A 288,358-nucleotide genomic window follows, 5' to 3' on the forward strand; every position below is an offset into this window, starting at 1 on the left:
GAAGCTTAAACGTATTTGCATCACTGCAGATCTCAGCTGTACTTTCCGATATGTTGACCCAATATTGGGCAGGCTTTTGTCTAAGGGAAAAAAATCCCACACATACAGGCAAAACATTGGCTGAATCCTCCTGTGAGCTGGGGTTTTGATTTTGCTGTTTATTGCTGTCTCCTCAGAATTACGGAATATAGTAGCTGCTCGACTATATTTATGGAATAAATTTAAAAAGTGGTTCTTCTTGGCTATCATGCCCAAGCTTAGAGCCTAGGGTTGAAGTCAGCTCTAACTAATTCATGTGGTTAAATATGGGTGCTATGGACCAATGTTTATGTGCCCCCAAATACCTATATGGAAATCTATTTTTCCCCCAATGTGATGGTATTTAAAAGATGGGCCTTTGAGAAGTAATTAGTTCCATGCATTAGTCTTTTGCATGTGATTAATGCCCTGAGAACTCCGAGAGCTCCCTTCCCTCTTCCAGCATGTGAGGCTATAGTAAAAAGATCCAGGAAGTGGGCTCTCGCCAAAGGATGAATCTGCTGGTGTGTTGATTTGAGACTTTGCAACCTCCAGAACTGTGAGAAATAAATTTCTGTTGTTTGTAAACCACTCAGTCTATGGCATTTTGTCACAGCAGCCTGAACTAAGACAATGGGAGCATATATTTCCTGAGGAGGAATCAGGAACCATTGCCACAACAAGGTAGAATGGATGCTGAACTGGCAAAGTCTAGTAGGTGTCCACTTCTCTATGGCCAGTAGTAATCTCCATGTGGAATTAGGGAGACTGCTATGACATCTGCTGTCATGTGATCCTAGGACTTTACTTCTCTTTTCATATAAACTGAGGTGTGGATGGTGTCTTACCTGAAAATCAAGGAACTGTATTATCTTCCTTAGACTGAGATTTGAGCAGAAAGTAAAATGTCATGTGAATGTGTTCAGTCACTGACAATTAGGGGGTTATTTGAATCATCTGCCAGCATTAGTTCTTCCTGAGTAATCTATGACCTAAAGGCAGAGTCAGTGAGACAAATTTGAGAGGCTTTTGCAATAATGTAGACTGTCAGGGAATGTGGCTGGAACAAGAAAGTAGTGTCAGATATGATGAAAATGTTTGGATTCAGAATATATTATAAAGAGAGGGTCAATAGTATTTGATGGATGATTCAATAAGAGAAAATAAGGGAAGAGAAGCTTCCTTGATGACTTGAAGATTTTTGACCTCAACAATTGGAAGGATAGACTTAACATTTACTTAAATGGAGAAAATTGTGAGGAAAGCAAGTTAAGGGAAGGGAGAAAGAAATCTGGAGTTCTGTTTCAGACATATATATTTAACTAGGCCTTTAAGTCAAAGGGATAGACAGATAATATTTAGGTGTCATCAATGTCTGGAAGTATTTTCACCCTTGAGAACACATGAGATTAATAAGGAAATGATAGAGAACAAAATGAAGCATTATAGCTGAACTCTGTGACATTCCAATGTCCATAGGTGGGGAAAGTGAGGAGGAGTGAGCCTGAGAGGCTCAGAAGTCGAGCTGAAACTGGTAGAAGGAGACTGGAAAGAGAAGAAAGTCTAAGAAGCAAGACACCTGTGTCAAATGTGGCTGATAGGTCTGGTGAGAATGGGGGTGAGAACTGACCCCTGATCCAACAATGTGAAGACAACAAATATCCCTGACAAGAGCTGTTTCAGTGACACAGTGGGGACAATAGTCTTATTGTGACTGCAGTCAAGGGAGAATTAAAGGGGGATGAGAATTCAGACACAACTTTTTCAAGGAATCCACTAGCCAATAAAATACCCTCTGATTTCATTTGGTGGGAAAAGGACATTATTCTCTTCTCTTGCTCTAGTCATCCTATTGTCCACCTCTCTTGTATCTCTCTGGTTCAGCATCTGTCCTCAACATCCCATCACATCCCTATGGCTCCTCCTCTATCCCTTAACACCAGACAGAGCTTCAACTCCAGCCCCCAACCCTGCTGCCCTGCCCACTCCACCATGTTCATTATTTATTCATTCTGTCAGTCCTACACCAGCTGTCTGTGGAGGGTCTCTAACATGCCAGGCATTGTGCTGGATTTGGCCCACAGTGGCAAATAAAACAGCTTACAAACCAGAACAGGGGTCTTTAAACCTTTCTCTTTATGAATCCCGTAAGACAGTTTTGAAAAAACTTATGCCCCTTTCATCTAGCCTGCAATTTTAAAGTAAGATTTTATGTTTTAAAAGTCTTTGTAGGAAGGAAGGAGAGATGAGCTCACCAAAGTCAGCTTGGGTGATCAATATATCCCAGTTCTCTAATTCATCAAAATTACAGACTTTCTTTTACACACAAGGGTGTTAGGGTGTTTTTGTGGCCAATAGGGGAGTTGGGACCTTGTGAAACTGAAGTGAGGGACAAGAGACCTAATGATGTCGGCAGAGGGGGTCCAGACAGTTCTTGTAGTCATAAGTAAGCAAACTTCAAAAGGACTAGTCGAAATGAATGCTGATAATGTGGATTTGAAAGTATTTTCAATAAGATCCCTTTAGTATCTGTTATTATGCAGAGACTTTAACTTTTTTGTTAAGCTAACTTTTTTTAGTTATTCACTCTCTACTAATTGATTGCATATAGGTTGATTTCTTTATCATCTTTTGTACATTTTTAAGTTAATATCTAAATATTTTCATCATGACTATAAATAGCTGCAGAAACATAATTTCCAGTGAGCTATAAATACTTTAAAACATTTAAATAAATATTTAAGAAATAAAACTACTATCTTCTTTTAAAAGGGTCCAATAGAATATGCATAGCATAGCACTGTGATACATAACATCACCCACTTAAAAATGCATAAACAAGTTCTTCTTCAGCAGTAAGAACATTTACTATTTCCTTATTTTGATTCTATCCTCTATACCACGTGCAGAGTTTTATCTTAATATAATGGTTTTAAGCTTCAAAGGCTTTAATTAATTATCTTATTATTTTTCTCTGCAGCAAAATTTGTACAATAAATGCCTTGGAGCCAAAGGCCAACCAGAAAGCACCCGTGGTTGAGCTGAATGAGTTGGGCTTATTGCTCATTGAAATGAGGGAGAATGCACACCTTGGAGAAACATGGGCACCCCAGCGGGAGGGTGTTAGAAAGGATTAATGATATGACTTGGGCTTTGATTAGGTAATTTTGGTGGCAGTTTATGGAAGCTCTGCTTTACTTTGGATCAGTTGTCAGGAAGTGGGGACAATTCTATGATTCTTTATCTTAATTGATCTTATGAGGAAAGAATAAAGACAAGAGCAAGGTGAAGGCCTAATGGTAGAGAATCAACTGTCACTCACATTAGCTGGAAGGGGTAGGGGGGGTTATATTTTTGTGATTTGCACAGTGACTTTTTTTAATGCTTAGACAAAATTATAAGGTGACCTTGATTATTGCATTACCTGTCACAGGTAATAGGAAACTTCATAGGAAACTTCATGTGATGTTGGTGCTTTGTAAGACTTGACATCAGGAGCTGAACACCATGGCCTAACTTTAAACATAGCCAGCACCTGCCTATCAACTCCAGGGCCCAGCTTAAGTGGTAGACCTGTCCCTGCACATTAGGAGAGGCTTCCCTTTTTCTTGGTCTCTATGGTTTAAAGACCATAGGCTATTAATTCATGACATCTAGATTGAAAGATTTTGTCCATTGTGATCAAGAGGGTGTCCTCTGTACCTCATCTGTAGTTATACTAAGGTCAATCCTCCTTCTGCTGTAGAATGAATTGTTGGATCATCTAATGTGACAATGGCTGCAGAGGAGCATTTACGACTCTGGACCGGACACAGCAGCCAACTGTAACACAGGCAATTACCAGAAACCACATGATTAGTAGGTCTTGTAACTGGTCTCAAAGCAAGAGGCTAGATTATAAAACATAGGCAATGAAAACGTATCCCAGAATTCAGTAGGGCCTGTTTCAGAGACCCAGGTGGCTTTTTCTTTTCCCTAGGCTTAGATTTTTTTGTTTGCTCTGTAGTATTTACATAGGTGTTATAAGCTTAGAAGAAGCCAAGTGTTATGTGATTGTCCCAGGCAACTCCGGCTAATGACTTTAGACCCGTTTATTGGGCTTCTGGAGCAGATGTTGTATTATTTATGACATCTGTGAGGGTCCCCTACAAGGTTGAGGTCACTGTGGGAATTGCAACTTAGAGAATTCGCATGAAAAGGGCTTCATTTCTCCCTGCTGGAGTCTCCCCTGCTGGTTTCATTCCTGAGGGTCCTGAGGGAAGTGGTAGTTTTAAATATCAGGTAATTTCTAAGGATTACCCCCAACTTCCCTGGGTACCTTAGCATGAAGCAAGCTGGTATAAACCTGATATTCATTTAAGCGAGGGAATCCTAGTGGGGTCCAGGCTTGACCAGGAATATGAGTATCATTTATCACAATAGCAGTGAGCCAATTTTGTGTCCATTTTGTAGGGATTCCTGTAGAGGCAAGGAAACCTTTTCTGTTTTTAAGTCATTTAGAAGTCATAGATTAAATCTAAGCCATTTACTTCTTATAGTAGATATATTTGTGATTTAGGTGGTATTTGGGCAAGGGCAATTAATTTAGGTGTCTAAACTGAATGAGTTTTTGGGAAATGCTTACACTTCAAGGGTAAATAGAAATCTGTATAATAGTCTCTTGGAAATTTTTCTTTATAAGCATGAACCATCAATAAACAGTATTAAATTAGGAATATCCAAAGAAATCTCTAGAAGTTCTGGAAAAGGTATGAATAGTTCTTTAACAGAGGTTTTTGTTTCTTTAGACAAAAGAGAAAACTAGATTATAAAAAACCAAGAACTGTTTAGCATTTTTATGAACACTCATATCATATAATTTTAATGATTTTGAGAGAAAAAATAAATGAAGAAATGTAAATATAGATCATCTAAAAACAATTGAACAATATGTTAATGTATTGAAATTTTAAGAAGATAAATTGTGTTTAATGACCCGTGTTTTATATATGCTTCTTATTTAAAAACTGTTAAGGCATCCAAAGATCATTTATTAATTAATTTAATATTTTTAAGGTCCTTAATTATGGCTCTGAAAATTATAATTTTTCTAACATATTAAGTCCTTATGATTTGTAGCATTCTAAGAATTTCATAAAATTAGACATTTTAAAAACACACCCATGATTATCATATCATTTAGGGGAATATAATTTTATACATAGAAATTTTTAATTTTAAACAAGCCATGGAGACAGTGGTAACCTAAGTAATTCATAAAACCAATATAGGCCATCTAAAAAATTTAAATGAGACTTTTAATCCTGTACTAATACAAATAAAATTGCGTTCTGTTAGCACTTTTATAGAGTAAACTAAATTTTAAAGACTGAATCATGTTCAAACCCTACTTCATAGCTATGGAGCAAAGGCTGTTATATAAATAATACTTTTCAGGATTCAGAAAAAAAACACTGTTTAATAATTTTCTCTCCCTTTGCTTATTTTAGGTATTGTGGAGTGTTTATCTGGACTGCATGTTTGTTGAGTGCTGACATAACCACCGAACATTTTTGAAAAATCTTTACCCTCTCTTCCCCCAAGAAAGGGATGGCAGGGTAGAGGAAAGAGAAAGAAAGAGAGAGAGGGAGAAAAGAGGCAACAGTCTTTAGGCAAATATTAAATTATCACTCTAAAAAGCTAATTATGTTTTCTTTGCAGAAAGAGGACAGTTTAGATGTGGAAAAACAGATTTTGACATATACGCTCTCTAAAGAAAGTGGCATGCAGCTTGTTTTGATATGATTTGCACACACTTGACAGTTTTATCAGCCCAAACAATTAAAAAGTCAGCAATTATTCATTCCCAAATACTAAAATTAAGGAAAGGACAACTTCTGGGTTAAACAAAGTGCTCTCTTTTGTGGGCTGATCTCCCTTGAGGATATCTTCACTTTTTATTTGAAGGTACCTTTCAAACAAATACTCTCATTCCTGTCAAAATGCTCCCCAAAGTGGTCATTGAATTTTGGAACTGGCCCTGGTGAAATTGTGCCAACTCGTGAAATAAGCACACAAGCCAGCACCAGAGTGAGAACAGAGCCGAGAGCAGGACTTAGCCCAGGAAAGGTCAGGCGCTGACCGAGGGAGCTGGGAGAGGGCTGCGGTCTTTCAGAAGGTGCCTGTTGGGATGTCCTGGCTCTGCATCCTGGCCAGAGACTGCTCATCCCCCAGCCATCCATTGTCAGAGAGCAGACAAACCCGGATCCCAGGCAGGCAAAAATAAACAAAGTTCTCAGGGACACCAAGACAAGACTGAGGATACAACCTTAAAAGGTTCTAAAATGTTGACTCAAGTCAAAGTTTGGCCAAAAGGAGGACAGTTTCAGGAGTCACAGTGAACTCTTCATCCCTGGGGCCTGGCTTGAGGACACATTTACCAGACTCAGTCCCATCTTCTGCCTGTGATGGTTGATGTTCTGTGACAGCTTGATTAGTCTGTAATCTAGTCCCCCAGTTATTCATTCAAATGCTAAACTGGATATTGCTGTGAAGATGTTTTATAGAAATGATCGAAGTCTGTAATTTGTAGATATGGTTAATATCCGTAATCACTTGTTGTATGTAAAAGAATTATCCTAGATAATCTGGATGGCTCTGATTCAAATAGTTAAAAGGTCCCAGAAGCATAGCTTAGACTTCCCTGAGGAAGAAGTCCTGCCAGTGGACAAAGTTTTAGCATGTGTCCGAGAGTTCCAGCCTTTCTGATGACCAGCAGTTTGGGACTTGCCTAGCCAGCTGCCACAGTTGCATAAGCCAATGCCTTGCAATAAATCTCTTAAAATAAATAGCTTCCACTGATTCTGTTTTTTTCTGATTGAACCCTCACTGACACATCTCTCTGTAGATGTTTCCTGTTATATACAAATAATATTCAAGATAGCAGACAAGCAGACAGACCACAGAAGCAAGGGTTAGGAGACTACAAAAAAAAATTGTCACCAGAGAACACCATAGGACTGGTCAGATAAATAAAACTGTCAGACAGGAATGTATTCCCAGGAAAACAAAATAAACCCAATGCTGATATATACTGGAACTCAATTTAGCACAAGTGTCTCTCTATCACATACAGAGGGCACATCAAACAGGTCGAGATGCAGAGGGTCTTAGGTATAAACACTAGTCCTGGGTCCGGGGTTTACATCCACAGCAGTGAGGTCTTCAGATGGATGAAATTTGGTGACACATTCCTTTCTTTCAAAGCCCTCCAGCCAAACACCGCGAAGCACACTTGCAGGTGAACAAGATGGACTTATCACTCACTGCAGTGTGGGAGAACCCCGTGCGCCACAGGGACATGTCGGGCATCTCCATCAGAGGGTATGGGAAGGGGCTTACTGTAGGATTTGGACTGTGGTTCGGTAATTGCGGGGGACTAAACCAAGTGGGATTTAATGTGGATTGAATGCTGTGGGGAAGTGGGGGCAAGGTAATGACTGCTTGTCTCAATAAATCTTATCTAGAAGGAGAGGAGTTGAGAGCATGGTTAAAGCTGTAATCGGTAATGAAGCCATGGTCACTCATATTAGCTGGGAGAGAGTGATGTTTGCTACTTCCGTGGTTTCCCAATAACTTTGTGCTATAGATACACTGTGTCCCCGCCCCCCAAATTCTTAAACCTCAATGTGATGGTATTAGGAGGCTGAGCCTTTAGGGAATGATTAGGTCTTGCGGTGGAGCCTTCATGAATGGATTCGCTTCCTTAGAAATGAACCCCAGAGGACTCTGGTGCCTCTCTGCCCTGCAAGGATGCAACAAAAAGACAATCGCCTAGAAACCAAGAAGTGGGTCCTCACTAGACATCAAATCTGCCAGTGCTGTGATCTTGGACTTCCCAGAATTCAGAACTGTGAGAAATAAATGTTTGCTGTTTAAGCCTCCCCGTCTATGATCTTTTTTGTTACAGCATCCTGAACTAAGACGCTTGTTTTGCCTGTGCTTTGTTTTGCCCATTTGCTGCTGCTGTTGTTTTGCCTCACTGCATCACAGTCACAGAGCACAGAGCAACAGGCCCCCAGTCCGATGTCCGTGTCAGTGAGGCTGTTGATACCCAACAGGATGACACCTGAGTCTGGCTGTCAGCTCCAGGCTGGCTCCTGATTAACTCCAAGCCATTTATCATTCCTGGACATCAGAAGCTGCTCTTCTTCTCCTCAACATTAAAGTTTCAATTGTTTTTAATTCTTTGTGGCCCTGGTTTTATTTTTTTTAAATGTTGACTAGTTACAAAAAGGATAGTTACTATATCCAATTTATCCAAACGATGTAAATATATAACATATTGTGACCATTGCTAAACATCAAAATTTTAATAGAAATCACATCTTGATGAAGAAAGTTTTCATTTAAATCATGCATCTAAGAATAAATATTGCTTATTCCTTAGATGGAAATAGTTGATATAAATTTTATTCTCACTTTCCATTTTTATCTAAGTGCTGAGAAAATTCATGCCCTTAAATGAGTAGATGGGAGAAGAATTTAGGGAAAAAAACAAAAAACAATGATACTCATTTTTTTCAGGTTATCTGCAAAACACTCATTTTGGTATAACATCAAAAACTTATTTTAACGATTTGCCTGTTTACAATGTAATTGAGTCCTCGGATTGAAGACAAAGAATAATAATGATAAAAAAGGACTGGCTTTTCAGTTTTTAGACCTCACCTTTCCCCAACCCCAAATGAGCATATAAAATTTTCCTTTGTTCAAAACCCCAGCAGATTTATTTTATATCATATGGGTGGGGATGGGTGAGAAGTTTGTCCTTCTTTTGTAAAATGTGAGAAAGTTGAGTTTTTAAAGGAAGTTGGGGGCTGAGGATCCATGTCCCCTCAACAGCAGATGAGTTCTCATGTAAGACACTTTTAGCAAAGAATAGGAATGCAAGACAAGAGTCTGGGAACTGATTTTCTAAAGCTATATGTGCGGAATACCCCTTGCAAAGTCTATAGGTGTCCTCTGGGTTGCCCTCACTGTGAAGACTCACCAAGCAGATCATTAAAATGCAGACTGTTTTCCTGGGACTGCTACAGCAATGTAATAGGATCATTGTGGACTGTGATCATTTGGTTTATGGTTTAGCAATGTTATCCTTAAGTCTCCTACAGTGCCAAAAACATTGTCTTTACACGTAGGGGGTTCTCCACAAATATTGGCTGTAGAGGAAGAATCGATTGCGTTGCTTTAGGGGGGGAAACCAATTAAAAATGGCAGCCATCATGTATCATGGAGTACCAATGCCCGACACAGTTCCTGCCAATTAAGAAGTGGCCGATAATTACTTATTTAATTAAGTAATATTAACTATCATTTATGGAACACCTACAGGAGCCTGGAACTTAACGTATGTATGTGTATGGATACACATACAAACACACATGAGACAATACAATGCCCTCTATGTTACTGTTATCTCGATTCTATACATGAACAGTTTAGAAAGGTTACATAACTTGCTCAAGCCATAGAGCTAATACATGGTTGTGTCAAGATTCTAATCCAATTCTCAAACACCTGTTATTTTTTCATCCTGACACATTGCCTCTTAGTCATACCTGAACTTTCATTCCAGTTCTCCTGGAGAAGAGCAACAGTTTCTTTAAATTAAAAAAAAATAGACACATAAGTAAATAGAGCACACCTTTGTTATTTTACACTTAAAATGAGGAAGAGCATGCTTGTCATGTACTTGGGAAGTAAAATACCAACATAATATATGGAACACTTTAGATATTTAATAGATGCTGCTTCCATCTTTCATTTGAAAGAAATAAATCTTTAGAACTCAGAACTGAGATATTTTGTTTTTTATTTGATTTGGTGAAATTTTTGGTGAAACAAAACATTTCCCAATGGATGAAGTCTCAAACCAAACAGACCAGCAACTTGGCTATTTTGAAAGCCCTTTGTAATGCAAACCCACTTTAAAACAATTCAGAAAGGATGGATTCAATCCATACTGCAAAGATTGGGAAATGCTGCAATTTTCCATTGATTCTAGATGTAGAACCTAACCTGAAAATGGAATATAATTGCAGCACAGAAGCGTCTGTGGGCTGCCTATTTTATTCTCATTTCCTTGTGAAGTATTCATATTTGATCATTTGGTGTACAAATGGGAATTAGAGCTACCCACGCTCTGCCTTTGAAATCGGTAAAGGGTATCAGCCTGGATGACATGCACACAGTTGAACCACATCAAATCGATGATCTGATCTTTAACAGGGAACAGCCTTGGGTCTTTTTAAAGGCAAGAGGAATTCTATAACATGAAGACAAAAATGAAGGCAAGTTGATTGCATTCTGTGAAGAATTCCTTGCCTATAGATTTGGTTGAGAGAGCCTTGTGAATCTGTCCACTTTTATTTACGGAAGTTAAAAATTTTGTGATGAGGTAGGCTTGAAAAGTCAATGTATTCTAATATATCCAAACAGATCTTTAACCCAAAGAAAACATAGAACTCAGAGGCAGCAGGCATCTGATGAGGCAAGGTGGCATTCCACAGAAGTCTGGACCCCAGAAAGGTGTTGTAAAGGACCTTTTCCTCCCAACCAAAGTGTTGAATGGCTATTTGGTGACTGGGTGAAAAGACAGAGAACCTCCAAAGCCTTCCCCTGTTAGCTTAGTCATGTGCAGTTTTATTCTTTGTCCTGTAATGGTTAAAAGAAGAAGCCACAGTGATGGGGAAAAATAGAATAGGTATTTCCCCTTCCAGTCTTGGCTGGTGTTCAACTAAATGTTCCTCTCTTGGTGCAGCATATGGGCTCTGTGTCTATAGGAGGGCAAGTAATTCGGGATGAAATATCATGAGCAGCGCAAGGCTTCTTGTTTACAAAACATTTAGCTATTCTCCTGGATATGGCCTGCTCCACTTTGAGATTTCCTGGTCTCTTACCATTGGACAACATTATGAACAGAGCTGCCTTTCTTATGCTAACATCACAGCAGATGTCTCTCAGTCACACAGAATCACAATCTTAAATTGCTTGATGACTCACAGATAATAATAGCAAAAAATTGTGGTCATTAGCAATCATAGGGCTTATATGCTGTATTAGTCTCCTACTGCTGCTATAACAAATGATCACAAATTTAGTGTCTTAAAGCAACACAAATTTATTCTCTTATAGTTCTGGAAGTCAGAAAGTTAAAATGGGTCAGCAGGGCTGGCTCTGTTTGAAAGCTTTAAGGAAGAATCTTTTTCTTTGCCTTTCTCAGCCTCTGGGAGCCCCCCACATCCCTTGACTGCTGGCCCTGCATTACTCTCCATCATCACACCTTTGACTCTGACCCTCCTGCCTCCCTCTTACAAAGAAACTTGTAATTATATTGGGCTCACCAAGATAATCCAGAATAACCCCCATCTCAAGATCCTTAACTTAATCACACTTGTAAAGTCACTTTTATCATATAAGGTAACATAGTTACAGGACTCAAGGATTATTATTTATGGAGCTATTAACATACATGTGGACATGGATACACAAACAGATACACACAAACTACAATGGTCTTTCTCAATGACTGTGGGCATCTCTGAGGGATCATTATTCAGCCTACCCCATGTGACAAGTTATTGTCTCAGAGTACAGAATCTAGAATCAATCTAAAATCAAGCTTCTCCATGGACCAAGTAAGGTTAAGTATAGATGGTTTATCTAGTTTCTATTAGTTGGTATTATAAACTGTTTACTTGCAGCACAGCTGCTAAAGTCATCTCCTTAGATAGACTGAGAACACCTTTAGTGCAGGGAATGGCATTAGATAACACTTACCTTGTTGGGCCAGGGCCTACCACACACTGGATGTCTAGTAACAACTTCTTCATGGGACTCTAGGGTCCTTTATACATGGGAAAAAATGGTGATGCTGAGGAAACCTGATGGAAATCTAGAAAGTAAATTAAACCCACACTTTTATCTTTCACAACATAAGTTGCTTTTCAGTTTCTGACAATGTGTTTTTAATGTTTTAGTGCTCCTCGATAAAATGTAGAACCTGTGAGGAAGTGGTTGTAGGGCTAGGGTAGGCAAGGTGCAAGATGACCCCAACCAACCAAATAACCAAATAAAACCCCCCAAAGATGGGCATGTTTAAAGTGCACAGGAGCCAATGCTGAAGGAGCTCCTAGGAGTCAAAGCTGTTATTGAAGTAAAACAGAAAGTATGTATGTATGTATGCATATGAATATATATACATATATATGCATTTTATTTTTCTATTATAATTGATATTTAATATTATTTTATCTTAGTTTCAGGTGTATAGCATAGTGGTTAGACAATTATATAATTTACAAAGTGATCCTCCAGATATTTCCAGTACGCACCTGGCACCATACATAGTTATTACAATATTATTGATAATATTTCCTATGCTGTATTTTATATCCTTATAACCATTTTGTAACTACTAATTTGTACTTCTTAATCCCTTTGCCTTTTCACCCAGCTCCCCAACCTCCCTCTCCTCTAGCAACTATCAGTCTGTTCTCTGTATCTATGAATCTATTTCTGTTTTGTTTGCTTGTTTATTTTGTCCTTTAAAGTTCACAAATAAGTGAAATCATTAAGAAAAAAACAAAGTTTACAATAAATATCTTTGAGTTTATGCTGATGTAAATGCATAGTAGAAGGGCAAAAAAAAAAAGGAATGAGGGAGGAAAGAAGTAAGTAAATAAGAAAGTAAGTACTGGAACCAATTTCCCCAGGCATCCTGACGGATAACTGAGTTTGGCGGGTGTCAACACTCCTGCAAGGATTTTTGACTATGTGGTGTTATTCAAGGGTCAACGGTATTACATATGTCAGACAATTATGTTGTACACCTGACACTAGTACAATGTTGTACATCAATTATCTCTCCGTTACAAAGAAAATGGCATTTACCAACAAATGTTAGAATCAGTGGGTAAAAGTTTAAGAAGAAACATGATATTTGCATAATCTCAAAGTATCTGTACCCAAAATAATATTTATGAAATAAATAGAAAAGAAATACAACTTTGCAGTGGAGAAATCCCCCAGATATTGCCTTGAACAAGTGATCAAGTTTAGCTACTACCCTTCCTGATACAATAAGAAGAAAATAAGACAAATCCAAATTGAGGGACAGTCTACAAAGTAACTGAGTCTCAAAGTCAGGAAAGGCATGTGGCAGTTTGGAGGGGACTAAGGAGACATGACAACCAAATGCTATGTGAAATTCTGAGCCAGATCCTGGAACAGAAAAAGAACATTGGTGCAAAAACTGGGGAACTCTGAATGAAGTCTGTAGTTCAGTTAGTATTGTACTACTAATGGCAAATTCCTAGCTTTGATAATTTTACTATGATTATATGAAATGTTAGCATTGGGGGATGCTGCATGAAGGTTATACTAAGACTGTTCCCTAAGTCTAAAATTATCTTAAGATAAAAAATCAAAGCTAAACTAGAGTGAGAAGAGAGTGCTAGCACTTTTTTTTGTGTGATTCGAAGTGCTTAAGTTGCCATTGTTGTATAGAGGACGGCATGATCTCCTTTTAAAAAAGGGAATAAGGAGTCCCTACCTTCACATGGTACTTAGAGTTCTCCAAGTGTTTTCACAGTAATTTTTCCTTTTGAGCCTCTCAACAATGTGAGTGATAGATATGAAATGATGCTATTTTTTTAGATTAAGAAACAGATGTTTGTGGAGAATAAGTGACTCAGATAAATAACCAGTGTGTGGAGAGTCCAGGTTTGCTAGGGTCAAGACCAGAGCTCTTCTTATGCCAGGAGGCTTGCCAGTGCTCCTATTGTCTATTCTTTGTAGCCAGTGAGGAACTACCATCTTGGATTTGAAATCCGGCTGTTCCTCTTTAGTCTTTAAATAGATACTCAAGCATCTGGCTTTCACCTTGGTTGGATATGCCAAAGTCCAACCAGACCCATGTATCTTTATATTCCCCATAATAACTGTGCAGTCTTCAGAAACGGTGAGAAAACAAGCCTTTACTTCTCTGGATATTACATTATAAAGAACTCCCAGAGGTCTGCAAGTCTTACAACCTTATTTGCATGCACCTAAAAAGCCTGAGATCATGCTTTAACTCTACAAGATCATCCCACATAGCCACAGCATGACAGGGTCGATTCAAGTTTTGAATTCATCGATGATTCAGGGTTTCTAAGTTTAAAAAGCACTTTTGATGAAGGCAGTATTGTGGGCACAGGATGTGGGTGTTGGAAGAGATAAGAGGTTCTGAGGGCTGGAGCTCAATCACCCGTATTCATTCCCATGTTTTGATGTGGTAACTTTACTCGCTGCTGTTATCTACATTTAATTTTGGCTGTAAGCGAGTCTACTGGTAGTCTGAGTGGGGAAAAAAAGTACATTCTATTATGCTGTGCAGCTCTCCTTCCCCTTTCTCAAAACACACCTACATGAACGAGGAGAACAGTACCTGCATTAGTTGGTTAGGGCTGCCATGACCATGTACCATGGACTGGGGTTGGGGGCTTAACAAATGTTTGTCCTCTCACAGTTCTCCTAGGGGCCAGAAGTTCAAAATCAGGGTTGGTTTTTTTGTTTTGTCTGAAGCTTTGCTCCTTGACTAGTAGACGACTATCTTCCTCTGTCTTCATGTCATCTTCCTTCTGTATGTGTACATATCCAAATTTCCTCTACCTATAAGGACAGCAGTCATAATGGATTAGAGTACATCCTAATGACCTCATTTTAATTTAATTAATTATTTAAAGACTATCTCCAAACTCGGAAGCACTAGAGGATAGAACTTTAACCTATGAATTTTAGGGGAACAAAATTCAGCAAGTAAAGCACCTTTGTTGGAAACTGGAATGTAATCAACCACCTTGTGGTCCAAGGTGGCTATTAGAATTCTTCAGCTTTGGTTCAGTTCTTCATTCCACCTCATGGGGCATAAGCTTGCAGTTGCTACAACTCCCTGGCTCCACTATAATATTGCCCATACAGAGTGATCTCACTGCCATTCAACATTCCTCTCATCTCACTACTATGCCCCATCATGATGTTCTTTTATCATATTGCTGTGGAGGGAGATTGCTGTCCCCCAACCATATGAGCTGCCCACATGCACCCAGAAGGTGTTTTCTTATGTTGTTTATCTAAAGTGTATCTAATACTCCATCTCATTGTTCAGCTCATGCTGTCAGTTTCTGACAGTTCACTCTTTTCAGAAAGATTTTTCTGGAGCTTAGATCATGAGAAAACATGAGTGGCTGTTTTAAAATGTAGGTTTCATTTTTATTCAGTTATGGTGAGGTCAATAGATCAAGAGAGATGATTTCCAGTGAAAAGATTGTTTGCAAGAGGAAGGGCATGCCACACCAGGCAGGAATAAATGGGAAGCACCAGGGTCAGTCTGGAGGCATGGAGCTGTCAGGAAAAGGCCTCAGCTGACACGTCCCCCAGGCAGGCTTCCTCTGGGTGCCAAACCACTGGGAGGATGGAGAGAACTGGGAACACAAGTGACCTGTGCAGAAGAGAGTCTGAGCATTACAGAAAGTGTCTGGCAAAGTGAATGCTACATGGTAGTCACACAGTTGTTCATAACTATCAATGAATGCTTACTATATCCCAGTTACTATACCCTTAGCCTATAGCAATGAGCCAAACATACATGATCCCTGCCTTTCACTACAGAACCCTGGTCTTAAACTCTCCGGTAGAGAGCCTCCTAGCCTCAAATACCACCAGCCTGTGGGTGACCACTTTTCATGTTCTGACCTCTCATTGGGTCTGGGAGCATCACTTTCACACAGCTGGACCAGAACTGAGGCCAGAGCAATGTTCTACTTATCAGGACTCACAAGATACTGACTCTGAGCCAGTTACTGGGCATACTTCATGTCCTCTAATGCCTCCCAACAACCCTGTGAAGTAACATTATAATAATCCCATTTTGTGAATAGAGGATTGACTCCAGAATGGCTAATGAGTAGCCAAAGGTCATTCAGAAGAAAAATATTTGAAAACCAGCTCCTTCTGACTCGAAAGCTAGTGCTCTCAGTCAATAGACACCTGGCAACATATCCTCAATACAAATGAAACATTAATCTGAATGGTTAACTTGATTAAATCATCGCATTTGCTAATAGGTGTTACATCTCATTTCTGGGGTGTAGATACATGCTTCTCAGTAGCATTTTAACTCACAGTTAATTAAATGATATGGATGCACCCAAAAGATGAGTGTATAATTTCCAGTTTTTTAAATTTTAATGAATAATTAACAACTCTATTCTTTATTTATCTAGTTTAAAATGTTAATGAATAGCTCCCCTTCTAATTGCAAAGCTGAGTGTTTAAGGGAACCTGACACTTCATAAATATCGAACTGTGAGGTTTCATGTGTTGGTTTTATATAAACATAGGAATTGAGTAATTACCATCTCTGCTATTCATTAAAATTCAAAATTAGATAAACAATAAGTAGGAATATTTTTGTTCATTATTATTCATATCAAGTACTTTGCTTATAATATCGTCTGCTTCTTTTCATGATTTCTTTTGTGCTCTGTCCTTTCTCTTTAAGCATAAAGATGGTCCATTGAGTAGAAAACTGTCCGATTTTCTTTTGCCTTCCTTCCTTCCTTCCTTCCTTCCTTCCTTCCTTCCTTCCTTCCTTCCTTCCTTCCTTCCTTCCTTCCTTCCTTCATTCCTTCCTTCTTTCCTCCCTCCCTTTCTTCCTTCCTTTCTTTTTTCAAACTGAGCCATCATTTTATTTAGAAGGAAAGGCAGCCTCAGAGAAAGAGATCTGGGTTCAGAGTTGTAAGCCCCGTAGTCCTGGTCTCAGTTCAGTCACTAACTTGCAGCAGGTTCCTACCTCACTGGGCTTGGGTGTCTTCATCTTCAAGACAAGGAATTTGTACTAGATGATCATTCACTCATTCATTCATTTTTTTCTTTAACAAATATTTTTGTGTATGCCCAGTACTATGCTATATACTGAGGTTCTAGAGAAGAATAAGAAATGACTGAAGTTTTTGCCCTGATGGAGTTTTGTCAAATAACCAAACAAACAATTAAAAGACCACAATTACGATCATTGCTGCAAAGGAGATTACACAGTATGGGAACCATTGTAATAGAAGTTTGGACACAGAAAGGTAAAGGGAAACTGCCCTGGAAGAAGGGTTGCTCAAATTGATATCTCAAAGATGAATAACAGTTAATTGTGTGAAAAAGGAAAAGGGGAAATATTCAGGAGCTGGGGAGAGCTTGAGCAAAGGCCCTGGGGCAGGTGAGGCTAAAAGATCCATCTGTCTAAAGCAGACAGAAGAGAATCAGACTATGAGATGAGTTTGGAGAGGTAATCTGGGGTCTATTCAGATGCGTCATCCTTTGAGTCTTACTTCACTCTAAGAGCAATAGCGATGTGCATCAGCATATATTTAAGTTATGTTCCCTTTGGAAGTGGTCTTGTTTGATGGAGGTTAGATCTTGTTTACTCTGGGTTTCTTGCCTTCTTTAGCTAGATCTTCAGAGGCATTTGAGTGGTTTTGCTTGCAAAGCTCTGCTGGGAGGTAGGATCTAAGAACACTTTGTAAGTCCATCAGTAAGTCCAGGTCACAGGAGGGTGACAATGGCAGACCATATGGCTGAAAAGGCACAGTGCCTTTTCCTTGCTTGCTGTTACATGCCTCCTGCTGCTTTGCATGCAGGGAAACTTGGGGAAACACAGCTCTGCACAATCAAAGAACTGTCATGGTGTACTCTTCATAAAACTTCTTGAACCTGAACTTCAACAGCAATGCCCCAGGTCTATAATTTTACATACACCAATTTGATTCTCCCAGAAATTGATGAATGCTCCAAGAACACACAATTTCTTTCTTTATGTATAACAATATATGATTCATATTTCAAGGTACTCTGCTTGATATAATGTGCTTATAATTTTTATTTTATTTCTAAAAAGGAAAGGAATGTATAGCAGAGACTTTATCTCTGGCAGTCTCCCTGGGGGAAATACCACCTGTGCCATGAATCTCAATCACCAGCCTTTGACCAGAAAGGCTACCTCTCATACAATGGCAGTGGGGTAATGGCTCAAAGGGAGACTCTCAGTACTTGTTTTGAAGTTGGTCATAGAAAACTCTCCAAACTCAAATGTTACTGCAGTTGATGAGAAAACTGAGAATATCCCTGAGGCAATGTGTGTCTGTGTGAAGTGCTGCTGAGCCAGAAGGAAACATGGCATTAAAGTGGTCCCCAAACTATCAGAATCTCTTGGAAGCTCTTTTAAAATGAAAATGTATAAATCTCATTTCCGTGGATCTGTTTTGGTGGATCTGAAAGTAAAGTCTGGAATCAATATTTTTGGCAAGCTCCTCCAGGGGATTTAATTTGGGAACTTTTCTACCACCCCTGATAAAAACTATTTCACCTTTCAGGATTGAAACCCTTGTATTCTTCCCCGCAAGAGGAAAGTGATGTCAGGAGGCACAAGGACAAGTGGACTAATTCTGAGTGCTTGTCACAATTGAAAAGTCAGGAACACTTCTCATGAGTGTCTTCTTGGCTGTCCTGTGGTCTACCTCCCTCCTCCCAGAGCTCAGTCCCTGTTTGTTAAGCCAAATCTTTCCAGGCCAACATTTTCCTGAAAGAGTTTATTGAGCCATATGTTATCCAGAAAAAGGAGTAGGTCCTGGGGCATGTGGTCTAAATCACCAGAGGCAGGGCTAGATGAAGACAAACATGTCCATTGTCCTATGACTGATGGAACACTTTGATATAAGTTTGGGGAAGAAAGACTTAAGTTGTTTTGAAAAACATATATTGGCCTATAGAGAAGGGGGTCAGGGGAGGGTGAAGTGGAAACAGTTCTGGGACAGGTGCATAGTCCGTAAGGGAGAGTGTTTGCTGATTTGGGGCTGGTTGTGGGCAACAGTCCAGAAAGTTCAGACATAGCAGGACAGTGGTATCTGGTGGTTGGTTATTCTCTCTAATCATGAAAATAGCCACCTGAAGTTAATTCAAAGTTTAAATCATACATTCAGGAATGTGAATTAATTTTGTTAATTTTGAATCTTTTGTTAATTTTGGCCCACAGCTCTGTTAACTGATTAACTTCCACTGTCTCCCCTTCCCACACTCTGTCTGGCCTATCAAGATTTAATTAAGGATATCACAGAATTTTCCTCTTGTTAGCTTCTAATTCTTCACACTGAAAGCTTCCAATTCAGATTGACCTCTGTTGCAATCGCATGTTGGCTTCATCCCCCCAAATTATTTTTTAAATCAACTTTACTGAGGTACAATTTTGTTTAAAGATTTCATTTATTTATTTTTAGAGAGGGGGACAGGAGGAAGAAAGAGAGGGAGAAAAACTTCGATGTGGGAGAGAAACATTGATCAGTTGCCTCACGAAAGCCCTGAGCTGGGGGACCTGGCCCAGGCATGTGCCCCAGGCATGACCCAGGCATGTGCCCCAACTAGAAATTGAGCCAGGGACCTTTCACTTTGCAGAATGACATTCAACCAACGGAGCCATGATGGTCAGAACTATCGAGGTACAATTTATAAACAATAAAGTAAGCCCTTATTAAGGCTAGAGCTTGGTGAGTTTTGTCAAATTTATAACTTGCATAACCATCAATGCGGTCATGATGAAGAACGTTTTCACGTCACCCCAAAAAGTACCCCCTGGTCTTTGGCTGTTACAACACTCAACACCCAACCCCAGGCCAACACTAATCCACCTTTTGCCACTGTAGATGAGATTGCTTGTTCCAGAACTAATATAAATGCAATCACTCAGAATATATTCTTTTACTTTTGGCTTTATTTTTATTTTTTGCCCAACATACGATTTTTAAATTCACCCACATTTGCATGCATCAGTAATGCTCTTTTTTATCACCAAGTGGCATTCTAGTGAATGGATGCAGCACAACTGGCCTATTCATTCACTCATGGATGGAGAGGTTGGTGGGTTTCTGGCTGTAAAACTGCAAGGAACATTCAAGTACAAATCTCTGTGTTGGCAAATGTTTTTATTTCTTTTGGATAAGTGCTCAGAGTGGAATTCTGGGCCATAGGAGGAGTATTTGTTTTCCGGAGTGGCTGTACCATTTTGCCTTCCCACCAGCAATGGATGAAAGTTCCCTTTGTTTTGCTCCCTCACCAATATGTCCATCTTTTTTATCTCAGTCATTCTAATGTGTGTGGAGCATATGAGAAAGTTACTCTGAACTTCTCTGAACTTTCATTTCCTCACTCCTCCTAAAGGAAATCCCTCACTAAGAGCTGGCTTACAGGTGAAACAAGAACGTTTGTAGTATACAGAGCCTGGCATGTAATAGGCACTCAACAAACACTGGCCCCACTTATCATGGCGGTAGTTCTCAATGCTACTTCACATTTTCTCATCCAGGGAGCTTAAAAGTAGACTTTCCAAGGGCTAGATCAATTAAATTAGAATCTCCAGGGATACTTGAAAGGTACTGCTTTGGGGGATGAAACCTTGTCAGCCTGCATAGGGCCCAGCCTGCGTCTGGTCAGTATTAGTCAGCAGTAGGTAACTGCCTTGACCTTGAGTACTTCAGGTTTGCATGTGTGTGAATGAGTGAAATGACACTGGGGGCCCAGTGGCTGCTGCAGTGACCTTTCCAGGCGGGCTGGCCAAAGACTGACATTTGTGCAATTTCCAAGGAATCTGTGGGGTGGAAAGGGAATTTGCAATAATAAGGTCTCCAACACAACAGGCTGTGTCAGCAGGCGCCGGCCTCGGGCTGAGTGGAGGAGATCACAGGCAATCAGGCGCAGCCGGCTCCAGAGGCAGCTGCAACCCACTTTGTCGTGTCTTAGGCCGGCTTTGTGTGGTTTAACGAGGCTTTTCCAGGCTTTCCTCTACAGCCAGCTGGCAAAGCAGTGGGATAAGCCAGAGGGTGTTGCCGAGGTTCCCTTTTGAGGATGGCATTTCTGCTCACAGCCATTCCGATCTTCTCTGAGCATGATGCACAGGGAGGGGACAGCCTCACTCCTCCCCTCTAAAGTAAGGGACTGTGAAAATGGCAGAATGGTAAAGTGGAAGGTACCATGGCCCTTCTGTGGCTGCAGTTCTGGAAAGGCTTTATATAATTTTAAATAGCTTAGTTATTTTTCAGAGAGATAGTATAAATGGTACAGAGAAGGATTTCCCCAGACTTGAGGTTACAGCATCTCCCTCATTTGTATATTTCCCTCCCACACCTAACCTCCTGTTTTATGGATGTTGGGTACTTGTTGGGTAAATAGAACTGAATATTTGAATATTTTATACCTAAAAGCTGAATGGAGCCAGATGTATTTGGCTGATGATATTGACCTTGGCTGTATGACTAGCTCCTTCCCTATCACTGTGTTAACCCAGCTTTCTCCCTCTGCTCTCACAGCTCGTGCCCAGGCCTTCTGCTACAACATCAGCTGCCAGGGCCATCCACCACAGTTCTACAGGCAGTCTTCATCCCTGGGTGCTACTCCGTGCTGCAAGCCTCCTTTCTGCTTAGCTCCTCACCAAAGTGTGTGTGCCCAGAGTTACAGGGTCCCAGGGCTTCTCATCTCCTGCCAAAGGACAAAAAAAAAATATATGAGCAATTAGATCCCTGGGCTTTTCTCCTCTTGAATCCTTGGAGGAGGCAGCACTTTTTCAGATACCCAGAAGATATGTGGAGGGCCTCTTTAAAGAAGGTTGGGGGAGGTATTTTATCATCTCCCTTCATTTCATTAACTACTGCTGTGCATCTAACCACCCCAAGTTTGATAGCCTAAAATCACAATCTTCTATTATGTTTATAGGTTCTGAGAGGTGTAAATCTGGACAGATACAGTGAGGATGACTTGTCTCTGTTCCATGATATCTAGGACCTCAGCAGAGAAGTTTGTGATGGCTGAGAGTGAGTCCAGTGGTTGGGGATTGGAATCATCTGGAAGCTTCTGTATTCACAAGTCTGGTGCCTGTGGTAGGATGACTCAGAGGCTGGGCTCAGCTGAGTCTATCAACCAGAGCACTTATATATGGTCTCTCCATGTGGCTTAAGCTTACTAATAACATGTTGTCCCCATGTGGTTGGACTTACTACATGGAGTCTCAGAGTTGTCAGAGCAAGCTGAGGGCATCAGAAGACACATAAGGTCACTTTGCCATCCACCATGAGCAGTCACAAGCCCTAGATTCAAAATGTGAGGGCATGACCTAACCTCTCAATAGGAGTGACATGCTGTCCACGCATCAGAATAATTTGTGCTTTAGAACCTCTGCTCCTTAAATCATTCTGCACAAGTCATGTGTTGAGAAGCTTCTGGTGGAAGAGAGCAGTGAGTACAGGAGCATTAGCCCAAAGTCCCCCATGGCTCACTCTGTTCTCTTTTCAGGGTCTCCCTGGGATCCTTCAAGGGCAGCTCTCACTACCTGTACTGCTGGAATTGAAGGAAAGACAGAGAGGTTGGGCCTCCAAACCCAACACCAAATATTTCAGTTTGTTTCTCTTCTTGGCAATGAGAAAGGCCTCCTGCAGTGACAGCTTCGACGAGATCATTGTTCTGGGAGGATGAAGGGTGGCAGTGAGCTGGGTGGATAGAGAGGGGCCATGGGCAGGGAGACTGATGAGATGACCATAGTGAGGCTCAGAACTGGGGTGGGAGCTGTGTGCACAGAGAGCATAGAAGGGCCATGTCTCAGAGACCAAAGAACGAGATATGGGAGGGGACAGCCGTTTTCAAAAAAAGAAGATCATTTGGTAGACAATCACGTGGCCCAACTCCTGGGCCGGGTTAATGAGCATGTGTCGAGATCCTTACTCCTCCCCACCAACAGGCTTTGAATAACTCACTGCAGCATCTCAGTCCCTAAGAAATTACATCAACAACGAGTCAGCTGTTCCAAGCTCCTATTCCTAATGAGCTCCACCTTCATTGTACAGGAAACATGAATTTTTAAACATATAGAAAGCACATTGTCTGTGATACATTAGACCTTCAAAAGGAAGCATGAACATAAATTTTGAGATGAACAGCTGAGTGCTGGAAGCCTGCCTCTCTGCTTGACTTCAATAACTTATCTCAATGAATCCTCAGCAGAAAGCATCTTATATACTTCAGTTCTTGAGAAGATGAGATGTGAATGCTGGGGAATTAGAGACAGAGGGGCTTTATTGCAACAGTGAACAAGCTAAAAATTACAAGGTAATGGAATCCCAGTAGGAGGTCCTCATACCCTGCCATTAGCTAACTCAGACAATGATTGCTATAGAGCCGGCTCGGGTTATACAAGCAACACACAGGTTTCTGCATTTTGCTTCTTCATCTGGCTAAGTTCAGACAGAATTGTACTAGTAGGTAGAGGGTACACCGGGCTGCCAGGAGCTTTGCCCTCACAGGAAAAGTCTACAGTACTACCTGTCTTAGGAATTTTTATTTTATTGGAGATGATTTTACTTTGAGCCTTTGTAGACCTGAGACTAACTAGCATTCAGAAAAGGTGGAGCAGCCAGGTACACCTGGCAGGTGTTACTAATCTTGCAGGATATACCTCTATGGGCTCTGCCTCCTGCCTTTTTGTGAGATCATTAAACCAAATGAGAGCCTAGGGCAGAGACCCCAGACAGGAGTCTCTTCCATATTTCCTGCAGGGCAGCCATGAAGATTCAGGCTGTGTAGGAAATACAGAGGCAAATACAAGGATCCTCCCTGCAACTTGGGGACTTTTATGTCTTCCCTGTGGCCCATTTTCACTTTGTTCTAAGAAACAGCAGGATTAGCTGATGTCTCATGCCCTGATTATGGTATACGCAACCATAGGGACATGATAATAATACAATGATACCAGATAATATGTGATTAACAGGTACTGGACTAGTGTTTCGCATACCTTTTCTTTGACCCTTCCAACATCCTCACCAAGGAGGTGATCTTAGCCCCATGGAAGAGAATGAGAGAGAAAGTTCAGGATTTAGTGCATAAGACATTCGGACTACATCATCCCATGGAATACTGTTTCCTAAAATTTGGTTCTTTAGGAATCATCTTTATTATTTTTGCCCTGCCTGTGTATACTTTTTGTCATTTATTTATTTATCATTGAGTCAATTTGCCCATCTTGCCTGACTTCCCTTCATTAACCACAGTAGAGAAGTAGGGTGCAGCCCAGCAGGAGCTGGGCACTGGACTAGGTCCTGTATCATTTGGCTGAGGCTGGTCCAGGTAGGAAGCAGAGGCCATCAGGAAAAGCTCTGAATCACCATGCTGGCATCAGACAATATTACAGCGTCTGAAGCATGGAGAAGGCGGAGACCTCACTAAGGGAAAAATGAAAAATGGACAAAGCCTGAGTGGCAGGGGATACTCTGGGCAGCCTGCAGAGAGGAGAGGGAAATAATTTTCATTGATTAATATCCTCAGTCATGACATTTAATTTTGCATTCAGTCTCTGGGAGGGGCTAACCAGCGTGGAGCAGGGGCCCAGTGACTGAGTGCTGGGACACTCACTGGGTCAGGACAGAGGCCCATCATGAGGTATGGACTCTGTTTCTAGAACTGAAACCAAGTCAGGCAATGAGCCTGGGACTCCTTACAGAAGCCCATTGGTCAGGGGCTTGAGGGCAGGCCCTGACTCCACAGCAAGAGTGCTAACCATCTCCCTGTTCCTTGGTCCTCCTTAATCCAGAGAAGTAACTGCAGGTGCAGGTCTGGGGCCCCCTCTGCAGGGAGAGGAAACTGGGAGGGAGGAAGGGAGTGAGGGAGGGAAGTAAGCCTGGCTACCCTGGCTTCATAGGCAGCAGCCTGTGTTTCATCAGCCTGAGCTTTATGTTGAGAAAACAAAGGTTTGTGTTCACTCCCCAATGGGGAAAAAATGCAGGTCAAGTGGCTGCAGGAGATGAGCCAACAGTGGTGCTGAACCTGCCTCAGCTGAGCTCACCTTCCTGGAAGATTCTGAGCACGTGTTAATGAGAGACATTTCCAGTTTGTGTTTATAAGCTCATGCAAACAAGAGCCAGTCTGTCATCCCATGTCAAGGGGTAGAAATGCAGCTAATTATGTAAAATGGGACAAAATGCTGAGTCCAGAACCATTTAAGAGGGAAGAAAGGAAGAGAAGGGGGCTTGTGGGTAGGGGGAGCATCAAAAGGACTCAGGGTTCTTTCTGGAGCTTGGGGCCTTTGGTGTCTGCCCTGTGGCCCCTTTTCACTTTGCTTTGAGAAGCAGCAGGTTAGCTGATGTCCAAGGTATGAATTTCAATCTAGTTTATCGACCATTTTTCTTGGAGCTTATTATGCATCAAAAGGAAGGAAGGAAGGAAGGAAGGAAGGAAGGACGAGCAAATAACCAGACCCTAAAACAGAAACTATGCTGACTAGTTTGGATCCAATGCCCTGTACATACTTTCTGATGTATGGTTTGTTCTCCTGAGAGGAGCTGATCACCAGGATGGAGTGACCGGTGCTCACATATGTGCTCTGCAGCATCTAGAGAGTATCCCGTCTCCCCACTTTAGAAAATAAAGACATTTATTGAATACCTGCTATGAGCCAGGGACTGTGATAGATATTTAATACGTATTATCTCACTTGACTCTTGAATCAGACAGGTTAATTAAGCTAGATTGTGCTACCGTAACAACTTCTAAACCTCAGTGGCTTGAACACTGAAAGCTTATTTCTTGCTCACTTGACATGTCTGTTCCAAAGTTTAGAAGTTCTGGCAGTTCATGTCTGTTCAGCAGGTGGGCTCTGCTTCTTGTGGGACCCAGGCTGGTGTGACATCTTGCATGTCACTGGGGGCCATTCAAAATAGACAGCTTTAGAGATTGCACACCAGCAATAAAGTGCTCTCGCCGGAAATTGACGATGCTCAGCTCTATTTACAACTCCTTAAGTAGCAGTCATATGGCCCCACCCTGTCCCAAGGGGTCCCAGACACACAGTCCCATCTTATGCCTGGAAGGCAGATGGGAAATATTTTGTAAAAAGGGCCAGTGGCTTCCATAGTTTCTTAAACAATGCCTAGCTGTGTTATCCTCATTTTATAGTCCAATTTTCTGAAGCTAGAAGAACTTGACTAACTTGATCAGAATCAGGAGTTTTTGTGCCTTAATATAATTTCTTTTGATTATAGTATTTGTGAATTGTTTCTCAGAAAAAGCTAACCCATGGGTAAACAGATGAAATCAAATGTCTCAGTTTGAAAGCTGGTTGCCAGACTTTCTCAAATGTCAGCTACTTTGCAAGGTCTGGCCCAGGTGGCTGGCCCATTCACTGGTCTCATTCCTTGTGAACATCTTTTTACCGCACAATTTAATGCAGGGTGAGTTTCCCTACACAGGGTCCCATAAAATATTGATTCCATTAGATACTAAAAAGTGTTCTATTAAGTATACTTAAGAAAAGTATAATTTGGACTATGCTGGTATACCTAATGTTAAATGAATTGTATCACTGCAGAAATTTTTTCAAGGATTGAATTTGCTAATATGCTCTGTGATTCTCTAAAACGGAAAGTCTAGCTGGTAATGTACTTGAAATGTACATGCCTTAGTGTTCTGGAAGATCTATTAACAAGGACACACTGGACCAAGGTGTTAATAAGTGATAATGATGCTTATTGCATTTTAAGAAGTAGGCAGCATAAACTCCTTTCATGCAGTGGCTCTACTATAGAGAAATTCAGGGACGAGAGCACCAATTACTACACAAACTGAGTCAGCCCTGTATTCCAGGTAGTGCAGATAAAGGTTCAGATGGATCTGGGCTCTGCCTTCATGGAGCACATGATTTAAACAAATATTAATTATCACTTATTGGCAACTATTAATTGATAGGCATGGTAAAATGCAATTTTTAAAAAAATCTTTCCTTTAGCTCAGCCAGGTAGCTCTCTGTATCTCCGTTTTATAGATAACTAAGACTCAGATTAACTTGCCTGGCCAAAATCCCAATGCCCATAGGAAATGCTGCCTGAGGTCTTTCACTTGCTACTTGGTGAGTCTCTGCCACTTCAGCAGCAAAGGCTGGACCAGGGCTGAGAGGAGCATCAAGGCACGAGCTCAAAAAGCTCAGGGAGCTTTCTCACTCTTAAAATGGAGTTTTACAACCTTCTCTCAGCACACTCAGCGGTCCTCGACTCTGGCTGCACAGTAGCCTTACTAGAGGAGCTTCACAAAAGGCCTGTGTTGAGATGGAGCCCCACCCAAGTGCAATCAGGATGCTCCAGGGATGGGAGCTCAGCATCAGGATTCTCTGAAGCTCCCCAGTGAAGCCATTGTGCAGCCAAGACAGTGCCAGTGGTGGGGCTCCTGCCTGGCCCGTGGGAAGAGTCACCCTCACTCAGCTCCTCAGCTGGAAAGTGAGACCACACCTGAGATATAGAAATCAGGCTGTTTCAAGAGAACTCTCTTTTTTTCTTTTTGGAGTTAGAATAAATCCCTTATATTTAAGGGATTCCTAATCCCTCAGAAGGAGCAAGAACTTGCAATGGCACCATCCAGGTTTCTGACTTGACTGGCTGTCCACGCTTGGGAATGACTTTACCTCTCTGGGCCTAAGTCATTGTTTATTATTATTATTACATGTGTAATGACACTCTCCTCCACACAGGCTGGCGTGAGGAGGAAGGGAGGAGGCAAAGTACATAAACTGTTCATGCAGCACTTGGCACAGAGCAAGCACTCAGACATGACAGTCCCTTTCTTTTCCTTCACTCTTCCCTCTGCTCCCTAGGTTTTAATTTGAAATTAGTCAATACACCCAGAATCTTAAGAATTTTATGGCTTGTCCTAAAATGAAGGCTGGTGGCATCACCATGAAGTCCTCCCATCTGGGCTTGGAAGGACATGGAAAAAGTAATAGTTTTGACCATGTTTTATTGGCTCAGGCTACATTGTTATTAATACCATTATGATGACCTCTGTTCAACTTGAGGGATCTGACTCAAATCTTCATTGAAGTCAGTGAAGCTCAATGGAGACAAATATGTATATATGGTCTGCATTTTTAGCTGTACTAATTCTTGCCTGACTCACTAAATTCTAATTAAAACCATTCCACCAGGTGATTTTATTTCTTTCAACTTGTAATTAAAGCCTTTACTGGCCAACTCTCTGAAAGACATGAATAAATTCTGCCTGGGTGTTTGAACAAGAGAATGGGATGAAGGCCCCTGAGGTGGTGGCTTGGCTGTTTGTGGGGTAACAAGTTCAACTTCTTGTTTAGGGGAAGGGTTGACTCTGCTTTGGGATATTTAATTCAGTTAGACTATAACTTATTTCAAGATTTCAATGCTTCATGCACTTATTGAATACCAGGACCTTTATGTGAATCTAGGGCTCACCAGTCCAGGAATTTGAAATGGCAAACCAAGCCACAGCTGACAGCCTGGGTTCTCAGAGCTTTCTCAGAATGCTCGACTTTGGTCTCCTGTTCTTTGCTTCCATCCTCCTGATTTGGGGTGGGCTCTGAGTCCCTCTTAGGGTTACTGACTCCACTTACTGACTAATCAAACCAGGCCCCCGGAGCTCCCTCAGGCTGCCCTCCCTCCTCCCTTGCGGGCACCACTCACTGTCCTGCTGGACACAGGAGGCTTTCTCTGGGCAGGTGTAGGGACTGGGCAGACACCACATGCTCATCTAGGTCAAGTGTCGGTTGTACAGAGGTTACTATCCTTGATGTAGAGACAACCTTCGCAAACTTCTAAGAAAAACTCTGAGGCCCCAGTAGATAAGCAAAGACTTAAATCATTAACAAATTAAAAATATAAATGGCCAAATAGGTTTAAAGTGCAGGTTAAAGAAAGCACGAGAGACAGTATCCACCTCTTATCTATGGTGACACTTTCTGTGGTTTCAGTCACCTGAGGTCAACAGCAGTCCAAAAATATGAAATGTAAAATTCCAGACATAAACAACTAAAAAATTTTAAACTGTGTGCAGTTCCCACTCTGTCCCACCTAGGACATGGATCATCCCTTTGTCCAGCGTCTCAATGCTATAGACCTTCCCCACACAGTATACACTTAGTAGCCACCTCAGTTATCATAGCGACTGTCTCAGTGTCACAGTGCCATGTTAAAGTAACACTTATTTTACTCAATAATGACCCCAAAGTGCAAGAGTAGTGATACTGGCATTTTGGAAATGTCAAAGAGAAACCATTTCTTTCTTTAAGTGAAAGGCTCTGTATGTATAGAAAAAAAACACAGCATATATGGGGTTCAGTACCATCCATGGTTTCAGGCATCCACTGGGGGTCTTGGAACACACCCTGTGGATAAGGGGGATTACAATACTATTTTTTGCCAACCTGATTAGCAAAGGACAACCATAATTCATAATGCTGGTGAGCAGACACCTGTAAATGGGCTGATAAGAGTAGAAACAGGTACCTAGTTCTTTCCTAACAAGGTCATGGAACAGGACAAGAGTATAACTGGAAGCCTACATATCATTGTGTCTAGATATTTAAAAGTTCCAAACAAAGCTAACAAACTACTAAGTTAAATATTTTCCATCTTCATTCCTTGACAAATACACCTTCTTCATGACTTGGATGAATTTGTAATTTTTGGAATCTCAGGAGTCCTTTGATAGAACTTGGTGATACAGGGAGAGTGAGCCCCAGGCTCCCAGACCTTGGTCTTCCCTGCTACTCTCCCCACCCCTATGTACTTGCCTGACCCCTAGCTCCATCAGCACTGTGAGGGGCTTTGTGCACATGTGTGTGGACACCCTGACTGTACATCCAAGATCTTTTCAGTGTCTACCCATCTCACAAACAGGAATAAGGCTATGCACAAGGCAACTGAGGTTTGCTCTGGGGAAAATGGCCCCAGGAAGGAGACGCTGAAACCTTGGAAGTAGGTGTGGCAGGCACTTCCAAGACCCCAGGCACTTGCTGCATGACATAGAAAGTCAGGGGTCATGGGTTTCCAGTGGGTTCCCCTTGGCTCACAGACTTCTTTTCCTACAGGAAGTGCCATGGCTCAAGAAAGGCCAGAGGCACCCAAGGAAGCGTGGAACAACGACAGGGGCCCTTCTCACCAAGGTCAGCAGTAATAGGTACAATTTTTCTAGGAAAGAGTTGAACAGTGTGCCTCAACAAGTTTAAACATTAATATCCTTTGACCCAGACATCTAGTCTTGAATTAGAACTCTATAAAGAAAACTGAACAAAAAGTAAAGTAATAGTTACTTATAAAATGTAGTTTCATAATGTCATTTATCATACCACCCCCCAAAAGACACAGCCTAAATGTGTAACAAGTTAGTTACTAAATCATCTGTGGTACCACCTAAATGTGGTTTATAACAGCAGTCCCCAACCTTCTCCCACTGACTGAGGGATGGGAGATGGTTTGGGGATGAATCAAGCACATTATATTCAAGCTCACCTCTTGCTATGCAGCTTTGTTCCTAACAGGCCCAGAGGTTGGGGACCCATGGCTTATAATGTTCAATGTCAAAATAATAAATAATTTAATATATAATGATAAGTAAAATATTTAAGTGAAGTTTAATACAAAATGGCAAGTACTTAAAAAATAAGATGTGATACTTTGCATACATTATAATTTAAACCATAGAAAAATATTAAATGTAAATATTCCAGAACAGAATTCTAACAGCTATTAACAAAGTGGGTGGGAGTGAGGGAATGGGTCACAGGTAATTTTTTTTCTCTGTATGTTGGCCTTTGTTTGGAAAACTTTCTTAATAACAGATTATTGGTTTTACTGTAAAAAAAGTGCACTTCTTCCTGACTGGTGTGGCTCAATTGGTTGGGCATTGTCCCACAAAGAACCCTTTCGGTCACGAGTTTGATTCCTGGTCAGAGCACATGCCTGGGATGAGGGTTCAGTCCCCCATTGGGGCACATGTGGGAGGCAACCAATCGATGCTTCTCTCTTGCGTCGATGTTCCTCTCCCTCTCTCCTTCCATTCCCCTCTCTAAAAAATAAATAAATAACAACGTTTTTAAAAAGTATAAATTCTTTTAGATGTTTTGAAACATGAAAAAATATACACTGTAAGCTACTATTATGGGTCTAGTTTTGTTTTGGGAGTGGGATCATAAGTGCTTATTACAATGTTAAAAATTAAAAGCAAACAACAAGCAAAACAAGCAAGAAACCAAGCAGGCACTATCGTAGGCAGGGAGAAGTGATCAAGGTGTGTCATGAGCCAGAGTTATGATTAATTCTGCACATTGGAGGTCCAAATATAAAAACAAACAGTAGAGCCATGCTAAATTTACTAAAATAAAGATATAAACAGGAATGCAGGGGCAAAAGGACCAGGAAAAATGAAGCTTTGCTAAGCCGAGGTAGTCTGTTGCACAGTCTGAGCTCTGGAGCTATCCTGTTCCTGAAAGAAATGACGTCGGTGTTCCAGAGCTGGGTTCCTGCCACAGGTCCTCCTTGCTGGCTGTACGCCTCTGGACAGGTTGTTTAACCTCTCCCAGCTGCTGTTTCCTTGCCAGGAAAGTGGGTCAAGAATGGTGTTGACTTTGCAGGGCTTTTGTGAGGCAAATTAAGAAAATGCAAGTGAAGCACTCAGCAATCAATGCTCATTTGTGTTATTATTGCTATTACTTTCATCATCATCATTGCCATGATCATCATCATCATTTGCCACCCCCAATGTTATCATCCTCATCTCCATCATTGCCATGGTCATCATTATCATTGTTGTCATTATCATTGTCACTGTAGCCGACATTGTCATTGTCATCAGCATTGTCACCATCAGGTTTAGGTTGCCAGGATGGAACCTAGGTTCACGGGAGACAGAAGCTGTGGGAACTCAGAAAGAAATCACCAGAGTGGAGTTCAGGATTAGTGCTGACAGCTGCCTGCATGGGTTAAGCACAGAACCAGTTTCCTCAACCTCTGCCAGTCCCAGTGAGGTTTGTGACTCAGAGTCTGTGCTCTTTCTGCCCATCCAGGATTGCTAGCCCAGAGTAAATATCTTCCTGGGATAGTTAACTTAAAAGCAGCATCTTCCTAAGTTGTGGTTGCTGTGGAAACAGGTGCCCTTTGGGGACCAGGAAAATGCTGTCAGAGGCTTGGCTTCTCAACTCCTGAAAAATAATTGTCAATTTTTTCCTGTGCTTATTATTCCCAAGAAATGTTTGTTAAAAGAGCACGTGCTGTGGGACCCATGCTGCCTCTCACCCCTGCTTTCTGGCTGCTGGAAGGAGCATGCCTCCTGGTGGTGCAGGTGGTGCTGGTGGGTGGGGTCAGAAATGACATTCTTTGAGATTGATTTTCTTTACCTAGACTTGCATGTTCTTGCATCTCCTTGAAAACTCCCTCTTAATTTTGGAGACTCCTTATATAAGCACTGTCACTCTTGGTTTTCAAAAATGCCAGCCTATTGGAGGCTTTAGCACTCTCAAGGAAGTAAACAGTAGCTCACTGAAAAGCTCTGTCTCTCCAGGTCTGTCCACCTTTCCTGTGCAGGCATTCTGTTCAGATGCTCACAGCTGCTACCACACTTCCTCTGTGAAGGAGTCGCATAACCTTGGGTCTATTGGTGTATGAGTATGTTTTTGTGTGGACACAAATAATTTTCTCTTGATTTCCTTGGAACAACTGAGAGAAGTTGAAATGTTAAAGATGAACAAAGAAACTAACCAAACAGAGCGAGAAAGAGCAAGAAAGGAACAAACAAAATAAGAGGCATAAAAACAGTGAGTCCAGAACTCCTACACAGAAGGCGATGCTTTCTAGTTCCAGAGCTCTGGTCCCACTGTTGCAGGCTCCCTCTCAGGCCCTTGACCTTCAGGGCCAGGCATCCTTCCTCTCTGAACCTGCTGTTACCTGACCGCCTCTTGAAGCAAAGGCTAAGAAGAAAAGTTCTAAGTCCGTTATCCCCTCTACCTCACAGAGAAAGAACACATTCTAAAATAAAGTAGGACATGGAGAAAATATTCTCTCTAAGCCATCCTGGACCCAGATTTCCTTTTCTCCCTCTTAACTGTTTCTATAGAAGTGGACTTACCTCTCTGTGGTGAGTCAAGATGAAAGAAGGAAAGTTTGTATGAAGATCATCTTCCTCTTACCTAGAATGTTTTCTGCTTTAAATTAGTCAAGCTTCCTCCCTCCTTCCTTCTCTCCCTCTTTCCTTTCTTCCTCCCTTGTCCCCATTTATCCATGCAATAAATATTGAGTTTCAACTACGTGCAAAGTACACTAGCATGAGGCATTGATTTAAAAATGTCTTTTTAATTTCAATCCCAAACACATTTTTTTGTTTCTAAAACTCTTAGGCTGAATGACTCTATACCTTGCAAATAATAAAACTTCTCTGTCATTTCATTCTCTCTGCCTGGAATACTCAACCTTCCACCACTCTGTACGTGTATGTGTTCATGGTGTGTATGTGTGTGTGTGTTAGTGTTCGGCCAGACACATGTGCTAGAGTATGTGTGCATGAGTGTGCCTGTGTTTAAAATCCAACTCCATGTTCATGATTTATGACCGCTGACCTAAATACTTTTTGGAAGCTCACTTTCCAAGCCTTGAGCTAGCCTTTAGCAGCTCAAAACCCCAGCTAACTGCACCCGCAACACACCCTGTGTCATCTCCTCAGTGCAGATTACACAATTCCTGGGCACCTAGGAAAAAGAGCTGACTGCCTGCCTAAGGATGGTGTAGCTCAGCTGCTTCTCATGTTCACGTTCCAGAACAGGCTGTGCACCATGGGGAGCCCTGCCTCAGCCAGGTAATGGGAGGGGGGCAGCAGATGGCTTCTCTGCTTCTCCACTGAAATTTCCCCAAACTAAGCCCCACTTAGGCCCAACTCTTGTCTCCTCTCACTGTTCTGGGAACTCTGTTCATATTTAACAAAGCTTTCTACCAGCTTTTCTTTTGAGAAGGAGGGGCTCTCAATTAAGCAACCACCTGAAAACTGCCCCTCTGCTCTCTCTTCCCCAGCAGCCCAAAGAGCTTCCTGACCTCCAACATCTTCGATGCAAGCTGTTGGATTGCTTGGAGCAAAGACTGCGAAGGGTAATGAGAAGTGTTTGCTTTCATAGAGAGCCTTTCTTTTGAGGATCTCCAAGTACCTGTCAGAAAATTCAATGTGATTGTTGTAAATGGGGAGACTGAGGACTAAACAAATTTATCTTTTTCCCCAGAGACACATGGCTAATGACCTGAAGAATCCAGCCCACCTCCTTTTCTCATTTTCAACCCTTCTAAAGAAAGCAAATTACGATCTGAGAAGTGAGGCTAACACAAAATTATGGAGCTCATTTTTTTCTTAGCACCTCTCTTTCCTTGACTTCTCTTTTGACCCCACTAGTTCATGCTCCCCTTCCCAAGGGTCTGCATACACAAGACTATAAGGGTCCTGCTTTCATGCAATTCCAGTGGAGAGCTGTGCTCCAGAAACTTGGGGCAGAAGGGTCATTAGAGTATGTGGAGGCCAGGCTCGCTGCCCTTGCTCCCAGAATTTGCTCCCACCCCAGCTGAAGTCATTCATCTTTAGGGTGTGTGTTTGTTTATATGGACACATAAAACATCTCCCCTGGGTCTGATCCTGCAGGTGCAATAGAAGAAAATATAGATGTGGCCTTTGCCCCAGTGAACTGCCAGCAGCTCCAGTGCGGATACTGCTGTCACCTCTCTCTGCACACTGACAGAGCCATAGAGAAGAAAGTCTCAACTTCCTGTAAACCAAAGGACTGTATTACTACTTCTACCCAAAGAAAAGGTGTGAGCCAAAGGGCCAGCAAGTTCCTAAAATTATAAAGGGCATTTCTGTTTAGGAAGAATATCTCATTTGGAACATGGAGGACCCATTACAATATTTATAGATTTTTCCCCATAATGAAGTCAACCTAATAATAATAGCATTAAATATTGAAAAAACAATAGGTAATATTTATAGAGAGAGAGTAAGTAGTGTCAAGCTTCATTCTAAGCGTGGCATACACATTATCTCACTTACTCCTTGTATTAATTTTCTGAGCCAAGAACTCTTATTTTCCCCTTACATAGATGAGAAAACTGAGGCACAGAAATGTAAAATTTTCCCAATGTTTATTAAGCACCAAGTATTGAATTTGGGACTTTAAATGAACTACCATGGTTCCTTTCTGCAAATCTGACAAGAACTCCACTTTCCATGAAGAAAGAGAGGTTTGGGAGATTAAGACTACACAGCCTGTGAGGCAAAACAGGAGTGGAGTCCAGGCTGGCCCTCCCCACAGCTACCTCTCTGTATATCCCTGTCCCTAGGAGAATGCAGCTCGTGGGGAGCCTGTCCTTATTCTCCAGCCTATGCAGTGCCTAGCATAGTGTTGACCCACAGTAGACATTCCATAAACACAAGCTTATTCTTTTTATTGAGCTGATGGATTCTAAATTAAATACTGATGTTAAAGTCTGTTATCCACTCTCCTGGGAGTTATTGCATAGGTAACTCATAGGAGTGAATAATTACTCAACATGGATGCTTTGCTTTAAAAATGCATTTATTTATTTGTGTCTGAATATGGGTTTGCTATTTATGGGATGCATGTCACTTCTCACAAAATAATGAGGATATGGTGTGATGGTCCTATTCAGAAGAACTTGAAAGTAAACACATCTTTTCCTGCTCAGGGTCTGCTGTTTCCAGCTCCCTGAGTGGGTGAACAGTATCATCTCATACACTGAGGTCACAGACTGGCCATCCTGGCTGTCCTTGTCTTGTAAACGAATTTTGTTTTACTTACCACAGTGTAGAACTGCAAAGCGATTTTCTTCCTCCCTCCCTCTTCCTTCCTTCCTTCCTTCCTTCCTTCCTTCCTTCCTTCCTTCCTTCCTTCCTTCCTTCCTTCCTTCCTTCCTTCCTTCCTTCCCTCCTTCCTTCCTTCCTCCCTCCCTCCCTTTCTCTCTCTCTCTCCCCCCCTCTATTTCTTTCAAATTTGTTACCCTTGTCAACATTAAAAAAAGAGCAGAGTTTTGTCTAGATTTCTGGCTTCTTCTGAAAAATTATATCTGGCAACATAGGCCCATTTGCACTTGGCAGTTAGCTTCAGCTAATTAATGAAAGGGTCCTTTTCCAGACAAGGCCTGGGCCCTCCACAGGATCTGAGTCTTCCCCGCCCTCTGTCATCTCCCTGACACCAAGGCTGAGTGTCAGTTGCCACCAGTTCTCACAGTTATGCAATTGTTTTTCTAACTCCCAGCCAGTCCCACCCATTCCTGTTATAGAACTAGCAGCTGAAGGCATCTGAGTTCATGAGCCTGCCTTACGCTGTGCAAACCCTCCAGGGTGAGTAGAAGAGTGTGCAAAATGTCACTCCAGCTCATCCTGTGGTCCACCTTTCTCGTGTCTGCTCTGACAGCGCACCATGAGAGTAGCATGAGATGGAATGGCTCAGCCCCTAGTGTCAAGCAAATGGAAATTCCCAGCTTCTCTCAAGTAACCAGAAAGAGATGGGCAAATATTAATCTTGTAAATTAACTGCCAAGGAACCCAACCCTTTCATTTCAAACTTTTCAACTAAAAAGACACCCTTTCTATTAAACCACTTAGTAGTGAGTGGTTAGTTCCATCCCAAATAATGTATTTTAGCCTGAGCAGCACTGCTTTTCCCATTCTAGTATGCTTACTACCTGACTTACCCCTTTCTGTGATGAAAGTAACAACTGATATTTTGCTTGAGATGAGAAAATCCCATGCTGATGGTATCTAAATAGAATGGTTGGTGCCATTGTCAAAGGAGCTAAAGGGTGAGGCTGCAAAGAACTTAAGAGAGCTCTGTTTTGCCAAAATGGCCATAAGATTTGGTTATAAATTCTGTCAAGACATTGACACACACTTCTGTCACAATTTTTGTAGAAATTAGTTCTTTTCATAGGTGTTGTGGGAGGTTGAGTCAGTGTTCCCAGCCCTTCATTCTCAAAGGAAAACACCCTGTTTCCTATGACTTCACAGTTCTTCCACTAGAGTGTATACAGTGTGTACCTCTACCCATCTTTGAACTTGACCATGCAATTTGCTTTGATAATTGGAATACAGGTAATGAGTGACAATGTGCCGGTTCTTAGCTGAGGGTTGATGAAGTTAGCAAATTTCCACCAGACACTATTGAGTGTCTGCCCTCTATAACAAGAGAAATATGCCCCACATAGCTGTTGCTTCTTAAGCTTGGGTCTTGAGATGAAAACGCAGGAAACGGACCTGGTTACAACTTAGCCCAGTTGAGCCCAGGTAAGATTGACCAATCTATAGCCAAAGTTCAACCCAAGGTAGACATAAGTATATCCATATCCATATGAGTATGTAACCATGATTTTATTTGTTTAGTCTGCAAATGCACTTTTGAACATTTTGGGGGGCCATTTTCAGGATGTTTGTGTGATGCATGGAAGCTTCATTATACCATTCCACTGGACTGACGTTGACACATGACTTCTGTGATAAGTGAAAATATCTGCCTGAAATGGATAATTTAATGGGAACTAAAAGTTTACCAGATATAGTAAAGAAAGAAGTGTGGCTCAAAAAAAAGAGAGAGTACATGGAATAGACATTTTGTAGTCTAACAAGAGCTAAGATAAGCACCTTATTTTTCTAACTAGAAAACCCTAGGTGTTTCAATCTACTTAACTCCACCAGCTTCGACTTTGCAGGCTACCTAACTAATCAGCTTCTGTTATCTTGATTCTGTGGGCAGCTTTGAGAACTAGTCCCATTGGCCCTCTTATTTGTTCATTTACAGTCATCTTGTTGGGGTCACAGATAAGTACCCAACTCATTAGACGCTGACCCCTACTGGAGTAATCATCATAAACCACCATGAGCTCTTCCCAGTTCAATTGACGTGTAAACTATTTAAGGACAAGATCAAATGAACAGGAAAGATTTTCTGGTTTAGTTTAATTGCTTCTCAGGTGGCCTCTCATTTACCAAGCTCTGCTACAAGTAAGAACCAGAACTACCCTAGTGAAACTAATATAAAAGACCCAAGCACTTCGGGGAATACAGCCTGATTCAACAGATCCTAGGGAACTTCATTGCCAGGTTGAAAGAAAGACTGTCTAGTTGGTGTACTGGTAAGTGGTCCTTCTCTGCATATCCATAGTTTAAAATTGCATTCTCTTTACATTTAATGAGCCCATTATGTTGTCCACAAATTCCTTGTTCTTTAACCTACAAAAAAATGATGGCTACTTTAAACATGGATCAAGTTGTTTCTGTTGGGATGTTTTCATTGGGATGCAGTTTGAGGATATCAAGTAAAAGGTGGTTAAAAATTGTCATAAAAATATGGTGGGGTAAATGAAACAAGACTGGCAAAAATTTGATGGTTGCTGAGCAACACTGTGCCTTGTTACACTATTTTCTCTACTTTTGTATGTGTCTGGAACTTTTCATAATAAAAATGAAAGATTTTTAAGTCTGCAGTCATATCAGCTCATATCTGAACCCAAACATCTTATTTTGGGGCTTGCTTTGTGCCTCTGCTGGATTATTTTTCTTGAAGGAAAGAACGGTTCTCAGGAGACCGTTTCACAAAGCACATTGGGTCCTGCTGTTCTTAAGCTTGCACTGCTTTGTCAGGAGATGGAAACAACTGGCTCTGGAGTTTCAAGGTGTGGCTATTGATTATGCTTAGGTGAAATACACTCCTCTTTTAGGCTTCCTTGTCGTCATCTTTCAATAATCTCCCCTTCTTGCCTTGAGTGTAGATGGAATCCAGTAGGAATGCTGCTCCGGGCTTGTACAGAATGAAGGAGCTGGTGAGCAGCAACATCCATCTGCCCTTACCTGCCCACTCTGCCTCTGGTGAAGTTCCTGGGGCTCAGAACCTGAACATACAGCCTGCCCCAGATCTTGACCAGCACAGACAGGAACAGGTTGCAGCTTAGGAGGCTGGGCCTCAACAATGGAAGTGGTCTTGCAGCCTTGTTAACACATCTAGTGTAATGCGGTTGGGGACAATGGAGCCCTGTGGAACTCTGTGTCCACCCAGCTGTCGCTATCCTGTAGCTCTCACTGTGTTTGCCCAGATTATGTAAAATGGCTTCAGTATTGGATCTAAGAATGGATTGTGATTTCATTCCCAGCCAGCTTTGAGGGGGTCCTGTATCCTACTTGCTACCTCCTTCTTCAGGGACAAGGATTTAGAACTCAGATGCTCAATAGGGAACAGGGTTCTTCAGTCTCCCTTTTGTCCTAACTTCTGAATTGGAACTCCTTGGCCGTAGGTATAAATTATTGCATCTCTCTGAACAACATACTTTGGATTTTGCCTACACCCTAAAGAGTCAGACTAACAGTTAATTCTGGTCACCCTGGCCTCACTTTGTGCCATGGCCTGGTTCCTAGATGATGCCAATCCCTTCCCTTTGTTCTCTGAGTGCAGCTAAAACAGGTGGCAATTTTCTCTGCAGTTTTAAAGAAGAAACTACAGAAGAAAATACATTTAAAATTCAAAAATAGAAGAGTGACAACTTCAAAGTCCAAATTTTTTACTTTAAAAAGGCTAATTTTCTTACTTGGTTATTTTAGTTATCTGCTTATTTGGTTTAGATGCCTGAGTTGGGAGGCATGTCTGGACTGAAGACATCTCTCAGACTTGATGACAGGCCTTTCCGCTAGGCTTGTAAGTAATGAGACAGTCTGCCACATGGGGAAAGCAAGGGCTTCAAAATTGGGCAGGCAAGGTTCCAGATGTTTAGTCTGACATTTCCTGGCTGGGTGGGTTTAGGGCTGGTGCCCTTTTTGGGCCTCAATTTTTTTCATCTGAAAAATAAAAATAATAATACCTATTTGGCATGGTTGCCATGAGAATCACTTATACGTAAAATGTGTAACCTAGTCATCTGGCAGATTATATAAACTCATTGAGTGGTGGTTTCTATTCCTCTTTTTACCTTCTCAGGTTTATAAAGGTCCTAGGCATCCAGATTAGAGAGGTGAAGCAATGGGTGATACAAAATCTCAATGTCCTCACAGTGTCGAGAGACCCATCAACATGAAGAAAAAGTCCAACGCCAATGAGTCTTACTCCTCTCCATCATGGAGAATGTCAAGGGCTATTTCTTTATGAGAAAGGAGTCAAAGCTTTTGTGTACCGTGTATAGGTTTCAGGAGGTTGTGCCAAAAAATTACACTGCTACATGCAGTGTAATCCATGTGCCTACATGCATTTTTCTGGAAAGATAATGCATAGCTCTTACCAGATATTCAAATGAGTCTATTTTCACTCATTCAATAAATACCTCTTGAGTATTTATTATAATCTATGTGTAGAAAGTACAGTAGTGAATAAAACAAATAAACACCTGACCTTTATGGAGTTTAATTTCTAGTGAATCTGAAAATTCTTAAGAATCTCTGATCAAGGCAATCCAAAAGCCATAGAATGGAGTTTACATTTTTCAGCAGGTCTCTTTTGATTGCATCGAGCAGTAGACTCCAAACATCTATCCAACTGGGTCAAACATGTTTTTGCAGTCATATATATTTGACACTGTGGACACGAAGGAAGAGGGTAAATGAAATTTTACTGATTAGATTCAAAGTCAGCAAATTCCCTCTGATTACCCCTCTGTGAAACTACAGAAATAAAAGGAAATTATTAAACAATATGGCAGAGTAAACAAAAAACAATAAAACAAACAATAAACACTGGCATTATTTTGGAATCAGAGGGGCCTGTGTTCAATTCTTCAGCTACCTAACTGTGAAAAATTGGACAAGATACACAAATTCTTTGAGAAATAGCGTTATCTTAAATCAAAGATACTTATCTTGCAGATTTGTCATAAGTGCTAAATGTTATTACTGGAACTCAGCAAATGTTCATTCTCTATATCTAAGACAATAATTCCTATAAATTTGAGATCATGGGTTTATAAACATAGAACACAATACACATACATCCACACATCACAACTCACATGTGCATTTTTTGATACTGACAAAGACTTGCTAAATCTTAAATTTTTCCAAGAGATTTACACAACAAATAAGCTGAAATAAAAGCACACACATGCACACATACACACACAATTGATCACATTCTTTAGTAAAGAGTATTTTTAAAAACAAAGCAGTAGACTTCCGACCAAGATGGAGGCACACTCTGCCTCCTCACACAACCAAAAGAAGGACAACAACAAATTCAAAAACAAAAAATAACCATAACTGCCTGAAAATTGAACTCTATAGAAGTTTGCCAACCAAGGAGTTAAAGAAGAAATATTCATCCAGACCAGTAGGAGGACCAGAGATGGGCAGCCAGGGTGGAGAGGACTCAAAATAAGGTGGCAGCTGGAGGACCGGGGAAAGTGAGGCTGCAGCTGGCAGAGCAGGTAGTCCCACATTTGCATGCAGATAAACCAGGAGGAAAACTTGGGAGTGAGACAAACCGCGCAACCCAGGGTTCTAGTACAGGGAAGTGAAACCTCAAAACCTCTGACTGAAAAAACTGTGGGGGTTGCAGTGGTGAGAGAAATTCCCAGCCTCACAGGAAAGTTTGTAAAAGAGACCCACAGGGTCCTAGAATGTACACAAAACCACCCACCTGGGAATCAGCACCGGAAGGGCCCAATTTGCTTGTGGTTAGTGGAGTAACTGACTGAAAGCCAGCTGAGAGCCAAGCAATTGACATTGTTCCCTCTCAAGCCTCTCCCCCACATACAGGGCCATAACGCAATGATGTGGGTTGCCCTGCCCAGATGAATATCTAAGGCTCCACCCTCTACTATGTAACAAGCATGCTGAGACAAAAAAAATATGGCCCAAATGAAAGAACAGATCAAAGCTCCAGAAAAATACAACTAAGTGATGAAGATATAACCAACCTATCAAAGGCAGAGTTCATAACACTGGTAATCAAGATGCTCACAGAAATGGCTGAGTATGGTTGAAAAATAGAGGAAAAAGTGAAGGCTATGAAAAGCGAAATAAAGGAAAATGTACAGGAAACCAACAGTGAAGGGAAGGAAATAAGGACTCAAATCAATGGTTTGGAGCAGAACAAAGGAATAAACATTTAACCAGAATAGAATGAAGAAATAAGAATTCAAAAAAATGAGGAGATGCTTAGGAACCTCCGGGACAACTTTAAACTTTCCAACATCCAAATCATAGGGGTGCCAGAAAGAGAAGAGCAAGAGCAAGAACTGGAAAACTTATTTGAAAACATAAGAACTTCCCTAATCTGACAAAGGAAATAGATTTCCAGGAAGTCCACGAAGCTCAGAGCATCCCAAAAAAGTTGGACCCAAGGAAGTACACACCAAGGCACATCATAATTAAGTCACTCAAGATTATAGATAAGGAGAGGATCTTAAAGGCAGCAAGAGAAAAGGGGAGAGTTACCTATGAAGGAGTTTCATTAAGACTATCAGCTGATTTCTCAAAAGAAACTTCACAGGTAATAAGGGGCTGGAAAGAAGTATTACAAGGCATGAAAGGCAAAGGCTTACATCCAAGATTACTCTACCCAGCAAAGTTATCATTTAGAATGGAAGGGCAGATAAAATGCTTCCCAGATAAGGTCAAGTTAAAGGAGTTTACCATCACCAAGCCCTTATTACATGAAATGTTAAAGGGACTTAACTAAGAAAAAGGAGATCAAAACTATGAACAGTAAAATGACAACAAGCTCACAACTTTCAACACCCAAACCTAAAAAAATACAAAAACAAAAATTAACTAAGCAAACAACTACAACAGGAACAGAATAACAGAAATAGAGATCACATGGAGGGTTATCAGTGGGTAGGGGCAGGGGAAAAATGGGAGAAAATGTACATGGAATAAGAAGTATAAATTGTAGGTACAGAATAGACAGGGGTTGGTTAAGTATAGTATACAAAATGGAGAAGTCAAAGAACTTATATGTATGACCCATGGACATGAACTAAGGTGGGGGAATGATGGTGGGAGGGGAGGTACAGGGTGGAGGGGAATAAAGGGAGAAAAAAATGGACAACTGTAATAGCACAATCAATGGAATATATTTTAAAAAACAAATCAATAAAAGAAGTTTAATGTCAGCATAAAAGACATTATGCCTTTTATGATACCAATTGTGCTTAACACTAATACATTAAACACTCAACATGTAGCCCTGGCTGGTGTGGCTGAGTTGGTTGGAGCACCATCCCATAACTGAAAGTTGTGAGTTTGATTCCCAGTCAGGGCATATACCTAGGTTGTGGGTGCAGTCCCCAGTCTGGGCACATACAGGTAGCAACCAATCTATGTCTCTCTCTCACATCAAGGTGTCTCTCCTTTCCCCTCTCCCTTCCTCTCTTTCTCTCTTTAAAAGCAATGAAAAAAACCCTAAATATATAAAAACTCAACATAAATATATAAATATATAACATGTTACTATATATAGAACAATATAAACATAAAATTTTAAATTCAGTAATTTTCTTTATTTCCTCATTTTGCTTACAAGGGTGTTATAGTCCATTTGCCTCATCTTTTGATTTTCACAACTCTGTGAGATGGGCAGGACAAGGACTTTTCATTGCATTTTTTGAGAGGGGAGAAGTGGCTGGGTCCAGGTCCCCTCTCTCTGCAACTCTGCCTGTGGGTCCTATAAAACAGGGACTTGCAATCATTGGTTCAGGCACTAGTCTTGTCACTCTTTTGTGTCAATGGGCAGGAGGCTTCAGCTTGATATAGGGCAGAACCTTGTCAACAGACAAAAATGAGCTGCCCCACATCCACAGGAGCCTTGAAGCAAAAGCTGGATGGCTGGCCACCTGAGAATGTCTGCTCCCCCTTCCCAATCTCACCTTCAAAGATTTGAGGCTCATACCCTGCCAGTTCTTCCTTTTTCCCTGGGAAAACGTTATCAAGCCCTTCAGCTGAATTTACATTCAATTGTGAGTAGAGAAAGCTTGGATTTTAGAATCAGACAGGATGTTACTAGAATCCCAGCTCAACTTACATTTATATGAATGTAGTATTTAATCTCTCCCAGCTATATGTATTTGTAAAACTGGGACAATACTTAAAATCTCCTAGTGTGGTGAGCATTAAAGAAGGTAATATGTGTCTGTAAAGTTCCTGACATCATTCTCCCAAGGCTACTGTGTACAGTTGTGCAGGGTATACCTTGCTCAAGGGTGCCAGTCCAAGGGGAAAATTGGAATAGAAATCCAGCCAATACTCGGATCCTGAGTCTTGTGTCCTCACAGGGGCTGCAGCCTGAGATGAAGCAGTGCCTCCTAGTAATTTATGCACTTAGACTGGACACCATTTCCTAAGTCTTAGAAAGGTTCTGAATGCCTTAGGTAGTACCTGCCTTCCTTTCCACCTCCTCCTCTTGGTCATTTTCCCTTCAGTGAACATGGGTCGTAAAATTGATTACACTGACTCACAATGCTCCCTGGTTGCTTGGCCCGCATGGACTGGACTGTAACTGCTTCTAGGCAAATGAGAAGAGGAAGATTTCTAGTTACCTCCAGGGCCGTGACAAGGATTAGTTCTGTCTCTAAATGAAATACCCTTTAAATTGGCCTGAAATTGCATCGCTTGTCTCAGTTAAGTGGAATCCTATGGACTATAAATCTGACTTGAAAGAGCTCAGTTTAATTTGACTAAGATGTTACAAAGGGTTTACCAAAATTTAAAGCATTTGTCTATGGAAAATCAATTATGGCCCAATCCATCTCACTGATGACGAGAGTGTTTTCCTTTTTGGTTGACGTCTGTGCATGGGCACATGGGTGTACACACACATGCACACAGGAACACACGTGTTTGGGGTACAGTGGCTGGAGTCTCATGTTGCAGGAAATCATTGAACCCAATGTGGGTTAAGTATGGCTTATTGACTAATGGTAAGCATGTTATCAGTTACAGTAATTTTAGGATGTTTGGCTCATCATTTCTAGAATGCGGGATCCTGACACTCCAGCCATGACCTGGATTCAGCTTGTTATTCACAGTTAGTAATAGAACAGAAAAATGCTTCCCATTCCAAGTCCCTCAGTTTCCATTACCCTCCAGAGACATCAGTAGAAGGACACCCAATGGTGAAATAAATGTCTGGTCCTGGGCAAAGTTAGCCGCTCACCAAAAGCTCAATGTGCTTTTAAAAAAGCAAGCAGCAAGTCTTTTCACAAGTGAGTTGCCAAGGAGGCTACGTCCACCTGGCACCTACAAGACTGTGCCACTCTAGCAAGGTAAATACTGAACTACTGCATCTAAAGTGACTGGCAATGGGCAGGTCTGGGAGAGGGAGACCAGTGATAACTTGGATCCCTACCAGGGGCAGGTGGGGCTGTCTACAGAGAACAAAGTGGTAGGGGGCACTCTACATAAGATCCCACACTAGTATGAAAAATTAGTTGCAAGGAGGGGGAGTTGGTCATGGTAGAAGCAGTAATAATGATAATGATAATAAATAACAATAATAATAACTGACATCTATCAACACCTATTATGTATTAGGAGTGTCCTAAGTACTTTACATATATTATCTTATTTAGTTTTCTCAAAAAAATCCTTTGAGGTAGGCACAATTATTTTCCTAGAGGTAAAGACACACAGCTATGTAATTAATGAAGTTGGAATCCTAACTGAAGCTTGTTTTCATCATTATTATACTTGGTGGCCTTCAAAGACATAAATGAAAAATGAAAGCAATATGCAGAGATTGGAAGGATTAGAAGGATTTATAACCTGGTGGTGGGAAGCACCAGGTCCTCCCCTCCTCCCACCTGCAAAGATATTGCAGAACTGAGGAGTCAAAGGAGAGACAAGTGCACTCTTCTTCCTCAAGTTGGAACAACTTCAGGAGTTTTGAATGCTCCACTTAAGTCTTCAGATGAAAGAGGCTCTTGTAGACCCCTTCTAGTGGCTGGTAGTGTCTAGAAGACTTCTTTTTCCCCTAGAGACTTTATGTGCCAGACAGAATGGATCTGGAAGGAAACAGGGAGTGAGCTGGCTGCTCAGAGGTCTTCTGGGCCTTGGGTTTTAACTCATACAGAAGTAAAGAGACCTTCCAGGCTTCCTCTGAAGTCATCCACATTCTTCATGTGGACACAAGAAGAATGCATTTGGGAGAGTCTACAGTGTGCAGAAGTCAGCAGAGAGGCTGGCCCAAGGAAGTGATGTCATAGCATGATAATGCGGTTTCTGAGTCTCGGACTATATGGGAGGTGGAGATGAAGTATGGGGAGCATCTTCATTGATTTATCTAAGTCAGACTCAAATGTTGGGGCTCTTTACACTATTTGCATGAAAAATCTTGTAGACACAAGAGCTGCTCTTGTAGTCTAAGTGTATAAGACCATGAAGCTTCTGTAGATTTCTCAAGAGGTTCTGGAATGAGAGACACTTATTTATTAAATCCTAAGTGTCCTCAGAACCTGTGTCTTTTTTCTCCCTGAAAATTGCTCCTTTTCTTTTTTATTTCAAAAGGTGGTGATTAAGAGTCAGGAAGTATAGTGACATGGAGGAAGGACAAAAATAGAATATGTGAAAGACAGGTATTTTTGCTAGATTTCGTACTCAACATTTCAAATCTTTCCAACTTTTAAAAAAACTTTTGTACCAAAAATGAATCATATTTCTCATTCCACTCTTGTCAACTTGACCAAAGCCTTCTGAGCTATAGTCATTTTCTATTTTTCTTTTCATTTTTCAAATCTTTAGTGTTAAACTTAGTATAATCTTCTCTTGCTTCTACGGGCTCATTTGATAACTTTATTTTCTTTGATGGAGGGTTTGGCAATGAAGCTAAAGACTCTGGAAGCTTTAAATACTAAGATGAGTCATCACTCAGTTCTATGTAATCACATATCAGACCATGGGTACAATGAGTATAATCCTCTGCTTTGTCATTGGAAACCTCACCACTGGAGGAAAATGCAGTTGACTCTACCTGGAAATTGGCATTATGTTATTGGTTTTTAACACTGCTATAGTCTGATTAAACTTTTTTCCCAGACACCTTAATGTCTTCTCTTTTCTGTACTTGTAATATTTCTTTTTGTCTATTTCTTTTCCTTCTGTCACATCTTAAAGTAATTTCTCAAGTTCAGCAAGTTTCAGCATCAAGATGCAATTCAAAAACATGTCATCCACTAGCACTTGACCTAGAGGCTGAAACTTTCCCTCTTTATCAGCCTTTATAAGGTTGTAGAGAAAGAGAAATAGAGGGCCTATGGGTATGATAAGGTAGAGAAGACCTGATTGAACTGACCGATTTATAAACCAAGATGGTATTTTCCCTTGAAAACTTTTATTTCAAATAGCTGACACAGACACATATAGAACAAGTAAAGAGCTCTTTTCCCTGAATGGGTTAACCAATTTTACAAACATAAGCCCACTGTTTATCTTTTTTTTTCAGAGCATCTTTTACATATTCTGGAAGCAAGAACACATGCTGGTAGAAGCCAGCACCTTCCCAGCAATCCATCCAACCCACCATGCCACCCACCTTCTCCCTGCAGCATAGCAGCCTCCGGCCTCAGACTTCGGAGCAGGGGCCCTGGCTAGAAGCCTGGTGGAAAGTGGTGGGAGAAGAGGGACCTGATTGCATGGCCTAAACAGGAGCGTCTACGAATGGCAAGAGCAGAGCAGAAGCTGAGTTAATTGTCAGCATTAGAAGCCAAAGTAGGAGGCCAATACCCCACCACCCAACCTAGGGTGGACTTCACAGCCTCCACGGGTGGTTTTCCCTAACTTGTTCTTAGAACAGGTGTTACCGCAGATTCTGATTTCCTACTGGGCCAATCCAATTGGTAGGTCCTGAAGGGGAATCAGAGAAGGGAAGAGAGAGAAACATCTCAGGTCCAGACCAGGATGAGTCAGCAGTTCCCAGTGACTGGATGGAGTAGGGAGGTTTGCTTTAGAAAGTAAGAAAGGGAGATTCAGAATCAGTTCTTTCAAGCCCCATGCTTCAAAACCTGAGATTGAGAAGTACTGTTGACAATTGCAAGGAGAACATGTATAGCCAGAAATATGAGAAAAAGCCAAAGTCAGATGTAGGGTATGCACAGAAGGAAGCAAATCCAAGACAATAACATGAATGGCTGGACTGGAAGGTCCAATGGTTTAAGGATTATCAACAGACACTTCACATGCATCTCTTCCTCTGGGATCACAGCCTTACCCCTTCTTTCAATGGGTCAATAGAGCATCCTTAAGACTATAGAGAAGCAGAAGGAACAGTCTCAAAGTAAATTCTATAGTTACCATTCCCTTCAAAGAAACAGCTGGGAAGCCAGAAAGGCTTAAGAGTGCTGGGAGTGTGCCCCTTGCCTGGTTCCCCAGCTCTGTCCTCCCAGTGCCATCAGGCAGCTGTGCTTGGGCTGCAAAACAGGGTCAAGGAACTAGAAAGAATATGTTGGAGAGGAGACACATTCAGGCTCTTTCCTTTTAGTTCAGAATCCTTCATTCAAATAATTCTTCAAGCCCTCATTGCCCCTCCTAAAAGGGGCCTCCCACCCTCACAGCACTCTGAAAGGATCAAGGGATGCAACTGAGGAGAAGGCAGGCCTCACAGAGGCTGCCCAGAGCATTTGACTGGCATAGCATTTATAACATTAGAAGAGAGGGTTTTTAATGGCATGAAAATGTCTTTAATCACAGGAGCTAAGCTGCGTGCTGTACAGGTTCAAGGTGATCAAGATGCTCTTGTTCTACATCTGCATTTTCATCTCACTTAGATTAATTCATATTTTAATTGCCTCTCTCTCTGATTGAAGTACCAGAAAGGAGCATTTTCATTCCTTTGATCTCGTGTTCTCTCAAGTATGGCCAAGGTCAGGCACAGGCACATGAGCCTTGTGGGAGGATTTCCAGGAAGAGCACCAGGAGGCAGGCGCCCCCTTGTGAGCAGAGGCGCTCACCAGAGGGAGGGAAGGCTCACGGGGATCCACAAGGCAAAGCTGGCCCCTCCAAGCCAGAGGTGGAGCATTGTAGCTTTTTAAACCAGTGAGGGGCAGCAGAGAAGGGGTGTGTCATTCATTCAACTCATTGTCACGCATCCTGTGGTCTGGATCCCTGTTTCATTCATCTTCAGTCCATGACATTAACAAGGATGCAGCCCATACTGTCCATCACCTGGTGAAGTCCCCAAGTCTTTGGGCCTTGACTTGTCACCTTGCCCTTTAGTAGGAAAAATAATGTCCCTCTCACAAAATCTATGGGATTCTTGAAGGGGTTGAAAGTCCACATTTCATGGCCCCTTCTCATTCCTATCTCCTGTCCTCACCCAGTGGGGGTGAACAGAGAAGTTCACTTCTCTCTACCTAGAGAAAGCAAATAGGCAATGCGGCACTCAGTTTCCCCAAGAGGTAAATCTAAGGGTATTTGTGCAGAACAGAAGACTCACTGAAGGTTAGTTTCACACAGACCCTCTAGAAGTGAATGTTAGACAACACATTTCATAAAAGCCCCTGGGTCATTATCACCAACAGGGACTCCTCACAGGCCAACTGTTCTCCTGGTTTGACAAAGACATGCCTCTTTTGGCAGACTGTATCTTGTCTTCCTGTCTCAGATCCCAGCACCAGTCTCCGAGGGCTGCCATACAAAGTATCACAAACTGGGTGTCTTAACCAACAGAAATTTACTGTGTCTAGAAATCCCAGATCAAGCTTTTGGTAGGGCCATGTACTCTCTAAAACCAATAAGTGAGAATCCTTCTGCCAGCTTCTGGTGGTGGCCATCAAATCTTGGTTTCCTTTGATTTATAGCTGTGTCACTTTAATCTCTGCCTCTGTCATCACATGGTGTTCTCCTGTGTGTCTCCTCAGGCTTTAGTCAGCCATCTTTCCCCTGTGTGTCTGTGTGCCCAACTTCTTCTGTCCTATAAAGACACCAGTCATTGACTTAGGGCCCAGCCTGATCCAATACGACTTCTTAACTTGGTTAGATCTGCAAAAGCCCTGCTTTCAAATAAGACTATGTTTACAGGTATTGGGGATTAGTACTTGAATTTACCTTTTGGGGACACACCATTTTCTCATTTTTTGAAACTTAAAATTGCTCCTTCCTTATTGGGCTGGGAAGTTCAGTTCTGTACATTTCATTTCCAAATCATTGGAGTCATGTAAATTATGATATAGGGGAGCAGGGAACAGAAAAGAGGAAGTATCATCCCCATTGACATCAAAGAAAGTATCAAAATGTTTTCCTAAACAAAGGCACTTCTCTCCCAAAGAGGGATTCTACTCCACCACTCATCTTTTAAAATAAGTTTATTTTCCCAAACATTAGCAGTCATTACTTTTTAATGAGCACCCACTACATGTGTGGCACTTTTCATTTTATTGACTGTTGTACTACTTGTCAAATCGCTAAAAGTTGGCTGTTATTACTTTTTTTTTTCAAAGATTTGGGATCAAGGCTAAGGAATGCCTAGCATCACATGGCTGGTAAGCAGCAAACCAGAGATTGAACTGTATCTCTTTAATCCCAAAGCCAATCTTTCTAACATGCAGTTGATTCCAGCTCCCTCACCTTTGGCTGTCAATGCCCTTCCCCAGCACTGCCTGCCTCCCACTGGCTCTCCTGGTCAGCCCCTCCTGGTTTTATATCTCAGGTGCTACAATGACTTCTTGTAACAAATCACCACAAAATGGGTGGCTTAAAACAGCACACATTTATTTGCTTACAGTTTTTAAAACCAAATACTAAAATCAGTTTCACTGCACCAAAATCAGGTGTTGCCAGGGCTATGCTCCCATGTGTGGCTCGAGAAAAGGACCCATTCCCTGCCTCTTCCAGCTTCTAGCTGCCAGCATTCCTTGGCTTGTGACCACATCACTCTGTCTCTGTGGTCACTTTGCCTTCTCCTTTTGTGTGTGTTGTGTGTGTAATCTCTCTTTGCTTCCCTCTTACAAGAATACATGTGATTGCATTTGGGGACCACCTATATAATTGAAGATAATGTCCCCATTTCAAGATCCTTGGCATACTCTCATCTGTAAAGATTCTTTTGCTACATAAGGACACACCTGTGGTCTCTGGGGTTAGGACTTGGATATATCTTTGGGGGCTATGATTTAGCCTACCACTTCACCCTTTATGGCTGTCTCCTGACTGCCCTCCTTGTGGCTTGTGGCTTGCAGGCACTGAGTTTCTTGCCTTTTTGACTCTTTTCAGGAGTGTCGGGTGGGTGGGGAGGGGGAAAGGAGAAGTTCCTGTGTGTGGCCTGCTGAGAAGACCGCCACACTAGACCACTCCAAAGAGGCACCAGGGAGCTTTCTCTGTCTGGATTTTATAAAATGGTTGTAATAATGCTTGTTTGAAAAGGGGCTGGAGATCCTCTGCTAAAGATGAAAGTATAGGCTGTTTAGGATGGTAGATAGCTGCTTTGAGCCTCCAAGATCTCATAAAATGGAGGTCTTGCAGAGCTGAGATGAGGAAATTATTGTCCTATTGGGGAAAAGAATTCTTCAGAGTGAGAAGGAGGAGGGTGGATGCCTGTTCATTGACCAATGACAAGACTGAATTTTATGGCTGCTACCACAGGAGAGGGAATCAGCACCTCCCCACTTGAAACCTCACAAATGACAGTCATCATTGCAGATTGGTCACAAGTGCCTGGGTTAAGAAATCCCCAAACGTTCATCAAGATTTCCTACAGCAATACCTGATGTTGAAGTTTTCCTGTCACTTTCTGTTTTAAGCATTTTTATCCTGCACTGATTTCACCCACATCAGTGTCAAAGCACAAAGCTTTTCTGCTTTCAATGTTTTAGGGCATGTGGTACCTGGAGACCAACAGGCAAAGGTCAATATCAGCTCTCTCAATAGTAAGCTCTGGGTACAGGAATGCAGTGGAATTCTTGATTTGGGATAATGGCTGCTAGTACTCTACACAGCTGCCTAACTGTTTTTATGTGTGTATCATAGTCAAATGAGGTAGGCTGGATATGATTGGCTCCAGCTAAGAAAAAATGAAATAAAAGATTGTGACAAGCTGCTGCATAGCAGAGGCAGGAGTGTGCCTATTGCACACTTTGAGTGTGCCCTGAGTCCTTGGGAAACATTCACTATGAATGGATGAGCACATAATTTTTGATCCATACTCTGACACCTCTGAAAGTGAAGGGAGCATTACTAATAATTAAGCTGAAATTCTAGGCATGAATCTGGACCATCTTGATTTTACTCTCTACCTCTGAGGACCTTGTACTTTGTCATGGCTGGCCTTGTACAAAACTGTGAAGTAGGTTTGCCTACATTATTCTTTTCCCTCCTGCGTATTCCTCTCTGATTTGTACTCTGAAAGACATTCTGAAGCTTCATGGGAACTCTTTCTCACATCTTATTTTAGAATTGAGGAAACTAAAAACTCAGTATGTAGTGAGTTTGGGTTACACATGGACACGTAGTTAGAACTTGTCTTCTCTTTCCAGAAGAGAATGCAGGCTTCCTCCATAGCCATGACTGGCCAGGGTCCAGGAGTGCCTGTCCACTGGACCTGGATCAGTTCAATGACACCTCCTCTCTTATCTGCTCATGAGATGACTGATGGAAAGCTCATGAATCAGCAAACATCAGGTAATATCATATATGATAACATCACCTTTTTGGGGATGAATCCCATTTTCATAAAAGGGTCTTTTAGATAGTGTCTCCACACAAAAGGATGGATCTCAAATGTTGCAGTTTTACCTGCTGGTAGCTGATAGATCAAAGAACATTTTGGATATAGGAGAATTTCTTGGGCCCCACACATGGATAATTTTTACTTTTCTTGTGCAGAAAGGAAGAGCAAAAGAGAGAACCTAAAAGTGTATCTATGGTGGAGAAAAGGGAGAAACAGAAGGTACAGGAATAAAGAAAAGTGAAGAGAAAGGAAATGAGAAAAGAGGGGAAAGGAAGGGGAAGGCAGGATTTTTGCATCCCCAGTAGCCCTGTAGAATATAGTTCATGATGTGCTTTATATGCTCTGGAGAAAGAGAATGTATTTGGAATGGAGTGCCCACTAAGATATCAGTGACAATGCTACTTATTATTCTGGTTCTGTGCACATGTTTGTTGTCAGCTCTGGAAGCTACCTGGAAGACTCTGAAGTCAATTTCCTTGTTAAGAGGGACCTGAGATACATAGTTAATGACTTGCCATGTCCCCAAGCAAGGTCTCCTGACTCCCAGCCAGGTGCTCTTTCCACCTTACCTCACTATCTCTCTAGTCAGAACAAGAATGTAGGAAAGAAACAAATCCAACGTTTCCTGCACCAGCACAAATTATCATGCACATCGAGTTCCAACATCAGAAAAAAAAACCAAAGACATCAAAAAAAAAGCAGAACCTGTTGCAACCCAAGAGAACCAAAAATAATGAGGTTTTCTTTGAGCACTTAGTGCATGTTCCAGACTCACAAAAATACAAGCTTGTCTCTGACTTTTACAATTCTGATGTCTAAGGACACATTGTGATGTTGGTGGACAGGGTAATTGTGTCAGAAAACTATTTTCCATCACAAATGGGCTAACTGCAAAATGGATGATTTTGTGGAATTTTACTTTAAATAGCTGTTATGTTTCTTATTTGATAAACCAGAAGTTCTTTGCAAATTAATTTCTTAATGCTTGTCTATGATTCTTCCTTTCAAAGGAAGAATCCATAAAATTTCACTGCATGCCCAAAATAGAAGATATATTTCTGGTGATTTTTCTCTAATCCTGTCTCAAAGATTAAAGATCCAGAAGTTCAAAAGCCCCAGAGTTATCCTAGGCACTTCCCTCATTTTTGCCTTTACAACTAATTTGTTATTCATCCCTGTTGTTCTTTTTCATCATTTCTCAGATTTAACTTCCCTGTTTTCCTTGCCCTCTCTTTGTTCCATGTCTTGTCATAATCTCAGTGAGTAATAACCTTCATCCTAGTCTCCCTTACAATGACTACGAACAGTCTTTCCTGCAATCTGCTGCCAAAATTACATTCCTACAACATTATTCTCATGCTGTCATCACTTCCACTTGCAAAAATTATTGCATCTAGGAAGCAGTCCAAACTTATCACCATGGTATGGCATGCCTTCATGATCCAATCTTATGAAAGGGTGATTACCTTCCCACAAAGACCAGCTTCACAAATTGTGAAGCCCCTGGTAATTATCCATAGCCTCTCCCTCTGCTTCCCTTGTCTTTGACTGTATGTGTTCCTGATTGCTCTATTTTCTCCCATTATTCCTCCTCCACCAGTGCTACTCAAAGTGCAGTCCAGGGTTTAGCAGTATCTGTGTCACCTAGGAACCAGTTGGAAATGAAATGCCTGGCTTCTGTTCCTGATATTCTAGATTATAAATGCCAGGCCTGGGAAGTTGAACTTTAACAAGTTACCAAGCAATTTTTAGGCACACTAATATTTGAAATACACTATTGTACACCAGAATATCTCCTAACACTCTTTGGCAGTTTTGGAACTGTTGAAGTTAAAATAATACCTAATTATTAATCATTTTGTGGCAGAGCTTGGTCTAGAACTCAGTGTTCCTAACTACCTTTACTTTGCTTAATCACCTTGACTATTTAATTGCCTTGTAAATGCTGAATTAGGAGAAGTGAAGCACGTGGTCTCTTTTTCCCCTGAACCCTCAGAAATGGTCATTATCCTACCAGCTGCATGGTCCAGTGTGACCCTGCCCAGTAGGCACTGATCTGGTTTGGCTCCACTACCTTCTACCCCACCAGGTTATTCACCATCCATGGGACTGTGACACCTTACTGCTGTCAAAAGATACACTGTGTGCCTTTGAGATCCAAGGGCAGAGACACCTGAGCAGAGAGCCATCAGGAATACTGTCAAATTTAGAAGACTCTTTCCAGGCCTTTGTGCATTGACAAGCCTACATGTTGACATGTCTATACTACATGCTCCTTTTATACATTCTGATTTCTATTCACTTCTAGCTTCATATTTTCCTTGTGGGAAACATTCTTAGTGGAGATCCATCAAAGTGGACCTGTTAGGGTTCTCTACATTAGCCAGTAACTTCACAGGACTCCATTTGTCCTGGTCCCATTTCTTATCTTCAACTAGCCTTGGTACATGCATAAAACAATGACAAGTGTCAGTGTTACCACAAAGATGCAAAAATATTTCCACCTGCAGAAGACAACTGCCACCATGGCCATGACACCATGTTTCCCACACATTTTCTCTCACACCCCTATTTTGACAACATCAGGTCCTCTAATCCATTGATTTTGCCACTTCTGTTCTGCGTCTTGTGTTTACTTTCCTCCTGGCCCAGCTTAGATTTCATGCTTCATCTTTATTATCCCTCCCTAGCGCACATCCTTAACTATGCCAACTCCTCCTTCCCACTACCCTAACTACCTCCAACTCAGATGTCAACCTTTCCTCTGCACATAGCCGATAAACATGGCCAGCGAAAACCATACAACAGGATAGATTGCTCTCCCCTTAAATTTGTGACTAAATTCTCCAATTGAACCTCAGCATTGCCCAGGTGTCCCATTATGATTATTTCCTCCTCCTCAGACTGAGTGAATGTCATAGTATTTCACTGAGAAAATAGAAGTAGTGGGAGAAACATGTAGCCTTGCTACCAGGTAATCTACTTGCCTGGCAGCATTCCACACACATTCCCTGCCTCCCCTCTGTACACAACAGATGAAACCACTTAAAAACACTCCTCTCCTGCAATTATCATGTTCTCTTCATTATTGGTTTTTTCCCTCTTTCCAGAGCCATTACTATCAGCTTATGAAGGTCCTGTAACACCTCATATCTTTTAAAAAATGCCCTTGCTAGCTCCTACATATTCCTTCAGCCACCACCTCATGTCTCTGCTGCCCTTTGTAGCCCAACTCCTCAACAATGTTGTCTCTATTTTCCATCTCGATTATTTGTCTCACAGACTCTGCATCTCACAGCCATCAGGTTTTGTCTTCACCACACATGTCAACTGCTTTTCCAAAGTCAGCAACAATCTTCATTGTGCCAGATCCAATCACCACTTTTCTTTGCCCATTTGATTCAAAGTTAAGTGGTATGTGGTACAGTTGCTCACACCTTCTGTCTGGAATGACTCTCTTCACTGGATTCCTGGGTCACTGTGCTCTCCTGATTGCCCTCCAACATCAGCATGGCTTCTTGATCCTTTAAGGTTCAGCTTTGCTAACATACTGCCCCCAGAGTCTTTGGTTTCTGGAAGCTGCCCCAAGGGTCATGGGAATAACACGGGTGTGTCACCAGTTGGCTTTGTTTATTTTATTTATACTTTTATTGATATATAATTGACCTATAACATTATATTAGTTTAAGTTGTATAACATAATGATTCAATATGTGTAGGTATTGTGGGACTATACCCTAAGAATCCTGAATCACCAAGTCAAAAGAACTTATGTACCCCAATGTTCATAGCAGCATTACCTACAATAGCCAAGTGCTGGAAACAGCCTAAGTGCCCATAAGTAAATGAGTAGATCAAGAAACTGTGGTACATTTACACGATGGAATTCTATGCAGCAGAAAGAAAGAAGGAACTCCTACCCTTTTCAGCAGCATGGATGGAACTGGAGCGCATTATGCTAAGTGAACTAAGCCAGGAGGTGAAAGACAAATACCATATGATCTCACCTATAAATGGAACCTAAACAACAAAACAAATGAGCAAAATAGAGCCAGAGACTTGGAAATAAAGAAAAAAACTGACAGTGACCGGAAGGGTGGGGGAGAGTGGGAGAAAGAAGGGGAAGAGGCAGGCAAGAGAGCACAGATGGAGGACTCATGGGCATGGACAATGGAGGTGGGATTGACTATGGGAGTGGGGGGAAATGGGGGAGGGGAGAATAATGGGGGAAAAGGTGAGACAACTATAATTAAACAACAATAAATAAAAATATATTTGTATGTATTATGAATTGACCACCAGACTAAGTCTAGTTAATATCTATCACCATACATGGTACATTTTTTGTCTGTGTGTGATGAGAACTTTTAAGATCTTTTAAGATTTACTCTCTTAGCAACTTTCAAATATAAAATACGGTATTATTAACTATAGTCACATTATTATTAACTGACATACCATGCTGTGCATTATATCCCCATGACTTATTTATTTTAAAATTGATGCTTGTACCTTCTGACCCCCTTTACACATTACACCCCCCTTCCAGCCCCGCCTCTGGCAACCACCAATCTTTTGCTGCTCAATTTGTATCTATTTGTGTGGGTCTTATTTCATTTAACATAATTCCCTCAAGATCCATCCATGTGGTTGAAAATGGCAAGGGCAGAATGGGCAGGATGGTATGGTGGGTAACAATGCAGACTCCAAAGTCAGACTGCCTTTGCTCTGCCTCTTAAATAAGTTTTTAGGGTCTTTCTGCATATCTTTTCATGGCCCTCAGACCTTGTAGCTCACTCCCTCACTTTACTGTGGTATCTACTCAAAGGCCATCTTTTCAGAAATCTCACCTGATCACCTTAATGAGATTAGCACCCTCACGACTCCCCACTTCTCTCAATCTATTTTATCACTCTGATTTATTGTCTTCATAGCACCTTTACTAGCTTCTACTGTTATTGCTGGTCCACTCCTGTCCAAGAATGTAAACTCCCTGCAAGAACTGGTTTGTTCACAGTTATATTTCTGGTATCCACAGTGGTCCCTGGCTCATAGTACTTGCTCACAGAAAGAATGAATGAATATGTGTGGTAGTGATGGCTGTGGCAGCATTGGGGGAGAGGGGTGGCATGTGTGTGATCCCACATGTCTTCACACTGAGGGACACAGAATTCAGAATGTCTTCCATGAGTCTTTCTTCTCCTTCTGTAGTGCCAAGGCCTGGCACAAGACAACGGGATGGGAGCTCAATCAATAGTAACTGTATGAGCAAATAAATGCATGGATTTCAGAGTCCATTGGCAGTGATTCTCTATTGTTTTTAGGTATGATGACAAGATTTGACAAGTTCTACATCAACTCATGTTCTGATCAATAAAAATGTTTCATAGGAAAAATAAGGCAAGATGCATGACATTAGAAGGCCTCTTACAATGAGGGTAAGGGACTGTAATTTTTAAAGATGTTCTTTTCTGTCCTGACCTTCCCCCACACCAGCTTGTCTGGCTTTAGATTTTCAGATCCTGCCTCAATTTGATTAGCAACAGATGCTATTATCTGAGGAAATCTAAATTGGCTCTTCCTGTGCTAATGAACTACTGTACCATGTGCATGGGGACTTGAGAACAAGATAGATTTATTAATGAGCACCTAATTAAAGGGGCAGTTACAGAGTTCTGGCGGGGGGTGGGGGGTTGGTGGCAGTAAGGGGAATGTTTCTATTCCTTATAAAGATTGACACTTTTTATGACAAAATGAAAACGTTTCACATCTACTTTAAATTTTTTAATGCCGCAATTTAGAAACCAAATGTAGAGTTAAGTTTAATTAAATGCAATGACATCCTCTTCCTGGTTGAGAGTGGGGTCTGTGGGCCTTTCTGCCACAGCTCTCCCTCAGCCTCCCTGACAACCAGCCCCACTGATATGTTGTTGTTTACACCCAACACTGCCCTAAAACATTAAACTCTGAAACATATGACTTTCTTTCATACTAAAGGGGAAGCCTGCATCTGGAGCTCCAGAAAGCATTTGGCCCATAGTGGACCAAATGACCCCATGTGTTAATGACCCCCTTGCCCCAACCCTCTGTACACAGTACCTACTATCCACTGGGGAGTGCAGTAAAAAGGGATTCCGCGATTAATCCTTAGTCCCTCCATTTTATTCCTTAGTGTCAGAATGCAATAGAGGCTGGAAATAGCTGCATCTAGACTTTGAAAGACATATGTATAAAGGCTTTTTGGTCACGTTCAGAAATGGAACTCACTGGCTTGGTTTGCCAGCCTATGCCAATCTAATCATCATTAAATATCTTGTAGGAATGATTGATTTCACTGGATACAAAGGTCCCCACTAAGCAGCAGGCAGGAAGATGGGAGCCCCCATGCAAGAGAAGGGAGGAGGGTGGGGGACAGGTGCTCTGGAAATGGATAAGCATCCAGCAGCTCACTTGACACCATATCTTGATTTTCTAGCAGCCCTGGATATTGCTAAACCTGCTACTGATCACCAGCATCCCTGAGGAGCCCACAATGATGACCATCATAGAGGTTCATGATGACAAAGGGAATAAGAGCCATTTTTAAGACATCTGAGAGGTAAACTAAAGCCTGGCTTGACTCCACCAAGGTCACTAAAGGTTACTAACTACAATGACACAAATTGGGTATATAGCAGAAATGTCTGTTAGTGTAGGGCAATGGACTATAGTACAGAAACAAATAAACTGAGACTTAGAAAGGATTTCTTCAATAAATACAATCTGTTTATTTTTAAAAGGTATTCCTTACATTATCTTTAGTATCCTAGTTAGCACTGATTGAGAGCAAAAGGGAATTTGCCTTCTCTTTGCACCTCCATCCATGCAAAGGACTAGGAAGCTGGGTGAGGGAAAACATTATCCCTTTATTTTTAGCCAAAAATACTGTTTTAAAATAATTGGTTCATTTGAAGAGGCCCTGAAGTTAAATGTCCCTAGAAACATTTCCTTATTCTTTGAAGACTCACATAAGGATTTCTCAGAAAATGTTGTGATTTGGATTATATATATTTTTGTAATAGACCCAGAGAACAGAAGAGACATATTTCCAGTCACATGAATGAAAATAATTGTATTCATTTATGTAATGAATAGTGGTTTATTTCATGAGATTTCCCCAGTCAGCCCACATGTCTCCTTTTATAAAACAAATACAGGTAGACAGTGGTATCATCAGCTCCTTCATGCAGAACACAATGGAGGTTTAAAATTGGTCTCCCCTTAGCAAGAAATCATGGAGAAGTTACACAGCCTAGAGGTGTCATATTTCTTCTGGGCATGCCAATAGCAAATACAATGTCAGCACACTAGGTTTGAAGAGGAAGGAGAAAGACAAGACCGCACTTCGCCAGAGGGTCCACCAGAGACAGGGACTCACAGTCCACATAAGTGTTTGAAGATCTAGGGTGAGCTCAGTCTTGCAGCAAACAATGTCTATACTGACATTGGTTCTGCCATAGCTGATGAACGCTTGGGACAGAGTCCTCCTAGCCTTGCAGGTACTTGGGGTGATGTCAAGCAAGAGGCAGTGTCTGGGTTGGGCCAATAGACATGATGGGTTACAGGGGGATAAGCTCACACTCCTGGGGAGGAGGCCTGGTAAGAATAGAGGTGACTGGGTCCAAGCAGAGGATTGAGGTTCATATCTGGGCTCATCTCAGTGGTGAACTGCTACAAAACTCTACAGGAAAGAAGGAGTCAGACTGGGGACCAGCTTCTCAATGAGCTGTGGTCTGGGATTCAAACCTGGGCAGCTGAAAGTACCTGGACTGTAGGTTTCAGAGTGGGGCCGGGGAGAGTTAAAAGATAGTGTTTTAAGGTGAACCTGAAGTTTAGATACAATCAGACTAAATCAACCACAGTGGTGATTAAGGAGAAAAAACATTACATGGAAGGCACTGACAAAGCCATCAGAGGATACCGAGAGAGGGCATGAAAGCCCTGTTTGATGGATAGGGAGTAGGATGTGAAAATAGTCCTGGATGTGCCTACACTTAGAAGCAATTGTTATTACACCTCTTGTGTCAAGTACATACTATATGCACCTTTTAAGATCTATTTCTGATGCTTATACAAACTGCCAGAAAGTCATCAGCCCAATGCCTCATACTAAGAAACTGACACCAAGAAATATCTAGGTAGCTTACCCAGGACCTTAAAGTTCAAAATATTGTATCTAGAATTTGAAGAAAATCCATTTGATTCCAAAACCTGATCTTTGTCATACTTTGTCTCCTTCATATAGAAGTCTGCAGCCTTACCCACAGTTAAGAGTGATATCCTGGTTTTTGAGAAAGTGGGGAAATCACCCACAGAGGAAATTGAAGTGTAAGAATGAAGTGAGCACATACAGGACCCCTGCAGCTCACGGGTCTGCCATCTGCTCCTAGTCTCCCCCTACCTGTTCTCAGCCAGGCTCCTATAATCTCAATGCCAGGGAGTGCCAACCTAGTGGTTTTCAAAGTTTTAGTATGAGTTTGGGTGGGGCTCGAACAACCAGAGAAGGATGGTTTCCACTCCTGTAACTCAAAAGACAGACACTCCATGGGTCTTAAATCACATTATGGATTTAAGGGGTCTGTTTCCCACTGCAGAGTGACATGCTGAATGATGACAAATTTGGCTCATCTGGAGGACAATCTCCTGCCACAGTGGACAATGGAGTCTGTGTTGTCCTTTTAGTCAGGCCCCTTGCTTGAGGATGATGAGGTGTGAAGGTGACAGTATGGATAAGATTTCTTCCCACAGATTTGTAAACTTCACTGTGGCCAATGTGGAGCCCAGTTATCAGAGGAGAGGGAATCTGTCGGGCATGCCTTTGAAAGCAACCGGTGCAGGCTGCTATTTATGCAGAAGAGGTCAGGGTGCAACAAAAGGTGCTTGGGGGATTTGAAATGGTATTGGATGGCTTCTCCAGAAACTGTAGATTTCCGGCAATTCTAACCACCTACATCCCACAGATCCTTATTACATGGCAGGTGGGGACCTATGACATCTCTCTGCTGCAAAAGCCACAGTGTTTTCGCTGATCTGCTGATTATAGTTAAGAAATGTAAATCTCACACCATTTACTGGAAATCCTGGTAAGAAATCAGACCTTCCAATCAAAGTCTGCCAGAACCACAACCTTTTAACTCTTACTTTCGCAGATGGGAGGCCAAGACAAAGAAAATGACTTTCCTAGGAGGACACAGCAATGTGTTGAGGACCAGAGTTGGAAGCCACTCTCTGAACTCTCTGAATATCAGTGATTTTTGTTTTTCTGTAGAAGTCACAGGGTCTGCCATATACACCGCAGCCCATCAAGAACTCTACAAAATCACTAAGTGAGGAAAGTGAAGCAGGGGTGTGGGGTCCCCGTGTTTGTATCCCACCATCAGTCACTTCCCTCCAGGTTCCCAGATTTTACTTTCTTTGCCTCGGATGGAATGGTTACCTCTCAGTTTAGGTGTACCCAAAAGAACATTTTCTCATCTTTTTAATGTATTCTAAGTGCAGGCACTTCTTAAGTGTCAAGCCAGACTTGGGGTTCCAGCGCCTGAAAAGGGGGCTCTTGGATAGACCCTGCCTGCTCCTGACCAGCATTCACTTTCTGCACATATGCCATGTTTGTCATTGGAGGGTGTGTCACCAGGAGAATAAGAAACAGAAAGTAAAATCACTCCTTTACAGCTGCCCTCTGGGGCCAGAGTCTCTTCCTGAGTCAGAGAAGTACATGAACGTAAAAGAACAATTTGTGACAGAAATTCAAAGGAGAGGGGAACTAATAACTCCCACAACCAGCCCCCTCCCCGGCACACATGGTACCAATTAAATCACAGCATGAAAGACAAACTTCTAAAAAGAGGAAATGGGCATAAATACCTTCATGTGTGTCTTCTTCCCCATTCCGACAGGTAGAAGAGGTGACCCTTCATAACTGTTTTGAAACTTCTTTTGTCACAAAGAAAGAGAGAGAACTGCAGCCAGGATTCCCAAGCCTCACCTCACTGGACAGCTATCCCCACTGATTCTTTTTAAGGTTGCTCCTGTTCCATGGAGAAGATCTGCTCCACGATCGTTCAGGAAGAGTGTCTTTCACACACACATGTGTGGGCCACTTTGGAGTCAGGTCACTGTGGCCCTGACAGAGCGTGTTGTCTGTGGACCAGGCTCCGTGCAGCCCTGTTGGAAAGAGACAAGAGTGCAGATGAGCAGAAGATGAAACAGAACACGTGGGCTTGTGAAGCTGTTCCTGTCGGATCCAAAGTTCTGGTTTCTTCTTTTAGAAAGCCACATGGGCTGGAATTTTTGTGGTTTTGGTGGAGAGAAATTGTAGTGGTGGTGGAGAGAGGCTGATGTCTTGAATTGGGTCATGAAAAAGAAATCTTGTTGTCGCAGATCTTCAGCCTAATCATTTTAACAGAATTATTGGTCATTTAGGCAGTGAATATTTATTGAACCATTGAGAGTACTATAGATATGTCTGGTCCCTACACTCCTGGAGTTTTACAGCCTCACCCAGAAACAGACAGGAGACCAATATGACATTTAAAAATCGACATTACTGTGAGTGCTACAACAGAAAAGTGCCATGATTCTGTAAGAGCACACATCCATCGGACAGACCTGAGCAGGGCTTTCTGTCTCATGTTTTTTACACTGTTCCCCTAAATTCAATGTAAGCTTTGAGTCCTAAAGGTATTTTGGTTTTCCAGAGCGTGCGTCCTGAGATGGAATCATTTTTAGCCCATATAAACTGAAGGGTTGGGAAATCATCCAGCCAAAGGCAAAGCCTTAGAGATACAGGGCCCAAATTCTTCCAGAGCAGAAGACTATAGTCAGGTTTACTGACATTAAGCACCTGTATTATTGGAGTTCTCCAGAAAAGTAAAACCAGTGTGATGTGTGTGAATATACAATGATATATAATACTATTATAATAAAACATTAATAAATATCAATATATTGATTAGGCGCATTTTAAATGTATATATGTGTCTGTATATAAACACATGTACACAACAGAGAGAGAGATTGATTTTAAGGAATTGGCTCATGCTATTATGGAGTCTGGTAAGTTCAAAATCTGCAGGTGAACTAGCAAGTTGGAGATCCAGGGAGGAGCAGATTTTGTTGTTCAAGTTCAAAGGCAGTCTGCTTCAGAATTCCCTCTTGTTTAAAGGAAGTCAGTTTTTGTTCTATTAAAGCTGATTGGATGAGATTCACACAGTAGGGAAGGCAACCTGCTTTTCAGAGTCCACTGATTTAAATGTTAATCTCATCAAATAACTCCTCATTGAAATATCCAGAATGGTATTTGACCACATATTGGGCATCCATGGCCCAGTCAAGTTGACACATAAAATTAACAGTCACAACATAAAGAATGTTCTTTAAGCTTATTTAAAGAAAATAAGCTTAAATTTTGTGTGAGGAGGGAAAAATCGAGTGGTTCTGTAGTATTTGCAGAGGGCTTCTTGGAGGAAATAGGAGTGGATCTGAGTGTGATTAGAGGAGAAAGAACCAGAAGGGAAATAATGACTATAGAAGGTTGGGAAGGAGATGGCTCTACAAACTTGTTCTCCAATGTTTCCTAAATCAAGAATGTTTAGCATCATGACAACAGATGCCCATCATTGCTCAGGCTCACTGTGAGCCATAATCCCAAGGCAGGAGTGCGTACATGAGAATGTGCAGGTCCCTGGAATATTCCTTACTAGATCACTCCAGTCTTAGGAACCTTTAAAAGCTCTTTGTAAGTAGAGTAATAAATAGTGAGAAACACTATTCATAGCTCAGTACTCTCCTATCTACCAGTACTTTGTGGAAAATCACAGCACTTATCAGAGTATATTCTAATTTTCTGTTTGCCTGTATCATAACACACATTACTGGGTTAATTCATCAAGGGCTAAAACCTAAGCTTATTTATTCCTGTGTCTTTGAAGACCCACATAGTGATCTATGTTTGTTATGTGATGGAACTGGCATGTTCTATAAAGAAAAAAAGACCCAAAGACAGATAATAACCACCCAGGCCCCCACACTTAGTTCTGTGAAAATTAGATCATTCCCCATTTATCCAAGTACAGCTCAGAAAGCCCTCCTCATTTTCCTCCCCCTCCTCAGCCCAACTCCCACCAGCTACAATACTACTGTGTAAATTAGTATTGAATTTACTACTATTGTGTGGATCACTTTCTTTTTCTGGCCTCGTGGCAGCAGGGGAATTTTCCTTTATTTGATGCTATAAAACACAGTAACCCTATGTTTCAGCTTGCCAACTATAGGGACTCTTGCAAATGGGTATATTTCCACAGACCTACACAATAGGCCTAATTGCATGGGTTTGCAATGTAAGCAGAGGTCGTTTGATTACTAGTTGTTTTGTACCATGAAAGTGCACATTAATTATTTAAGAGATGGACTTATAATTATTGCAAGCCTTAAGTAATTACCTATAATTTTGGCAAGGGTTAGAAAAACTGATAGTGTAGCAAATTCAGGTTTTAGTCATTAGTAAGATCATAATTACATTTAAATTGCAAAATGAAAATTATGCAATTTATCTCCCCAATAATGCATAAACATTACAGTGATTGTAGGTTTTAATGGCCTATAAAAACTAGAGCAGCAATGGGCAGTCAGGGGCAATTTCAGCCCATTGCTATTATTTTATATTTTAAGTGCTTCTTCCATACCATTGTTCTGTCCACTAATCTTTAAGTAAGCAGTGGGGCTGTAGGTTTTCTTTCAACAGGAAAGCAATGAGCTCTTTGAAGGACAGGAATAAAGTGAGACTAAAGGACTAGATTATGATAAACTTTCAATAACTGTATTGAGTATTTGTAAGAGTATTTGCACTGAAGCAAAGGAAAGAAATAATCTATGTGGGGACTATGATAGTCTCATAATACTTTCCTACTTGAATTTTTATTTGAATGAGATTATTATACTTATTTCACAGATGAGAAAACTAAGGCTCAGAGAGGGCATGGCACTTTGTTACAGCTGTAATGCTGGGACTAGAACCTTACGTCCCATGCTTTGTAGGTGGCTGTCTACTTCATTATGCTGTATGCCGGCTTGAGATTCACTAAGGCATTACATGGGTTGGTTTTGCCAGGCAAACAGGTATGCTGCATTTAGGTATAAAATGATGACATTTTCACAGGAGACCATCAGCTTAAAGTCTTTCCTCCTCTGGTTGGCTAATGTACTTGCAAAAGGTAGCTCAAATACCCCTTCCTCTATGAAGCACTTCCTGGGGCAGAATTCCTCACCCCTTCTATGTTCCCATATTGGCCTGATAAATGTCTCCATTGGGATTCAGAATCATAAACAACAAACTGCAATAAATTGCAATGTCTTCTTGGCTGGACTAAGGACCCTTGAAGAAAAGTGTTCTGGTTCTTATATTTTTGGCAGTCTGTGAAGGCTGAGGAAATATTTATTAACTGAATCAATCAATTAATCAGTCATCGATTACTTGTCCACTCTGCTTATTATCCTATGTTAGATGCAGTGAAGATTAAAAACAAAAGGTAATAATACCTACCTGCTCAAGATACTGTAATCCAGAACGGCAAAACAAACAGCAGATGAAAGACAAAATGGTAATACAAACATATTTATCATCGCTAAACAAACTCCACTGGTGTTATAAGTGTTTGCTAAGATAAGTCATGAATTTTTCTTCCATTGGAATGCCGCAGGAGTTGCTCAGACAGCTATCTGACTTGCTTAATCAGGTTCGGTTTTACCTAGATGCAAGAAGATAAATATTTCCTGTTGTCTTGATCTAATTACTGGTGATGCCAACAATAAATATTGACAGAGCTCGTAATTTGTGCCAGGCCTCATGCTGGGAAATAGGACACTGAAAAGAACAAGCTCCATTCTGTGTGTTACTGGCAAGATACACATGGGCAATACAAACAGAAAGCAAAGCAGGATGTATGCTCTTAATCAATAAGAACTATAAGACGGGGGCAAAGGGAGTACTGATGAAGGACAGAAGAGGGTGAAAGTATCCCCATCAGTGAGCACAGAAGGAATGCTTGAGGGAGACTCAAGTTTTGAGGGATATTCTGAAAGATAAAAAACTTTTCAACACTCAGGGGAGAGGTGTTGGAATGGGCCATTCAAAGGGTTGCCAATGACATGAATAAAAGCATGAGATACGGCCCTGGCCACTGTGGCTCAGTTGGTTAGAGTGTCATCCTGTAAACTGAAAGGTCATGGGTTTGATTCCCAGTCAGGGCACATGCCTAGGTTACCAGTTCACTTCCCAGTCTGGACATATACAATAGGCAACCAATCAATGTTTCTCTCTTACTCTCTCTCTCTCTACCCTGTCCCCTCTCTCTAAATATCAGTAAGCATGTCTTTGGGTGAGAATAAAAAAAGCATGAGATATGTTTAATTTGCACTGCTGATTTTTCAGGCTGTGGAAACTTGATCTCTTAGGGTAGCAACTTCTGCAGATTGCTGATTTTTGTTAGTTTCCATTTCTTAGGTTGAACCTATCTTGCAATCCTGGCCCAAAATTCAGTGAGGGGTACTATTTGGATGGCCCACCAGCAACATCATTCTATGACCTCTTGGTGGCTTACAGTGAAGGGAGGTCCCATGGAAATGCTCTTGTATAGAAACAATGTGTTTGCATACCTGCCTTGAGCAGGAACTGAAGAGATGGGTTGTACGTTGAGCAGCTTTGCTATGGGTAAGGTGCTTTATAGCTGCCTGATGCTCAGGCTTAGGACAGTGTTGTTAGAAGAAATTTGCATGGCTAGGAAATTTAGCTACTTCCAGACCTCTGCTGCCATGGCATGGAGGAATCAGATAGACATACAAACCAAAAAAAAAAATCCCACAAAACCCTAAATGAGCATTTCTTCTCACATGACAGTCCAGTGCTAGATATTCTGAGGAACAACAGCAAAGCAATGATCACACAATCTCTACCCTTGGGAAGCTTTACAATTAATGCAGGATTAGAGGTAAGATCATGCAAGTACATATATAGCTTAATTATAAGGGGAGATTTAACTGGCACAGAGAGGTAGTGAGTGCAATAGAGTGGAAGAGAGAGTGATCACTTCGGCTGGGAATGGTGGCTACCATTTTTAATGAAGACTTTGGCATTCAGACTTGGTTTTGAAAGAAAGGTAGGACTCTCTGAGTTAGAGATGAAGGAACCGAGTCTCAGAGAGGAAACAACACCTACAGAGGCAGGCAAATGCGTGGGAAAACATGTATCATATGTTAATTGGGATTATTTTGGTTACAAGTGATTGAAAAATCAACATGCCACAGCTGAGGTAGAAAAAATGGAAATGAACAAATAGTAAGGCTCCCAAAACTGTGTGGCAGGCAAAGGGATAGCCAGTCATAATGACAAATTGGACAAATGGCTTGGAAATCATCTAAACTCACTGTTACCACCCCACCTCTGATTCTCTCAGCTTGTCACTTTAATTCTCCTAGGCTGTCTGTCTCCTCCTGGTGGGAAACAGGATGGCAGCTCTCCTGTTAGCATAACTCTTAGGTTCTGGTTCAAGGTCTAAACCCCTGTGCAAATGCCCAGCTCAGGCTGAGAGCCCACCCCATACCAATTATCAACTACTGTGAGCAGAAAGGGGGGGACTTGTAAGAACATAAAACTTGTTAGAATACGAATGTCACTTCTGAAGCCACATTTTGAACTTGGGAAGGAGTATTTGTGATAAAAATGAGGGGAATAAAATATGAAGCATATTTCTCAGAAAAAAAATAAGAGGAGTGTGGACCAATAAAATAATAGACACCTCAAAATACAAGTTATGGAAGGCATGTTTGGAAATGTTTGGTCAGAGCCAGATTATGAGGTAAGTTGAATGCTGGCCTATGAAGCACTATCTTTGTGCGTGGGACAATATTTAGCACTCATGAGTTCTGAGTGGATGCTTTTCATCATATTATTTTACCTCAGCTTTTCACTAGCTTTCCACTAAATCAAAGCACTATGTATTAGATTAAAGGAGAATTATTAGATAAAAATAAAGGTTGAGATTTTACCACAAGCAAAGACCAGGCAGAGAAACTGGGTAGGATAGAGATAATAATATAAAGCACTCACTTTAAAAGCATTTTACTTACCAGATAATGTCTAGTTCTCGTGGGAGTGCATGTGTGCAGAACGCATGGTGGAGCTGCGGAGGTTGTGTTCGATGGCTCTGCTCCCTGGAAATAACCCCGGCTCTCCTGGCCCCACAGGGCTGGCTCCTCAGACCCACCTCGGTCAATAGCAGGTTCCAAGCCTGTATGTTCACTCAGCTGACAGTCGAGTTTTAAGTTCTCTTTTAATAAAATACACCTGATGTGAAGAGTGTGAAAAATGTAGACTCCCCAGGGACTTTAATTGCCATTTTCCTTCGGAGAATGAAAACAATCTCTTCTTCACAAGGACATCAAACTTTCTCTAGCATCAGAGCTGGAAGACTTTGTGGAATTTCCTTACCTGTTGCTATCTACGCTGTCACAGATAAAAAGAAAGCATTATTTGAACCATCCTCCAGTGACTAAGGGTTTTCAAGCTTTGTCCTGTCTTTCTTCCATTCATTTTTTTTACTAGATATACTTACTAGGGTAACAAAGGACCCTGGTTCTTGAACTGAGGACTAGCTTTATTCCTTGTGTAGGACAGAGTTTCCTACCTAGCAGTGAATGGTAAGAAGCTCAGCACTGAAAAGCTGACTTGTCAAAATGATGACAGGTGGGCTGTCAGGAGTTTGGAAGTGGCAGATGAGCTAGGAAGAGTGTCAGTGATCCCTGTCAAAGGCCTCAAACCACTGCTGGCTGGTGATGTTCTGGCTGCAGAGTAAATAGTTCCAGCCCCAGTCATGGTAAAGGCTGTGTGTTATTCTTGGGCAGGGGTTAGGTCTGGAATTGCTGAGAAACAAGCCCTACACAGGATCTTCGAGTGGTTGCTGCCTATGTGTACCTCTGTGGGACATGAGATACATTGAATGCCAGTGTCTGGGGTAGAAACAAAACAATGACTGATCAGGCTTTTGTCTGCCCAGATCTGAGAAGGTTCATGTGTGTGAGGCACACTGGGAATGATGGCCACTCAGGGTCAGTAGGGAACAGGAGCACCCAAGATTGATCACTAGGCCACAAGCAGAAGTCACAGAGACTGGGCCAGTGTCCAAATTTTGCCCCAGAGGTTGAGATGTGGGTTTAAAGGGGATCAGAGGCCCAGGTGTGGTGGAGCAGATGCCTGTACTAGCAATATATGAACCACCTTCAATGAGAGGGGGCATGAAGAGCTTGAGTGATTAGGTGAAACTGATCTAAATTAGGCAACTTCTCTCCATTCTTAGGGAGGTCCAGTAACCTTCCAGAATAGACCAGCACTGAGCACTGCACAGACTCCCACAGCTGAGTGGGAATGGAGATCTCATTTTGGTGGCCAGTGCTAGGGAAGGGCTTGGAGCCCAGAGAAAGATGGGACCACTGAGGCAAAGTAATGGGGGCAACAGAGTGAGATTCAAGCAGAGGTGAGTACTATGTATGGCCTGTGATCCTGGGCAGGCCATGTGTGCTATGACTTTCAGGCTATACAGGTGACAGGATTCACTCATCTTAGCTCTAGGTTCAGGTGCTTTTGTCCCAAGTGCCACTGGACACTGAGGCCCAGGTGACTGAGTGGCATTCCAGCTTGATCAGACCTGGACCTACCTTGGCTCCCCTGTGGTGTCCCTCAGTATACCAGACAGTGGGGGTTAGGGAAGACCAATGCAGGGAAACACCCGTGGGCCTAATCGTGTTTGGGGACATTTTTTAAATTAGATCCAGAAGGCTGGTAATGGCAAATTAGAATTCTACTCTCTCCGGTCACTAGAATTTCACTTGAAAGGATTCTTATCTGTCGTGTATGCTACAAAAGCACTTGTGATGACCTCAAATGTCACCTCCAAGTCCAAGATTTTATTATTACTATTATTATTATTGTTGTTGTTGTGTTATATTCTAAATAGCTAAGGCTTATGAATAATCAAAATATTTTATTTTTATTGTAAATGTAATACATGCTTATTATAGAACATACAGAAAAATGTTAATAAAATAGCAGTATTTTATTAGGATAAGTATTATCTCTGAAGGATAAATAACTAAAGTTGGTGAATGAAATAAGGCTTTAAAAATCTCAGAGTAATTTTTCCCTGGGATTTCGGTGCTCTGTTTGGCCAAATGCTTGCGGATATGAAGAGGTAATCTTTCCATTAACAAATGCAAGGCAGGCAAGCAAGGGCATAGAGGATACAAAACAGGAGACAACCAGAAAACCTCTTCCTTTTTATTTTTACATGCATTTTCATACTTCCATTTGAGCATAGACTTGTCTGCAGTATTTGAAAATTCACTTCAAAGAAAATAATAAAATCTTGGTGCAAGAGAAATTGAGATGCTTTCCAATTTCCCAACTTCAATAAAATGCTCCCCGGTGTGTCTCTGAAAGTCACTCTGGACAGGAAATTGACAACAATGGTTCATTTCCAAGGTGGTGAGGGAGGGGACCGGGAGGGTGGCACTGAGCTAGGGCCAGTATAGAACAGGGACAGGGGAAATGGTATGGAACGATTCCAAATCTCTATGTGCAAAACAAATGGCTAATTGTGGTCTAGGTGTCCATTTTGAAAGGTCTGAGCAGGGGGTGTGTTGTTTTTAAAGCTCATTGCTGCATAATACTTACTATAAGAGGGCTGTCAAAATCATAGACCCAGGAGAGCCACTCAAGTGGAGACAATGAGTGTTTATTGTGTCTGCAGGCACTTAAATGGATCCAGGTTATCCATGTGACTCAGTATACAGAAGAATGATGAGGTCAGCCAGTAGGAACATCCCAGCTTCTACCTCTGGCATCCTCATAGCCCTCCCATGAGCACATTGTTTTGAATTCATTCTCCCCAGAACTCTGAGGCTTTCCATCATTCTCTGGTTCTTTCTACCCACCTCACACTATGCTTTCATGATAGTCTGGATTTTACAATGTTAGGATATTTGTCTGCCCAGCCTAACTCTTTCCTGGGAGATGCTTTTGCCTGCAGAACCCCATTCACCATGGACCTTTGAGACCTTTCCAAGAAGGTGAATTCCAATGAAGAACAGCAGCCAGGGTTTAATTCTAGATTTTTTGGATGAAAAAGCTCTATTGGAACTAGGACAAAAGGACAGTCGACTAGGCAGAGTTCAGAGCTGAGATCTCTGCCCACTGGGTAAATCAGATCCAGAGGGAAAAGCAAACCAAACAAATGTTGCACATACAAAACCATGGTCAGCGAATTGCAGATTGAGTCTCAGTCAAGTGCCACAATCCTCCTTTGCAAGATGCAGGTTAAAAGCCTAGTCCAAAGTCCCCCAGGATGGAAGTTGTAGACCTGGGATGAGGCCCCAGGCACTTACTGTCACTAACCTCATTACACAGAGTTCTGAGGTCCATAACCTGCAAAACATTGTTCCCCATGGGAGCATAGAGGAAGGTGGAACGTGGGTCTTGAAGCCAGAATCTAGCAAGTGTCCACTGCAGTATAACATCTACAGTCACACTTCTGCCCCTACATGATACATTTCTCAAAATACTGTTACTCAACATAATTCAATATTCCAGGTACAACTGAAAATACTCCCACCTCTTTACCAGAAAAGAGAAAATTAAATTCCTGCCAATCATGTCTCCAGCTCCACATCCTGAATCTCTGCTTGATATTTACTTCTATGTGAGCCTGTCTGGATATTTGGCAGTCTATGAAGTAGCTAGTCAATTAAACTACTGTTCATCCATCCTACATACCATGTGAGACAAAAACAAGAGGAAAGAAGAGGGAAATTAATTTATATGCAAAAATGCATAATTTTAGACATCAGTCACATGCCTAATTTACATATACCTGCCCCTCTCTATCTCCACTTGTATGTCTATATGTCTGCCTTTACTGTCCAAATAGATTTGACTTTTGACCCAGTGATCCCACTTCTGGGAATGTATCTGAAGAAACCCAAAACACTAATTCTAAAGAACATAAGCACCCCTATGTTCATTGCAGCATTATTTACAATCACCAAGATATGGAGGTAGCCCAAGTGCCCATCAGTAGATGAGTGGATAAAACAGCTATGGTACCATTTACACAATGGAATACTGTTCATCCATAAAAAAAGAAGAAAATTTTACCGTTTTCATAATATGGATGGACCTGGAGAACATTATGCTAAGTGAAATAAGCTAGTCAGAGAAAGACATGTACCATATGATTTCACTCATATGTGGACTCAACTGAACAAACTGAACAAGCAAAAAGAGACTGACACAGATGGCACAGAGAGCACGATGATAGTTAGTGGGGAAGAGAGGGGTTGAAGGGATTGAGCAAAAAGGAAAAAGGACTCATGGACATGGACAACAATGTGGTGATTGATGAGGGAGGGACTACAAGGGAACTAAATGCTATTGGGACAAAATACAATAAAGATTAAATCAATCAGCCCTGGCTAGTGTACCTCAGTGGACTGAGTGCTAGCTGCAAACCAAAGGGTTGCCAGTTCGGTTCCCAGTCAGGGCACATGCCTGGGTTGTGGGCCAGGTCCCCAGTATGAGGCACTCAAGAGGCAACCACACACTGGTATTTCTTTCCCCCTCTTTTTCCTTCTCTTCCTTTCTGTCTAAAAATGAATAACTAAAATCTTTAAAAAAAAAGATCAAATCAAATCAATCAATCAATTGCTATTTTAAAAATAACCAAGTGTTACCCAAGTTAGGGGAACAACCTTGATGTTCCCCTAAAATCTATGCAATCTTCTCTTCTTTGTAGCTTAGGACCAAAATCTTGGGAATATCCTTGACCCTTCTTATACTGTCAGCAAGTCTCATTGATTTTACTTCTAAGGAATGTCCAGTTGCAACCACTCCATGCCCCTATCCTGTTATAACCCTAATGCACACACCTCTGGCTCTTGCTAGGATTGCTGCCATGGACTCTTAACTCATCTACCTGCTCCTTCTCTTGCACTATTATAGTCTATTCTCAATACAGCAGCCAGAATGAATCTGTTAAAAGGCTACCTGATCAATATAGCCCATTAGGCCACCCAATGGCTTCCAGCACTCTGCAGTTAAAAACCAAACTCATCATGCCATCATGGTTCCCATGACTCCTTGTTGGTGAGCCTATCCTCGTCACTCACTCTACTCCAGCCACATTGGCCTCTTCATTATTTCTCCTATGTGGCTGGTTTGTCCCCACCACAGCACATGTGCACTGGTTATCTCTTCTACTTGGGAATACCCACATGGCCTGCTCTCTCGCAATCGCTTCATGTCCTCATTCAAACATCACCCTCTCAGGTAATCTGCCATGACCACATTGTTTAAATCCTCCTACAACACCCAGTTCTTTTTCTCTGCCTTCATTTGTCCTCTGTATTCCGTATCACCTTCTACAATAATATATATTTTATTTATTTATGTAGTTTATTATCTGCATAAAATCAGGAAGAAAGGTAATCTTGTCTGCTTTATTCACAGCTTTGTCCCATGTGTGCAGATTGTTTGGCACAGAGGAGGTGCTCAGCAAATAAATATTTGTTGAATCAATAAATTAGTGCTTGAACTCTCAAGGGACCATAGCTGGTGTTCAACCAATTTGGAATGCTTCCCTCTTCCTACACTCATTCCACATTTCCTCAACTTTTCCCAGCACTTCAGTCAATGAACTGTTCTCAGGCAATTTAAGATGAACCAAATCTGTTTCCTCTAGGTTCTGAGTCCTTGGTGCACCTGCCAGTGCAGGGGTGCTCTCATCTCCCATGTACCTTTACTGCAGGTCAGAGAGGTATGACTATCCCAGGGATCCCTTGAGCTCCTTACTGTGAAATAGCAGCCCAGTTTTCCCTTGATACTTCAGTCAGTCATCCCAGCCAACAGGGGATAGCAGGAAATATCTGGGTGGCCATCTCAGCTTCCAACTCCACTCTCCCCAATGAGTCCAAGAAGTAAAATATTTGTAAATGGACATTAAGTGTGTTCATGAGAAATGCCCTTCTCACATTCTCCTTTTTGGTACTGGACTTCTGTGCTCTGGCTATGGGGGAATGAGCACCACATTCTGGACCCTGGTGCACAGCCTTCAGACACACAGCATCCAACCTTGAAGGTATTGTCTCTGGGCAGACACTGTAACTGAGCCATAAGTAAGCCATTCCACCAACCTGTGAAGTCATATGCTTCTGGGTGATAGGATTCATAATAAGAGTAGATCGCATGGGCATCAGCTCATTGCCTTTCTCCTCTGCCTGGGGAATACATTCTTTGGTCAGAAGCAATGTTGTGTGAGACAGTGAATAACATATTCAGTAACTTGACAGATGACAATGCTGGCAAAGGCCTGACAGACCAGAAGCAAAACAAAATCAAATCCAGAGTAATGGTCTGCTCCAACAGGACAAATTGCAGAGCCCCCCATCACAGGAGGGGCCCATTATAATTAACCTGCCACCAGGTAGCTGGATGACCTCCAAGGGATATGTTATCATATCCATGCTCCTTCATGTCCAAGGTTGGTTGGTTACTGATGTGAGTATGCTGGTTAGTTAAGAGTGACAGCAGCTTTCAGGAGGGAATTGGTCAGAGGAAGTCCATATTGCTAAACCTATTCTTAGCTTTGGTCCTTAGTACCATAGTTGCCATTTTGTTCACTGGATCCTTTCATGGGTACTTAGGTATTTGAAGAAGAAGGTGAGTGATATTGAATAAAGGGTCAATCTGTCCACCTGGTTATTATGAGCATACCCAGTAGTGGGGCATTTTGGAGAGCATTTACTTTGGATACAAATATTCTTACACTCTGGCACAATATAAAATTTCTATCCTATATATTTCTTCCCAAAACTGCTTTGTCATCAATAATGTGACCTTGATCATTCCAAGTCCCCAATTATTGAAGCTACCCTAGCCTGCTGTCTTGGAATTCTTCATTTGCTTTATGTTGTCTATACTAGCAAGCAGTCTGGCTAATCTACAATGATTGCGTGATTCTGCGTGATCATGAACAATAACATAATTAGTAATGATTTGGAGGAGGAAGAGCTCCAAGAAATGACAGGAATGCTTTTAAAAAGGCTCAAAATGAAGAAGGAACAAAGAAACTGAAGAATGTAGGTAGCATCAGTTTTGACAGTCCCACCAGAGAGCAGCTGCTAAAATCAATAAGCATGGACTATCCTCATACTCGGTGTCACGGCTCAGGAGACACATTCTGTTGTGGATGATCTGACTGACCCTGTTTGGGTGCCATACCTTTGCTTCTTGGCTGTTCCAAACTATACCGTGTGGGAGAGAAGCAATTTCCTGAAAGAAAATCAATATGCCAATATCAAAGGTGAAATGGACAGTAAACATTCATAAACTCTACACATGCCCAGTACACTGGACCTTTTGGTCTATGGACCTTTGAGGTGTTCAGAGGTCTTTTGGTGGGGATGGTTGTGAATAGTGGGGTGCAGTGGAATGACTGTAACTTGTAAAGTTACTTATAGAGTTGGTGCATAAATATTTGATTCCCATTACCACCCACCTCTCTCTTCATCCCATTCATCTCCCTGTCCACAGTCTGAGCTGCTGATCCTACTGTTTGAGAGGTCATAACCATTCACATGTAGTTCAGATATGACCTTTGGCCCACTGACCTGTGCTCTGGCTTTATAAAGACCATCCTGACCTCAGGCACACACATCAGACCACACAGCCCATTAGAGGCTTGGAAGGTAGTACTGCAGTAGTCCCAGCCTGCTGGCTCTAGCCTCTGCCTCTATTTAGGTTCAATATCAGCTTTCCAGACATGGAATCGTATAAAAGCCTTCCACAAAGGAAAGAGGGGGAAAAAAGTTCATAGATACCTGTGCTCAGCTTCATGGCAGATTTTCATTAAGTACGAATGAAGCTTGGGCCTGCAGTCCTGAGGCCCCTTTTAATTTCCATTTCATCCAGCTCAGCCATCAACTTACCCAGGAGGACCCACTGGAAAGCCGAGCAATTCCTGGGCACAGGTGTCATCCAGAGCTAAGGCTAGGGCTGGAGAGTAAAAGGAACTGAAAAAAGACTTTCACTTGTTCCCAAGAGCAGCAGCACTCTGTCTCCAAGACCTTTTTCTTGCATGGTTATCTGATAACTCCAGCCTCTTGAGAGGGCCCACGAGGGAATGCAGGCTGTCATACCAGGGAGCCTGGGCTCCAGCTCTGGCAGCTTGCATATTTCCTTTCTGAGCCTCAGTTCCCTCTTCTGTGGAGTATTGTAAAGAACAGTATCCAAATAAGCATGGGTATGTATGTGCATGCATATTTATCATCCATGCAAATACTTTGCATTCCGTGAAGCATTTTATCTACATTATTTTATTTAATAGCAACATTTAGCTTTGGGGCTTAAATATTGTTAAATCAATTTTATGAATGAGAAAACTGAGGATCATAGAAGGGACCAGATAACAAATGGGTAGCTGTCCTCAGAATCCCGCCTGTCTGACATGGAAGCTTGACAACCATACTGCTTCTGTACCTACATTATGAATACCGTGTCTGGGGCCGAGTGGCCACTCCATAATCATTGCTAGTCTATTTGAACATATGCTTCATTTCCATGCATATGAGTCTAGCTTACTCTGTGCATGTGGGCCTGGCTGCCATGAGCGATATTTTGGCAGTGCTTGTCACTGAGAGCATTTTCATATGCTAATAAGGATTAATAATTCATGTTCAGTAATCTGCCTGGTATTTTTCCCATTCTCGTTTCTCACTGGGGGACAAAGTGGACAAGCGATGATGCTTCCCTGGAGGGAAGGCCAGACCATCTGCACAGCTAGCTCCACGAGGGGCTTGGTGGGCCTGTGTCTCTCCTGCTGAAGGTGGGGAGGGGACTGAGGGGGATTAGGAAACAATGCCAGCCTCTCCCTTAGGAAGTCCTTCATGCCCTGTGCTGGCAGCTGGGGAGCTGCAGAGAGCTGATCTCTCTGCACAGGGAATGTGCTCTGCTGCTGAGCATTTCTGTCTCATCTGACTTTTCACTGCAATTGTTTTAAATTAGGTGCCCTGTGATTTCCTGGACTCTGTCAAGCCTGAATAAGCCCTCCCTGGGAAGCAGGCCTAGCAGGACACGAGGGCATTTCCTATTTAGGCTAATGTCTGTGTTACCCTCGAGCTCAGAGGAATTTTCCAAGCCACTAATTTGTACTTTGCCAGTAGACAAGAGTGATGAGTGGTATTATTTTAGGCTTTCTAAATCAGAGCACCACTTTTGGGTACTAGATGTTCTCAATTTCTAATTTCCTTCAACTCAAAAATCCAGCAATTTTACTAGTGTTACTTAAAAGGGCAGTTGGGTTTTTAGAGCAGTACTTCTGGCCTTTCTCTTCAACCTGCCAAATGATAACTTCTGGTTCTGCAATTTAGCTGAACAAATATTTATCATGTGCCCATTAGATGTCAGGCTCTGAGCTAAGTGCTGCAGAAGGTGTAAAGATGGATGGTTCCTTTATTCATTCATGCATCCATCCATTTGTTCATTCAACAAGCATTTCTGAGCACCTGTTACTGACCTGTTATTGTCCTGTTACTGACAGATGCTAGAAGTGACCTCAGTTAGAACCGTATTCTGTTTCAAATAACAGAAAACCTAACTATAGTGCCTTCAATAAATAAGGGTTTTCTTTTTTCTTATATAATCAGGAAGCCTGGAGTCAGATAATTACTGGTATTAGTTAACAGGCTTTTTGAGTTTTGGGATGATACTTCTGTTAATCACTGAACCTCTTCCTCACAGCTCATGATGGCTGCTGCAGCTCCAGCCATAACTTTCACTTCAAGGTAGAAGAAGGAAAGGCTGAGTCAGCTAAGTCAGAATGCTTCTACCAAGAAAACATGAACTTCCACCACATCACCCACCCTCAGCCAATTTCCCCTTGTATCTCATTGGTCAAGGCCCATCGCTGGCCACTCCCTAGGTACAAAGGAAGCTGTAATAATTAACTTTGATTGGTCATGTGCTCCTTGGGCTTCTGTTAGTAAGGATGAAGGAAATGATATTGTATAAACAAATAGTAGTTGCAAAAATACCAAATGAAAGAGTCAGTGTCTTTGCCTTCAAAGAACTTACCACCTAACAGCATAGGAAGAGGGTGGGAGTGGTAGGACAGAGAATGGGTGGAGGGAAAGACCACAGTTACAGTGCACATCACAGACACGAGTTCATTTGCTTCTCAACATAAACCTGTGAACATAGGTTGAACGGACATCATTAGTCTCATTTTATAGATGTCCTCATCTATAAAAATGAGGCATGAGAGGTTAAATGATGGTATTCTGGGGGTCATGTGGGTGATACATAGTAATCTAGGGGACAAAATCTAGGTCAGCTTTAAATCTGTCCATAATTTTTTTTTCTCCTACTCTTTTTGCCTTTCAGGAAATAACAGTAGGCCTCCTCATAGGGCCCCTGAGGCCACCATTTCCAGCCAGAGAAGACCAGGCCCAGAGGCTCACACAGGCACAGAAAGCCAACAAGTGATCTCCAGTGAACCCTGGTGGGTGGCTGGAACAAAAATTCTGCCCCTAGCCAACCTTTGTGCACAAACCTGGTCCTTGCAGACAGTATTCAGAAGCAAGCGGTATGTAGTAATTTGTGCTTAGCTGGGCACTTAGAATTTATCTATTCAGACCCTGCCAACTTGGAATTTATTTATACTTTCTCTCATCTTTCCCATTCCTTTCCTTAGATAACTTACTTTCAAGATTAAAACTTCTGAATTAGAGATAATATATATAGTTTTTCCTTATCATTATCCTTTAAGTTTGCAGGGAGACAGATCTGAGCCTGGTCCCCTTGTCTCCAGCCTCCTCTTCTGGATGGCCCGACAAATAAATCTTTCTCTCTCCCTCCCCCTCTCCCTGTCCCTGTTTCTTCCCTCCCCCTATGCCTCTCTCCTCTCCCTCTCCCCGTCCTTCTCTCTCTGTGAAAACCTATGACCTCAGACTCTGACTTCTCTGTGTATCACGGGCTTTGAACTGCCTACTTTGTTCAGTAACATGCTGACTTCTCTCTGGTGTTCTCACCCTATTCTGGGCATCTAGAGTTGGACTCATGAGGCTTCTGTCACCTTCTTATTTTGTAAATCAGCAAGTAACTAAGCCACTTGTGCCCTGGCCTTAGACAACTGTCGGAACCTTATCTGCTAACCTAACTAACCACCAGCCCACCAGCCCACCAGCCCACCACCCACCACCTCCCTACTCCTCATCCACACACACATTCTGAAAATATCACTGATGTGATAACTGTTAAAGCAAACGGTGAGTAAGTGAGTGGTTAGTCAATCCTAAAAGTTGGATTTTTTTAAAGGGATATCAACTATTTTAATCTTTATTATTCTTTTCACATGCACTTGGAGGTCCTGCAGAATTCCCAAGTTGCTGGCTCTGCTGCCAGTGGGCATTTCCACCCACATGGCAACATTGCCAAGCTCCTGACCGCCTGTGCTATTTACCTTTCCGATATGAAAGGTCTCAAGTTGACTTGCCAAAGAAAGCCAGCCAGATGAGAAATCCTCCTCCTCAATGCCTGAATGCATCAGGTCCACGTTTCACTGTGCCAGTCTCTCAGGCAAGTCCCGTATTTTCAGCTCCCAGACTTTGTGTTCCCTTCCTGACCTGCTCTTCCTGTCTCACAATGCACTCGAACTACTAACAATAAAGGCTACAAGTGTTGAAGTCTGAGATTAGCACTTTCCACATCATACCTCATTTAATTTTTACAATTTATCCTGTGAATGTTATTATCTCCATATAACAGATGGGGGCCTTGAAGCTCAGAGAAGGTAAAAAAATACTTGCCCAGGGTCATACAGCTGCGAGTATGTTGTCTCACTCACAGGTGTGTGACCCTAGGGTTGTAATTTGAACCCAGGCTTGTCAGACCCCCAGCCTGTGCTCTCAGGCACCAGGCAAAGACCCTCACAAGAGTTTCAGCACCATTCAGTGGACAGTTCTGTGAAGGTGGAAATATTATGTACCTGTGCTGTCCAGGGGTGGCCACCAGCTGCTTGAAATGTGACTGGTGAAACTGAGGAACTGGGTTTGTCATTTTATTGGGTTTTAATCAATTTAATTTAAGTAGCCACATGGGGATGTTGGACAACATAGCTCAAGAATATTAGCAACTGTTGGGAAAACCAAGGCCAAATAAAATGACTGATTCCCCTAAGGTAGCAGACCCTGAGGGCTCCTGGCTCTCAAACGAAGGAACAAGTCCTCAGGAATGAAAAGTCAATGGCAACTTTTGACCCTCAATTTTCTGCTTTTAAATAAACTTGTAAGTTTAGTTTTCTGCTTGCTAGTTGTGGTCAGGAAATCAGAAACTAGATATTTTAGGCAGGGTGGGATTCAGAAATTAATTAGAAACATGCCCACCCCACCTGCACCCATAGAAATGCCAGATAAATTTGATGTTGACATTATGACTCCAACTTTTGTGACTATGATGAGAATGGTAAGAAAGCAAAGCTTAGGGAGTTGGATAAAAAGGTCATCTGTCTGGCAACATTCTCCTCCATGTCACATTATAAAGAAGCAGTAAACATTTACTCAACTAATGACTATTGAGCATCAGTTGGCCATAAGAAAAACTGAGCTTAAGAAAAGAGACTTGAAGGAGAAGGTGGCAGACAGCATTTAGAAGACACATTTTTTGTTTGAGCCTTTTAACCAAAAAAGGGGGCCTTGAGGCTGTTTCAGTGAGTCAGTAGGTAAGGAGAATGAATGTCCAGATGTCGCCAGGCAGAGGTGAAGGTACAGGAATGCCAGGTCCTGGCAGGGAGGCTGCAAACACTTCTCTGCCTCCCAGCTTAGCCAACTGTATTCACCAGCTGAGGGAGTTAATATAGGTTACCTTTTCCTCTCTTGGGCATTGAAGTTACTTTCTCCTGTACAAGTTCCTTAAGGACTCTAAGTTGACTTTCTTAATGAAGTCCTCCTTCCTCCACTCCCAGGAAACCCAAGGCTGGCATTGCTATGGCAGAAGAGTGGAAAGTGTCCTCCGTGTCCCCTCCATGCCAGAGAACAGGACACTAATCCAACTAAGTCAGGGCCCCACGTAACCTCGATTACTCATTTTATCTGAATCACCTTCTTAGTGGCCCCATCTCCAAATACAGTCACAGGGACGGGTCAGGACTTCAGCTCATAAATTTTGGAGGCTCACATACAGTCAGTCCATAACAATAACCTTCTCCTTCACTCTGACAGGGTACGCGCTCAAAGCATCATTCACGAACTCTCCCATAAACGAGTCTAAGAGTCCCATAAAGAGGCAAATCAGATGGCATAAAAGAAATATTTATGTCTGTCCATGTAAAAGTTCTTTCCCCACTACAAGAGCACATCTAGTTACAAGCTTCAAGCTTGTCCCCTAGTAAGTGCTCACAAATGTTTATTAAATGAATATGTAGCATCCAACCCATCACATTGCTTGGACTGTTAAGGCTCATATGAAGTGGTAAATAAAACAAGAGCTGTGTGGTATGACTTCAGAGCCTGCAGAGACTTGACAGTCAGCAGAGAAGTATTTCAAATAGTGCACCTCGTAAAGGTTTATCTAGGGGAGATGGTCTCCATACCTGCTTGCATTTTGCCTGTCTGCAAAGGGGGCAATTATTTTCTGACTACTCTAGGTGGGACAAACAAACCATATTGTTGTATCTAGTACGTGCTGATTTCATAATTGCATCAGTGATTGAGAAAATGGGTCCTCTGTCATTAATTATTTGTTACAAATAAAATGTAAAATACATAAATGATTCTTTTCTAGGATCAAAACCCAGCTTTCTCCCCTCTGATTTGTTAGGGGCTAATGAAAGATTGAGGTAGTGGACTCAAAGATTGAGAACGAGGGACTATGGAATCATCTGGAAAATTCAGTGGCAGGAAGCAGGAGCAGAGTCACTGTAGGATTCAGTGTGCATTGGATTGCTGTTTCACCATTTACCATTTTCATGACCCTGGTCAAGGGATTAAACTTCTGTGAGACTCATTTTGTAAAAGCTAATACTGTCTTTCCCACCAGGCTATGGTAAGAATCAAGTCAGATAATTTTTCTGCAGTACTTAGCATCACGCCTGGAACTTAATAAGCAACCTATACATGTTAGTTCTATCTGAATATGTAATAACACAAATCATTTGACACACTTTTCAGCACATAACCATTAAGATAATGTAAATTGGAATGCTGAGAGGGCAATGTGCTCATTAGGTGATCAGTTGGAACATTTGTCTGCAAATGTATTATTTTGAGACAAATTAGTAAGTTTTAATCTATGTAAGTGATCTGGTTACATACAGGTTGTGATTTTAGGCAGAGACCAGAAACCACTCCAGACACTGTTGTCAGGAAGGGACTTAACACAGGCAATCAGGTGCTAAACAGGAAAAACCTGTCTTTTCTCCTGTGTCCCCCGCTTAACCCTCTCACTGCTACCACACTCACAACACAGGGTGGGGCAAAAGGAGGTTTATGGTTGTGAGTACATCAAACACAGAGTTTATTCTTGTATTATTATTATTTATTATACTATTTTCTATACGAACAACTGTAAACCTCCTTTTGCCCCACCTTGTACTTTTGACACTAGATATGTGGGAGTTTTGCCCACACCAAGCAATTCTTTATGACCCCAGCTGGGTAGCCTACAATTTAACTCAATTCTGACACTATCTACCTATGAAATAGCATCAGATCCCACAGGTTGAGTAAGGGTTCAGTCCCTCAAGACTGCCCCCACTTCAATGTCAATTCCATGTCCAGGTTGTCACCTGTGCTTCTGACCAATGGGCTACAAATAAATCACAGGTTACCACTACCTACTCCTTGGCTTTGATTAATTTGCTGGAGCAGCTCAGAGGACAGTTACTTACATTGACCAGTTTATTGGGGGATGTGATAAGGGATGCCGATGAACAGCCAGATGAAGAGGTACATAGGGCAAGGTCTGGGGGGGTCTTGAGTGCAGAAGCTTCTGTCCCTATGGAGTTGGGGTGTGGCACCCTCGTGGTATGTCGATATGCTCACCAACCTGGAAGCTCTCTGAACCCCTTGCTATTGGAATTTTATGGAGTCTTCATTACATGGGTATCATCAATTACTGTTTCCATTTCCAGCCCCTCTCCCCTCTCTGAAAAATGAGGGGTGAGGCTGAAAATTTCAAGCTTCTAATCATGACTTTGTCTTTGTGGTGAGCAGCCCCCATTCAGGAGCCCACCCAGAGTCATATCATTGGAACAAAAGATACTCTGAGTGCCTTTATCACAGGAATTTATAAGGGTTGCAGGAACTCTGTCCCAGGAACAGGGATGAAGACCAAATGTATGTTTTTATTATAAATCGCAACATCACAAATGCTCCACAGAACTTTTGGCAAACATCAGAAGAAGTCATCAACGATTCCAGGAAATTGGGCAGTTTTAGGAATTACAGGAAACTGCTACCCAAAGCAGGTAATTCATGGGAGAATGCTTGGAAAGCATCATAAAACATTGCACAGTCTTCTGCTGAGACCCACGCACCTGTGTCCAAGCATTATCATCGACCCTGCTTCCCCCTGACCTTCCACACTGGATGTGAGTGCCTGTCATTGGCAGAATCTAAAGAGTCCAAAAAGAAGGGGCTTGCTAAACGCAGTCTTCAGGTTCTCGGCAGTGGCAGGTCAGAGGGGAGCTTAGAAGGGGTGGAGCTTGCTGCTTAGTACCAAGACACACAGTGGGTCTTATTATGTGCAGATTTATTTGCCAGTTCACCCACTCACTTACTAAAATTTATTTGTGACCCCCAAATCAATATCCGTGGTACTTTTGTGGTCATTCGCAATCATATGCAAAGTAGTAAAAGTCTGAATGCTTAACATACACATTTTCAGCTGAAGTCAAGAAGACACTCTGCCTTGTTTCAGCTCTGATACCTTGAACAAGTGTGCTTTTCATGTTCAGTTTAGTGCCATGTTTTTTGTTTGTTGGTGCTTTTTGTTGTTGTGGCAGTGGTGGTTGGTAGTGGTGATTTTGCAAAAATAAAATAACCCCAAACACAGGGGCTGAGATGCTGTCAAGTGTTCCTAAATACAAGGAGGCTGTGATGTGTTAGGTAGGCTTGGTTCAGGCATGAGCTACCATGCTGTTCTATGGTCATGAATCACAATATTTAGTAACTAAGGGGTCTTTAAGCATAAACACATATAATACAAATTTATGTATTGATCTGTTGATGAACATGTGACAAGAGACTTGCAGGAACCTAATTCTGTAGGTACCCCAGGAGTGCTAATTCAGTACTTGTTAATTCACTGCTTGCTTTGACTTGAAACCTATAATTATCACAAATAATAAGAATCAACTGTAATATTTAGTGTCCCATAGAGATGCTACAAATGCATCTTTGATATGTTTCTGAGCTTGTGGTCCTCTTCTCTGTGGTGGTGAGAACAAGAGGCCAATCCTTTGATGTTTTAGGACCTCCTTGTGAGAAGGCCAAGTTAAGAAGAGAAGTGGTTCTGTTACAGAACCCCACCCATGCTATTCTGGAATAGCTGTGGGATTCAATTTTCCACAGCCAAGAAGTGTGACTCCCACTGCAACAGTTTGGTGAAAAAGGAAAGTTGTTTATTTAAAGGTTGTACAGATTTAAAATAATGGCAGATTTCTGCTATTAAGTCCCGCTCCCTGTAAAAACACCCAAAGACACAGAGTTCTGCCCCCTTTAGCCAAGCCAGGCCAGTTTCAGAATACGCCAGTCAGAGGTACAGTCTTTCAGAAAAGCAGAAGTCTGCAGCTCAGCATTTCTGGTCATGGTTCAGCTCCAAGAGTCCCTCACCAATCTGGGTGGCTAAGTAGATCCCACATGTCTCCATCAGCTCTGCCACCATCTTCTCCAATCAGATTTGAATCGGGGGGCTGGGCAGGGATCTTCCCACCACCCCTTACCTCCAGTTCCAGTGACTCACTGGACTTCTGACTTTCAGACCACTTTTCTCTTACTCCAGACCATGTGGTGACCTCATATCCTGCCCTTCCTGTGGTATGGTAGTGTCCACCTTTTTTGCCAGTTCCCAAGTATCTTCTACCTTCTTTTGGCTTCCATCTTTAGTCAGGGCAAAAGTTCCCAGCAATGCATGGACATCCAGGGTGGGCATCTGCCGTCTGCCTCTTGTTCAGACACTATATCCCAGCTATGTGATGAGTCCCTGAAAGTTCTCAGTCACATACACAATTTTCCCAGGGCAGCAGCCCTCTTCTCTTCAGGAAGATATGGCTATTAACTTTCCCATTGTTATGCAATGTATCTTCAATGCCTTACCATCTACTCCCCCCTCCCCCCAACCAAGGATTGTGGAAGTTGTTCTACTTTTAGGGAACTTACCCTCTGCACCCCGTTACAGTTCAGCATGGTTTTGTTAATGGCAAAACAGCACCAGATGTTGGACCTGGGTTCAGCAACCTTGGTTCTTGAGTTTGGCTGAGAAAGAATTCAGAGCCAAGGAACTCAAATACCAAGGGAAAATTTATTTAGAAACCATGGAGGTAGAAGTGAGCAGTAGAAAATGTGGGATCTGGAAACAAGTTACAGAGGCAAAAGAAGGGCCCTTGGAACATAGGAGAAACAAAGCAAGGATATAAGCATGTGGGGAAAGGAGAGAGGGAAAGGCTGAGGATTGGAGAGGGAGAGTGGGATAGGGGAGTAGAGGGGGTAGGGAGTGAGAGAACAGCTGAGTCCTTTGTCTTAAGGAGTTTTATCTGTTTCCCAAAGGCAGGAATTTGGGGGGAGGTTTCAGAGGAGGATGTCAATAGAATATTCATCAGGTTCCCAGGTGTGTCCTCTCAGGGTCATGGGCTCTAATGATTGGTCGGCACCAGGGTAGGAGGTCATTAGTCACTGCAGTTGGTCCTGATGTCAGCCATGGCTTCTCCACGCCTGGCCTTGCTGTATTTCTGGGCCTGGAGGTGAAACACAACTGAGGTGTAGATATTATCTCTAGAGCTCAATGCTTAAGGGAATGGTCGTGCAAGGGCTTGTATGGGAGTTCTATGAGACTATTCTCCAACCCCTCTTGTTCCTGCTCTAAGGGGGTCTTCCACATGGCTGGTGACATGCCAGAGAAGGAAAGGTCAGGGGAGGGTCTGAATCATATCACCAACAATATGAAAGGTCAAGGGGTCTAAACTCTGTGACCAACAATATACTAGGGGAGAAAAGGTCATCCCTGGGGGCAAGGCCCACCCTAGTTTTGCTCCTTGCTAGATATCTGGGGCTTTCTGACCTGGTGACTTTCAGTGCCTGGCCTATCTTTCCTATTCTGCTCGTGCTTGTCTAACTGCCTACTATACTTTGATATAGTCAAGGCCAGCCCAAGTTCACGTACAGGAGCTGACTTTGAAATTGAGATTTGAATTTTCAACAGTATCTCAAAATCTGTGCATCTTCTCCTGTAGATTCTTTTAAAAACAAACAAACAATGCATACAATTAAGCAACCTTCCTCCTGAACTTCCAATGTTCTTCAAACTTTAAAAGGAGGATGATATAAGAATTCATGCTGTCACATGGTGGGGTAGAGAGATACCAGTTTAACTACTCCACAGTCCTCAGGCAAGTTTGCCCTTGTTTTAAATGTAACCTGAAACTCACCAAGGTTAAGAGGTTTGCCTGAGGCCACCTTAGGTCAAAAACCTGCCTCCTATTTTAGTGTCTTTTCTTTTTGCTTGGTTGCTTTAAAAGAAAATTCAATTGTTTATAAAATAAGGAAGTTGAACTAGCAGATCTCTGAGATCTCTTACCAATCTAAAATTCCATGACTTTGTGACATTGGCATTCATTGAAGGCTAAAACTGTTCAAATATAAAAAGGAAGTTTATTTGGAAAGTCAGGGAAGTACAAGAAGTGAGCCATAGAAGAAGCATTATGCTGGGGGCTGGGGCTGAGTTGGTAAGGGAAGATTCAACAAGAGAACACACTGAATATGTCATGGAGAGTTTATGTGTGCAAACAGGTCACTGAGACATAAAAATTTAAGTGATAGTGCATTGCATTTTTTGTGCTTTTGATCAAATGACAACTCCTCTAGGAAGCCAGCCTTGATTTCTGCCCTCTTCCCAGCTACAAATGATTCTATGATCTTCACTGTTATAGCATTAGCCTGATATCTTATTAGTACTAATGACTAATATTCATTGATTGTGTATTATAATTATTGTACTTTAAATAGAGTTAAAATTAATCCTCACAATAGCCCTATGAGAGAGATGTTCTTACTGGCTTCATTTCACACATGAAAACATTATTTTTCCTTTTCTGACTCTGACCTCTTGTCAGTGTTGCAGGTTCTGAGCACTTTCTTTCCTGAGACCCTATCTTCCCCTTGCCTTTCATCACCCAGCATCTCCTGGTCTTTCTCTGCACTCCCTGATCATTATGGTTCCACTTTCAAAGTTAAAAAAATATTTTGATCATCTTTACTGAGGTATAACTGCCACACAGTAAACTGCTGATGTTTAAAGCACACAATTTTATAAGTTTTGACATACAAATATACCTGTGAAACCATCATCACAATCAAGAGGTTTTTGTTTTTTTGTTTAAATCTGTGTGTCCTACTGTATTCTCCACCCTCCCACCCTCAGAGCAGGCCACCACGGATCTGCTTTCAGCCATTGAGTCAAGGCAGTACTTTGCATTTTCTAGAATTCTATATAAAGGGAAATTCATACAGCATTCATTCTTTTTTTGTATGACTTCAGTTCACAGAACATTTTGAGATTCATTCTTTTTGCATCTACCTGTAGTTAATTCCTTTGTATTGTTCAATAGTATTCTATTGTATGAATATGTCACAATTTGCTTATGCATTCCTCTGTTGACGAGTATTTGGGTTGTTATTAGTTTGGGGCTATAACAAACAAAGCTGCTATGCACATTCAGAAAGTAGAAGTCTTTGTATACACACTTTCTTAATGTCTTGAGTGGATACATAGGAGTGACAGGGCCAGAACCTATGGTGCACATTTAATTTTTAATGAAGCAATCCAGTTGTCCTCACAAATACCTTTTTACCTTCCTACCAGCAAGGTATATGAGTGTTAGTTCTACTATACCCCTGTCAACACTTGGTATAACTAGTCTTTTTATACAATTTTAGCCCTTTTAAGAGGTGTATAGTTGTATCACGTCGTGGTTTTAATTTTCACTTCCCTGATGGCTAGTAATGTTGAACATATTTTCATGTGCTTATTTGCCAGCCTTACATATTCTTTAATGAAGTATCTGTTCAGATACTTTGCCAATATGGTTTTTAGTTTGTTTTCCTTTAATTAAATGCTGAGAGATCTTTCCATAATCTGGATGAAGTACTTTATTAGACATATGCTTGGCAAATATTTTTTCCCAGTGGGTGACTTTTATTAATAGTACTTTTGAAGAGCAGAATTTTCTAATTTTGATTAAAGCCAATTTATTAACTTGTTCTTTTATAAGTAGTACTTTTGATATTATATCTCAGAAGTCTCTGGATAACCAAAGTTCACAGTGAATTTCTTCTGTTTTCTTTTAAATGTTTTACAGTTTTAGGTTTGACATTCAGTTGTCTGATCCATTTTTAGTTAGCTTTTTATATGCTATGAAGTATGGGTATAGTCTTATTTCTGTGTGTGTGTAGGGGAGTCATCCACTTGTTCTAACATCATTTGTTGAAAAGAGTAGCATTTCTCCACTACACTGCCTTTGCACCTTTGTTGAAAACAAGTTGTGTGTGTGTGTGTGTGTGTGTGTGTGTGTGTGTGTGTGTGTAGTCTGTCCAGAAAAAGTCCAGCCATTATTAATATAACAAGAATGGTTTGTGCAACATTGATGTAACCTGGCAGCCAAGGAGAGTGGACTGGAATGCACATATGTGAACAATGATGACTTCACTGTACTAGTCAGTGAGGGTGATAGATGGTAGATGCCATTGAGTGAGCATGTGTCCTGTGTAGCTATCACATTCAAAATGACTGAGTGAGCAGAGCAATGAATCTGCATAAATTTTGCATTAGGCTTGAACATTTCTCCATGGAATCTATTCAGATGATTCAGAAAGCTACATATGGGCAACTGGTGATTGGATGCTTCATCTTGACAATATGCTGCTCACACATCACACCTTGTGCAAAGTTTTTGGTAAACATCAAATCACCCAGGTGACTCAGCCCCCCTACTGCCCAGATTTGGTGCTCTGCAACTTCTGGCTTTTCCCAAAACTGAAACCACCTTTGAAAGGGAAGAGATTTCAGACCATCAATTTAGGAATATATGATGGAGATCTAATGGCAATTCCAACAGAGGATTTTGCAGTGTTTTGAACAGTGCAATAGATACTAGGAGAACTGTGTGAGGTCTCAACTTGTCCCCTTTGAAGCAGACTGAGGTGTCATTGTCCTATGTACAATGTTTCTTGTATTTTCTTCAATAAATGTCTCTATTTTTCATTTTACATGGCTGGACAATTTATGGATAGGCCTTGTATATGTTACCGGACTCTCTTGTGTTTCTTTGATCTAGTTGCTTATTTTGAGATGAATATCATACTGTCTTGATTACTGTAGCTTTAGAGTAAGTCTTGAAATCAAGTAACTTTAGTACTCCAGTTTCCTATTTATTTTTCATAGTTGTTTGGCTACTCTAGGTATATTGTATTTCCATATGAATTTTAGAATCACTTTTGTAATTTTTACAAAAAAGGCTCACAGAGATTTAAATTGGGATAGCATTGAATGTATAGATTGATTTGGGGAGAACTGACATCTTAACAATATTGAATCTTCTGATCCATTAGCACAGTATATTTCTCTATATATTTAAGTCTTCTTTAATATATCTCAGAGTTTTGTAGTCTGTTGAATACAGGTCTTTTCTTTTGTCATATTTTTCTAAATATTTAATATTTATTTCTGGTTAGTAAAAGTATTTTTAATTTAATTTTAAATTTCCATTTTTATTTATAGTATATAAAATTATAATGATTTTCATATATTGGTTTGTATCCAATATCACGATCCCAAATCATGATAATCTCACTAATTAGGTTTTTAGAAATGTCATTCTATTTTCTATATCAATTGTAGAAGAAGTAAAACTTTTCCTTTACCTTCTTAGTTTCTGTGACTGGGGCCTGTGGATTAAAATGACAAAGGAAAGATTAATAGGAGGGAATAAACACAGACTTAATTAATATTTTTAATTTTACGTGCATAGAAATGAAATCTCGAAGAAGCAATTAGATTCAGAAACATCTATACCATTTTAACAAAGTGTGATAAAGAGAAGTAACTAGACAAATGAAAGGGTAGTTTGGGTTTCCTGGGCAGTAGTTTGTGGGAAGGTAAATATATGGGGAAACCAATGGAAATAAGGGTTATTTTAATAAAGTTTATTTTTTACAGACTCTTCTCAATGCTGACTCTCTGTCTTTTTGATGGTCATAAAATTCCCCTGGACAGGGAATTTATAACAGCCTCATTTCTAAGAAGTTTCTGCTTTTAGTTAGATAAGGGAACCTCCAGGAGGATTTCTTTCTTCCTCTGCTGATTCTCAATTGCCTTCAACTCAAAATAACCCAATGCCAACGTGGCATATTCTGACCCCCTTCACAATCATTTAATCTACTTCATTCTTTTTAAGCTGAATGTCTTTTATTTCTCATGCTTTATCTTCTTCTTCACCTAATATTGCTTTCTGTATTTCTCACATGGGACCCAGTTCAAATACTATTACCTCTCTAAGGTCATCCCTGGTTACCTAGACAGATTTAAAGTCTCCCTCCTATGGTTGTCTATGGTGTTTTGCTTATGCCCTTATTATATGTATCATAATGCACTCTTATCATTCATTTCCTGTTTTTGTCTCACTTACTAGAAAATGAGAAAGACATAGATAATAAAACTATTTTTTATCAAAGAACACAACACAAGGCTTGGTACAAAAGCTAGATCTCAATAAGGTTTGATGAAAACAAAGAGAGAATTGTACACCTTTCCTGTGGGCAATGGGATTTCTAGAATTAATTAATCTTTGAAGTCAGAGAGAATGCCACATAGAAATGTAGATTATCCAACAGCATTAAACATGTTAGAAGTAGAGGACAACTATGTTTAGAGAATACTCCTATGTTCAATTGTTAATGCAAACATCTGTTTCTTTTAATCTACATCTAACCACACTGGATAAACTCCAAGCTCTACAACCATACAAATACACAGTGTTTGTTGACATTGGGCCACAAGATATCACAATGAATTTAGATGATTGGAAGGACAGGTTTGTTAACTCAGCATCTCAAGACACTGCCAAGTACATTCACATCAATTTGCAAAGCCACCATCCCAGTTAGAAGTGTCATCTTGAGAGGCTGCACTTGGAGCTCCAAAATTTCTTAAAACAAAACAAACACAAGGGTTTAAATGTCAAAGGTTGAAAAGTCAAGTAGACCTTTGCTTACAAAGAAGAATCTTTCTATTCCCAATGCCCAGTAAATATGATCAGGGTCAGACTTTGAGCATAAAAATTGGCCTCAGAATTCTTATGAGAGAAGTCCTCTGAGAATTTCTATGGATGGACAGGTCTGATTAAAGGAATTAAAACCCAGTCCTTTGTTTTGCAGCCCTGGAATGGTGAGTTCTCTAGGCTCTGAGGACTGGCCAGCAAATCAGGGCTGAACCGTGCCACTTGGGGTACCCATACTCCAGCTGCTACATGGGGTGTGGGGTGGTGGCATTTGAATAAGCAAGAGAGAGAACACTGACTTGAGCAGGCAGCAGTTTCTTGTGGCTACCTGGAACTTCTGCTGACATAACATTTGCTCAAATTTTGCTGTGAGTATGCTAGGATATTAGATGATGACCAAAGAGAAGGAAATTGAGGTTGAAGGGAGTCAGCCCTTAGGAATTACTCAGTCTTAATAACTGATCACCAAACAGGCATGAAATGCTGGGACTAGGTATTGATTTCCATCTTCTCCATTATGAATGAACTTTGGGGTGAGGATGGATATTAAGTTAGGCCAGTAGGTACACCTTAGTGCTTGGGCTAAAGGATTAGTCCATCTGCTGTAGTGTAGAATTCTAGTTTTTCACACAAGAACACCTCTAGGAAAGCAACAATAATTATAATACAATAGCCATTTTGTAAAATGTGTAACCATGACCAGAAAGGATAATTGTTCTTGCCAAACATCATTCATTCGTTCACTCATCCAATGAATACTAAATAAGAGCCTAGGTGTCAATTATGCTTAGAGGACACAGGTGTTTGCTTTAAGAATTAGACATAAGAATGTTTTCTAAACATAATTGACAAGTGTCAATCCCTTTGCAGTCTTTGGAGATATATTGGAGAACAGGACAGAATGGATCCCTGCATTTCATTAAGTGCACACACTTAATTATCAAAGAGCCCATGTAATTATAACCATGATAAAACATTCAGAATGAAAAGAATGATAGGCTGGGAGGGTATAAAACAGGGTGGGTACAATGACTGGTCTTGGAGAGGCTGGCAGAGCTAATGAGCTCATCTTGGAGGGAATGGCTCCCTGGAGAAGAACCACTGTAGCTGAGATCAGATGTGTAAGCATTTTCAAGAAGACAGATGGGGCAGGTTTTAGAGAGCATTCCAGACAGAACGATGTGTGCCAAGACCCAGGGGATGGCCAGAACTCAGTGCATCATGAGAATGAAGAGAAAAGGATCAACCATACTCTGCAAGGAGAGGAGATTGCATTAAGAAATTTTGCCATTGATCCTCCAAGAAATGGGAAGTCATTAAAGAAGAAAATAATATGGTCTTATTGTGTTTGTAAAATCTCACACTGGAGAATGATGTTGGGGGTTAGAGGAGATGTTTACAAACCAGTAGGAAGGCCATTGCAATGGTCCAGTTGAGAGAAATTGTGGCTTGGATTTGAGTGGAGGCAGAAGAGGTGAACACAAACAGACATCTTCCAAATACTTTACAGAGCAGATACATATGGAAGGACTTACAGAGAAAATAAAGAGGCCAAGGATGAAGGGGAATGGACACAAAAAAGATAGGAACAAGTTTCTTAACTTCTGCTTGCAAATTCAGTGCTCAAGAGTAAATGGTTGGGAGCAAGATTCAAGGTGCCGGAGAGATGGGCAGATCCTGACATATTAGTCACGTGACTGTCACCTCCCTTGCCCTATTCTGTCACTCCCATAGCTGCTGTCATGGATACTAGTAGACAGGGGACTGTGTTCTGGGGAATAGCAGTGGGAGAGGAGCACACAGAGAGACATCCAGGAGCAGAGCAGACCTGGCTGGAGAATGCAGCTGCCAGAAAATAACCCTTCCTGAACAGTAAATCATCACTACAAGTCACCTTGCCATGGATTAACAAAATGTCCACTTCCCAGGCCACTGCAAACAAGGTGATGCTATCCCAGGGAGAGTAGGAGAGAAGCAGGGAGAATGCACAGCCCCTGCCACATCCAAGAGCAGTGCCCACTCACTTTTCTCATGCATGAATGCCTCAGTTTATACAATTTAATGGTAGAGAGTATTTCCTTTGCTCTTTCCAAAATAACTATAGAAATCATTGTCATCGTTTTGAGTCAAGAGTATCCATCACAATCTCATTCTTGGAAAGTTAACAAAACACATGCATGACTTTATTTAGCACACACATTTCTGGGATCCTATCTATTCAATCTTCTCAAGAATTGGAGGAATGGCATTTTGCAGATAAGGATCCTGAGGCTCAAGGAGGTTTACATCACCTGCTTCAAAGTCATTTAAAAGAATAAATTGGCAGAGCCAAGGTTTACACAAGGTTTCCTAAATCAAGCAAGTTGAATTGTTGACTCTGCTTTGAACCTAAAACCCTTGAGTCTCAGAACTTTACCCTTGTGATCCCATGATTACACGGCTCGATGGGTGGGTCCCAAGCTGAGCAGAGTGCTGGGACTTACTTATACTGCAAGGGACTAGGGATGAAAGCATCCTCCTTCTTTTCTTTGAACTGCAGTGAAAACCCTCGGTCCTCCTTCTGCCCTCCACAGACTAACACACACACTGAGAGGAAAATACAAGATATTTTCCCAGTGTGTCATCTCACAGGAAAGGGTTCTCTGAGGTGCTCATGTTTTCTGTCCAACTGGAGCTCTAATGAGCCCTGCAGGGGAGAGTGCGTGTGGTCCCGGCTCAGCAGTTCCCTCTCACAGGGTCATTGATGTTTCAGCTGTTCAGGAGTCTCTGGGGTCCCAAAGCAGCCCTGGCTGCTTTCCAGAGATGGAGAAAAACTTCTGGGCTGACCACCCATTTTTCCATGCAGATAAAGAGGAATTGCAAGGTTTCATGGTCACTTCTCCATGACTCTGATGGAGGTGAATAAATATCTTCAAGGACAATTGTTTTGTGCGGTGGCTCATTGAAAAATAATGTTCCAGTCATTGCTCTTTGCAGGTCTAGCCCTTGGTCCGATAGAGCTGAGCAGGCTCCAGAGCTGCTGTGTCACTCTGGGTGTCTGGGGCCCCAGAGCCTGCCTCACTTCCCTCAGTCTGCCCTGTGCTGCTCTGGACTCCAGACTGTATTTACCAAAGGAGGAGTCAGTAGAAAACTGAAGGCAGTAAATTAGAAGGCACCAGAGTACTGCTCTGTGTCCCTTTCCCATCCCCCACATCCAGCTGCATGTCTAGCACCAGCTGTATCTCCCTCAAAGCTTTCCTTTTCTCTCTCCTTCCTTCTCCTCTCCTTCTCTCTCTCCCCCCTCCTCTCTGTCTCCCTTCCTCTTTCATCCTCTTCCCTTATGCCTGTGGGAAACCTAGCCTTTGACCTACAGAACCACCAACAAAGAGCTGTCACTTCAAAAGATTACTTATTTCGCAAGTGAGCACATAACTATTTTTGCAAGATAATCTTAGAAACCATGGTGCTACTCAACATTCTGTCCCATTTTGGAGATGGTGCTGGCCTATGCAGGGCTTTCCTAGGCCTACTAATTCTCATAGGTTACTTAATAATGTGTAGCACTTAGGCAGTTTGGCTTGTAACATGATAGTCCATTTTGTAAACTCCACACACTGGATATTCCTACATAACACTTGGCTGTGAAATGACCACAGATTTAAAACTCTTGTCTTGTCTTTAGGGCCCTGAAATTCCTGTGGATTCCAGATTTGACCCCTAAGTATTTTTAGCGGGTGGGATTTTGCCTTTTGTTTTTGCATGTCTCTATTCATTTTCCTTCTAGGACTCAACATTTATAAACCTCCACTCCAGGTTATTCTCTGATAATACTGACTGTGGTGTGAGATTCCCCTTACACACAGGTGCACAACAGAAAGCTACTTATGAAGACGCCATTAATTAAAAAATGATTTAAAATAACATAAAAAGGAGGTATAGAGAGAGAAAAAAGAGTTTCATTATGTTAGTTTTTTCCTATTCTTTTCTGAAAAATTGACTTTTCTAAGAAATATTAAAAATCTTTTTGTTTAAAGAAAAAAAAGAAGCCACATATTTGTGTCAAAAAGAAACAACAGGAAATCCATGTGCCTTCAAAACCTGTAGAAGAAACAGCAAAGCTTCTATCCCTGAAACATTTCTGTCTTGAAGAGTGGGATTCAGAGTGAATGTGGGGTTCCAAACACTTTCTCATTTGCTATGGTCCTACTGTGCATCAGTGGACATACTAAGTGCTAGAAATGTAGACATTCATGAGGCTCAGTTGTTCCTCAGGTATCTCACGATGGGGGGGAGGGTGAAAGCAGCAAGTAAACATGTAATTATTAAAGTTAATTTGAAATGTGCTGGGGCCAAATCATAAACTCAGACTTAGCAAGCCGGGGAAGACTTCATCGAAATGTGAGATGAATATGGGTCATGGCAGGCACTTGGTCACATTTGTTGACTGAATGTATTCAGCATGTGAATACTGAACAAAGTTTATTTTCAATACCTAGAAAATTACGGTTCAACCCAAGGAAAGAGCATACTCAAATGCGTCAGGAGAGAACATGCCTGTTCTAAACCAGCACATCCACATGTCCTTTGTAATCATTTTCCTGGCTGACTCTGAATTGGAATCTGCATTCCTGGAATTTACAGGCTTCAGAGTAAATAATATGACAGCTGTGAAAAGAGTGTGCCTCTCCCCTGGCCCAGGTCCCAGGTTTCAGAGGGCCTCCCTGGCAGTGCTTTGGGAATAAGGGGAAAGGCCCTTCGTAGGTGAGCAGTGGTCAGCTATAGCAGTCAGGGCTCAAGACTGGAGGTCAGAGCTGGGAGTTCCTTCACCTCACCTCCAGAGCTCTGGGTGGGCCACACAAGGCACTCAGCCTGCCCACCTTCTCTCCTGCAAGCCTGTCAACACACTGGGCAATAAGTACCAGAGTGGGCAGAGGCTCTGCAGTTAAAAATAGCAGAGAAGCCCCACTGATGGCAGCACTGTTCTATTGAGAGTCATTTCATTCACTACCAGGGTGCCTGTTCACCCATCATTCATTCACTGAGTCAGCTGGCATTTACAGAACACATACATGTGCTTCCTGCCATCCTAGCCCCTGGGTGGAAAATATGCACTAACATAAATCCCATTCTCATGGGAAAGCCAGGAGAGGAAATACACAGTTACAGGAGAGTTTGCTCAGAGCTACAGCATATGCATGGGCTGTGAGCAGACTCTGCCTAGATTGTGAGGGCTGGAGGAATTCCACGGGGGAGGAACTACGAGAGGTAAAATGTTATCTCTTGTTGTGTTCACAGCTGAGGATAAAATGTGTGTGTGTGTGTGTGTGTGTGTGTGTGCGCGCGCGCGCGCACACTTTCTGCCAATAAGAGATGAAATGAAAAGACAAGAAAACCTGGCTTTTGGTCTATGGCTCTAATCTATGGCTATCAGCTTTGAACCGTATCATGCCTTCATTTAATTCTAGAGATCCAAAACACGTAAAAAATTAATAATATGGGAATGTTTTGTGGGGATGTTGAGGGAGGAGGAGATGAAAGGTTAACTTTGAAAACAAGCAGGGGAAGAATTTGACATCTGACTAATGTGGCTGTGTGGTGTGTATCATGTGTAAATGTTTTTGTTCTAAGATACATCAACTTTATTCCAGCAGAGGCCTAGGAATCAGAAACAAGGAGCTGATTTTAAAATAATAGTTATGAAAAATGATAAAACCCTAGAGATGTTTTGCATAAATTTCCAAAGCCAAGGAATTGTCAGCTGGGGACTTGGGTCAGCACTGGGCTTTCATAGACACTCTTACTTATTTTTTTAAGACTTTATTTATTTTTTAGAGAGAGGCAAAAGGAGGGAGAAAGAGAGAAACATCAGTGTGCGGTTGCCTCTCCCATGCCCCCAAGTGGGGACCTGGCCTGCAATCCAGGCATGTGCCTTGACTGCGAATCAAACTGGGGACCCTTTGGTTTGCAGGCCAGCACTCAATCCACTGAGACACACCAGCCAGGATGTGCTCACTTATTTTTTTCCAGAAAAATTAGGAATTACCTTTTATATATGTCCTGAGCTACAGTGGTTCAAGTCACTGGCAAGATCTCAGTTGCCCCTCAAGTCCTAGTGGCCAGCTGTGAAAATGTGGAAAATAGATTAAAGACATCCTTTTTGGCTGTTCTTATGGGGTGCCAAAGAACTGAGTCCAGCTTTTTTGTCAATTAAATAAAAAAGTCACCCAGGCTTCTATGGACTGAGTGTTTTTGTTGTCTTAAAAGTCATACGTTGAAACTCTAAATCCCACTGTGATGGTATGTCAAGGTGTGGTCTTTGAGAGGTAAGTATGAAGTCATGAGCCTGGACCCCCGTGATGCCATTACGGTCTTTGTATGGAGACCAGAGTACTGGGTCTGTCTCTTTCCCACACCCCCAAACCCCATCCACCAAGGAAAGAAAAGGTGACGTGAGTACACACACACAGGGGATTTTGTCTGCAAGGCAGGCAGAGAGCCCTCACTGGGAAGTCATTTTGTCCCCACCTGGATCTCAGAATTGTCAGCCTCCAGAACTGAGAGGAATAAATTTCTGTTGCCTAATCTATGGAATTTTTGCTACAGCAGCCAAGTGGACTAAAACACAAGCTAACTTATTCAATTGTTTTCAAGTATACCCCAAACTCAAAATTACCAGCCTGCTCCTATCCCTTAATCAGCTTTCTTAGTTGGTAGAATTGCCCACTTTCCCAGCCCTGAGACAATTGAGTTACATGTAGCCTTTTCTCATAAGATGCATTCAGTGACAAAGTCCAGGAGAATTCCACTCTCTGACCCTCCAAGACATCCATCCTCTCTTCCACAGACTGTTACCTCGGCTTCCTCTTACCAGATGCATTCTAGCATCTGGTCTAGTATTCTAGTCATTGTCTTTCTAAAAAAGATTTTATTTATTTTTTAGTGAGAGGAGAAGGGAGGGAGAAATAGAGGGACAGAACAACAATGTGTGGTGGCCTCTCATACACACCTATGTGGCCAGCAACCCAGGCATGTGCCCTAAGAGGGAATCAAATCAGCAGCCCTTTTGGTTCTCAGGCTGGCACTCAATCCACTAAGCCATACCAGCCAGGGCTAGTCTTTGTCTTTCAAGCCGTTTCTCTACATCACTTTATCACAGTGACCCTTTGAGAGAAATCCTGAACACTATTTGTTCCCCCTTTATGTATAATGAACAAAGATCCTCGAAACAGCATGTAAGACCCTTCCCAGTTTGCCTGTAAGCCCACCTTGCTAGTCTCGTCCACCCCTCCCCTCTGCATTCTTTGCTGTGATTAAAAGGACTTGCTTCTTTCTCCCTCTTTACATACACCTGCCTCCTTGTCTCTGGTCCTTGGTCCTTGGCACATATTTTCCCCAATGTTTAGAAGGACTTCTCCAACTTTCTTTACCATAATATCCCACACTCAAGTCCAAGAGTAGGGCCAGGCAATGATGCATCTATGACACAACCACAAGCTGTTCACTCACAGGTTATTTTAAGTGTCTGAGAACAAGTGCCTCCTTGATTTTATTCCCTTGGCCCTCAATTTTCTCACCCTTGTCCCAGCTCCACCCACCACCTTATTCCTCAGTCCAGCCTAATGCTGCCTCCTAAGAAACCCAGCTCCAAGGCAGAGATAGCAATGCCCTCCTTTTCAGCCTTCTGAGCTATGGAGAGTAATTTCCTCACATCTACCCCTATTATATATAGTACACAAGTCTGTTCCAATATGTATTCCATTTAATCCATCCAACATCTATTGAGAATTTGTCATGTTGTATGGATAAACATACTACACTCTAGCCATTTTGCTGTTACTTACAACCTCCCAAGACAGTTTCTCAAATTAAGTGCAGAACAAATGCTGATCGATATATTTTTGCAGCTACTTTGGGGTACACTTATTAATCCATTAGCATCAATTGTTCTCTGTATCTGTGACTCTAGATGGTTCTGGAGGAAGATCCTAAAACATGAACAAGCTAATTTTGCAAGTCCCTTAAAATTCATTGTTTCACTACAGAATAAAAAGATATAATAAAGTCAATTATTTGGGAGGTAATTTATAAAGAGTAGTAGATAACTTCCCTTTTCAGTCATACAAATTATTAATTGTGTCAAATTCCCCAGAACATCAATGATAAGCAAGTAGGGATCTACTTGAAATCCACCCAGCTTTAGTTCTATGTATGTAGTCAGTGTTTCCATGATGTGGGAAGAGGGGGTTAATACTCCTATACCTAAAGTCATAGCCTTGGACATTGAGTAAAAAGTCTGGGAAAAAGGTAAATAATCCTCCTGTGAGAAATCGCCAAGAGGGAACTGCTAATAGTTGAGAGCCATTAACTCTCAGACTAGAATAGAATACCAGAATAGAATAGAAAGAGCTCTGTAGTTAGGTCACTTATTGAAACTATGTTCAGCATCAGGTTTTTAGAGTACTTTCTACCAATTGGCACAATAACCAACTCTTAAATAAGCCATTTCTCCATCTATCTAACTGGCTTTTCTGTGTAATGTGATGCATGGCAAGACTAGGGAATTCCATGGGCATGAGTCCATTGTCACTCTTACTTTTCTGTGAAATATAGGTTCCCTCATTACAAGCAATGCTGTGTAGAATATAATGACTGAGAATAAGACATTCATTAAATTCATGGGTTTTAGTGCTGACAGAAGCATTGAAAGAAAGGAAGGCGAGTATGTGTCTATCCTAGTAAGAACATATTTCTGCCCTCTCCATGTAGGAAGCGGACCAGTGTGGTCAATCTATCACCAAGCAGCTGGCTGGTCCCTCTGGAGAAAGACACCAAAGCAGGTCCTCTGTTAGAAACCTAGGACCTCAGGCCATATTGGCAAGCTAATCCGTAGTCTTTATCCCTGCCCTGTGGGAACTTTGTACATGAGCCCATTAAGAGAGCACAGAATGGCTGGGAAAGTGACAGACTGACATCTGTGGCATGTATCATTTTGTCCATATGATTACTGACAGACTCCTGGGCAGTGGTGAGCTTTGCTTAGCATTAATACAGAACACAAATATGTTGACACCCTGTGCTCCTCCCATATCTCTTTCCCAGATATTTTGTCAATCTTCCTATTCTGTATATTCTGATTCCTGACCATCCAGCTGGACATGTAGCCACTGCACATGAATCAGGGTAGATCCAAATTGCTGATCTTAGTCCAATCACATGACTGCCCAAAGCATCTTTTGGGAATACCCCTGATTAGTTGTATAAATGTAATACCACAGCAGTTCATTTCAGATTGGTGACTGCACACTGTGCAGAGCAATTGTAAACCAGACCTAAGATATTTCATTTTCAGTAAACTGACCATCTTTGAGGCCATAGATGTGGGTTAAATGAAAGGGGCCTCTCAGGAATAGATGAAGACAGAATCTGAGCCTCCTGCAAACTACTTTCTTACCACAGCTGCTTAAGCATGATCTCTTTTATAATCTTTCAACCTGATGATAGATGGTTGTTGTGCATATCCAAATGTGGTAAGCCAATTAAAAGCCAGATCCTAGCTGGCAGAGTAGCAGATGCTTTGGTGTGCTGCCCAGATCTCCCCAGCACTCATCATTCTGGTGCCTGCCAACAGCATTGTGCTGCAACCATCAGTGATTCTCTTCTTGAGGGCTTTCTGTGGGCCTGTGCACATGGAAGACCACTGTGCAGAGGAGTTAATACTCCTGAGAACAGCCCTCAGCCAACGACAAATAGAGGTAGGAGAGAAGTACACCAGCTCCCTCAGCCTTTAAGTTTGAGGTTCTACACTGTCTCCTAAAGGTCTTTAGTGGGATTAGCTACTGTGAGTTGGTCACAGTCAAAACTCATTAATGTACCCATATTAGGTTTTTTATCTTCCCTGTCTCACATCTCCACTTCTTCACCAGTTCTTTCTGGGATCATCTTTCAAAAAAACCAAATATGCTCAAATCTTGTCTCAGGTACTCTTAGGTACTCTTCTGGAAGATGAGACAGGTATTCTGGGAGAAGGCCATGACATGCAGATCAAATTACATGGTAAATTAATGTTAGGTGCACAGTTTCTTTTCAGAAAACAAACAAAGCAAACAAACAAAAAAAAATACTCCACATTACTTTCCTTAGTGCTGCCTGCAATGTCAATATCCAATGTGGCACTGGCAAACACAAGATCAAGAAATATAAGAGACTTGTTAGCCTGGATGCATGAGTGACTATATGAACTTCCCCTTTCCCAGCTGACCTGAAAAGTTTTTTTTAATCCTCACTTGAAGATCTGTTATGACATTATTGATTTTAGAAGTGGGGGAGAGGGAGAAAGAGAGAGAGAGAAACATTGATTGGTTACCTCCCCATACACACACCAACCAGGGATTGAACCCACAACCTTTTGGTGAATAGAATGATGCTCCAACAAACTGAGCCACCCAGCCAGAGTCCAGATGACCTGAAATTTAACTGAATAAGAAAGAAGCTTCTATTTCCTTGAGCCAAAGTATGGACACCTTTTTTTATCTTCATTGATATATAAATATGTATGTATCTCAAAATTATTATTTTGAATGAAAAAGATGGGAAATAAAAAATGAAAAGATATTCAGAGAAAATCAGTGCACTAAATGAAACTTTATTATGCTATTCTTAACCCCTAATTTTTTTTACATCAAAGCTGTTTAAAAACAAAACAGAACAAACAAACAAATCTATAAAAGCTCATCAAACATAAACCTCTCCAGCACTCATAACTTTGGCTACCCAAAGTTATGCAAAATCTTTTGCTCTGAGAACAATTGTTTTCATCTCATATAGCCTTTACCCGCACCACCAAGAAGAAATGTTTGTTCTCTCTTCCAGTGTATTCTACTCAGTTTTCTCTCTTGCCAGAAAGAGGTTTTTTCCAGCCATCTATAGAGGGTCTCTCCAAATATGTCTCTGCCTCATTTCTCCATGAGCTGCTCATACCATCACTGACAGATTCAAATCATAGGTTGAAAGTATCTCATTGAATAAATGAATTAAATACAGAATACATGGAAGTTCCAATTCCAGTAATTGTGAAATAGTTTATCTCTTACTAAACTTTATGCAGTTATAATGATAAATTGGGACAAACGAACAAAAAACAACTTTTCCGATGGCACTAGAAAACAATCTAATGCAGGTAGAAAGTAGAATGCACTTAGAGGGAAGAATTTGGGGCTCCCAGAGTTGCTGAAAATTTAGAGAGAGAAAAATGTTTAAAGAAGAGATCCACCAAAAAAGAAGTTCCCAAATCTGCATGTAAATTCCTCTCAAGTCCTTGACTGACATCTGAATCATGCATATGTGGGGGAGATGCCCAAACATCTGGCAGAGGAGAATAGCTGAAAAGTTGGAAAACTTGAGCGGAGACTTCAGCTGTGACCTACTTGAGAAGAGAGAGAGTTCAGAGCTTGAATCTCATCAAGTTGCCAAGTGTTAGTAAACAACTTGGGCTTTCTGCTGATTTCTAAGGAAGACCCAGCCTTATGTACAGACCATTTCCCAGGACTGAGGATTCACCCTAAGACTAAAAGAAAAACTAAGACAGACCCATGCTAACAAAGGATAAAATAAAAACAACCACAAATTCAGGATAATTTGCCAACAGTCATACCTTGGTGCTCATCAGCTTCAGAACTCATCAAACCCTGTACGTGTCACATCTTGATTAGAAAAACTTGTTTCAGCATCTGCTTGGGACTCATAGCACTTATTAGAACTTATGTGAGTAATGCCACAACCCTGCAAGAGAAAATGCTTCATTGTTTGGTACTCCTAGGTTTCAGCACTGGTCACGAGTTTTAGAACGAATTCACAATGAGTACCAAGGTACCCCTGTAATTAAATTACAGTTAGAGCAAAAAACCAAACCATCCAAGGAAGATAATATAATCCAGAGTTTTTGCAGCACCCACAATGTCCAGTGCAGAATAAATAATTATTGGACATTGAAAAAACAGTGAAATATGCTCCATAGTCAAGAGAAAAATTAGCCGATAGACTAACACCACAGGTAACTCAATGTTGTAATTAACAAACAAGAACTTTTAAGCAGTAATTAAATATATAATCAAGGACATAAAGTAAAAGGCAGTTTTACTTTGCCTGCATGGATTCTGAATAATACATCCAGAAAAAAGGGATACTGATTTGGGTAAACTTCTAGCAGTCTCTACCACATTGCAACAGGGACAATTGGCCTTACATAATTAGTGGGCATGGTGGAAGTGAATTTAAACATGGTTCATTCCAAAATTAGCCTCACTTCACTTTCAACACGTTTTGGCTCTAACCATGAACTTAGGCCTATGTGATGTTCTAGAATTCCTCTCCAACAGCATGGAGACAAGTCTGGAGATCTAGCTCCAGTGAAGCTAGAAATGTGATCAGCCTTTCAAGCTGGTCTCCTCTGAAACCACATCATAAACTGTTCTATGATTCTTCCTAACTCAAAATGGGACAGAATGTGACCTCCATAGCTATAGACATGTCCTCTCCCATTGTCTCAGAAAAAAGTGAAAAATTCAGGTTTTACTGTTTTCCAACTAGCATGCAGATAACTTGAAAATTAAGTGCCAGTGGAGGGAGAGAGAAAAGTCAGGCAGCAGGTAAAGCAGAGTAGATGTCGACTGTCAGTAAGCTTGAAAACATGATTTACTGAGTTGATGTACAGTGGAAAACGGAATTTGCTGATCCAGGGCCAGCCATTCACTGAGCCATCAAACCCATGCCCCTGGCTGTACTTTTTTTTTCCCAGAGAAAGCAATTATCATCTCTCTCTAAGAGGATCCCACTTAATATGAACAAAAGACGACTAAGGCATGGTGTGCCATCCATTTTCCAGAGCCTCTGAAAGCTGCAGCTGGTTGGAAGTCCTAGCAAAATCTCTGGGCCTGAAATAGCAAGCAGTAGCCTTTTCTTTCACTCCATCTGAATGCCCACCTCGAAGGCAAATCATCAGGAGTGACAAGGGAAGAGAGCCATGTGCGGAGCCGTCCGCCAGCCAGAAGGGGGAATTCAATAGCTCTCTTCTCAGAACTGAGCACCAAATCAGCCTTTCTGAGATCTGGTGACATTTCTGCCTATTAGTGAATGGAAACACATGCCTTTCATTCCCGAGTCGAACGCTGGTGTTTTGTCTGCAGTGTCCTTGCTCTCCCGGCCTGATTGTTTGCTGAGAAAAAACAATTAGAGCTTCCATTCAATTATGGCCTGTTTGGGTCTGAAGAGCTATTTAAAACCAGAGAGCCTTATCATATTAATGAGCACTACTGCCAAGATTAATACCTGAGAAAGGGATTCCCTGGAGAATTGAGGAGCAGAGCAGATTACATTAGGATGTTATGATCTTCACATGATAGAAAACTACTGATAAAATGGCACATTACCCCCAGAGATAGCGACTTTTGTGTTAAATAGGCAGGAAAATGAACATATATACTTCACATAACCTGATAGAAAATATAAACTCAGATGGAATGTGCAAACATTCATAACTCTAATTATCTGCCTAATACCCGCATTGCAGGAGGCCCAATGCTGGCTTTTTCTGGATGTGAGGAGTCAGAACCAGGAAAGTAGGAAGAAGAGAGGAAGAGAGGGAAGCCAGCTCAGAGTGGTCAAGGACCATTTATATCAGACACTAGGATAAACTAAAAATTAACCCAAATTTAAGAACCAGAAACAGGGTTGAAGACAAAACTACCATTCCAGGAGTTCAGAGTACAGCTGGCAGCAATAGGATTTGGGAGAGAGCAGATCAGCAGAAAAGGAGGCCCAGGCTGTGCAATAGCCCTGAAGAGTTTCACAGGTTGGGGCACTGGCCATGGTCACCTGGCTGGAGAGGTGATGCATGTCCCAAGGTGGAACACCTTCTCAGCTTCTTACATACTGAGCTGCTTCTCCTTTTTTTTTTTAAATACTCTCATAGTAGTTCAAAATGGCATGTGGTCAATTTCCCCAAGTGTGGAATTATTGTAGAGAATGCAAATTGATTGATAACAATGTTTTAATTATTGGGTATTTTTAGAGAAACATATGTGCAAATACTCTCAAGAACAAAACATATGAAAATATAAAAGTTTTATTGGTTCTGCCTGAAAGGCTCCAGGTCATTGGTGATTTGTTTATTAAATACCAGTGAAGTTCACTGGTATTTAACTGTTTAGTTTTGTTCTTGTGCCCGTATTCTTGTGCCTCCAAACCTCAGGAAGGCCCAGGCACTGGGAAAGCCAACTGAAGAAGTACCACAGACCAAGTTCACTGTCATTAATGGACTATGAATTGGAAATGGGAGCCACGATAATAATAGAAAATTCCCCCGTTAGAAAGATTCTTGAGAATGGCACTGTGGTATCAGCAGAGGAGAGGAAAAACTAAACCTAAAAGCATTCAGTCAGTGGTCACTTACTAGCTGTATAGCTTTGGGCAAATTTGTTACCTCCGTGAACACAAGCACTGAGGAAAAATACAATAACTACTTTAAAGGGTAGTTTTGAGAATAAAAGAAGATTAAAGGAGGTATGTTATGCAAAGAACTCAGCACAATGCCCAGAATGCAGTAAATTCATATTAGAAGGCAGTTGTTGTGGCAATAGTTTTCAAGGTAGTTGATCACCTTGAAACCTGGTGGCAGGGGATAAGAAAGTAATTATATCTTTATTTTTCTCACTGGGTGAATGCGCCCTTGAAACGAGATTTGAGAAAGCTTCAGACTCCTCTAAAAAATTGGCTTCCACAAACCCACATTTTGGAATGAGCATGCTTCTCTGCTCAAGTCAGAAAAAGATTGGGATCTGTTCTGCACCCCACTAGCTGTGGATGAGAAGGTTGGGAAGGCAGGACAGGGCTGGCAAGAAAATGGTCTCAGGCCAGCAGTAAGCAGCCAAGTCTTGTGGTATAGGGGGTGCTAGAGGGGCAGATCTCCAACACTTCACTTTTGAGAAGTCAGGAGTGTCTAACAGAAGTGCACCATGCAAGAAGCTGAAGCAGCTGCTTACGCTGTAAGGGAACATCCTGCCTCTGGTGACACCTGTTTGAGCATTGCTATTGCATGGTAATGACAGCAGGAAGGAAAGGCCTGATGAAGCTGAGTCCAAGCAGCTGGCGACACTAGTGGGGGCTGACCCTGTACCACTTCATACAGTGGCTATGGAGAAGGAGGTGGAGCCTAGCAGAGCCCAATTTTGTTGGAGAGAGAGAGAAGCAATCCCTCAGGAGGAGCTGGATGGAAATGCTGACAGCTCAGAGAAGATAATGTGGCTGACCAGAGAGGAAAGCATGCCTCCTTAATGTTCTTCAGGACTTTCACCAGGAATTTGACAATTAGGAGGTCAAGTTCATTAGGGCCTGGAACACTGGGTAATTAAAGTCTCTGCTCACCACCACCCTCCCATCCACCACCCTCTGCACATAGGAATGGCCCTCTCAGAGCAACTGAGGGCCATTTCTATGTGGAGAAACCTTGGAGGAGCCAGCATCCACAGCAAGATTAGCAAGCCCCATGGGTCAATTCATAAGAGGAAACTGGAAGGGAGTCTTAAAAGCATCAGTGGAGTTTAAGGGCACTGGTATCTCTTTATTTTTAATGCTAGGCTCAGGTTGCTTTTACCTACACATATACTTCAAATATGCCCAAAGCAAATTTGTGCGCACTGATAACTCAGTTAATACTTCTCTTCTAGAAAGATAAACTTCAGCTGTTGACCAGGATGAATAATCATAAAACTTAGATTATTAAACTTAGTCAGGCATTGACATTCTGTTGTATGTTGTATTTAGGACTGTGACATGAATTCTATTTTACTGACTCAAATGCTGGCATTTTGGTGCCTTATAAGTTTTCTAGAACATTTTCAGCTTTACATAATCTGTCTGATAAATACATTCACTTTTTTAAAATAGCTTCACTGGAGGTTCCAGCCAAGATGGAGGCATAGGTAGAAACGCTTCATTTCTTACCACAAACAAAAGGAGGATAACAATCTATTTAAAAACAATAAACAACCAGAACTGCCAGAAAATCAAACTGCATGGAACTCTGACAACCAAGGATTTAAAGGAACATTCACCTAGACTGGTAGGAGGGGCAGAGATGGGCAGCTGGGCAGACACACAGGACCCATAGCAAGGCTGTGGACGGCATGGGCAAGGTGGGGCTGGCTGAACAGGAAACTAAAGACTCTAAACCTCTAGCTGTAAAATTCTGTAGGGGTTGTGAAGGCGGGGAAAACTACCAGTCTCACAGGAGAGTCATTGGAAAGTGGGGCTAGGGTGTAGCAAGCGCACGGCACTGTTCCTTCTATGACCCCTCCCCCACAGACACACGACAACCAGAGCAAAGAGAGTTGCTCTGCCCTGGTGAATATAAGGTTCCAGCCCTTACAAAATAACAAGAGACAAAGAAATATGGCCCAAATGAAAGAACAGATCAAAACTCCAGAAAAAAGAGCAAAGCAAGAAGGAGATAGCCAACCTATCAGATGCACAGTTAAAAACATTTGTAATCAAGATGCTCACAGAACTGACTGAGCCTTGTTGCAAAATGAAGGAAGAAATGAAGGCTGAAAGAAGTGAAATAAAACAAAATATACAGGAAACCAACCATGAAGGGAAAGAAACTGGGACTCAAATCAACGATTCAGAACAAAAGAAAGAAAGAAACATCCAACCAGAACAGAATGAAGAAACAAGAATTCAAAAAAAAAAAAGTGGAGAGGCTTTAGAACCTTTGGGGCAACTTTACACATTCTAACATCCAAATCATAGGGGTGCCAGAGGAGAAGAGGAAGAGCAATAAATGGAAAACTTATTTGAATAAATAGTGAAGGAAAACTTCCCCAATCTGGTGAAGGAAATAGCCTTCCAGGAAGTCTGGGAAGCCCAGAAAGTCCCTAAGAATTTAGACTCAAGGAGGAACACACCAAGGCACATCATGATTACATTACATAAGATGAAAGATAAGGAGAGAATCTTAAAAGCAGCAAGAGGAAAGGAGAGAGTTACCTACAAAGGAGTGCCCATAAGACTATCAGCTGATTTCTCAAAAGAAATCTTGCAGGCAAGAAGGGGCTGGAAAGAAGTATTTGAAGTCATGAAAGGCAAAGACCTACATCCAAGATTACTCTATCCAGCAAAGCTATCATTTAGAATGGAAGGACGGATGAAGTGCTTCCCAGGTAAGGTCAAGTTAAAGGAGTTCATGATCACCAAACCTTATTATATGAAATGTTAAAGGGACTTACCTAAAAAATAGAAGAAGATCAAAAACTATGAACAGTAAAATGACAACAAACTCATAACTATCAACAACTGAACATAAAAACAAAAACAAAAAGTAAGCAAACACCTAGAACAGGAACAGATCAAAGAAATGGAGAGCATAAGGAGGGTTATAAATGGGGAGGGGAGAGAGGAAGATACAGGAAATAAGAAGCATAATTGGTAGGCATAAAATAGACAGGGGGAGGTTAAGAATAGTATAGGAAATAGAGAATCCAAAGAACTTACATGCACAACCCATGGACATGAACTAAAGGGAGGGGAATGCTGGAGGTAGGGGTGCACAGCAGAAAGGGGAAAAAGGGGAGAGAAAAATGGGAAAACTGTAATAATATAATCAATAAAATATACTTTAAAAATAAAAATAAAATAAAAATAACTTCATTGATATATAATTGACATACAGTAAGTACACATATTTAAATGTAAAATTTAATGTTTTAATGCCCATATAACCATTATCTCTACCAAGGTAATGAACATATCCTTCAACTACAGAATTGCTTGTGCCCCTCAGTGATGTCTCTTCCACTTTTCTACCTTCATCCTATTCCCAGGCAACTGTTTACCTGCTTTCTATCACTATGAATCAGTTTGCATTTTCAAGAGTGTTATATAAATGCAATCATACAGTATGTACCCTTCTGTCATCTACCATCATTCACTCAGCATAGTTATTCTGAGATTCATTCCTGATGGTGCTTGGATCCATAGTTTGCTCTTATCCATTGCTGTGTAGTATTTTATGATAAGGATATACCACATTTTGTCGATCCATTCTCCTGTGAATGGGCATTTGAGTTGTTTCCAGTGTTGATCTATTACAAATATAGCTGAAAATGTATGTGTAAGTCTCAGAGTAGAAATGCACTTTTATTTCTCTTGGTTATTTCTCTTGGGTATTTCTCCAGGAGTGGAGTGACTGGTGAAATTTGGAGTGATTGATACAGACCTGATTCTGAGCTAGATTTCCAAATGATGTGACTTAGTGAAACAGTTCTGATGTAAAAATAGACAACGTGATTCTGTGTACATTTTTGTAACCCATAAGAAATCTTTGTGGCCCAACTACCTAGGGGGAAGAACACATAATCTGCGAACACTTTGGCTTCTGTGACTAGATTTTGATTTAGTCACTCAGCAGAAGTTTAGGAAACACAAATATCTCTCCTGCGAAGGTGATGATATCATATGCCTTGCTCCATTGGCTCAAAATAGGAAACTTACCCAGTAACATAGTACTAAGTGAAATGCATGCCTACCTCTTCTACTGTTGCTTTCAGCTCTCTCTCCTAGCTCTTAGGAGTCAAGGGACAGGACAACAGGAATGCACCCACATATTGTGTAGTTACAGCAAGGGGACATTTCACACATATGCTGCCAGGTTAAGTTCAGTGGCGATCTAATCTCAGTATCTGTGGATTTTTTCCCAGTTATTACTTTCTAATCAGGCATGGCCCTTTTCAAAAAGAACAGCTCTGACATTCTCAGGGTGAGCAAATCTATAAAACAAACACAGTGGAGTTTTTGTGTGTTTTTTTCCTGTATCTGCACATCTCCATTGGCTTGGAAAGGAGGTGAGATATACAATGTCTAGGCTAGTGGAAAACAGGTGTCTGGGAACAGTGTAACCACCAATATTATGGAGAAGCATTAAGCCTAGAGAACTATGGCCTATCCAATGCAATCTGTTATCTCATTTATGTCAGAACTTCTCATGGACATTTTATCAACAAGACCTTTGGCTACACCATAAAGACAGACATCAGAGGTCAGATACATAAACTGGATATAAAAGGTATGGAATTTAGGATTTCCAAATCTGAAACAGCCTGTCTCCTCTCATTAACATCCCTATTTCTAGATAATACCTATTGACCTGCAAAAACAAAAACATTTTTCTAAGAAATTTAACAGTATAAACACAAGCCCCAGGAAAATGATTAAACTACTTAGGAGACAAACAACTCTTTTTTAAAAATATATTTTATTGATTATGCTATTACAGTTGTCCCATTTCCCCCTTCACTCCCCTCCACCCTGTACACCCTCTCCCACCCACTTCCTCCCCCTTTAGTTTATGTCCATGTGTCATACTTATAAGTTCTTCAGCGTCTACATTTCTCATACTATACAAACAACTCTTTAAGCTTTGCAGAAGTACCCCTTCTTAAAATAAAGAAGTCATGCTTATCAGATGTTTTATCTATTTATTAAAAGCAGGTACCCTAAGAATCTTCATGAGACAATGTTTTGTTGACCCAATTCTAATTACTCTGTGTATTTGGAAGAAACAAAATTACATTAATTTTGAAGTATCCTGCAATCTATAATCCCAGAATAATGGTTTTATTGAGTTGGTTTTGACATGATAGCTTCAACTTTTATTGAGAGATGTTGTAAGAAATATGAATAACTTTATTATGTACTCTCAGGATTTTGTTCAGAGTATCATCTATGTATATCACATTGTCATCAAGATAATAAGTTGATTTTAGAATTAATTGATGGCAAAATTTAGCTCCCCTGATGGACGTATATCAAGTTTCCTTGTGAACAGTGAAAGGTATATAAGCAGCATGTTTTTACTATGGTATTGTCTTCACTCTTCTTAGGGTAAATGTGCTCATGCCACTATCTTCTAATGCTATGAACTGAGTCTTTGCGAACCTCTCACAATTCATATGTTGGAGTCCTAATCTCCCAAGTGGCTGTCTTTAGAGAACTTTTCTCTCTCTCCCTCTTTCTCTCCACCTCATACAAAGAAGAGATTGTGTGAGGACACAGCAAGGTAGTGGCTGCCTCCCAGCTATAAGCCACGAGAAGAGGTCTCTGAATGAAACTTACCTTGCCAGCACTTTGATACCATAATTTTGGACTTCCCAGCCTCCAAAACTGTGAGAAATAAATTTCTATTGTTTAAGTCCCTCAGTCTATAGTATTTTGTTGAGGCAACTCAAGCAAGCTAACATACTACAGTACATTAAACCTATTCCATGATGGACAGAAACAAGTTAAGTATTAGAATTTGAGGATTTTATTTTTATTTTTAGTTAGATTATTGCCTTACTGTTTAACACCACTTTTCCATCTCATTCACCTTAGTGACTTGCAGGATATCTGAACTAGACAATAACTTTACTGAACTTCATTTCTTTGGAATACTTGTATATAGATTCTTTAGGGTTAGAAGAGAACTTAATAATCATCCATTCAAAAACATTTCATTTTGTAAATGAGAAAACTCAAGTCCAGAGAGCTAATTGGTCATAAGACCAAGACCAAAGCTGATATCCCTGGACATTCAATCTTATTGGTTATTTCTTGATGCCAACATATAGTACCAGCTCCAAGTGCTTGATTGCCTACAAGCTAGCTGGTTAGAATACAGCTATATTCCATATCATTTTGTTATTCAGTGTAACTTGTTATTCAGTGTAACAGTAGCTCATGGGAAAGCTAACCACAATATAATTACACTACATTTATATTTTAAAAAGACATAGGAAGTCAGCCAGACCTAAGTTTAAAGTTGGCACTAGTCCATAATAACAGGGTGACCAGGACAGTTGCCTAACTTTTATGAAGTGCAGTTTCTTATCTGCAATAGAGAGGAATCAATACCTGTGTCATGAGCTACTTGTGGGAATTTAGTGGATCATTCACTGGAAGCACCCAGCATCGTGTCTGGAGTGTTCAATAGATGTTGGCTCTCTGGACCATGTATCTTCTCTTCCCATACAATCAACTACTAGTTAAAGGTAAACTTTTACTTGAGTTTCCAGCTGGTAGCCTTCTTTGCCATCACTGTGGTTTGGAGGGGCATGACCTAAAGTAAAAGAAGAACAGAGAATTTGAGATGGATCTGCCAATGACTGCAGCAGATGAGAGGGGGCAGTCGGGGATAATTGCACAGAGCAGGAAGGATGAGAATTAAAAATCAGCCTCTATGAGATGAACGTGTATGCTGTCTGAAGGTCAGTAGCTTACATGGAAAAAGAACAGGAGCAGGAAAATGAATTTCTCCTAACTTATGGGGCTCTGGATGTGATTTATGAGAGAGATCAAACTGAGGGGTATTTGATAATCTGACAAGATGGTGCATTGGGCCTTTGATGGGGAGGTTTCAGAAAAGCATGCTATTCATACATACGGTAAGACAGAAGTTAAAAGGAAAGCACAAGAATCACTGCTGCATTTTTATTAATGTATGAAAATTCAAGTTGTGCAGGATTTAAGGTTCTCAGATTTGGTGTGAAGCAAATAAATCTGTTATCTTGAGGTGAGTCACAATTTCTTAGGTGAGCATGTCACTCTTGAAGTATTGTTTTTATTTTCTAGAATAATGTTTTATTTTTAAATTTAAATTTTAACCAAAATACTAGATGCTTGTGTAAAAAAAATCAAATAGTTCAAGTAAAAGTTGGCCATCAAAAAAGAAACAGGCTCCTCCTTCTGATCCCCATTTTTAACCACAGAGGCCACAACATTGAACTCTTCCTGTTTTTGTTTCTCTTCCAGATAATATGCTTCTAAAAATATTTTCAGAGGGGAGAGAAGAAGGAATTTCAGGGGAGAATGGAAAGGGTTTACAGGAGCAAATTTAAAGGACACATGGACAAAAACTAGGGAGGTGGTAATGGGAGGGAAGTGAGGAGGGATGGGTGGATGGGCTGGAATGGTAGTAAACAGCAGAAAACTGTACTTGAACAATGATTAAAATAAAATTTAAAAAAAAATATTTCCTAATTTATCAGTGGTAAAGCATATATCCTGACTTGCTAATATACAAAAGGAAAAACGTCCATCACTTACTGTATCTCTCCTCTTCCCTCCAGGGTCACTGTATTTATTTTGTGTAGAGCATAACAAGACCTACTTCAGTCCTATTTTTTCTATTTACAATTTGTATTTTTTCTCATGGTTATACTTTTAATTTTAAATAATGTATTTAAACCTCTGTTTCTTCTTTCATCAATGTTATAGCAGATGCCTGACTTCATGACATCAATGCTGAGCCTTTCAGCATCACATCCTTTTCTCTACCTCCTACCCACCCCTCTCCCCAGTATCCAACCTTCATAAGCCTTAACATCACTTTTATTTACTGAGATTAAAAACACAACCGTAACCACAACCAAAATGAAGTCTTCTTTACTTTTTCCACAGATTAATTCTAAAGCTTGAAAACAAAGCAAAACAAAACCATTTGCTTTATTCTGACTGTATATAATTTTTGGTCTTCAGAGCCAGCTAGGATACCAGGATTACATTTCCATCTTGGGAATCATGCCACTCAAGAGAAAAGTTTCCTAGCATGTAGTCTGAATATACTTCTCTTTCCTTTTTTGAAACACTCTATTAGTGGCTCAGAGGAACTGTTTAATTTTGTTTCATACTTGGATCCTGAGTTTCTTTCCCTCATTTGGAGTTCCTCCCTCTCTCCCTCCTTCTTCCCTTCAGGCTTTCCTTCCAGGTTTCCTTCCTTCTTTCCTTCCTTCCTCCCACTTTTCCTCCCTTCCTCCCTCCTTTTATCCTATTGATAAAACAATAACATGCCTTCACCACATCCTCAGAATCATCCAGTCTATCAATGAATCCATCTAATAGAGCATTCAGGTTCTTTACTAGAAACATATTTCCTGGATCCTTCCAAACTCCTTTTTCAACCTCAGTCCAGCTGCATCCTGACTTCCATTTGGAACTTCCCTCATTTCTGCTCTATAAGGACAAGTGCAGAAGGAAATGCTAAATGGCATATCTGCTGTGAGGACAAATAGATGTACAACTAAGTTTTTTGTGTCTGCTTCTCTTACTGCCGACCTCTATTCTTCCAGACCTCTAGTTTAGAGTCTCTCCTGGGTTATTCTCAGAAGACAAACTTCTCCACCAATGGACCCTTTTTTAGTGGATTCTGGGATGATGCTTTTCATGTTTAATCTATCGGTTTACTTTTATCTGATTTTTATCTTTTTGCAATGTGTTGAAATATCTCAACCACTAAAGACAGCATCCCATTCTTCCACCCTTTCCCTCAGTTTGAGTGGGCATTATTTTTATTTTGCTTGGATTCCTCTGGGAGTCTCACAAGCAGAGTTGGTGGTGATCATTTTGTTTCCTTGGCAGAGAGAAAGCAGAAGTCAAGCCAGTGACAGGTGTTGAGTAGAGGTGAACAAGCTTAGCAGGTGAGGAACTGGTTGGTCTTGCTTGATTCATTGATTCTGAATGTTACCGAACCAAAGTGCGCATGCCTGATGTTTAGAAAGACCAAAACACAAACATCAGAGTTTGGAGTAAGGAAAGTTTTATTCATTGAGAAGGTGCCAGCTGAGAAGATGGGAGACATGTGGTGCTAATGGCTTTTAAGGGGTTAGTGGGGACAAGTATGGGGAAGTGCTGGTGGGGCAAATAATAATTGGAGGAACTTGGAGCTTGGTCATTTATGGTAAAGGGGTGTCTTCTTGGACAATAAACCCTTGGCTTCTGAAAGGGTTCTGATATTCAACTGCTGGTTATGCCCTGGTCCTTTGGTTCCATGAAGATGGGGGGCAGACATTGGTTCCAGTTGCAGCTGGAGGCCAAAGTCCTCTCCTTTGCATATGTCCCAGATGCACGACTTTCAGTCTGGATCTGTTGTCTCTGAAAAGCAACTCGGTATCTTGTTAAACAGGACAGGACCATTTTGAGCTCGTTCTGTGACTACATGAGCTCCTCTGACTGTTTCTTTCTCATCCACAGCTCTCCACTGGCCACTTTTCTAGTCACTTGTTCATGAAACAGATGGAGTATGAAGTGATCAAAAGTTGAGGAATCCCTCTTGCCATGGTTGCTGTTATTTTTATCTATTTTCAAAGTTAGCATTCCACCGATGATGGGAAGCTGGTGATTAATAAAAATCACGCCTGCCTTCTGGAAGTACAGTTAAACATTTATATTAATTTAAATAGTCACTCAGAGACACTTGAAAAAGTAGGCAGTTTTGTTGCTTTGCATGGCAATGAGTAGAGCATGAATTTATAAACCGTTTCTCGACAACAAATATAAATGTACGATATCAAACTTTTATGGAGTGGGGAAGGAAGGGGTGGCAGGTTGGCCAGGGCTGCTTTTCTGGGCAGAATTCTAAGAATCAAAGGGGAGATTCACCTGTGGTGGAGAAACCAAGAAAACTTAGAAGATGGACATGGCTAAAAACACAGGCATCTTGGGTGGCAGTTGTGTGGTCCTTAGATGGGCACATTGGAAGAATATAAAGAAGTCAAGGTAGAGTCAAGTTCCAAGTTTCTGGAGTGACTGACTATGTTTTCTCCTTTCGTACCTCCCTGCCTCTACTGTGCCTACCATTCTGAGTTGAGTACAAAAAGAGGGGTCATCTTATGGTGGACAGAATTCAGGCCTTGGACTATAGATCTTTCTCAGCTGCTTTCATTTGCTATTTCATCTCGGGCAAATTGTGTAAATTATCTATGCTGCAGGCCCCTCATCTGTGAAACAGGATATGAGGATGAAATAATGAGGAATGAGGGAAAAGAATGGCCATTAAAAATGGCAACCCATACTCAAGTGTTTTGTTAGAATGGGAAAAAAGAAAAAGAAAAGAAAAAGCATGGTCTGTAACTTGAAGGAAAAATCACTCAGGAAAGACTCCACATCTCAATTTTTAAGTTTTCTACAGTGACTTTGTCATGACCTCTAACCTGCCTTTCTCTGCCAAGAGCATGTGATGCCTAGGCTGGGTTGGCTTTAGGCACTGGATTTGAACTTGCTCTCTGGAGGCTTCTTCTAAAGGCATTAGCTTTGGAAGGTCTTTGTTTAGCTGTATCTTCAAAACAATGGGCTTACATAGTGTTGACCTTTTAGGGTCTCTCACATGGTTGTGTGTAGCAGGAGATGGATGAGGTGTGTAGGGGGGAAATATAAAGAGTCACTCACAGGGTTGTACCTTAGTCCAGGCCCAATATATCCCAACTAGGATGCCCAAAGCCCCCTCCTTCTCACACACACAGGTTTTTGTTCTTGTCATTTGTTATATACTTCTTAGGGAAGGATCTTTGCATGAATATGACACAGGATACTAATGTCTGATGTTTATGAAACCCTGTCGATTGATTCAACTTTCTTAGGCAATTTAAAATGAATTCTAGGTTCAACGTTGAATGATGCTCTGATGATTTGGGGGGCCTTAGTTGCCTCACCTGTAAAATGGGGATATCAGTGGTGAGGTTTCCCTGAGTAACTGCATGTGAAGTGCTGAGAATGGTGCCTGACACTCACAAACACTTAGAACTGTCAGCTGCCTTTACTCACATCCTACCTTTAGTTTTAAATAAAACTAAGTTTTAAATAAAACTAAGTTTCTAGCCCAGACACTTAGGATTACTGAGAGATTCCCAACAAAGTAATAGAAAATTACACTTCAGAGTCAGAAAGGAGCAGGTGTTTATTGTCCACATACTTTGTGACAGGCAGTGTCTTGAAACTTGGCCTATGCTATCCTGTCTCCTTCTCCCAAGAGTTACAGCTGATTTTTCTGATGAAGAGCCCAGGTTTTGAGAGTTAATCAAACTTTCCAGATTTCAGATTTATAAAACCAGAGGCACAGAAGGGCAAGGAGTCATCCAAGGTTATGAGTGCCTGTTCATGTATTGGGTTTTGCTGGCCTGACAAATTTCCTAGGTCACATTTTGGAAAATAAACCTATTAAAAAAGATTATGGAAGAGAAAGATTGGTTGGTTGATGAAATGTGGGGGAATATTTCCCATTTTCATTTAACTGACATCCCCTTTGCAGACTTCTACAGTCCAGAATGGATGCCCTGTCTTTCCTACAGGACTTGGGCAAGGTCTTCAGCCTAAATGAAAATCAGACATTTGTGTGCACACGTGTGTGTGTGTGTGTGTGTGTGTGTGTGTGTGTGTGTGTGTGTCAGAGAGAGAGAGAAAGAGAGAGAGAGGGAGGGAGGGAGGCAGAGACAGGTGAGTCATTAAAGAAGTGGTTCAGCTAAATAAAGGATCTCATTATGTGTGCTATTTTTATTCCTCAAATGCCTGCCTTTCTCTCCCCCCTTGAGGTTCCTACTGAAATCTGACAATCAGGGTTGAACTTCACTGTCAGCTTCCATTAGGCAAATCAAGCAGGAAAAAAGGAGTGTGAGTCTGGCCTTGGCAGGGAGCTGATTCAGCAGTGGTAATCTGCTTGAGCTTGTGGGGGCCAGCTACCAAAGGGTTTAATTAGTCAACCGAGGAGGTGCTGTCTCCCCACAGCCCCCGCCCCACTTTCTTTCATTCACCAGCCTCTGAGTCTCTTCCTGCCTTCTCTGCCTCTGATTCCTGGGAACAGAACAACACAAACCCACTGCTGGCTTCCAGCACAGGCTGCCCTGTCTAGGGCACTTCCTCCCAGGCAGTCTGATGGGCTTGTATCCACTGTCTCCTTCCCTCCATCTCCTGGCTCACCCACTGTGAGCAAGGCTTGACCGTTCCTGGGAAAAGGAGGCTGCACGGGGGACAAAGCCACAAGGATCTCTTTCCCAGAAGACGAAAAATTACCCATTTTTCTCCCTGACTCTGTCTCCATCTTGCCTCTTTCACTAGTCACGCAGCCATTCATTCAAAAATGAAATCACTGTGTCAATAGTGTGTGAAGCATTCTGGCTGGGTTTTAGGGAGGATTCAGAGATGAGATCTCTTCCCTCAATGAGTGGAACATCTAGGAGATGAATTTGTAAAGAGGGGAGAGGAACATGAGGCTGGTGGTTGTGTAACCGAGCAAACAGGGGCCCATGAATGTGGTGCCTTGACCCATCACCCAACAATTAGTGTTGGAAGAAGCAGGTTTTTATTCACAGGAGTGAAAACTCAGAGGGGCTGAGAGCACTTCTGCTCAGAGCCCTATTCTCCCAATGGACCCAGAACTTCCCCTGCTCCCTGCAAGGCTATAGGCCAAAACCAAGACCGATAGTTCCCCAAATCCTTATGCTAACTGTGCAAACAGTTCTCCAGTCCCTCTGGAAAGTATACTCATGGGCTTCAAAGTTGCCATCTTCTTACAGCAGCTCTCTCCTTCAGGATCTGGGGTACATTGTCCTCAGCATCCATGTAATAGTCCAGGAAAGCATGTGCCATGATGCACTGGGTCATGATGGAGTCTGGGAAGGCACAAGTACCAAGAAAGTGGCTTCATCTTATGTCCCAAGTCCCAAGGGTCCAGATAGAGTCCAGTTTTGTGAGGCAGCAGGTTAGTGTCTTGCAAGGCAGAGTTCTTGATGGCTTTGTAGTCAGCTAGAGTGGGCACAATCAGAGCAACAGCATGCCTCCTTCCTTACTACACCAGGTTGCAAGCTCGAGTCCTGAGTACAGACTTCCTAGCTGCTACATCATGGCTCTTTCTCCTCTATACCCACTACTCCCACATGGCTCCTATCTCACCACCCACAGAGTGGATGAATCCTTCTCTCCTTCAGACCACCCTTAGTTCAAATCCTGACCCAGAGCTTCCTACGTGACCTCATACTTGGCACTATTCATTCTGAAAGTCACTATACCTTTTGCCCAGGGGCAGTAGCACAGCTATTAGCTAGCCATCAGCTTGCCGTGGACATGCAAAGTATTTTAAATGCTCTATCGACTTCTTCCCCCACCCTCCAGCCCCCAACCATGGGCTGTGGGGACTTTGGGGACCCCTTGCTTGACACCCCATTTGATTTGTGGTCTAGAAAAATTAATTGGGGCAAATGGACCTCAGGTACCTGAAGTATAAGATGGAAAATAACATGTACAATAAGGTTAAGAGTGCTGGGAGCTCTGGGAGTTTGGAGGAGGATGACCCACTTCTAGAAAAGAACACTTCAAGAAGTGTCCTTGGAACTGGGTATTAAAGGTTGAGTAAGACATAATCAGATAGAGAGGGGAAGCTGCTGTTCTCCCATGGTATCATCTCAGAGTATCTCACATTCCGTCTTGAAGGTCACAGAAGGTCTCCATCTATAGCTGCTCCCTTGAGCTCTGTCCTACCTCCTAACCTCAGCCACTTCTGCCTCTTCAGCTACTCTGGAGTCACAGCTGGACAGTGCCATTGTGCCCCTTCCCCTCTCCACCACCCCAATGCTGGATCACACGAGGCTGTGTTGGTGTCACTTTCTTTTGCTTCTTGCAGCTCCTTCATGCCATTTACTCATACTGGGGTTGGGGACAGTCCTCCCCATAGCTGTGTGGCAGATCCTCCTTTTAGTCCTCTGCATCGTATGGTTCTGCTCAACTCAGTTTCTTGTAGCACCTAAATTTCCTTGAGTTTTAGTCGCCCTCTGTAAGATTTTCAATCAATTCCTTTAAGCTGAGATTCAAATGTGATGATAAATGTGATGCCAGCCTGAAAATGCTTCTGACTTGCTCCCCATTGACTATCCTCTCAGGTCTGTGTCCCACACCTTGTATCTTTACTAGGCGGTCTGTGAGAGGAGGTTGGGGAAGAATCTCAGTATGGGGTGATCATAGTCCCAAGGACTCTTATCTCTCCCTATCCACAAAGCTTATAAAAACTTCAGGCAATTAGTGCCCTCGGTGCAGAGTTGCTTGGTCAGCCACTACCAGTTCTCATGATACAGCCTGCTCAGGACTTCTATCTCTGTATTTTTTAATCTGACTGAGGTGGCAGGTGAGTAGGATTCATCAGGGACCCAATCAGAGGCTAGATTATCTCATTTCTCATGTGTCTTCTGGAAAGCACACACACACAAGGCTGCTGCTTCTTCCTCATGATCATTTTCAACTTTTCAAAGGCAACAATCATTTCTTCCCAGTTCTGTCCCATCAGTTCCCAAGGCTACACATTCCAATTTCTGCTGGGTGAGGTCATGTGTCAATATACACAGATGGGAAGGTGAGACACCTGGCACCTCCTGAGTCCTCAGCTCTCTTCCCTCCCTGCTAGGCTGCTGCTTATTCTCCAGGGGTCCAGCACTTTTCTCCAAACTACTGGGAATACTAACCTAGCTCTGCATATCTTATGATATATCCTTCAGCATTAGATGAGATAAGGTGGGATTAAGGGTTCAAGAAACATAAGGCTCTAACAAACATGAAGTATCAGTGTTATTATTAAAAAGTCAACACTCTTTGGGGTGGAGATGGTTATTCCAGAGAATAGTATTTAGGGAGCCTGGAGGGTGGCTCCTAAAGGATTTTGACCTTGGATTAATATTGTCACTAACAATGCAGAGGAAAGAATAGTCTTGGATACAATCCCAACTATCCTCCCAGCTAGCTGCTAGCCTCAATTTCTGTCTGTAAACTGGGGACAAGTGGCTCATCTTACCATGTGTGCATGAAGGCCTTCAGGGAAAATGATTTGAGGATATGCCCTGCACAGAGCAGTTGAGCGGCTGCCAGGCTTCATTGAGAAATGAGCTTCGTTCTCAGCAATCCAATGACGAAGGGGAGGGAGAGAACAAAACCCCAAATAAAGCCCTGCCTGTGTTCCCAGAATAATCCCTGAATTTAGGACACTAATCAGACAAGCCAAGCTCTGCTGTGGTCTTTCATCTCCAACAAAAGTCTGACACGAGGATATCATTATCACTTGTAGCTCATCAAAGTAAATTCAGCATTTGTGGGTAAATAGAACAGATCACAACGAGTGTCCCTTGGAGGAGGATGCCCCAGCAGCACAGACAATGCAGATGAGGTGGTGGAAGTGGGTCACACGTCTGCAGGGCTGCCTCAGCCGGCCGGCCGCCTGTGTTGTGCAGAATAGGACAGGGCCATTTTCTTTCTCTGCACGAATCCAGATTTTGGCTGCCCTGGGCAAGCATGCAGAGGGAGACAGAGGGGTGGGATGGGCCTCCACACAGCAGCCTGCTAGCAAGAGCCGGGACATTTTTACCCTGCCATCCCATCGGCTGATCTGGCTACACAAAATAAGTGTGAATTATGGGGGCCTGCTGAGCCTTTGATTTCCCTCAGCTGCCATCCCAGCAGCTACTTTCCTGGAAATTAAGTGCATGTTTCATCTGCTTGCAGAGGGAATAAGACTTCCATGTTTGCCTATTGCTTTGCCACCAGTGGTCCATAGCTGCTCCTCCTTCCTCCCTGGTTTCAAAGGGGCACTTTCCAAGGACACATGTCCCTCCTTTGGGGCCTGACTAGGGCCTGGAAGGCTTCCACTTAGAGATGCTGCTGATTTCACGAGACAGGACTTAGATGGAAGAAAGCTTTTAGGGAGAAGGCTGTTTGTCTATTTATGTGAGTCATTATCTTTCTTCCCTATCTCCTTCCTCTTTCCCCTCTTTTCCTCTCTCTACTTCCCACCTTTCCTTTTTGATGAGGATTTTTTTGAAAGACTACTTTTTTCCTCTGCCAACACAGTGAACTTTATAAACCAGGTCTTCTGGAACTTAAATGTGCATATAAATCACCTGGGGATCTTGAGGAAATGCAAGTTCTGATTCAGTGTGTCTGCAGTTTGACTTCAGATTCTCTAGGTTTTATAAAAACTCAGGTGATGCCCTGGCTGATGAGGCTCAGTAGGTTTGGGTGATGTTCTGTGAACTGAAAAGTCCTGGGTTGGTTTTCCAGTTGGGACACATGCCTCGGTTTCCAGTTCTGTCCTCCATTGGGGACACGTGGGAGAGGCAGTTGATTGATGTTTCTCCCCTTCTTTTTCTCCCTCCTTTCCCCTCTCTCTAAAATAAGTAAGCATGTCCTCAGGTGAGGATAAAGAAAAAAAAAATTCAGGTGATGCTGATGCCGTCTAAACCACACTTGGAGAGGCAAGGGTCTAATCACCTACATGACATCTTATTTCCCCTCTCAAGGTGACTCATTGTTGCCTATAAAATCTAAGCTCTAGAAACCATGGGAGACTTTTCAGTTCCTGGTCATTCATTTATTCATTCATTCAGTCATTCATACATTCAGTTAGTCAGCAAATGTTGGGCCTCCTGAAGGCTGGAGTGCTTATATTTCTTTCCAATGGCATCTCCTACCAGTCCCAACCATGGACATCATGTCCTGCCCAGCACCACCTCCTAAACATCATGAGTTTCTGTCTCTGGGTCTTGGTCTTGAGCTCTGCTTGCCTTTTCAAATTGCTCCTCACCCTCCAAAATGTTTTTTAAATGTTGGCTCTGCTGAGAAGTCTTCCCTGAGTCCTCCAAACATTTCTTTAAGTATCTCAAGGCATCATGCACAAAATATTGGCCCAGCGCTTATCACTTTACAGAGCAATTGGGGGATTTTGTGTTTATAACCTCCACTAAACTGGGATTTTCTTTTTTTAATGATATTTTATTGATTATGCTATTACAGTTGTCCCAATTTTTCTCCCTTGTCCCCTCTACCCAGTACCCCCCACTCCCTCAGGCAATCCTCACACCATTGTTCATGTCCATGGGTCATGCATAGGATCTTTGGCTACTCCATTTCTTATACTGTATTTTACATCCCCATGGCTATTCTGTAACTACCTATTTGTAGTTCTTAATCCCCTCAACTCTTCACCCATTCCTGGCACTGGAACCCAGGGTTGGGTAATCTGGTGTGGGACTGGGACTCCTCACTACCGAGATATCCCTCCCAAATGTTTATCCACCACATGTGGATGTGGGACCAACCCTTCCACATCTATACCCTTACTACCAGTCTGGATGGATGTGTTTTTTTTTTAAATTTCATAGTTACCAGACTTCCATTCAACTCGATTTATGATGGTTCCTAGTGATGGATGTTCTATATTTTAATGTGTTTGTTGAGGAGGCCAGCTGTGTTTACCTATGCTGTCATCTCAACCAGAAGTCTAGCAGGATTTTCTTAAGAGTGGGGCTATCATTTTTCTTTCTTTTTATCTGTCCTTACTACTGGGCCAGAGATAGTCATATGCTCAATAAGCAAATAAACATTAGGAAAAGATAAGCACCAACTCTCAAAAACCCAGGAGAACTAAAATGAATAGGTTGCTCCCAAAGTTAATTTTATAAAATAAACTTTCATTTTTAGAAAGTTATAGATTTACAGCAAAGTTATAAAAATAGTGCAGAGAGTCCCCTTATACTTCACACCCAGTTTCCTTATAATTTATTTTTTAAAGATTTTATTTATTTATTTTTAGAGAGGGAAGGGAGGGAGAAAGAGAGAGAGAGAGAAACATCAATGTGTAGCTCCTGGGGGTCATGGCCTGCAACCCAGGCATGTACTCTGACTGGGAATTGAACCTGCGACACTTTGGTTCACAGCCCGTGCTCAATCCACTGAGCTACACCAGCCAGGGCTTCAGTTTCCTTATAATTAACATCTTATGTTAGTATGGTACATTTTTCACAGTTAATAAGCTATTATTATTATTACTAACTAAATTCCATGATTTTTTCAGATTTCCTTAGTTTTTACCTAATACCCCTTTCTGTTTCAGGATCCCATTGTAATAATCAATCTTGATTATTAGCTCACAGTTGATAATTTGACATCTTAAAATCACAGGCTGAAACTGTATATCACTCCCATCCCTATGGATTTGCAGGTGTACAGAAATCATATTATGAGCCTTCCAACTGCAAACTCCAACATCTGTGCCTTGCTTCCTGCCCAGCGGATGTCCCACCTAACAATTACCAGCCATTATAGGAATAAAAACTATTGCCTACACTTTTCCCTCAGTCCTCTTACCTCCTTACTGAACTGCTTCTTCCTCGTGTGGCACTGTGTGACATGGCACGCCCCCTCCTTTTGTGAATTGTAAGTAATAAACTCTTCTTTCAAGGTAGTTATCTCCTTGTGTGTCATCTTACTATATCTGATTAAAACAAATCCCAGGAACATTTTAAAACAGTTGGCACACTGAGCTGGGTGGTTCAGTGATAGACAGTGATGACATGCCTCTAAATGGCTCTTGGCTTACTAATTGAATTCATAAAAGGGCACGCACTCCCTGGAAAGTCACCATGGGCTATTGACACACTTGCCCTTTATCCACCACTGCCTTTTGCTGTGTCTGCTGAAGTCTACCTTGATTTGCCACCCTCAGTTGTTGTAGGACCTAAAGGGAGAAATCCCAGGACTCTGGCATAGCTTAGGGTAGCTGTAGGCTGGAGAATTGTCCCCAGTTGGCACCCCATGACACTTAAGATGTGCCCACTGTCTGGGCAAAGGACACTGGGGATATCTAGAGTAATTGGTTAACTAACAAGCCAAAGGCTCTGCTCAAGGGAGGAGAACAGGTTTCTTCAAGGTGTTGGAGGTGGGTCTCATCTCATCCACACACTAAGCAGTACCAGGAAGGCCAGAGCCTCCCACAGGGTTACTGTTGGCTGAGCACTGTGTCCACTTTTTTTCAAAATTACTTAGGTCAGCACCATTTCTCCCCACCTGTTAATTGAGGTTGTTTTACATATTTGTAACTTCACTTGATTTTTTTCATCACATGTTCCAATACCAGAACAAACCTTAGAATGTCAAAATCCAAAACAATAACACCACCAAATGCTTGTCAGGATGTAGAACAACAGGAAATCAAATTCATTGCCAGGGAGAATGCAAAATGGAGCAGCCACTTTGAAAGACAGTTTGGCAGTTTTTTACAAAACTAAACATACTCTTACCACATGATACAGCAATCATGCTCCTTGGTAAATACCCAAAGGAGTTGAAAACTTATGTCCACGCAAACACTTGACCATGAATTTCTACAGAAGCTTTATTCATAATTATCAAAATTTGGAAACAACTAAAGTGTCCTTCACTAGGATAAATAAAGTCTGGTACATCCAGATAACCAAATAGTATTCTGCACTAAAAACAAATGAGCTATATTAAGCCATAAAAAGACATGGAGGACTCTTAAATGCATATCATTAAGGGAAAGAAGCCAGAATGAATAGCTTATAGGCTGTACTATTCCAATTATATCACATTCTTAAAACGAGAAAACTATGGAGACAATAAAAAGACCAGTGGTTGCCAGAGGGTAGGAGGCAAGAGAGGTATAAGCAGGTGGAACAGAGTATTTTCAGGGCAGTGACTACTTCGCATGTTGCTGTAATGGTGGATACCTGTCATTATACATTTGTCCAAACCCATAGAATGTGTAATAGCAAGAGTGAACCCAGTGTAAACTATGGACTTTGGGTGATTATGATTGTTCATCAGTTGGTTCATCAACTGTAACAAATGTACCACCCTGGTGGGAGAGGTTGATAACAGGATAGGCTGTGCCTGTGTGGGGGCAGAGTGTATATGGGACATCTCCGTACATTCCTCTTATTGTGCTTTGAACCTAAAACTGTTCTAAAAAAATTTAAGTCTTAAAACAAAATAACCTACTCATTGTATTTTAAAGTCTCTCCAGCAATGCACCTGCTCCATATCTTCGAGGTGTTCTTGACACAGAAGCTGGGTGTCCCACTTCTCCTTGTCCCTGGAAGGATTTGTCCTACTGCTTTGTGGCAATTTTCAAGCCTTTCACAAGTTTCCCCAGAGTATGTTCCATGTGCATGGTGCTGGAGTGGGTGAAGACATATGCATTTATTTATTTCTTTCTTATCGATTCAAACATGCTCAATTTATTTAAGCTGTCCTGACTATCCTGTGGCCTCTGGGAATGTGTGTAATTCTCAGAGGCAATGTTTAAACTACAGCAAACTGAAAAATTTATTTTTAAGTAACAACTTACAGATCTAATAACCAAGGAAAGCTACACTGAACAGAGATGTTGTAAATCTATTATTCTAAGTATCTGCTTTTCTGACACAATTTTTCCTAAAGCCTTTGAAACACTACATTTCTGCCAGACAGGCACACATGAATTCCCAAACTGACTTGACAGATTTTTATAGCTTTTCCATGAGTCATATCCCATGCTAGAAATACCCTGTGAGGATAAGGCCATCAGTGGGGTGAACCTACTGAGCCAGAAAGTGTGGATCACAAGACATGGGGATTTGGAAAGGTCCAACCTAATGTGGGATAGCCAAGTTTGTGGGGCATGAGAGTCTATTACAAGTGCAATGATGGGAAGTTAGGTCAGGTTATTGGGGTCTTCTTAGAAGTCCCTACATGTAGGGCAGAAACATCTTTTGGGTGTCCATGTTAGAAACGGCCAACAAAATTTGGGCTGTATCATAAGTGATGTCCAGTCCTGGGGCCTTGGGTATGTGGACATAGCCCTATGGGTATTATGCATAGCCCAGTCTCCTACGAAACCATTGTAGTATTATATTTATCATTATGTTATTTTCTGTTCTAGGATTTCTATGTCGTTATTTTTATAGGTTCCAGTTCTCTATCCTGTAACCTATTTTCTTAGATATATTAATCAGAGTTGTTTCAAAGTCTTTGCCTTAATATCTGTCTTGATTCTCAGTCTATTTCTTTCTTCCACTTTATTTTTATTCCTCTTAGCTTTCCATCACTTGCTCCTACCTCCTGATATGCATGATATTTTTTTTAATTGAGTGCCAGGTATTTTTGTAAGAAAATTTGTAGGGTTCTGGATAATTTTATATTTTTTTCCAGGGAGGACTTGAAGTTATTCCAGCTATTAGTTACAAATGCTTTCAATCAATCAGAGACTGAGATGATTTGAGGCTAGATTTAAGAATCTATATGGGCTTGCCTATTTTTGGTTAATAAAGTAGTCCCCCCTTATCCATAGTTCCACTTTCCCTGGTTTTAGTTGCCTGTGGTCAACCACAGAATAAAAATACTAAATTTCCCAACCATCATCATCATTTGTTTCTGACATTCAACCATCGACATCATCCTGGCTCAATGATCCAGGATGACTGGAAGGAGATGATCTTCCTTCCAAGACATTGTGAGAAGGTCAAAAGTAGCCTCACACTAATCACAGCACCTACATCATTGACCCTGCTTCATCTCATCATGTGGGTGGCACTGTATCATCTCAAGTCATCACAAGAAGGGTTAGTACAGCACAGTAAGATATTTTGAGAGAGAGAGACAGTGACCACATTCATATAACTTTTATTACAGTGTATTGATATAACTGTTGTTTTATTGTTGTCAATATCTTACTATGCCTACTTTATACATTAAACTCTATCATAGATATTTATGTGGAGAAAAACACAGTATACATAGGGTTCGGGGCTATTACAGTTCCAGGCATCTACTGGGGATGCAGTGGATAAGTATTACCCTCCCCTCCACCTGCAGATAAGACAGGGTGGGAGGACAGGGAGGCTACTGAACTTACTCCTGGAGCATAGCCATTTAGCATTCTCAATTAAAACTCACCCATGACTCCTTAGTCAACTTCTTGATTCTTCTGAAGTCCAATTTTTTTTGCCTAGCACCACAAGGCTGCTAAGAGCTCTGCTCATGTATATACTTTCCCTGAGCTGTCATTTTCTGCTTTATCAGCTTTTGACCAGTTCAGGTTTGGATTCAGGAAATGCCATGAAACCAAATGTCTCTGAAAATTCTGTTCTCCAGGATCTTGACTCCTCAAATCTTGGAAATCCTGGAAGCTCTGCACTCTTATTTCTACCCCATGCCATGATGGTGTGGAAAGCTCTAGGCCAGATAGGGTCCAGGCTAGGACTCAGCAAATGTCCTCAGGAAGCGAAAGCATTGCTCACTTGGCTTCTCACAACTGGGTTGCTTTTGTTGTACTCTGATGACATCAAAAAGATTTTTTTAATTGCCTGTTTCTGATTTCATCAGGAATTCATAGTTGCTTCTAATGAGATGATAGTCTTAAGAGAGGATGCCTACTATACATGGAAGCAAACCACTCAGTAGTTCAGACTGAATGCTCTGCTTAATTGTATGGAGGGTTAGGAACAATGTGTATGGCAGCATAATTTATAAGCAGTGGTGTGCTGGTAAATGTTAAACAACTAGTTCTCTGAAAAAAAACCCTCACATATGGTGTTTTCCAATTTCTGTGGTATAAATACTCTACCATGCTAAATTTCCAGCTACCAACATGATGTCACTTTACAAAGAGTTGGAAAGAGGTGTGCAGAGTGACTGCTGGGTGCTGGTGCAAGCTCACTCTAGCATACCATGGCCAACATGGCACCACCACTCTTCAAAGAGTCCAGCATACCATTGGTGGCAATTCAACTACATTGGGCTCCTTCCATCCAGGAAAGGCCAAGAGTTTTTCCATTTGTGAGTATTATTTGTTTGTTTCCACAGAGCCTCTATTAGTCCCTTACGGTCAGGCTTACAAATGCCTGATCCACAGGTGTAAAATCTCATATAATATAACATCCAGCCAGAGGCCCACTTCATAGAGAAGATGATTTGGGTATGATACACAACTACACCATTCAGAAAGAAATGGCCTCATAGGATGTTGAAATAACCTTCTAATGGCACATCTGAAGTACAATCTTGGAGGCAATTCTCTGCAAGGATAGAGTGGCATCCTTCAGGAGGTAGCATATATATTAAATCAGAGAACTTTATATGATACTGTGACCTAAATAGGAAGACTATGTGTCTGGGAACAAAGGTGGAGGTAGGCTTGTCTCTACTTATCATCACAACCAATGACCCACACTCTAGGCTTTGTATTTCCTATTCCTGAAATCCTAGGCTCTGCAGGCTGGTCTCCAAAGAGGATATAATTGCCAGAGGACCCAGTAAGGGCCCCACTGAACCTACACATACTGACAAGTTACTTTGGACTCCTGGTGTCCAGGAATCAGCAGATGAAAAGCAGAGTCACTAACTTGGCACCAAACTTATCATTGTATTCTGTATACCACTATAAATGACCGTTGGCACTCAACTCTGCATTGAAGAATAACAGAGCACTGAGGGCAGTGTGGCAAAAATGGGAGGACAGATAGGTCCTGTTTTGGGGACACACAGGCTACTCAGGCTCATCTGTTTGCTGTGTTTGGAGACCTTCCAATTTTTTCTAAAGGATCCATAAATGTGTAAGTTGGCATAATATTTCCAATTTTTCAAAGTTGGCCACTAAACTTGGGTCTGGGGTCAACACTGCATGGCTGAATTAAAGATAGTGAACCCCTGTCTCTTTGCAGAAACACATTTTGTTATGGTGCAGACTGGGCTCCCCAGGAAACAGACACTGAGATAGATGATGTGAAAAGTTTATTGCAACATGCTCTTGGAAATGAGGAAGAAGGAAGTACCAGTAGGAAGGGGGGATGAGCAAAGAAGCAACACTGGGCAGGAGGAGACATTGAACTGTGATGCACTTTGAACAGAAGCCTCAGCTGTTGTTGTGGAGAGTTCTTAAGATAGAATGACCTTCAGAGCTGTCCCAAGTTGGAGTGAGAGGACCGAGCTCTCACCACCACATTGATCTGTCATGGGATGCAGGCTCTTCCAGGAAGGGGTACAGTCTGCTATTAAGTGGCTCTCTGCTGCTAAAGCCATCCCCCAAGGGAGCTAAGAGCTGATGACTATCTGCTGGCAGTGCTCCCAGCAACAGGGTGATTGGTCCTTATTCCCAGACTGCAATGCCCACTGCAGATCAAGGGCTCAGAGGGACCTGAGAAAGAGGAAGGTCACCTTCCTCTCTGGATTCAAGAGGAAGAGTGTTGTATTTAGTTAGAAACATTGATTATTTAGGAAGTATCCAGGATGATGCCTGTGGGAGCCTTGATGATGTTTACAACCTTATTAAAGTAGAATGTCAGTCCTCTCCTGAGAGTGGAGACTTGAACACAAGTTCACATTGCCACTCTGGGGAGTACTGGCAAAGCTACCACACACATAGAATCTTGATGACCCTGTCAACCAACCCACTCGTTTTACAAGTGAGGACACTTGGGCTTGAGGAAGTTGGATGAGTTGCCTGATCACAGCTGGCTAATCCCTGTTAGGGTGAGAACCAGAATCAGAATTCCTCACTAAATCCAAGCTCTCTCATTCTCTCCACCATTATGCCACTTCTGCTCTGTCCCATCTACCATTTTAGCCTTGCAATCCAGAAGCCTAGATTTTTAATACACACTGCAACTGTGACTCACAGAGATACTGGTGAGACATTGCACACCCCCTAATGAGTGTGAACGAATTAAAGTATTATGTTGGAGTAATTTATGGACTCTGTCAAGGCAAAAATGAGAAATCCGATTTGCATAGTGCACTATTGATTAGCATGCTCTATGATTCTGAATGCCATTCTGGGTGGTGTTCAAGGAACTCTGAGACGAGAGGGAGATAGACACACAGGGAGCACAGAACGTCTCTATTTGTGAGCCAACTAAAACACATCGCCAACCCCAGCTGCCTCTGTCACCTCTCCTCATTCCCCCAGCACTACAGCACTGACAGATCTAAATATGAAGAAGAAAAATGTCTCCGGCAGGCTGTTATTTTGCTGCCTGAATTGTGTCAAGGAAGTGTAAATATAATCACATTTTATCCGCCAATCTGAAATGGATTTCAGAGGAAGGGATCACAATGTTAGGAGAAATCTTTTTCGTTGTAGCATGCCTTGATTGAAAATAACTCCCTTGTTACCATCAGTAATGTGTTCAAGGGAGGAAAAAAACAGTACAGTTCATGACAGAATTACCAGGCAATTCAATCAAAACCCCTTGCCTCACTTTTCAGGTTATAAGGAAGACGGGTAAGTCCAAGATTTGTCTCAATAGCATGTGGATTGTTCTGAAAATTTCACTGAAACATCTGCATCTCCCCTGGTGATGCTGAGTACCCCACAGAAACACTGGCCCCTCCCAAGGCAGCCACTGAACCTCCTGGCTTAGCCAGTCCTGTGCCCTTTCAGGAGAGCCTTTTAATTCCAGAGCAGGATGAATGGGCTCTTGTTGCCCTTGAGTCCTAAATACACTGCATGTATAGCCTAATCACTAATTACTTTGGTTTTACTTTTTAATTCAATGAATACATATGCAATTGCCAATCAGATCTATTCAACCACTTGATAGCCAAGATGAGTTGAAATAATTGGATCTCAAAACAGAGGTATCTGATATTTAATTGGACTATGGAGACTTATTGTGTGTGTGCACACAAATATACATGTATGCATATATTCGTTCAACTTTTTAAAATATTTAAAATCAGTTCTAAGTATACTACTCTTTCTTCACCAGAATAGCCCTTTGAGCATACCAACTGCCCCACAGAGAACAAGCACCCCTTTAAGGAGGGTGAAATGCACGAAGGGCCATTCACATTGTCCTGCAGCAGCCAGCAGCCTGAGATCGAGCAGTCTGTTTCAAACTGCTCACTGTTGTCACAGCACATGTAATGTTGCTTGAATTAAGAGCAGGGAAAGCAGCAAAGATCACCTTAGGTGTCTGCCAATAATGTGACTTGACATTTTAAGCTGGTCTCCTATTACTTTTGCTCTTTTCACCGAGAAATGTCCACATGACACCTTCTCAAAATTGTCAAAGTACAAATGTGGCCCTAATCCCCCCCCGCTCACCACATAGTTGCACTCTTGGATAAAATTACGGATCTAAATTTAGAAGTAGGCCAGGCTTTCAGGCCTGGCCTTTGTTCCAGGTCTAACGCATGAAAGACCTCGTGTTGGAGAATTTTCAGACTCGCTTGGAAGAGGGCATTTAACCCAGTTTGCTCTCCAGTGAATGCATCCGAGCTGACTGGGCTGTGGGAGAACCAGGCTGCCTGCCCTGTGGTTTCTCTGCACTTTGAGAGAGATTCTATTTGATGTCAGTGGGAGCTCTGTTTCCAAAAAGAAGCCAGGATACAAGAACCTGCATAGAGAAATGGAGAGCCAAGGTCTGTGTTTCAAAAAATGTCTCCTTTGGTTTGTGAGCCAGTAGCCCCTCTGTGCCTAGGGCAACTGCAGTGGTATTGCTCAGAGTGTGCTGGGTGGGGCGATGTTTTCTTATGATGAGGGAATTAGAGTGGGAACATTTAGCCTATATATTTTAAGGCAAAACCTCTTTCCGTAGTAAACAATTAGTAAAGCCATCGCTTGAGGCCACGTTGGTTTTTCCATTATCCCAGCTACTACTCTAATGGAAGAAGAACATTTCCCTAAAAGCACATGAAGTCCTGGCTCTCCATTAGTAAAAGAGCGTGAATATGAATCTCAAGCATTTTCTCTTTTACCCTGAGCCATACAGTTAGCACCACTATTTTCCCCCTGTAAATGCCCATAATCAAGGCCTTAGATAGGACTTAAACGAACAAATTATTATGTTTGACAATGTCATCATAAGCAGAATCCCAGTATTTTTTAGGTTTCTCTTTGTTGTGGCAAGTTGTATCAATTAGCTTTTATTGCATAAAAAACTAACCCCTTTATTTATTTATTTATTTTCCACAGTTGGGCCAACACAATTTCTTTTAATCCTCCCTGAGGAAATGTTTACTGATTTTAGAGATAAAGGAAGGGAGAGAAAGAGAAACATTTATGTGAGAGAGAAATAGGAATCACTTTCCTCCCACATGTGCCCTGACTGGGGAACAAACCAGCAACCCGGGAATCGAACCAGTGACCTTGTGATGTACTAGACATCCAACCAACTGAGCCACACTGGCCAGAGCTGGGCCACCTAATTTTTAACTTTGGGCCCATTCAGATGGTCCAGTATAATCTCCTTATCTAAGGACAACTGGTTTGAAAGCATAATTCCATTTGCAACTTTAATTCCTACCTTGTCATGTAATCTAACATATTTAGAGGTTCTGGGGATTAGAATGAGGACACCGTTGAAGGGCTGTTATCCTGAAAAATGAGATAATTTATAAATATCTGCAGCTATCTACTTCTTCCTGCAGCTAAAGTGCACTCACATCTGCATTTCAAAAGGTCAGGGCCTACACAGGAGCCAGGACCGAATTTTTTCCTACTGAAATCACTGTTTGGCCCTAAATGTTAATAAAGTTAAAGAGAAGTTTACAGTGCACATTGGGAAGCAAGTCAGAGAATCATGTAAAATGAAGTAGGGTTTTAGGCGGGGATAGCAATCTGCACAGGAGGAAAGGAAGGAAGGAAATTAATACATATTGAACAGCTACTGTGTTCCACACAGTGCAACAAGCCTATATATTTACTCATTCAACAAACATCTATTGAACTCCTTTTTGATTAGTAGCATGTGTCAAAGTCTAGGTTCTGGGGATACCCTAAAGACGATGAACAGAATTCTTGCCCATAGAAGTAGCAGAAAAGCTAAGCAAAACAAAACAAAACAACACAAAAACAAATACACAAACAAATAATGTCATATGATGACAAATGCCATAAACACATTAAGGAGGGTAGGGGGAAGTGAGTTATGGAAGACAGATGGCATTGCATTATTGCCCCCATGGCATGGGAGGCAGGCGTCCCTGCCACCAAGGCTTAGTGTGCTAGACAGAAAGATGTGCAGTGGGGAGAGCTATGTAATTCTAGCAATGACAATGTCCAGTGTCACATAGCCTTTATTTGTAAAAATCACTGTCCCTGTTGCCAGCCCACAGACATATCAGAGTGGCCTCAACAACGGGACAGCTTCACTTGGCATGGGGGGCCCACCTCTCTGGTCTTCTCAAGTAACCTGAAGTCACTCCTACCCGAAGGGTCAGAAGTATGCAAATGAAGGGGCTCAAGATCTTAAGTCACTGTGTGCTCATCCATTCTGTTTGCATCTCGGGACTCCCCAAATCTATTAAAACCCTGTGAGGAACCAGTCTGAAGAATTTAACAGCCTGCTCTGTGGAAAGAAAGCAGGAAAGGAGTCTTTATAAGAGTTTAAGACATTGTTTAAGGCCACCCCGAAGGGACAAGTCAGGCCATCTGCCGTGGCCTGACTCCTCCCCAGAGGGAAGAGGATAACGAGCAGCCACAGTTGCCCAGGGAGGAGGGACCACCAAGCTTCTCTGCTGCCTCTCTCCCTCTGTATAGCCTTCTTTTCCAGGTGCTCTGCAGCACAGTTGTAATGGATAGTCATGCTGTTCCTATTCTCCACTCCTCTCCTATCCACAACCTATGCCATGTGAGTTTACAGTCCCTCCCTCCCCACCAGGGGTAAAGTATATTTCTAGCTTCATTGATATCGGCTTGTTCAAATCAAGTGCTATGGCCATAGTGATCGTAGCAGAAATATACAAACAAAGGCTTAAAGCATTCGTATATGGTTACCCATTTCTTCTTGTATTTCTACCATTGCCATGAGAGCATGCTCTGCACAGCCTGCGGGTCCAACGTGGATGAGAGCTTGGAGAGCAGCAGGAGCAAATCCACAACTTGGAGGCAAGAGCAACCAAACTGAGTCCAGATCAGCTGACCCCTAGCCAAGTCCAGGCACATGAAAGAGAATAAATGACTGTTACTTTAAGCCACTGAGTTCTGAGGTGGTTTCTTACACAACACTATTGTTGCAATTAGCCAACTGACACACAGGGGAGCAGAGTTACCCCTGATACAAATCTTGGTAGTAGTAACAAATATTCAAATAAGTTCCTTGAAGCCATCAGGGGGAACATTTTTTGAGAGCAGCAGCTGAACATGGGGCCAAGTTGGGCCTGAAACATCAGCAGAGAAACTGCTCTGAGGGAGTCTTATTAACTAGAAAACGCCAGAGCTGACTCACTCGATGACCCCGGAGATCAGGGGTCACACTTTCTCTAAAGCCAGTAGCTCTGCTCTGCATGTGACCCCTGCTGGACTGAGTTATTTTGGATTTGTTCTTGTGACTCTGGGGCTTAAAATAGTCACTGCTGGGCCATCTGTCTTGGGATCCATCTCACTTCTGAAACGTGTAGCAGCTGTGGCTGAATTGAAAGCAGCTCCTGTTAAGAAAGTGAACAATCTCTCGGCTTTCCTCCATCCTATGAGTGTGCCCTGGAGAGAAAATAAAATAGAGGGCATTTGGCTGCCAAAGAAGGATAAGAGCTTCAGAAGGGAACCCGGGAGATGCTGGGCAGATAGAAAACGAGAACTGGGACGGCTGCCAGAGGGCCTGGAAAGGAGCCAGGTTACATCAAGTTCAGACAAAGATGCTGCCAGCTCGAGGTGCAGGAGTGAAGGAAAGCAGTGCAGACCATGGCTCGGAGACAGCAAAGAAGCAGCGTGTGGAGGAAAGGACACCGAGTCAGGGGTCAGAGTTCCAGAGCCGAAGACTCACCTCTAACATCAAAACTGTCACCCTGTGACTGTCTGCAAGTCTCTGTGACTCACAGCTTGAGGTTTTGCACCCTTAAAATGGACTAAATAAACTGTGTAGACCTCAGCAAAACGTAACCAGTCTCAGTCAGGTCTAGATGGCCATTTCTGCAGATCAGAAACAGGATCTGTCCTTTTAGTATAGTCCATTTCCAGGACTTAGCTGAAGTATATATGCACAGGCATGCACACATAATTTAATTATTAAATTACTAAATGCTGTGAATACATATACTAAAAAAACATTACTCAAATTCTTGGCAAAGTAAGAAACAGCTGCTGTCTTTACCCAGAAGCTTTCTGGAAGTTGCATCCTAATGCAGAATAGTTAGCAATAGTTAACCTTCCCTCTTGACACTCCTCTCAGAGCAAGAAGAGCATCTGCTGTCCTGAACAGGAGTCCAGCCACAAAGGAAAAGTTACCTGCTAGTATGGAGCTATTGGGAACCTAGGGACAGGCTTGCAATCATGAAGATGGGACCGGCCCCTGGGAAAGCGCCTGTCTTCCTTCTCTCTCTTCCTGAGAGGTGTGTCTTCCTTGTTTGTAAGCATTTCCACAGTGTGACACCGGCACTGGAATTGGACACACCCTGGATTGCCACTTATGACGTGTATGATCTTTGAAAAGCTGCTTAATTTTTTCTCTATGCTTCATTTTCTCCATTGTGAAATGAGTATTAATAACATACATCAAATGGTTGTTTAGAGCAGTGTGGGTAAACTACAGCCTGTAGGCCAAGTCCACCTGCCAACCGTTTGTCTAAATGAAGTTTTATTGGCACACAGCCAGGCTCATTTGTTTCCCCATTGTCTGTGGTTGTTTTCATGCTTCAGTGGCCGAGTTGAGTAGCTGTGACAGAGCTACTGAAACCTGAAAGAGTTACTATGTGGCTCTTTACAGAAACAGTTTGCTTCCTCCTAGTTTAAGGAGGAAATGAAGGAACAAGTATAAAACCTCTAAAACAGAATCCAGGACACAGCTGCAGTTGTGAAATGTTGTCGGTCAAAAGAGAATCAATACAAATGGCTGCTCTGAGTTTTTGAAGAGAAAGGTTGTTGACAAAAACAAGTTGAGGTAGAGTATGTGGACCACACACTAGCAGGAGACAACAGAGGTGCCACAGGAATCTGTGGAAACCCAGCCACGTTGACACAACCTGGCATCCACGTCAGAGGCCAGGAAGAAATGAACATGGAAAAGCTCGTGAGGCTTCAGGGGAGCGAGACCAGGGCAAAAAGGACCAGAGGTCATGACACTGAGTCTGGAGATGGGGACTGGCCGGTTTTCCAGTGAGCGTTTATTTTAGAGAAAGATCTTGGCAGAAAAGCAGTTAACCTGTTACACAGGAGCATTCTTAGGGAACACAGGGGAGAAAACGTGCTTTCCCCACTCGAAAGCTCGTGTGGCGTGTGAGGTGCTAGAGCTACCTGCAAAGCTGCAGGCTCCGCCACATTGCTTCCGATAACCTTCACTGGCCACTCTCCTGAACACGCACGTATAATTTTATCTTTCAGTCCACGACAATCCATCGTTTTAATACCCTCTGTCAGCCAAGCTGTGCTTTGCCCACTCAGGTGTTTCCAGTGTTGCCTTAAAAATCTCAGTGGCTCACTCAACATGCCGTTCAACCAGAAGCGGGAAAAAGAAAACCAGAAGTGGGAGCAGGTGTAAGCAGGTTGCTGCCAGACAAACGGGAGCAGAACGGCGGAGAAACACTCAAAACTCTTTTTTTCAAATAAAAGAAAAAGAAGAAAAATACAATCATGTGAGCATTCTGAAATGGGCTGAATATTCCATTTTCTCAATGCAGTTGCACTCAACACTAGCAGTTTTTCACTTTCTGGATTTCGAGTAATTTGAGGACTGACTGTCTATCAACACAAAGCCACTGCCTCCTATTCAAGAATTATTTCTTTACTTTGCAAGCTAGGATATCTTAGCAACAAAATTCCAGAGTTACTATTTTATTATAAAAATAGACTTAAAAGATCAACTATTGTCCATCGAAGGCCTGCTGTGTGTCAAGCATTGTGCAAAAGGCTTTCACGTACTTAGCTCCCTTTAATCCTCAGAAGAAGCCTTCCAGGTTTTAGAGACCTGTGCGGAGAATCAGCACCATCAGGCTGTGTGCCTAGGTCATACAGCACATGGCAGAGTCAGAATTTGAACAAAGTCTGTTGGATTGTAATCTCACTATCCTTTCAAGTTGACAAAGCCACTTCGTGGAAGACAGCGTCCAGAGCTGCCCAGAACACACCAGGGGCAAGTGGAAACACATGCCTCACATAATGGAGTAGAGGCTGCTAAGAAGCACAAAATTCGGGGCATGGGGCCACACCAGACCTGCCTGCCCACCACCCTGCAACTGATCGGGAGCCCCTATACATGAGTCTGACTACACAGTGCTTATCATCAGTAAATCCAGGCCTTGTCACTAAGTTCCCAATCAATGCCATTGACCTGTTTCCCAACTTAAGTCGCATCTTCTCCTGAATGAGACTGAAGGTCGACATTGTTTCATATGTTAGCTCTGGGCAAGAAGTAAAGGATACCTTTTTAAGGAAAACAATCTAAAGCACATTTTAATTTTCCTATACTTAGCAGAGACTCTTGAAGTCAATCTGCCCTTTAGCGATGCTTTCCACTTGACTAGATTTAATAGTGTTTATGTATTTTCAGCCTGCTTTCCCAGCCAAACTTACAGCATATAGTAAATATCCTGATGATGCCATGTAGTCCTATCGAAAGTTTTTGCATGCAGTGAACCAAAGTAAAACTCCAGCTAAACATTACTTTTACCCAGTTCAGCTTTTGTGCTTTCTGTATGACTCCCAGAGCCTCCTGGGAAAGTTTCACATGTGTCCTGGGAGGCCACATATGAACAGTCCAGGTCTTCATCACCAGAAAGAAGAGCATCTCCCTATGGATACATGTGTCCTGAATTTCACCTCATTCTTAGGATGTTCTCATTCCAACTACAGCTGAGACCATGACCTTGTCCCCTGAGGTCACCACCGTTCATCCTCCGCCTTCTTTCCCAAGCTATAGTCCAAGTGTGGACCTAAGTCCCTTTCCCTGGTTTCTCTTTTTTATATAACACAGACAACAGTGTGGATTCCATAAAAGGCAATCCAAGAAGCACAGTCACAGTGAATAGGTTTCTGCTCTTTTCTACCTCCTGGTTTCTCTTACACAGTCTAGGAAGCCCTCACTTAACATTGCCCATAGGTTCTTAGACGTGAAACAAAACAAAAACCAATTTTATCAACGGCTAATTGTCATAAACAAAGTTAAGTCCCTATGGCTTCTCATCAATATGGTGAAATGAACAAAATGACATTATTCAAGGACCTTCGGTAACTTGTTGGTAGACGCAGAGACTGTGATCATGTGACTACTTTATCCCGTCTTTTACTGTCCCTTTACACTTGATTTCATGAGTTAATCTTACCCTCTGCGAGGATTCTCCTCACTCGTAAGTACTTGCTTTCTCTGCTCACTCTTAGACGATAGGACACCTAGAACTTACCTTAAATCACAGGCACAGATTTACTCAGAAAGGAGAACATTCACATCACTGTTTAAATAGAGACTCTGATCTCAGCTGGGAGCCTCCAATAAGAAAGAAGGCAAAGCGGTCCATTTTCTCAAGTTTCTCTTCCTGTGCCTTCTCTTCTATACCCCCCTCCACCCTCTGCCAGATCTCTGCCACCCCCACAGCTTCATCTTTGCAGAGGTGTCCAACCTGCGGCCTGTGGGCCACATGCAGCCTAGGGCGGCTGGGAACACGGCCCAACATAAGATCATAAATTTACTTAAAGCATTATGGGGTTTTGTCTGTGATTACACGTTGCAATGCATTTAATGTGTGGCCCAAGACAACTCTTCTTCCAGTGTGGCCCAGAGACACCAAAAGGTTGGACACCCCTGTGGGCTGATACACGGAGGAGAAAGGGATAGGCAGGAAAGAAAGGTGCTTCTGAAACTAGCTCTGGCACAATAGGGCTTTTTCTTCTCTGGGGCTGTTAGGATGTTTCAAATTGTTGCTTTCTCATTGTGGTGCTTCGGGTGCGGCTCTCTTGACCTGGGAACCCAGGTGGATGTGGTGACTTACATGTCTTTCTTCAGCCCGTGGGCATCCAGCATGGTGCTCCAGCCTCCTTCTGCTGGGATCTCCTTGCTATTCTGAAGACCCAAGATGACCTTACAGCTGCTCTCTCTGTGCTGTCCCCCAAGTCTGCTCCTGGGAACTCTCATATTCCTCACACCCCTCAGACCCTTGGCTGGCCAGCCCCAATGCCATTCTCCCCAGACACCATCACCAAGGCAGGAGGTCAGCCCTCCCAGCATCCTCCACTTGGGATATCTTGGGCCACAGTCTGATACAGTCCAAACACACTTTCCCGTTCTCAGGCATCAGTCTCCTGAAAACAAGAAACACATTTGAAAGCTCTCAATGGTGTTTTGAAGCCCCTTTCCCTCACGTGCTCTGGGGAAGTGACCCAGCACTGCAGCTGCCCTTGTACGGATATTCTCTGGGGTATTCCCCATCGTACCTCACTCTGTAGAGTTGAATCTGCTAAGTCAAAAAACAGATTCTCCTTGTTTCCTCTTAAGTACCTACATATGCAGATTTACCTCTCCTTAATTCAGAATGGAAAGCTAGCCATTGGCAAAAAGTGGAAACCAAGGCAGGAGCCTTGCTCTGCTTTCCTGCCTCAATGTCTCCCTCTTTTCCTGAGAAGGTTGCCATCCTGCCTAGCAGGATGAAATGTTCTTCAGACACTGAATCCACTGGGAAAGCATCCAAAAGAAGGATGCTAACCTAGGTCCCCAGCCAGACCCCTCCCCATCAGTCCACTTCCGGATCTGAGCTGCAAGCCTCTCCCCATGACTCTGGGGGTGATGCATGGAAGTTCCATCTTCAATGGGGTGGCAGGGATCCTGTCTGCTTGCTTCCACTAGAGGCAAGCTATATAGTGGAAATAAAATACAAAATGTAGATTTAGGAGAGGTCCTAAACAGCCTATAGATAGGAAAGTAACAGAAGCTAGCTTGCAGGAAGGAGAAGGAAGTTTCTGAGAGATAAAATGCCACAAATGAAGAAGTTTGGCATGATAGTCCAACCTGGTCATTGAGGCCTGTGGCACCAGGGAAAGAAAAGCAAGACATTGTATCTCTAAAAGTCAGCACAACTCAGCCATGGGGTCTCACTCACCTCTCTTTTCACCCCAACATCAGAGGAAATACAGGATAATGAAGAGAGACCATTTCCCTGCAAGCCATTGAGGGAGGTCACTGTCAGGGTCTGGAGGTGGGTGGAGGTAGAAGGGCAGGCAGGAAAATTAGCTGAGGGGCAGATCAGCACCCCCTGGTATCAATGCATGGCCTGAGTTCAGATGGTGAACCAGCCGGAGGGAGATACCAAAGGGCGTGTGGTAAGGCCACACTGCTTGACACGTGAGAGTATTTTTCCAGCAGAATTTGGGACAAACATTGAAAATGACCTTAATTGGCATCCAGAAGCTTGTAAGGCCTAGCAGAATAAATGCAGCCTAAGGTCAGCATAACATCTACAAAGATACCATTCCTTTGATGAGAATTGTACGTGTAGAGTAACGAGTGGGAAGTGGTCAGGGATGGGCACTGGCCCCACTATTCAAGGACTGACGATCTCCTGCAGAGGGTCTCAAACCTCCGGTGATATCCTAGGACTTTTAGAAAATAAACATGTTCTGGGCCCTATGTCTAGAGTTCTGATTCAATGGTCTAGGATGAATCCGGAGCAGACAGGGATCATGAAAAGGGAGGCAAATGATGCTGGTTCACACCATTGGTCAGGAGCCACTAAATTAAGACTTGGACAGGTTTACACTTCTTTTCCACCTTTTCCATCTGCTTCTGTTTAACTTGTAACTGTTTGATTTTCCTTTAACACATCAGTGAGAAAAGGCCAGGGAACAGAAAATGCTGAAACAGATAAGCTTTCAATGGTTGGGGATGCTGAAAGCAATGATTCAGGACCTGTATATTGTGAGTACATTTTCATAGTCCACTTACCAAATATAACCTTCACTCAACAAGTGAAGGAGAGTGGCTGATAAAGTTTAAAAGGGTTGAATTCAAACAACTGTGATATTTGGAAATTCCAATTGATGAGTAATAGGTTACCAAGATTGTTTCAGAAAAAAGCAGGTACACACTTGTTTTTCCTCCATCACTTTTCTATAAGGAGAAATATTGTAGGAGATTTCTGAAACTGGAGCACCAGTAACAATACCTGCATTTTGTTTTGGTAAGGTAGCGATTGCTTAGAAAGCTTAGTAGCCAGCCATTTGAAAAAGTAGGCCCGTATTGGACTAGCAGTAGCACGTCTTCCCAGGTTGCAAGGACATCTCCACAACAAATCCCAACAACTTTTGGCACTTGGATTTTGATGGCCTAGACATCTGTGCCACCTCAGAGTGACAGAGGCCAGCTTCTTGGTGTCACCTGGGGTCCTGCCAACTAGCTATTCCTGTGGTTCTAGACAAAGTCCTTCTGCCTATGAGTCAATTCATGGGAATTTGATATTTATATGAAATGGCAACCTGGTTCTATTTATTCAGTCTCTTCAAACCAGGAAAAAGCCAATCCCCTACAAAGACCAAATATTTAGCTCCCTGAGACAGGAGAAACAAGCAGGCCAAGAAGACAAGTTGGATGCACCATGCTCTGGATCCTGACACATTCTGATTCATTTCCTTAACACCTGGCAGTTACTTAACCATGAATCTCAGTTTCCTTCATGAGAATGCAAGGGCTGCTCACATAATCCCATGTGTTCTCCCAGACACTTGACAGGTTGGCACTACCCCCATCACTTCTCCTTGGATATTAGGCATAGCCAGGTGACATGCTTGGTTAGTGGCATGTGAGCATTAAGAGAGCCATGTCCCTTCTGGATGGCAGCTAACAACAAGTTTGCAAATCACCCTGCACTTTCCTGTGCTCCTGAAACTGGCAATGGTAGCTGTTCTGTTACCGGGATCCTGGAGTGAGGAAACTTGGGAGCAGAGCTGCCAGCTGAACGACTAGACATATCATATGAGAGACTAAGAAACTGTTGTTCAGGTCCTAGCCAGGTAGCTGAGTTAGTCAGAGCATCATCCTGCTGTACCAAGGTGGTAGGTTCAATTCCCAGTCAGGGTGCATATAAGAGTCAACCAATGAATGCATAAATAAGTGGAACGACAAATTGATGTCTCTCTCTCTCTTTTTCTCCCTTCCTCTTTCTCTCTAAAATAAATTAATAACTTCTTAAAAAAACAACTGTTGTTCAGTGGCCACTAAGATTGGAGGCATGTTTGTTATCATAGCATAACCTAGCCAATCCTGACTGACACAAGGGCCAGTTAGTTTTCAAGGGAGCAGAGGAGATTTAAAAGGAGCAAAGTCAGCAAAGCTCCTCTCACAATGATTGGCAAGTAGCAAATGATTAATTTATTCAATCTAAAAATGTATTTTAAAACCCTACTAAGTATTAGATGCTGAGGACACATTGATGCATACAACCAAAAGTGTCCTCTGCTCTCATCTGCTTGCCATCTAGATGTGATTCATAACTGGTGTACTTTGTCACTGCTGCTGTATGTTGATAACAGCCTCCACTGGCATAAATGCTAGAGCAGGGAGTTTATCTGCACTGTTAGAGAGGGGATCTAAGAAGACATTAACATGCAGCATAGCTGCTACATTTATTCTTAAGAACTAAAATCATATTGTGTACAAGGCACAATAGTTTTGTGGGGAATTATGCAAATATTACATGTTACAAAAGAATATTTTTAATAGCTACTATTTATTTTGCATTTGCTATGTCCCAAATTCTGTGATAAATGTTTTCCACACATTATCTCATTTAGTAGAGTCCTTGCAAGGATGCTATGAGATTGGTATTATTGTGCCCATTTTGTAATGAGAAAACTGAGGTTTAGAGACTAAATTACTTACGCAGGGCACAGAACTGCAAAGCGGTAGAATTTGAACTTGAATTCAAATCTGGTAAAAAAAAACACACAAAAACTTACAAGTCACAAGCTTATGATGCTATCTCAACTGGAAATAAAAAGAGGTACATATACTCGTATTGTTTTCTACACAGACACATTTTAGGCTTGAAATTTAACAACTGCTCTTTTGCAAAAGGTTTATTGCACTGAGGTTGCGTTAGTTTGGCTGGTGTACTCCTGGCCATGTTTTGTTGTTATTGGAACCTTCAGTGTCAGTCTTGGCAAACTGGTCTCTGCACGAAGGCAGGGACCGGTTCTCAATGCTGTGCTTTTCAGTTCTGAAGGGAAAACTTGGCTCTGGTAAATTCCCCTGAGGCCAGCTGCTTAAGAAAAGGTGAATTCCCAAAGTTTCAGGATTGCTCAGTAAGGCTGTCACTGCTTCCCCACCCTCCTCCACCCCCAAGGTGTCTGAAATGCCCCATCCAAGAGCCAGGGGCAGGATGAATGCTGGGACGTGACTCTGAAGCCAAGACGTAATCCTGATACTATTTGGCCCACAGATGACTCCGAGCAGCCACTGTCACAGCCTCGTCTCCTTGAGATCCTGTTGTCATCTGCACTAGGTGGTTTCACTCTGGGAGAAAGACAGCCACCAGCAGGGTTCTAGAAACATTACTTTCTTTCCTCATTTGACTGACAGGAGCGAGGTGACAGGAACAGTGGGCTTTCACATAAAATGATGCCTCCGCCTCCATGTTTTTCCAACAGTGGAGCTGTGAGAGGCATGCTCGCAATAACTCATCATGTCCAAAACGGAGTCATTATCTCTCCCTGCAAGCTGCCTCCTCTTCCCTCCCTGGGAGTCCCTCTCCTGGCTGGCAGCATCACCATACACTGAGTCACCCAGCAGGAAAGCTAATAAGTAGGTGGGAAGGAGAGGCAGAGCCCCAGGAGGTGGTATTAGTAGAACAGGAATTAATAGGCACAATGGAAGGACTTTGGTCAATTTACCTACCCTCTTGGAGCTTCATTTTCCCCTCACATGGGAGCTGTGATGATTATCATAGTGATGTAAATGTATAGAATTTCCTCTCTGTTCAGCCTTGCTTTGGGGCATTTTTCCTGTTTAACCTGGTGATTTGTTTAACTGTAGTGGCCCATTTTGCCTTGCCAGGTCTAAGCCTCATGGCTTCCTCAATTGGCCTGTCATTAGCTATTAGCCTGGGGCACTTCAGAGGTACCAGCTTATAGACCCAGCATTTCCACTCACCTAAGTCTGCCTTTTACTCCACTGTAACCATGTAAACCATCTACTCTCTAATAGAATGCTTGATTTTATGATTATAGAGGTAACATACATTTTGTTAGAAATGAAACTATAAAAAAGTACAAACAGAATAAAAGCATCACATAGCACATCTCAGAGAGAACCACTGATGCTATTTTGTTAGACTCCCTCCCTGTGCATGCTTATGAACACTTAAAAATTGAGAACACTGAGACTGGAGCATCCTAGTTGCAGGAAGCAGTCAGTCAGTAGTCAGGGAGGGTGACAGGGATTTCACTGGGAGCACGTGTCTGTGGGCTCACACAGGTAACAAAGACTCCTGAGCACCTTCTTGGACAGCCAGGAGAATTACTTCTGGACCTAACAATTCTGCCCTTCCCAGCACGGAATTCTTATGCATTGTATGTCCAGAATAAGCTCAGTGTAAAGATGAAGTGTAATGTAAAAGGGACCAAGACAGGAACTACATGAAAACTATACAAAGGAAAAGGAAAGAAGCAGGAAAAATGGCAAATGAGACATGAATAGAGGAAAAGATAGTCTTTGAGCAGAGGAATAGTCCCATAGTTTTCATTCAAAAATAAAGCTCAAGGCAGAAATGTAAGCACAGACAGAATAATGACATGACAACAGAATGAGATGAAACATAAGCTGGCAGAAAGAAGTGAGTAAGAAGGAAGTAAAAGAAAAACAAAACTTCAGAGAAACACAAGCTATATTAAAGGCACGACAAAAAAGAATTTGTATGATTGAAAAAGCACAGTAATTCTTATGAAGGAAAGGGCTGAGAAAACCAAGCAAAATAAAACAAATGAACGTAAAAGAAGAACTAAAGTATATACATATAGTCCATAAATGCATATATACTTTTATCTATTGATCATCTATTTACATATCTACCCATCTATCCATCTACAAATCTACAGAGAAAATAAAATCAAGAGTTCTGAGTTGTCATACGTGTTATCCCCAAAGAAGAGACTAAAGTAATGAAACAAACAAAAATCCTATTTTAAGATTCAGTCCAAAAACACTTTCCATAATATAAAGATCAAATCCACATAATGAAAGCACACCACGGTTTCCAGAAACACTGGCATGGAACTGTTAGCACCAAGATATATTCTAAGAAATAGTGAACATTACAGGTAAAGAAACAATCCTTTGGGGATTGAATCAAACTATCAAGTTGGTTCTAAGGATAAAAATACCTACATGGGCCTCAACCTTCACCATATTTGGTGCTAAAGACAGTGAAGCTACACTCCCAAAATCTTCAAGGTAAGAAATAGTGATCATTTCTCTGACTGACTTATTTCACTTAGTATAAATGTTCTCCAGGTCCAAACATACTGTCACAGAGGGTAAAATTTTCTTTTCTTTTCTTTTTTATGGCTGAGCAGTATTCCATTATGTAAATGTCCCATTCTTGTTTTTCCACTCATCTACTGATGGACACTTGGGCTGCTTCCATACCTCGATGATTGTAAATAATGCTGCAATGAAAATAGTGTTGCTTATATTTTTTCAAATTAATGTTTTGGGTTCCCTCACATATACTCCCAGAAGTGGGATCTCTGTGTCAAAAGTCAGATCCATTTTTATTTTTTAGAGGTATCTCCATACTGCTTTCCACAGTGGTTGTTGCACCAGTCTTCATTCTCACCAACAGTGAAAAGGGTCCCCATATCTCCACATCTTCTCCAGCACTTACTGTTTATTGATTTATTGATGATAGCCATTCTGACAGGTGTGAGATGATATCTCATTGTGGTTTTAATTTGCATTTCTCTGATGATTAGTGATGCTGAGCATCTTTTCATATGTCTATTCACCATCTATATGTTGTCTTTGGAGAAGTGCCTATTCAGGTCCTTTGCCTATATGATTTTACTCATACATGGAATCTAATGAACAAATTGAACTAACAAGCAAAATAGAGACAGACTCATAGATGGAGAGCAAGATAACAGCAATGGGTGGGAGAGTTAGGGGGTGGAGGGATCAAGCAGAAAGGAAAAAGGACTCATGGACATGGACAACAGTGTGGTGATTGTGGGGGGGGGGAGGATTATAAGGGGATTAAATGGTAATGGTAAAATTACAATAAAATTTTTTTTAAAGAAATAGTGATCCAATCACTTTATACCCAAGATAACTTTCATTAAAGCAGAAAATCAAAATAAAATAATTTTAGCATTGGCATAAGGATAGACATATAGATCAATGGAAAAGAACTGAGAGTATAGAAATATACTCTCACATTTGCATTCAGTTGATTTTTAACAGTGTACCCAAACAATTCAATGTTAGAAAAAATAGTCTTTTGAACAAATGGTATGGGGAAAACAGCATCGACATGAAAAAAAAAGATGCTGGACTCCTAACTTATCGCATGTACAAAAATTAACTCAAAGTGAATAAAAACTTAATATGTAATAGCTAAATCTATAAATTATTAAAGGAAAACATAGAAATAAATCTTTGGGACCTTGGATTAGGCAATGATTTCTCAGTATGACACCAAAAACACACGCAACAAAGGGAAAATAGATAAATTAGACTGCATTCAAATTAACAATATTCATGCTTCAAAAGACATCATGAAGAGAGACAACCCACAAGTAGGGGGAAATCTTTGCAAGCTATATATCTAACAAGGGAATTATATCTAGAATATGTAAAAAACTCTAACAGCATAATAATAAAAGATGAATAACCCAATTTAAAAACAGGCAAAAGATATGAATAGACATTCTCTAAAAAAGATATACAAATGGAAAATGAGCACAAAAAATGATAATCAACATATTGAGCCATCAAGGAAATGCAAATCAAAACCACAATGAGATGCCACTTCATAGTCACTAGGATAGCTATAATGAAAAAGATAGATAATAAGTGTTGGTGAGGTTGTAGAGAAATTGAAACTCTTGTACAGTGATGGTGGGAATGTAAACTGGGGCAGCCACTATGGAAAACAATAGTTTTGCATTTCCTTAGAATGTTAAATATGAAATTACCATATGACCCAGCAATTCCACCCCCAGGTATATGCCCAAGAAAAATAAAAATTTATGTCCACACAAAAACTTGTGCATGAATGTTCATAACAGCATTATTCAAAATAGCCATAGTGAGACAACTCAAATGTCCATCAATTTATGAATGGGTAAATAAAATGTGGTCTATGCAAACAATGATATATTAATCAATATGAGAAGATATGAAGCACTAATACACAGCACAACATGGAGAAACCTTGAAAACACTATACTAATGTTTTCAAGTGAAAGAAGTCATCACAAAAGACCACATATTGTATGATTTTGTTAGGTAGGATAGATAGTAAACCAAGGCAGGAAAGGGGAGAGAAACATGTCCCATCTACTAACTCAGCAGTCTGGAGCCTGGTCCGACAAGATTGCCAAGTATCCCAACATCACAAGCAAAACTATGACAGCACAGAAGGAGGGGAGCCTTTGAACTGTGTGCAATATCTCCACCAGCTGGGAAAAGAAAAACCTTGAGATGGTGTATTCATCCTAAGGCTTGGAAGAAGGAAGAGGAGGGGGTCCACAGTGCCCAAAGAAAAAGCCCATAAGACAACTTTGGTTAATTTCCCACCTCCTGCCATGTATACAAAATAAACAAATGGAATCTGGAGCAAGATAAGGATTCAGGCTCACAGACTCCCACACATACCTATGTTTGGGTAGTCACTCCCCCAACCTGGAAAGCTGGCACCCCCTTTACCCATCAGTCAATATATGTACCTTATTCATCCCCATTCTGCCAACTATGTAAGTCCTCAGAACAAAGGACCTCTTTCTCTTGCCACATGGGACCTGGATACCCATTGCTTTTGCTACCCAAGCTCTTGCATTTCATACCCACCTTAGCTAGGATTATTCTTCCCTAGGAGAACCTAGCATTAAAAAACTGTGCTTGCATGCTAATAGGCTTGCCGATCTGGAATTCTTTACTGCATTGGCAAGAACAACCAATTATTATTCTCCTGTAATAATTTTGTGTATGTGAAGTGGCCAGAATAGGCAACTCTATATAAATAGAAAATACATTAATTGTTGCCTAGGGCCGGGGGAAAGGCAAGGTAAGAGCCATTTCTTACCTTTACAATAAATGGCTGCCAGATTCCTTTTAGAAGTGATAAAAATGTTCTAAAATTATGGTAATAGTTGCACAACTCTGTGGATATACTGTAGATCATTGAATTATACAACTTAAATGAGTGAATTATATGGTATGTGAATTATAACTCAATAAAGCTGTTAATGAGAAAAAAACATTTTAAAGTGTGTAAAAGCTTAGAGAATATAAATCCCATAGGGTCTTGTTAAAGAAAAACTGGATGATAAACTTCAGTCAGCCAAGAAATGAACAGTAACATGGTAAACAGACTGGCTGTAAACATCGAATCAATCTAAGTATGGCAGTAAACAAAAAAAATCTGGTTTCAAAACAGTATTATGAATTCTAATATAGTGAATAAAATAGGAATCTCTGAGCCCATTGTGATGTAAAGAAACAAATAGAGAAGGAAAAGTTCTGTCCTATAGCAAAATTCAAACTAATGAGTGTAAATGAAATGATGGACACAGAAAATCACCATTTGACAGCCATCAGGGTTGTCATTGGCTATAGTGGTCCTCTGGCCATCGATTCGGGTGTACTAAGGTAGTTGGGTACTAGTCTGGTGATGTCCATAATACTGGCATGATCCTAGAATATACCCCCACAAAATAATAACCAATATAATGAAATGTTAACACCTGGGGAATGTAAGGGTGAAGGGGATATGAGGGTTCTTTTTGTTAAGTTTATATCTATTTCAAAATAAATTATCTTTGAAAGGCAGAATGTGAATGTAAAAATGGTGTAATTATGAAAAACCAAAGAGCTCTGGGTCTTAGAGTGTGCAATGCCTTTTTCCTGGAATGTTCACACGCCCCATTTTAAGATGATGGATTCTCTTGGGTCATCCGTGTCTCTGCCCTAATGTCCTCAGGAGAAGGTGTCCCGGACCCGTGTTGCCCCTGTTTTCTCTGAGGCTTCAGCACCAGCTGGCCTTGTACTAGATACACAGATATCTCTCACTTGATCTTCTGGGTTTAGTACTTTACTATGTCTCTTTTTCCATTACGATTGAGGACGCCTCTAAGACATTGCATTGTTGTGTCTCCTCCAGTTTTTGGCACCTAGAAAAGGGTCTAGCACCTAGTAGGTGCTCATTACATACCTTTTATTGTTGAAGAGCTGGGGTGGGGAAGGAGGAGAGAACATGGAAGGGAAAGCATTCTGATTTCTCCTGTATAGCCAGTGAGACCAACAGATAAAATTTAGAGGGAAAACTACTAAAGAGTTTATGTCATTTGTAATCATTTGTGTAAGAAAGAGACTAAGAAGTAGGAGAACATGGGGGCTGTAAAGATTTAGCACACCTCTGTGCTTGTAGAATATTAAAGAATGAACCACACACATCCTTTAGAATCAAGGAGAATGTCTGGCTGACTCTGTCCCATTTCAGGACAGAATATCATAGTTGTGAAACCCACAGATCTTGGAATCAGACTGCCTGGGTTTAAATCCCAGCTGGGCTCCTTATTAGCTATGTGACCTTGGGAAAGTTACCTAAACTTTTTCTTCTTTGGTTTGCTTACCTGTAAAATGGGGACAATAGTAGTACCCAACTTATAGAGAGGTTGTGAGGAGTAACAAAATGTAAAGTGCCTAGAACAGTGCTTGGTACAGCATCAGCTATGATTATCATGAAAAGATTTGGATCTTTTGGTTAATCTCTGCTAATCAAACCATGATGGGATCATTGACTTCCCATTCTTTCCTCTAGCCATAAAATAATCCTAGGATTTGCAAAAGAAACAAACTTCTGCTCAGTGTGTACTGTGACATTGGTCATACAGAGACAGCTCTATGTCCACCTTTTTCCCCCTTTCTTCTTGGACACACAGAGAGGAGCCTGTGGCTAAGCTCTGACGGTGGGATGTGACAGAGTGATGCACACTGCACAGAGTCTCACAGAGCCTCACTCTGTGCCCCTCTTTTCTCCTCACATTTGGCCACCTGTAGAATATCCACTGAGGAACTCCAGGATCCTAGGGGATGGTAGAGTCTAGGTCCCAGAATAACCCTACTCACCTATACTTGGCTGTAATAAGGTAAGAAATAACCTGTTATGGGCTTAAGCCACTGAGATTTAGGGCTTATTTGCTATAGCAATGAGCCTGATCTGGGTGAGTAATCCATAGCATAAGGCAAAGGAAGGAGTTGAGGAATAAGAGTACAGGGAGAAGAATGAAGGGTCAGCCTTGGACAAAAGAAGTTCAGGCTGATTGAAACAGAACAGAGACCCCCAAGCACACAGATAAAAACCTTACAACAATTGAGTTCAGACAGCTGGGCTTGGAGAACTGCTAGAGAGAACTATGTTACAGGGAAAATAGAAAGACTGCAGGGGTGGGAAATACCTGTAAGCATCTGAGGTCATGGAGACAGCCTGGAGGGCAGCTACAGAAACCACATCAGGTTTCAACTACACTGAGCAACCCTAGCTGAAGGGCAAGGTCAGTGAATGCCAAGGCTGGGAAGTCCCATCATGCAGGCAGCTCCAATGAGACTGATTCTTAAAACCATGGAATCCTTCAGTGTATTGGGGTGACCACTCAGCAATTTCACCCCATCCTACAATTATGTTTGCCCATTCCCCTGTTGGTGCCAGCCTCAGAATGTATATTAATGAATCTACAAACTGATATCTATTCGCAAACACAGTATTTATTGATCACTTTCTGTGTAAGAGGCACTATTCTTGTTTTTTTTAGAAACCAGAAAAAGTGTAAGAAATATTTTTAGACTTTGAGAATCTCACATTCTTGTCAGGAAGACCATGCTCACAGATGGGAGAGTGAAGTGTACAAAAATAAAGGAGGAATGCTTGTGCGTGTGAAACACCAAGGGAAATAGTTTGTGTTTGTTATTAGTGAGGGATTCTATATTGCTCGTGCCCACCTCAAAATTGGGAAGCTTAGAGCAGGTCATCCTCACTGCTATTTTTGTAACCACAGAACCAGCTCAAAGTGGTCCAAACTGTTTAACAAGATATTCAGTTGCTTTTCAGAGACAACAGACCAAAACTGCAAGACATGCAGCAGAAGCACGTTCAGAGGAGAGAACTTTGACTTCCAGCTGCACCTGAAACTAAAGTCTCGCCTCCCCCATCCAACACACACAGAACCAAAGGACCAGGACATAACCAGAACTTGAACACTGGAACACTTTCAGAAGGTAAGGGTCCATTGTCCAGGAAGATCTGGTGTTGAAGCCCTTACCATAAATGGCAAAGCTCTAAGGTCCTCCAATTAAAACTTGCCCCACCAGTACTTCTGCATACCTGTTCCCCCCTAACCCCTTAAAAACTTTCCCCAAATCCTGGATCAGGGAGTTCAGGCTTTTGAGTATTAGCTTTCCATTCTTCTTGCTTAGCACTCTTCAAATAAAATGACTCTAATTTCTCCACTGAAATTCTTGGTGTTTAGTGTTGGATTGCTAGCACCAGGCAGATGAACTCTTTCTGTCTGATAACATTTTGAAGAGGACTGACTAACTCTTCCCATATGGGTTATAGTGGGGAATTTGCAAATAGTGGCTGAGCCGTGTGCCTGCCCTAGAGAAGAGCAAGGTTGAGGTTCTCTTCCATATCAATGGCAGAAAAAATAAATAAGGGTAGGTTACTTGGGGTCATTTATTCCAGTCTTGGGAACTTGTCCCAATTTCTTTGGTATAGATAACTATTTATTTATGGAAAAAGTCAAGCTTTCCCTTGGAGTTACTAATTAGTTGAAAACAGAATTAATAGAATATCTCTCAGCATTTTGGAAAAATTAGGGAAATGATGGAGAAAACATTAGAATGAAAAAAATAAGTTGTACAATAAAATCAAAAAGCTGGGTGACACTATAACAGCAGCCAAAGGGCCTTCCCCAATCACCCTGGACCCAGACAGAGAAAGGGAGGGGGCTTGGGAGTCTGGGCTCACAGAGACTTGTGGGTGGGGCTCCATGTCCATGGTGTGTGAGCATTGCAGATATACCAGCCCTCCCTTCTCATAGGCTGGGATTCTCAAGTTTAATAGTCTTTATAAGAGACTAGAGCCTCAAGCCAGGAAACCAAATCAACAAGCTGAAAGGGTGTGAATTTCAAAGGGGACCTGGGGAAAAGTAAAAATGGATCAAATCAAAATGAAGTGGAACCAGTTAGGATGGGTTGGGTGGGGACAAGGACCCAAGGGCCAGAAGCAACTGTAACAAGGAGAACTAGATTGGCCTTCACTCTGTGGCCACAACAAAGCATGTGGGTAGGTTCAATGAGTTAATGTTGAAGGGATAGATTTTCTTATCTCCCAAGGAAGGTTATTAGAAAAGCAAAGATCATGTTTGCTCAAGTATTACCCAAGTCTTGACTTCCTTCTCTCTATAGCTTATAAAAGTAAAGTTGATAGTCATTCCCACTTTATTTTAATGGGAATTATTATTCAATTTCCCAAATATTTCTTGAGACCCTACAGTCTTTAGGTACTATTCTAGGCTCCAAGGATATAGCAGTGCACAGAATAGACAATGTCTGTGTTGTCATGTAGTTTATATCCTTCCTGTTAGGAGAGGGGTAAAAACTAATCTATAAATGAATGATATGCCAGGTGATAATTATTGCTAAGGAAAAAAGAAAACAGAGTAAAAGGAATAAAGATTCATATAGATAGTAGAGGACTATTTAGTGATGAATCAAGCATGTAACAAAGTGGCAGATAATCTGAAGAAGTTAGGCTAAGTAGAACACTTAAGTAAGAAGTTGAGCTCTGGTCCTGGATGGTGTGGCTCAGTGGATTGAGAGCTGACCTGCAAACCAAAGGGTCACTGGTTTGATTCCCAGTCAGAGCACATGCCTGGGCTGTTGGTCAGGTCCCCAGTAGGGGGCATGCAAGAGGCAACCACATGTTGATGTTTCTCTCTCTCTCTCCCCCTCTTCCCCTCTGTCTAAAAATAAATAAATAAAATATCTTTTAAAAAAAAAGAAAAAGAAGTTGAGCTCTGAGCATTCCTGACAAGCAAAGAAAAAAGGAAAACATCTTGAATTAAGAAGCTTAGATTATGTGAATATAGATAATATGATAATGTATATACACACACATATATATATATTTCAGATAAAATGTTTTTCCAGCACCAAACCCCAAAAGAAATTTATCTCAATAAACCTTTCAAATACTTTAAATTCAGAGAACGGAAAAAGCATTAACGTTCACAATTGTGGGCAAAGAATTTACGGATGAAGTGAGACAGAAAGTGGCGACTCCCTGGAGGAGAGGTGGGGACTTTCTATGATATGGAGCTGGCTTTGGCCAGCTTCTCTCTGACTCTGTGACCTGCTGTGAATTTCTGCGGTGGAGCTTTTCTTGTACACAGGCTGTTAAACCCTATTGTGCTGCTTTGACATCTGGAACAAATCCTTTTGTCATACACCATCAGACTTTAAACAAATAAGAGCTAATGAGTTATCCAGACGCCATGATTTTGTCTGCACCAATAATTACTTTGTTCACTCAAGGGCAGTGCAGAGGCAGGGAGATCTTGCCTGCCCACCTCGCATTAGAATTCATTTACTTTGGCAAATATCTGACTTGTCTGATGTTTACAATGTAACATTTCTTTTGCCAGGTCTGCCCTATACATCACCCTGTCCAGAAGCTCCATACCCTAAAGGTGTGGAAGGAGTCTCTGTGTTGGAGCCAAACCCAGCAGTTTCAATCCCTATTCTCTCAATCACAATCTGACTATGCAAGGTCAAGCTGTGACCCTCTGTGGGCCTGAGTTTCCTCACCTATAAATTCCATAGGGTGGGATTACACAAGAATTTAACACAATGTCTTTAGCACACTATAGGAAATTAATAAAATTTGTTGCTATCCTGTCCTCAAATCACTTTTAATTACTGTGTCCTCTGAGAAAAAGGTCAATGGTATTTTTTTTAAATAGGACATTTCTAAGTAAGTTCACTTTGAGAATAGTGATTTGTTATTTTTAATTTAAAGCCAATTAATCAGTGCAATGAGGACTTTGTCCCTCTACCTGATGTCTCTCCACGTCTTTTGCCCCTGTGACTTCTAAAGGGGAGCTATCTGAAGTCTGGAATAGAAGAAAGCTGACAAAATAGAGAAAGGGCTGTTTCAGATACAAGGATGTGCACTCTCTCAGGCTGACTTGGGGGGTGTATTAAGACAGAGGGTGAAAGTGTCCCATCTCTGGGAACAGGCAGCGTGGGGAAGATGAGACCTTGGCTTCAGGGATTTCTGTCGATGGTCCTCACCCCAGCCAGGCAGATCTACCTCCAGCTGCACTAGCCACAGCTGCTAGGAGAAGCTACTGAACTTACCTGTAGGAGAGGAAATAAGTCAGGGGTGAAACACCTGGAGAAACACATGAGCATGGATGGAATGTCAAAACGTCATCTTAATAAAAAATCTGAGATGGAGATTGGGGAGCACTCAGAACTATGTGGCATCTGTGGGAGGGTCAAAGGTGATGGGATCAGGGGGTGTCAGCAGGAGCAGGAGCCAGCACCACAGAGAAATGGCAGCTGCGGCCAGTGTGTGATCTGTCCAGATCAACCTCCATGGACAGTGGCTGGAGGACTTTTTAAACTTTTCTTTTAATAAATTTATTAAGTATAAATTTTATATGGAGAACTACAAAGACCAAAACTATATAAACAATGATTTGTCAACATGCAAAACATTCATAAGCAAGATCTAGCACCCAGTACCCAAGAAACCTCCCTGTACCCTGTCCAACTTCTAGTCCCACCTTCCTCCAGGAAACTAACCACTGTCCTAATGATGATATCCAAGATCCCAATAACTTTCCTGCTTTTCTCTATAGTTACACCACATAAGCATGCACACTCAAACATAGTAGATTATTTTGCCTATTTCTTGAACTTCATATTTTTAAAAAGCATCATATACCACATATTTGTGTGTGTGTGTGTGTGTGTGTGTGTGTGTGTGTGTGTGTGTGTGTATCTGGCTTATTTTGCCCAATATGGTTTCTGTGAGATCCATTCATGCTGCTGTATTTAGAAACACATCATTTATTTCTGTTGCTGTGTGGAATTCCATCTATAAATATTCCATGATGTATGTATTCATTCTAACATTGATAGGCATTTAGATTGTTTAAAATTGATAACCCCAAATGCAGTTATGAACATTCTCTTTTTTTACTTTGAATAATAACATTATATAGGTTTTAAGTGTACAATTCTCTAATACATTTTCTGTATATTGTATTGTGTGTTGACCGCCTCAAATCAAATCTCCTTCCATCACCATTTATTCCTCCTTTACCCTCTTCTACCTCCCCCACCCCTTTCCTTCTGATAACCGCCACACTGTTGTCTGTGTCTATGGATTTTTTTCTTAATCCCTTTACCTTTTTTACCCAGTCCCATTTAGATTGTTTACAATCTATAATGCCAAATGCAGCAATAAATATTCTTATATGCCTCTTTTGGTACATGCAAACACAATTCTGTTGAAGTTGTGCACGTGTGTGTGCATGGCTGCATGCTACCTAGGAGTAGCATTGCTGGGCCATATGATATGAGTATATTCATGCTTAGTAGATAGTGCCCAACTCTTTTCCAAAGTGGTAGGATAGTAATACTGTGGAATAACTGATCTCAATGGTTCTTCCACAAATAGCTCTTTGAAAAAAGTCTCAAGGCTCCCTCAAGTCTTCAGGAAAATGGTTTCCAGACCTAGTGCACAAAATCCTAGTGCACAAAATCCTTAGCAGCCCTATCAAATTGTAGGATGCACACATATACTCAAAGAGTGATATTGCTATCAGATCAGAATAGAAAACTACTTCTACCTGGAATCAGTTTGATTGATATGTACAGGTACCAAATATTTATACCAAATAATGCAATCAAATATGCTAAATAATATACCAAATAATATATATTATATAATATATATTTTCTATTTATACCTACTTATAATATGTATTACCATATCAATAATATCTATTATAATAATACATCATTTACCAAATTTATATACTAAATAATACAATCATTGATGCTACATGTGTGTGTGTGTGTGTGTGTGTGTGTGTGTGTGTGTACACTTTGACCTACTATGAGGTTATATTCTCAAACTCATTGCAAATTGAATACATTATTAACTTAAAGATGCCTTTAATACACCTAGCACACCTTAAACACACTCAAAGCACAATATTCCAGAAACACTGACAACACAGCACACTATAGAGTATGGGAGGTTTACCCCCTGGTCGCGTGGCTGACTGGGGGCTGTGGTTTGCTGCTTCTGCCCAGCATCAGGAGAGGGTATCATACCACACATTGCTAGCCTGGGTCACAATCAAAATTCAAAATCTGAGTTATGGTTTATACAAAAGGTATATCACTTGTGTACCATAGTAAAGTAGAAATCCTAAGTTAAACTGTTAGAAGTTGGAGGTTGTCTTTATATACATGATGAGGTCTGTCCAAAAAGAATCCATCCATGCAATTTGAAAAATAGAGACATTTATGGAAGAAGATAAAGACACAAGATACAAGAAATATAGTACACAGGACAATGATGCCTCAGTCCCCTTCATATATGCACCTTGGGATCTCACACAGTTCTCCCAATAGCCATCAGCTGCCCTGTTGTATTTTCCTGAATCTCATCAACTGTCTAAAACCTCTTCCCTTTCAAAGGAGATTTTAATTTTGGAAAAAGCAACAAGTCATAGGTGCCAAATCTGGACTATAGGGGAGCTGATTTACCTGGGTAATTTGATGTTTTGCAAAAACTCTGCATGAGATGTGATGCATGAGCAGGGGCATTATTGTGATAAGGCTGTCAATCACCAGTTGCCCACAGCTGTGGCCTTCTAAATCATCCAAATACTTTCCACAGAGGAATGTTCAAGCTTAATGCAAAATTTGATGCAGATTCATTGCTCTATTTGCTCAGTCATTTTGAATATGACAGCTACACAGTACATATGCTCACTCAACAGCATCTACTGCCCCCACTGACTAGCACAGTGAAGTTGTCATTGTTCGCACATGTGCATCCAGTTCACTCTCCTTGGGTGTCAGGTTATATGAATGTCATGCAAACCATTCTCGTTGTATTCATAATGGTTGGACTTTTTCTGGACCTCATACGTAGTATTATCAGACTAGTTCTTTCTCACTTTCTCACTATGAGAAAATTCTGGCAAAGTCCCAAGGAATACTTCTGAATACCTCTTCCCAAATCCTACCCCTACCCAACATTAAGAAGCAAAGCATATTTAGTGGCAAATGACAAAAGTTGTTACCTGCCCCAAACTCAGAGAAGGATTCTTTCTGTTCAACCAGCTCACCAGCTGACTCTCAGTTTGCCTTGTCGAGCAGATAGGAACGTATTCAACTACTTAGACCATAATCTCAGAAGTTGGTGCTGTCCCTCTATCAGATATGTTTTTTTGGCCTGAGAGAAGCATGTCTAAGTTTACAGAGTAGGAGTAAGTTTTCAAGGTGAACTGAAAAAGCACAAGGGCAGCAAAAGTAAAAGTTATGATAATGAGCACGCTGAAAGAAAACATAAGTGAGGCTTTTAGAAGAATTCTTTATCATGACAACAAGGATGAAAGACATGAGGCCAGGAAGAAAGCTTTTCCTACAAAATACATTCATTCTATGCAGCAAAAAAAAATAGAAATAAATAACTGCTTTTTTATTAAATTAAAACCAAATGGATAGTTATTAAGCAATGGGGAAAAGATAAACAGAAAATAACTAAAATGAAACATCATATTGGAAATATATTGGCCACAAATATTTAGACTATGGACCTTCTCCCAAGAGAAATGAATACTAATAATAAACACAACATTTTATGTTCAATCTCATGAGATTTTGAGACTCTCATAAACTTCTGCTTGGAATGTAAAATGGTAGAAAACTCTGGAAAGCAGTTTGGCAGTCTGTGAAAAAATTAAAAATACTCATGTTATATGATCTATAGATATTTACCAAAGAGAAATAAAACCATGTGACTGTACAAAGATTTGTATACAATGTTTATAACAGCTTTATTTGTAATAGCCAAAAACTCCAATTAACCCGAGTGTCCAATGGCAGATGAATGGATAAACAAACTGTGATTTATCCATATAATGGAATACTCCTCAGCCATACAAGAGAAAAGATGTACTGATGCCTCTGTAAAATGCAAGAATCTCAAAATAATTATGATTTAACAAACTATACTGTCCATTTTCAATTATGTGACATTCTAAAAAAATTCAAACTCATCTATAGTGACAAAAAGACCAGTGGCTGCCTGCAAGGAGTCAGGGGTTTGGGAGTGAGGAATTAGGAAGAGACAGAGGGAATTTTAGGAGAAATGGATTTGTTCTCTATGTCAATCATGGTCATGGTTTCATGGATCTATACACATGTCAAAACTTACGAAATTGTACACTTGAAATGTGGGCAGTTTATTATATGCCAATTATTCCTCAATGTAGCTGTTTAAAAACACACTACTACATAATACTGACCAGTGGGGAATAAAATCTGCTTAATCATACACTTCTGGTAACAGTGCACATATTTATCACCTGCACTGAAAGCAGTTTTGCAAGATGTAAGATAACTTGCTCCTACTATTGTTATTACAGTGTGAATGAACTATAAGAGAATCAGTTCATATAGGCAATGATCAGGTAGTTTGTGGCGGGTGCCGTTTTCCTTGATTAGTCTTGCAAGGAAACGAATGCTTGCAGAAGTTACAGACCCACTTACCAAGAAGCATCTGGCTCTATGAGTGCAACATCTAACACCAACCATTTGGCTAATGTTCATCCACAATTAGCAGATTTGTACTTTGTGCTTGACCCTTTGCTACTTGTGTTTGAAACAGAACAGCTAAGTTCTTTAATTACTCCTTTAGGGAGAGTTAATACTTTTTAAGTGTTTACTAAGCCTGGAAAGGTGATGGATTGCCTCTGGTTAATACTTTTATACTCAAGGTTAATTATTGTTTTCTGATAATATTTTTTATTCATTAACATCCTTTAATAAAATTGGCAACCATTAAGTGCACAAACCATTAATATGATAGCTAAAGTGTCGAGAAAGGGTCAATCCATTGACTTCTTGGTCCTAGGCAACACAGACAGACCCTGTAAAATAAAAATGCTCACCTTGAGCACTTTGTCTTTCACTAAATGATACAGAAAATACACTGTAAACAGCTCACTGTCTTCAGCAACGCTGAGTAACCGTGATGAAGGCAGGGCAAAGGACGTTGGGTAGAAAGAACATGAAGCGTGAGGGGAGCGCAGCACGGCTGATTTCTCTCCGAATGGATCAGGCCCAGAAATTTACAGAAAGGGAAAGAGGATAGAGGATGCAAAGATTTCTGACATTTCTAAGACCTCCTCTGAACCTTACATTTTAATAACTTATTTTTACAAGATGATGTGTCCCTTGTTATGAAAGGGATATGAGAACATGCAAACTTCACATAGGTCTAGACTGGCTTTCTGCTGATTGAATTCTGCAGAAATCAATAGAGATTCATTTCACAGTCTAGAGCTATTGCAAGCAGCCCTTCCACGGGCAGACGAGCAGAGAACTGGTGCATCCCCTGAACAGGATTAAAATGGAGCAAAGCATAGCTACAGATGTTAAACTTAATCAGGTAAGAATTTTTATTTATTTTTTAAGAATTTTTGATATCGTAACTCCAAGCAATGGATGCAATTAATAAAGAATGAAAATCATGCAAATGCTATCACTACCTTTAAAACCATGAGGATACTGGTAACACCCTTTCACATGACTCCTTCTTCTCTTGCTTCAAACAATTTACCAAACACTGACAGTGATCAGAGTTATGTTAGCTAGCGAAGTGTGGAAAGAGAGAGAGAAAAAGTATTTGACAGTCATAGTTCATCTTTGCCACTCTTGTACAGAAATACGGCTATTGGCCTCTTACTCCTTAAAATAATAAATAAATGCCTTAGCAGGCATAAAATATTGTTCATATTCTGTTGCCCAATTCACTCATTTCTCAACATATATCCTTTCTCAATATCTAGTCTATGGATTTGGTATACAGTGGTGGGCAAAAATAGGTTTACAGTTGTGAGTATGGAAAACACAGGTTTTTTCTTGTATTAGTATTTATTAATTATTGTACTATTTATATATGTTACAACTGTAAACCTACTTTTCCCACCTCTGTAGTATCAGATTAAGCATAGTACATATCAATTCACCTAGCACTGTTTGGTAGGTAGTAATACCAAACATTAGGATGATTAATGCTGGTTGCTAAAACAAATAAACAATATACATATTTTAGCGACGAATATAAAAACTCACCCCAGCACTTGATCAATCCTGCAAGGATGTTCCTGGTTGGGTGGTTTTCTGGACAACTGTCCCTTAAGTGGTAACTGGACTCATCCTCCTTCCTTGGATTGTTCATTGTCCTCCAGAACCTCCTTATAGCCCTCTGCTCCCTTGACTCACAGGCCTACAGAAGATTTTAGGGGCCAGGCCTAGAAGTGGTGTACATCACTATTGTCCTCATTCCATGGGTCAAAATTAGTTGCATGAGCCTACCTAGATGTGAAAGGGTATATTAATTATGTGTTGCCGTGTAACAAACCACCCCAGAGCTTAGCTCATGTAGTTAGTTCACAGTTCTGGGTTGGCAATTCACTCTGGACTTCACCGTGCTGACTCACATATTCATCTTTGGGTTAGATTCTGCTTCTGGTGGTTGACTGACTGTTGGCTGGAAAAACAGGGATGACTTGTCCATGAAACTCTTATTGTCCAACAGGCCTGTTTTATGGCAGCTCAATCTTCCAAGAGTAGCAAGAGAGCAAGTCTCAGTGCACTAATCTTCCCAAATCTGGGCTGTGTCCTCTGCTGTGTCCTCTGCTTGCAACAGGCTCATTGGCCAAAGCAAGTGTAATGGCTTGAGATTATAAGGTGCCCCTTTGGGGAACTTGAGGTAGGGTGAATATATGTTATATGTGAGACTTAAATCTTTGAAGGCTGGAGAGTACACTGTGGTAGGCAGAATAATGGCCCCCTGAAGATGTCTATATCTCAGTCCCTGTAATGTCTCAAAATGTTATGTTATGTTATGTGGAAAGGGGAATTAAAGTTGCTAATCATCTGACCTTAGCAAGAAGAAATTGTCATGGCCCAATGTAATTACAAGGGTCTTTAAATGGGAAAGAGAGAGGCAGAAGAGTTAAAATAAGAGAGATGGCATCATAAGAAAGACCTGACCAGCCATTGGTGGCCATAGGTAGATAGAAGGGGGCATGAAACCCAGGCATTATCTAAAAACTGGAAAAGGCAAGGAAATGGATTTCTCCTGGAACCCCCAGAAAGGAACATGGCTCTGCCTGATGAAACTCATTTTGGACTTGTGGCCTCCCGAACTGTAAGATAATAAATTTATGTCACTTTAAGCCACTAACTTGTGGTGATTTGTTACAGAAGCAATAAGAAACTGATAGAACAAGTACCAAGTCCAGAGTCAATGTGGGAGGGACCACCAAAAGGGCCTTCTCTCAAGGTAGACAAAGATATGAAGCAATAGGGTCATTCCTGCAATTAATCCACCATGGACTGCTAGAAAATACAGTATTCCCAAGTGTCCCAGAAGAACATGACATGGTTTGGTGAACACATAGCTTTGTCTCTGCCACCGTCTGTATTTTAATAAAGAATCCAGGGGAATTCGATCTGCAGTCACTTTTGTGGACCACTGCCTACTTCGCAGCCAAATGACACTTTTCCAAATTTTTGGCTGCAGTTTGACCAGTGCTGTATCCCTCAGGTTTCATGATGCTTTCCCAACATTCCACCCCTGTCCACTATCCCATTCTCTCTCACTCCATTTTCCATCTCCAGATTCCCCTTCTCTTGGTAAAATTTTATTCATCCTTCAAATTTAAATAAAATTTCCCCCCTGAGCAGGTCCACCCACTTTCTCCCAAGTACATTTTTTATTCTTTTTCTTTCTCCTCCCATCATCTTATCAAATTTTCAAACTCAGTCCTATGAAATAGTATGAAGAACTGTTTATTTAAATAAACCAACTTTAACATGGGCCAAGGACCTGAGGAGACATTTTTCAAAAGAAAATACACAGATGCCCAACAGGTATATTAAAAGGGTGCTCACTACCACTAATCATCAGGGAAATGCAAATCAGAACACAATGCTGTGTCAGCTCACACCTGTTAGAAGGACTAGCATTGAAAAGATAAGAAATAGCACATGAGGATGTAGACAGAAGGGAACACTTGTGCACTGTTGGTGGGACTGTACATTGGTACAGCTATTATGAAAAACAGTATGGAGGTTCCTCAAGAAATAAAAATAAAACTATTGTATAATCCAGCAATCCCATTTCTGGGTATTTATGTGAAGAAAACAAAGCTATCTAAAAGAGGTATTCACACTCTCATGTTTATTTACAACAGACAAGATATGGAAACAACCTAACTGTCCGACGACAGATAAATAGATTAAGAAAGTGTGATATATATGACATACTGCCATTTACAACAACATGGATGAACCTGGAGAGCATTATGCTAAGTGAAATAAGCCAGAGAGAGAAAAACAAATACTGCAATGATATTCCACACTTATACGTGAAATACAAAAGAGAGAGAGAGACGTCAAACTCATAGAAAAAAAGTAGAATGACAGTTGCCAGGGCTTGGGGTAAGTGGGAGAAGTGAGGAGAATCTGGTAAAAGAATACAGGTCTAAGATGAGTAAGTTTGAAGGATACAATGTACAGCATGGTGGTTGTAGTTAACAACACTGTGTTGTATATTTGAAATGTGCTTAGAGAGCAGGTAAAAGCTCTCACACACTCTAAAAAGGGAACTCTGTGAGGTGACAGATGGTAGGAATCCTTTCACAATGTATGTGCATATCAAATCACAACATTGTACACTTTAAATATATTATAATTTTATTTGTCAATTATCTCTCAGTAAATATGGGGTAAAAGTGTGTTTGTTTAGTAAAAGAATAGACATCTTTATCCTTGAGAAGCTTACAGTCTATCTGAGAAGTTAATGTCAGTGCAAAAATATATCTGGAATCTGCCCATGGTTCCCTTCTCAGTGGTCACCACCCTGGAACAATCCATCAATCAAACCCCAACTTGGCTATTACAGACTGATGCACTTACCCACTGTTGCCACCTACAACACATTCTTCACTGTGAAGTCAGCTTCACATTTTAGAAAGAGCTTTATTGAAATACAGTACACATATCATACAACTCACTCATTCAAAGTGTACAATTCAAAGGCTTTTAGTATCTTCACAGAGTCGTGCATCCATCACTACAATCCATTTTAGAACATTTTTTTCATTACTCTGAAAAGAAACCTCAGACTATTTAATCATCATCCGCAGTCCCCTCAGTCTACCCCACCCCAGCCCTTGCAGAACACACAAATCTCATGTTATTTTCCTGCCTACGCCTGTTGAATTGCTTCCCATCATCCCACTGCACTTATGATAAAACTACAAATCCTTTTGTTATTTGTGCCAGACTTAGCTGTCCAGCCTCATCTGTGTTTGCTCCTCTAGCTCCTTGCCTTCTGGGATCAGAGGTGTCCTTTCAGTTCCCTACATTCCAAGCTCTGTTTGTGCTCAGGGCCTTTGCACATGCTATGTCCCCTGTGTGTACAATGCTTTGCTCCACTCTTCATTTGTCTAACTTGACTGCACTATTAGATTTTAGCTGAAGTGATGACTGCAGGGATGCCTTCCCTAACCAATTTCCTATCTCAATTAGGTTCCCTTGTTGTACTTTCTCAAAGCATCTTCTAGTTTTATTCATAGTATTTACCACCATTTTAAACTATACATTCATTTGTTTGATGATTAAACTGAAGTTTTTCCTCTACTAAGTTTATAATGTTCATAGACATAAGGATTGTGATTTTTTTCCATTATTGAATGCCCAGTTCCCAGCACAGAACCTGGAGCATAGTGGGAACACAATAAATATTTACAAAATGATGAGAATGAATGAAGTAATCTGAGTAGTAAAAGCTAATGTATAGTTCTCAAGAACATCAAAATATTCATCGCCTTTAACCAAGTAATAGCCTTTCTGGGATTCTGTTTTAAAAGAGTAATCCTAAATAAGGGGCAAAGTGTAATTTTTAACAGTAAAACTTTAGGACCCTATGAATGCCCAATTATAATGCAAAATTTATGTAACACAGTATAGTTACTCAAAGGAACATTACACAGATATTAAAATTGAGGATAGTATGTAAAATTGATGTATTATATCAAGTGATATAATGACATCAAAGCATTTATGATTTAATGGAAAGCTAAAAAGCAAGATAGTATATAATAATAGCAATATGTAAAAATAGCATATGTAAAAATATGTCCATATATAGAAGAGTTTTATTACAAAGCCAAGCACAACATGCAAACAATTATTAACCGTATTTCCCTGTGGTGGGTGCAGAAATTATTTATTTTTGTTTTGATTTTTACTTTTCTTATTTTTTAATTTTGTTAATGAGCAGTTATTGCTTTTATGGTGAAAAATAGACCTTTTAACATGGTAAAAATAATTCCATATTTTTTCCAAGTAAAAGCACTTAATAAAGTGTTTGCTACCTAAGGACAGTCACCAGGGGGCTGAGGCCTTGCAGCAGGACAGGAAGGACGGTGGATTTGCCAGGCACCCCTCCTGGCTGAGGAGCTGCTTATGTGATCATTTCCATCTTTGCCACCTTCCTGAGTAGTGATGGCATTCCAAGTGACCCCACCTGCTTCCATGCACATTTCCTCTGAATCAATCAGGCTGTCCCTCTGTCTCCTGCTGTTAAAGTGACTGGCTTCCTGACTGAAGTGAGTGTACCAGGCTGAGAAGGACTGCCCCTAGCACATTGTGCTAATTAGAAAAAGGCACCCTTCTATGGCAGATACAACCTACAGCCAGGAGGTGAGTGTGGTGAGCAGACTCCAGGCTGGATTTCAGCTAACTCCCTCCCCTCCTGGCAGCTTTCCCCACCTCACCTCTGCAGGGTGCAACCCCTCTCTCAGACCCATTTATCTGGGTAAAAACTAGCTACGTTTGGGGCCAATGAGCTCAGCTGGAGTTCAGCCAGCTACAGTGAGATGTTCATTCCCATCCCATCATTTTTACATAACTCTGGCTGCATACACAACAGTACTGTACTGCACTTAGAGTCAAAGGTTCTGGCAGGCAGGGGACCTGCCTGTACAGTTATCAGAAGCTTAGCTCAGATCAGAGTACTGCCCAAATGTCCCCACTGGGCTGGCAAAATACATAAGCAGCAAAAAAAGGATTCAATTTTTGGCATATAAATGCTAGAAGGGAATTTTTTAAACAATCTAGATTATTTGACAGTAAGACTACAGATTTCAGGAGAATAATCATAACAACATCAAAGTGGTAATAGATAACAGTAGTAATAACAAATACTAGAAAAGCCTAAAAGATGTAAGGAGAGTAAGGAGATTTAACAACTAGATAGAATGTGTGGTCCTAGATTGAATCTTAACCAGAAAAAGAACAATTGGAAAAATTTGAATAAGGTCCGAAGGTCAGAAAGTAGTGTATCAATGTTAATGTCCTGAATTTTGATAACTGTACTGTGGTTATGTTAGATGTAGCATTTGGAAAATCTTGATCAAGGCGATTTAAGAATAAGGTTTTATCATATTTGCAACTTTTTTAAGTCAGAAAAAAACCAACACACACACACACACACACACACACACACACACACACACAGGCCTAATCCCTCCACATTTTATAGATGAGGACACAGAAAATCAAGTCACCAGCCCAGAGTCAGACAGCAATTGGGCAGCGATGGAGGGAGAATTCTCTCCTCTGCCTTCTGCACGTGAGTCAGGCCAATGAGGCCTGGTGGGTGGGATCAGAGTCTGAAAAAATAACTCTCAGTTTTCCTTTATTTGCACGCTTGGTCTGCTCAGTGTAGTCAGGCTTGGTTTAAAATCCCCAGAAGCATCCTAGGGAGGGTGTGAGCATGGTAGAAAGAGAGATGGAGAGTCATCAAAGACAACTTATCCCAAGCTTAGCCATAAGAGTGTCACCTCTGAGGGCCAGGTCTCTCAAAGCTTCAGTCTTTCAGGAAGTCCAGAACCTACTGCCATACTGGCTGCCTGAGAGAAGCCTTCAGAGGGGCTATGAGGAGAAGGTCACTGCAAAATTATGTCACAGGGGTCAACATAATGCTTAGGGGATCCTGGAGCTGGAGGCAGAACTGGGTTCTGCCAGGCCCTCTCAAGGATTTTGCTCCAATTGGAAAGGAATTAGATTCACTATACAAAATAGTATCCATTGCTTTTTATCTTTAAATAAATGCTTATGCTAAATAAATCACAAAAGAGGGGTCCTGAGTTGAGTGTCTCCATCTTTTAACCAATGGCTGAGCAGATTTCACCCAAATCACAGAGACCTTCCCCAGAGGGCTGTTTCTCACTGCCTGAGGCTGCAGAGAGCCAGGCAGCCTTGCCCAGTTCAGACCGTGGGACCCATGGCCTGATATGGTCTTTGGTAGGGATAGGGAGAGTCACATTTACTGTAATAACTGTGCCATACACTCACGATGACTTGCTTTCTTGAGTCCCCAAGGGTCAAGGTGAGACCAATTTTTAGAGTGGTTGATTCTTAGGTGCTTACCTGTCTTTGGAAAGCAAATGCTCCTTGCATAGACTGTCCTCAAATTTTGAAGTTTTGGGTCCCCTTCCTCTTTCCTACCTGACGCCTCCAGTATGTGTGTGTGCACCCTGCCTGTGTCTGCACCATTTGGCTGGTTTCCAGTTTGCAACCCCACTTATAGGAACTTATAATTCAGCTTTTTTTTCCTTATTAAATTAGTAATTATTCCCTATAATGTTCACCTTCAAAAAACTGTTGTTATCTCTTGACATCTACTACTTCCTCTTCTTCTCTAGTTATCCCTGTGGGTTTATAATCTTCAAAAAATTTCTTTATTGATATTTTTTTAAGTTGAGGTTTGGAAGACATGGAGATACGCATGTAACTTCAACCCATCTGGCTTGACCGGATGTGAGAGGTGGGGAGTCATCAAAGACTGCTGAACTCAGGTGGAGCAGGTGACTGTCAGCAAAGGTGTCCAACCCATGGCTCGTGGGCTGCATGCAGCCCAGGATGGCTATGAATGTGGCCCAACACAAAATCATGAACTTACTTAAAACATTATGAGATTTTGTGTGTGTGTGCTTATGTGTCATAATGTATTTAATGTGTGGCTGAAGACAACTCTTCTTCTTCCAGTGTGGCCCAGAGGCACCAAGAGGTTGGACACCCCACTAGAGGAAAGACTATTCCATGACATGCCAGCTAGATCTAGGGCACAACAGAGATTGCTCCTACTAAGTCTCCCTCGAGACTATCTGATTGACCTCTCCCCTATGACTCACAGCATGCTGGTTTCTGCCGGGTCCTGGAACAGACCACTTCCCCACCCCAGGCAAGCATGAAAGGTGCTTTTCTGTTACCTAGGGTGGATTACTCCCAGTACCCCACCTATCCTGCCCTGTCCTATGTAAGCTTTTAGCACCTATTGCAGGGTATGGATGATATCTATGTGTTTTGTTGCTGCCAGGGAGGCACTGCCTATAGTATGTCAGTTCCTGTAATACACTCTTAATGTAATATTAGAGTTGTCAGCCTCTTCCTCTGGTCTTTCAGCCCTGGGAAATCTTTCCCAAGAGTGACTAATGGCAGGCAAAGCCAGGAGCTGTCGGATAGGCCATCAATAATTGTTTCATGGTTAAAATCTGTGGAAAATTTGCTGAAGTCCTAAGGTTGTTGTGGATCCCACAGTGATCACACATTCCAGATTAAATCCTTTCTGAAGGTCAAGGTGAGGCAGCATGCTCTTACTGAAGGTGAAGATGGACTGAAGACATCATGAGTGACCTATTGACAGCTAAGGTGCACTTCCTAAGGACCCCACAGCCTCCCTCTGGTTGCTTGGAACATGAATGTTGCTCACCTGGGCATGCTGCTGGTAATGAGTGGAAACTCTGACAAACTGTGAGCAGGAATCAGAGCCAATAACAGGGCACATGCTGTGTGGCCTCTAACACCGTGCTCCCTCTTGCAACCTGGAGTAATGCTCAGATCCCAGCCCGCCAGCCTGCCCCTCACTCCTGAACCCCAGAGCCTCCGAGGCCGGGGGGACTATTTTCTCCTCTTCCTTGCCTCCTTGAGGAGTTTGACCTGAATAGCCTGAGACTCTGAATCTCATAGTAATTATGACAATAACAGGCATTTATTGTTTGCTTAGCACCTGACCTCTAACTCACATACCACAGCCCTGATAGAGGCTATCTCCAGTCTATACTCCCAACCCAATCAATTTAATTTTTTAAAAAATTTGCATTGAGTGCTTAATCTGTGTCAAATCTTGCTGCTTTTCTCCTCCAAAACATTTGTTAAACAATTGCCTGCTTTTAATCTCTTTTTTTATCATCCAAGTCTAGCCCTTACCTGCCAGCTGTCTCCTGGACAGCAGTGAGGACTTCGTAAACTTGTAGGATCCCTCTGTTCCACCTTCTTCAGATCACCCTCCAGTCTGAGGGATCTTCCAAAATGACAGTCCTTGGCAAGGCACCTTCTTGTCAAATGCTCTCCAGTGACACCCCATCACCAAGAGGACACATTCTGTTCATTCTCTGAGCTCGCAAATGCCCCACTAGGTGAGCCCTGTCTGAGTGTCCAGCCTCCCAGAACACCACCTACCACTGTGATTTTATGTGAAACCCCACACAGCTGCATGCATCATGCTGTTTCTCTTCCAGCTGAAATTACCTTTCTCTTTTTCCTTCTGGCTAGCTCCAACTTACCGTTATGTGTTTTCATGATCTTTTGGTGTGTCCTTACTAGACTATGAACTGTTAAAGGCAAGTCTCTTATTTAATCTTTGAATTACTATCTCTAGGAAGTAGCTAAGCACACATTACATGCTTTGAAAAAAACCTCTTATCACACATATTATGTGTCTGACACTGCTCATCACCTTACAAACATTTCTATAATCTGCATGATAAATGTGCACCTAACATATGGCATGAGCTGTTTTACATGCATACCTTTACTGTCTAGAGTGATTTTTAAAGACATAAACCAGATCCCACCTTCCCCTCCCCTGGCCCTCTCCCCGGCTCACTCACTGTGCCAGGGCCACACAGGCCTTCTCCATGCCCAAGCATACAGCAGGCTCCTTTCTACCCCAGTGTATTGCCTGTGCTTTTCCTTCAGCCTGGAACTCTCTGGCCTCAGACCTTTACCTGTTGGACTCTACTTTGTCATGCAGGTGACAGCTCATCTGTCACATCCTCAGAGGGCCCTTCTCCTCTCTGACATAGCCTCCTCCTCCACCCCTGAGTCAGGAGTCAATGGCCACAGGACCCCTTTTAATTTTCATCACAGCATGTCTCTAAACCTGATGTTATGTTGTTCCTGTGTGAGAAGGTAGTGCTGCCTCCCACTGGCCTGGAAATGCCACAGGAGCAGGGACTCGTCTGCCTTGTTCTCTCTCTCCCGAGCTCAGAACACGTCCTGGCACATGATCTCAAAGTTTTTGAGTATCCAATTTGTCCTTCTGTACAATCTCATGAGTTCTATGCTATTGTTATCCCCATTTTACAGGTGAGGGAAGAAGGGCTCAGAGAGGTTTACTGAGTAGGTTGTATAGCTATTCAGATGAGAAACCAGGCCCATTTGATGTTATAGCCAGCTTTCTGATTCCTACACTACTCCATGCCTTACACACCTGAGATGGCATCTCTGTCTGGTCCCAAGCTGCTCAATGCCTGTTCCTGAGCAGGAGTAGGTATTTCTACTTCTCTGCCCTGTCCCTTGGGTTTTCTCTCTCTTCCCTTCTGCTTGGCTTGGCTGCACACACTCAGAGCTATCAGACACTTCACAGTTTGGTCAGACTTCCTGGGCAGTCAGGTCAGATGCCTGTCATGGTGTCCATATCTATCACTGCCTAGACCACTGTGTCCCCTGCCAGTGCTAGCATTTCATGATGGCATGTGTTTTTGAATGCCTGCTTTATTACTCTTTTAAAATGAAGTGTACTTTTGAAAGGGCAAGTAGCATTCTGGAGGCTATGCTTTGGCATGTATTTAGGGCAACTGAGATGGCATTTGCATTGGCAATCAACTCCCTTCTTGCGCAGAATGGCCTAAAGTCACAATACCAATCCCAAATTTGGTCTCTATATCACAGACTAATATTGTGTTCCTCTGGGGACTGAGATCTCAGTTTTGATGATATTCTCCAGCATTCTTACCATAAGTCTAAAATTTATTCCTTCATCCATTTATTCATCTCACACAAATTTCTAGCTCCAGCAATGTGTACAAAGCGCTAAGTTAAGTGCCAAAGTGACATAGATGTGTAAGACAGAGCCAGTCCCTCCTCACTGCCATGGTCACCAGGGGATGGAAAATATATGACGGCTTCCCCAAGGGAGTAATAATTTTTACTTTTACCCTTGTACCAGATCCCTCACTTCACCATCTCGACCTCTTAAATTCAAAAGAGCTTTCCTTTGACCATGAAAAAGCACCCGAGGTTACATGAGAAACATTAGCTGGTGCATAAAACTGTCAGACTCCTGAGAAGAAGTAGCCCAAAGCAGACGCTCCAAAAGACAAAGATTGAGGAGCACATGGGAGATTAAAGGAAGCATTTTTCACCTCCCAGTGTGGAAGAATGCCCAGTCACAGAGCCAGAAGAAGACCTGAGGAGGTCAGTTAGGATGACTTGACAGCCAAGTCAAGGTAAATTAAGTGGAGGAGACGAAGGAAGAAAGAAGGGAAAGTGAGAAAGCAAAAACAAAACAAAACAAAAAGGCCATCAATTCCCATACCCCAAAGTGGTGATAGCATATTTAACCTGGGGGATGCAGAAAATGTCCCTTCTCCCCCATGACTTTGGGGTAATAGAGGGAGGTGGGAGCAACAAAGTAGTGGGGTGCTGGTGTGCCTTCTGCCCATTTGGGGGCTGCCTTTCCTGCTCCAGAAGCCTATGCCTTCACTTGCTTAGATCTGCTGATTTAGGCTCAGCTTGGACCAGCTGGCTTGCATCAGAACAGAGATTATAAAACTGTCAACGCCAAATGATTAAGCTCTGTGATTTTAAAGACTTTTCTCTTCCCAGGTTTTTCCACCTTCAATTGACGTTTTCACTCTCTGAGGCGAGGATAGGAGAATGTTGGGAGCCATAGAAGAGCCCCATAAAATTATAGACCCTACCACATGGGGGTCAGGCAAGAATTCTGAGACTATATTTTAAGCGTTCACAGGCTTTCTGTAGTCATTACTTGCTTTAGATGCCCTTCTGATTAGGGAAGGAATCTGCCCCCCTTGATAAGTAATTATTCTAGGACCCAATTTTTTTATATTAAGGTAATTTTGCTTACATACAAGTTTATAAATTGATCCTATTCTGAGAAGATCATGATTACCTTTGAAAAGCCCACTTTACATCATGCTGTTGGTTTGAAGGCAGAACCATATCAAAAGAAGAGAAAGGCAAATGCTTCGTTTTCAATCCCCTTCTTCCAGCCCATGCCTCCAGAACAGCACCATCCATTAGGGAGATGAGCACCAAGACTGCAGTTTTCCCCTTAAAGGAGCCATTAGTGAGGGCATCAGCACAGGCCTGCGACTGGTCCTTCCCTTTTAGGTGTCCTGTGTGTAATTGTCACTAATGCAAATTCATTAGACATTTCATTAGCTAAGTCAAAATCCTATATCCTGATCTTTAGCTGAAAACATCTCTGAATTAGATCATGAAAATTAGAATAAAACTTACTCGCTGGTGGTAGTTAATGAGTCATGACTAACTAAGGAAGAAGGAGGGGGTGGGAGAGTAGCTCTCCTTCCATGAGGCTGGTGGTTACGTGGAAGGGAAATTACTCTTCATTTCATGAGTTCACTGAAGGATGAAGCCATCACTGCTGAGTGCGTCAGACTTCCTGACCCAGCTTCCGGGGCTCTCCCTTCCACACCCTGGGGGAAGAATGTCAAATATGGGTAGTGAAGTCTTCAGGGTGGAGACCAGCCCTCAGTTGGGGGTATCTTTAGTGGAGCGCCAAAGGGAAGGCTCTTTTATCTTCTATGAGCTGTGGTGGAGACAATCAAAGAGGCATTACCTCTGATAATACATTTCACACACAAAGGAAACTGAAGTTGCAAAACGTTAGGTGGCTTGTTCCTGGTCACATAGGAACAGTGGAATGATGGGGACCCAATTCAGTCTTCTGGCTCCATGTACAATGAATGTTCTTTTCTCTGCACCATAATGCTTGCCAAGTGCTTGGCAACAATCTACCCTTCACTTCATACCCACTCTATGGGACGTGGTGGGATGGTATAGATGGAAAGAAGGGTAATGCATGGTCACTGCCTTCCTGGGATAAAGTAGAGTGGGGAGATGCTGTCAGCTCACAGGTGTTTAGAGAGCAGTGCAACATATGCCCTGATAGAGGCACGCAGATGGTGCCCTTGATGTATGGAGGTCACAGCCCTTTACTGCCTGGAAAGTCTTAGAAGAAGATACTTCAGTGGAGATGTTAAGTATGACATCATTAGTTTGTGTCTGAGATTGCATTCACCTTATAAAGAGAATCTGAAGCAGAGATCTGAGGGCAAAAAGTTGATTTAGGAGATATATGAACACCAGAAGGAAAATAAGAAATAGAGAAATGGAAGAAAATGCATCCATAAGGATGTGTTAAGTCAGCTATCACACTCTGTGGAGTAACTCTAGAAACAGGTACCAAACACATGTCTCAGGAATAGCTCACCTGAGAGGCAAGGGCACTGGGGTATATATTGTCAACATATAGAGAATTTTTGTGAGTTTATTTAAGCCAAACTGACAACAATTGCTGGAAAGAAAACCTTAATGGATTGAGAAAATGCTCTGGAAAATGGCCATTCTGCACCTTATTTTATACATGATAATCAAAAGAGAAGATGGAAGTGGGTTACATGAAATCCAGTGGTGATAGATTAGAGAGGTGGGAGAAAGCAAAGCAGGGAACATCTGGGATTGGATAAAAAGTGAAATGATAAGACACATACTTTTGTTACATAGGTGGGTACAGGATAGTTAACAGTGAACAATTAACAGATAACAATAACAGTGAAGGGATTTCTGGTTTCCCTCTGCTGTGGTGCCTGTGTTTTGAGGGGTATGGATAAAAGAAATTACTTTGACAGTCCAAAGGTATGTTATCTTAGATGCAAAAAGAGAATACACAGGCTTAGTTAAGGTAAAGATCAACTTTTGTTAGGGAAGATTCCAGCCTAGGATATGACTGCCTGCCATCAGCTGCTTTTAGTTAGAACATTTTTAACTTCAGACCATCCTATGTGGTTACTTTAGGTCTCTGAATTTGCAAGACCACCACGCAGGCTTTCCCTGAGCTTGTCAGGCTTAGCATGCGGCCCCTTTTGATCCACATAAGACACCAAGTCATGGTTTGAGTTCTGCTCCTGGTGGGGAATGCTGGATGCCTGGTATTTGCAGCCTATCTTATGAGGACAGAATGGCCATCTCTGACTTGATGGAAGCCCTCAGGCACAGACGCACAGATGCTTGCAGATGTGAACCTACTGGATGCCCTCACATGTGTAAGGTACGAGGGTTAAAGATAGGGCACTGGCAATATTTGTTCCAATGGTCAGAGGGGGAGCCATTGGCAGCAATGCAAAGGCATCGAGTCCCGCAAAAGCATGGTGTGTTGAGAGCAAAACAACTAGAAAAAACATTTGAGGCCTAAACTGCAGGAAGAAGTATAGGAAACAACAAAGATGAACATGTAGATAGGTGAGACCATGGGGCTCTTCTATGCCTTGCTACATAATCTGAATGACCATATTCTGTTGTTCTGGTTGATAGTGTATAAGACAGAGGAAGGGAGAAGTCTAAGATGACTCAGATTTCTGTGAGAGGGTTCAAAGAAAGAGCATGCACAAATCCTGAGCCAGTATGGACTGAGACTCAGTTCATGCAGGTGTGATGGAATCTGGGTCCCTTCCCAAGGGTTACAGGGCCTCTAAGCACCAGGAGGAGAGAGCAGGTACAGAGCATTCTTCAAAGCCCCTGGCCCTGACTGAACAGCAGGTCACATCCAACTGGGACTCACAGTTAGCCTGGGGCCTGAAACAGGTTGAAGTCACAGCTGGGAAACACAGATGGATGGGTGGAGCTGCTGCAGCTCTCTCTCCTCCCCTCCAGCTCCTCCTAAGCATCACTTGGCCACTCACAAGTCCCTCCTCCTCATGGTCCCTCCCACCAGGGAGTCTCACCGCTCCAGGACTTTCAACCAGGACCTCAATTTACTGAAAGCAAACTTCCCTGCATTATGGTCTTCTTAGAATGCTGGTTATTTCTCTTTTCTTAACTTACATTCTAATTTGCCTTCTGGGCCTCCATTTCCTGCTTTGGAAAATAAGAGGATTGTTCTACATTTGCAAAATTCTTTCAAGCTCTGATGTTTGCCTGCTTTCTTATCTGTAGACACATCAAAAGTGTGGGAATGGGGATGCAGAAAAGGGAATGATCCCATCTCCCTCAGGAACTGGGAAGACTATGAAGATGGGGCACATCAGACACGGGCTATGGACAGCTAGGATTGTAATGGGAGCTGAGAAGAAAGGGCAGAGGTCATGAGTGAGGGGAGATGACTTGATAATTTTGAGAGTCCTATCCAGACATGCAAGTCCATGATTCAGTGTTTCTATGGATACTTTGGGAAAAATAAATAAAAATCTTTAATAGATTGTTCTCAGAACTTCCCATGGCTGAGGAGGTCAGCAGGTGACAATGACATCATTTCCATCACTCAAAAGCTCCAGCCTCTTTCATACCTGAGTCCTGCTCTCAGCAATGAGAAGCAAAGAAGAATTGTTTCTTAACCATCGATGAATTAACTTACATGCGGTGATGTGGGATTAGGACTTCTCACTGAGGGATTTAGTCCATCTGACATTTAGTAGGTACTCAATAAATCCTAGATGATGACTGAAATGATATTGATGTGTCTATAGAATTTCATTTTCTGGATATTTGTGAAAATTAGTGAGATATTCACCTGTATAGAATAATGCAGGAAGAGTCCTGTTTGGAGGCTGGGAGGTAGACTTTTCAAACTACAGAGCAGGGTTCTCAATTTATGGCCCTTGAGCCATGAGCATCGGCTTCACCTGGGAACTTTAAAAAAATTTTAAATCTCCAGGCTCCTTCTCAGACCTATTGAATCAGAAACTCTGGGTAGGGCCCAGCACTCTGTCTTAACCAACCCTCCAAGTGACTCTTATGCTTGCTCAGTTTTGAAAATGACTCTATTTCCAGAACTTTATGTGACATCTCTGCGTGGATAAATTTTACTCAATTCAATCAGGAAAGAAAGGAAGGGAGGGAAGGGGAGAGAGGGAGAGGAGGAGGAGAGAGAAATTCTCTGAAGTTCCAGAGTGACAGATTCAAAAGACCAGGTATCATTAAACCTGTCTTTTGAGAGGAGGGGTGGACCAAGGAGTTAAACAATAAATGTGGGGACAGTTAATCTGGCTTCTAGCCCTTGATCTGCTAGCAATAAGCTGTCACCTTCACCAAGTTATTCAGCTTCTCTGAGCATCTGTAAGATGAAGGTGCCTGCCCACATGGTCTCCAGAAATAGAAACATGTCCAGAGGGAGTGTGCAGGATTTTCCCTATGCCTCCATAAACTGAGCCAGATCATTCTATTGATTCCTGAGTGGGTGTCCACCCTACACCGTAACAACCTGCCCATTGGATCAAAAACACTGCCCAAATTGTTGCTCTCTGTTCCCTGTAGAGCTAATAGAGACTGGAGCTTTTCTTTAACATGCTTGGTGTTGTACATTAACAAGCATTTGCCTCCTTCTGGCATAGCACCTGGGGTTGCTTGCCTTGTCTGAGAGATGGATGGCAAACCATTTCAGCTGGTTTTGCTGCCAAGTGCCTGCACTGCAGCCTCTGTGGCACACCGTGATTGAGCTAGGGAGGCTGAGCATCAAGACTCTCCCCGAGGACTCCCTTTTTCATTTACATTTCCAATTTCTAGACTTGTCAACGGTTTCCGCCTCTCTTCTCCAAGAACAGAACACACTTAAAAACAAAGGTTGATTTGTTTCATTTGTTCATACATGCAGACAACAGAATGGTGGTTACTGGAAAGGGAGGGGGATGGGGGAGGACATAGAGGGTAAAGGGGGTCAAATGTATGGTTGTAGAAGGAGACTAGACTTTGAGTTGTGAGCGCATAATGGAATATACAGATGATGTGCTATAAAATTGTACACCTGAACTTATATGATGTTATTAAGCAATGTCACCACAATAACTTTAAATTTTTTAAGAAAAGGTAATTTCCCTTTAAAACTGCCTGGGGGACTCAGCATCCCCGGCTGTGAGACTCTCATTTGCCAAGAGTAACAGCCTTCTCTGCTCTTAGTCACAAGGGTCATCTTGGGGCTTACTGCTCTCAGCGTGAAATCGCAGGGAATGAGAAGAGAGCCCCTTCTCTAGCTGCATGCCAGCCTGTCTGCTCCCTCCTTCAACTGACCATTCAAAGCACCCTGGCTCTGTTCCACTCATTTCTAAAATTTGAGATATCATTCACATACTGTAAAATTTACCTTCTTATTCATCACCCCCAAAGGAAACACTGTACTCATTGAGCAGTTACTCCTGATTCCCTGCTGCCTCAGCTCCTGGCAACCACTAATCTTCCTGTCTCTATGGATTTGCCTATTCTGAACATTTCATACAAATGGAATCATATAATATGCAGACTTTCTTTCACTTACCCTAATGTTTTCAAGGCTCATCTATGTTACAGCAAGTATCAGTATGTCATTCCTTTTTATAACTAATCGTCTATGGCATGAATACGCCACATTTGATTTACCCATTCATTTGTTGATGGACATCTGGATTGTTTCTACCTTTTGGGTATTATGAGTAATGCTGATGTGAACATTTGTGTGGCAAGTTTTTGTGTGAAAATATTTCAATTCTCTCCAGCTATATATCAGAGTGGAACTGTCATTTTGTATGGTAACTTCATGTTTAACTTTTTGAAAGACAGCCAAACTTTTTTTCCAAAGTGGCTGCACCATACACATTCCCATCAGCAGTGTAAGAGGATTCCAGTTCTTCCATCTTCTCACCAACACTTGTTGTTTCTGCCCTTTGGGATTATAGCCATCCTAATGGATATGAAGTGTTACCTTGTGGTTTTGATTTGCATTTTCCTGATGATTAGCAATGTTCAGCACCTTTTCACACGTTCATTGGCCATTTGCATTTGTTCTTTGGAGAAATGTCTATTCAAACCCTTTACCTACTTATAAATCGGGTTATTTGTCATTTTCTTTCTGAGTTGTGTTATTCGCATATTCTGTATACTAGATTTTAATCAGATACACAATTCGAATACATTTTCTTCAATTCTGTAGGTATCCTCTGATATACAAGTTTTTAATTTTGATAAAGTCCGTATCTTTCCTTTAGTTGCTTTTGTTTTAGATGTCAAATCTAAGAAACTGTTGCCTAAGCCAAGGTCATGAAGATTTACATCTAGGGTTTCTTCTAAGAGTTTTATAGTTTTAGCTCTTATGCCTAGGTCTTTGATCCATTGTTAGGTAATTTGGTAATTTTTTTATTGTTGACACTATCATAGATGCCCCCATTTTCTTACCCTTTACCCTCCTCTACCCAGACCCCTCTCCATGGCCTTCACCACATTATTGTCCTTGCCCATGGGCTATGCATATGCATGTATATGTTCTTTGGCTAATCTCTCCCAGTTCCCTCCAACCTCTCCCTTCTAAGATCTGTCAGTCTGTTCTAGGTACATATGCCTGTGGATTTATTTTATTTGTCAGTTAATTTTGTTCATTAGATTCTACATTTGTATATGGTGTGAGGTAAGGGTCTGACTTCATTTTTTTATGTGTATATCCATTTGTCTTGCACTATTTGTTAAAGAGACTATTGTTTCCCCACGAATTCTTCTACCACTCTTACAACTTCTAGGAGATCCAGTCTCCTGTGGTTCACCCATTTATGTTCAGTTTCTCCTCTCTCAAAGCTACATGGTCTGCTCACTGAGGGCAGAAACTGGCAACAAATTTTTGGCTCCTCATGAGGGTGGGCACAAGATTATTCAAAGCTTCTAAGTGCATATATTAATTGAATAATTCTGGAAATTGCTGCAGACTCTTCCCTTCTGAGTACTTTTCACTTAGAGGTCCTAAGTTTCTTATATAGCCTGCACCAATGTTAATTTAGTTGAACACAATTTTATGAAGTCAGAACCAAAAGCAGGCATGGGGAAGTGAAGGACAGTGGCTTCAAATGAATTTAAGGTCCAAAGTCTATGAGTTCTCTGTGGGGAGGTTCTGGCAACCTGGTTCCTTCACCATCATATCCAGCTGCTCAAACTGACCCAGTAGCATGGAGGACCATAGGCCTTCTCACTCAGCCATCAAGGAGGGAGGGGGGTGCAGAGCCAGACAAGGCAGGGAGAGGAAAAAGTGTTTAGAGGAAGAAGGGCCTTCCTTAGAAAATCCTTGAGAAACAGAGACATGGATGGGATGACAGGGGCCAGGGAGCTTGAGGGGTGGTCTCAGGACTGTCTACATGCACTGGAAGCTGCCCTAAGAAGGCCAACTCCCCCCAAAAGAAAATATAAACAGCCTTTGCTTGTTCCTGGCAACAAATTATTAAAATAATGGGCTTATGTTTCAAAGGTTTCTTCCCCTGTGTTTGATCAATAAAATGTTCTTTAGATCAATACAAATGTAATTTCGCTGCTGGCAGCCATTTATAGCATACAATGGAGAGGTCGCTGCCCGGCAAGGCCAGCTCGTGAGCATCGCATAAGTGTCACACTCGCTAGCAGTGGGGGCGCTTGAGAACAGACAGCAAACTGAGGAGATTACCCACCAATAAGTTCAAGGTTGGCACCAACTCAAGGCCACCAGGAGAAAGAATCTGGCTCTCCTTAATTTATATTTAAAGCTAGATAATGAAAAGAGTGTGGAATTGGTGATGTTTATTTATCACTTCCCATGTGCCAGAGACTATTTTAAGTGCATTCTGTGAATTAACTCATTTAAATCTCACATAAACCCAGTGAAATAACCCCACTATCACTCTCCTTTTTTTGACTTGGCTATTGAGGCACAGAGAGGTTTAACAACTAGGATCCAGGCACATAGCTGATAGGAGCTGAACTGGCTGGGACTTGAACACACACAGTCTGATTGCAGAACGGTAAGCATGGCAGTGAGTCCTCCCTCCATCTGAGTATCACTTGTAGCCCCGGACATTTATTTATGAGGTGCTGACCACAGGCCAGACACTGTGCTTTATACTGTCATGTGATTGGCATATTTTATTCCCCCAAACCTTTTTTTATAGATGAGATACCAAGGCCTAGAGAAGATCAATGATTTGCCCAAGTTTCATTGTCAGGAAGTGGCAGAGCCAACATTCAAACCCGGGGGCTCTCAAGCCAGTGCTACTGTGCTATACTCTGGCCTTCTGGGAGGCAGATGAGTGATCTGTGCATTTCTTTCTTCTCTGGCAGCTGCCCCTGTGAAGGACAGAGGATGTGTGCCCAGGGAGCTCATACTGAGGAAAAGCCCCTGAGAGGCAGAACAAGTGAACCAGAGGCTCCTAGGATGCCCGGTAGAGTGAGCAGTGAGCCCTCAGGGTAGGGTTCACTGCTCACACTACTCTGACAGCCCCAGAGCCCTCTGAGCCCACTGAGAAAAAGGCTGTCTGAGTTCAAATTCCTGCTCCTGCTGCAGGCTGAGCCTGATAGTGGCTGAGAAACAGATTAGCCCAAGTTCAGTTCTCAGACATTTTCTGAGCCTGCACTCCCACTGCCCAGCACAAGTCTGATTCCCTTTCTAGGCAGTAAGTTTCATGAAGACAGGGCAGGTGAGGAGTCAAGGGTCCTGGATGGGGCCACATTTAATATGTTGAGGTCCCAAATCAGCAGTGTGTGCTTGAGCAAGTCCTTTCCATTCCCTGGGTCACACTTCCCTGTCTGTAATACAATGAACTTGGGCCAAGTCATCTCTAAAATCTCTCCCACTTCAAACACAGTACAGATCAGTAGAAAGGAAGAAGGCCAGTCCTTCTAAGACAGAGGTTAATGTTTCACTTGTTCAGCAATATGTGTTGAATGCCCATCATGCACCAGGCATGTGATTCAGCCATGAGCAAGAGAGACAACATCCCTGGTTGTCTTTGTGAAGCTTAACTTTTCATGCCTTGTGAGGTGCCAGACTCATTCATTCATTCAGGACATCAGCTACAGGTGAAATGACAGGTGCTGAGGAGTCAGACTAGCAAGACCAGGCACTAAAGTTTCAGCAGGGCACTGAAGGCACTAAAATTTCAGCAGGGAAGTGAGGCATGTCAGTTTTGAGATTAGGACCAAATCCATGCTTGTTCTAAATCTATTCCCAGCATCATGTAAGAACTCACTAAAAGAGTAGGATTTCAGATCTATCCCCAAAGTGGCCCAGGAGAGCAGGGAAGCTGGGAAGGAAGATGGAAGGCACCCTGGCAGAGTGCATGAGGCTAGGGCAGGCATGCACAGGAGCCATTCTTGCTCTGAGTTCATGGACATGTCAGGTGAATGAATGAGAGGGGCCAAGAAGGGCAGACCTCAGTGTCAGCCCTGCTGCATCTTAGTCCATACTCTGCTGTCCCAAGGGGCATGCAACAATATGCAGATAGACTCTACCCCTTCTCAGAGCTCATCAGGAAAATCCAAGGTACTCAAGCTAAAGTTAGGTTGTGGCCAATCTCTGCACCTGCCCCCACATTTAGCAGGGCCTCTGAGTTTTCTAAGTCTTCCCAGAGCATCAGAGTCTTGGGGTACACCCCTGTGTTTCACTTTAGATAGCTTAGACATTCTTTGCCCATGGCACCTCACTTCCTGGGAGTCAGAATTTGTTCATGCCCCCCTTATTTCTTCAAGGGATGGTTGAGTACTATATTTAACATTCCACCTTCTCAGCATCCATGCCAGCTTTCTTCCAGCTTCCCCTTCCCTGGGTCTCAGCTGCCACAAACCCTGACACCATCATCTAGTTAAGGGCCATGACCTTGGACAGGCCACTTTTCCTCTGCTGACTTCAATTTCCCCACCTGTAAACTGAGAATAATTTCACCTATCTTAATGACTTGACAGAGTTGTGTTGAAAATCACATGAGATAAATAGAAAATAATAAACTATTAAGTGTTAAGAGTAGAGGTAGTATTAATGATGAAAATATTTAGGACACACACCAGAGTGACAAGAGGTGGAGACCATTTCTTTTTCCATTGAAATGTTCAGATTCAATTAGCCATCCCTGAACACCTCATGTGTGCCAGGCACCGGGACAGTTGCCTTTGTGTTTCTAACCTCATGAGGCTTTAAACATCACATGATTCCTTTCCATTTACAAATAAAGAGAGATAGGCTCTGAGAAGTGTTATATTTTATCCAAAGACACAAATCCTTAAGCAACTGGGTTTCCTGGAGTATTCATCTGGCCCTTTAAGCCACAATTACACAGAACACTAAACTCTCATCCACATGGTCTCGGAAAAATACAAAGTGTGCTGTACTCCTACCTTTAAATGCAAACCCTCTGCTTTCAGACCCAATTAGGAGCAGGTAATTACCTGTGGGAAGTGGGGAGTTGGGCAGTTTGCTGGATTGAACAGAGAGTACTAGAACTAGTCTTTTCTAGTTATCAATAAAATGCTACAACAAAATCATTATTTGGCAATGTGTTTGTTTAATGCTTCATTGCATGGGCCCAGGGTGGAAAGTAGCCACAGTCACCTCTCTATGATGACACTATGTGCTGGTGTCCTTGACCTCACTGCCTGTGTTTGGCAGTGATGTGGCATGCTATAGGATGACCCAATTTTCCCAGACTTCCATAGAGGGAGATATAATCTCATATCCCTCAGTCCTCCCATGTGGAACCCTTGGTCTTACAGCTAGAGTCTCAGCCTTGAATAGTCCCTGAGATAATCCTGAACCAGGCAGGCCAAACTTCAACTACCTGAGCCCTGCAGCTGGAGGCAAGAGAGCTTAACCAAGCTGTTGTTGCCAAGTGTCAGGTGCACTAGAATGAGCCCTTATCATCCTGTGCTCACAGAACCTAGCCAGTCCGGACACAGACCTGGGCTTCCAGCTCAGCTTTCCTGCCCAACCTGCCAGGCACCTGCCAGGAGGGCATGCTCAGCCTGGATTTCAGCCTGCTTGATGAGGTCTGCTATACACTGTCCAACCACTTCCCTGGGGACTGAATTCTGCTCCCAGCCCACCTGTGCCAATCATGATCCTGCTGCTTTCTAATTCTGAGTATTGTCTGTCCCCTGATCATGGACACCTGCCTAAACTGCACTTGAGCTTCTTGACCCTGTTGATCTCCATGGACCAGCTGTTGGCTATCCACATAAGTGTTGCTTAGTCCTGTCTTCCTCCTGTTATGCTAGCCTGAGATACCAGGGTTCCAGAATGTTTCCTGTAAGGGCTAATGGGCCTTCCATGCCTCTTCATCCTATTTTATTAGAATAATGTGACTGCCTGATTGAAGGACATTTGAAAGTCATTGAGTGAGCAAAGAATGTTTTGATGCTGCCTGGTTCTTTCTCCCCTGGGACTCTCAGTCTTGGCAACTTCCCACCATTTTACTTGTTCCTTGAAACAGACACATAATCGCAGAGTCCAGGTGGGCCAACATGATGGCAGAGTCCTTGGTACCCCACAAGAGAGCAGGCTCTAGCTTTGGGACTTTCCCTGAAGAGCAAGAGGAGTTGGTTCTTACTAGCGTAAAATATGGAGATGTTTCCACTTTACACTGGGCAGGGAAAGAGTCAGAATGTACTTTGCCATTAGCAAGGAGTTTTCCATTTTGGGTACCATGTTGATTAACTGCAAGGCACGATGGTCCAGGACAGACTCTTGTCAACACCAGGCAATCACACATTCCTCAGGCTTCATTTGCTCAGTCGTTCAAATAGAAGCATTAATCACACTTTATACCAGGTTACCTGTGATGGATGTGGTTACGAGGTTGACAAGATCTCTGCACTCACAGATACACTGCTCAGCATCCATGAAATAGCAGTGTTTGGGTGAGCAATGCTGAGGGTACATAGGGCACTCCAGCCTTCTTTCTTGTCTTCAACCTGCCAGTCATCAATTCTATTTTTTGCCTTCAGTTTGGCCAATACTAGTGAGGCCAGACACCTCTAAATTCAACATGAAGTACATCAAAGCAGAGGAATAATTCCTCAAATGCTCCAATGAGCTACATGCTCCAAAAACTCAAGGGACTCCCCGGGAAACCAGTGAGGCACTAGGATGATTTACAAATTCTATCAGATCATTTCTTTCAGTGTCAATGACTGGGAATCTAAACTATTTCTATCAAGAGAAAAATTTCCCAAAGCGCACCAGTCACTTAGTCTGCATAGTGCCTAATGACTAATCCAATAACCAGTTATTTTGGTGAGTTGTAGACACAGTCTCCACGGGCCTTGGGTCTATGAGTATCATTATGGAAACTGGAAGTCTTGGCTTCTTGCCCAATGGCAGACAAACATGAGCTCAGCTTTCCTTCTTTTATGTGGGCTAACTAAACTCTTGCCACGATCCAAATGACAATGATCCAAACTCCAGGATTAGTGTCGTCTGAGAATCATAATGTTAGGAAGTCTTATAGAGGTGACAGAATTCCAATTTATGGTTAGTGCAGAAACCTCAGAATGATACTTCTAATTTGGCTTGAATACCTCCTATAACAGGAAGCTCACTCTATAATAAATCATCCACTTCCATTGTGGAGTTATTCTAAGTGCCAGGAAGTTCTTCCTCATAATGAGCTGAAATCTACCTCCTGGAAATTTTACCACATTGATTCTATTCTGCACCATATGAAATGAGTCTAGTTCTCCTTCCTCATGAAAGCTCTTAAAATTCCTGAAGATGCTCATTCTGGCTTTCCTGGAACTCTAGCTTGCAGATGGAAAATCATGAGATTTCTCAGCCTCCATCATTGCACGAGCCAATTTTTATAATCTCCTCCCGCTGCCCCCTCTCTTTCCCCTCGCCCATAGGTTCTTTTCTCTTGAGAATCCTGATCAATAGCTGCATAAGTTTGAGAGCTCTATTCACTCATCTTGCCATCCCATCCTGCAAGCATCTGAGGCCATCCTCAAGGGACTTCCCCTGAGGAGGGAATTTGCCCTCATAAAACAATGGTGAAATGGTGGGCTGGCTCTGAACTCACATCCCACTGAGACTGAGGGAATTCTCCACCAAAGGATGTTTGCAAAGCTGCCACTTTCCCACCCTGAATATCACCCCAGAGGCAAGGAGAAGAGAAATGAGAAAACAGAAAGTTCTGCACAACAGGAAACCAACTCAGAAAGCTGTGAAAATCATGTATCCTTTTGAGGCGTAATGGTTTTAATTTTCTCAGGCCCTGATCTCCCTGGCAACAATTTAGAAATGCATAAGCATTTATGAATCAAAGTTGGGCATGTCTGCATGTTTAATTATGTGTCATTGGATGGAAACCTTCCTTTTGATCTCAGCATTTAAAGGGATTTATGCTTTTACAATTACATTTTGTTCTCCTCCCATAGTCAGTGTAAGTTATTGAATAGTATCAGTGTGGTTGTGGTGGAGGAGGATGCTGAGGAATTCAGGGAGATTTTTGTTCTGCCTGGAATGCAGTGAAGCGCTGCCCACATGCTTCTATTCCTGAAAAATGAGAGGGCTGCTGGGACCACTCCACTGCACTGTGAGCATCCCTATCAATAAGGCCCCTTACCCTGTCCAGAGGATGCTGCTCCAACAAGGATTGGAGCTTCTTTTTATCTAAGACAGGGTAGGGTCTCCTTACCCTGTTCAAGAGTGGCCACTGATAAGCCTCCGAATCTCCCCGATGACAGATTGATCCTAGATTGATTCCACCTTCACAGTAGATGTCAGTGGTTGCCTAATGGATATCAGGTATCAGATGGATGTATCAGAGACAAATGGAAGGCTGCTTATCCTCAACAGAATTTAGATTGCTTTTCCTTCCTTTTCTAAAACGTCTCTTTCCTCTCTTTGTGTCCACTCCTCCCTTCTTTCCCCCTTATTTGTTCTCTTCCCCCCTTCCTCCCACACATGATATATTGCAATGACTCTCCGAGTCATCATTAGGAACACACATTAAAGACTTGTCAGGAACTCCTAAGGTCTGCATGTGAGCGCTCCTAACCCTTTCTGTGAGGAAGCCAGCTGGATCAGAAGTACCACACCGTGGACACAAGCGTCATTATCACATACATTCTCCCTCAAAGGAACTGACTCGAACTGTTTATTCACTCAGACAGGCATTCATCTGTTTAACATTTCTCGAGGACTTATGCCAATGTCGTAGGGCTATGAGGAATGACTGGGTTTCCTCCCTACTCCACCATGTACAAATTGCTCTTCCTCACCATGCCTCAGTTTCCTCATCTGTAAATGGGCATGATAAATTCTCACTAGATTAAAGTGTAAATTAATACAAAGTAGTTTAGAGTGCTTTGCTTAGATCCTGGAGGTAACAAACCACTCCCATACTTAGTGACATAGAACAGTCACCACCTTAGAATAGTTGCAATTTCTTTTTTCTGTAAAAGGACACAAAGTAAATATTTTAAGCTTTGCAGGCTGTTGCACCTACCCAACTCTGCTGTTGTAATGTGAAAGCAGCTGCAATATTGTGATTTACAACAAATATATGTTTTGGTCTTCCTCCACATTGGCTCACAGCTTTCAAACCAAAGCTAATCAATAAAAATGACAGAAGAAACTTTTGTTACAATATTTAGTCTTTTGTCCTCAGTTCTTGGAACCTCTTCAGAGCCATAACATTGAAATAGGTTTCTTATTATTCAGAACAAGCCCCTTTCAACCACACCTGAGTTTAGGTTAGTGAAGCCACTTTTGGAATGCTCCTGTTTGACCTAAGAATGGAGGCTTGGTTGCCCAGGGAACCAACCAGGTGATTAAAAGCTTAGAAATTTCAGCTTCCCTCCCCACCCAGGAGAGGGACTGGAATTGAGTTCAATTACCAAATGGCCAGTGACTTAATCAATCATTTCTGTGTAACAAAGCCTCCCTGAAAGTTCCTAAACTATGGAGTCTGGACAGCTTCCAGCTGGTGAAGCACAAGACTTCATATGCTGGGATGGTGGTACACCCCAGACTCCACGGGGACAGAAGCTCTATGTTCAGAACCGTGTCCTATGTATCTCTTCGTCTCGCTATTCATTTGTATCCTTTAAAATCCTTTGCAATAAATTGGCAATCCGGTAAACTAGTTTCCTGAGTTTTGTGAGCTGTTCCAGTAAATTAATTGGGCCTGAGTAGAGGGCTGTAGGAACCTCCAATTTATAGCCAATTGGTCAGAAGCACAAGTGACACCCTGGACTTGCAATTGGCATCTGAAGTGGGGGTGGTCTTGTTGGATTAAACCCTTACCCATGGGATCTGATGCCAACTCCATGGAGATAGTGTCAGAATTGAGTTGAGATATGTAGGACACCCAGCTGATGTCACAGAATTCCTTGATATTTGAAAACCCACACATCTGTTGTCAGAAGTGTTGTGAGTATGGCACTCATGTGAAAGTAAAGAGAACACATGGAAATGAGTCTTTCCTTTAGAGCAGCTATAGACAACACATAAACAAATGAGTGAGGCTGTTTTCCGATAAAACTGTATTTACAAAAACAGGATGCAGGACAGATTTGGCCAACAGGGCATAGTTTGCCAAGCCCTGACTTAAAACCACAACCACTTATTTGCCTCACAGTTCTATGGGTTGACAATTTTGATGAGGATCCAGTGTGTATTTTTTTCTGGCCTTGGCTAGGCTTACTCATGTGTCTGCAGTCAGCTGCCAGGCCAGCTGGGGCTGGCTCATCTTGGATGGCCTCAGATGCTCCATGTGCTCTCTCATCCTGCAGCAGGCTAGTCTGGAATTATTCAAATGGAAGCTGGCCAGGGCTCCAAGAGACCCAGCAGAAATATGCAAGGTCTCTTCAGGTCTAGGAGTGCCACTGATGCAACGTCTGTCACTTCTGCCACATTCTATTGGTCCAAGCAAGCACAGGTGACACCCTGAACTTGCAATTTGCATCTTAAGTGGGGGTGGTCTTTTTGGGCCCAGAGTTAATGGTCAGGGAAACAGACTCTATCATTGGGTGTAACAGCTGCAAATTACACTGCAAAGGAGAATGCATACAGCAGGAAGTTTACCACAGGCATTTTTGCAAACAGTCTACTCACTGGCACATAACAAGTGCTGTATAAAAGGTAACTTTTAGCATATACTTCTTATGTATCATATTCTGGGGTAGAAAAAGGAGAGATTATAAAGCTGTGAAGTCCTAGCTTTGAAGTGCTCACAGTACAAAATGTGAAATAACATTTGTTCACAAATAACTATAACAAAGAATAAAAATAAGAAGTGGTTCTCCAGCTTGGATTTCAGAGCTCAGGAGATATAAGTAACTAAAGTGCACGAGATAAAAAGTTACGGTAAGTTTATGTACCACTTGGGGACTATATCTCAGAGTTCTTTGTGACAAAATAATCATATATTATATCCTAGGTTCCAGACACTTGTGAGGATAGTGAGATGATAGTAATGTAGCCCTCAGGCTCATGATGGAAGATCACCCACCAGGGTCACCTTTCACAGTCACCCTCATAATCTCTGCAGGTGAGAATGTCCCAGTATCACCTAACCCGTTGATTTTCTTATCTCAGTTACACTAGCAGAAGAAACATATGGGAAGTTGTAAGACAGTGGCCATGCAGGCAGAAGAGATGAAGTGAAACTAGGGATGGCATTAGAGACAGAGAGGTCAGTAATCACAAAGGCCCTGAGATGGGAGCAGGCCTGCTGTGTCTAAGGAACATTTAAGAGACTGGCATAGCTGGATCAGAGAGAGAAAGTAGGACAGTGGTGATAACAGAGTTAGAGGGTGCCACTAGCTGCAACCAGATCATGCTGTAAGGGGACATAGAGTACAGGAGACAAGAGTCAAAGCAGGAAGACCAATAGAAAGAGGTGCTGGTGGCTTGGTCTAGGATGGTTGAGGTTGGGAGAAGTTGTTGGATTGTAGATATATTTTCCCTGTGAAACATGCAGGATTTGTCAATAAATTAGTTGGACAGAGTGATAGAGAGGAATCAAGGGCAATTCCAACGTTGTTGACTTGAACATCAATAAAGCCAGAGATGCTATCATCTGAGATGGAGTAGACTGGAGTAGGAGTTAGGTTTGGCAAGAAAATTCAAATACTGAATTTTGGCATGAGACCTACTAATGTAAGTGGTAATGTTGAGTACGCACTTGGAATGTAGGGGAGAAGGTGGATTGAAGCCGTGAATTTAGATCCTATCAGTGCCTATGTCATTTAAAGGCTCAGGGTATACGAGATCCACTGGAGAGGGAGGATAGAAGAGAGGAGGAAGGTGAGGTCTGAGCCCTGGGCACTGCCATGTTCTGAAGTCAGGAAGACGAGAAGACTCTAGCACAGGAGGCTAAAAAGAAGCAATGTTGAGGTAGGTAGGAGGAGGACCAAGAAAGGGGTGCTCTGGAATCCAAGGAAAGAAAGTCTTCTAAGAATGGAGGAACATTCTATTCAATGTATGGAAGATTGCTAATAGATTAAATAAGATGAGAACCAAAAATTAGGTTACATTTAGCCACATGGAGACAATCAGTATTTTGGCAAAAGTAGTTTTGGTGCCACTGTGGGGGAAGAAAGACTAAGAATAGTGTATCCAAGATAGAATAGAAAGAGGAATTGGAAACATAGAAAGTTATTAAGAATTTTTCTGTAAAGAAGAGCAGAGAAATGGGCTAGCAGTTAAAGGAATATGTGACCTCAAGTGAGGGGATTTCCTCAATATAAGATATTTCAGCATATTTGCATGTTTGGGAGGAAAAAAAGGGAAATTGCAAGAGTAAAGTTCTCATCTTGTTGGCAAGAGAAGATAAGACTAGTGCCCTGGAAGGTTGGCCCTGGGTAGGAAGGAGCAAGGGACAAGTCATTGATGGTAATAAGAGGGAAGGTGGGGACACATGATAATAATGAAGTATACTTGGTGGTAGGAAGCCTTCCAGGTGTTGCACTGGAAGAGAAAGAGGATATCAGATGTTTGAGGAAATAAAACATGAAATTGCCCCAACAGAGAGTAGAGGACTGAATTTATTTGAGAATTGTGGAATTGCTAAGCAGTGCTGAAGCCCCACTTCTGTGGTCATTAATTTAAAGTGAGACCAACTAGCAGGACTGGGTGTTTCTTTCCTTCCACATTCAGTAGCTTAGAGGAAAGAGTGTAATTTGCAGCATCGAATTTTAAGCAGACTTAGTGTTTTGCAATTCTAGTGAGACAAAAAAAGGGAAGCAAAGTATGAAGAATGTATATTTGGGAGTTGAGGGTACATGCAAGAGAGTGAATCTAATGACAGGTCAGAGAATACAAGAAGGGTGCTGGGGCCTGAGGGTAGATGAGTTGGTTATCTGGGTGGAATGAAAGGACTCCTGGAGGGGTGGCATCAGAGGCAATGGGGTAGAAAGGTGGGATATCATGGTCTAACAGTGGGAAACTTGAAACCCCATTGTCAGACAATGACAAAACCTTGGACAGGACCATGGCTGAGATGGCTCATGGACAATCATTGGAGAAGAGAAGGCCAAGGAACTTTAAGGTCAAATTATTATAAGGATCATTTGCATAGTTGCATAAATGACAAAAAAATTATATTGGGAATATTGGTGGAAAAGATAGTGTTAAGTCAGGTGCCAAAATCTTCCATGAATGAGGAGAGAAGCCTGCAAAGTTATAGAAGATGGTTGTAACAAGGAGTAATGGTATATAAGATATGGTCTTACGAAGTGAGCTTCCAGGGAGCTGGTCTTTAGGGAGAGGGCAGCAGGCACATCCTAGAACATCAATGAAGAATGGGTAGGAGGCTGGGTGGGGAGTAAGCACTGTCATTTGATAGGGTTGCATTGGGTTCTCTCAAGGGACAGCTTAAATTCAGTAAAAGCAATAAGAGGACATTGTAGAGAAGGTTTAACATAAAGAGGTTTGGCCTGGTGACCTTCCATAAATTTCAAAGGAAACCTTAGAAGGATTTGGGAGGTTGTGGAGTTTTAGGGGTTTTCATCACATAAGAATTGCTTGTATTGATGTGGATATCTTAGCTTCTTCTAGTGACCAAAGTAAACCAAGAAGTAAGGCATGGAGAAGTTGGTCCTGGTAGTCTCTTAGAGATAGATAGATGAATAGATAGACAGATAGAGAATAAAATGGCATATGGGGCAGTCCCAGACTCATTAAGGAAACCCTAAGGATCACAGTGAGTGTAGTTTAGGAGCATAAGCCCACAACCAGAAGAGAGAGCTGAAAATCAGGACAACTGAGGTTTATTCCCTTTCTTTTTGAGAGCCTCAGTTTGGGTGTATGGTTGGATTAAGTGTGTGGTTGTATGGGTATGTAGTTGTTTGGGTGTGTGGGTGTGTGCTGGAAGAGGAGTGTGGTTCAGACAATCTCTAAAGTTTGTCCTAGTTTGAGTAATCTGTGACATGACCCACATGCCTATTTAATTTTGGGGCAATTCTTTACATAATATCTCAGCATCTATGAGTAGAAGCCTGGCTGACATTGTCTCTCACTTCACTGACTTGAGCATTAAACTATCATTGAATATGTGGCCCTGACACTTCTCTATCTACACTATTATCAGACTCTGCAGCACTAAAGAGCAGCAACCCCTTCCACAGGCTTCCCTCTCCTGCATCTCAGGGCAGACTCAGGGTTGTCACCATCAAAACAGCTTTCCCTGTGCCTTTCCTCCACAGCACTTTTCCTAGTATCCTCATACTTACAGCTAATTATTTCCTTTCTGTCTCTTCCATGACAAAGTTGCCTCCAGAAGAGCAGGAAACTTATCTACTTTTTAAATCATTTTATGCTCACTAAATATTTGTCCAACGAGTGAAAAACAGAAAGGTGTATGGAAGGGAAAGTAGACTCATTCTTGGTGTCTCCATGAGGTTCAAATAAAGAGAATTAATAATATGGACCTAGGAAGAATTTGCTAATAATTAATGGTACAATCAGAGAAATTTCTGTTCCCCAAGGAGTGAGCTTTCCCATTTTTCAAACTAGAGCTGCATGTTCAGGCCACTGATCATGTGATTTTTCTGCACTGGGCTAAATGTTGGGTTAGATGAGTTGTTAACTGACCCTAACAGTTCTATTAATCAATGATACCAACTCTAACATATTCTTAGTGAAAAAAAAGTATCCAGTGAGCTCTGGGGTTGATGGATTGCTTAATCATATGAACTTGAATTTATCTATCCATCCCTCCATCCATCCTCCTACTCCTCAAACCACAACAGAGTACTCAAAGCCATGCCATATCCTGTGGAAATATAGATGAAAAGTATATGTTTTTGAAGGGTCCACACTTTATTTATTCTCATTATGAGGATGTAGAAACACACACATACATATATACATACTACTACAACTAATATCTAATACTTATATAATACCATCCATATGATAGGCACTGTCTAGGTGTTCCAAAAATATTGGCTTTTTGTCCTCACAGCAACCCTAAAAGACAGACACTATTACTATCTCTGTTTCACATGTCAGAAAACTGTCTTTACAGCCTGCTCTCAATTTATTTCATGTTTTGACATCATGAAAATAGCCCTGGTTTTGGTTACAGTCCTGTAGATTTCAAACAAATACTTCTAAAATTAAACTTTTGGGAGCATAAACATTTCTTCTAAGCAGCATTATAGAGAGGAAAGAGTATTGGTTTAACACTCAACATCCTAGGCTCTGTGGTTAGCTGTGTGATTTTTGAACAACTACCTTCCCCTTCCTGGGCCTCACTTTCCATCTCTTCAGAGGACTGCACCTTTGTGGTGGTTGGGGAGGGAGGGTGGTAATGACTGGATTTAGCAGAATCAAAGGAGGCACTCATGCAAACTGTATACTGCATGACTCCTGAGGCCACCAGGCATGCAGGCTGCATGTGACTGGGACCACGTGATGTGGCTCAACATGGTGGCCAGCTCTCAGGTGCCTTCTGCATCTAATGACTTTGTAATTCAGTAATAGTTTTCTCCCATTCATGTAAAACACGATTCTTGGTGTGTGGTAGGGGACTTACTTTTCCCTCAAATATTTTCTATCCTTTCCAATTTTTAGGTAAAACTTAATTCCACTCAGAACTGTCCATGCAGAAAACAATCTTCTCGAAATTCTTTCAGCATCTTTGCTTGCTTTCAAAATTTCCCCAGAGAAATCTCCCTGCTGTGCAGGAATTTGTACATACTGAACCTGGAAAACCAATGGCAAGTTCTGTGTTTTCACAGTTGAATAATTTCAAGCCAAGCCCAAAGTATATTAGCAGAGGAGTAGGAGAGGAATCCACAATGGAGGCAAGTAGGCCACCTCAAGCACAGCCAAGTGGGTGATCCTGATGCACCACAAGTTCCAAGGCCCCAGGAAGGAGTAGTATATGCATGACCACCCCCATTCTCACCTCTCTGGAATTCATTTACTGATGCCTGAATTGTTTATTAACACTCAGCATTTAAGACTTCTTCACCCTGCCTGATGTGGCTCGGTGGACTGAGCAATGGCCTGCAAACCAAAGGGTCACCAGTTCAATTCTCAGCCAGGGCACATGCCTGGGTTGCAGGCCAGGTGCCCAGTAGAGGGAGTGCGAGAGGCAACCACACACTGATGTTTGTCTCCCTCTTTCTCCCTCCCTTCCCTCCATCTAAAAAGGATATAAAAAATCTTTAAAAATAAATAGATAAATAAATAAATAAATAAATAAATAGTTCTGTTTCTTCTGTCAAAATACAAACATACAATTCACATTGAGTTCCCACCACAGTTTATTGAGAACCTATTGAGTTCTATGCTTATCTAATTATGTTAATAGATTCTAGAAAACTAAGAGTGGGCAAAAGTTTCTATTTTAATAGTTAATTTCTTCTACTATATAATTTTAATGTGCTTATTATAAAAAATTGGAAAATAAAATTTTAACACTATTTTTTCTTTTTATTTGACTTTCTTGTTTCTTCTTTGATTTTAAATTTTATGCATTTTTTATTTTTTGCTTTCTTTAGTCTATTTGACAGAATCATACTACATATAAATTTTATGACATTTTAACTTTCTATAGCCTGTGTTTATGTTTTAAACAATTTATCTCACACTATCAGTCTCTTTGTAAACATAAATTTTAATTAAAAGTTTTATTGAGATAACAATACACATACAGTTCTAAAAAAGTATACAGAGTGCCCTTTACTCATTTTCCCCAGTGGTAGCATCTTGCAAAACTATAGTACAATGTTACAACCAGGAGATCGACACTGATGTCATCTGATCTCAGATTTTCCCAGTTTTACGTATAACTCCTCTGTGTGCGTGCATTTAGTTTCACACATGTTACCAGATGTGTGGATCCCCGTGTCCATCACAGTCGAGGTGATCGATAGCTCTGCCCCCACAAGCATCCCCCGTGCCCTTGGACAACCACAGCACCCTCCCCTGTCTCCTAACTCTGGGCATTCACTAATCTGCTCTCCCTTTCTAAAATTTTGTCATTGTGGAAGTATTAAGTGAATAGAATCATGTAGTATGCAACATTTTGAAGTTGACTTTTTTACTTAGCATAATTCCTGGAGATTCATCTAAATTTTTGTGTGTATCAATAATTTGTTCCTATGGAAAACAATATGGAGGTTCCTCAGTTAAAAATAGAACTACCAGATGATCCAGCAATTGTGCTGCTGGGAATATATCCAAGGGAAATGAAATTGGTGTCTTGAAGAGCTATCTGCACCCCTATTTCATTGCAGCAGTACTTACATCCAAGATACAGAAACAACCGTAAGTGTCCACCAGGAGATAAAGAAAATGTGGTAAGTATATACAATGGAAGGTAAGACAGGAGGAATTCCTTCCATTTGTAGTAACATGGGTGGACCTGGAGAGCATAAGGCTAGGTGAAATGAGCCAAAAAGAGGCAAATACTGCATGCTATCACTTACATGGGAAAGTCTTTAAGAAAAATAAGTCAGACTCATAGAAACAGAGTAGTAAAGTGGTTGCCCAGGGCTGGAGGGAGGGGAAGGAAAAGAGGAAGAGGTTGGTAAAAAGGTTCAAATTTTCAGCTATGAATAAGAACAAAAATAACTTGTTCTGTTTTGCTGTTGAATAGTATTCCATGGCATATACCATACAGTTAGTTTAACCATTCACCCCATTGAAGAACATCTGGGCTGTTAGTAATAAAGCTGTTACACTCAGGATACTTTGTAGAGAAAAGATTTCATTTCTCTCCAATAAATGACCAAGAGTGCAATTGCTGGACCATGTAGTATTTATGCATTTACCTTTGTAAGAAGCTGCCAAATTGTTCTGCGGAGTGGCTGTTCCATTTTACATTCCCATCACCACCAACAACGTGATCCAGTTTCTCCACATTCTTACTAGCTTTTAGCATTGTCAGTACTTTTTATTTTGGTCATTCTGATAGATCTGTGGTGATGTCTCTTGTGGTTTAATTTGAAGGAGCTTTTTAAATTACAAATTCAATTTATTTAATGGTCGTAGGACTATTAAGATTTATCTATTCATCTTGGTTGAATTTGGGCATTATGTAGTTTTTTGAGAAATTGGTCTATTTTTTCTAAGTTATTGAATTTATGAGTGTAAAGTCACTTTTAATATTCCCTTATAATGTTTTAATGGCTGTAGAACCTGCAGTGATATACTAGAATATTACATGCATGTAATATTACAAGAATATAATACACTTGATATTAATGATTTGTGTCTTCTTTCCTTTTATTTTTGCCCGTCTTCCTAGTAATTTATCAAATTTATTATTTTGAAGAACCAGTTTCTCATCATTGATTTTTCTCTTTTGTTCTGCTTTCTTTTGTTTAATTGATATCTCCTTTCATATTTATCATTTCCTTTCTTATGCTTGCTTTGGGTTTATTTTGATCTTCATTTTCTAACTTCCTGAGATAAGCACTCAAATTATTCACTGAGATCTTTTCTCTTTTATAATGTAAACACTTAGTGTTGTAAATTTCCCTGTCAGCTTTGCTTTAGCTGCATTTCATGTATTTTGATGTTTTATTTTCATCTTTATTCACTTGTATGCATTTTTATTTCCTTTAAGACTTCCTATTTAACCCATGGACTATTTAGGAATATGATGTTTAATTTTTCCTGCTCAGAGATTTTCCTGTCCTTTTCTATTGATTTCTAGTTTGAATCTATAATCAGAGAACACACTTGATGTGATTTCAATTATTTTAAATTTGTTGAGGCTTGCTTTATGGCCCAGGATAAAGTCTTTCTTAGTGAGTGTTCCATGGGTACTTAAAAAATTAAGTACATCCTTCTGTTGCTTCTTGGAATGTTCTATATATGTCAGTACCTATTAGTTAATTGTATGGTTCAGATCTTGAACATTTTTGAAGATTTCTATGTAGTAATTCAATCATTAGAGGGGAGTGTTGAAGTCTTGAACTATAATTGTGTATTTTGTCTAGTTCTCCCTTCAGCTCTAGCAATTTTATCTTCATGTATTTCGAGTCTTTATTGTTTGGTCTTTATACATCTGGAATCATACATATATAATATATATGATTATATATATTTATATCTCTCTTTGTAGTATTTTTCTTTGCTATGAAGTCTACTTTAACAGATATAAATATAGCCTCATTGATTATTTTCTTTGTATATTTTTCTATTTGTTTACTTGAAGCCTATCTATATCATTGAATTCAAAGTGAGTCCTTGTAATTAGCATAGAATTGTGTCTTATTATTTATATATACTCTGTCAATCTCTGTCTTTTTATTGGTGTATTAAGACCACTTACAATGAAAGTAATTTTGATATGCTAGAGCTTAAGTCATTTTTTGTTTGTTTGTTTCATCTATTTTTCTTTTCTTGGCTTCCTGTGGATTAATTAAACATTTTAGGGGTATATCTTCATTTATTTAAAGTGTTTTTGAGTATATTTCTGTGTATAGAGCTTTAGTGGTTACTCAAGGTATTACAATGTACATAATGTGACAGCATTTTACTACTTTAATTATGGAAAACTTCTATTTAGATACCTTTATCTTTTCTACCTTTACATATTAGTCTTGAGTATTACATGGTGTTATATTTTTTGTTTCAATCATCAAATATGATTTATAAAGCTCCTGAGGAAAAGACCATCTATTGTGTGTATCCATATTTTTGTTCTCTCCATCATTATTTCTTCCATCAATCCACTCTAACATCCTTTCTTTTATCATCTCCTTTTGTTTAAAGAACTTCCTTCAGCCAATATTTAAGGGTAAACCTGCTAGTTATAAATTCTTTCAGTTTCCCTTTGACAATGTCTTTCCCCTGCATTCTGGAAGGGTAGTTTTGCTAGATAAAGAATTTATGTCTGGCATTCTTTTCTTTTAGCACTGAAAAATATTCTTCTACTTCCTTCTGACTGGCATGGGTTCAGAAGAAAGATCCACTCTCGGGACTGGTGTTCCTCTATAGGTAATGTGTTGTTTCTATCTGGCTTGTTTCAAAATTTTTTTCTTTGTCTTTAGTTTTCAGAAGATTAGTTATGATGTACTTTAGCATGTATTTGTGTGTATGTTCATCCTGCTTGTGTTTTGCTCAGCTCCTTGAATCTGTAAGTATTTTTTTTTTGGCCAAAATTTGGAAGTTTTCATTATTTCTTCAAATATTTTTTAGACTTACTTTATTTTTCCTCTTCTTCCAGGACTCTGATAATACAAATAAAAGATCTTTTACTAGTGTTCCATGTGATACAGAGGCTCTGTTAATTTTTAATCTATTTTTTCTCTGTTATTAAAACTTGACAACTTCCACTGACCCATTTTCATATCCACTGATTCTATGTTTTATCAACTGTACTACTGAGCCCACAGAGCAAGAAATTTTTTTCCAATTTCTATTGTTTTTTTAGTTTTACAATTTCCATTTGATTATTTTTGTAACTTCTGTTTCTTTACTTAGATGGTCTATTTCTTCATTAGTTTCAATTTTTTCCCTGTTGGTTGTTGAAGCTCTTTTTTTTTAAAAGATTTTATTTATTTATTTTTAGAGAGAGAAGGGAGGGAGATAGAGAGAGAGAGAGAGAGAGAGAGAGAGAGAGAGAGAGAGAGAGAGAGAGAGAGAGAGAGAGAGAGAGAGAGAGAGAGACATCAATGTGTGGCTGCTTGGGGGTTATGGCCTGCAACCCAGGAATGTACCCTGGCTAGGAATTGAACCTGCGACACTTTGGTTTGCAGCCCATGTGTTGAAGCATTTTTGACAGCTGCTTCCAAATCCTTGTCAGAAAAATGCAATATCTGATTCACAGCAGTGTCGATGTTATCTTTTCTCATTCAAGTTGTGTTTTTCATGATTCTTGGTGTGACTGGTGAGTTTTTATGGTATTCTAACCAGTGTGTCTAGGAGGTATTAGGAGACCCTGGGTCCAATTTCAATCTTTTATTTTAACAGGCTACATGCTGCTTAGATTTAGATGTGAGTCCTGGTCTACTTTAGTGGGCTCTGATTCCAATGAAATTTTGGTTTTTAGAGCTTCTGTGTTATTTTTATTCTGTTTGGTTTACCTGGTGCTGCTTGGGTCCCCACTTGATCCTACTAGTGCTGCCTGAGGAGGTGGAAAGGGTTTCCTTAGAATAGACTACTCAATGTCTCTTAACAGGTAGAGGGGTCTCAGGCCTTGGGCATGAAGATGCTTTTCCAGCCAGCAACTGAGGTGGTATCCTCCTTCCCATGGTCCAAGAGTACTTTCTGGACCAGAAGCACTTATGCTGGTAGAATCCTCCTACTGGTGTCCATGGTTCCCAATGTGTCTGGAGGTGAACATAGTCTCAGGTCTATGGGACAAAGAGGCTTCCTGGGCCAGGCTATTTGTTGTAACAGGTCCTTCTTGCCAGTGCTACCTCTCTGCCCCAATATCTCTCAGTGGGTAAATGAAGTCTTTGGCCTAACAGGAAAGGTGGATGCTTCTCTTCACTACTATTAATCTCCATTGCAGTTGTGCCGATCCTTCCTAGTGTGATAGATAGGATTCCCATTGATCCAGGGGAAGAATGGTCCTACCTGGGCTACCTACCACCTATAGCTAGGTTGGGAATTGGGAAACATGGACCTGGGATACCATCTGTTCAGTGTATAAGACACCTTTCTAGCCCTGGCTGGCGTAGCTCAGTGGATTGAGCACGGGCTGTGAACCAAAGTGTTGCAGGTTCGATTCCCAGTCAGGGTACATGCCTGGGTTGCCGGCCATGACCCCCAGCAACCACACATTGATGTTTCTCTCTCTCTCTCTCTCCCTCCCTTCCCTCTCTAAAAAATAAATACATACATACATACATACATACATACATAAATAAATAAAATCTTTAAAAAAAGACACCTTTCTACTAGATTGTTCCCCCAGTGCTAGGGTCCCTCTTGCTAACTTCCAGAGTTTACCTGTGGTTGACACTTGCATTATTTCCAGAATTTATAGTTGTATTTTGGGAAAGAACTGGGAGCTATGAGTATGTCATTTGTCCAGACTGAAAATCTTGGGCCATAAAAATACATCTTCATAGCTTGATAATATTTCATTGTGTGGCTTTGAAATAGTTTTATAGCCTGAGTGTTCAATAAAAGGAAAATATCTCTCCTAATATTTTACTATTTTTTCAAAAAATCACTCCATGCCTAAAAGTTATTTCCATATTTTGGATTCTAAATCATAGAGCATATTACCAGAATAGAAACCATGTTTAAAGGTTCATTAGTAGTGCATTTTGATAGTATTCTGATTATCTATAGCTGTGTCATAGACCACCCTATACTTGTTGGCATAAAGCAATAGCAATTGCATATTATTATCTTTCACGGCACTATGTTTAATTGAGTGGTTCTCACTCAGAGTCTTCATGTGGTTGTAGTCAGACCATGGCTGGGGCTGGAGTCGTACTGAAGGTTTTCTTATTCACATGACTGCCTGGTGGTTGATACTAATTGTGAGAGGGGGCCTCAGCCATGCTGTTGGCCAGAACACCAACATGAGGTTTTGTTATGTGGCCTGGGATCCAGCACAGTGACTGGATTCCAAAAGCCAGTGTCCTAAGAGAGAGTTTAGGCTAATGCTGTATTGTCTTTTGTGACCTAGCCTTGGATATCATACAGCATCGCTTCTACCACATTCTATTAGTGAGAAGTGAATCACTAAGACCAGATCACATTCAAAGGGAAGGGAACTAGATCAGTGAAGTGACAAAAGACTTGAAAATATGTTTTAAAGCCACCACATATGGAAAGGAAAAGAGAAAGGAGTGGCTGGCCAGTCGGGAGAGACACATGCCAGATGTACATATTATAAGTCAGTGGCCGACTCTGTAGGCAAGAGAAGAAAAGTTGAGGCTAATCTCATACATTGCAGGAGAGGGTTTGACAAGTGAGCTATAAGAGTAACTCCCTGCCATTTGTATAGTGACTGCCAGGAATCATAAAGTCTCTTGAGATGGAAAAGTGGCTTCTTTCAGCTATTGGGGCAAATTTCAAATTTCTTATTAAATAGGAAGACTAAGTACCATAAAAATTGTAGACTACAAGAAGAAAAAATATGGCTGTGGTGAGTTTATGCACATGCCAGTGCTTTGATAAGCTCTGCTCCATGCAAAATCTTATTATGTTTCTCAGAGAAATCAATGACAAGGTACCGAATGTAACACTCTGAAGGGAACATTCCCACTGGTATTTGGTATTATAAGAGCACAACAGGGATATTGTGAGACTCTGACTAATGTGGTCTATGTGTTCAGATAGAGTATTTCATCCATGTGACAACTCAGAAAGAGGGAAGGAGGCAAGAGCTTATGCTGTTTTTCTGTATATTATAAACTATATATAAACTAATTATATGATTAATGTAGCTTTTTGATACACTTATTTATTGTTTTGTTCTAGTCTCCTGCCTTTTAGGAGAACACTATATATTAGTTTTAATAATTAAACTAGATTTGGGTATAGACAGAAGGCAACATTATTCTGTCTGGTACTGAACTTCAAATTCAGATTCTCCCCCTTGTCCTCCATCTGCACTCATGCTACATGAAATTTCAATTAGGTGCTTCAGCTGTTCAGGTCAGTCTAGGGTAATAAAACATCCCTCAACCACTTTCAGGCAAAAAAAAAAGACATTATAATAAAGAGTGTCATTTTCCAGGTATTTTAAAAATCCAGTCCAGAGGCATATCCAAACCTAAATTATCTTTCCCTTCAAATTTCGTCCCTGATCTGGGAAACCTGCAGTGGGGCAGGGGGCCAGTGGGTGGTCATCTCCTTCCTCTTTTGTATGACACCGCTTTCTGGCTGAACTTTGGGTCCCTCCAGAGTTGGAAAGTTCTAGGGAACAGAGGCAAGAGGCAGGAAAGTTATTTGACTAAAACCACTGGTTGTCATTGGACCATCAGTGTGCAAAAATTCTTTTTCATGGGGGACTTTTGAGAGTTCTTTGGATATTCCTTCCCCACGACCAGGGATCCATCTCTTCTGCACTTCCCTTAAGTGGGCGATTCCTCCTTCCCCAGGATACTCACTCTTGGCCTGCAGTCCACCTCCTGTTGGAGTCACCTTGTCCCCATTGGGAGATTCCCCTTAGCAGGTCTATATCTGTCACACAGAAACCTCCCCAGACTTTGCTGTGCTCACTCAGGACATACAGGCCACTCCATTACAGTCCTGCCTGCCCTGGGGCCAGGCATGAGAGTTCAAGCCTCTCCCCACAGCCTTCCAGGCACAAGTAGGTCAAGCACCTACCTCCCTGTGTCCCTAACTCGAGGACCACAAGGAATGACCCCAGGTTGTTCTCTTCCAGCCCCTTTCTCCTGACCCGAGGCCCCCATGAGGAGGGCCAGCAGGATGCACTGATAACTCTCTCCAGAGAAATCCTCCACATTGTCCTTAATCAACTCCTTTAGAGTCAGCCTGAGCTGTGGGACTACTGGCTGAAGCAGCTTCACAGTTTCTTAGCATGTCCTGCAGGTGGTCTGGGACCTTAATTAAGGATGTTTGTGTACTTGGCACCTCTCATGCTGTTCTTGGCTTTTGTGGGCTCTGACATAAGTCTGAGCAACATGATAACAACTATTTAAACATAATTTTTCCTTGACACTTCATTTCACTGGAGATATTGACTAGGAAGCATGAAAAAGACTCTAATAGAAAGGGACTTGGCAAGCTCCTAAAATGAAGAGATATTAGGAAGACTTGTTTCAAGCCTCAACCCATTTCATGTAATAATTGTTTTCTTTTGTTTCAAATTATATTAATTTTAGTAATATAGGGTATTGATAGGGTAAAACTGTTTTCAAATGTTTTTAATTATTTTTATTTCCTTACAAATTGCCCATTCATGACCCAAACCTTTTTTGTTTGTTTGTTTAATAAGAACTCTTTGTATCTGATGGAAATTAACCAATATTCTGTTAGAACCATTTTGATTAATTCATTAAAAAAATTCCACCCTGGTAGCTCAGCTGATTGGACCATCATTCCATATACTGCAAGGTTGTGGGTTTGAATCTCAGTCAGGGAACATACTTGAGTTGCAGGTTTGATCCTCAGAGTGTGTGTGGGAAGCAACCAATCTCTCTCTCTCTCTTTATCTCTCTTTCTCTCTCTCTCAAAAAAAATTCCAAGTTAGAAGTTTGGATTTTATTTAATGTGTAATGGAAAGCCACTGGAAAATTTTATATGTGGGAGTGACATAATGTTATATTTTCATCTAAAATTTTTTAAAATATCAACTTCCTTGAGGTATAATTTACATAATATTAAAGTTCTTATTTTAAATGTATAGTCTGACGAGTTTTGACAAACGTATGCTTCTATGTAACCTCTATCTCAGTGAAGATGCACAACATTCCTACTGCCACAGAAAGTTCCCTCCTGCCCCCTTACAGTCTACCCTCCCACCCCCAACCCGACCCCAGCCCTAGGCAAGAGTTTCTGGAGATCCTTCACCCCACTTCTCTTAATGTTACCATCTTACATAACCAATCACCCCTCAATAAAGCTGGGGAAAAATAAATTAAATGAATGAAACAAAACAAATGTAATCTTGAACTGAATCTTGAGACAGAAAAAAGGACATTAGTGAGAAAATTTGATTAAAGTGTATAATTTGGTTACTAGCTTTATGTGATCATCTTAAACACTAAGGGATGGGATAGGCTCTTTGCGGGCACACCTGCTTCCTGGGATCCAGCACTTTCAGGGCTGAGTGGTGACAGATTCTGCAGGTTTCCTCTGCAGTTAGGAAGGAGGTAAGTCTACCACTTACCTGAGAGCTGAAATGCAATGCAGTTCCTTCAACGATGAATGTTAACAAATTTCTTTGCCAGGGTGTTTAAAGTAAGTACTCTGTCCTCAAGCCAAAGACATTCCAACTGGAAAAACACTTTGTCTTGCTTGGGGCCTGGCAGGGAGAGTCCAAGCCCTGTCAGTCAATCCTGATTGATTGTCCCTTGGGAATAAAAAATAAAATAGACCTCCTGGAAGCCAGAATATTATTTTTTAATGTTTTTACTAAGGAGATTTACAGAGCCGTAGCCTGGATACTCAAGAGCTGACCCTATGGTTGGCAATAGGTGAAAAGGCACTTAATCCAGCTGTAAAGAAAAGAGGAGAAATTGTTAATGCTGGCAGGGCAAGCACCCTGGCTAGGCCTGCTCTGGAAGGCTCTGACTGACACCTTCATCAGGGTGTAGCCAGGAGACCAGGAGGTGGGCCAGCAGTTGCTAGGAGAAGCACAAGAGTGGATAGAGCTTTGCCCCCACCCTGCCCCTTCCTGATATCTTTTCTGCAGATGCAGTTTCAAATGGACTGATTGATCCCAGATTTTTTTCCTTTCTCTGGCAGAGCCAGCCAAGTAATTTAGACATTTCTATTAGATTAGGAGCCAGGAAATGAGAAAAACCCTGTATCACGAGGGAGTTGTTCTCAGGTCACATGCCTGCCTTGTAGAAATGCAGAGAAATAAACAGAAATGTTTTGTTTGGGGGAAACCAAATACATGGTCACTTCTGTCATTTCTTGGTTCTTCCTACTGCCTCACACTCCCTCTGGCACCCCCAGCTACCCACATCTTCCCAGCCATTCTGAGCAATCTTAAACATTGCAGTTTTAGAATCACTTTGTCATGGGATCACTGAAACACAGAATCTGAGAACCCCAGAATGTTAAATACTTGATGGAGTGGAAATAGCATGTACTTCTGAGTCGGACAGAAAGAAGGTGCAAATCCCAGTTTGCTGCTCATTAGCTATGTGACTGCAGGCCACCTAATCTCCTGTGTCTCTTAACTGTGAAATTAGGTCAATGGCCATGACAGTCAGATTGGACAACACATACACTGAGCACATGATAGGAAATCAACTACCCTAATCCCTATAGATTAGATTTTCAGAACCTTGAAATCCTAGAACTTAAAGTATAGCAATTTAAAAAATAGGCATTTTTAATTCCATTTTCTATGGCATTTATTCATTTCCTCTAAACAATCTGTAGGTTGTCTATGTTCCTTTTAAAATACAGCATTCAGATCTGAAGTAGTGTAACCAGTGCAAAGAGCTATAGGTTACTGTCGTATCCAAACGATGACCCTTGTTGAGCCAGTCATGCCCCTGAGTCTAAGCTGAGGCCCTCTTTGTTATTTGTACAACAGTTTTTTGGAGTTTAAGTAGAGAAGTTCACATTCCTACTACATTCCATTTAATCAGATGTGCCTGTGATTCTAACCTATGGAGAGACTAAATCATGCCCCTCTTCACCTGTCTCTCCCCATCCAGGGTGGAGGAGAGAGTCTAGATGAATTACATACCAGGGCACTGACTGTCTATGTTTGTTGATGATCATTAAAAATTCACTCAAATGGCTATGACCTTCTCTCTCTCTCTCTCTCTCTCTCTCTCTCTGGCACTCTCCTTTATCAATACTCTTCTATGCACTGGAAAACTTAGGCCTAGGAAAAAATGCATAAGTCTCTTCTACCTCTTCCATGAAAGACAATCCAGTTGAGAGTGAGCCCAGGTAGCCCTCTGTCCCCTGTGAACTCCTATGATGAAGCTAAGTATGGAAGGCACCAGAAAACTTAATGATTATGTCCTCTGATATACTTGGAACTGGCCATTAGAGGGTACTGAACTCTGTCTGATCTGAAGATGTTTGTGTCTAAAAACTTAGGATAAATACTATTTCATGTGGCTCAATAGAGCTTACCAGAGCTCTTAATTGGAGTCCAGAGCCAAGCCCAGTGAACATTAGTCACTTTGATTTCTTTCGTTTTGCCCCAGTGAGGACATCTCCTTTAGAAACTCACCATGATGAGTAACTAGGGTGTTGCTCACGATCAGAGTTTTCTTGGGCTTCACGATGCGCCATTAACATTCTCAAATCTTCTAATATCTCAAGTCATTGATGGTAGCCAAAGTCTTTACCAATAGTTGAACAGATAGAGTATGAACAGATAGGAAAATAGCTAAAAAATCAGTTCTTGATTCTTATAATCATGGAGACTTCACTTTAGAGTTGACTTTCCAGAAATTGGCTTTCACCTCCCTCACATAGTGGACTATCCAGCTGGCCATCCACCATATACTGATGTGCCAAATTGCAGGAAGCTCACTATTTGGTGGAAATCCTTTAACATTTAATCCTTAAATTCAGCTTTAAGTAGAAAGAGTATCTATAATCCTAACATTGTGTTAGACAATCCTGAGCTCAGATATAGTAAATTCATATCTACACCACTCTGAACTGTACAATTGATGACTATATTGCACATAATAAATGCTCAATAAATATATGCTTAATCTATAAATTTAATAGTGTTGTTTATTACCCTGAGGGCACAGTGGGTTTGTTTGTTTTTTAAATAACTGGTCAGTCTTGTCAGGAGATTTGAAGAATGTATTAAGTTAGTATGAGATCATTTTTCTTTTATTCAATTTTCCCAACATTTAAATAAATAAATTCTATCCTACCAGGCAGTATGGAAGATGCTGGAAGAAAGTGTAACTTAAAACTGTCCCCCTTGATCTTGCAGATCCTAGATTCTCAAGTAAGGAAAGGGGATGTTCACAGGGCTACTTATTTTTGCAATATTTTGAGTTATACAGAGCAACATACTAAGTGTTGTGAGAGTGGGAAGCAGAGAAATATCTAACACAATGGCATAGAACAAACTTTTCACACTGAGGTTTTCCTGTAGTAAAGCAAGTTGAAGATGTTAACACCAGCCCAGTGTTGTAGTTAACACAGCCTGGTATGCTTGTCCTAACATCAGCCAGCTAATCCTCAACCCCTGACACCAGCAATGGCTAAAACCATCGAGTACTCTGATCTCCAGCTCCTGCTTCCCAAAGGAGTGGGTAGTTCAAGGGCAGAGGACTGCAGCCAGGAAACCCGAGCTTGGTCAACATGCTGGTCACCAGCAAGCTTGAACACTGCCAGTGTTCCCAACATGGTGCTCCAGGGGACAGTGAGGGGCAAACAGATGTCACCCACAAAGTCCTTGCCCCATAGAGCAGAGGGGCTGGTCCTGGACACCGATGTGGAAGCAAGCGTGTATCATGCAGAGAGCAACAAAACCCGAAATGGGGACACAGTGCCTGACAATGCTTTTTCTGAATTGTAACTTTACTTATATGAAGAGTCTGTGGTAGACACTGCTGATTGTCTCTCTTATAGCTGATTCTCACTCTTTTTTTAATTCTTAACAAAAATCTCTATTTGAGTGCAGGTAACAGTACTTCATCCTTTGGTCTCTAAAAGGAATGTCCCTAAGTCAGAACAAGGAACGAATCCCAATTTGTCTAAGCCAGTCACGGTGTGGAAGAGATGCGGGCTACAACCCAAATCCATTCTGACCACCTACTGCTGCCACTGTCACTGACCCAAGCCCAACCTGGGACTCGTTTTCCAGCTGTGTTTAGCTGGGATGACCGTGTAACTAAGCTCCTGCCCATTCAACTTGAGCTTAACCGATACATGCAACTTCTACCTCACTTGCTGAAGAGGATATCCCAGACTCTGCACTTCTATTCTTTTCATCTCCCCACTAACAGAATCCATCAGCCTGGATTTCTGAGTTACTGTGTGGAAGAAAGCTACCTGTCAACTGGGAAATTCTACTTCAAAATAAAGGAAACATTTATATTCAGTGATTAATAGAACTTGATTTTTTTTAGATTGCTTTATTTCGGAGTCCTTTTTACAGCAGTATGACACTACTCAACTACTTTCTGTGGAATTTCTTTTCTCTTTGCTAGATTTTAACTATCTAAGTTTCTCTTTTAGATAAAAATGGACATGTGACACAAATCTACTCAAAAAAATAGATGAGGAAGACTTGAAATTTTTCCTACTTTGAGTCAGGAGGAGGAAGATAAGTAGAAAAGAAATCTGCTGAGGAAAATTCATTTTTTGTTTTTGACACTTTCTTCATACTTAAGATTCCCATGTGTGGTCTTGATGTCTGAGCTGTTGCAGCCATTTTGTGGCTATGAGGAAAAGCCAAGAGAATCCAAAGAAGCCAGGCTAGAGTTCTGACACCACTGAGCCAGTGAACCCACCCTGGAAGCACCTCCCAGTAACTCTCTGTGTGTGAAAAATGTAATGGCTTTCTTGTTTAGGCTGCTCTTTCTGACATTATGTTATACAGCATTCCTAAAAAACACAAAGCCTTACAAGGTAAAAACTTGAAACTTCTTTTATGTGATATATTAAATCAATCATGTTTAATTTACAAATCACATGATGGAAAACATTTATCATCTCTCCATGTAAATAAAGGACATACATGGCTTCTTTTATCATTCATTTCTATTGAGGATGGATGGTATCATTACAATCATTATCAGAAAACCCCAGCTTGCTCTGTTATTAGCATTGTAGATGGATTCACTCAGTCAGTATTTCCAGAAATACAGCAGTTCCAAGAAAGTGGAGGTGTATGAGGAAATATAATTTGATGTGAGATTATCCTCAGCATCAAGCATACATGGCAAATCTAAAACATGTGTATTTTGTGTTACGTGTGTCTAGCTCACATACAAAGATACCCTAGTTCTCACATCACTGGCTGCTCACGAAGAGTTCAAATGCCTCCTGCTTACCCACCTCACTGTGGAAACAGTGTCCCCAAGCAAGGCCCCTGACCAATCACAGGCCTTCCTTACAGAGCACTGGGAAGTCTAAAAAGGAGTTCTGTAGACATTTTAGTACCAGTGGAAGTCCATTTCTTTAGACACCCCATAGTGTATAAAGGGAGTTTAGGATCAAAAAATGGTTTGCATCTAGACACATACTAATAGATTTCTTGTTACTTAGGATCTCTAAGACATCCTATTCCCTGAAAATAAGAAAGAATATCTTATATTCAGGACATCACCCTCTGTGTCCTTTGCCTCACCACAATTTAAAAGTATTCATTTTTCCCCTAAGAGCTACTTTTTCCTAGTGCTTCTTAATAGTATAGTCCTTTTATTTACTGAAGTGCAGAAAAGGGATTTAATTTTTTTTCTCAAATAGAAAATGCCTCTCCATGAATCAAATGTATTCTTGCTACCTGAAAACAGTTTTAGGCACAACTCCCTACGCAAAGGATTCACAAGTTAATAGCTTTTGTTGCAGGTATAATCCACCCTGGCAGGGAAAGTCCTGAGTAATCCTTTGGAAGAAGCAGATGCTGACTTTGTAATTGCTGCCGTTCTGCGGGGTCAGGCAGAGAGGCATCTTAGGCTGTGTGCTACTGGCTGCAGAAGTTGAAATTCTCCGTAAGTAATGTCTGGAGGTGCTGGAAAGCAGGTTAGCAAGTGAGAACATATGAAAAAACACTGGGATCCAGGAGGGTATCAGAAGACAGCCTTCAGGTTGCAGAAAGGGGTGCAATGTTGAAAGGAATGGATGAGAGAATGTCGGGCTATGTTCCAGCGCCTAAGCTCAGGTTTAACGCCAACCATTTGATGCAATATTTTCTTGAGTATCTGATGGGAGTAGACTCAGAGGGTGAAGCCGAGGCCCAGACCAGACAGATAATGAGCCAAGATGGGTGTAATGGATAGGCATGCAGCAGAAGAGATGCATCAGGTATATGAGCATTTTATTATGAAGTCCAAGTCTTAGAGCAGCAATTTTTAACCTTTTTCATTTCATGGCACACATAAACTAATTACTAGAATTCTGTGGCACAACAAAAAATGCCATAAATTTTTGCCAATCTAACCCCCAAAAGGTATAATTTTGATTCATTCACACTGCACAGCTATTGTTGTGTTGGCTGTTGCCATTTTTTCATTCAACAATCTAAGGGAAAAGAGGTCAGTGCCCATGACTAAGTAGTCAGGTAATGCATGTTTTAAACATTTTTGTGGCATACCGGTTGAAAATTGCTCTTAGAACAATTGATCAGGTGGGAATGAGTGGGCACTCAAGGGCCCAATTAAAGGCAGAGCCAGAATCTAATGGTAGCATTTACTGAGGCCTGAATCAAAGTGAGGACATGGACTTATGATAGGCCTGTAGTGCAAGGTCAAGCAGACAGAAATGGGTCACAGAAGGAGAGTTGGGCCCAAGAACACTGGCTCAGAGACTAGGCAGGATGGCCTTTATTACACGTACCCATCATCATACCTGCTTGCTGCTTGCTGTGAGTTCACTCTTTTATCCGTCTTTCTTCTAAGTCTTCTTCTGGTGCCATATCATTAGCCTCTATGCCTAAAAAAACACCCTAAAATTTTGTGACTTAGACCAATTACACTGTGGTGCATTGGACAGGAGGTTACTTTGTTGATTTCTCAGGGCTTCTTTACATGGCTATAATTTCTAGGAAGTAATTCTGTTGCAGCCAATACTTTCAAGAAGTGGCAATGGCTCTGCTTTGGGGACCAACTCAGGACTACCTCTTATAGAAACACCTTGGACGTATAAACAAAGCAAGACCATTGCTTCAGTGGGCTCGAGGTCCTCTGGGAGAGACAGAGTGTATTCCAGTGGGTCTCAGCTATGATCACAACAACCAACCAGTAGGTGCTTCCCTCATCTCCATGAATTAAATCTGTGGTGAACAGCCAGTTCTACTCAGCTCAGCTGGGCTCCTTCAACTTTCAGAAAAAGTCATGATCCCCAGCCAGCACTTCTAGTTGACCTGTCAACACAAAGGTCCTTGGTCCCCCCAGCATTTCAGTCTCTTCCCAAAGGTGTTCTATATCCCCCTGCCTGGGGCACCTGCTCTAGAGTGGTGAAGAGCCCCAGTCCCTCTTCTGTCGCCTGCTAGTTTAGAATCCGTTACTCCCTCCCAATCCTGAGTCTCCAGCATCTATGCTTCATTTATCACCAATCCAGACCTTCCTATCTGTCCTCTCTACTTTCTAGGATTCTGGGGAGAGGGGACTGAAATATGTGACCTCACCTCGAGACCTTGTATTTCATACATAGGTGAGAAGGTGTGTCATTTTAACATAATTCTACAGAAGGTGTTCTCACTCAGATTGTCTTCCCTTCTATAAGCCACTGCTCTATCTGAATATTCATTTGTTTGCTTTCTGGGGTCTTCTACAGACCCATTTTTGTTTATGAAGAATGTCTCCTAGTGCCTGCCTGGTATCCCATGTTGGGGTGAACCTTGGGTGCTGGTCTCAGCACAGGCCCAGTGTGGGCCCAAGGAGACCATGGGAGCCCGAGGAGTTGCTTACCCTCAGGTGTGGAGGAAATGAGGCAGATCCACAAGGCAAGCTCTGGGGGCCCTCCAACCATGTCTTGTACATTGTCTAACTGTCCTATTGTATTTCCCCTGGTTATATTTTCATTGTTCTTATCTGTGAAGCTTGAAGAGGAGGCAGTTGACTAGCATTAGAGTTGGTTTGCCGATGACGTAATAGGAAAGCAGCATGCCTGAGCAAACCAGCTGACAAGGCCAGACACAGCCACACACCTAACACGAAAGCCTTTGATTGGCTAGAAAAAGAGGAAAGCCCATAAAGACATACGGCTCACCAGTCAGAGGGTCCAGAATTCCTGCACAGGAAAGGATTCAGTCCTGAATACCACATGAGGTGGTTGAAAGTGAGTTTACAAAGTACTTCTCAGTCTTCCCCAAAGACTGAGACAACAGCAGGCTAAAGTCCATATCAAAGACCAGGAGACAGGGCTTCCTCTAGGGAGGACTACTTGATGCCTTTTCTGTGCAGAATCTAATCCACTTTCTACTGCTAGTGTTTTATCTTTCAACTTCAGCTCCAATACCAAGTGTTGTGTCTTATTTTACTGTGACTGAGGCTACTTCTTGCTCCCTATCCATTTCCCCAGATATCCTTAAATAAGGCCTTCCCTTATTCCCCCAATTCTGCCTGATCCAGTCTCTGTGGCTGAATGCTGCAAAATAGCGTTTTTCATTTTGGTGCCCAGCTTCCTGTTTCTACCTCTGCCAATTGCTGCCGTTTTAGAATCTGTTCAATACTCCACCCATCCACGATGTCTTTAGTGAGCACTTACAATATGCTAGACATTGAGAACCCAGGTATGTCCACCTGACACTGTGTCTTAATCACCTGCAGAGACATTTTAATACTCCTGACATCAATGGCCTGCCTTCTTTCATCCCTTTTCTTGCCAACTGACAAAACCTCTCTTGCCTACCTGTTCTCCCATCCTGGGTCTGTGGCCTCTGTTTCCTCATGTTTCTGAGTGTGGCTCAGATTGAGCAGGGTAGGAAGAAAAGGAGGGACGTGATTAGTATAAAGAACTGTGTGCATTTTGTAGTTTCATCCCATCCACAGCAGGTAGGCAGGCACAACTGTTCTTTACATGCAAATTGTCACTGTGTATTGCACTGTGCCCCCTGCCTGGGACACGCTTTCTCCAATATCTGCAGCACCTGTCATTGCCACTTAAAATCTTTACTCAAAGGCCATCCTCTCCATGAGGCCTCTCCTGATGGCACATTTTAATGTCAAACACCTGTCCCCCTGCCTCTCTGTCTCCTTCCCTGTTATATTTCCCTCTATGGCAGCTATCGCCATGTCATTCTATATCTTGTACTTAGTTTGCTGTTGTTCACCTGCACTAGAACATCAGTTCCATGAGAGCAGGGTTCTGTCTGTTTTATTCAGTGTTATCACCCTACCATCTAGAAGCAGGGTGGCAGAGAAGGTGTTCAAAGAATTGTTATTGAATAAAGAGTGAAAGAAAGTGTACAATCTATGATGCACTGCCCTGGGGACTCTATTATCTTACTCAATCTTTTCTCCACTATGTTTTTATCTTTCATCTAAGAGAGTCAGAATGTCATTATAATGTGTGTGGGTCATTCAGTTTGCAAGTGACAAGCCTGGGATGTGAGGCCATGCCTGCCTCTAAATGTACTATATTCCTCAGTAACATACATGGCCTCATTATGAGGGTAAAGAGAGAAGGAAGTGGAGAGGTAGGAGGGAGAGTAGAGACAGGTAGGAGGGAAGACTGTGACAGCAATACCTAAACCCTGGTAAATTCAAATAGAATATTGAGAGTTTCGTGGCTAGCACAATGTCATGATCAGAACAACCTCATGGCCAGTTTTGTTGTTTTGTTTGTCCAGCATGTTAGTACAGCTCCAACAAAGTAGAGTCCACCATGTACATAGGTCATACAGGAAAGAAGAGGATCTTTGTGAATTAGAATGATTTCTCCTTAGGAATCATACATCACCACCATCCCCATTCCAGTGGCTCCTCAGAGCCGCAAATATTATAGATGAAAGAGTGCACTCACTAACCTGCCCAAGGGGAGGAGAAGAAGGCGGCCCAGCCAATTGGCCCTCTTTTAAAATCTTCTTGGGAAAATGCATGATGTATGAGCCATTTAGAACTGCCTCTCCCTGTCTTTTAAGTGAGTGCTGCACAGAAGCAGCTACTGTTACAGCCAAGATGTGGGGCCTCTGTGCATGGAGTCCCTCTTCATATTTCTAACAGAGGGATGGAAAACCAGTCTTTGGGCTAAAGATGGCCTGTGAAATAAAAATTGCTTTCAGAGAAGTATGATTTAACCTCCCTGCAATGGAATTTGAATGCTTCCAATTTTACTATTTTCATGTTTGATAGATACACTGAGACTTACCACTATACACAGGGAACTCACTATGAAAAGCATAAAGCTAATGAGACTGTGGAGGGCTTGCTTACCTGCTAACATCACGTTGATAGTACCTGCAGTCCCACGATGTCCTTCTTTGAAATCCAACTCATCTCTGGACGAAAAAGCCCCTTCTGAGGATACCCTGCATGATCATCCCTTCTACAGCACGTGGACTGTAACTTACAGTAAGTCTGTATGTCTGCTAACCAGCACAGGACCTGGAGGATATTACCTTAGCTTTCTATGCTCTTGGTTTTCTCATCTGTAAAATCAAAGGGCTGGACAAGTTAAATTCTCAGGGCTGTTCCACTAAAATATTCTTTGTTCTCATGTGCCTGTGGTTAATATATGATGTTATTTTGACTGTTCAGTAGTCTTGACTGTCCTTCATCCCTACTTATGCTGAATGAGATATTTCTCCCTTCTCTAATTTACCCATAGCATTAGCTTGGCTGATTATTTGGTATGTCTGAGGATGGTAAATACATTAGTATTGACTGAGATAAGGCTTCTTGCTAAATTTCTACCAGTGACTTTTCTAATCTCTCTAGGTCTCAGTGCTGGCAAGGCTTGGCTACTTACAGGTTAAAAAAAAGAAAAGTTGATCAATACTGGATCACTAACAAATAAGTAGGACACATAACTAGGCATCCTATTTCTTGAGATTTAAATATATATCAAACAACTGAACTGTAAGTAGCAGCTTGACATTATTCCAAGTGAAGCACACTTGGTGTTGAGCTGTGACTCTGGGTTAGTCTGCTGGGGCTCCGCAGGGTGAGCTGCACTCTCATTTGTTTTCTGTATCCTTTCTCAGAACAGTAAGTTCTGCTGTGAGAGTCCCACTGCTGCTCCAGCTATTGCCAATGAGCTAATTGAGTTTGCTGGTCTTGAAAATGCATCTGTGTAGGTAATGTGATGATGTAATGCTGTGTTCCTGTCCTCTGGATCCCCCTACCATTATTGAGGCCTTATTTATGAGACTGGAAAGAAAAACAAAAGGCAGGATGGCCTTTCAACGTGACTTGGACAAGGCTGGAGCAGAACATGGCTTAGATTTCCTTTGTTTTCCTGTGCATCTGAGATGCAGGGATTCAAGTTCAGCATGGCCACTCCAGGAGGCAGGTGGGTGTGTCCCCTATGAAGGTCTAAGAGGGCCTGCTGGACATAGCTCCAAGGAGCACAGGAATGCATACGCCATGGGACATCACAGCCAGACACACTGGCTGGGGATCACACCTGGAAGAGGGGAGCAACAGACTGAAAAAATGCTGGAGACACAGCCACAAATTATAAATAGAATCAGAATGTGACAAGACAAAGTCAAACTAATCCATAAGAGGTGGAGATCAGTTTTAAGAAAGGGAAGGGAGGGAGCCTCTCCAAGCCAAAGTTGAAGGAAGAGGAGTACATCAGTCAGGCTGACTGTGAAGGTGGAATGCCTGTCCCAGGCTGAGCAGGAGCCATGCAGGAAAGTCCATCCAGGCTGTGAAAGAAAGAGCCGGAAACAAACTCAGCCATCCAGGCATAAGGAAACTCATCGAACCCCTCTGTGCCAGGGGCTTGGCTCTAGAAAGCTGGGAAGAGCATTAACCTTTCCTTCTAGTGCTGAAAACTGATGGGCCATGCAAACCAATGGAATAGAAGAGACAGCCTAGAGATAAACCCTGGTCACAAGCAAATAATTTTCAGCAAGGGTGCCAATACCATTCAAACTAGATATCCACAAGGAAAAGAAGAGTCACAGACCCTTACACCATACACAAAATTAACTCAAAATGAATGAAAGACCTAAATGTAAGTGCTAAAACTGTAAAACTTATAGATAAAAACATAGGGGAAAGGGAACTAATAAGTACAGAAATAAGAGGAAAAGCTTGTTTCTTTCCGGTACACACAAGTGAGACAAAGAAGATTATGTAGAGAACTGTGGCAGAGGTACAGGGGCTGGTCCAAGTTGGGGTCAGAAAAGTTGTCTCAGATGACAGAGTTGAGGGAATTGCAGAGGATGACAGAAATGAACTCTGGAAGGTGAAACTGTCCCACCATGATCTGGGGAAGGGTTCCCAGAGGCCCTAGGAAAGAAATGGGATTGACATTTTGAGGAATAGAAGGCCAATCAGTGTACCTGGACATAGGTAGTGAGGAAGATGAGCTGGGAGACAGAAGTGAGTTCCAGATGAAGGAGGGTGTTGGGGCTATGGAGAGGAGTTTGTTTTTCACTCTCAGGAAAGCATTTGAGGGTTTAATCAGGGGAATGATGTCACTAAAGACTTTAGAAAGGTCCCATTTCCTGCTGCTCTGAGAAGCGTGGGTGGGAGGAGAGCATGGCAGCTAGGAGCCGAGCCAGCAGTTTGCTTGGGGCAGGATGGCGGCAATGCTGACGGTGAGGGGTGGATGCATTCTGCCACCTGTGTGTCAGGGCTGATTCACAGACCAGATGAAAGGCATGGAGGGAAGAAAGGAAATGGAATTTTCAGATTTTGGGTCCATGCAATCGGCTAGATGATGGTGGTGCCATTGAAGGAAATACAAAAATTCGGGATGGGAATTAATATTTTTGAGGGAAATTCAGTAGTTCTGCTTGGACCACATTGAGTTTGAGATTTCCATTAAACTTCCCTGTGGAGAATTTGAGTAGACAGTTGGATTTATGAGCCTGGAATTCAAGAAAGAAGTCCTGGGTAAAAGTAAAAATTCAAGATGTGTGTGTGTGTGTGTGTGTGTGTGTGTGTGTGTGTGGTATGTACATATATACATATATACATGTATGGCTTTGAATAACATGCATGCATATAAGCATTTATTTGAAGAATATATGTCTATGTGTTTCTACATAATACATGGCTCTGAAGACTGTCTTTTTAAGACCATAAGACACACCTAGGTTTTAGAGAAAAATAGGAAAAAAATTTTGAAGCAAAAAATGTGGTACAATATTTAATAGCATAAATAACATAATATTTCACCAATGTAAGTGTAAACAGAACTCAACAGCAGCATTAACAACCATTATTTCTCCCAAATTTGGGGGGGGAAGTGTGTCTTATAGTCCAAAAAATATGGTAATGTGTATGTGTGTATAATATTTACATGGTTATATTATTCTTTTATTCAAGGTAGTGAGTGAGATACCTGGGGCCAAAGCTTGACCTGGCGAGTGCAGCCTACGGGCTCTGGTGGAGGGAGGGGCAGCAATGAGGTGGTGAAGGAGCAGTGAGAGCAGGGGACCGGATGACTGTGGAAGTCCGTCAGGGAAACAGAAGGTGTGGCAGGTTAGAGGAGACCATTTCTAGGATACGTAGCTACTCTTTACTGTCTACCAGAGGCTCTGGAAGTCTTAAGCCCAAGAGACCTGCGTAGAGAGAGCCAGAGGAGCTCACTGGTCACCTCGGAGCGGGGCTACAGCCCCGGATCTCCCAGTGCAGGGACTTGCACACTCTCAGGGCTCCATCTTTCAGAATAACTCAGAAAACAGCCTCTTCCTAGTCTCACCCACCCTGGGGGCTGGAGCGCCATACCTTTGCCAAGCTGGCTTAATACACTATCCAGGCCAGACAGCCTTCAGATGACCAGACACTTACTGCGGGTGCTGGGGGAGGGACAAAGACTGGGAAGAGTCTCTCAGAAGAGTTCAAATACCGGAAGCATTTGTCTCTTATTGATGGTAAAACTGGACGGACCTGCCAGCCTGTGCCCACCTCTCCACATTCTCCTACATTGTCAAGAGACCAGAGATTGAAATCAAGCTTTTGCTACTCAGAACTCACACATTTTTGAACATCACTCAATTGTTGCAAGCCTTGGTTCCTCATACCTTGTTTAGGCTACTGGAAGATGAAAGGAGATAATATATATGTGTAGCACCTGTCATACGTAGGGGCTCCAAGGAGATATCAATGTTACTTCAGTTGTTTTTTTTTTTAGAAAGACTTCTGATAAAATTATTAATGAAGTATAAATGTTTGTTGCAAATTTTATCCTTCTTTCTCCAAAGGCAAGGGACAGAGCCTCTAAATTTGCCCTTGAAACATCTCACCATTTCACTCTTTAACTTCTGCACCATGATTAACGATTTTTTGTGTAACTTCTTCTTCACGTGTATGCTTGATACAGCATCTACCTGTTGACAACTACTTTATGTCCTCGTGAGTGTAAAGATGCTAGCAGATGCTCCCAAACATTCCCCAAGCAAATAAATGATGGGGATATTTCTACCCTCCCAACACACAGTTTCAAAGAATGGGATCATTAAAATCTTTTTTAAAATCCACTTCACGGAACTACTGTCTGCATTATCTGAATCACTACTTGACAAAACAGGGGGGAGGAGGCAGAATCGCTGAACTGGACTGTGAGAGTGGAGCGTAAACAAGTTGAGGATGAAAGTCCTGTTTGTGAAGAGAGGGAAAAGGAAAAAGGGCTTGCCTCCTAATGGAAGAGAAATTTCTGTGGAGGGAAAAACTAAAAGGCAACCTGAAACAAAAGCAAGATGAATCACTTTCATTCTGAAAGGAACACGGCAAAACAATGGTGCTAAATGAGATACAATTCCTGACAAAGATCTGCTCTGTTCTCCAAGGGCTTTTATTGTGCTGCGTGTACCAAGAGTTATGTTTTATCTCCCCAGAAAGAGATGTGTACTTTATTTTATGTGTGGTACCTCTCTTTGCCTTGCCTCCCTGCTTGCTGAGATTTAAGTCAGCTATTGTAGTGCTCTATCTCTGATCAGCCTTAAAGATCTGAAAAGCCCTGAGTTTGCAAGAAGAAAGAAAGGCCTTCGTGTGTGACAGTGATAGATCCTGCTTGTTCCCGCTGGCTGACATTCCCGCGCTGTGAAGACCACAGATCCTCCAGATAACAAGGTGCAGCTCCTGCTCGTCTGTGCCTTTGTGTAGAGGTCAGGGCACCTGCAGGGGGAAAGGCTTGCCGGTGAGCTGGGGCTGCTTTCAGCCAGCACCTAAGGGGCAGCTCCATATGAGATATGATGAAGTCGGGGTGGAATAGAAGGCAGAGATGTAATCTCTGAACTTAAGGATGGAAAACAGGTTTCATAGGCAAAAACAATCCTTCACACTAAAACCTAAAGGCCTACTCAGCTACTTTCAGAAACTGTGCCTTTCCTCCTTAAACTCAGTTTCCTCATCTGTGAAATGGGCTAATCGCAGCATCTGATGCAAAGGTTGTTGCTGGGAATGAATGAGATCAAGCATGTGAGACCCTTATTGCTGTAGTGAGGGCTCATTATTACTTTCATAGACTGTGAGCTTTTTATACCCCTAACATTTCTTGGCACATTCAGTTATTAATACCTTTTTATTTCTAATGAGTGAACAACTAGAACACAACTCAACATTACCTTTCTGATGAAAAGCCCTGTCTCCAAGGGATGAAGCCCAAACTATTTAGCATGACTTCAGCATGGCATTCCATCTGTCCCATGCTTGCCTGCCAGTCTCCCCACCCCCGCCCAGTGCAGGCTCTATGGAGCGACTCACCACACCTGAGCTTCTGTGCTAGGTCATATCCTCAATAACTGAGAGTAAGTTGGAGACGTCCTTCACAACCTTCCATGCTTATCCCAAGTGCCCCTGTGACTGTAAAGGCTTCCCTTAACTGCCCCAAAGCACTGGAAGTTTCTCTCTCCTTTGGTCTCACACCATGTTTTACAACAGTGATTGTCAAAGTGTGGTTCCTGGACCAGCAGCATCAGCTGTAAACTTGCCAGAAATGAAAATTCTTAGGCTCCATCACAGGCCTACTGAACCAGAAACTCTTGGGGAGGGGCTCAGCCCCCTGTGTTTGAATGAGTCCTCCAGGTGCTCCTGATGCCCACTCAGATTAGAAGCATCTCTATGCTAACTTCTTTCATAATATGTCTCATACTGTATTAAAAGCACTTACCTAAACTAAACTGTCCTCCTTGGCCATTAGCCAAGTTATTTTTTTCTTTGTCCTAACTTTCCTCATCTGTAAAAATGGGCATAATTATATTACTTTGTAGAAATGGTTACAGATTTGAAATAAGGAATGTAAAATGCAAGATACAATATCCCAAGCACTAATCCCTTTCTGACCACTGTACCCCCAACAACTCCCAGGTGCTTGTTAACACTGACGACCATGCTGGTTGTTATATAAAACTTCCCACTGCCTTGCAAAAGAGAACCAACTGACGGGTCTATTTCTAGGTGGAGGAAGACTATTAAGCTTTTGAAAATTGAGGGGTCTGTCCCAAGCATCAAAAAATTAATGTAAACTTTTCAGCACAAGACTGATATTGGAGAGAAAGAAGGAAGAGTACTTACGCCAAGTCACAGGTGGGGATGAGTCAAGCTGAGGCCCAGTAAAGACCAGCTGGGGGATGGATGCATGGCTGTCAGATACACAAGTATCTTGTGCTGTACATGGAGACTTCTCTCTGTCGGTCAATGAGTATGCAAAAAGATCCCAGATTGCATTCTTACCCAGGAGCCTGGTTCTAAAACCATGGAAGCTCTTGAATGATGGGATTACTGAAGGCATGGTGGCCATAGCCATGTCATCACTACAGCACATGCACCAGGACAGATGCTCAGTGGAGTTTGCTGGCCGGAAGAGTCATGCTTGTTTTGCGATGCACACGATAATGTCATGGGGGACAGGCAGGGCCTGCAGCAATCTAGGAAGACTTCCCGAAAGTGAGCCATATGGTTAAAAGAGCTGAAAGAGACATGGGAGTCATGTGGCATATTTCAAGTGTGATGAAGGAACCAGGCTGGCTGACCCCAAGAGTTTGTGTTGGTGAAGGAGCAGCAGATGATCAGTTAAGGTGGGGCTGAATTCTAGAAAGCTTTGAAATTTTTCCTGGAAAATTTGAACTTGACTTCATAATCAAAAGAGAATTGAGGGTGCCTAGAAAACAAGAACAATTCCCACTAATCCAGGACACTTATTGAGTGCCTAGACTGTGCCAGGCATCATACAAAGTTAAGTGAGAGAGCACCCCCACACTAAAGGAGACCAGACTCTGGATGGGAGCAGTTGTTGGCCATGAATATCAGCAAAGGTGGCCGAGTACAGGAATGATGAGTGCCACACGGGAGAAGCAGGTGTATGGTGCTATAGGGGCTCAAAGGGGAGAGTGCAGCTTTCCAGGGAGCACCACATGTTTGAGATGGATGTGGATGGAGCACCATTCAGACATGGAGCGCTGGGAAGTCAGTGGAGAGAGAGCCAATGTGGAGCTATGGAGGCTGGGAGAGAGGAGGTGGTTGAGTTTGGCTAACTCATTTTTGCCTCTCTACAACGTTTAGCATGATGCATTGCACATTGCTGTCACTTAGTGAACATAATGTCTGTTGCATTGTCACTATATATCCTTGAGCAAGACAGTGACAGGGAAAACTGCAAATATTTAATATGCAACTTCATCAGAATTGCAACTAATATTTTACTACCCGTACATCCAGAGGCAAAAGAAAAAATGGTTTGTGGGGGGAAAATGAGTAGTTTCCCACAGCCACAGTATTCATACGGGAGCTATAAAGAGGGCAATGACAGCCCATGGCTTATACCATATTAAGGATTTCATCCTAAAAGCAGCAGAGAGAGACTGGAGAGTTTTCAGCCAGGGCATGCAATCAGACCCACATTATCAGAAGATCACATGCATGCTTGGGAAGAATGGGCTGTAGTACAGGGTACCTCATCTCCATGATCCCACAGTACTTGCCCTTCTCTCCTCCCTCATCATGGAATTGTAATTATCTGCATATTTTTCCCTCTCTCCCACCAGAACAAGGGACATTTCTTGAGGTCATGGAGTAGATTTTATTTATTCACAAGTGGCTGTCAAATACAAAGCACTCATTACTAAGTTATGTAGCAAGATTGTAAGGAGGGAGAGCAAATGAAAAACATTTTCAGTAATTCAGGCAAGAAATGACAGTGCCGTGAGCTGGGGTGGTATTGGAAAGGATGGAACAGGGGAGACAGATGTCAAATACACTGAAGTGCTAAAATCTAAAGGGCTTTGTGACAGATGGGGGAGGGGGTGCAGGAAAGGGAGGAATAATTAGGAATTTGAATGACAGGCAAACTAGTGGATGATGGTGGCCCTTCAGGACAGGAAACAGGAAAATCACATTTGAAGAAGCACAGCACAAGTTCCATTTGGACATACCTTTAATAAACCAATGGAACTTTGAACTAAAAATGTCTAAAAAGGAGTTGAATTTACAGTTATGGGGCTCAGAGGTAAACCTCAGCTAAATCACCTAATGGCTCCCAGACCAATGAGTGATGGATGAAGACACGGAGTCACCCACATCCTAACATTTGGTACTATTTACCTTTCTAATTTTTGCCATCTGGAAGATTATAAAGTGCCATCTCACTGTTGTTATAATTTTCATTTATTTGATTACTGGTGAGTTTGAGCATTTGTTTGTGTTCTTGTTGCCTACCAGGACTCCCCCTTCTGTGAATTGTCTTGGGAAATCTTTGGCCCATTTTTCCATTGGCTTTCCTTGTCTTTTTGTGTTGGTTTGAAGGGTTTGTTTGTATATCCCAGAAATTATTTCCCTGACTGCTTTAGGCATTGGCAATATCTTCCCCAAGTCTGCTGTCTATTAAATTTTTATCTGAGACTCCTAGTCCATGCAAGGGGAAGAAATACATTAACTAAGCCCCAGAAATAGTAGAAGAAGCATATTTTGAAGTAGGATAATGAGTGAAATACTGGACAAGGGGATTGAAGAAGGGAGGATTTTGATAGGCAGAGCGAGAGGAGGGAGACGTGCCCCCAGGCACGCTCAAGGAGGCTCAGTGTCACAAAAGCCTTGGTGTGGGGGTGGGGGGGCGGAGAAGCAGTGGGAGCAGGACTGAGTGTGAGTGAGATATTCGTGTTGACAAAAAGTTAAGGGCTCAGGAGAGAGGAGCCTGGGCCACAGTCTATGGGGCAGTGAAGAGGTTGGTCACTTCACCTCACCCTGAATGTCAAGCAGAGGACAGACCTGCCCAGCGATGTCCTTTAGTAAGCTGGGTCTGGAAAGGGCATAGAGGTGGCTTGGACAGATTGAAGCCAGCAGATCAGTTAGGAAACCTGGCAATAAGATAGTGTGATGGTGAGTTTCCTGTGTCAGCTTAGCTAGGCTACAGTACCGGTAATCAAACACTAACCTAGGCTTTGCTGTAAGGCTGTCTTGCTGATGTGGTTAACATCTACAATCAATTGACTTTCGGTAAAGGAGATTACCCTTGATATGGTGGGTGGGTTTCATTCAATCAGTTGAAGACTTTAAGAGCAAAACTGAGGTATTCCCCCCCAGAAAAGAAATTCTGCCTCAAGATTATTAAAACAGAAATCCTATGAGTCTTCAGCCTGCCCTATAGAGTTTGAACTTGCCAACCCCCAGAATCACATGAGCCAATTTCTTGACAAAAAGTAAACCTTCATGTGTATGTTATATATATTTTTCCTATTGGTTCTACTTCTCTAAAGACCCCTGATTAATACTGCAGGTAATATTTGGGCTTTGAAGCTTTTTGTTCCAGCCTGCCACTGATTAAAAAGAACTGCACTCCAATATATGTATTTATTTATAAATTATTTTTATATACCCAATTGCTAATGTGTTGTATATATCACAAAATACAAAAATGAAATCATTTAAAAAAATAAATTATAAGAGGGCCTGGAAATCAAACCTGTAGCATTTCCTCCCGTATTTGCAGTGGGACATCATCAGTCCTTGGGAGTCAGCTGGCCGAGGCGAGCGATGACACGGACGCAAGTACAGTGTACTATGGACAGAACTAGGTTACTCTAAGACAAGGGACTAACCCAGCTGAAGTCTTCCTATTCAGCATTTACTTATCCATATTTAAAACAAAAAGGTTTTGCCCAAGTATAGGAGGGGGACCCCAAAAAACTAGAATTACGCTCTGGAGGGCCGGCCCCTTGTAGGACAGGCTTCCCCTGCCAGATGAGTGTTCTAGGAACCCATCTGTGTCAGCAGACACGCTGGTGTTGTTGTGAGAGTCTGCGTTCGGCTTCAGTGAATTTTTTTGAAGACTCTTCCAACACATGTGTCCATTTGATGATGGGTGTCACAAGCGATGGGTGATTTACAAGCGTACCTGTGCACACTATCTATGCTAAGTGTTTAGCAGTTTTATTGACCAAAAACAGCTTGACCCCCCATTCCCTACCCTCCCTATTCACCTGATTTCCCCCAATCAGTGACTTCTTTTGTTTCCCTGGATGAGAAAAGTCTTCAAAGGGAAATGTTTTGTCTATGTATAAGAGGAGAAACAAAAAATGGCAGAGGCACTAAAAGGCACCAAAATCAATGAGTTAAAAAACTGTTTTGAGCAGTGGAAAAACCATCTTGGTAGGTGTATTCCATCAAATGGAGAGGACTTTGAAGGTGGCTGAAGTTTAAATGTAAGAATAAATACACAATTTTTTATAATAAATTATGTTTTGGGGGGTTTCCCCTTAAATCCTTTCAATGCATTTGTCTATTTCTCCTCAAAATTATTCATACACAGTTAGAATTCTGGACATCAAAAACTACCAGGCCATTAGACTTTTTAAGGCAGACGGCAGATCTACATCATGATGATCCTTTCCCACCCTGGCGAGGTGGGCTCTTCTTTGTAATCAGACCTGGCATTTCATGAGTGAGGCAGCTTCCAAAGGAATGTCATAGGAGTCAATCCAGCATAGTCTCACAACACGGACTGAAGGTGGGAAAGGGTAGGACAATGCTTCCTTCTTTGAAGATGGGTATTGTTAATAGAGAAAAAAATAGTCAAACTCAGAAACAGGAAGTAAAACGGTGGGTGGTTGCCAGGAGTTAGATCTGGGGGTCGGGAGGGGGGCTGTGGTTCAATGGGTATAGAGTTTCAGGTTTGCAAGATGAAGAAGTTCTAGAGATGTGTTGCATAACAAGGTACACATAGTTAGCACTATTGTACTACTATACACTTAAAAATGGTTAAGGTGGTAAATTTTACATTACGTGCTTTTCAGCACAATGAAAATTAAATGAACTGGGGCTTGGGGAAGTTAAATAACTTAATGGAGATCACACCACCAATCAGTGGGCAGATTTTGGTGTGGATCACTGTCTTTTGAAGGCCAGCCCAGTGTTCTTCCCATTATATGGACTACACAATGCATACACAGGAATCCACCCCCTTCCTGCCTGTGGCAGCATGAATTTGGAGGAGTCAAGGCTGACTTTGAGATAACAGATACTTAAGTGATTCCAAATATTTCTGGTTTTAATCCTCCGTGTACAACATTGGCTTTTCCAATCAATTGTTAAAATAAATCTCAAGGATTTGCTGGATTATTTGCGAAATGCAGTAGGAAGCCCTTCAACTTATCAGTAAGTAAACTGGTATAAGTCAAAATGTATAAGAGGGGAGAATAAGCCCCTGTACCTGGCCACCATCCAGATATGTGATTTAACTTTCAAATGACAAACCAGTGATGCATGGGAAGTGGCTGGGGAAGCTCCATCACTCCATCGGAGCAGAAGACACACTTGCTGCAGACCTGCCAGCACAGAGAACTCATACCAAATATCTCAGGTGCCAGGTAAGATCCACAGGTTACAAAACTCCACGATGTTGCTGCTGGGGAGGCATGAATTCAGAGGCAGCTGCTTTCGAGCTATTTCGCCTTTCAGTCTCAGCTGAGTCCACAGGTCCTGATTATCCTTTGAAATAGGTCTCTTACTTGGTCCCTTTAAAATGTATTATCATCTCATTTAACTTCTCCCAGGATCAGATAAGGAAATGTTTACTGAGTACATATTACCAACAGAGTGAGATCAAATTTTAAAATGCTCATTGCATCAGGCTGCTCAGGCTACCAGAACAAAATACCATACACTAGGGAGGTTGGGGAGGGGGCTTAAATAAGACCTTTGTAGTCTCACAGTTCTGAGGACCGGAAGTCCAAGATCAAGGTGCCCGCAAGGTTGGTTTCTCCTGAGGCTTCTCTGCTTGCTTTGCACATGGCCGCCTTCTCCCTGTGTCCTCACAGGAACTTTCCTCTGTGTGCACAGAGCAAGAGTGAGCTCTGGTGTCTCTTCCTCTTTTTATAAGGCCATGAGTGCTGCTGGACTAGGGCTCCACCCTTATGACCTTATTTAACCCTAATCACCTCCTTAAAAATCCTGTCTCCAAATATAGTCACATTGGATGTTATGGCATCAACCCCTGAATGTGGTGGGGGGCAGGGGGAACATAGTTCCTAATACTCATCTTTTGTTCTTTTCTACCTTTTGTTGCATATCTCTTACAGCAGTCATTTGAACTCATCTGCATTGCCTCGAGGCAAATTAGATCGTTTTAACAAAAATGTAAATAAATCCAAGACCAACTGTAATTTTATAAAAGAAATCTTCTAATTTGAGTGTAGAAGAGAAAGAGAGGATTTATGTGTATGTGTGTATGTGTGTATGTGTGTGTGAAGGGGATTGTTGAGAACAAAAACACCCTCCTGAGCATCAAAAAGAAATTACTTTCCAGGCTTCCAAGCACCTTTCTCAAGAATTTATTATGTGACATGTTCTGCCAAAATGAGGGAGTGCACTAAGAAAGAGGAAGGTCTGGGGTCAGCAAACACAGAGTGTAGCCTCAGAGAGGCAAGTGCCTCTGCCCAGGGCACAGCTCATCCACTGGGAAGCAGTTCAGCAGGGTGGAGTCCAGCAGGAGACTCAGACGTGTAAAGTAGGAAAGCACCCAAGAAGCTAAGTCACTTGTGCAGGTGCTCAGAGCTGTCACATTAAACACACTGAAAGCCACGTAGATGCTTGTGTTGACCATATTTCACTAGATGGCTTTGGTAGAAGACACAGAGCCCATGGAGTCCCATAGCTGTACCAGAAGAGATGTTTTAGTTCCAAAATGTGAGAAGAAAATTAGCAAATGAAACATTAATGTATCTAATTAAATGTTGACAAAACTCAAGATGACAAATTAATCAACTGCAACCCACTCAATCTTTAATGACATACATGCTTGAGTGTGTGTGTGTGTGTGAGTTATTGTGCTCTATTTGGGTACATCTTTATATATTATAGGATGGAACCTCCAAAAATAAGTTTGTACAGGGCCTGCAAAAATATGAAAACAGAGCAGCCCATTAAGGTAAGAGTCTTCATGCCCCTTGGGTTAATGACAATTTGGAATCACATCACAGGGTTCACATCTTCTGGACTGGGGCTGGTGATTGCCAACATCTTCAGGCCCTAGTGAGCCAGAAGATTCTGGATTTCATCTTCATCAAATACCCCTCTACTCCATGCTGTCTGGAAAACCTTCCTGACCAAAGTTCACTCAGGCCTAGACCGGACCAACCAGCAGGCATGGGACAGCTACAGCCCCAGCAGAGCTTGTCAGAGCTCTGAACCCCATGAAAGGGGTGTTGTTCCCACCACTGGTGGGGATGCTGGGCTATGGAGGGGCCAGTTAAATCAGAGCATTTGCCTGCAGTACTCACCTTCAGGGAAAAGTACGAAGAGGCTATTTTGGCCTACCTGGTGACCCATACATCTTAATGTTTCAATGACAAGAGGAGATAATATGTAGACACAAAGGTCGACAGTTTATAGAGACAGCCTTGAAATATTTTAGAATAGAAAGAATTATAGTATGAGTCAGTGGGTAGGGCATTCAAAACCATTACAGTCACCAGATGAATCAAACCACCTGCTGTAGGCCTCCTTGCCCGCTCCTCTGCCAGTCTCAGGTTAGACTGACTGGGGGATGCAGTGGATTGATGGCGGCACTAAACCGTTTGTATAGAAAATTGAACAGGGTGTAAATATAGTGCTTCTTCCTAAGGACCCTGTAGAAAGCTTTGGTTACCTGTCTGCCAGCCGCTCCCCCAGCATGTGCGCGCGCGCGCGCACACACACACACACACACACACACACACACAGACACACACACTTCCTCCCCTGGGAACAATGGACTAGGACCTATGGCTGGCCACCACTGGTCTACAATGATACCCCTTTGTCCTTGAAAATGTTCAGTTAGTGTCATTCAGAATCATAGCTCAAATAAAACTTCAAGAGTCTTATCTCTAATGTCAGAGTTTTAGGCTTTAAGAAAAGAAGACCAAAAATTTTGAAGTATTATAATTCTGCTTTTGAAAGAAATAATTCCTGGCTTCTCTCCTCAAGTGCCATGTGCCACATGTATCACTATTGACTTGCTCATCCACTCAACCACTATTTTCTGAATGCAGGCACTGGCTAGGCAAAGATGAATAAGGCAGAGTTCCCACCCCTGGCTCATAGTCCAGTACAGGACAAAGTCATGTAACAGACAATAGAAAGTGCTGAGTGACCTGGACACTGAGGGCCAGGAGGGATGAGCTGGGTCTTGGATGATGAATAGGATTCTTTCAGGTAGGAGGAGAGGTCAGGGCATTGAGACGGGAAAAGCAGGTTGTGCGCAAAGGCACTGAACCATGGGGAGAGAAGAGAGGATGTGAGGCCTGAGTGCCCAGGTCTGCAGAGGGGCAGTCAGAGAATGGAGCTGGAGATATGAGAAGAGTCCAGATCACAAAGGCCCTGCCTGTGACCTGCTGTGTCATCTAGGCCTGTTTATAGGCGGTGGAGAGACAGTGGAAGTCAATTTAGACCTAGATTTTAAACATTACCTGTGCTTATGGTGGGAGGAATGGGGTCATAGGGACGACTCAGGTACTGTTATGAAAGCCCAGACAGGATAGGACGAGGGTCTGGACTGAGGCAATACCAGGAGGTGGAGAAAATGAACTTGACTCTAGAGATTTCAGAGGCAGACAGTACAGGACTTGGGGACTACCTAGGGGTGCTAGGCTAGGGAGGGGCTTGCCTCCACTGTAAGCCCCAGGGACACAGGCAGAACAGGACCTCATCCTGTGCTTCGTTCGACAACCCCACAGCTGTTATGTAAAACCATACAAAACTGCCAAAATTGACCTATAAAATGTCAATTACACGTGGCTCAACCTTATCATAAAAAGTAAGGCTGATGGTTTCAGACTTCAAAATTGATTAGTCAATTAAGTTTTTATTTACTGGGGAAAAAATAGGGCTAGTTCAACTACTTGGCATCCTGGAAAAGGTAACACTATGGATACAGTGAATGATTAGTGGTTTCCAGGGGCTGGGGGGATATGGGATGAGCAGGTGGAGCACAGAGGACTTTTAGGACACTGGCTACTCTGTGCGATACTGTGATGGTGCATACACATCATCATACATTTGTCCAAACCTGTAGAAAGTACAACACCAAGAGTGAACCCTAGTGTAAATGGAGGGACCTCGGGTGACGATGATGTGTCACTGTAAGCTCATCAATGATAACAAATGCCCCACTTGTCGGTGGCGGAGGAGCTGTGCATGTGTGTGGACAGAGAGCACATGGAAAATGTCGGCACCTTCTGCCCAGTTTTGCTGTGAACCTAAAACTGCTCTAAAAAAAATTAAAAAGTCTATTAATTTAAGAAAAAAATAGGGCCAAGACCAGAATCCAGTTTTACTAAATCCAAATATTTTCCTTTCTGCAATGTTACTCAAGATTGAACATTTTCCAAAGCACTGCCAGTCTCAGGAAGCCAATCTGCTGGCACTCTTTAAATAGTCACTCAAGACTTGAGCCCTTAAAGGATGCATCTCGGAAAGAATGATGTATTAAAAGGGGAAAATCCTTGCTGAGAGAAAAAAAATGAAAGTCGATCTGAGCTTACAGGCTTTGCGGAGACATGAATGTACAATAAGTTTTGCTGCCATCCCCGGCCTGCCCCAAATGTCCCCACTGGGCCCCTGAGGATCCTGTGGCTACGATGATTCCCCCACATATCTTGGCTTCATCTGACTTCCTCTCATGAGCCCACCATCCCAATCCATCACCTCACATACAGCATTCAGTGTGTAAACTTCACTGAAGCCACAAGCAAACCACTAATAATAATATATGAGGGAGACAGTGTCACCCACAATGATAGAAAGACAGAAGACTTTAACAGGGACAAGAGAAAGAGCAAAGGAGCCAGCGCAGAGCCCAGGTTCCTTTCCTTCTACCTTTCAATCTCCTTGGCATACTAACTGTGGACAGAGTCTCTGGCCAGCACCTGACTCCCTTCCATCTCCCACCCATGCAGTGATTCTCTCTCCAAAGCTTCCTCCTCCCACTCCCTCCAAGAGGCAGAGGATGCTCCCCCACTGGCCCACCCATGCAGTGGTTCTACATGCAGTCTTGCCTCACATCTCTATTCCACCCCCTGAGCCAGCTGTCCATACTCGACAGGGCTGGCCATGTCCCCAGCCTGAGCAATCCCCTGTGTGCAGTGGAAGGCACACAAGGCTGGGTAGATTTTGTGTCTCTCCTTTCCCTGGGCTAACTTCAGGCTGGCCAAAGCCTGAGCGGGAATCGTTAGGCAGCCCGACAGGCTCAAACAACCAGCTCTAACCCCAGGGTCTGCGAGTTTGCCAGAGAGCAGAAGGCAAAAGGAAGAAAGCCCACAGATGGCCAGGCCTCCTGACCTCCCCTTGGCAAAAGAGTGCTCTGCCTGGACTTGGGCCTGAGCCATGGTCACCATCCTGTCTGCCCTGGGGGCCCTGAGTGCATGTTCTGGGGCTTTGTGCTGGTCAGCAGGTACACACAGATGTGGCAGTGATAGCGAGAACTTGACCTTGAGCAAAGCACGTAAGGACTCAGCTCAGTAAAAATGGGGTGGTTCTGGCTGCTGTATAATTCCTGTTGTCCAAAACAGTTATCATGTACCATTTGCTAGTTTAATCCTAAGGGAAAAATGTATCTGTTCAGAAAGGAGAGAAAATTTAAGTCAAATGAGAAGCACAGGTGTTGAAGGAGGTCCGTGTCTCAGTATGAGACAGGGTGTGTCAATAGCTCTGTGGGGCCTCTGTGTGCCAGCACTAGCCCTCTCTGTTTCCTGGTTTCTTCCTCTAATAATCCCTGCCATTTCCATCTTCTGAGGGTGTGAAGAAGATTAGTGAGATAATGGGTGTAGAAGTGCTTTGAAAAGGCCAATGTGCTATGCCCAAGTGCCGGCATTAGTCTCGCTGCGCTAAATCACCTGCACAGGGTCCTTGGGAGGACTGGATGAGATAATGGATATGAAAGCCCCTTGTAAATTATAAAACATGAACTAGAAGAAAAACTATTAGTAGCAAAGCATGATTATCTATGTGGTTCTGATAACAACACTATTTTGCCACCTGCTGCCCAGATATTTCTATAACTGCATGACTTTGCAAAGACATGAACTTTGCATGTTGGGGTTTGCCCAGCTGTAAAATGAGAACCCTCCGGGGATGGCAAACACAGCCGACTCTCAGGTCCTTGGGGGCAGCCAGGAGATGAAATGAGGAGGGGTGGGGCCACAGGCTTCTGAGAGACCTACTAAATGAAAGAGCCTTGGCTCAGAGGACAGAATCAGCACCTGGAATCAGTGTAAGTTCCTCTGGAGGCAGGTTTGGCTCAGGGCATGGTTTACTAACACCTAATTACCTCCTTAATCTTCATCTGCCTGTCTGCCTTTGAACCGATTGCCTCCTCTAACCCTGCCAGCTACCCTGGGAAGTCAGTTTTCTTATCATTCCCATTTTACAAATGAAGAAACTGAGACTTGAAGGTAATGTCCAAGGTCGCACAGCTTTGAATGTGAAGCAAACAGGATTACAGGATGGACTGACACATCTCCAAGGCTGCACAGCCCACGCTTTTCTGATGATGCCACGCTGATTTACAGCCACAGGGAGAGCTGTGGGTCTTGAGGCATCACTTTCCACGTGCTGTCATCAATGGGTGGGTTTTTTGTCATGCCCCCTGGGAATATTAAAGTGTGAAGGGGTAAGCCACATTAAAAACATGATAAAGAGGAGCAAGAATTCAGAGTCCTGGGCCCTGTTCTGCAGCGTCAGACCCGGTAGACCCAGGGAGTAGCTGAGGATGCGAATTCTGAAACTTCCCCAGGGAAATGGACCAGCTCCCCACTGAGACACTCCCACAAGGTAATCTTGAGAATCCATCCGAGGTTGAATATGCATTTTCAGAGATTTAGTTTTATGAGACAGGCTAGCCAAGATTAAATTCTGAGTGTCCCCTCTTCTATAAAGAGGATATTGCCTTGGCCAGTCTCCTTTCCTTCTTGTCCTTGTCAGAGCAGCCTTTGATTCTCATCCCGAGGAAAGCAGGAGGAATGAGGAAAGAGATGAAGTGGAGGGTGCGTGAGAGAGTTGTTCAGAGAAGAAAGTGGAGGAGAGAGAGATAAAAGCAGTGTGCTGAAGCCAGGGGATTTTCCAGTTATCATCATAGAAGAAGAGAAATGAGTTTTTTAAAAATGATTCTTGGTTGTGTGAGCTCTCTGGGTCTGAATGATGTGGATGGTCACTTCAGCATCCTTACACAGGTTTATGAGCAGCAGGCCCTGGGTACACAGGTCTTGAGCCACACCTGGACACATCATGCTTAGCATACACGTAACAAAACAGCTACAATAACCCCAAAAGGCAAAAGGCTCATCTTCAACTGCATTCTATACCAGCCACAGTGCCCCTGTAAGCCAGCGGCATGCCCCCACACCAGATAGCTCATAAACCCCCATCTCCCAAGGTAACTAGCTTCTCCATCTTCCCATGTCTCCCTCCCTTGTTTTTGGAGCCAGCCATGGCTCATGGCCCCCGAAGCCTTCCTGATCAGCCTGGCTGTGAGAAATTTCTCCCTGTGCTCCCTCTCTGCCCCCCTCCTAAGCTCTTCTGCAATGAAGAACACAGTCCAGGACTCAGTTCAGGGGCTTCAGCTTGCTTTCTCAAATATGTTTTAAGACCCTTAAAGACCAGGACTAAGGAGGAACTTTCTCAGCAGCCATGACCCCCAAACCAAGCTGATCATCAGCATTACCTAGGAGCTTGGAAACAGATGCCCAGGTCCCAGCCCAGACCTGCTGCATCAGAGTTTTAAAGGTATGAGCACAGGAATCTATTTTTTAAAAGTTCCCTGGGTGATTCTGCTGAGTAGTCATAACAAAGAACCGTGCCCTCCAGCATCTATTTAGCACAATGTGAAACACCTGGACCATTTCTTAGACTATTTGTTTCTTAATGATTGATGAATCAATTCAGCAGCAACTCACATTTCCTCAGGCCAGTCACACCTGCTTTGGAGTTAGAATTGCAGTGCTACCAGGCAAGGTTCTGGAAGCCAATGAGAGCTCCCCCCTCCTGCAGACAATCCCCACCCAACCCTGGACAGTGTGCTCAGTGCACACAGGGTGTCCCACATGAGCTGGTGGTGGCCCATCCTCTTGGTGGCTGTGGAATCCCAGATTATTTCAGCAAGGCTGGGGAGCACCCCACTCAAGGGGCTTCCATTGCCCCTCCAGGACCAGCTGTGTGACTCAGCACCAAGGTTGCTGTTGGACGAGCATGTCACTCATTCTTAGAAGCCATAACAGCAAGGTCTGCTACAGCTTTCTCTGTCTTGCATGTTAAGTCAAGGGTATCCGCTCCATATGGCAATGCATAATTTACAACACAATTTACTTCCTGCTTATATAGCCTATTGCGTACAAAGCTTCCATTTGCATATTTATTAATTTACAAACTTAATGCCATTTTCTTAGTCACTTACAGGATGTGTCGCTGGTCCCTGTCTTTGAATTAATTTTAATCTAAGGTGGAAACATTTGTTAAGGGAGTTGGCTCATGCCAAAGTAATCAAATGCATTTACTGAGAGCCTAACTATGCTAGACTCCAAGAAAATTAATGGTGCAGAATGTGAGTCTCCAAAAACATCAGTGTAATGACATAGTATGTCTGTTTTATAATAAAGAAACTGAGAGTCAGAGAGAGTCAGTAGCTGGTCCACAGGCACATAGTTAAGCTAGTAAGCGGCAAAGCCTTAGATGACCATAAAAGTCAAGACAGGGTTTTCATCTGCACTGATTGCCATACATGAAAAAGACCACTCCTCTACATAATCAATATTACTTTTCAGAGAGAGCACCCAACACTCCAGGTACTGCATGATCACAGAGATTCTTGCTGCATAACATAACCCTTTAGATAGACAGGTGTGATAGGTGCTCATTGAGACTCTTACTCTGCCTGTTGTTGCCAGCATTGGAGCAGACCTACTCAAGAAAACAAATCTTTTGGTTAACTTTCCCATCTGGTGGCAATGAAAATGTTTCCACAGGAAGGCAAGTCCATTTTCATCTTTTTAAAAATTTTCTACCTTAACCCTCTCTGTTCCTCAAACCACTAGCCTAAGCCTCCTTCCCTCTATTAGCTAACTTCCTGAAGGTGTGGTTCTCCATAGTCCCTGTGCTCCTCACTGCCCCCGTGGCCTCTTCAGTCAGTGGCAATATAATCTTTATCCATCAATAGCAAGGGCACAGTCACCGCCTCAGCCACCAGTGTCTTCCTACCTGTCTCTAGATCAGATCTCTCCATGGAATGTGTTACCTTTAACTGCTCCTTCCTTGAAGCCAAAGCCATTAAGAAACGAAGTCTAAGAAATGGGCCAGTTGTTTTGCCTCGTGCTAAATAGATGCTAGAGGGCAGCGGTTCTCCGTGATCACTATTCAGATGACGCTTTGCCCTTGAGCCCCACTTCAGTTGGCACCTACCTTTCTAAGGAGGCATGAAAACAGGGTGAAGAATGTCTTTGCTTCCACTCAAGTCAAAGGGCAACTTTAACTTAGGGCTCCCAAAGCTGAACATGAAGCAGAGAGAGAAGCCCCGAAATGTAAAATTTTAATTGAGAAAAAGCTTAAAGAAGCCAAGCTTTACCATTGTCCCTGAAACCCATTCCTCCATGCATTTGGTTTTTTGCTCAGCAAATAATTACTGAGTATCTGTTCATTGGCTCCCTCTGTGCCTCAGTTATCTTTGCCTTTGACCCAGACCAGCAAGGATGATGAAGTCTTGAGCTCCCCCTAGAGGTCAAGAGTAATGGCGAGGAAGGGAAAGCGATAAAACTCAGCAAGCCAGTGTAAATGACAGTTATTAGATCCACAGTGAGACACACAAGACACTGAGAAATGAAGGGAGCACCCTCAGGGGCATCAGCCCAGGAAGCCCGTTCACAGTCTATTTGCAGGCAGAAGGGTGTTGTAAAGACATCTGAGGAAATCTGTGAATTGTGATTTCAGCCTTTGAAAACACACTGGAGAAAAAGAAAGAAGATATTGCCCTCTTCTGAGGTTTTGCTTTCTGCTGTTCTGTGCACTAAGTTTTAAATCCATAAATTATAATTCAAATGCTTGCTGCTTTAATCCCCACAATAAAACTGTCGGCCAGGTATTATTTTCCTTATTTCACAGCAGAGAAAATCAAGATCCCAAGTTTACACTAAAAATAGGTGTGACCTGGAATTTGAACCCTAAATTATTAAACTCCAAAGCCTTTGTATTTACCACACTGCATTCGAGGGAAGACAAGTCTTAGCTGTAGCTACTGTGTGGGATCATGCAATGTACGTTTGATAAGCTGGTACAGACATTCTCATTGCCTTAACCACCATCCCGGCTTCTGTGTGCTGAGAGCTTTATCTATATTACCTCAGTCTTTACAGCAAAGCCTCCAAGTGAGTGAGTATTATCATTATCCCCTTTTCAGAATGTTGACTTACCCAAGGTCATAGCTACGAAGTAGTGAAGATAAATTTGAACAAAAGAGATGACCTACAGCAGGGGGTTGACAAATACTTTCTTTAAAGAGTTTTGAATTGTAGTGGGAAAGCAGCCAGAGACAATACATAAACAGTGGACATGGTTGTTTTCCAATAAAACTTTATTTATAAAAACCTTTGAAGGCCTGGATTTGGGCCACTGGCCACAGCTGACCCACCCCTGTCCTAGACTCTTCTTCGATTAAGAGTCAGCCCAGAAGAGGTGGATCCAGAAGGGCCTCACACGTAGTGAACCCAGGCGCATCCGGCACAGACACCAGATGCACAAGGGCACGAAGGTGCCAATGTGTTTGGAAGTGGAGGATGAGGGGAGAAGTGGCCCTGCCCAGACAGGGGGACTGCGTGGCTAAAGGAGGGCAGACTGCAACGGGAAGGAGCCACATGGGGAGGATGCTGTAAAACATGCCCGGGAGTGACTAAGATCCAAAGATCAGCAGATTTTAGGTAGGGGAGTGACCTGGTTGTCTTAGAAAGAGCCCTCTGGGCAGAGACAAATGTAAGGAATCCTGAAGTTTGGGGTCGGGAAGGCCAGTTGACAGGCATCACAACCATGCAGAGAAGAGTTAATGGTGCTGTCCAATGCCCATTGGAAGATGAATGGTCCATCCATACAATGGAATAGTACTCAACCTTAAAAGAGAAGGAAATCCTGGCACATGCTACAATGTAGATGAACCTTGAGGACATTATGCTACATGAAAGCAGCCAATCACAAAAAGACAAACACTGTATGATTCCATTTATACTCTAGAGGGGTGGGGTAAATGAAGAGTTACTGTTTCATGGGTACAGAGTTTCCATTTTGCAAGATGACAATAGTTCTGGAGATCTGTTGCATAACAATGTGAATACATCAATGCTAGAGAACTGTTAAGATGGTACATTCCATGTTTTGTGTGTATGCTTACAATTAAAAATAAAATAAAAGAGTTTATGGGATTGTAAACTATAGCAGCAGCAGAGGGGAGGGTGAGGAGGGGCAGACCCGAGAGGGAATAGGAGCGGAGAGTCAGAAGAGAAAGATGACTCAGCCCCAGGCAGTCACACACTCTTTCAGAAACAGCACTGAGCCTCCTGCTGGCCTGGCTCCCTTGGCTCCTTCCTTCTCCTCATTCCTGCCTCCCAGCATTATTAAGCTCCCATCACTGTGAATAGTGTGGCCAGGGCTGTCAGCTGTGGGGCTGGGCTCCTCTCACCCGAGTCCACTCGGTGTGGTGTCTCCTGCCATATGTTGGGCCACCCTGTTCATTCATCATGCCTCCTGAAAAGTCTCTTAATTACATTATGTTCACAATCCATAAAACATAATTAAAATATGTAAATCCATTATATTCTTTAATGAGCACATTGAGACCTCAAAATTTTAAATTAGATATAAAATTGATGTGGACCTACTACTATTGATTACTCATGGTAATAAATCACACTCAATTTGGATTGAGAGAGCTTCCCTCCACCCACTGGATGTTTTGTTTTTTTTTTGCTCTTAGCATTTCCAATGACTATTTGAAATTACATGAGCTCTTTTAAGGGTGGCAATGCCTGGCTTGCTGTAAGTTAACAATACCAATAGCAAGAGCAACAACTAATGTTTGTATTGGTGCTCTGGAGCTCACAGAGGGCTTGCACAAAACATTTTCTCATTTATGCTTCAGAAATATTTTGTTTTCATTTCAATATAAATATACTGATTTTTTCATCTCTATGGTAAATATCAGGAGCATCACCAGGCCTTGTCTCTCTCTGTCCTCGTGTGCTGCTCATTCCCTGGCCACATCGCAAACTCCCACTCAAACAACTCAATCTCTATCTGCCAGACACCACTATTGCTGCAGGACTCCACGTCTCTGCACAGGCTGGTCCCTCTCTGCATGAGAGGGTGTCCTTTTCCCGTCTGTCTGTGAAATTCGTATGAATTTTTGAGCCCAGTTCAAGGATTTCCTTTCCTGAGCCACCCTGACAATGTCAGTGGCTCTTTCTCAAGGCCTGACGCACCTCTCTGCTTTCTAAGAATGCCTTCCATGGGTACCATTTTTACGTGCACTATCATTTTTTTCACTGGAGCCTCATAATGACCATGTAAGACAGTCATTAAGGTATCACCCTCATTTTATAGGCCATATGCTTGTAAAGCTCATAAAGGTTAATGATTTGTCCAAGGCCGTGCAGCCTATGGGCAGGACCTCTGCCAGGACCCAGGCACTCAAATACCCGGGCCTTGCTCTGTCGGATATAGAAGCTCCCTCCTTCCTACAGATCTTTTCCAGCGGGCCTTTCCTGCCACCACTCCCACACATCTGCTATCAATATGCTACAGAAGCTTTAATAAAGTACATTCTTCCCCTTTTGATTCAGTTTCTTCCCACCATAGCCTGAGGGCTGACTTTTATTTTCATAAGCTTAAAGTTGGTTTCACAGTTCAAGCTAGAAGTTAAGCACACAGCTTTAGGGCCACACAAAGCCTGAGGTTGAATTCCCATTTGCCCACTAACGAAATGTGTGCCCTTGGCCAATATGTGAAACCTCTGGTCTTGGCACCTTCATCTCTAAAGGGGAATAAACAACAGCAGCGACCTCAGAGACTGTGGGCTTCTGTAAAACAACACGTGTAAAATGCTTGCCTCTTTGTCAGTGATCACTCATGTTCACTTTGATAATTATTGCCATTGTTGTCCATATCCTAGGTATTCCTAACCTAGGAAATCCTCTCTCTTTGTTGGATGGAGCTTTTGAATATTTTTAAGCATTTCAGTAACTATGCAGCAGAGAGGGCCAAGATGGCTACCCATCAAGGGAGGTTTGTCCCTGAATACCAGAGAGGTACTGTGCTGAAATACCTCTGGAAGGCGTTCAAGAGATTAATTTGAAAGTCAAATTCCTTGTTTCCCAAGGTCAGAAATCTGAATCTCAGGAAGGTAGTGATTCTCTCATTCTTTATGCCTTTTCATAAACATTTATTACTTGCCTACCATGTATTAATTGGCTACAATCTAAGTACCCAGGTAAGCCAAGAAAAGCCTATTTAATCCAAAATATTGAGTAAGTAGGATCTTAATAGGTCACAGTCTTGATCATTGATGTATCCTCTGTGCCCACCACAGGGTCTGGCAGACAGTACAAACTTAATAAATATTTATTGAATAATGAATGGCACAATTACCATTCCCACTCGATCAAATATTTCATAATAACATCATTTCTTTGCAATAAATTCCAACTCAGATTACCAAAATTACACCCTAGAAATGTGGTTCTGAATTATTAGAGTTTATCAGAATCACCTGGAGGGTTTGTTAACCATCGATGTTTGGGCTCCACCCCCAGAATTTCTGAGTCAGTAGGTCTGGAGTGGGCCTAGGAATTTTCATTTCTTACATGTTTTCTGGTGATGCTGATGCTGCTGGACTAGCGACCTTACACATAAAGAACCACTGGTCTCCAGGCTGGATGGAAGGAGCTTGAATCCCTGAATCACTAACCCCACCCTGGACCATGAGGGAGACACCAACTCGATAATGTTAAACCACTGAGAGTCAGAGTTGATCTGTTACTGAAGCCAGAATGACCTTACACAGAATAAGGTAGTTGTTTCTGTGAAAAAGACAAAGATGCGATACATTTAGTCCCTTGAATACTATCTCTTGGCTTAAAATAGGGTATACTCTGCATACTCTGAGTTTCTTCCCTTCCCCAAGTTTCCAGTCAGCCCCCATACTCTCTAAAGTCTAGGTCTACCATGTTCTGGAAGGTACATGGAAGAAAGAAGCCAAGAGTGAAGCCACCTCAATGGGCCAAAGAAGAGTCTTCTGAAAGTTTAGACATCAAATCAGATTCTAGTGGACCCAGTAATTCATTCATTCTTTAAGAGAGATCTGCTGAGTGCCAGGTGCGGATAGGCACTCTTCTAGGAAGTGTAGATGCAGTGGTGAACAAAATAGCTGGAGACTCAAAGCAAAGACACATGGGGTTTTTCTTTGGGTACTGACCTTCCCCAGATGGAGACAAGCTGTAACCCTGATCTCAATGAATGGGTTAGTAATTTCAAGACATTAGAATTCTATTTTCAACCAGAAGGGGCAGTTGTTGTTCAGCGTGGCAGATTCAGGGAGGTATCCTTTGGCCTTGGTGACATCCCAGGAGAGAGGGAGCACTAGAGCCCCTTTGTTTCTTATTAGGGAGAAGTGTTCCTCCAACTGTCTTAACTGAGAAGCCATCTTCTGTGCACCTGTATACTGACTGGGGCACGGGTACTGATATGCTGAGGTAAGCACCTCATCCTTACAGTTGGTTAGGTTTGTCAATGGAAAGTAACACAAACTTTCTGGTTATACATCAGTCTATCAAGAGTTGGACTAATGTGAGTCCCTCTGAAGATGGAATGCCCTCACAGAACATGGACAAAAATGAAGTTTCTAGGCTTGCTCAGCCTAATGGGCCATATCATGGGCCAGGACCCCATCTGAAGTCTTATGACACACAAGCAGCCATACTTCCCTATTGACTTTCCACTTTTACCATCCACTATCTTTTAAACATATAGTTGCCGTTTTGTTCTTTTCAGATTTTGTGTACTCATCTCTGTCTGCAATTGTCATTTGGCTTAGCCACCTGTTACACTCCTATATTTCCTAAAAGTCTAGTTCAAATAGCCCTTCTTTGTGATGACTCTTCTTATAGCTTCCTCTTCTGAATTGTCATTGTACTTTGGACATGACTTTGTTTCTAATGACCTATTAACTACCTGTTAAGTACAGGCCCTGATGTTGCTATTATGTATTTGATCCTAATAGAAACTCCTTAGTGATAAATGCTGCTATCTCTATATTACAACTTAATATGATGGATTTAAGCCTCAAAAAATGTAAGCCCAAGTTCATACAATTAGTGTACTTCCTGTACTAGCATTCTAACTGGGATGTGTCCATTGCAAAGGTCACCCTTATCGTCATAGCACTCTACTATTTATTTACTTGTCTGCTCCTTCATTAGATTGTTAGGTTCTATAGGACCCATGTCACTGACTGCATGGGACATGCTATGTGTGTGATGAATGAATGAATGGATGAATGAATGACTTTTTCACATGTTAGGGACATGGCCATGTAAAATAGATTTTGCACAAATATTTTATTTTACTGTCTTTAGCTTCTGCCTTGCTTAAGTAGTATCATCTGTTTTTCTCCTCCATTCCATGTAAATGATCCCACTGAGATATTCATGGAAAGATGCTCCTCCTGGTCCCTTTAGGGGAATTGTCCAACCACACAATGCTAATTTCACGCAACTTAAATGGCCCGGACATTTAGCTTACCTCTCTCATTTATACTGCAGTAAGAATGCAAGATGTGTTTGTTTAAGAGACAGAAGGAGACAGCCTCTAATCTACACATGATTTCTTCTCAACTGTTCTCTCTCTAGAATGGCAGATGGTTCACAGGCCCATCCTGTGAGTGTTATGATACTTAATGCATAAGAAGAGTCTAGTGGGGAAGAAAGAGAGAAGAAGATAAAATCAGGGACGATTACCATTTGTTTATACTTCAAATCCCACTTGCAGGAAGGAGGTACAGCTCCAAAATGGAGGGTAGAAATGATGTGGGGAAAGCCAGTTAAGAACAAGATAAAATCTGGAGGATTGGGCCAATATAGTTAACTGACAGCAAATATACTTATTTCATGCAGGCACAGAACTGCTTTCTTTGAATCTGCTTACCATTTAAATATCAGGGTTTCTCTAAGGCACTCTCCACTTCTTGCTTGAAAATTTCAGTTAAATAAAATTATTAAAAATTTTACAACAAATATGACAAATAATCAGTGTCCTTAATTGTTCTTTACCTTCTACAGATCAGATCAATAATTTAACAATAAATACTTAAATTCTCCCAGAAAACAAAAGAGATCAAGTAATTCTTAATAAACTTTTAAGACAATGTAAATCCATACCAGAAATGGAAAACAAATTGCAACAAAGAGGCCACTTTTCTTGCAAATTAGCAGAGATACAAAAATGATGAGCCACATTTTAATAAATATATAATGCAGTGTGCATCCTCATATGCTGCTGGTGAGGATATGAATTGATTCTATGTTTTCACAAATGTCTGTAAAGAATATTAAAATACACATAAACATTATTCCTGAATTCTAGTTCTGAAACTTCTATATTAAAGAAATAATTTGAAAGGGGAAAGGGAGGAAAAGTTTATACAAAAAGATGTTCATCACACACAGTATTGTTATTAATAAGGTAAATTCAGGAGCAAATCAAATGTGTCCTAAATCTGGAAGCATGGTTGAGTCTAGCAATCCTCTAACAAAACATTGTCTTTCACTCATTACCTTTGTTTACATGTAGAGGTTAGATAAATATACATGTATATTTTCTTCTAGTTTTTTTGTGTGTTCTCATTTGTTCCATTTAACCCCTTATTCTATATAGAATTTCTTTTGATTGAGATGTGAAGAGTCAGAGGATATGGGCCTAAATTCTGTCTTTACTACCCGCTGTGATACTCTGGGGAAATAATTTAATCTCTCTGGGTTTTAGTTAACCGGCCCCTGGAAAGCAAAAATGATCACATTTATTTTACAGATTGGTGTGAATCTGAAGTATGTACATATAGAAATAGTCAGCATTGTTTCAACTGGCAACCGGGCTCAGGGGTGAGGGAAGTCAAGAATAACAACTGGAATAGCAGGGGGGATCTTTCCGGAAAAGACAACCCTGAATCAAATATTAAAAATAAAGAAAAAGAGACTCCTACTTCCAGCCATGAGGGAATAACAGGGACTAGAGTGTCGATTTGCCTAGGGAATCAGATCAAATCAACCAGGAGTTTTCAGAAACAACAGTAGACAGCACAAGCAGTGATCCCCGCCAGAAGGGAAACAAATGAGGTGAGCTTTACACATACCCTAACTCACTATCTACAGGGAGGTTTATTGACTAAGCACACAGATGGGGATGAAACAAAGCCAGGTGGCCTCCCAGGGCTGAGGAGACAGAATGTGGAGTCTGGGCTGTGGGTGAGACACCAGAATTTGCATGGAAGGGTACTGGGGAGGAGAAAGCAAAGACAGAGAGATGCAGAGGTCAACAGTGGACTGTTCTTGTGTCTTTGATAGAACACTGATCTGCACCCATATGAGGAAACTAACTAAATTGGGAGAGAAGCTCACAGGTCGGCAGAATAGCTGCCAGGAACCACAGGGCTGGTTGTAGTTCATATTCCCACCATGCAGAGTGAAAAGATCTTCCAACACACTGAACACAGAGTGTGGTCCTCTTACTGTCACTGGAAAAGGACCAGGCCTGAAGTGAGTCTGCCTCAGGCCAGCCAGTAGGGTGGGGTTCTTGACATCATGCAGGAAATAGTTCAAAACATGACTCTGAGTGGTTTGGGGAGCACCTTTATTAAAGTTGGGGATAGTGAAACAAAGAAGGGTTTGGGGTAGAAGAAATAACAGGAGAGAGCCTAGGCAGTGCTCTGCTTTGGCTCCCTAGAAACGTCATGGAAAGTCAAAGAAAAGGGGGTCTTTGGCGACAGGATCAGGGATTAGTCCAGGAGCTGATGCTGTCCATTTCTCTCCTGGTTGCAAGTCTTATGGGGACCTTTAGAGTTTGGAAAAGTCAAGATGCATGCCTAAGGGGCAGAAAACATCATGGGCATGCTCCAGAGAACCAGCCAGCCGGCATCCTTTGTCTTATGGGTTTTTCTCACTCTTCTGTGGGCAGAATCCTAGGGGAGGTCTTTGGGGTGGGTCTTAACAAAATATTCATGTGTCCTTCAGTATGTTGATTCATCAAAACAAGTGTATAGGGGAGTTTGGTACCATTCTGTTGTCAGCTTCATTGTTTTCTTTTGATCTTAGGTCTGACTGGCTCTTACCAAGTTTTCTGTTATTGGTTCCCCAGACTTCATCCATCCTTGGGTTTGGCTGGCACAAATGGCACTAATTGGGTCTCTGTTACCATTACATAACTCCTTGACCAGGAAAATATAAGCTATTTATTCTCTGGTTAGGGAAGAGAAGTATAAACCATTTGCTCTCAAGTGTCCTTAGTTAGCGGAGATAAGGTCCTGTGATTCTTTAGCTGACTGTAAATTCGTAAAATTGTTTGGCTTTAGTTATTATGTCTCAGTTTCTCCATTCTACTTGCTATGGAATTTTTTTTTAGCTTTTTACTATCTTGCCTTGTTACTTCACCAGTGGGGTGCTAGATTGAATGTCTGTTTCCCCCAAGAATTCATATGTTGAAATCTAATGCCCAATATGATGGTATTAGGAGGGGAGTGTCTTTGGGAGATGATTAGGTCACAAGGATGGAAGCTTCATGAATGGAATTAGTGCCCTTATTTAAAAACAAGCAAACAACAAAAAAAAATGGTCTCCAGCCCTGACCAGCATGGCTCAGTTGGTTGAGTGTTATCCCATTAATAGAAAGGCTGCCAGTTGGATTCCCAGTCAGGGCACATGCCTGGGTTGTGGCTGGTCCCTGGTTGAGACAAGAGGCAATTGATCAATGTTTCTCTCTCTCCTTCCCTTCACTGCTCTCTAAAAATAAATAAATAAATATTTAAACAAATTTTTTAAAGGTCTCCAGAGAGCTCCCATGCCCCTTCTACCATGTGAGAACACAGGGAGAGGCTGGACCTCTGTGAGCCAGGAAGGGGGTCCTCACCAGACGCTGAAACAGCTGGCACCTTGAGAAGTAAAACACTTGTTATGTAAGACACCAGTGTACGGCATTTTTGTTAAAGCAACCCAAATAGACTTAATGTGGGGCCAAAGTATCCTGGACTGGAAGTCGTTCTAGACCTGCCTCAAAAAGTTTAAGTCTCAAAAGTTTTAAATAATCCCAAGTAATTAATTTTGTATCAGGCCAGAGCACAAAATATTTAAAGAGATATTGTGGGAATACAAAGTCTTGTCCAATATTCAAATACCAGTAAATGTAATCTAACAAAGCAACAGAATAAAAAAGAAAAACTACATGATTACATAAATTATAAAAAATATAAAAAACTATTGATCATAACATTTATTAACTATTAAACAAAACTATTTTCTAAGCTTCAGCAAAGTAGGCTTAGAAGGGCACTTTGTCACCTGATGAATGGCTTCTGGAAACACTGAATGACGTCACCCTGAGACAGGGGAGCAGGGGAGGTGACTGCTCTCACCGCTCGCAAACAGCAGAGAGCGGGGGTCGTAGCCAGCACGACAAAGTGAAATAAAGGCAGACAGATTGGAAATGAGGCAAAACTGTCTCTATTTACAGGCTACATGATCACCTATATACAAACTCTGGGGCACCTGAAAGAAAAAAAAAGATTTTAGAACTAAAAAGTATATTTAGCAAATTTGTAAAAAATAAGTCCTGTGCTCAAAAATCAATTATGTTCTAATAACTAGCAGTAAATGATGGGAAATAAATTTAAAATGAGTAGAATTGATAAAAGCAGCAAAAAAAGACATATTCAAGTCTAAATCTAACAAAATGTGCATATCTGATACAAAACACTAATAAAAAAGTCAAAGAAAACAAATAAAGTGGAGACATTATTATTCGTGGATTGAAAGGCCCAGTATGGTCAAGATGTCAGTGCTACTCAATGGATCTCCAGATTTAACGTCAAAGTTCCAACAGGATTTTAGAAACTGATAAACTGATCCTAAAACGTATGTGCAAAGGCAAAGGACCTAGAATGGCCAAAAAACTTTTGAAACAGAAGAACAACGCTGAAGAATTTTATACCTTATTTTCACTTTTGTTATAAACCTAGAGTAATTAAGACTGTGATGTTGACATAGAGTCGTAAAATCGATGGAATACATTGCAGTGTCCGTAAGTAGGCCCACATGTATATGAACAATTTATATTCAATAGAGGTGGCAAGACAACTTAACAAATGTTTCTGAAACAATTGTATAAATGGGCAAAAAATAATTGAACCTCCACCATTAACTCACACTACACCATTTACATATAAAAATAAACTCAAAATCAACCACAGACTTAAATAAAACAGAGAAAATCTTAGTAACCATGAATTAAACAAAGATTTCTCTATCTGACACAAAATGCATGAACTATTAAAGAAAAAAATATGATAAATCAGATTTCATCAAAATTAAACTCTTGCTTTTCAAATGATACTCTTCTGTGGGTATATAAGATATTAATATTAGAGGAACCTGGGTGAAGCATATACAGAACTCTCAGTATAATTTTTGTGTCCTTCCTATAACTAATTTCAAAATAGAAAGTTAAAATAAAAATATTGTTAGCAGAAATTAAAAGTACATCACAAACTAGAAAAAATATTTGAAAAATATACATCTTACAAAGAACTTGTACCCAGAATATATAAAGAACTCTTACAAACTAATAATAAAAATACAAACCGTTTTATTTAAATGTACAAAATATTTGAACAGCTACTTCACTGAAGTACACAAAATGTTAATAAGGATATGGACAATGATGCCCAGCCTCATTAGTCATTTGGGAAATCTAAACTAAATCCACATTGAGATAAATACCAAAAGCTGGAGAGACTGTGGATAGAATAACTATAACTCACACATTGCCGTAGGAAATTCAAAATGATACGGCTCTTACAGAACAGGACTTGGGCTTCTGCAGCCCGCTCTCTAGGCAAACATCCCAGAGGCAAAGGAACAGAGTCTTTATTCAAAAGCAGTTACTTAAGCCTACCAAAGTCTCAGCTTTAATCACTGAAGCCTATCAATTAAGGCTAAACTAACACCTGAGTTTTCCTGCCTTTTCCCTGTTTTTAGTTATCTTGTTTGTATAGGAGTAGTTTACAAACTAAAAACAACATAACATACAAAGACTACACAATTTGGAAGAATGGCAGACTTCTGGCTCAGAGCCTGTACCCTCTAGAATATCTACAATAATAAACTTGCCACCCTCTGCCAGGCCAGCCTGATCCTAGGCTGTGCCCAGAGTTCCTTCCCATACAAAATACCATCTGTTGGGAAATGCAGGCAGCTGCAGCACGATCACCCAGGCATCCTTGAGGAAGAAGAGCCTGGGCCTGAGCCTGAGTGCCCAGAGCCAGAGCCAGAGCCAGAACCAGAGCCAGAGCCAGAGCCTGAGAACCTGAGAGAGCCAGTTCAGGAGCCAAAGAGTAATCTCAGCCAGAGAGCCAGCACTCTCCATTTCTGTGGGCTCTGGAGGCAGACAGCTTCTCAGCCAGTCCCATCCTAGACTGCCCACAGTTGCCTGGGCAAACTCCTTCTACGGCCCCTCCCTACTTCTCCACAGTGATCTGAGTTATCTTAATCACATCTCTCTGTATCACAGCCACCCTGAAAAATAGTTTAAGAGTTTCTTATGAAGTTAAATTTATGTTTCTGATATGACCCAGCAATTCTACTCTTAGATATATAAGAGAAATGAAACCATAGATTCACATAAAGACTGGTACATGAATTTCCATAGAACAGTTATTTGTAACAGCAGAAAACTGGAACCAAGTCAAATGTCCATCCCCTGCTAAGTGGAAAAACAAATTGTGGTCCATCCATACAATGAGTTAAATAGGAACAAACTAACTGAAATATGCAATAACATGGATAGATTTCCAAAGTTTTACCTAAATGGAAGAAGCTAGACACAGGAAGCTGCATATTTTATGATTCCATTTGTAATCTTTTTCATAAAATACAAAACTATTATGAAAAAAGAGAGAGAGAAGGGATTGTAAGGGTTAATGAGTCCTAGGTGATAGTAGAAAATTGACTGTTAAGCAGCAGAGGGAATTTTTTGAGGCTACGGAAGTGTTCTGTGTTATGACAGTGGTGGTAGTGGCAACCTGACTACACACATTTGAAAAAAGTCATCACCCTGGCTGGATAGCTCAGTTGGTTGCAGCATCATCTCATACACCAAAAGGTTGTGGGTTCAATCTCCAGTCATGGTACATACCTACATTGTGTGTTGGATCCCCAGTTGATGTTTCTCTCCCACATCGATGTTTCTCACTCTCTTTCTCTCCCTTCCTCTCACTCTAAAATCAATAAACATAGTGAGGATTTTAAAAAGTCATTAAATTATACACCTTAAAATTAGTGAATTTTATTTTATATAGATTATACCACAATAACCCTAAATAAAAAATAGGACAAACAAGATAAACTTCAAAAAAACTGTTAAAAATATAAGAACTCTTATTGCATCTCATTGATGCAATAAGAATTTCAAAAAGAAGAGGTAGGATTTAGACAGGTGGAATGAAAAGCAGATAAATTCCTGGCCTCTCTCATCGTTTGTGAGTGAGTAGGGCTGTTAGGGGCGGCCTGCTGTTTTAAATGCAGTGAGATCCCATCAAAGACATTGCCCAAATGCTCACACCCTTTAATACCTGTTGTTCCCCAGCTTCTTACTTCCTCCCCTATTTTCATATTCTGTGTTCCCTTTAATTATTGAAATGTTCAGAATGCTTGCCTAGGAGATTACACACCTCTTGGCTTTCTAAACAAACTTTCTGCCAAGTGGAATAAAGCAACTGCACTTCCCAGATCTACACAGTCCCCAATGATCTAGTCCAGTGTAGATTACCATGTACAGCTAATGTTGAAATGGGCTGCCCAACCCAAATAACACTAAACCCAGACGTTGGCAAGTGCACTAGGCTATCCTCAGAAGTGTTATTCATTACGGGTTGACCCAAGCAGTGCAGATTCCTGTGCTTACCAAACTGGGGTACCATTTTAATGGTGGCAGGAGACTTAGGGTAGGTAATTGTTGGGTAACAATTAAGTCAAAATTAGAGCCCACCTTAAGGTGTTCTTCCTTTGGTGCTACCCACTTGGCCCCAAACCCACTGTCAAATTTTCATTTACCTGGAACATTGAGACCATATCTTTGCACGAAAAAGTGCCTTCTCACATATACTGTATGTAGTTCAGACAGATCACCTTTCCCAGCAAATGCAGAACCTAAAAATATGTTCAGCCCAAAGGTCACATCCTAGCCACAGATACACAAAGACCACTGCCAGCACAGTGATACAATTCTTCTTTCATTACAGTGGACTGAAATTGGTTGACATAAATATTTCCCCCCACCAAGCCTGTGTTCCTGGTCCTTTAGGGATGCATTCAGCAAGCTTATCCATCAGGATTCCTCCAGATCGTCATCAGTAACCAGATACCTGGAAAGTAAGAAACTACTCTTTGTGTGCTTGACACCAAAATTGCAAGAAAGGCCTGATCTCTTGAGTCTGAATTTCATTTAAAAATTTACATTTATTGCAATCTGGATCTCTGGGGAGTACAACTTTACTTCGAGATTAAAATATGGCCTGACAGCAAAATCATATTCCAGATGATATATAGGACAACCAAAACTGAAAAAATTGTTTAGAGAAAAGCTGTTCACTCAGAGTTGAGAGCTGGTTCTGCTACTCACTTGTTCAGACTTTGAAAAAACTATTAAATATCTTGAAGCCTTGATTTACTCATCTCTAAAATGAGAACAATGGTAACCAACTCAGTAGGATAATTGTGAGGATTAAATGAGATAATTTAGGTAAATATGTTTTCCTTGAATACAGGAAGAGCTAAAAACACCCTTAAATGCACACCTATGTCTGTCAAGCAATTCAATACTTTTGAGTTCCAATATATCACCACTTATGATTTTTCTGTGACTTGTTAGCTTTCTGAGCTATCATTTCTTTGATATGACCCACTTATGTGACTTAATGAGTGGGAGGAATTAGTTCAAATCTTCCTAAACATTCCTCATCATCATTAGCTCATAAAGTTTAAAATCTGTGAAGTCAGCCAAGAAAAATTGCCATGTCTTCTCCCCCAGGGAATTCAAATGTTCCCTGAAATATTTCTAAAGGAGATTTTAAAGGAATGTCAGCTTTCCCTTCACACGGTGAAGTATGACTGCCTGTTTCTTTTCTACTTTTCCACACAGGCCCTTAATGGATCTTCTCAAAAATTACCTTCTGATTCTCTTAATCACCAAAAGTCAAGGACGCCTTAATTATGCTCACAGGCTCAGTGTGGCAGCGAAAGTCTTCTTATTCTTGTGACCTAGACCCTGCCTTCACTAGGTAACTCCCCGAATAAACTGAAACTAATGACCAAAAATAAAGAAAAATCAAGAGTAATGGCAAAACATATTTTCACAAGAAATTATGTATTCTTTTTACAATAAGAAAATTACAATAATCTTCAGCTTGTGTGAGGAATCTCATCTCGGCCATAGCTAAACACAGCTGCACATTCTGTTCTGACACTTGAACCACTAGAACAGACATCACATTTTCTGTCCTTATTCCACTTAACTTTTATCCCAGTCCAGTGATTTCTGCAATCCAATCTGGTTATAAAAATTGGAGGCTCTCTTAGAGGAATATTCAGTCAGACTCAAGTTCTTTTCATTCTCTTAGCACTGATCCACTTCAGATTCTCTTTGGGACTCTCTCCACTATCAGGCCCAGCTAACTCTAAAGACTGGGAGCCCTCCTCCACAGCCCTCCTCCACAGCCACCACTGCTCAGTGAGGAGACAGATGGTGCACACCCTGCGCCTGCAGACAATCGGCACACCCTCCCCTGAACTCGGCTCCCTAAGTCATCTCCCGTAACTTCCAGAGAAGCAGATAATTTTGCTCCTAACATGGAGGCGGGCTGACATTCCCCACCTAGAACCAGGGCCCTTTAGACTTGGCATTTGGGTGTTTAGCAATACACTCTCAAAACCATACTATTTCCACTATAAGTCCTTCAATATTCCACCGATTGAGAGGGATAGGAAAGAATCTTTTATCTTCATGGCACTCCTGTTTTTATGTTTTTGTGACTTTTAACCTTCTAGCTTGAGAACAGATTCTCATTCTAAGAGCACTATTAGTCTAAGTACCTATGGCCAAGTGTAATGCCGGTTCATTCTGTACACTTCACATATTGTACCTAAAACATCTCTCTCCTCTATTTTTTTTTAATTAAGATTGTTTTGGCTATTCAGGATTTTTTGTGATTCCATATGAATTTTAGCATTTTTATTCTATTTATGAAAAATGCCATTGAATTTTGATAGGTAGTGTGAATATTTTAACAATATTAAGTTTTCCAATCCATGGAGAGAAAGCATTTTTCCATTTTTATGTATCTTTTTTAATTTCTTTCAGCAATAGTTTGTAGTTTTCATTGTAAAAGTATTTTACCTCCTTTTTTTAGTATATACCTAAGTATTTTTTATGCTATTGTAAATGAATTATTTTGTTAATTTTAGATTAACAAATCTAAAATTAGATTCCATTTTAGATTGTTCATTATTAGTATGTAGAAACACAACTGATTTTTGCTTGTTGATTTTATATACTGCAACTTTGCTTTATTCATTTTTGAGTTCTAACAGTTTTTTTAATGTGGGAAATGTAGAAGTTATGTCATTTGTAAGCAGATAATTTCAATTTTTTATTTCAAATTTATATGTCTTTATTATTTTTCTTGCCTAATTATTCTGGCTAGGACTTCCAGTACTATGTGAAAGAGATGTGGCAAAATCAGTATCCTTGCCCTGAACTGGATCATAGTAGAAAGGTTTTCATATTTTCAGCATTGTGTATGATGTTAGCTGTGGGCTTTTCATATATGGCCTTTATTATGTTGAGGTAATTTTCTCCTGTTCTTAGTTTGTTGAGTGATTTTATTATAAAAGAGTGTTAGATTTTGTCAGATGCTTTTCCCGCATCATTTGAGGTGATCTTGTAACTTTTGTCCTTTATTCTATTAATGTGGTATATTATGTTGATTGATTTTCATACGGTGAATCATTCTTGTTTTCAAGAAATAAATTCCACTGGGTCATAGTGTATAATCCTTTTACTATGCTGCTGAACTCAGTTTGCTAGAGTTTTTGTTGTATTTTGTTGAAGATTTTTTGCATCAGTACCACCAGGGCTATTGGTTTGTAGGTTTATTTTCTCAGTTTAGTTTACTTTATCATTGGTCTGTAGTTTTATTATCTGCAGTATCTTTGGCTTTGTGTCATGGTAATGTTGACCTTATACAATGAGTTTGGAGTGTCCCCTTCTCTTAATTTTTTAGAGGAGCTTGAGGATGATTTGTGTTCATTTTTCTTTAATGCTTGGTAAAAATTCCCCAGTAAAGCCATCCATCTGGTCCTGGATGTTTGATGGGAGGTGAAGGAGGGGGCTGCTGATTATTGATTCAATGTCCTTACCTATTATAGGCTTGCTCAGAAATTCTTTTTATGATTCAGGTTTGGTAGATTTTATGTTTCTATAAATTTATCTATTTCTTCTAGGTTATCCAATTTTTTGGCTTATGATTTTTTGTAGTAGTCTCTTATGATCCTATTTTTATTTCTGTGGCATTAGTTGTAATATCTCCTCTTTTTTAAGATTTTTTATTTATCTATTTTTAGGGAGGGGAGGGAGGGAGAAAGAGAGAGAGAGAGAGAAACATCAATGTGCAGTTGCTAGGGGTCATGGCCTGCAACCCAGGCATGTACCCTGACTGGGAATCGAACCTGCAACACTTTGGTTCGCAGCCCGCGCTCAATCCACTGAGCTATGCCAGCCAGGGCATATCTCCTCTTTTGTGTCTGATTTTATTACTTTAGTTTTCTCTTTATTTTTCTTAGTAAGTCTAGCTAAAGATCTGTCAATTTTTGTGTTTTTTTTAAAAAAACAAATCTTTTGTTGATTTTTCTATTGTCTATTGTCTATTTCTGTTCAAATCTTTAGCATTTCCCTTCTTTTACAACCTCAGGTTTAGGTTTTTTTATTCCTTGAGCTGTAAAATTAGGTTATTTGTTAGAGATTTGTCTTCTTTTGTAATGTAGATATTTACGACTATATACTTTCTTGTTGGTACTGCTATTGCTATATCCCATAAGTTTGGGTACATTTGGGTTCTCATTTTCATTTGTGTAGATAAATTTTTAAATTTCTGTTATGATTTCTTCTCTGGCCCATTGATTGGTCAAGAATGTGTTGTTAAATTTCCACATACTTGTGAATTTTCTAGTTTTTTTTTTATTGATTGAAACTTCATTCCATTCCTTTGTGGTCAGAAAAAATACTTGGTATAATTTCAAGTCTTCTTAGATTTATTAAGACTTGTTCTGTGGCCTAATGGGTGGTTTATAGTGAAGAATGGTCCGTGTGCCCTGGGGAAGAATAGGTATTCTGATGTTGTTGGGCTGAGTATTCCGAAAACATCAGTGCAATTGTCTGTAGTGTTGTTCAAGTCCTGCTTCATTATCAGTTTTTTGTCTGGTTATTCTATACCCCATTATTGAAAGTGGGGCACTGAAATCTATTGTTACTGTGTTACTGTCTCTCTCTCCCTTCAGTTCTGTCAAGGTCTGCTCCACATATTTGAATGCTCTGTTGTTAGACGAACACATTTATAATTTTATATGTTCCTGGTGAATTGACCTTGTAGTCATTATATAGTATCCATTTTTGGCTTTTGTGACAGATTTTGACTTCAAGTATTTTTATGCCTGGTATAATTATGGCCACTCCTATTTCCTTTTGGTGACCATTTGCAAGATACATCTCTTTCCATTCTTCCACTTACAGTGTATGTGTGTCCTTATACCTAAAGCAAGTGTCTTATACACAATTTATAGTTGGATCCTGGTTTTCAATCCATGCAGCCACTCTATACCATATGATATGAAGGTTTAATCCACTTGCATTTAAGTAATTACTGACAGAAAATGTTTTACTGTTGACATTTTGTTAATTGTTTTATGTGTCTTATAGTTTTGTTCTTTATTGCCTCTCTTCCCACCTTCTTTTGTTTCATTAACTTTTTTCATAGTCACACAGTTGAGTCCTTTCTCATTATTTTGTGGTTGCATGGAACAACTTATAACAATATACAAGGACTGGGAGAGTGATAAAGAGAGTTCCAGTCAAGATGGAGGCATAGGTAGAAATACTTTCTTCCTCACACAACCAAAAGAAGGATAACAACCAATTTAAAAACAATAAACAACCAGAACTGCCAGAATAGCAAACTGCATGGAATTCTCACAACTAAGAAATTAAAAAACTTTCATCCAGACGAGTAGGAGGGATGGAAACAGGAAGCCGGGTGGGCAGAGAGGACCCTTGGCAAGGGTGTGTCCCCTGCAGGCAAGGAGGGGCTGGCTGACCAGGAAACTAAGACTCAAGACCTCTAGCTGTAATTCCTGTGTGGGTTGCAAAGGTGGAAGAAACTGATATTCTCACAGGAGAGTTTGTTGGAAAGTTGGGCTAGAGCATATTGAGCAAGCAGCATTGTTCCCTGTCTGACCCCCTCCCCACAGAAAGTGTCACAATGCAGCGAAGAGGGTTGCCCCCACCCTGACGAATGCCTAAAGCTCCACCGTTTACAACTTAACAGGTGCAACTAGACAAAGAAATATGGCCCAAATGAAAGAACAGATCAAAACTCCAAAAAAAGAATGTAGCGAGTAGGAGATAGACAACTTATCTGATGCAGAGTTCAAAACACTGGTAATCAGGATGCTCACAGAATTGATTGAGCTCAGTCACAAAACGAAGAAATTAAGGTTACACAAAGTGAAATAAAGGAAAATACATAGGGAAGCAACAGTGAAGGGAAGGAAACTGGGACTCAAATCAACAATTTGGAACAAAATGAAGAAATAAACATCCAGCTAGAACATAATGAAGAAACAAGAATTCAAAGAAATGAGGAGAGGCTTCGGAACTTTCAGGACAACTTTAAACATTCCAACATCTGAATCATAGGGGTGCCAGAAAAAGAAGTAGAGCAAGATATTGAAAACTTATTTAAATAATGAAGGGGAACTTCCCCAATCTGGCAAAGTAAATAGACTTCCAGGAAGCCCAGGAAGCCCAGAGAGTCCCAAAGAAATTGGACTAAGGAGGAACACACCAAGGCACATTATAATTAGGTTGCCCAAGAATAAAGGAGAGAATTTTAAAAGCAGCAAGAGGAAAGGAGAGAGTTACCTACAAAGGAATGCCCATAAGATTATCAGCTGATTTCTCAGAAAAACCTACAGGCAAGAGGGGGATGGAAAGAAATATTTGAAATTAAAAGGCAAGGACCTACATCCCAGATTACTCTACCCAGAAAAGCTATCATTTAGAATGGAAGGGCAGATGAAGTACTTCCCAGATAAGGTCCAGTTAAAGGAGTTCATCATTACCAAACCCTTATTATATGAAATGCTAAAGGGACTTATATGAAAAATAGAAGAAGATAAAAAACTATGAGCAGTAAAAAGACAACAAACTCATAACTATCAACAACTGAACCTAAAAAACAAAAACTAAGCAAACAACTAGAACAGGAAGAGAATCACAGAAATGGAGATCACATGGAGGGTTATCAGCGGGGAGAGAGAAAAGGAGAGGACAGGGGAGAACGAGGTGGGGAAGTACAGGGGATAAGAAGCATAATCAGTAGACATAAAATAGACAGGGGCAGGTTAAGAATAGTATAGAAAATAGAGAAGCCAAAGAACTTATATGTACAACCCATGGACATGAACTAAGGATGGAGGGAGTGCTGGAGGGTGTGGGAGGTGCAGTGTAGATGGGAGAGAGAGGAGAGAAAAAAATTGGGACAACTGTAATAACATAATCAATAAAATATACTTAAATAATATACAAAGATTGTCCATGAAAAGTCCAGTGATTGTTAATATAACAAGAATGGTTTGCAAGACATCGATGTAACCTGGCAGCCAAAGAGAGTGGACTGGAATGTGCACACGTGCAAATGACAACTTCATTGTAGTAGTCAGTGGGGGCAGTAGATACTGTTGAGTGAGCATGTGTACTATGTGGCTGACTCATTCACAATGACTGAGTAGAGCAACAAATCTGCATCAAACTTTATATTAAGCTTGAACATTCTTCCAAAAAAAACCTGTCTGGATGATTCAGAAGGCTGCAGCTCTGGGCAACTGGTAATTGGCAGCTTCATCATGACAACGCACCAGCTTGTGCATCACATCTCATGCAGAGTATTTTGGTGAAACATCAAATCATCCAGGTGACTCACCCCTGCTACAGCTCAGATTTGGTGGCCAGTTATTTCTGGCTTTTCCCAAAACTAAAATCACCTTTGAAGGGGAAGAGATTTCAGACTATTCATGAGATTCAGGAAAATACGACAGGGCAACTGATGGCAATTGGGAGAACTGAGTGAGGTCCCAAAGTGCCCACTTTGAAGGCTACTGAGGTGTCATTGTCCTATGTACAGTGTTTCTTGATCTTGTCTCTTCTTCGGTAAATGTCTCCATTTTTTCACAGTGCGTGGCTGGATGCCTTGTGGACAGACCTCACATTTTAAGCTAATATCAATTTAAGTTTTGTTTGTCTGGAAATATACTTACTTCCCCACTTTTGTAGGACTGTTTTGCCAGATACAGTATCCTTGGCTGGTAAATTTTTTGAAATTTCAGCACTTTGAATATTATTCCACCCCCTTCTGGTTTGTAATGTTTCTGCTGCAGAACAAATTATCATATTACACAGCTCTTTTTATATAGTGTGTTGCTTCTCTCTTGCTAATTTCAAGATTATCTCTTTACCTTTTGACATTTGATTATAATGTATGTCAGTGTAGTCCTCTTTGAGTTCATTCTAAGTTGAGCCTATTGAACTTCTTAAATTTGGATGTCCATTTCCTTTTTCATATTTGGAGGCATGTTCTAATGTAGAGTAATACTATTATTTTTTAAACTTTATACATTTCCAATTTCAAAAGTAGGAGAAAATACTTTGGGGGAAACCTCTTTTACTTTAAAATATACATTAAGAAATTCTTAGATTATGGGAGATAGAACCTGAGCTAAAATGGTTGGTTATATAGAAAGCAGGATGACCTTCATAGTACATGGATTACCACTTTTTCTCATCGAAGGCTTAAGTAACAAATTAAAGAGCCCTTTCAGAGAAACAAGGAGATGAGGAAGCCTGAAAGCAAAGACCAGCCTGACCACAAGCCAGTAGGACAGAAGCCTCAAGACAAGATAGCTGTGAAAATAAGACTACATGATGGCAGAGATGTCTGTGAAATTTTAGAAACAGTGGTGTATAAAAGTTAGGTTTTTTAAATTATATTTTATTGATTATTCCATTACAGTTGTCCCAGTTTTCCCCCCTTTGCCCTTCTCCACCCAGCACCCCTCAGTCCCACAGGTGATCCCTACACCATTGTTCATGTCCATGGATCATACACATGATTTCTTTGGCTACTCCACTTCCTATACTGTACTTTACTGTAAATGCCTATTCTGTAACTACCTATTTGTGTTTTTAAATTTCCTCTTCTCTTCACCCATTTCCCTACACCCACCTCCCACCTGGCACCTATCCAAATGCTCTTTGTATCCATGACTCTGTCTCTGTTTTTCTTGTTTGCTTACTTTGTTTTTTAGATTCAACTATTGATAGATATGTATTTATTGCCATTTAGTTGTTCATAGTTTTGATCTTTTTCTTAAATAAGTCCATTTAACATTTCATATAATCGTTTGGTGATGATGAACTCCTTTAGTTTTTTCTTGTCTGGGAAGCTCTTTATCTGCCCTTCGATTCTAAATGATAGCTTTGCTGGGTAGAGCAGTGTTGGCTATAAGTCCCTGCTTTTCCCAACTTTGAATATTTCTTATCAATACATTCTAGCCTGCAAAGTTTCTTTCTGGAAATCAGCTTACAATCTTATGAGAATGTCCAGGTAAGTAACTAACTGCTTTTTTCTTGCTGCTTTTAAGATTCTCTCTTTAACTTTAACTGTTGGCATTTTAATTCTGATGTGTCTTGGAGCAGGCCTCTTTGCATCCATCTTGTTTGGAACTCTGCTTCCTGAACTTGCATGTCCATTCCCTTCACCAAATTAGGGAAGTTTTCTTTTATTATAGTTTCTAATAGATTTCCAATTTCTTGCTCTTTCTCTTCTTCTGGTACCCCATAATGTGAATTGTGGACCTCTTGAAGTTGTCCCAGGGGCAACTAACACTATCCTCAATTTTTATTCTCTTTTTCTTCTTGTTCTTCTGATTGGTTGTCTTTTGCTTTCTTATGTTTAAAATCATTGATTTGATTCTCAGCTTCATCAATTCTACTGTTATTTCCCTGTAAATTGTTCTATATTGCAGTTAATGAATCATTCATTTCTGACTGGATCTTCTTTATGCTGTTAAGGTCCTCACTAAATCCTTTGAGCATCATTATAATGAGTATTTTGAACTCTGCATCTGATAGAATTTTTATGTCCATTTTGTTTTGTTATTTTTCTGGAGGTTTTTTAAAAAGATTTTATTTTTTGAGAGAGGACAAGGGAAGATGAAGAAGAGGGAGAGAAACATCAATGTGTGGTTGCCTCTCGCACACCCCATACTGGGGACCTGGCCTGCAACCCAAGCATGTGTCCTGACTGAGAATTGAACCAGCGACCCTTTGGTTTGCAGGTGGGCACTCAATCCACTGAATCACACCAGCCAGAGCTTTTTGTAGAGTTTTGATCTGTTATTTCATTTGGGACACATTCTTTGTCTTTTTATTTTGGCAGCCTCCCTATGTTTGTTTATACATATCAGGTACAGCTGCTATTACTCTGTGTCTTGGCAGTGTGGCCTAATCTTGTAGGTGTCCTGTAGGGTCCAGTGGCACAGCCTCCCCTATCATCCAAGCTGGGTACTCAAGGTGCATGCTTTCTGTGGTTTAAGTACACCCTCCTCTTGTAGTTGAGCCTTAATTGCTGTTGGCAGTTCAATGAAAATGATTTACCCAGGCCAGCCAGTTTCAAATATGGCTATGACTACTGACCACCAACCTCTGCCCTCCATGGAGAATCAGCTGTGCAGAAGCAGGGAGGTGGTGCTCCAACATGTCTTTAGCTGGCTACTGAGTGCACAGGCTCTGGGGTTTGCCAGGTGGTGCAGAGCAAGGTCAGTCCTCCCACCCAGCTCCCTGCCCCATGTTCTGCCTAGGGCCACCCTGCATGAGCTGCAAATCAATCTGCAGATGGCAGCTACATGTGCTGGGCTTGCAGGTTCCCAGGTGAAGCCAAGCTGTGGACCTATGCTGGCTACTGCTAGTGCCAGGCCTGGGTCCACTCAGCAAGAGGTACAGGGGCTAGGGGTTTATTGAGGCCAGCTGTTGCTTGTTTGATAGGATTTAGGAAGCAGTGAAGCATGAGCCAAGACCAGTCATTCACATGGTAACGCCACTGTTAACAGCTTGGGTAGGCTGGTAGGTTGGGTGGAGCAAAGCCTCAGAGAAAGTCCAGGGTGGCACAAACAGTGTTAGCCAGGTTGATGGGATCTCAGATAGAGCACCCACTGCTGGTTCTATGGCTCTGTTGGGGGACGGTTCAGAAAAGGGACAATGGCCTCTACCCGTCTTAGAGTTAGTTGTCCCTTAGCTCCCACCTTGATTCTGGACACTTCAGTTCCTCCCTTTATGCCATTGGCGCCTTTCAAGCTGCTACCCTGGTTTTAGAGCTCACAGAAAGTGAGTCTGAGAAAGTCCGTTTGTAGATTCTTTAAGAAGAACTGCTTGGGTCCAGAAGTTTCTTCCACTTAATCAATCACTAGTTTTTGCAGCCAGAAGTTATGGGGACTTATCTTCCTGGCACTGGAACCCAGGGCTGTGTGGCCTGGTGTGGGGCTGTGACTCCTTGCTTCTGAGCTATCCCTCCTGAATTTTTATCTACTACATGTGGGTATAGGACCAGCCCATTCCATGTCTGTGCCTCTCCTACCAGTCTGGATGGATGTGGTTTCTTTAATTCCATAGTTGTCAGACTTCCATTCAACTTGATTTCTGACGGTTCAGAGTGATGGTTGTTCTATAGTTTAGTTGTAATTTTGATGTGGTTGTGTGAGGAGATGAGCTGTGTTTACATATGCTGCCATCTTGATCAGAAGTGTGATCAAAATTTAGTTTTGTGCTATTCCTTTTATATGTCATTAACTGCCGCCACCACTGTCAAACCTTCAGAAAAAAATTGTCACTGACAATAGCATTTATCCATAATTTATTGAGTATCATTTTCAGTGCTAAAGGTACCATGCTATATGGGACAGGAACAAAAATCCCTCCCCTCATAGGGTGTGTCATGTTTGTGGTTGCTTGGGATATTGACAGAGTAGATTGGGAACAGCAGAAGTTACCTCAAAATAATAAAAGCACACGAACCCTAAATGTCCTTTGGATGTGTTAGCTATGACTCTGGCTACTGTATTTGGATACTAAAGGAGAAAAGATGGGAGGATTTGAGAATACTCATGTTACATCTGTAATAATACCCATTTTATTCACACTTACTTAGTGTCTTTAATCATCCATATAATAACCATAAATAACCAACTGTTGTTCTTTAAAAATTACAATGTATGTGCTGTTCAAAATGTTTTCCAGGATTTTTAAAGCTTTTGGGCAACATATATCTGAGACTCTACAGATATGAGAATGCCATTGTGGGCCTCAACATATACTCAACAACGAGACATTTAGGTGTTGATTATGGTAGAAAAAATCTGAAACTATTTTGATTTAACTTCTCTGAAAGTAAATGTTACTCTTTTTGAAGCTCAGAAGGTTGTCTTTTTATCCTTTAAATTTAAAATCTTCCCAAGAGATTTGTCCTGCTTATTTTAACTTTTTTTGTCCTTTTGATTTCTAAACTTTGGATCTTTTATAAGTTCTAGATATTTCTCTTCCATATTAGTTTTAAAGATAACTTTTTTATTTCGAGAAGAAAATGTGATATCTGCAGTACTTTTTTGTGTGTTTGCAGATTTTTATAATAACCCTAGTTTGTTTTTACATCCTCTGCCACTTCCCATTTATTGTTGATTCAAAAGACCCAATTGAAAAACTTTATGAATATTCAACTTTGTTTAGTCTGGTTTTTTCTATTACAATAAAGCAGGTGGCAGTCATATCCTATAAACAGATCTAGCAAGCACTACTGGCAAGAATTCTATTGTTCCATTAGCAAAACACAAAAGTTAGGATTATTTCAGTAGCTACACAAGAAACTAGAAGAATCTATTTTTTCTCTCTATGTCATTATGTCCTTGGTCTTGCTCACTGGTGCCATACTTGAGATAGTTTATTATAATGTACATCCTTTCATTTTGGCTTATAAACTGTGATGCCAGACTTTTGTATGCTGATGGAGTGGTTTATTCCACGACTGATATATATCCCTGATTAACAGCAATTTCGGTAACATGCCAATGAACTCTAAAAACCCACAGATTCCCTCACTTAGGATTCTTTTAATTTCATTGAGGAGTAAAGTGTTAATTTTTATAAGGGATGGAGCATTGTTATTTTTCCCCTACATTATCACATTTTCCCATCTTCTTGTAACTTCTTGTAACATTTTCCCGTCTTCTTGTAACTTCTTTTAACTTGGTGGCTTCAAACAACAAAAATTTACAGTCTTACAGTTCTGAAGGCCAAAAATCCCAAAATTAGTATCTTGTTGCCAAAATCATGTTGTCATCAGGGCCACTATCCCTCCAGAGACTCTAGAGTTAAATTCTTTCCTTGTCCATCTTCTGGTGGCTGCCAGTATTCCTTGGCTTGCTGTCACGTCACTCTAATCTTCGAGACCATCATCTTTAAATCTCTATGCTCCATCTTCACGTGGCCTTCTCCTTTGCAGACGTACTGAACCATCATCTTTCTTTTATAAGAATGCTTGTGAGGTATTTGGGACCCACTGGATAATCTGGGATAACCTCTCTTAATTGTATTACTTTTTTTCCCCACACAAACTCTTTTTTTTTCAAACCAGGCATCATTTACAGGTTTTAAAGATTAGTACCTGATATCTGTGGCTCACTGTTGTTATGTCTAATACACCCACTAAGTATCACTCTGCCAAGATGCCCTACCCAGTTCTGGCCAACCATGTCTCCAAAGCTCTCTCCCCTGAAATATCTGTATCATTTGTCATGCTAGCTTTGTGTAAAACACAAGTCTTCTTGAGTTGTATTGGGGAATTATAGTTAAGCTGAGCCTGTAGGGAAGTCTGGATATAGATGTGGGTTGCTGAGACCATGAGGTACGCACAGTTAAACATAAAGAGAAATGCTCATATCTGGAGCCACAAGATGGACCATGGGTTGACCCTCTGCTACTTCTCCTACCTTGACTCTGGCTGGAGAACAAGTCACATAGAAGGTCTGGTCTTTATTACTTTCTTAGGAGATGGTATCTTGGTATTGGTCTCTTCTGGTGCAGATTATCAACTGGTTTGGGTAATATTGTTAATCCAAAAAATTATTCCTACTAAGTTTTAATGAATTAGTAAGTCCCAATTCAATCTTGATTGGTAGTATTTCATAAATGTTTTTATGTTCACTGAGCTAAGAAGAATATATGGGGTATTTTTATCATTTACTCTTATGATAGTGACACTGTTATTATGCTATTTTTACAAAAAAAAAAAAAACAAAGGCACAGAGAGCTTACTAGTTTTTCCAAAGTGATAGAGTGTTAACTTAAATCTAGATTTAAGAAATACTTTAAGAAGTCACAAACCTGTCAGGTTTAGCTCTTCCTTCCCATGAGAAGTAGGGATGAGTCAATGTTGTGATTTGACAGGCTAGTGGCAGAAACCTTCCCAGAAAGGAAAAAAAAATGCTGGAGAAAAGAACTTGAAAAAGAATACACAATTGGCCAAACTAAAGCAGGAGAAACTTCTCCAAGACTGGGGAAATAACTACTAACTGGCAACTTAGTGGGCCTCAGAGATGAATGACCAAGTCACATATAAGTAATGAGGCCAAGGGATGTGGGATTCTGGTCCCACCAAAGATTCTGCTCCAAGTATAGCACATAGTAGTGGGCATATGCTCATGAAAGGGACTCTACGTGCTTAGAAAATGACCAAATCATGATTTTCCAGCATAGACCTGCATTCTGGAATCCTTTCCAAATGTTCTAGGCTTTGTGAAATTCTAATTTTTCCTCACACAGTCACAAATTCAGGGGCAAGGAATTCCAACAAAGACAAAGATCGAATTTCTCAACACCTTGTCACCACAGAGCTCAGGGTGAAATTGACTTTGATTTGGATTTGATTCAGGGTGAGATTTGACTTTGATAAAGGATCTTTGATGCTTCTCTATTTATTACATTCAAAATTGGCCATGAAAAAATCAAAATGGCTGGCCTAAGGACTGTATGTAAACATGGTGACATTTCAGAGACAGGCCAGAGTCTGTGTTTGTTGTGGTCTTGGCAGTATGAGTGGACTTGACTTACCTAGACGAATGGAACTCAGGGGAGAGAATGTTTCTGTGATTGCCATTCATGCTGCCGGCTTCTCTGAAATCTGCTTGTCTCCATTTAATTAGTAAAATGGGAAGAAAATCTGTACCAAGAAATTTTCTGCATCTCTGAAAACAATATTATTTAAACTTTTTATAAATTCAAGCAATTATTAATTTTGCTGCTTTTTAAATCTATATTATCTTATGATTCTAAGGCCCTTTAATGGCCATTGTGAGTTGTACATTTTTCTGAAAATCAAAGATGTCTGGGGTATAAATTCTCCTATCTCTCTGGCACTTCAACTGCTTCTCATATCACTAATGATTCTAAGACGTATTGTATTTTGGTCTTTGTGGCTACTAAAACCTTTTTAAAAATAAAATATTCTAAAATGAACCCATAATCATTACTATTATACTCACTGTTGTTTTGCCCTCTTTTAACATTCACCCTATAAAAATCCTGGGTCTAAAAGAAACACCTAGAAAACTCGATTATGCCCAAACAAAAGAAGTCATCATTTTTAAGGCTGCTAATATGTATTTGGCATTTCCAAATGAATCTCCTTTATCTCGATAAGCAACAATTACTCTAAGTTCTTATTTTAATTCTAAAGCTACAAAGGGCTGCCTCTAAGCCTGGAAACAAGTTGGCAATGTTGAGGTCTCTATGAAATATTTCCTCCTTAGTTTCAATAGCCTATTTTCTGAGACAGAGATTGAATGACAGCTTAAAAGAGTACAGATTATAAACCCATTTAAGGGTGCCGCATTTTTTGAATTTGTCTCAAATGGAAGGAAAAACCAGGGTGACACAGGCAAGGCTCAAGTGCCAACATGTGTCTTTCTGTTTATTCATTATTCAAGGGTCAGGCCCTCAACCAGGGCCAGAGAGAAATGACAAAAATAAATACATATCAGTGCAACAATCTGCAATTTAAAATAATGAAAAGCAAGATTCCTATTCATTTTTATGGCACAAACCTGACATCATTTCACTCCAATTTTCTATAATGGAACCAGCTGGGCTCTGGGAGGGAACTAGTAATAGGTTTTAATGGATAAAATCTGCCATTGAAACTGGCCGTTTTCTAACGCAATCTCAGTGCTTGGCACCCAGCCTGTCATACAGCATCGTGCTTTCTGCAGGGCTACACCAGCTTGAGAGATGAGAGGGTTGTGTGCACAGGACCACTGAGCTCATAGGAGCCTCTCTCCTCTTCACCGAGGAGAGTCCCAAGCCCCAGCTTAGGGCCCCATAGGCCTAACTGAACAAGCCACCAGGGAAGAATCAGGAAAATGTCATTGTCTTCAATAAAGCTTTGCAGAGATCATGGAAGCAAGGTTAAAGAGAGAGGCAGAGGGGGCCAGGGTGAGTGAGAGCCCTGCCTTATGCAATGGCAAGCCCCTGATCAATGTCCAGTTCTATTTGGTTACAATAAAAACAGCTGGGAATTTCTGGGTCTGAATTAACAGTCAGTGAGTGTTTTTCTCTCTCTTCCCCTCTCATTCCACTAAACCATTCCTCCTCTCCTCCTATTCCGCTCTCAAACTGCTGTTAACATATGAAAATAGCATGCAAAGAATGGAATGGGCTGACTGCCATGGAGATAAAAATGGGATGTTCATTCTAATTTATTTCATGGCACCACGCCTTCTCACTGTCTCTGTTTTCTTTGCTAAGCGGTTTGATTGCCTCTTTGAGAATGTGATGGGTCTGGCCCGCAGCCTTGTGTTTGAGCCATAGTTGAGGTTAAACAGGTAGCCAGCCTTCGGAGATTGGACACCAATCTGACCAGTCACCATGCCCAGGTTGATCTGGGCACAGGAGAATTAGGCTTTTGTTTTTCACTTGCAGTAGATTTCAGACTGAATGAGCTCTAAGGTTCATTTTGGTGAAATACTGCAGGTTCTAAAAATGAATGATGTTTTCAAATAATCTATACTCTACCTAAAGCATGTTCGACAACTCATGTTTCAATTGCCTCGTGGCAATGGTCTGCAACACAGGTACAAGGTTCAAAAGCAAATTTAAAATGCTTTTCAGATGGTAAGGCATGACCCAAACAGAAAATGTAGACACATTCAGGACACTTACTTCCTAAGCACCCATGTATCTTTGTTAACATTGCCTGATTTTCTGGCCATGTATCTTTACTCTGGGCTGCCTCCCTCCAATAACTGTGGCCACGCTCTCATCACCAGGTTTTGTTACCATAGGAAATAATAACAGAAAGGCACAAGAGTACTTGGTTGTGGAAGCATTATCTTGACCAATAAATTAGAAATTCTCAATTCTAAGCCAGGGCAAACAGCTTCTGGTTTGAGAATGGTAAAGAAATCTGCTGCTATTCTTTCTTTCCCCTGCTGCGTATGAAGCTACTGACTCTGAAGCTTCTTTGTCCAGCTGAAAGTGCTGCAAGGTGTCTTTGGTCTCCCCAGACCCTCCCTTCCCACCCTGCCCATCATTCATGCTATAGTCTAACTACATCCAACTGTGGACATTCTTTGATCTTTCAGGTCTCCCTACTGTTAGTGACCCCTGGTGAGTTTCTGTTCCTTCTTTCCACAAGCCATTGTTCAACTGCCCCAAGTAGAGCTGCTTTCTCTGTTCTCACTACATGTTTGTATTTCTGACTATCAGCTGCCCTTATACTCCAACCTAGTGAGCATCTCAAAAGCCAGTTCTCCAATGTAAACAACATATTCTGACATGTAGACGGGGTTTAAGAAGCATCTGTTATATGAATGGATGAAAAGTGAGTGGAAAGTGAAAGACTCTTAAAGCCCCCAAACAAATGGCATTTCTTTTTCCTCTAGATATTCCGGAGATACAGGAATCGGGCCTCGGTTTCCTACTTTGTGCTGATCACTGTTCTCTGATTATTTATCTTTCCAGTATAGCCAACTCTATTGTGCATGCTAAAGGAAGATAACAATGGTATGAATAATAACAAAACAGATATTTCAAAGATAATTTATCTTTGATATTCTTAATAACATATTTTAAAGCAGTTTTTCTTTCCAACTAAACTTAAAGGAAATATAGTATGAAGCACTCTGAACCTTAATATAAGCAATGCAATTTCTTTTTCTTGCTTTGTTGGCAACTTGCTTTATGACTGTGGTCAAATCCTTTCTTCTCTTTGAACCTTAGTTTCTTAGCCTCTCCAAGTCAGTTGATTTTGAACCAAAAGCAGTTGGATCAGATGACCTCGAAGGTCCCTTTCAGCTCTGTGATATATTGTCCACAATGAAAGCCACCCAGAGTGCCTTTCATTCGTGTGCATCATAGCACGCCTCCCAAAAAGAGTCTGAGCATTTTCTTCTCCCCTTGAATCAGCAGTGCAAGAACTCTTATTAAGACTTCTGAAAGATTTAAGGTAGAGGTAGTAGATGTTCACATCTAAACAATAGAGTGTCTAAGAATCTTGCTGTCCTTCATCAGCTGGACAAGTAGAAAGAAGCATGTCTCAGACAGAATCATGAATGTGGCTTTGGGAGCCACAATATGCTTCAGAGAAAACCCAGTTTTAAAATAATTGTACCAGCAAAACACCCCCAGTGTGGACTAAAACGAAAAGCACAAAATGACAGGAGTGCTTTGGGTGCCCAACATTACACATTGGCAGGAAGCTGGATGAGAAAGCTCTGAACTGTAAGCAGGAGCCCTATCTTATGCAAAAAGAAAAGTTACTTGGAGGACAGAGCCTAGAACAGAGAAGAACTGTGGATCAGGGAACCAACCACTCTCAGAGGATAGAACTGGGCTGTGATCAAGGATCATTTTCCATAGCTGGAGGACTGGCAACATGTACTTTCTGACACATGATGACACACTTTTGGAACAGGTGGTGGTTATTCCATTCTTATCTCACTATGTTGGGCAAATTCATTGCGGGGAAAGGGCTGAGAACTTGGCTTGTTTTTGCTGTTGTTTTGGTTTTCAAGTCTCCAGACAAACCTGAGTAGCCTCAGCCACATCTAGGCACATCCAGACCTATTTTAAATCCTGGCTTTTGGGCCTGAACCAGAGACACTGTTTGGATGAGACTGAAGGTCCCTGTGGTGGGTGGTTGAATTTGCATAAATTGTTGTGACTGTAGGGGAGACTATGGTAGCTTATCTCCTTATGGCCATAAAAACTCTTTGCATGTTCCATTTCTATATGTATATGCAACCCTTCCCATTGAAAGGTGGACTCTGTCTCTTCTCCCTGTGAATCTTGGCTGGACATTAACTTGCTTTCCCAAAACTATGCTAGTTCTGGGCCTAACCCTTAAGAGTTTTAGTAACTTCCATTTTCAGTCATCTAAACCACCATCTAAGACCCTGGCTATCTTGATGAGTGAGAGGGCCTGACAATCACCAGCCATTCTAGCTACCCTACATGAGCTCCCATACATGTGGGTAAAGTCATCATGGACTTTTTAGACCTAGTCAAGCTCTCCACTGAATGCAACCATATAAATGTTTTCAGCCAACAGTCCATGGAGCAGATAAAACATCCAGGTGGCCCATCAAATTGTGAGAAATAACAAATCAGTATTGTTTTAGGCCACTGTGTTTTTCGATAGTTTGTTACACAGAAATAAATAGCTAATACACAGTCTAACAACCGATTGTCTAAAATTATATTGACTGTTCAGATTGACAGCAACCCATGGTTTAGGTAAGTAGCCTAAAAGTACAAAGGGGACAGATTACCTGCTTGGTACCAAGTACAAGTTGTAGATAATCTCCTATGAATGACTAAGGGTTTGTATTGAATGATTGTATTTTATTTTTTACCCTTATTTATTTCTGCCTCACTCTGTATTTACATTCTTCCAGGTCATCTGAATTCAAGCAGAAACATTTAGCCAATTAGCTGCTACTTATTCTGTGTGTAGGACAGTCAAGAGCAGGCCCCTCATAAAGAGTATAAGGTACAGAGAGTTGCAGAGAAAAATTCATGTTTGTAGAACAAGCTATTGGCATTCAGAAACAGAATGAAGAAATGATTAACCACATATTTTCCTTTTTATTCTAGCTAGTTGGCAGAAAATAGAGACTGCCTTAATTCTATTGCTTATAAAAAGCACCTAGGAAAAACCACATCATTTCACTGGGTGTTTGGTACAACCACTGATCAATCTGTTAATGAGAAATAGCAGGAAACCTGATAATGAATTAATTATATTTGATACAATTCTGTATTTATCAAGAAGTAGATCCCATTTGAATTTGAATTCCACACAAGAAGGCTTCATTAAAGAATTTCCCTAAAATCCTCATTATAACATACTCTCACCTATAAGGTATTATCAAAGTCCTTATTGAGGAGACATGGAAGAAGTGGTATCATTGCTTTGCATGAAATTTAAAGAGTGTACAATATGGTATATATGAATGATCAAGAGACAATTTTACATTACATAAAATTATTTGGAGTCCTTTCCCTCTACCCAGAAGTGTGGCCCTAGCCTCATTCAACCTTTAGCACATCCAAACTTTTGACAAAGTTTATAATTGAGCTCTTGCAGTTGAGATGTATTTGAGAAACAGCTTTGCTTCTGGGTTTCCATGGAGACCACTTCCCAACTTGTGGCTGAAGGTAACCTCTGTCGACCATGGCCGGGGGTAGTTATCAAGCTGTCACTGGCAATTTTCCCCCTCATTTACTAGAAGCAACATTCCAGAAAGAAAAATAACAGGATGACATGGTGAGAGCACACTTTCACTTTGAGACTGCAATTTTGGGAAGACTTCTACTGTCAGCTGCAAGCTCCTGGTCCCAGAGGAGGACTACTGACCCTTAAAGCAGAGTAAGTAAGGAAAATAGCCCTGGACTTTTGGTCAAACCAAGTAAGAGTTCTGGCCCTGTAGTGATAGCTGTGAGAACTTGGGCATGTCAGACCAGCAATAGGAGCACTGGTTTCTTCCTTCCTTTCTTATGAAGCCAGAATAACAGTTTTTTCTCTGCTCACTTAAAAAAATCCTGGAAACAATCAAATAGTTAAGTGCACTTTGTAAACTGTTACATGCCGTACAGATATGAGACTTTGTTCTTGTTTCTGACTTTTGGATTACAGTGCCCAATATTATTTAAGTTCCTGAAGATAAAGCCTTGGTGTGCGGACCAAAACTGAGCTGACAGATATTATGTGTTAGATTTAAGAGCAGCTAGGAAAAAATGAGAAAGTAATTCATGGTGTTTTTCAGGTCAGAATTCATAGATACCCACATGGAGTCTATTAATTGTATGAACATCTGTTAAAGGAATGAACTTGTTAAAAGTTTCTTTCCTTCATATAGAGAAATTGCTATAATATTTTAAACTGTGAAAGACAGATCTAATTTATATATGTTTTCTGAGAACACAGGCACTACATATATTTTAAATGCAGCTAAAATTTGGCAAGTGATTGTGAGAGAAAGAATCTTACAACTGAATAAGGTCTTTTTTGAAAGGGGCTTTGTACTTTTAATGGATTTTGATTCTCAGATGGTTTGGTCTGAATGAACAGGTGAAACTGGATATTAGACATTTGCAGCTGACTTTTTATTCAGTAATCTCACTCCGTCTCCAATTCCTTTCTATTGCTAAGGAAATGAGATCTCCTAGTATTTCACATCAAGCTGAGTCCAAAGGATACTCATTGAACAAGGAAAAAAGATCAGTTAAATAATGAACAATTTTAATTTACATAATGTCTATTAAATAATTCAATGACATCTAATTAAACAAACATTTATCAAGTGACATTCTATCCCAGGTAAGGTGGTAGGTGCTGGAGAAACAAACAAGCAAATTGTCGTGAATTTGTCCTCAAGAAACTGACAGTTCAGTGAGTAATTATAATTTAGTGTTATCAGTGCAATAATAAAACCCCACATAAGAAGTAAAAATAGCCTAACTAAAGAAGTTATTGATTTCTGGGGTTAGACAAGAAAGAATCCTAGGAAGAATGTCTCAGGTTCATCTCAAAATCTCCTAAGAGATACGATAGTTATACAAGTTTGTGAAGAGCAGACATTTAAGGCCAAAGGAACAGCTTGTACACATCGTAGCATGGTCTGACAGAGCATATTTGGGGAGCTACAAGGGGTTGGATATTACTACAAATGCAAGGCAGGAAACAAGGGTGTCTGGGACTAGTGAGGTAGTCAGAAGCAGTTGATGGACACTTGTGTGCCATGCTAAGCAATCTGGACTTTATTCCATAGATTTGTAGCATCCAATATGGATGACCCTAACCATTTATGACTATTTCAATTAAAATTTTAAGATGTGAATTCAGTTTCTTAACTTCACCAGCCACTCTAGATGTGCTCCGTAGCTACATGTGGCTAACAGCCCCACAATGAACAGCTCAGATACAGAATATCTCCACCATCACCTATTGTACAGCACTGTCATAGATATTTGGGAGTGTTTGAGAAGATGGAAAGTGGGGAAATGTTCTGCTACTATTTTGCATTTTAGAAAAATAAGTTTGGTAGGAAGATAATTTGGGGAGAAGTAAGAAAAATTCACATGCTAATCTAAACAAGACTACACAAGACTGCAAGGGCAGTGAGGGTGGGATAGAGGCAGCAGACCTGAGAGGCAGAGTGGTGCAAGCTGTGCTTCATCACCAAGTCGATCAACAGTGCGACGAAACTGGTCAGAGATGACAATCAAGGTGCTCGATCAAAAAAGGAATGTGTGTGTGTGTGTGTGTGTGTGTGTGTGTGTGTCTGTCTGTGTGTGTGTAAAGAAGGGCCAGCTAATTTTGATTGTGTATGGAAAGTGGAGTAGAAGATTGCTGGAGATAATAGAATGGCGAGAATCAATGAAACAGGTTCCATGGCCCCATATAGGTCATGAAGTTTACAGCTTGCAATTTCCATTTTCTAGTAATATCTTTGCCATTTCTGAAACCACAGGCATATTTGTCTTCCAATTGAAGCACTTGAACATCTTTATAAATCTTTGAGAGGTTGAGAGGCAAGTTTAGAGAATGAATTTCTTGTGAAAATCTTACAAGGGAGTATGGTTCAAGGTTTCCAGTGTTCTGGTCTTTTAGCAATGTCTTTGTCTATAGGAACGACTCCAAGTGTGACATCTTCCTGTGCCTTCTGATTGGACAGATCATTTAATGATCTATCATTTTGATGAATGGCCCATTTGATGAATAGCCCAATTAGCCAAAGTAGTATTTAAGATTCTGTCAATTACACCACTTATAGACAGATGGAAGCTAAGAATTCAAGGTAGAATATTTAGCAAAATTGTAATGTTAGGATGTTGTCTCCTAAGGAAGTACCCCTGACCCTTTGCTCTCAACATTCTTCTTCTCTTGAGTATTTCTTCCCATATGCCACAGTATTAATATACACTATTACTGCTAATAATAATCATGGCTATTATATATTGAGTGCATGTTATGTGTCAGCCTTGTGTTTAATTCTTCTGGACATTATCTCCCCATGTTACCTCAGCTATGAGTGGTTGAGTCAGGTCTCAAATCTAGGTCTGTTTGATTCCAAAACTCTGGTTTTCATTGTTGCATACTGCCCTTTCCTCAGTGCAGAATTACCATTAAGGAATTTAATTCCATTAAGGAATTACCAGCAGAGCTCAGCACTTGGCTATCATCCCCATAGCCATAAAAATGTTTTGTTTGGTTTTTAATGAGTCCTTAAAAAAAAAGAAATTCTGGCCTGCAGTGGTGGAGAGAAGAGACGGCCTGTGTCAATGACAGGGCTTGTCCTTTCCTTCCTCCAGGATAACATGGACACTGTATGACAAGACCAATTTCGGGATAGTGGTAAATCTAGTGGTAAAACAGTAACTGAAATATGTGGACCCAAAATGAGGCCTGGTATTCAGCTGGGGCCCTTGGGGTCAGCAAGGAAGCTGGAAACATACAGTGCTAACAGGAGCAGGCCACAGAGATGCCATGCCTCTCAACCATTTCCATCCTCAGGGGGTTAATGGTCATTCAACACAACTGCCAAAAAAAAATTCACTAGACACAGATTAGAGATATCTATTAAACATGTGAAAAACATGCAAACTTACTAAATATTAACAACATACCATTTTATGTCTTCCAAAGTGGCTGGAACTTTTTTCGATTGGGGTATGCTGAAATGGGCAATCTCGTATATTGCTGATAGGTGGTAAATGTGAAAAGTCTTCTAAGAAAGCAATTTGGCAATGTTTGAAAAGGTTAAACGTGATTTTCTTTTATTCTCAGTTCTATCTCAGGAAATACAGGGTCTGGTGTAATACCCCCTTTTATTACATAAAAATATTTTATTACAAAATCATAAGTGTGTAATTCTGTAACATAACAGTATCACACTCATACACACCATATGACATTTTAGGTGAAATGTTCAAATTGCTATCCATCTCATGTGAGATGTTCACGTACCTTACCAACCACATTCAGTGGCGTTATTTCTGTCAGACCCTGTATATTATAAAGAGTAAACTCAGATACAAATAGAGAGAAAGCCAAATGACCTTCAGGAGAGAGATGGAGATGTAAATTCTGGAGTGTTCATAAACTGAACTTTTTGCAGTCAATCAAAACAGATCCCACTAAGATAAAATGTATGTTAATAAAGATTGCAGGGGAATACAATATAATGTTACTTGTAGATGATTCTAGATTTGGGGATTATACATTTTTTATTATTTTTTTCTGTAATTCCAAGTTTTTGACCAAAAAGAATAAATTACAATTAGCACATATTAGGGGAGTAGTTTGATGTAGTGGAAAGAGCACTGGGCTTTGGAGTCACACCTCCTGGGTTCAAATACCACTTCTACACTTATTAACTATGTGATTTTGAGCCATTTGTTTAACCACTCAGTGTATCAGTTTTCTCTTCTATAAAATGGGGTGATGATCATGTATACCTCATGGAGGTTAAATGAGTTAGTACATATACACTGATTTTGAACAGTGTCTGGCACATAGAGAAATTATATAGTGTTAGTTATTACTATTATTTATATTCATTGGTGACACACTAAGGAACATCTGAGTTTTAATTAAAGTTGGGTTACACATTAGCTGTATAATATTCAGCTGTATAATATTCAACCCTTGCTGAATATTATACATTTTTCATATATAAAATGTGTATAATAATGTCAACCTTGTGTTTTTATAAAAATTATGATTAAGCCCTGGCTGGCGTAGCTCAGTGGATTGAGCGCGGGCTGCGAACCAAAGTGTCGCAGGTTCGATTCCCAGTCAGGGTACATGCCTGGGTTGCAGGCCATGACCCTCAGCAACCACACATTGATGTTTCTCTCTCTCTATCTCCTTCCCTTCCCTCTCTAAAAATAAATAAATAAAATCTTTAAAAAAATTATGATTATGTATAATACATATTTATAATATGATATGTGATATAGAAATGGTTGTTTGGAAAGAGTAGTACCTACATAACCAATATATAATATATATACATAGTATACATGTATTAGTATATATATATAATATAGAACATATACATATGTAGAATAAGCTAAATACATAAATCATGTATGCACATAAAATAAACTAAATCAATTATAGTTATTAAGTTTAGAATCAGAAAAAATAGGTTGTAAACCTGAGAAGAACATGTGTAGAGAACATTTGGGGGTCATAATTCTGCTGTAACATCTTGTTTGCATTCTGTAGTGTATCTAATGAACAGACTTCTTGATGTACTTCCATGCTACCTGAGCACACTATGTGAGAAAAGGAAACACTACTTGGTTCAGTATTGTATCAAATCTTTCCAAATGTCCAATCACATGGAATAGTGACAAAAGTCACAAGCTAGCCCTTTGAGGCAGCAATGGCCACCACCTTGGACAGGCTGATTCTTTTTAAGGGGCTGCCTCACAATAAACAAAGAGCTAAGGAGTCATTCACTCAGGTAATTTACAGTTTGAAGAAGGCTGTTTCAGGTTACAGAGAAAGGCACTGAGCAGAGTATGTCTGTGGGGAATGGAAGGCACGTGTGTGTGTGTGTGTGTGTGTGTGTGTGTGTGTGTGTGTGTGTGTGTCTGTGTGTGTGTACTGGGTGGGGTGAGAGAGGGCTTTCCTAACACCCTTTTCCCCTAAGACACATACTCTGTGGTCTGGTCTTCTGGATCTTCACCTGATTTCTCACAGCAGAAGTGGCTAGCCCTTGAAAAAACACCTAACAGAGAAGACCAAGGAGTACTGGTATGTGTGGCTCAGCTGTGACTTCCCAGGTAACTGCCAGGTATCTTCCCGTGCAGTGGACTTAGTGACCATTCATCCCCGTGTTCTCTGACTTGAATACAGTGACTGCATCAGCATCTGGTCTCTGTGCCCTGTGTGTTCCATTCTAAGTCATTGGCACAGATTAGGTACAAATTGTCCCTCTGAATTAGAAAGCTCCATACTCAGATGAAAACTATTGATTTCCAATCTACTACCTAAAAGACTCTATCATTAGGCCACATTAGGTAATTTGCTCCAATTTTGACTTTTGGATTTGGGCCTGAAATTCCATTTTCAGGCCATAATGTGTGTTGTTTAATTAGTTTAAAAAAAAAGAGAAAGAAAGAGTTGCTGTAAACCAGGGCATTTATTCAGGATTTTAGGATCACTTTGCCTCTCCTGTTCCCTGCCATGCTCCAACTCTTATCAAGAACGTGTGAAGGAACTTAACATCTGATTCTTACTGGTGAATCAGGAAGACCAACACTCAACCCTATGCCACCTATGCTCCCCCTGAAAATTAACATTTTGTTGCTGGCTAGAAAGATGCTCTGTATCAGCCTCTGCCTTAAGAGTGTCATTCCCTGTTCCTCAAATTGTAGCATATTGTAGACAAAGGATGAATTTCCTAAATACATAGTGAGCCTTTACAAATCAATAAGAACAAAAATCAGTAACCAGTCTCAGTCAACAAGTGCAGAAACCTTGTCTGTTCCCATAGTCCCTGATCTCTGGTGCCCAGGGGCCATTCCCAGCATGCAACAGGTATGCAGATAACCTAAAGAAAAAGTGGGTAAACAATGTGAATAAAACAAAGGACATGCAAATATGCTTGAGTTCACCAATAAGTAAATTAATGTAATTAAAATAAAATGAAACTTTTATATTGACAAAAATGAAAAAGGTTGATAACACCTTGTATTGGTGGAGGTTTGAAGAAAACAGGTATTTCACACATTGTATGTGAAGGATTTAAAGTGGTACAGTCCTTGGGTTTGCAGACACACCATTGCCATACGCTAATATGTGTGTAAGTACGCTCATTTGAGGAATATTTGTAAGAGTAAAATATAAGAAAACACCCACATGAATACATATTTTATAGCTACAGATAATATTTGATGAGCACTCACCTCATATTTATCTCTTCAGTAAAAGCTTCATAGTAAATATTTCATTTAATCTATTCAATAAACTTATGAATCTGATTCTATGAATATTTGTTGGTCTCAGATGAAGACAGATGCAAAGATGATAAAATAGGAAAACCTTAGATCTAAATTTTTTCTCTTCTTTCTTTTAGTACCTAGTGCAACATACCAATTTAGATGTTTTATGGATCTCAGTGCATTTAAATTAATGTAAGTTAGGCCTGTTATTATCATCCTCATTTTACAGTTGAGGAAATAATCTCTTAAAACAGGGTAAGTAACTTGGCCAGGATCTCAAACACAGAAAATGACAAAAGCAGGTACTATTAACCTCTGCACTATGTATTTGTCTAGTTAAAGATGAAATACTCAGGTTTGTATCCTTTTTCTGGTCTAATTAAATGTTCTAAGGCTCAATTTATTCCTCTATGAAATGGAAATAACAGTATTATGTGAGATAACAAATCTAGACTAAATTAAATGTAGCCTGGAAGCAAATATATGGTTAAAATGGCATTCGATTAAAAGAGAAAGAGAGAGAACGCCAACTTCATTATGTTTGTAAGAAATGTATTTAAAACAGAAAGATTCAGATATGTTAAAAGTAAACTCATGATGAAAAATATACCATGTTAACACGGATCAAAATAAAGCTGGAGTAGCTGTATTACTTTCATGCAGAGCAGACATCAGAACAAGATAAATTATTAGGGATAAAGAGGAGCATTACATAACAATAAATGGGTTAATTCTCCAAAAGACATGATTGTAAACGTGTATGTTCCTAACAACAAACTCTTATCAAAACAGGTGAGGCAAAACCTAACAGAACCTCAAAGACAAATAGAAAAACCCAATAGTATAGTTAGAAACTTCAATACAACTTTTTCAGTAACTGATGGATCAAGTGAGCAGAAAGGTCAGTCAGTAAGTTGCCCTATCAATTGATCTAATTGACATTTATAGAATATTCTAACCAATGAGAGCAAAATATATACTTCTCTGAAACTAACATGAAACTCCTTCAAACACATCATATTCTGCACCATAAAACACACATCAACATTTTTTAAAAATAAAACTTATATAAAGCATGTTCTCAGACAATTGAATTAAACTAAAATTTAATGAGAGCTAGAAAAATCTACAAATATTTGATAATTGACAACACACTTATAAATAACACAGAAGTCTCAAAGCACATTGAAAAATATTTCACAGTAAATGAAAATAAAAATACAACTTACTGAAATGTGTTGGCTATAGCAAAAGCAAAGATGCTTAAGGGGAAATTTATAGCCTTAAATACATGCATTAGAAAATAAGAAAAATCTAAAACCACTAGCCTAAGCATCTGCCTTAGTAAACTAGGGGAAGAAGAGAAATTTAGATCTAAAACAAGCAAAAGAAAAGAAATAACAAAAATTAAAATAGAAATCAATGAAACTGGAAACAGGACAATAATAGAGAAAATCAAAGAAACCAAAAGTTGGTTGTTCTCCACACCATTGCTATAGTGGCTGCATCAGTTTATAATTTCACCAACAGTGCATGAGGGTTCCTTTTTCCTACATCCTTACCAAACTTATTTCTTGATATTTTAAAAATAATTCTGACAGGTGTGAGGTGATATCTCCTGGTTTTAGTTTGCATTTCTGATAATTAGGATAATTAGTAATGTTTAGCATCATGAGAGAGGTTGAGGGATGGGGGATGGGAAAAAAGGTGAAAGGGATTGAAAAGTATAAACTTCCAGATATAAAGTTAGTCACAAGGCTGTAAAGCACAGCATAGTGAATGTGGTAAATAATATTGTTAGAACAATGTATGGTGCCAGATGGGCACTAGACTTACTGTGCTGACCACATCATAAGGCATATAAATGTCTAATCACAATGTTATACACCTGAAACTAATACAACATTGTATTTCAACTATAATTTTAAAGCTAAAGAATTTTTAAACCACTTCTCTAAAGCAATCAATAAAATTCATAAACCTCTAGTCAGGCTAACCAAGAAAAAAGAGAAAAGACACCAATTAGCAGCCTCAGAAATGAAGAAGTGTTATCACTACTGGGTCTATAGTTGTTACAAGGATAATAAAAGAATACTATGAACAATTCTATGCCCATAAATTTGACAATATAAATAAAATGGACCAATTGCTTGAGAGACACAAGTTACTAAAACTCACACAAGAAGAAATAATTTTAATAGTCTATATCTATTAAATAAATTCAGTTAATAATTAGCATCCTCACAAAAAAAAATCACCAGGCCCATATGGTTTCACTGGAAAGTTCTAGCAAGTATTTAAAGAAGAAATAAAGCTAAGAATTCACAATCTCTTTCTTGCACAAATAGAAGTGGCAGAAACACTTTCTAACTCATAGAATGAGACCAGCAACACTTAAATAATAACACAAGATAATAACACTGTAAGTAAGGAAAACTACAGGCCAACATCTCTAATGAACATAGATGTAAAACTTTCCCACAAAGACATGAGCAAATTGTACAATGCATAAAGAAAATTATTCCTCATGACCAAATGAGGTCACTTGCAAGTGCCTGAACACATGAAAATCAATGTCCTGTACCACGTCAACCAGCTAGAGAACAAAAGCCATATTATCGTATCAACTGATGTAGAAAAGAGTTCAGGGTTGGTTAACAAAATTTAACACCTATTCATGAAATAGAACTCTCATCAAAGTAGAAGTAGAGTAAACGTCAATGTGATAAAAACATCTATGAAGAACCTGTGGCTGACATCATACTTAATGGTGAGAAATCGAATGCTTTTCCCTAACACTGAGAACAAGGAAAGGATGTACTTCTCACCAGTCCGATTCAACATCATCTGGAAGTCCTACCTAGTGCCATAAAACAAGAAAAAGATATAACTTCTAGGAATATAATTCCTGGCAAGTCCAATAAGACAAGGAAATAAATATAATATATATGGAAAAAGCAAAATTTTCTTTATACACAGATATGGCTTTCTATGTAGAAAATACAAAAGAACAAAATTCCTGGGACTAGTTAGTGAGGGTCACAAGGCTGCAGTGTACAAGGCAAACACACAAGATTCAAGTGTGTTTTTATTTTTTGCATGAACAATAGAAATTTGAAACACTTTTTAAGTTACTATTTACAATAGCTCCCCCCAAAGTGAGACACTTAGGTGTAATACTAGGTATAAATCTAACAAAGTCTGTACAAGACATATGTTCATGTCCTTTAATAGGCAAATGTGAAAACAAACTAGTATATGCATCCAGTGCAATATTTTTCTGTGATAAAAGGAAATGAACTATCAAGACACAAAGAGACATGGATGAATATAAAATGCATATTGTTAAGTAAAAAAAGCTAGTCTGTTACAGTTACATAATGTGTGATTCCTAGCGCATGACATTTTTGAAAACAAGAACCAGTCAAGGTGATAAACAGATCAGTGGTCACCCAGAGCAGAGGTTCTAGGGGACAGAGGAGGTGTCAATCAGTGAAGCGCAGGGGACTTTTTAGGACTGTAAACCATTCACTCTAACACAATGATGGCAGATACAAGACACTAGGCATTTATCAAAACCCATGGAACTTTACAGCTCAGAGTATGAACCTTAAAGTGTGTACGTTATAAACATAATTTAGGAGTACAGAGGATCCCAGATGGAATTCAGAATGTAACAAAAACAACCTAAATGTATTACAAATGTATAAAGCAACCTCACTGAAGAAGATTGGGGAGAAATGCGCTGAAATTAAGAATAAATGCAAAAGAAACTGTGCATAAGCAATATACTCTAGTTGATAAATGTGTATACCACTGAGATATAAGTTCACTATTCTGATACTGCTATACATTTATATTTGAAATGAACAATGAGGTAAATGGTTGGAGGTGGTGGGAGTCAGTCTTCTCACTGTTGGAGTGGAAGTTTATATATCAGCAAGGAGAGGAGGCTAGAATAATAACTGTGGTAATAAATCAGAGTTGGGGATACCAGTAAGAACTCACATTTACATTAATATAGAGAACAATGGCTACATACAGAAATGTGTGTGTGTGTGTGTGTGTGTGTGTGTGTGTGTGTGTATACCTGTTAGTGTGCACACATATATTTCCTTGCTCTTTCATCATAACAGCCAAGAAGAGGATCAAGAAGCAACCACACCACAGCAGCAAAAGGCATATCTAGCATCCAATGTTTGGTTTTTAATACTATTCTTCAAAAGAACAAGGCTCTTTGGAGAAGTGGCCAATCCTAGGATTAGGGAAGAAAATATATAAGATGAGCCTGGTGCATCTCATAGTGCCAGAAAGTAAGGAACACTGCTCCCCTCACCATAAAGAACAAAAACAAACAAATAAAAAACAAGTCAAAAAACAAAAAGAGCACAATGTCAAAAGATATGTCAAAAGAACACAGGAGCCAAGTGAAAAGACTTCCAATGATGCTGAAATAATTTGAGCAACAACAAAATAAATAAAATAGTATTCAATTATAAGCTAAAATATAAAATAAATATTCATGAGCCCAAGATAATATAAATAATTGAGTAATCAAATAAATGAGGGAGAATAGACAAATCTTTTATGCAGAAGAATTCCAAATAATTCATGTAGCTACTCCACTTTCAAGGAGGAGCAGCATAACCCTGCACTCCTGAAGTGTGGGCTGCACATAGTGATTTCTTTCCAAAGAGCACAGCATGGAAAGGGAGAGAAAGAAAGTAAATTTACAGAGGAGAAACCTGGTAAACAGTACTTTCACCAGGTAATCAAGGTCAACTTCAACAGTCATAAGTCATATTGATAATATGTACCCTTGATACGATGTGAAGAAAATGGCACTTTACCTCTCTCTTCTTCCTCATTTAGAAAACAGTCTAGCCATAAGAAGAATACCAGATAAATCTCAACAAAGGGGCATCCTACAGTACATCTTACCAGGATTCCTCAAAATCAACAAAGTCATCAAAGACAAGGAAGACCTGAGAAGCTTCCACAGCCAAGAGGAACCTAAGATGACAGGACAACTAAATGTAATGTGTCACCTGGGATGGGATCCTGAAATAGGAAAGGACATTAAGTAAAATATTGAAATCTGAATAAAGCATGGACATTAGTTAATAACACATACATATTGGTTTATTACAGCACATGTGTCACGCTATCATAAAATGTTAATAATAGGGGAAAATGGAGATGAGGTATGAGAGCTCCCTGTACCATCTTCTCAATGTTTTTATAAATACAAAATTGAGATTAAATTTTTAAAAATTTATATAAAAATATTGTTTTGGCTTAACTCCCACATGATCTGTAAGAAATCCAGCCCCCTCAAGCTGACCACAAAATGTCTTGGCACACTCTGCTAATTTCAAGACAAACCTCTAATGTCCCTTTGTACGCTAGTAGGACTTCTTCCTTCCCATAGTCTCTTCCCACAGTTGCCTGTGGCAGTGGCCCTACTGAGATACTTGTCCCAAATAACAACTCTTCTGCAAATGTTTGCTGAAGACACTGCCATGGCTGCCCACTAGAGGAGTCACCTCTGCAGTGTCCACACATCACCCACCAGAGCTACAATAGCCACAGGTATCAATACAGTTCTTTGTCTGCAACTCCTCTGTCTTCCCAGCTGTGTTGGAAAATTTTTAGTATTTAGGATTTGGCTGCCTTGTCTGACCATCACTCTGGGGTGATGGGCTGAACCTGCTCCCACATTTTGGTTTTTGTAACTAAATTTTTAAGTTTCTGGTTTCCATCTGGTTTTCAGACCCATATCATACCAGTACCCAGAAAACTATAATTAAAACATTAAGCATTTTATTGACTATATACTGTAATACCACCAAAAGCACAAAATTCAACTGCCTAAAGATTCCTCAAGTGGGAGGTTGGCTAGGTGAGATTAGTACATAGAGCTGTGGGTTGAAATTAGGTAGTTATTCCTGGGGATTAACTACAGTGGAGATACACTCTGATTTCACAGAAGAAGTAGAAGGAAGAGGAGGAAGAGGATAAGGAGGTAGAGATCTAGTGTGAATCTGATCTGGTTTCTTGCTCAGCTGCCTGAGTAAAACTAGAAATATGAAACACTAACAGCAATTAAAATTGAACTGGAAAAATGGGAAGACAGGAGTGTAAATATAGGGAGGACTCAAGCATAAGGATGAGAATGGGAACAGGTTAGAAACAGAGTGAGAGTCTGTTAGGAACAAGCCTGCGAAAGCTTAGCTCACTTTTTTAGTAACTGGCTGGCAAAACATCTCAAGGCCATAGACAGGATGGGAGTGGCTGGAACTCCATCTTTGTCTTTGTGCAACCTCAGAATTGATGCAATCCAGCAACTTTGTTAGATGTTTTCGCAATGGACTGCCTTCAAATTGAAATGGACTCTGAGATTGCATTGTGGCTCCAGTCAGTAAAATGATTTTTGCACCTGTGGAGAGAAAGGGTCTTATAAACTTCTCATGTCTTTGGATTTCATGATGCAGATCACCTCTCCAGGTTGAGTATTATGAGGTGGCCTCTCTTTCCATTTCTGTCCCAGATTACTAAACTCAAAGCCCTTCTTTCATAGCCACTTCTCATTTCCTTCAGCTATTGCTTTGTTGGAAATAAATCATGACCTCCCTCCTCAGGGCCTTGCCATTTAACTGTTCTGTCATGGCTAACTTTATGTGTCAACTGGCTAGGCTATGGTGGCCAGTTATTTGATCCAACACTAGCCTATATGTGTGTGTGTGTGTGTGTGTGTGTGTGTGTGTGTGTGTGTGTGTATAGGGTATATGTGGACATATACTCATATATTCTGCTCCTCTGAAGACGCCTAACTGATTGACAGATACATGTTCCAAACCCAGCACAGTGAGAAAACTAATGATAATGAATGAGAAAAAGTGTTTTATTGCCTTGGGTTTCACTGAGTCATTTAGTGGAAAAGAATAATGATAATAGTAGGAAGAAGAAAATGAGGAAGAAGAAGGAGGAGGAAGCAAAGAAAAGTTGGAAGGATGAAAAGGGAAGTGGGAGTGACAGTGGGAATTGGAGGAATTGCCCTAAGGTAGTATATACTTCGAACTTGTTTTTCTGATGAAAGGAAAAAGAAAGTTTATCTGCTATTTCTCTATTTGTACTATGTACACAGCCACTGTTTTATCTCAAGCTACAAAAGAGGAATAGAGATAGAGATGGTGGCAGGGGGAGAGAGGGAGAGAGCGAGCACACACCAGTGGATTCTACAGCAAGTAGCTTGTGTTCTAGTATCATCAGTAAGTGAAGAAAAGGGGACAGGAAGGAGCACACTTGTGCTCAGGGCAGGTGGCATTCGAGCACTGTCTTGTCCCTGCTTGCTAATGGACCAGCAGGGAACAAGAAAGGGGCTGGGAGTCACAGGCTGGTGGTGTCATCAGCCTATTAGCCTCATTGTCTCCTGGTGATCAGCCTCCTGCAGATGTGATTCCATTGAGGTTGTATGAGTTTCTTTTCTGCTGATGCAATATTGCTGTAAACAGGGTCACATCAGCCTGAGACGAAGAAGCTGGGCACCATGTCTGCAGGTAGAAAAGGGATCCCTGGGAAACAGGGGAGCCTGGATGTCCTCAGAGTTCAGGGAGGCATGCAGCCTGAACTCCCAGTCCTGCTCCAGCACACTCCAGAGCTCGGAGATGCTCTCCTTTCAGGACTGTCTCTGATTGTCTTTTGTGATGGCAAAATGAACTTAGTACTGCTATACAGTAAACCCTCCTCACAGGCCCAGTGCCCATTGTTTCTGTGAGAAGCAGCCACTCCTTGCTTTCCTGAACCTTACGCACTCTTTCAGAGGTAAAATGTGGAGATGCTAAAAGTCAAGTCTCTGAGTCTCGGATTATGTAAAAATTGTTCCTGTGGGAAATCTCAGTTGATGACTCCATTCTTCCTGTTCCTCCATTAAAAAATCAACAAACTAACAGAAAACCTTGGAAGATTCCTTGACTCTCATTTTACTTTCATATTCCACATTCAACCTGTCAACAGAACCTATTGGCTTATTTTCAAAATACGATAAATCTTAAATTGAGACTATTTCTCTCTTTTCTACCTAGTCTTAGTCACTGTCATCTCTTGCTGGATCATTGCAAATGCCTCCTAATGGGCCTTTGTGCTTCTGTCCTTTCTCTCGCCCCACCACCCTATTCTCAGTCATAAGTCAGAACAACCCTGCTGAGCTACAAGTCAGACCTCATCACCCCCCTGCAAAAAACTGCCCAGTGTCAAAAGACAAAAATCATCAATCTCTTCACTGGTGATTCTCAACCATTTGGTCTCAGGACACTTTTAAACATATAAAAAATTATTGAGGACTATAAAGAACTGTTGTTTATATGAAGTATATCTATCAGTGTATGTCATATTAGAAATAAAAATTGAGAACTTAAAGAACATGTGTAACTCATTGAAAAATTACAATAATAAACCTATATCATGTATTACTATAAATAACATTTTTATGAAAAATAACTATGATTTCCAAAACCAAAACAAATTAATGGTAAGAGTAGCACTGTGGGGCAGTATTGAAAAATGTTCTAATATCTGGCTTAGTAGATAGAAGACAGACTAGGTTCTCATACCCGCTTCTGCATTCACTCTATCAAAATATCACACATCGTATTATCTCTGGAAATCTCCATTGTATATTAGTAACAGAACAATAGTAAGAGAGGCAAATAACTTCTCAGTATTATAAAACAGTTTTTTTTTATTTCTTGGATCTCTGGAAAGCTTCTGGGGAATGCCAGGATCCCTGGCCCACACTTGGGGCCACACTTTAATAAAGGTGGATGGTTTAGAAGGATTGCTCTAAACCATCCGGCCCCACCCCTCCCTGGCCTCCTCTGGATCTTACCGTTCCTTGTTGATACAACTCCCAGCCTCAAGGGCTTCCTCTCACTTCATCCCTCAGCGCTGAGTACCCTCTCTTCCCCATATAGTCCTATAGTGCATTCCGTCATCACCTGTAGGTCTTTGCTCAAATGTCACTCCACTGAAACTTCCTCTGTCCACCCATTTTGAATTTTACATCCCCTGCAGGAACCCTCTCCTGTGACCAACTGAGTAAGAGACAGGCTGCCTGCTGAAGTTGTGTGCTCTCCATCCTTGGAAGAGTTAGAGTATCCAGGAGGATAATGTGATTGGTGCTCTAGCGTAGCTCAAAAATGTGGCTTTAGACAAAGATTCATGTTTCATTCCTGGCTTCATCATTCAGTTACTGTGTAGCTGTGGGCAAGGCACATGATTTCCAATCTTCAGTTTCTTTTTCTGTAAACTCAAACAAAAAAACTTATGTTAAAGGCATGAAGATGAGAGATAATAAATGAAGAGTGTTTGACACTTTGTTTAATAAAGGTGGTTCTAATTGCCTTTATTCTTTCATTGCTTAGAAGGTTAGATGATATGGGCTCCAAAATATCTCACAGATGTAACTATCTCAATAGGTGTATCTACAGGAGATGTAATTATCTCTGAACATGTGCTGTGGTTAGAGAAGGAGATGTGTGGTCTGAGGACAAAGATCACCTAACCATTAATGTGCTTAATTTGTGGTACTAATTGCAAATGTATAATTTCCTCTGAGGTCCACATTAGGTTCTTGTCACTGTGGAAGAAATTTTAGTCCTATTATAGACTTGATAGAAAGGTGGTTAGTTGTTACTCCCTGGGGGATTGGAAAGATCTAAATTTGGAGGAAACCTCACAAAGTAGATTTTTCTAAAAAATCGTGAGCTCATTTCCGGTTGCTTATCACCCAACAGAGAATCTATCTATCCATTGATCATGTTGAATTAAAGTGAAAATATGACACCTCATACTAATTGGCCTTCTATGATGGAAAATAGCCAACTTTTTTAGAAATTATTAAACATATCTTTAAAAACCATTTTAGTTCACACTCATGTTAGAGAATACCTTTTTGTTACATGGCAATCACTTCAGAAAACATGTTTTTTATTTGGTTCCCAATTGATTCAATTTTTTCCTTTTCTTTTCACTTATTTTAGAATTTTCAGATTTTGTTTTGCTTTTTTACATGATATACTTTTTGTTCAATTTAGTGGTAAGAAAACTACCATGTTTAAAAGTAGTTTTCTGTATTTAATGATCAGTTTAGTTCAAATTCTTACATTTAAAAAGTTGAAATTTCACAATTAAGTAATAAGAAAATTTTTGTACATTTTTAAGTTTATATTTTGTCAGGCACTTTGATATATAATTTTCTTTTATTAAAGCTTAACAAATGTATCTTCATTTAAAGAATATTTAAATAGTCATCACTTATTTATTCATTTATTATTTTTGAGTATCTACTATTAAAAATCAAACATTTCTTCAAGAGGTTCACTTCCCTTATTAATCCAAAACAGAGTTCCCAAGGTTTTCATGTGACCCATGCCACTCTGATCATGTAGAAATGCCCCATCTGCTACTGCCAAAGGGATGCTTTAATGGTGACAAGCAGAAATGTCAGGGCACTTATATTTTTGCCCAAGACTGATCCATTTACAGCTTGGACTACTAGAAGGATATTATTCTTTCTGCCAAAAAAGGTTTGAAATGTCTATTCCTTATTTTCACAGACAAGGAAGAAAATGCAGGCTCTGTCCAAGATATAGATCTGGTGATGAGGTTAAAGAGACACCTGAAAGATCACATAGCTATTTTTGCTAACATATAAAATTCTGCCAGCATTTTGCTGAGCACATTGAAAGTAGAAAAAGCTTGCACAGAATCTAAGACTGATGGGTTCATGGATACTGATGGCATTATTATTAAGACACATTAATTGACAAATAAACAATTAAACAACACAAGGCCTGTGCATGGACCAAGACTGTTTGTGCTGGGAATCAAGGGTTATGACTAATCCATTCTATGCACCTGAGGTGTCTTCCACACAAAGCAAAACAAAAACCTCAACAGTTACAGGCTGCAGGCTGAGCTGAAACAATTGCTAAGACCTTCTGAGATGCCTAAGACAGGTTCCAAAGCTGATGCAGAGTGTGGACACATGAGATCTCCCAGAACCAGAGAGCTCTGAACAAGATTTAGAACTTCAGTCATATGGCCAATTAAGTCTTGTAGTTCTCTCAGAGGGTGGCTTGCAGCTCCATGGTTCTTTCTTTGTTGTTCATTGCATATGCATATGGAGAGAAAAGTATATGTAGTTCATTCTAGCAAGTATTTGATTAGTAATTCTCAAAACATTGTTTTGCCATCAATTTCCTATAAACCTAATTTAAGATCTCCTTTATTTCTTGTTCTTTGTTTTAAAATGCACAGGGTAGCCCGGGCCAGTGTGGCTCAGTTAGTTGCAGCATCAGCCTGTAACCAAAAGGTGATGGGTTCAATTCCCACTCAGGGCACATGCCTAGGCTGCAGGTTTGATCCCCAGTCCAAGGACATGTGATTCCCTGTCTAGATGTGTACAGGAGACAACTGAACAATGCTTTTCTCTCACATCGATGTTTCCCTTTCACCTTTCCTTTCTCCCTTCCTCTTTCTCTAAAAGAAATTTTAAAAAGTTTTCCTTGGGAGAGGATAAAAATAAATAAAATAAAATGCACAGTGTAAAACCCACCTGATGATTATAGTCTTGGTGTTTGGTACCCAGATGTGGCAAAACCTGGTCATGTTTATTATGGGAGAAGATATTCAAAAACTTTATAAAATATAAGGAATGTAAATCAAAATTCCATTGAGAAAACAGAACCAAACTAGGTATTTCAAGTAGGAGGGGATTTAACAGAGCACATTAAAGGCTTGCTAATCATTGGAAGGGCTGCAAGTGCGAGTGTTAGGGAAGCTTGGATGAGGTCACAGCTGCCTAAGGTGTTGCTGTGAAACGTCAGATCTGCCCATACCTTCGGTTCCACCTGTCACTATGAAAATGGCTTTCTTCAAAATCTTGCATGTGAGCCTCTCAGAACAGAATGTAAACCAGAATCCTATTGGCAAGGGATTGGAGGAAACAGGTTCTCATGCTTTGGGCACCTGCCATACCCAAGAGAGCATATAAGGAGCCAGAAATTATGCTGGGTGCCAATAGACGAGTGTCTGGCCCATCGGGGTTTGCTTTCTTCATCCTCATGTATTCTTCTTTGTACTTTCCACATGATGATGGAATTTCCTCTAAGTTTGTTTGTCACTGCTATAACCCCAATACCTGCTCATGGCCTGACTCATAGCAGGGGCTTAGTAAACGATGGGCATGAAAGGATTAGTGCCTGGGTTCATGGCTGTGAGAGCCAAGCTCTCCCACTTTACCCCACTCTTTACTACAGGAAAGGAATAGTTTCATTTCTGCTACCCATCAGATCAGAGAATGTGGAAACTGCTTTTAATACTCCTTTTCTGCCTGAAGAATTGAGTCAGTC

At 41.3% G+C, this 288,358-nt stretch overlaps 1 pseudogene; it reads right to left on the reverse strand.

Moving 5' to 3' along the window:
- Window positions 1-31,660: 31,660 nt before the first annotated feature.
- Window positions 31,661-47,452, reverse strand: LOC123806291 (annotated as a pseudogene).
- Window positions 47,453-288,358: the final 240,906 nt, after the last annotated feature.

Source organism: Phyllostomus hastatus, unplaced genomic scaffold (genome assembly GCF_019186645.2).
Source record: "Phyllostomus hastatus isolate PE091 unplaced genomic scaffold, TTU_PhHast_1.1 phas_scaffold_385, whole genome shotgun sequence".
Taxonomy (NCBI): Eukaryota; Metazoa; Chordata; class Mammalia; order Chiroptera; family Phyllostomidae; genus Phyllostomus; species Phyllostomus hastatus.